The sequence below is a fragment of the Odocoileus virginianus genome, chromosome 30, assembly GCF_023699985.2.
Source record: "Odocoileus virginianus isolate 20LAN1187 ecotype Illinois chromosome 30, Ovbor_1.2, whole genome shotgun sequence".
Classification (NCBI taxonomy): domain Eukaryota; kingdom Metazoa; phylum Chordata; class Mammalia; order Artiodactyla; family Cervidae; genus Odocoileus; species Odocoileus virginianus.
Window position 1 is genome coordinate 3,417,344 of NC_069703.1, and position 288,358 is coordinate 3,705,701.

At 36.0% G+C, this 288,358-nt stretch overlaps 2 pseudogenes; both read right to left on the reverse strand.

Annotated features, from left to right (window-relative positions):
• Positions 1-5,840: 5,840 nt before the first annotated feature.
• Positions 5,841-102,548, reverse strand: LOC139032118 (craniofacial development protein 2-like; annotated as a pseudogene).
• Positions 102,549-113,969: 11,421 nt separating this feature from the next.
• LOC110141255 (3-ketoacyl-CoA thiolase, mitochondrial pseudogene) lies at positions 113,970-115,783 on the reverse strand (annotated as a pseudogene).
• Positions 115,784-288,358: the final 172,575 nt, after the last annotated feature.

The window sequence follows — 288,358 nt, forward strand, 5'->3', positions numbered from 1 at the left end:
AAGTTCATTTGTAGGGAATTCCCCGGCAGTCCAGTAGTTAGGATTCTTTCACTGCCCTGGCTCGGGTTCAACCCTTGGTTGGGAAACTAAATCCCACAAGTGGGGCTCTGAGACTTCCAGGTGGCCCAATGGTTAAGACTTCACCCTTCCACTGCAGGGGACACTGGTTCATTTCTTGGTCCTGGAACTAAGATCCCACATACTGCATGGAAAGTCTTTTTGTACAAGTCAATCCCCCTGTTTGGCCTCTATTCTCCATCTGTCAAGTGGGAGAAAGTATAGAATGAGGCTCTCTCCACAGCCCCTTCCTGCTCATGCTTCTGGGGTATTAGGGTTCTCAGGAGATAGTCAGGATGCCTCCTGGATCCTGCTCTCCAGGCCTAACTCCACACACACGTGGCTAACAAGTCACAACCATGGGCATGGGCTGCTAACGGACTGGAATGCAAAAGTAGGAAGTCAAGAGCTCCCTGGAGTAACAGGTAAATTTGGCCTTGGAGTACAAAATGAAGCAGGGCAAAGGCTAACAGAGTTTTGCAAACCTCTCTTCCAACAACTGGAGAGAAGACTCTAAACATGGACATCACCAGAAGGTCAACACCAAAATCAGATTGATTATATTCTTTATGGACGAAAATGGATAAGCTCTATACAGTTAGCAAAAACAAGACTGGGAGCTGACTGGCTCAGATCATGAACTCCTTATTGCCAAATTGAGACTTAAATTGAAGAAAATAGGGAAAACCACTAGGCCATTCAGGTATGACTTAAATCAAATCCCTTGTGATTATACAGTGGAGGTGACAGATTCAAGAGATTAGATCTGATAGATTGAGCGCCTGAAGAACTATGGACGGATGTCCGTGACATTATACAGGAGGCATTATTTAAGACCATCCACAAGAAAAAGAAATGCAAAAGGCAAAATGGTTGTCTGACGAGGCCTTACAAATAGCTGAGAAAAAAAAGAGAAGCTAGAGGCAAATGAGGAAAGGAAAGATATACCCATTTGAATGAAGAGTTCCAAAGAATAGCAAGGAGAGATAAGAAAGCTTTCCTCAGTGATCAATTCAAAGAAATAGAGGAAAACAATAGAATGAAAAGACTAGAGAGCTCTTTAAAAAAATTAAAGACACTAAGGGAATGTTTCATGCAAAGATGGGCACAATAAAGGACAAAAATGGTATGGATCTAACAGAAGCAGAAGAAGAGTTGGAAAGAATACACAGAAGAACTATACAAAAAAAGATTTTCATGGCCCACATAAGCATGATGGTGTGATCACTCACCTAGAGCCAGACATCCTGGAATGTGAAATCAAGCGGGCTTTAGGAAGCATAACTACGAACAAAGCTAGTGGAGGTGATGGAATTTTAGTTGAGTTATTTCAAATCCTAAAAGATGATACTATGAAACTGCTGCACTCAACATGCCAGCAAATTTGGAAAACTCAGCAGTGCCACAGGACTGGAAAAGGTCAGTTTTCATTCTAATTCCAAAGTGCAATGCCAAAGAATGTTCAGACTATTGCATGATTGTACTCATCTCACATGCTAGCAAACTAGTGCTCAAAATTCTCCAAGCCAGGCTTCAACAGTATGTAAACTGTGAAATTCTAGATGTTAAGCTGGATTTAGAGAAGGCAGAGGAACCAGAGATCAAATTGCCAACATCCATTGGATCATAGAAAAAGCAAGAGAATTCCAGAAAAACATTTGTTTTATTGATTATGCCAAAGCCTTTGACTGTGTAGATCACAACAAACTGGACGATTCTTCCAAGAGATGGGAATACCAGACCACCTTACCTGCTTCCTGAGAAATCTGTATGCAGGTCAAAAAGCAACAGTTAGAACTGGACATGGAACAAAAGACTGGTTCCAAATTGGGAAAGGAATACATCAAGGCTGTATGTTGTCACCCTGCTTATTTAACTTAATATGCAGACTACCTCATGCAAAATGCCAGGCTAGATGAAGCACAAGCTGGAATCAAGATTGCTGGGAGAAGTATCAATAACCTCAGATACACAGATTACACTACCTTAGCAGAAAGTGAAGAGGAACTAAAGTGTCTCTACATGAAGCTGAAAGAGAGGAGAGTGAAAAAGTTGGCTTAAAACTCGTTCAAAAAACTAACCTCATGGCATCTGGTCCCATCAATTCATGGCAAAGAGATGGATAAACAATGGAGACAGTGAGAGACTTTAATTTCCTGGGCTCTGAAATCCCTGTAGATGGTGACTGCAGCCGTGAAATTAAAAGTCACTTGCTCCTTGGATGAATAGCTATGACCAACCTAGACAGCATATTAAAAAAAAGAGAGATTATTTTGCCTACAAAGGTCCATCTAGTCAAATCTATGGTGTTTCTAGTAGTCATGTATGGATGTGAGAGTTGGACTATAAAGAAAGCTGAGCACCTAAGAATTGATGCTTTTGAACTGTGGTGTTGGAGAAGTCTCATGAGAGTTACTTGGCCTGCAAGGAGTTTAAACCAGACAATCCTCAAGAAAATCAGTCCTGAATATTCATTAGAAGAACTGATGCTGAAACTGAAACTCCAATACTTTGGCCACCTGATGTAAACAACCCATTGGAAAAGACCCTGATGCTGGGAAAGTTTGAAGGCAGTAGGAGAAGGGGATGAGATGGTTGGATGGGATCACCGACTCAATGGACATGAGTTTGAGCAAGTTCCGGGTGTTGGTGATGGACAGGGAAGCCTGGCATGCTGCATCCCATGGGGTCACAGAGAGTTGGACATGACTAAGCGACTGAACTGAACCGACTGATGTGGCACTAATCGTAAGTAACCTACCTGTCAATGCAGGAGACATAAGAGACGCATGTTTGATCACTGGGAAGATTCCCTCGGAGGAGGAAATGGCAACAAACTCCAGTTTTCTTGCCTGAAGAATCCCCATGGACAGAGGAGCCTAACGGGCTACAATCCATAAGGTCACAAAGAGTCAGACAGGACTGAAGCAACTTAGCATGCATTGAAACCTGTAATGATGTGTATATTGAATTTTTAATTTATGAGAAGTAATAAAATAAAATTGTGTTTTAACTGTTCCTTCCATTTCATTTACTTTCCAAATTTTGATATTATGAAGGTGTCTAAGTTTCTTCTAAAACTGCTGAGTGCTTTTAAATTGATTTTTTCCATAGGTAAGAGAGATCTTCGCCTTTGAAAAAAGACAAATTATGAAACAGAATATTCTAATTTTATAGTATACACCTATAAGTCATCACCAGTTTTGAGGTTTATAGATTATATTTTCATTAATTTTATTTTAATAACCTTTACAATATTGTTCAATGAATTCTAATACTTCTATTTTTTGAGCAATATATGTGTACAAATAATTTTTCTCTTTAAAGTATTAATAGCAACAGATGAAGAAATAAATTTTGAGTTAATGGTTTCTTTGAGTTCCTAGTTTTTTCATATAGATATTCCTAATAATTTGGTTTCATGTCACAAGAAATGTATTTTTTTTAATAGTTTGAGGAAGGTTAAAGGGAAATTTCAAGTGGCAAGTTTATATTTGGTAGGGGTTGTTAAACATTGATACCACTCATTAAATAACAACAATAACTCAATTTTTAAAATTCCACTCAGAATTTAAGTTACAAGAAATACTGAGAATTCTGTAGTAAACAGGGGTATACAGTTATTAGATTAAGTTCAGTTCAGTCCAGTTCAGGCACTCAGTCGTGTCTGACTCTTTGCGACCCCATGAACCACAGCATGCAGGCCTCCCTGTCCATCACCAACTCCCGGAGTCCTCCCAAACCCATGTCCATTGAGTCGGTGATGCCATCCAACCTCCTCATCCACTGTCATCCCCTTCTCCTCCTGCCCTCGATCTTTCCCAGGATCAGGGTCTTTTAAATGTCAGCTCTTCGCATCAGGTGACCAAAGTAGTGGAGTTTCAGCTTCAACATCAGTCCTTCCAATGAACACCCAGGACTGATCTCCTTTAGGATGGACTGGTTGGATCTACTTGCAGTCCAAGGGACTCTCGAGTCTTCTACAACACCACACTTCAAAAGCATCAACTTTTCAGTGCTCAGTTTTCTTCACAGTCCAACTCTCACATCCATACATGACCACTGGAAAAACCATAGCCTTGACTAGATGGACCTTTGTTGCCAAAGTAATGTCTCTGCTTTTTAATATGCTCTCTAGGCTAGTTCTAACTTTCCTTCCAAGGAGTAAGTGTTTTTTAACTTCATGGCTGCAATCACCATCTGCAGTGATTTTGGAGCCCAGAAAAATAGAGTCAGCCACTGTTTCCACTGTTTCTCCATCTATCTGCCATGAAGTGATGGGACCAGATTCCATGATCTTAGTTTTCTGAATGTTGAGCTTTAAGCCAACTTTTTCACTATCCTCTTTCACTTTCATCAAGAGGCTCTTTTGTTTTTCTTCACTCTCTGCCATAAGGGTGGTGTCATCTGCATATCTGAGGTTATTGCTATTTTGCCCCACAATCTTGATTCCAGCTTGTGCTTCATCCAGCCAAGCGTTTCTCATGATGTTCTCTGCATATAAGTTAAATAAGCAGGGTGACAATATACATACTCCTTTTCCTATTTGGAACCAGTCTTTTGTTCCATGTCCAGTTCTAACTGTTGCTTCCTGACCTGCATACAGGTTTCTCAAGAGGCAGGTCAGGTGGTCTGGGATTCCCAACTCTTTGAGAATTTTCCACAGTTTATTGTGGTCCACACAGTCAAAGGCTTTTGCATAGTCAATAAAGCAGAAATAGATGTTTTTCTGGAACTCTCTTGCTTTTTCAATGATCCAGCTGATGCTGGCAATTTGATCTCTGGTTCCTCTACCTTTTCTAAAATGAGCTTGAACATCTGGAAGGTCATGGTTCATGTCTTTCTGAAGCCTGGCTTGGAGAATTTTGAGCATTACTTTACTAGTGTGTGAGATGAGTGCAACTGCGTGGTAGTTTGAGAATTCTTTGGGATTGCCTTTCTTTGGGATTGGAATGAAAACTGACCTTTTCCAGTCCTGTGGCCACTGCTGAGTTTTCCCAAATTTGTTTGCATATTGAGTGCAGCACTTTCACAGCGTCATCTTTCAGGATTAAGTGAGTTAAATACTCACAAAATGATATAATAAGAATTCTGAGAAACAAACCAATTGACCCTATCTGCTGAGATCATTCACTTCAGAAATACTGATGCTGAACAGCAATTCATGGTTTAGCAGCTTTACATGCTATACTTTGATAAATCCTTTGAAATCTTTGGAATGAGACACGGTAGGGAGGTCTTCTAACTTAAAAGGGACAAAAATCAATGGTTGAATTTCAGAACTATTTCTGTGAAGGATCACTTCCAGCCATTTGGTCCTTTACCTACAGTCCCTAATACTTCACTGTGAAGCTTCTAGAATTTCATGTGTTCTACATCTGGCTGACAATCAAAATCACCTAAAGTGCTGCATCCCTAAATATAAGTGTACTGGAGTCACCTGTCTGTCTTGTTAGGGTGCAGATTCTGACTCAGTTAGGCTAGAGAATCTTTATTTTAAAAACATGCAGGGAGGAGGAGCTAAGATGGTGGAGGAATAGGACCGGGAGACCACTTTCTCACCTACAAATTCATCAAAAGAACATTTGAACGCTGAGCGAACTGCACAATACAACTTCTGATCACTAGCAGAGGACATCAGGCGCTCGGACAAGCAGCCCATTGTCTTTGAAAGGAGGTAGGACAAAATATAAAAGATCAAAAGAGAGACAAAAGAGCTAGGAATGGAGACCCGTCCCAGGATGAGGGTAATACAGGAAGTTTCCAAACACCAGGGAACCCTCTCACTGGCAGGTCTGGGGGAAGTTTTTGAATCTTGGAGGGCAACCTAAGAGGGAGGAAAAATAAATAAAACCCACAGATTACATGCCTAAAGGGAACTCCGAGCAGAAAAGTACCCCAGACGCTCACATCTGCCACCAACAACTGGGGGCTGAACGGAAAGGAGCGGGTGGCATTGCTTAGGAACAAAAGGACAACTGAGCAATTCCAGAGAAGAGCTAGCCAGCGGTGGACCAGCCCATCCCCCGCCTGAGGCAGGAGGCAGGGGGGAGGGGAAAGGGGCAAACTTGGCCCCAGAGATGGCATCCCCTACCAAATTGCAAACACGCTTCCAGTTTGTAACCAAAGACTTCCTGAGATTCGGGATGGTTGACATCTACTGGGAGGGTCGCGGCTAGAGACCAGCTCCCCAGAACAGACACAAGGCGCACCCAACAGGCGTTCATGGAAACTGAGGCTGGGACCGCGGAGCGGAGAAGGCACACTGCACCTGGGGAGAGTGCGCTCGTCAAGCTCCTGGCAGCCTGAGCTGCTCGGGCTGGGGAAGGCACAAAACGCAGACCCAACCGAGTCTGCGCTTATATGGAGCACCCAAAAACTGGAACCACACCCAACTAAGGGCCCGCTCCCTGGAGAGCAGCCTGGAGCCTGAGCAGTGTAGACGGGGAAAGCACATACCCATGAGCGGGGCCAAACCCACTGTGGCAGGAACACTTCGAGTGTTCACAGGCCAGTGAGATTTGTCTGCAGTGCCCCACCCTCTCCACAGCGCCACTGAACAAGCAAACCTAAACAAGAGACCACCTCCACCCACTTGGGTCAGGGCGGAAATTAGACACTGAAGAGACTGGCAAACAGAAGCCAAATAAACAAAAGGAACCGCTTCAGAAATGACAGGTGCAACAGATCCTTGTAGTTAATACTGACTACACTGGAAGGGGCCTATAGATATTGAGAAGTGTAAGCTGGAACAAGGAGTTATCTGAAACTGAACCGAACCCACACTGCCCGAAACAGCTCCAGAGAAATTCCTAGATATATTTTTACTATTTTTTTAATTAAAAAAAATTTTTTTTCTTTTTTTAATTTTTTTTATTTTCTTTTAAAATTCCCTATTACTCCTCTATTACTCTTTAATTTTAATATATATATATATATTTTACTATTTTTTAATTAAAAAAAATTTTTTGGCTTTTTTTTCTTTTTTTAAAGTCCTCTATTGCTCCTTAATTTTCATTTTCATTCTCATATATTTTTACTATTTTTTTAATTAAATTTTTTTCTTTTATTTTCTTTTAAAGTCCTCTATTACTCTTTAATTTTAATTTTCATATATTTTTTTTTACTATTTTTTAATTAAAAAAATTTTTTTTGCCTTTTTTTCTTTTCTTTTTTTTTTTAAAGTCCTCTATTGCTCCTTAATTTTCATTTTCATTCTCATATATTTTTACTATTTTTTTACTATTTTTTAATTAAATTTTTTTCTTTTATTTTCTTTTAAAGTCCTCTATTACTCCTTAATTTTCATTTTCATTTCACTATAACCTTGCAAAAAAACAAAAAAAGAGACCCTATTTTTAAAGCAAACTTCATATACATATTTCTTAAATTTTTTGTGTTTTTGTTTTTAATATTGTATTTTTAAGAGCCTAACCTCTACTCTAGATTTTTAATCTTTGTTTTTCAGTGTTTGATATCAATTTTGGACATTTAAGAATCCAATATTCAGTACCCATCTTTACTCAGGAGGGTGATGATTACTCTCTTCCCCTTTTGACTCTCCTTTTTCTCCCCCAGATCACCTCTATTTCCTCCCTCCTCTTTCTCTTCTCAATGCAATTCTGTGAATCTCTGTGGGTGTTCTGGGCTACGGAAAACACTTAGGGAACAGAGTACTGTATAGATCTGTCTCTCTCGAGTCCCCCTTTTTCTCCTCCTGCTCACCTCTATCTCATTCCTCCCTCTCTTCTTCTTCATGTAACTCTGTGGACCTCTCTGGATGTCCCTCACTGTAGATAATCCTTTCACCATTAACCTAGAAGTTTTATTATCAGTGCTGTATAGTTGGAGAAGTTTTGAGGCTACTGGAAGAATAACACTGAAATCCAGAGACAGGAGGCTTAAGCCCAAAACCTTAGAACACCAGAGAACTCCTGACTACAGGGAATATTAAGTAATAAGAGATCATCCAAAAGCCTCCATACCTACACTGAAACCAACCACCACCCGAGAGCCAATAAGTTCCAGAGCAAGACATACCACACAAATTCTCCAGCAACGCAGGAACATAGCCCTGAGCGTCAACATACAGGCTGCCCAAAGTCACACCAAACACATAGACCCACCTCAAAACTCACTACTGGACACTCCATTGCACTCCAGAGAGAAGAAATCCAGCTCCGTGCACCAGAACACCGACGCAAGCTTCCCTAACCAAAAAAACTTGACAAGCCAATCGTCCAACTCCACCCACTGGGAGAAACCTCCACAATAAAAAGGAACCACAGACCACCAGAATACAGAAAGGCCACTCCAAACACAGCAATCTAAACAAGATGAAAAGGCAGAGAAATACCCAACAGGTAAAGGAACATGAAAAATGACCACCAAGTCAAACAAAAGAGGAGGAGATAGGGAATCTACCTGAAAAAAATTTAGAATAATAATAATAATAATGATCCATAATCTTGAAAACAAAATGGAGTTACAGATAAATAGCCTGGAGACAAGGATTGAGAAGATGCAAGAAATGTTTAACAAGGACCTAGAAGAAATAAAAAAGAGTCAATTAAAAATCAGTAATGCAATAAATGAGATCAAAAGCACTCTGGAGGGAACCATGAGTAGAATAACGGAGGCAGAAAATAGGATAAGTGAGGTCTAAGATAAAATGGTGGAAATAAATGAAGCAGAGAGGAAAAAAGAAAAAAGAATCAAAAGAAATGAGGACAACCTCAGGGACCTCTGGGACAATGTGAGACACCCCAACATTCGAATCATAAGAGTCCCAGAAGAAGAAGAAGACAAAAAGGAAGGCCATGAGAAAATACTCGAGGAGATAATAGCTGAAAAATTCCTCAAAATGGGGAAGGAAATAGTCACACAGGTCCAAGAAACCCAGAGAGTCCCAAACAGGAAAAACCCAAGGTGAAACACCCCAAGACACATATTAATCAAATTAGCAAAGATCAAACACAAAGAACAAATATTAAAAGCAGCAAGGGAAAGCCAACAAATAACACACAAAGGGATTCCCATAAAGATAACAGCTGATCTATCAATAGAAACCCTTCAGGCAAGAAGGGAATGGCAGGACATACTTCAAGTAATGAAAGAGAATAACCTACAACCTAGATTACTGTACCCAGCAAGGATCTCATTCAGATATGAAGGAGAATTCAAAAGCTTTACAGACAAGCAAAAGCTGAGAGAATTCAGCACCACCAAAACAGCTCTTCAACAAATGCTAAAGGATCTTCTCTAGACAGGAAACACAGAAAGGTTGTATAAATGCGAACCCAAAACAACAAAGTAAATGGCAACGGGATGATACCTATCAATAATAACCTAAAGGGTAAATGGGCTGAATGCCCCAACCAAAAGACAAAGACTGGCTGAATGGATACAAAAACAAGACCCCTATATATGCTATCTACAAGAGACACACCACAAAACAAGGGACACATACAGACTGAAAGTGAAGGGCTGGAAAAAAATATTTCATGCAAACGGAGACCAAAAGAAAGCAGGAGTGGCAATACTCATATCAGATAAAATAGACTTTCAAATAAAGGCTGTCAAAAGAGACAAGGACACTACACAAAGGACACCAATAAGAAGATATAACATTTATAAATATATATGCACCCAACATAGGAGCACCGCAATATGTAAGGCAAATGCTAATGAGTATGAAAGGTGAAATTAACAATAACACAATAATAGTGGGAGACTTTAATACCACACTCACACCTATGGATAGGTCAACTAAACAGAAAATTAACAAGGAAACACAAACTTTAAATGACACAATGGACCATCTAGACCTAATTGATATCTATTGGACATTTCACCCCAAAACAATCAATTTCCTTTTTCTCAAGTGCACACGGAACCTTCTCCAGAATAGATCACATCCTGGGCCATAAATGTAGCCTTGGTAAATTCAAAAAAATTGAAATCATTCCAGTCATCTTTTCTGACCACAATGCAGTAAGACTAGATCTCAATTGCAGGAAAAAAAAAACTATTAAAAATTCAAACATATGAAGGCTAAATAACACCCTTCTGAATAACCAACAAATCATAGAAGAAATCTAAAAATAAATCAAAATATGCACAGAAACAAAAGAAAATGAAAACACAACAACCCTAAACCTATGGGACACTATAAACGCAGTGCTAAGGGGAAGATTCATAGCATTACAGGCATACCTCAAGAAAGAAGAAAAAGTCAACTAAATAACCTAGCTCTACACCTAAAGCAACTAGAGAAGGAAGAAATGAAGAACCCCAGGGTTAGTAGAAGGAAAGAAATCTTAAAAATTAGGGCAGAAATAAATGCAAAAGAAACAAAAGAGACCATAGCAAAAATGAACAAAGCTAAAAGCTGGTTTTTTGAAAAGATAAGCAAAATTGACAAACTGCTAGCAAAACTCATTAAGAAACAAAGGGAGAAGAAGCAAATCAACAAAATTAGAAATGAAAATGGAGAGATCACAACAGACAACACGGAAATAAAAAGGATCATAAGAGACTACTACCAGCAGCTCTATGCCAAAAAAATGAACAACTTGGAAGAAATGGACAAATTTCTAGAAAATTATAACTTTCCAAATATGAACCAGGAAGAAATAGAAGATCTTAACAGACCTATCACAAGCACAGAAATCGAAACTGTAATCAGAAATCTCACAGCAAACAAAAGCCCAGGACCAGATGGCTTCACAGCTGAATTCTACCAAAAATTTAGAGAAGAGCTAACACCTATCTTACTCAAACTCTTCCAGAAATTCGCAGAAGAAGGTAAACTTCAAAACTCATTCTATGAGGCCACCATCACCCTAATTCCAAAACTAGACAAAGATGCCACAAAAAAAAGAAAACTACAGCCCAATATCACTGATGAATATAGATGCAAAAAATCCTTAACAAAATTCTAGCAAACAGAATCCAATAACATATTAAAAAGATCATACTTCATGACCAAGTGGGCTTTATCCCAGGAATTCAAGGAATCTATAATATCCACAAATTAATCAATGTAATACACCACATTAACAAATGGAAAGGTAAAAACCACATGATTATCTCGATAGATGCAGAAAAAGCCTTTGACAAGATTCAACATCCATTTATGATAAAAACTCTCCAGAAAGCAGGCATAGAAGGAACATACCTCAACAAAATAAAAGATATATATGGCAAACCCACAGCAAACATTATCCTCAATGGTGAAAAATAAAAAGCATTTCCCCTAAAGTCAGGAACAAGACAAGGGTGCCAGCTGTCACCACTACTATAAAACATAGTTTTGGAAGTTTTGGTCACAGCAATCAGAGCAGAAAAAGAAATAAAAGGAATCCAGACTGGAAAAGAAGAAGTGGAACTTTCACTGTTTGCAGATGACGTGATCCTCTACATAGAAAACCCTAAAGACTCTACCAGAAAATTAATAGAGCTAATTAATGAATATAGCAAAGTTGCAGGATATAAAATTAACACACAGAAATCCCTTGCATTCTTATACACTAACAATGAGAAAACAGAAAGAGAAATTAAAGAAACAATACCATTCACCATTGCAGCAAAAAGAATAAAATATTTAGGAGTATATCTACCGAAATGACCTATACATAGAAAACTATAAAACACTGATGAAAGAAATCAAAGAGGACACAAACAGATGGAGAAATATACCGTGTTCGTGGATTGGAAGAATCAATATTGTGAAAATGAGTATACTCCCCAGAGCAATCTATAGATTCAATGCAATCCCTATCAAGCTACCAATGGTATTTTTCAGAGAACTAGAGCAAATAATTTCACATTTTGTATGGAAATACAAAAAACCTAGAATAGCCAAAGGAATCTTGAGAAAGAAGGATGGAACTGGAGGAATCAACCTGCCTGACTTCAGGCTCTACTACAAAGTCACAGTCATCAGGACAATATGGTACTGGCACAAAGACAGAAATATAGATCAGTGGAACAAAATAGAAAGCCCAGAGACAAATCCACGTACCTACGGACACCTTATCTTCGACAAAGGAGGCAAGAATATACAATGGAAAAAGACAACCTCTTTAACAAGTGTTGCTGGGAAAACTGGTCAACCACTCATAAAAGAATGAAACTAGAACACTTTCTAACACCATACACAAAAACAAACTCAAAATGGATTAAAGATCTAAATGTAAGACCATAAACTATAAAACTCCTAGAGGAGAACATAGGCAAAACACTCTCTGACATAAATCAGAGCAAGATCCTCTATGACCCACCTCCCAGAATATTGGACATAAAAGCAAAAATAAACAAATGGGACCTAATTAAACTTAAAAGCTTTTGCACAAAAAAAAGAAAGTATAAGCAAGGTGAAAATACAGTCTTCGGAATGGGAGAAAATAATAGCAAATGAAGCAACAGACAAAGGGTTAATCTCAAGAATATACAAGCAACTCCTGTAGCTCAATTCCAGAAAAATAAATGACCTATTTCAAAACATGGACCAAAGATCTAAACAGACATTTCTCCAAAGAAGACATACAGATGGCTAACAAACACATGAAAAGATGCTCAACATCACTCATTATCAGAGAAATGCAAATCAAAACCACAATGAGGTACCATTACACATCAGTCAGAATGGCTGCTATCCAAAAGTCTACAAGCAATAAACGCTGGACAGGGTGTGGAGAAAAGGGAACCCTCTTACACTGTTGGTGGGAATGCAAATTAATACAGCCACTATAGAGAACAGTGTGGAGATTCCTTAAAAAACTGGAAATAGAACTGCCATATGACCCAGCAATCCCACTTCTGGGCATACACACCGAGGAAACCAGATCTGAAAGAGACACGTGCACCCCAGTGTTCATCACAGCACTGTTTATAATAGCCAGGACATGGAAGCAACCTAGATGCCCATCAGCAGACGAATGGATAAGGTAGCTGTGGTACATATACACAATGGAATATTACTCAGCTGTTAAAAAGAATTCATTTGAATCAGTTCTAATGAGATGGATGAAACTGGAGCCCATTATACAGAGTGAAGTAAGTCAGAAAGATAAATACCAATATAGTATACTAATGCATATATATGGAATTTTAAAATACATGGAATTTTAAAAGATGGTAATGATAACACTTTATGCAAAACAGAAAAAGAGACACAGCTGTACAGAACAGACTTTTAGACTCTGTGGGAGAAGGTGAGGGTGGGGTGTTCATAGAAAACAGCATTGAAACAAGTATACTATCAAGGGTGAAACAGATCACCAGCCCAGGTTGGAGGCATCAGACAAGTGCTCAGGGCTGGTGCACTGGGAAGACCCAGAGGGATGGGATGGAGAGAGAGGTAAGAAGGGGGTTCAGGATGGGGAACACATGTAAATCCATGACTGATTCATGTCAATGTATGGCAAAACCCACTACAATATTGTAAAGTACTTAACCTACAACTAATAAAAATAAATGGAAAAAATAAAAAAATAATAAAAAATAAAAACAGGCATATAGGTCTTTTAGTTCAACCAGTGTGCTTTCCATTTGAAAATTAAGGCCTTGGAGCCCATGAATACAAATTGGGGATGTAGCTCCTTCTGGTCATCTGAATTTTAATCTCCTATTCAAAGGCTTAGTCATAGAAATGCCTCAGTGAGACCAGAAATTTTAATGTGTCAAAAAAAAAAAAAAAAAGCACAGTTTACCCACTTTTCCACATAAAATAAATAACAGTTCCTAGGAATAAGACAGTATACATTTTAATTCTGGAAAATCTCACACAGAATTGTATGCAATTTTAATACTCCTATGTTTAGGTATATCTAAAGATTTAACTTTCCTTAGATATTACATAAATGAAACAAATTCTGACCAGCTTTTTAGCTATAAATGATTATTTTACAAATTTTCAAATATACACATATGTATTTTATGTGTATATATATATGTGTGTGTGTATATATACACATACATACATGTATATGGATATGCATATACAGTATATATATATACACACACATACATATATGGCTCACTCTAATTATTTACAAAACTAATTTCCATATTGAAAAATAGTATATTCTACAAAGAATAATATGTTCCCTACCAGCTTTTAGTCACTTGCCTTTTGTTCTAGTGAAGTATAAAAAGAAACGATTCATGAGGAAACTTCCCTAAGAAAAACTTTAAAATATTTTTCTAAAATAATTAGCAACAATTATGGTCAATAGGAGTGTTTCATTTATAGCTTGAACATAATTCATTCATTTATGAATTCAGCACAGAGTATATATTTACTATTTTGTGACAAGAACTGTTTTAGGCAGGGTGATTCATAGGCAAGCAAAATCTCTGCTACAATGAACCTTGTATTCTACTGGAAGGAGCCAAATACAAACCAAAAATTGTGATATTATATTTAATTTTATATAATGAGAAATGTTATAAAAATAAAATTACTGTAAACAATCATAAAAAATACAATAGTTGGTATCTTTTTTGAACTGATTACAGAAAATGAGTAGACAGAAAAATGAAGTGAGGCATCCTCACATATGAGTATCCATGGGAAAATTATTCTAGGCAGATAGGACAACAAGCATGGGACTCCAGAACAGGAATATCCTTGGAGGACTTAAAATTAGAAAAGAAAAAAAATGCATCTGTGTGTGTGTGTGTGTGTGTGTGTGTGTGTGTGAGTGCATGCACATGTGTGGGTGGGAGTGTGGGGGTGGAGGAGAGAAGAGGGTAGTGGAATATAAATAGTCTTCGGGTCATGAGAAGCATTTTGTTTTCACTATAAGTCATGCTACTGAAGGATTTTAAGCAGGATTTTTAAAAGACCACTTGCCTTCCTGTGTGGAAAATAAATGAAGAGGAAGAATAAGTAAAAACAGGAAACAAGTTAAAAGCCCAATACATACAAAATAAAACAGAGAGAGATGGTGCTATTTTATAATTAGAGTAGCAGTTGGATTGAGAAATACTCAAAATAAAGATATTTTGAAAAAATGGCAAATTTGATTTTTCCTAAGAGAGATGAGATATTTAATAGTTTTTTCATAAATCTTTACCAGAAAATAATCTTTTAATAGCTGTCTGTTGCATGAGCATGCCATTCTAATAATTAAATATGACAGTACATAATACGACAGAAATTATATACCTTTGCTATTTTAAAGCATTTTAATGAGTAATTTAGATATGTCTTTTCCACAAAATTGTTAAAGAAAAATGGATTATCTACATTATGCTTTGATTTGATAATGTTTCTAATATCTAATTTTATTCACAGAACTTACCTAGATAGTCAAATAATTCTCCCTCCCTTAAACTTCAGGCATGTATATGCAGGGTTTTGAGCTGGTTGTTTTTATGATAATAACATGAGTCAAGTGAAAATTAGTGAGCATCCCAAGAATGATGTATTTTCACATACAATTTCCTTTGACAAAGATAGTTTCAAATTTAACTGAACACAAATACTATAACAAAACATCTTATTAAATGTCATTTCATATGATAAACACTTTTCAGTCCTATAAAAAAAAGATGAATATTTCAAAAAGAGGACTGTCTTTTTTACTAAACAGCCTTAGAGCAAACTTCCATGTTATGATGACAACTTTCAGCGTAATTATAGCTCTAACTTAAATTTTCTGAAAATGGACATCTAATTATTCACCAATCTTGATTATTATCTTTCTCTAAACAAAGGAATATCATGTTCTTTGAGTTCAAAAGTCTTCAACAGCTTTATTTAATTTCCTTTCTCAAGATTTTCTCACTTAATGCTAGTTGAAACTTAATGGCCCTGAATTCCACATCATTCTAAATAAGACTGAAATATGGAATCAAACCTTTCAAATAATTTATTTCCACACAATGAATTCATCTCTGAACTGAAAATCATAAAAAAGAGAAGAAGAAGCAGATATTAATGAAATAGAGGGAAAAAGTGGGAACCAGAACCAAGTTCTTAGTAGTCATATTCACTTTTTTTAATAATTATTGAGAGATATTAAAGAATAGGTTTGATAAAAAGCCTCACAAATGCTTATATCTAATAATGAAGGCATAAATTTCAACCCACAAAGAATGATATAAAAAAACAGAATAGCTTTTTGGGGTTGTCGTTGTTTAGTCACTATGTCATGTCCAACCCTGTGACTCCATGGACTGCAGCACATCAGGCTTCCCTGTACTTCACTGTCTCTCAGAGTTCAAACTCATCTCCATTGAGTTGGTGATGCCATTGAATTATTTCATCCTCTGTTGTCCCCTCCTTCTCCTACCCTCCATCTTTCCCAGTATCAGGGTTTTTTCCAATGAGTCAGCTCTTCACATCACCTGGTCAACAATGGGAGCATCAGCCTCAGCAACAGTCCTTCCAATGAATATTCATGGTTGATTTCCTTTAGGATTAACTCATGTGATCTTCTTGTAGTCCAAGAGACTCTCAAGATTATTTTCCAGCAACAGTTTGAATGCATCAACTCTTTGGCTCTCAGCCTTCTTTATGGACCAACATTCACATCCATACATGACTACTGAAAAAACCATACATCACTCTACACACCTTTGTTGGCATTGTGATGTCTCTGCTTCTAAATGTTCTGTTCAGTTTTGTCAAAACTTTCCTTCCAAGAAGCAAGCATCTTTGAATTTTGTGGTGCTCATTGTCCGCAGTGATTATGGAACTGAAGAAAAGAAAATCTGTCACCGTTCACACTTTTTCTCCATAATTTGCTATGAAATGAAGGGACCAGATGTCATGATGTTAGTTTTTTGAATGAGGGAATGGCAGTCCACTCCAGTATTCTTGCCTGGAGAACTTCGTGGACAGAGGAGCGTGGTGGGCTACAGTTGGTAAGCCAGTTTTTTTCACTCTCCTCTTTCACCTTTATTAAGAGGTTCTTTAGTTCCTCCTCTTAGTTGTGTGGTTGTTGATATTTCTCCTGGAAATCTTGATTCTTGCTTGGTATTCATCCAGAGGGCATTTTGCATGATGTACTCTGCATAGAAGTTAAATAAGCAGGGTGACAATATATAGCCTCCATTCCTAATTTTGAACCAGTCCATTGGTCCATGTCCAGTTCTAACTGTTGCTTCTTGATCTGCATACAGGAGGCAAGTCAGGTCATCTGGTATTCCCATCTCTTTAAGAATTTTCCACAGTTTGTTGTGATCCACACAATCAAAAGCTTAATATATCATTCCCTTTCTCCTTTGCCTTTCACTTCTTTTCTCAGCTGTTTGTAAGGGCTCCTCAGGCAACCACTTTGCCTTCCTGCATTTCTTTTTCTTGGGAATGGTTCGGTTACCATTTCCTATACAATGTTATGAACCTCCATTTATAGTTTTTCAGGCACTGTGTCTACCATATCTAATCCCTTAATTTTCAACATTTCTTTTAAAATTTTTATTTTGAACCTCCATTTCTAAATAGAGAAACTAAATCTGTCATTGCAAAATCTTTCCATTTTCCTGAGTGTGTTTTTAAGTTACTAGGATGGTGATCAGATGATAAATAATCTGCCTTTAATGCAGAATGCCCTGTAGCAATCCCTGTGTTGGGAAGCTCCCCTGAAGGAGGGAATGGCAATCCACTCCAGTGTTCTTGCCTGGGGAACTTCGTGGACAGAGGAGCCTGGTGGGCTACAGTTTGTGGGGTCATATAGAGTGGTGCACAACTGAGTGACGAACACTTTCAGGACACTGACATCCTGTCAAAGAGTTGGGTGAGAGCCTTTTTGGTCATCACAATCTCTCCCTTATCAAAGTTTTTCTGTTAAAGTTCCTACCATATGTTCAGTAACAAGGGTAAGAACTTTGAAATATATGTTGTGCTTTCAATGTACCATTCATATTTTTCTCTCTTCTATGTTTCCATTGAAATGAACTAGATTTCTAGATTTTCTAACTTTTCACCTTATTTTCGGTCTCTTTTCTCCATCCATAATCTTGCATATTGCTATCGCAGTTGTTTTTCCAGACAATAGCTATACCATCACACTACTTTAAATTTAAATACACAGCAAATGCTTTCTCTTGTCATTAGAATAAATTGAAATTCCTTTTAAGCTTCAAAGCTCTCAGTGACCTGTACCCTTCCCAAGTGGGCTATGACCTCATACCCCTCAGAACATTTTTCTTAACATTTTATATAATTTATAACCTTCATAAGGAGAAGGCAATGGCAACCCACTCCAGTACTCTTGCCTGGAAAATCCCATGGATGGAGGAGCCTGGTAGGCTGCAGTCCATGGGGTCCCTAAGAGTTGGACACGACTGAGTGACTTCACTTTCTCTTTTCACTTTCATGCATTGGAGAAGGAAATGGCAACCCACTGCACTATTCTTGCCTGGAGAATCCCAGGGACGGCGGAGCCTGGTGGGCTGTCATCTATGGGGATGCATAGAGTCAGACACGACTGAAGTGACTTAGCAGCAGAAGCAGCAGTATAACCTTCATAAGATGTTCCCTGGTGGCTTAGTGGTAAAGAAACTTTCCACCCAAGCAAGAGATGCAGTTTTGATCCCTGGGTCCAGAAGATCCCATGGAGAAGATAATGGCAATCCACTCTAGTATTTGTGCCTGGGAAATCGCATGTACAGAGGAGCCTGGCAGGCTACAGTCTAGGATTTGCAGAGTTTGATGTGATTTAGTGAATAAACAACAAACCTTCATAAATGTTTCAGTGATCCTCACTTATATAGTTATTCCGTTTCCTTATACAACTGTCTGTCGCAGGTCATCTAACTTAGGAATTTTATCACTTTGTATTAGACAGACATGAATATACACACACACACACTTGCAATTTTTATCTTTTTTATATTAATGTGTGGAATGACTTCTGCAAGTCTAAATTGCAGACTGCCACATTCATCTGTATGTGTTAAAATAACTAAGGACTTCTAGTACAAGCTAAGAATGAGAAGTGACCTAATAATTTGGATGTGAAGAAGAAAATATACTGTGCTGCATGCTTAGTGTCACCGCTCTCCAGCCTCTGGTCACACGGTGTGATCCTTTACAGTCAGGAGTCTGGGTACAGAGATAGTTGTGCCTCCCCCTTCCCAAAGATGTAGTGCTATGTTTCCTCCTGGAACAAGACCAAATACTGCAATTATCTCAAAGACTGCTTTTGAGAGTCTTAAGGATGGGGAAGCAAAGTGAGATTAACCTCCAGGAAACATTCTAGTAGTGTGTAGGTATGAAAGTTTCATTGTCTTGGTCATGACTAAAATACAAACGTTTTCCACTAGGAGAAAGATGGGCCTTTCCTAGTGGCCAACGGTAAAGAACCCACCTACTGTGAGGAGACACAGGTTCAATCCCTGGGCCAGAAGATGCCCTGGAAAAGGAAATGGCAACCCATTCTGGTATTCTTGCTTGTGAAGTCCTACGGACAGAAGAGACTGATGGGCTTGGACCCGAGCTAGCAACTAAACCACCACCACCAGGAGAAAGATGTTGTACAGTATATAGACAAAACAATATATATACAGAAAGAAAGATAAGAAAGAGGGAGAGAGAGCACCTTGTAGAAATAATTCTTCTAGTTATTTTTAAAATATTTATAAAGAATAAAATGTAGATTGTTTTATTTTTTTGCTTATAGTAATACTTTAGTTGAAACTACATTTCCAGTATATCATGTGGAATTTACAATATGTAAGTTTCCTTACAAATGTTGTCAGAAACATGTGGCTATTTAAATTTAAATTTATTAAGATTAATTAATTAAAAATTAAGTTCCTTCATCACATATTTTGATTCCTTAATAGCCACTTGTAAGTAGTGACTACAATATTGCATAACTGTGAACAGCATTTGTAGACTATTAGATACTATAGAATTCCTGAAAACACATTGAACTTTTGCATTTGAAACAAATCATTTTTTTCTTGAAAAGACTTGTAATGGGAAACTTTTCTAATTTAATTCTAGTAGGAAAAAACTTAACTAATTCAATTTTAAAAAGCTCCACTAATTTTCAGGTCTTCTCATATATCTAGTAACCATACCTCAGAGAATAATATAAACTTAAAAGGCAAGTAATCCCTTATTCAAAATTGAACATGTCATGCAAAGAGCTCAAAGATAATAAAAATCTAGAAGACTGTGATGAGCACAAATATTCTTCACTAATTAAAACTTTTTAAAACATATTTATGATTGTAAAATACCTGAATGCCTCTGTAATTTACAAATGGAACTACTAATAAGCTTTTGCATGCTTATAAGATGTTGGTAAAATTGGTTCCTTTTAGATTTTTCAAATGCCATAGGACTGGGCCTCTTGAAAAAATTTAACTAATTGGATAAATTCTAAATCATTATGATCTATAATCTTCATTTACATCACAAATCACTGTCACATTCTCATTAATTCTAGTAATTGTACTTTAAAAACTAACAATTATAGTTTATATTTATTGCCTACTTTCTATGTAGATTATCTAATTTAGCCCTCATTACACCTTATGTTTATTATCTCTACTTTCTAATGCAGAAATCAAGATTCAGCATTTAGTTTACTTGATCAAGATCATCTTTCTTGAAAGTAGTACAGCTTGGTTTTTAAATCAGAAAGTTTACCTCCATTACTCCACTTCAAACTTTCCATGATAAAATTGATACTGCCTTTACTTTTCCAACAAAGATTTTTCAGCATCTTTTGTATACATGTATATGTGTACTGTCCTTTTCTTCTCTAGGGATATAACAGAAAACACAAACACACATATTCATGCATACGTTTGAAACTAAACTAAAGCTTTACATTATCTATTTTAATTTATAAAGATAATCTAGATATAAACTGCAATATTTAATATTTTCTGGAGGTATTTTTTAGTTGTACATTTTTTAAGATTTTTTATTTTATATTGAATATAGCTGATTAACAATGTTGTATTAGTTTCAGGTGTACAGCAGAATGATTCAGTTATACCCTTACATGTATGTATTTTCATATTCTTTCCCATTTAGGTTAGTACAGACTCTTGGGCAGACTTCCCTGAGTTTTACAGTAATCCTTGTTGGCTATCTATTTTTAATGTAGCAGTGTGTATATGACGTACAGCAAGTACCTTTTAAATACAATGTTTTAGAGCTTGGAATATTTGAGTCCTAGCAAATACATGACTTGGTTTTTGAGGAATTGCTTTGTTGTATGTAATGTTGCTTTAAAAGTAAAATCTGGTCAGCAGTGAGAAAAAAAGGAAATCAAAACTAAAATCTTACTTTTCATAATAATAAAAATAATAAATGGAACTTTGAATAAAATTGTTTTCAAAGGCAATTAATTGCAAATATCTAATTTCTTAAAATGCCAGCTTTGCTAAAATCTTGTCACTTGAAAGGGAATTCTTGACTCCAATGTGAAAGCCTAGTACCCAATATTTAGTATGCTCGTGAACATTTGTGAAGACTTAACTACCTGAATAATGTATTTAATCAAGAAACCTAAATGCAACATGTTTTTCAATGTCTACTGATTAGAAAAAACCTTATCAGCTTCCTAAAAATTTAAAACTAAGTTCTAATGGTGTGCATAATGTTCATTTAGAGCTTAGATTTAAGAACTGAAATAAGAGCTGAAAATAAAATATGCTTTCCAGTTTAACCCATTATGCATTCCTCCAACTTCATAAAAACCAGTGAATAAGAGATATTTCTAAATTAATGAAACAATATGCAAATTTGTGTCATAGTTCTTAGGTGAATAAAATATGTTTTTGAAACACCTCTTTCCTCTTCTTCTTTTCATCTGAACAGTTGAAAGAAGCCAAAAATAAACATGAAAATTGAATATGGAACTGTTCTACAGTATAACATGATAAAAAATTTCCCAGGATATTACGCTCAAGAAGGAAAGAGGTCATAAGTGGGAATTTTATGATACGTTCATACCGGTTAGGTTATTTGAACTCCAGTTCATCCTTTCCTCATCCCATGGACATTCTCCTTCTCCAAATAATGCAAAACATAGGGGACTGAAAATGTTGCTGAATATTCTTCAAAGTAATTCAGAAAGTGCATTATTGCCCTGTTCACTGATACAATTGTCTGGGCTGTTGTCAAGATACATAACTTGTATTTCTCTCCACGACAAGTTGTTCTTTCTGAGTGCATCTGAATGCATCCTTCAGGAGGGAGCCTTTGCAGGTTGCAATCTAGGAAATTCTAGCACAAGCTACCTCATATAAATAACTCATTTGGTAGGGGTGAAAGTGAAAGTCCCTCAGTCCTGTCCAGCTCTGCAACCTCCTGGACTATTCAGTCCATGGAATTCTCCAGGCTAGAATACGGGAGTGGGTAGCCTTTCCATTCTCCGGGGGATCTTCCAAACCCAGGGACTGAACCCAGATATCCCTCATTGCAGGCAGATTCTTTACCAGCTGAACCACAAGGGAAGCCCAAGAATAATAGAGTGGGTAGCCTATCTCTTCTCCAGAGGATCTTCCCAACCTGGGAATCGAACCGGGGTCTCCTGCATTGCAGGTGGATTCTTTACCAACTGAACTATGGTCAGTTCAGTTCAGTTCAGTCGCTCAGTCGTGTCCGATTCTTTGTGACCCCATGAATCACAGCACGCCAGGCCTCCCTGTCCATCACAAACTCCCGGAGTTTACTCAAGCTCATGCCCATCTAGTCAGTGATGCCATCCAGCCATCTCATCCTCTGTCGTCCCCTTCTCCTTCTGTCCCCAATCCCTCCCAGCATCAGGGTCTTTTCCAACGTGTCAACTCTTCGCATGAAGTGGCCAAAGTATTGGAGTTAATGTTAGGGGTAGATATTTTCTATCTTTACAGCTCTAATTGTCCAAGTTTAAGACTTAAGGCCTTACTTCTTTAGAGGGATCTAATATGACCCTCATACAAACAAACAAGAGAGCCACACTCACTTTCTATCTGAATTTTCCAGGCAGCCCTCAACAGTACGAGTTATTTGATTAGTTACAAATAATTAGTTAGTAAGCTAATTAACTGCTTTCAGTCAAGGTTTAACACGCTTCCCAGGGGGCGCTAGTGGTAAAGAACCACTTGCCAATGCAGGAGACAAGACACACGGGTTCAGTCTCTGGGTCAGGAAGATCCCCTGGAGGAGGAAAGGACAACCCACTCCAGTATTCTTGCCTGGAGGATCTCACGGACAGTGGAGCCTGGCCGGCTATAGTCCATAGGGCCGCCAAGAGTCAGACACGACTGAAGCGGCTTTACATGCATGCACGCACAAGGTTTACCAAATGGCACCGTGTTCCAGGCATTGTGTTTGGAGTGATAAATGTCAATGTAATGGTGAACCAAATCTCATCTATCCCTGCCCTACTGAAGTTTACTCCAGTGGCACAGAAACAATAATCAAATTATAGCACAACTGACAGGAGGATTTCTCTGCTTAGAGGTTTTGCATGTTCTTCTCTTTCATGAAATCTGCAGCACTTAAAAGGTTCTAAACAATCTTCCTGCCATCGAATGGAAAAGAGAGAACAGAAAATTCCTAATGACATTTTTTGACATTCATCTGAAATTTAACATATTTCCTCCTTGTCTCTTATTGTTCAAACTGTACTGCTGTCAATGTATTAAAAAGTCTAGTTGAATATTTCAGAATGCTAATCCCTTGGGAAGTGGAAAGAGATTGAATAGACTTTGGTATGTTGGATAACTAGAACAAGCCACATAATAACCAATTCTTTCAATCCTTCCCATGTTTAGTGAGTTCTGACTGGAAATCTACATATGGAGTCCTCTGCATATATAGTCATTGTGCAAAATGATTTTCTTCCAGAGCACATAAGTAAGTTTTGGAACTTTATAAAATCACATTTTATCATGTATATAATATCAAGATTTTTGTTTTCTGAATTTAAAGGCAAAAATTCTTAATCACTACTACCTCTTTAGGGAGGTATATAGTATATAGTATATAAGATATATATACTATATAAGATATAGTATATCTTAGTGACTGCACATTCTTCCAAGTAAAAAGTACATGACTTTTATGATAATTTTCACAACAAGTAATCAAGTCACCTCAACTCTTTATGCCTTTACTTTCTAATTCACAAAATAGGAATAACAGTTTGTAAAATAACATAATCCATGTAAAATATTTGAAGCAGTGTCTTGCACATAGTACATATAAAATTATATTGTTTTATTCATATTGAGTACATATTAATTAATATACAACAAATACAATGTGCACTAATTCTAAAGTTTTGTTTTTGTGATAGTTCTTATATATACTAAATACATTAAATTCATTTTTATAGACATATACCTTTTACAATTCTCAGAAAGTTCTCCTAAACAGATCAGATATTTAATAAGTAACCAGTTACTATGTTCTTGAAAATATCAGCTGTATTACTGTGGTATACATTGTCAGGATAGCATGTAAACCATTGCCTTTTATGTACACTCACTGCCATGTGTATGTTAATCACTCAGTCATGTCTGATTCTCTGTGACCCCATAGAGCCTGCCAGGCTCCTCTGTCCAGTGGAATTTTCCAGTCAAGAATTCTGGAGTGGGTAGCCATTTCTTTCTCCAGGGGATCGTCCTGACCCATGGATGGAACCCAGGTCTCCTGCATTGCAGGCAGATTCTTTACCATCTGAGCTACCAGGGAAACCCCATACACTCACAGCTATCATTTATGGGAAATAAATATTGTATACTGTGAACTCTACTTCATTTGCCTTTTAGAATTTCTTAGAATAACTCCTTAAACATTTTTGAAAAATAACCCTATACTGGCTTACCTTGGAGTTACTATGAAAAACATGGGTCAGCAATGTTTTCAACATCTGTTCATGTCCCTTCTCACCAGTTTCATTTACTGTTTATTTATCTGTTCATTTATTTATTGGCTAAATTTTCCAGTCTTATAATAAATATTAGAGGTACAAATGTGAATATATCCTTTCTCTGCTATAAGGATTTATCATGCAACAGACAAATGGCTATGAAAGAGCATTTATAATAAAAAAGGTGGATGTCTTGATCAGCATAACAAAAAGTACACAGAATAAGTGGGATATAATTAAACAATGCTAATTGAGTCAAATCAGTCATAATGAAGTAACATTGAAGATGTGCTCCAAAGGAGGCAGTGTGAAGAGAATGTTTAAGAAAGAGGGAACAGATCAGTAAAGGTAAGAAAATGCTAAAGACTATACTCTGGTTGGGGGAATAGTGTTTCAGTTTGACTCTGTGATGAGCAGCTTGGAGATGCAGCAGGTAATAAAGCTGCAGTTCAATTTGTAACTGAGTGTGAATCCTATAAGAAAACATTAATATTTTGAAAAAGTATTTCATGTGAATTAATGTGGACACAGACTATAACATAGATAGCATGAGGTGAGAATTCATTTCAGTTCAGTTGCTCAGTCGTGTCTGACTCTTTGTGACCCCATGGACTGTAGAACACCAGGCTTCCTTATCCATCACCAACTCCCAGAGTTTACTCAAACTTATGTCCATTGAGTCAGTGATGCCATCCAACCATCTCATCCTCTGTCGTCCCCTTCTCCCCCACCTTCGATCTTCCTCAGCATCAAGGTCTTTTCAAATGAGTCAGTTTTTAGCATCAGGTGGCCAACGTATTGGAGTTTTGGCTTCAACATCAGTCCTTCCAGTGAACACCCAGCACTGATCTCCTTTAGGATGGACTGGTTGGATCTCTTTCAGTCCAAGGGACTCTCAAGAGTCTTCTCCAACACCACAGTTCAAAAGCATCACTTCCTTGTGCTCTGGTTTCTTTATAGTCCAAGTCTCACATCCATACATGACCACTGGAAAAATCACAGCTTTGAGTAGATGGACCTTTGTTGGCAAAATAATATCTCTGCTTTTTAATATACTGCCTAAGTTGGTCATAACTTTTCTCCCAAGGAGCAAGCATCTTTTAATTTCATGGCTGCAATAGAATTTCATGGTGAGAACAGAAATATGGAAATTTCAAAGGAAACAGTTCAAAAATTAGACATGTAGAAACAAATAATGGGACCCAACACAAAACTGATGGGATTAAGGAAAAGGAAAGGAAGAAAGAGTTTACCAAATTTTGAGACTGACTGGAGCTTGGAAAATAAAGAAAAGGGATAGAGATAAGCATGAGAGGAATGAAAACTACAGCAGACTGAAATGATTTGGGGAGGAATTTTTAGTTCTATACATCTTATACAATATGTAATACCTAGTCACAGATCAGATAATATACATTATTCCTAAAATAAATCAATTTATGCTATATGTTCCCTTTTTATTCTGCAAGAGAGATGTTTTCATATGTCTTAGTTTGTTCTAAAATAATATATCCTGTAGTTCAATATTCAATTAAGTTGATGCATAATTATCTTAGGCAATGCCAAAATGCATTTAATCTTTCTTCTTTATTCAGACATTTTTGTCATCCATGTGTATTAGTTATGTTTCTGTTTTATTAGAACTTGCATGTGTTTCTATTCCCATGATTTTAATTGGCATGTGGACATGTAGATTTGGGGAAGCTTTTAAACATGGTGCATTTATCTGCACATAGGAAACTCAGAAATTGGATTCACATGAAAATCATCGCCAGGACAAAACTGAAGCAAACACTTTCATCTCTCATCCAGGCAATGGTTGCAGGAGCTGTTCCCACCAGCTTCTAAGGAACGATTATGTGCAGCTCTTCCCATCTTCCTGTTCAGAGGCCTCAAATCAGTAGCTTAAAATTAACAGTGATGAGAATTTAACGGTGAGGAAAGTTTAGCAAATGCTACATATAAGAATTCTCTTCCCTTACCCCCAGAACTGTTTGTTTAACATTTCCCAGGCTCCCCTAGCTATTCTACTTGGCCACTTCTTCCTCCAGGACCCAACAGCAGCAAGTGTGCTTGTGGGGTCTATCACTCTGAAAACTCCCCGTGATAGGTGGGTATTAGTCTTCTCAATCCATGAGCAATTCTTAAATTTCCCTCAAGTACTCTCTTACATACTCATCCCTAGTCTTTCATCTGGAAAATATTTGTGGGAGGAAAGATAAACTTTTCCTCACCTCTTCAGCACAAAACTACCCTTTTCATGAAAACATCATGGCAAAAAGCCAGAATGCCAGTTCTGAATATGCTACACTCTGTTTGACCTGAGTTAGAATTTGGTGATGTCCATCTCTCACCCATGCTTAATTGTACATGTAGGTGAAAATAAATGCATTCTGTGTCCCCAAATTCCTCCTTACATGTAATTTGAGTTTAATCTGATGATGAGAAAGACAATACAAATATAGAATTAAGTTCAGTATATACAATGTACTTTATTTCATAATCTGTCATGCATGCAATTTATTTGTGTGTGTATACAGCATTTTATTTATTTATTATTATTTTTTTTAAATTTATATTGGAATATAGTTGATTAATGACTTCTCAGGTAGTTCAGATGGTAAAGAAGCTGTTTGCAATGCAGGAGACCTGGGATTGATCTCTGGGTCAGAAAGATCCTCTGGAGGAGGGCATGGCTACAAGTATTCTTGCCTGGAGAATTTCATGGATAGAGAAGCCTGGCAGGCCACAGTCCATGGGGTTGCAAAGAATCAGACACAACTGAGTGACTAACACTTTCACTTTCATAGCTGATTAACAGTGTGTTAATTTCAGGTGTACAAAGTGACTCATTCATATCTATACATGCATCAATTCTAATATTTTATAAATTTTTATAAAGTCTAGTAATAAAGTCACCAAAATGTTCATGTTCAAGCTCTGAACATGAAAAAATTATTCAATATTTAAATTAAATCAAAAAAGCAAGAGAGTTTTAGAAAAATATCTATATCTTCTTTACTGACTATCCCAAAGCCTTTGACTTTGTGGATCACAATAAACTGTGGAAAATTCGGAAAGTGATGGGAATGCCAGACCACCTGACCTGCCTCTGAAGAAATCTGTATGCAGATCAGGAAGCAACAGTTAGAACTGACATGGAAAAACAGACTGGTTCCAAATAGTAAAAGGAGTATGTCAAGGCTGTATGTTGTCACCCTGCTTATTAATTTATATGCAGAGTACATCATGAGAAATGCTGGGCTGAATGAAGCACAAGCTGGAATCAAGATTGCCAGGAGAAATATCAATAACCTCAAATATGCAGATGATGCCATCCTTATGGCAGAAAGTGAAGAAGAACTAGAGAGCCTCTTGATGAAGATGAAAGAAGAGAGTGAAGAAGTTGGCTTAAAGCTCAACATTCAGAAAACTAAGATCATGGCATCTGGCTCCACCACTTCATGGCAAATAGATGGGGACCCAGTGGAAACAGTGGCTGACTTTATTTTTGGGGGCTCCAAAATCACTGTAGATGGTGATTGCAGCCATGAAATTAAAAGACGCTTACTCCTTGGAAGGAAAGTTATGACCAACCTAGACAGCATATTAAAAAGCAGAGACATTGCTTTGCCACCAAAGTTCCATCTAGTCAAGGCTATGGTTTTTTCAGTTGTCATGTAATGTGAGAGTTGGACTGTAAAGAAATCTGAGCACTGAAGAATTGATGCTTTTGATCTGTGGTGTTGGAGAAGACTCTTGAGAGTCCCTTGGACTGCAAGGAGATCCAACCAGTCCATCCTAAAGGAGATCAGTCCTGGGTGTTCATTGGAAGGACTGATGCTGAAGTTGACACTCCAATACTTTGGCCACCTGATGCTAAGAACTGACTCATTTGAAAAGACCCTGATGCTGAGAAAGATTGAAGGCAGGAGGAGAAGGGGATGACAGAGGATGAAATGATTGGATGGCATCACCAACTCAATGCACATGAGTTTGGGTAGGCTCTGTGAGTTGGTGATGGACAGGGAGGACTGGAGTGCTGCAGTCTATGTGGTCACAAAGATTTGAACATAACTGAGTGACTGAACTGAACTGAAATTAAAAACTATTTATTTAGCAATATAACTGTAGTTGATGAGTAGATACTTTTATGTCAACTATTTGTTATGTGCTATATTGTAGGATTAGTGACCTCAAATGTCAACAGTTTAGTAAAGAAGAAAAAAATTAACTACCTTAAGTTTAAATAATAAAAGTTCTTTATAAAGTATCTTTAAGAATTTTAATAGATCAAGATAGATATTTGAAAAACATAGTGTTCCAAATGGATCATGAATTATGATTCATAAGAATACAATAGGTAAGCGCTTCATAAATTAAGTCATTAGGTATATATGAAGACAATGAGGACTTTAACTTTGGGCCAAAATAATAGGAGAATAGAGAGGAACTGCCGAATACAGTTGTCAAAAGAACGAGGGAAAACTTTAAGAAGTCACTATGTGCAGAGAATTTAAGGCTTGATATGAAAGACCCAAATGGTATATTACAAATTATTAAGTGGCAGTAAACACTGTGAAGTGTTTTTATGGAAAACACTTTTGGGAAGTGTTGGGGAGACATATATGGGATATATATTTTTCCCACACTTGATACTGTTTTCTGTATATAAGTAGCCTCTCCTTGCCCCTCTGCTCCTTTGTTCCAGGGGTGCTGGTGTTTATCTGATTGAGACATTGAAAAAAGGACATTTCACAAAAGTTCACCACTCTTCTGTTCTCTCTTGGCAGTAGGTCTAATTTATTCTCCTCTGTTCTCCTGGCTGAAACTGCTATTCTGTGGTCTATGCCAACCTAGTGCTACCTCTGTCTAAGTTGGTAAATCTGTCATGCTCATGGGTTTGAGTACCAGGCACTGCATGCTAGCATGCACTTTAAGTCACTTCACTTCCTTGGACTCTGTGCGACCCTGTGGACTGTAACCCACCAGATGTCCATGGGATTTGACCCTATAATCTAGAATAATAATTAGATTCTCCAAAATTGTCTCCATTAGTATATTTATATTTTGCTCTCCAATTTATTTTATGCTTTTGCTCCATTTTAAAATTTGTTGAGAATCCGAGAAGGGAAGAAGGATGCTCTTTATTGGACTAGATAGCAGACCCCAAATGAAGTATTAAGAATAGTCTCATAAATTCCTAAATTGAGCCAAGTTGGAAATGAAGGGTAAAAATGCAGCTAAGCCACTAGTTAATAAAGTATTTCAGTGTTCAGTGATATGGAAAATTAGACATGGTAGTGGTTTTGAGAATAAAGATGAAAAAGCATATTTGGAAAAAGAAGCAGAAAAAGAAATTCCATATGAAAGAATAGGTAGAATTTTGGATAATCAAAGATATAGTTCTCTGGACTTAAAGAACAGCAGTTCATCAGAGAGTAGAATTAAGTAGAATTCCTTAAAGGTTTTTTTTAAATTTAATGAATATATATATATTTATATAGTTAGATATATTTACTTTCAAGAAAGCATGTTCTTGATTGAGATATGTGTTATGATGCAGTAAAAATGTACCCTGTCCACCTAAATTAAATGTTTTCAAAATAAGTTAATCACATTTGCATTTCTTCCTTCAGCTTGCTTCTTAATCGTGGCTCTAATCAAAATGGAATGAACTTTTCCAAAGAACATTTATAGTCCTTACATATACTGTTACACTTGAAAGATTCGGATGAGTCTGCTAATTAGGCTATCATAATTTTGCCCATGTTCACTAGAACTCCTAGAAAGAGACCAAAGAGGAAAAGCAAACAAAAACCTTGTGTCTCTCATCACTTAGAATGCATTGCAATAGGACAATCACATTTCACTTGGGAATCTAGGGTTCTAGTTTTGAATAAGATGTAGAGTTTTCATGTCATGGGAGAAGAATATTGCAATTTACATTGTTTTATACTGGTTGTCAGAGAAGGAAATGGCAACCCACTCCTGTATTTCTTGCCTGGAGAATCCCATGGATAGAGGAACCTGGTGGGCTACAGTCCACGGTGTTGCAAAGAGTAGGATACGACTGAGCGACTTCACTTTCACTTATACTGGTTGTCATTTTATTAAATGTGGCTTATAAAGTTAGTAACAAAAAGATGATTTCTCCAAATCAAGTTGTTTACCTCTGGTATTACTTTCTGTAATAGCTACTTAAATAAATCAGATAGGATAACTGAGACCATAAAAACAACAATAATAATAACATTTAATTCTAATTTACTATATGCCAGATATTTTTTCTAAGCAATATGATTGGTTTCATTATATCTAGTTCAAATTTTTCCAGCAGCATGTATAAATCAGTTACATGTTTGTATGTACAGTAAAGGTAAGAAACTCTGCTTCACTGGTAGAATAAAGATAATTTTTTGTTTAATTTGAAGAAGCCACTAACAACATGTCTGCATATAAACATAAATATACTTATGAGAATATCAGTTCAGTTCAGTCACTCAGTCGTGTCCGACTCTTTGCGATCCCATGAATGGCAGCACACCAGGCCTCCCAGCCATCACAAACTCCCGGAGTTTACTCAGACTCATGCCCATCGAGTCGGTGATGCCATCCAACCATCTCATCCTCTGTCATCCCCTTCTCCTCCTGCCCCCAGTCCCTCCCAGCATCAGGGTCTTTTCCAATGAGTCAACTCTGCATGAGGTGGCCAAAGTACTGGAGTTTCAGCTTCAGCATCAGTCCTTCCAATGAACACCCAGGACTGATCTCCTTTAGGATGGAATGGTTGGATCTCCTTGCAGTCCAAGGGACTCTCAAGAGTCTTCTCCAACATCACACATCAAAAGCATCAATTTTTCAGCACTCAGAATATACTGGTGTTTAATTTTTTTTTTTTTTTTTACCCTGTCACACTGTTTTCTAATATTTACTTTCAGAGGAGATAGAAGTTTTAGTTTTGTTAAAAAATATTCAGCTTCTCAGTCTGTGATACTTGCAGAACTGTATTGATTAGCAAATGAGATGAGTAAGTGAATTCTGTAAAGACAGAGAAGGGCCAAGATGAAATGGGAGAGAACAAGCTACATAGTAACAAAGTGAAAGAAAAACAAGTTGGAAAAGACTTAGAGTTATAACTATAGATACCATTAACAAGTCCTGGTCACAGTGTGTTTACCCACTTCTCATTCTAGTATTACTAAGAGAAAAGCAATTCAGCTGCAACATAAAAAACAAAAACAAAAACAGATCCTTTGATGTATACAAGCAGATTAAATATTGTCTTGTATCATATTTCAAAATTGAAATCCTGTATTAGAAATTGTGTGTGTGTGTGTGTGTGCAATCATAAATATTAAAATATAGTTACCCTAACCCAAAGTCCCATAGTCCCATAGATAAGAAAAACAAAATGAGTAAAACCTGAGTAAAACTAGATTGTGAATAAAAACTGATGTTTTCTAATATCAATTAGGGGTAAAGACTCTGGAGCTAGACTCAGTTCAGTTCAATTCAGTCGCTCAGCCATGTCCAACTCTTTGCGACCCCATGAATCGCAGCACTCCAGGCCTCCCTGTCTATCACCAACTCCCGAAGTTTACTACCTGAGATTAAATTACAGCTCTGAATTGCTGGACCGTATGTGTTAGCTGCTCAGTCATGCCCGACTCTGTGTGACCTTGTGGCCTGTAACCCATCAGGCTCTTTAGTCCATAGGAATCTTCAGGCAAGAATACTGGAGTGGATTGTCATTTCCTTCTCCAGGGGATCTTTCCAACCTAGGGATCAAACCCAGGTTTCCTGCCCTGAAGGAAGATTTTTTACCATCTCAGTTACCAGGGAGACCTTACCTGAGATTAAATCACAGCTCTGAACTGCTGGGTGTATAACCTTCATTAATTTACTTTATCTCTTTGTTCCTTCTGCTCATCATATGAAAAAGGAGAGTAACAAAGGCACCTACTTATAGGTAGGAGATAGTGAGGCTTGAATAAGTTATCAACAATATTGTCTTTATTGACTTTATCTATGTTACAGAAAAGTTACTTGAATCCTAAAGGTCATATGGAATCACAAAAGACATTGAAGTGCCAAAGCAATCTCCACAAAAAAAGAACAAAGCTGGAAGCATCATTTTCCCAGACTTCAGACTATACTTCAAAGCTAACCAAAACAGTATAGTATGGGGAAAATGAAAAATAGACACATAGATCAATAAAGCACAATGAAGAACTCAGAAATAAACCCAGATGTGTGTGCTTAATCATTCAGTCATGTTTTCGATCTCATGAACTATAGCCCACCAGGCTCCTCTGGCCATGGAAGTTTCCAGGCAAGAATATTGGAGTGGGCTGCTATTTCCTACTCCAGGGAAACTCATGTACCTGTGATCAATTAATCTATGATAAGAAGGCAAGAATATACAGTGGAGAAAAGACAGTCTCTTCAATAAGAGGGCTTGGGAAAACTGGACAGCTACATGTAAAACAATAAAAAACAATAAAATTGGAACATTTTGTCACACAATACACAAGAATAAACTCAAAATGGATTCAAGACCTAAATGTAAGACTTGAAACCATAAGATTCCTAGAAGAGACTCCAAAAGAGGGCAGAATATTCTTTGACTTTATAAATCAGCAATTATTATTATTATTATTATTATTGGATCTCTTAAGACAAAAGAAGTGAAAGTAAAAATAAACAAATGATACCTAAACTAAACTTAAAATTTTTTGCACAGCAAAGGAAACCACTGACAAAACAATAAGGCAACCTGTGGAATGGAAGAAAATACTTGCAAATGATATGACTTACAAGGGGTTAATATCCAAAATAAACAAATGGCTAATGCAATACAATATCAAACAAAAAAAAATAATCCAATCAAAAATGGGTAGAAACCTTAGATAGGTAATTATGCAAGGAAGATATGCAGATGGTTAATAGGCACCTAAAAAGGTGCAACATCACTAATTATTCAGTTCAGTTCAGTTGCTCAGTCGTATCCGACTCTTTGTGACCGCATGAATCGCAACACGCCAGGCCTCCCTGTCCATCAAAACTCCTGGAGTTTACTCAAACTCAAGTTCATCAAGTCAGTGATGCCATCCAACCATCTCATCCTCTGTCGTCCCCTTCTCCTCCTGCCCCCAATCCCTCCCAGCATCAGGGTCTTTTCCAACGAGTCAACTCTTCACAGGAGGTGGCCAAAGTACTAGAGTTTGAGCATCAGTCCTTCCAATGAACACCCAGCACTGACCTCCGTTAGGATGGACTGGTTGGATCTCCTTGCAGTCCAAGGGACTCTCAAGAGTCTTTTCCAACACCACAGTTCAAAAGCATCAATTTTTTAGCACTCAGCTTTCTTCACAGTCCAACTCTCACATCCATACATGACCACTGGAAAAACCATAGCCTTCATCTCACACTAATTATTAGAGAAATACAAATTAAAGCCATGAGATATCAACTCACAGTTGTTGGAATGGCAAACATCAAAGAGTTTACAAATAAATTTTGGAAAGGGTGTGGAGAAAACAGAACATTTGCATACTTTTGGTGGGAATGTAACTTGGTGCAGCTTCTATGAAAATGAGTATGATGGTTCCTCAAAAAGAGTAAAAACAGAACTAGCATATAATTCCTTGGTATATACCTTGAAAAAAGTGAAAATATTAATTTTAAAAGATATATGTACCCCAAGTTCACAGCAACACAACTTACAGTTGCCAAGATATGGAAGCAACCTAAATGTTATTTGACAGATGAATGGATAAAAAGGATATTATAAATATATGCAATGGAATATGAGCCATAAAAAAGAATGGAATTCTGTCATTTGCAATGATGTGAATGGATCTAGAGAATATTAACCTAGTGAAACAACTTAGAGAAAGACAAATTCTATGTGCTATTACTCATGTTTGGAACCTAAAAAATAAAACAAACAATGTATACAGAAAAATGGAAAACCAACTAGTGATTACCAATGGGGAGAGGGAAACAGTATGGGGGTAAGAGATATAAACTACTACATGTAAAATAGATAAGCAACAAAGACATATTGTATAGCATAGGGAATTATAGCCATTATTTTGTAATAAATTTTAATGGAGTATAATTTGTAAAAACACTGAATCACTATTCAGTCTATATGCCTGAAACTAATATATATTGTAAATCAGCTATACTTAAAAACAAAAGAAGAAATAAAATAAATCTACTTGAATTTGAATAAAGAAAACTTTCAGATCTATTCAATTACTTCAACTGTCTATAATGACTTAAATCTTTATAAAACTCCACTCACATTAGCCATCTGGTTTATATACAAAGCAGTTTACTTTATTAGAGACACAGAGATGTCTAAAATGATGTTAAACCTACAACACAGTAATCTTTGTTCCCATAACTCAAGATTATCCTTATGGAATCAGAGTATTCAGCAAAGGCCTATTTAGCATATTTTTGGAAAAATTGGAATTTACAAATAACAGGCCATGCTTATGAATGTGTACCTATGCAGTTTTCTGTGTAGGATGATTATCAGGAGTTGACTGGCAGTGAAATTCATGCATCAACCTGAGGTCTACAATATAGAATCTGAATCAAACTTAAAATCTTGTTAAGATATTAAATTGATACACATTCATTAAAATTGAAATTCTGTTGGGATCAGTTAAAAATGATGATTTTTTTTTTCTGGTCATTCTGCCTTCTTGATATTATATTTGTCACTTGTGGTTTCCATTTTTATTTATAGAACAGAAGTATTTAGTCTTATAATTTCACTATTAAAAGGAAATGATGCAATTAAAAAACGGAAACTAAAATCAGTGATTGTTAGTAGTACGTGGATCAATTCTGGACACTAGACTAGGAAATAAATTACATAGGAAGATTTAAATATACATGTATATTTTATATACACACATATGTACTTTAGTAAGCATTCTCATTTTTTTCATTGTGGGAAGTTGGGTCATTCAGCATACACTCTTCAGTGCAGAGAATTTAGCTTTAGTGTATAGATCATACACTAAAAGAATATTAATATGAATGAAAAATCAAATGAAAAACACAAATTCTAAATTCTCAAGATTCAAAAAGTGTAGAGGATTTATAAATAAACTACATAAAATTTAAGAAATATTTCTGTGATACCTAAGGTCTGTAATTTCTTTTTTAATTTTTTACTTCGTTGCTGATTGACAACTTGATAACTACAAAACTGGTATTTTCTCAACTATCTTCGTTAAGATTCAGGTTCAGTTCAGTTCAGTCGTTCAGTCATGTCTGACTCTTTGTGACCCCATGAATCACAGCAGGCTAGGCCTCTCTGTCCATCACCAAATCCCGGAGTTTCCTCAAACTCATGCCCATTAAGTCGGTGATGCAATCCAACCATCTCATCCTCTGTCAACCCCTTCTCCTCCTGCCCCCAATCCCTCCCAGCATCAGGGTCTTTTCCAATGAGTCAACTCTTCACAGGAGGTGGCCAAAGTACTGGAGTTTCAACATCAGTCCTTCCAATGAACACCCAGCACTGACCTTAGGATGGACTGGTTGGATCTCCTTGCAGTCCAAGGGACTCTCAAGAGTCTTCTCCAAAAACACAGTTCAAAAACAGCAATTTTTCAGCACTCAGCTTTCTTCACAGTCCAACTCTCACATCCATACATGACCACTGGAAAAACCATAGCCTTGACTAGATGGACCTTTGTTGGCAAAGTAATGTCTCTGTTTTTTAATATGCTGTCTAGGTTGGTCATAACTTTCCTTCCAAGGAGTAAGCGTCTTTTAATTTCATGGCTGCACTTACCATCTGCAGTGATTTTGGAGCCCCCCAAAATAAAGTATGACACTGTTTCTACTGTGTCCCCATCTATTTTCATGAAGTGACGGGACCAGATGCCATGATCTTAGTTTTCTGAATGTTGAGCTGTAAGCCAACTTTTTCACTCCTCTTTCACTTTCATCAAGAGGCTCTTTAGTTCTTCTTCGGTTTCTGCCATAAGGGTGGTGCCATCTGCTTATCTGAGGTTATTGATCTTTCTCCTGGCAATCTTGACTCCAAATTGTGCTTCATCCAGCCCAGCGTTTCTCATGATGTACTTAGCATATAAGTTAAATAAGCAGGGTGACAGTATACAATCTTGACGTACTCCTTTTACTATTTGGAACCAGTCTGTTTTCCCATGTCCAGTTCTAACTGTTGCTTCCTGACCTGCATACAAGTTTCTCAAGAGGCAGGTCAGGTGGTCTGGTATTCCCATCTCTTTCATAATTTTCCACAGCTTATTGTGATCCACACAGTCAAAGGCTTTGGCATAGTCAATAAAGCACGAATATATGTTTTTCTGGAATTCTCTTGCTTTTTCGATGATCCAGTGAATATTGGCAATTTGATCTCTGGTTCCTCTGGCTTTTCTAAAACCAGCTTGAACATCTGGAAATTTTCAGTTCATGTATTGCTGAAGCCTGGCTTGGAGAATTTTGAGCATTACTTTACTAGCGTGTAAGATGAGTGCAATTGTGTAGTAGTTTGATTTGGATTGCCTTTCTCTGGGATTGGAATGAAAACTGACCTTTTCCAGTCCTGTGGCCACTGCTGAGCTTTGCAAATTTCCTGGCATTTTGAGTGCAGCACATCCACAGCATCATCTTTCAGGATTTGAAATAGCTCAACTGGAATTCCATCACCTCCACAAGCTTTGTTCATAGTGATGCTTTCTAAGGCCCATCTGACTTCACATTCCAGGGTGTCTGCCTCTAGGTGAGTGTTCACACCATTGTGATTATCTGGCTCATGAAGATCATCTTTTTTGTACAATTCTTCTGTGTATTCTTGCCACTTCTTCTTAATATCTTCTGTTTCTGTTAGGTCCATAGCATTTCTGTCCTTTATCAAACCCATCTTTGTATGAAATGTTCCCTTGGTATCTCTAGTTTTCTTGAAGAGATTTCTAGTCATTTCCATTCTATTGTTTTCCTCTATTTCTTTGCATTGATTGCTGAGGAAGGCTTTCTTATCTCTCCTGGCTATTCTTTGGAACTCTGCATTCAGATGGGAGTATCTTTCCTTTTCTCCTTTGCTTTTCGGTTCTCTTCATTTTACAGCTATTTGTAAGGCCTCCTCAGAGAACCATTTTGCCTTTTTACAATTCTTTTCCATGGGGATGGTCTTGATCCCTGTCTCCTGTATAATGTCATGAACCTCCATCCATAGTTTATCAGGCTCTCTCTCTCTATCAGATCTAGTCCCTTAAATCTATTTCTCACTTCCACTGTATAGTCATAAGGGATTTGATTTAGGTCATACCTGAATGGTCTAGTGGTTATCCCTACTTTCTTCAGTTTCAGTCTGAAATTGGCATAAAGGTGTTCATGATCTGAGCCACAGTCAGCTCCAGGTCTTATTTTTGCTGACTGTGTAGAGCTTCTCCATCTTTGGCTGCAAAGAATATAATCAATCTGATTTGGTGTAGACCGTCTGGTGATGTCGATGTCTAGGGTCTTCTCTTTGTTGTTGGAAGAGGGTGCTTGCTATCACCAGTGTGTTCTCTTGGCAAAACTCGATCACCCTTTGCCCTGCTTCTATCCATACTCCAAGGCCAAATTTGCCTGTTATTCCAGGTGTTTCTTGACTTCCTACTTTTGCATTCCAGTCCCCTACAATGAAAAGGACGTCTTTTGGGTGTGTTAGTTCTAAAAGGTCTTGTAGGTCTTCATAGAACCGTTCAGCTTCAGCTCCTTCAGTGTTACTAGTTGGGGCATAGGCTGGGATTACCATGATAGTGAATGGTTTGCCTTGGAAAGGAACAGAGATCATTCTGTTATTTTTGAGATTGCATCTAAGTACTGCATTTCGGACTCTTTTGTTGACCATGATGGCTACTCCATTTCTTCTAAGGATTCCTGCCCACAGTAGTAGATATAATGGTCATCTGAGTTAAATTCACCCATTCCTGTCCATTTTAGTTTGCTGATTACTAGAATGTTAACATTCACTCTTGCCATCTCCTGTTTGACCACTTCCAATTTGCCTTGATTCATGGACCTAACATTACAGGTTCCTATGCAATATTTCTCTTTACAGCATCAGACCTTGCTTCTATCACCAGTCCCATCCATGACTGGGTGTTGTTTGGCTTTGGCTCCATCCCTTCATTCTTTCTGGAGTTATTTCTCCACTGATCTCCAGCAGCATATTCGGCACTTACCGACCTGGGGAGTTCCTCTTTCAGTATCCTATCATTTTGCCTTCTCATACTGTTCATGGGGTTCTCAAGGCAAGAATACTGAAGTGGTTTGCCATTCCCTTCTCCAGTGGAATACATTCTGTCAGACCTCTCCACCATGACCCGTCCATCTTGGGTGGCCCCACACGGCATGGCTTAGTTTCATTGAGTTAGACACAACTGTGGTCCATGTGCTGCGTGGGTGCAGGAGGGCCGAGAGGAGCTACTCCACGTTCAAGGTCAGGAGGGGCAGCCGTGAGGAGATACTCCTTGTCCAAGGTAAGGAGCAAAAGCTGTGGTTTGCTGGAGCAGCCGTGAAGATATACCCCATGTCCAAGGTAAGAGAAACCCAAGTGAGACGGTAGGTGTTGCAAGAGGGCATCAGAGGGCAGGCATACTGAAAAATTCAAGTAGGCACATATAAAACTGACCAAAAATGTTCATTATCAGATAAAAGATATTTATACAGGGAATAGTAAACTATTTGTCAAGTTTTCCCCATTGAAACATATATTTATAAATATATACTGTAAAGTTAAAGCATTTATCAGCAAATTTTTTATTAGTAGCTATAGGAAAAAATGACTTTCTGTTCTGCACAGAGAACAGATTGATATCATAAACTCTATTTATATTCTGAAACATCAAAATATTCTGAAACATCATTATAAATGAAAAAGTCATCTGATTAGGGAACACATTCTATCTCATGTAACAGAGTAAATGGATACCACATTTGCTAGAATTTAAGAAATAAATGGGAGGAAAATAACTGCTTTTCTCTATTATTCTTTAACTGTATCTTTAGTAGTAGTTTGTGGTATAATTTGGGCAATTTGCATATGTTTTATTTCCCCTCCATCTCCTGCTTCTGGAGAACTATTTCTTTTTGATTGAGGAGTTGCTATGACAGAAGATAATGAAGCTCATGGCACTCAGTGGGGAGCCTGTCACTGCCGCCTCTGGCTGCTGCCATTGTTTTCTCTTCTTTGCACTCGTCTGATTTTCTCAGGCACAATGAGAAACAATTATTAAATCCATGAACCATTCTAAAATATTATAACACCAAAGTTATTTTTAAGAGCCTTTCCATCTTCTAGGTCTCTCTGTTTATCCTTATAAGTAGTAAATTGCATCATTATTTTCCATTCAATCTTCTGCATAGGGATGAGAGATTGTTTTCTGCCTTGCAGGAGGCAATCTTATACTGTGCTAGGTTTATATAATTTCTTAGGTTGGCCCTCTTCACATCAATCAAAAAGCTTGTGCACCTTGTATCAAAGACCCTGATGCTGGGGAAGATTGAGGGCATGAGGAGAAGAGGGCGACAGAGAATGAGATGGTTAGATAACGTCACCGATTCAATGGACATGAGTTTGAGCAAGCTCCAGGAGATATTTAAGGACAAGGAAGCCTGGCATGCGGCAGTTCATGGGGTAGCAAAAAGTGGAACATGACTGAGTGACTGAACAACAAACTGTCTACCTGAAGTCTTCCTGTGTCAGGAACCACTAACTTTTTTCCAGAGGATAATCTGGTAGATGACTTATGTCTACCAGAACCCATTTCTTATTCTCTTTTTGTCACAAGAAAGACTATACTTTTCTGGCCACTTGCATATTAGAATGGTCCAAAAACCTACCCTGAACAACAAACTATGAGAGAATATGACAGTTAGCATTTCTGGACTTTGGAAAAATCAAAGATGCTTCCCCATGTTTTCTCTCCTCCATGGCAACCAAGTAGGTCAGGGGTACTGACAACGCAGCTATACATTTGACACTTCCACCAGGCTGTGTGAAGTTGAGGCACACTGCCTCACTCAGACACACATGCCATTATTTAGGTATGTAGGACATGTAGTGTAAGTGAGCAATTATCTTTTGTTTGCTAAGCCACTGAAACTTCAGGATAAGCCTATCTAATTCAGAGTAGCTATTTTCCCTTTATCTAATGAATTAAAGTCCCTAGGCGCTATAAGTGTTATTGATAATCTGGAAATAATTAGTGGAACATATAGGTATGTCAAGACTAAAATGTCACACTATTTATTGCTTTGCCCCTCTCTACAAAGAAAATTCCTAGAGATCACCAAAGAACAAAGGAATAAAGTGTGTGTCAAAGAGGCATAGATAACAACCAGACTTAGGTTAAGAGGCAGTGGGAAATTTGGGAAAGAGCACAGGGTTTGTATCCCATTCTAATTGAATCCTGTGTTTCATTCAACAAAAGTTCTCCTGACCTATAGATTGTTGAAATAATTAAGCATAAGGAATGAAATGTAATTTGGAAAAGTGCCAATAAGGTAGGTGTTGGACATTCAAAATATTATAGCAAATGTTATTATTTTCTGTTGTTTTATTACTAGCAGGCACATATGTATGCTAAGATATATAGGCTAATTAGTATAAAACAGTAATAATAAAAACTCTCATATCTTCCCAGTGGTAAGAAGTGCTCTATTCAAGATTTCTTTTAAAATAAATTTGACTCTCAGGTTTGTTCATTTTAATGCTTCCTTTAGTGTCAGTCAGCACATTGTTGAAAATGCTGAGCTCTTGTTGTTCAGTAGCTAACTCGTGTCCGACTCTTTGTGACTCCATGGGCCGCAGTATGCCAGACTTCCCTGTCTGTCACTATCTCCCAGAGTTTGCTCAAATTCATGTCCAATGAGTCAATAACACCATTCAACCATCTCACCCTCTGTTGCCCGCTTCTCCACTTTCCCTCAATCTTCCCCAGCATCAGGGCCTTCTCCAGTGAGTCAGCTCTTTGCATCAGGTGGCCAAAGTATTGGAGATTCAGCTTCAGCATCAGTCCTTCCAAAGAATATTCAGGATTGATTTCCTTTAGGATTGACTGATTTTATCTTCTTGCTGTCCAAGCACTCTTAAAAGTCTCCTACAGAACCACAATTCAAAAGCATCCATTCTTCGGCACCCAGCTTTCTTTATGGTTCAACTCTCACATCCATACATGACTACTGGAAAAACTATAGCTTTGGTTTTATGTACTTTTTTGTCAGCAAAGTGATGTCCCTATTTTTTCATAGAAGGGTTTGTCATAGCTTTCCTTCCAAAGAACAAGTGTCTTTTAATTTCGTGGCTGCAGTCACTATCCACAGTGGTTTTGGAGCTCAGGAAAATAAAATCTGTCACTGTTTCCATTTTTTCCCCATCTATTTGCCACTAAGTAGTGGGACCAGAAGCTATGACCTTTGGTTTTTGAATATTCAGTTTTAAGCCAGATTTTCACTCTCCTCTTTCACCTTCATCAAGAGGCTTTTTAGTTCCTCTTCAATTCATGCTGTTAGAGTTATATCGTCTGCATATTGAGGTTGTGGATATTTCTTCCGGCAATCTTGATTCCAGCTTGTGCTTCATCCAGCCCAACATTTTGCATAATGTACTCTGCATAGAAGCTAAATAAGGAGGGTGACAACATTCAGTCTTGCCGTACCCCTTTCCCAATTTGGAACCAGTCTGTTGTTCCATTTCCAGTCCTAACTATTGCTTCTTGACCTACATACAGGTTTTTTAGGAGACAGGTAAGGTGGTCTGGTTTTCCCATCTCTTTAAGAATTTTCCACAGTTTAGTTTGTTGTGATCCATAGCATTCAAAGGCTTTAGAAGTCAATGTTTTCCTGGAATTCCCTTAGTTCCTCTATGATCCAATGAATATTGACATTTTGATCTCTGGTTCCTCTATCTTTTCTAAATCCAGCTTATATATCTGGAAGTTCTTGGTACACATATTGCTGAAGCCTAATTTGAAGGATTTTGAGCATCACCTTGCTAGAATGTGAAATGAGCCCAATTGTGCAGTAGTTTGAACATTCTTTGGCATTGCCCTTCCTTGGGACTGGAATGAGTACTGAACTTTTCCAGTCCTGTGGCCATTGCTGAGTTTTCCAGATCTGCTGACATATTGATTGCAGCACTTTAAGAGCATCATCTTTAAGGATTTGAAATAGCTCAGCTGGGATTCCATCAGCCCACTAGCTTTGTTCATAGTAATGTTTCCTGAGGCCAACTTGACTTCACACTCCAGAATGTCTGGCTCTAGGTGACTAACCACACCATTGTGGTTATCTGGGTCATTTGTATAGTTCTTCTAGTTATTCTTGCCACCTCTTCTTAATATCTTCTGCTTCTGTTAAGTTCTTACTATTTCTGTTGTTTATTGTGCCCATCCTTGCATGAAATGTTTCCTTGATATCCCCAGTTTTCTTGAAGAGGTATCTAGTCTCTAACATTCTAAGTTCTTACTAACTTAGTTGAACTCTCCAACAAACTTCCAACTTTGAGAAGAAACACAGGGAGCCAAGGGACAGCTTGGCTTGCTTCTGATCCTAACTTAATCTCCAATTTGTGTTGAGTTTGTTCTAAAATGAGAAGAGGAAAAGAATTGCCCACATAGCAGCAACAAATTCAGGAGACATAAAATCAGATGTTTCCTTATGGATGGAGACTATACACTATTAATCTTTTTCCCTTAACATATAACATTGCTTACACATTTTGGTAAATAATAAAATGTTGTAAATAATGTTGCAAGTGTAGTATATCATTTGTGATATATATTTTTTAGGATTAGTGGGTTTTTTCAAATTTACTCTCTTTTCCCTTTAAATAATTTTTTAATTCTATAAAATTAAGCTGAATTTTATTAATTTCTATTAAATGCTCTTGAGCTTATTTTTGCAATATCTATATTATATGACCATTACACATAGATAAACATATACAAATTAAAGCATAGTTTTTAGGTCTTATTTTCAAAAAATGCAGGATTTTCATTGTATCATCCATTGCCTCTAAACTGACACTATTGACAAATTTCCAACCTTAGACCTTCGTAAGAAAAATGTAACTCCACAAATAAACACAAGAAAAGCAAATAAAACAGTATAATTTGCCATATGTTTCCTATAAGCAGAAACGCTTTAGGTAAGCTTTTTTTAAGAACCAACAATTTTTTTTTAAATTAGAAACAACCAAACAAAAATTTTATAAATTTCTCTATATTCTTTGATACTAACTCTGTAGCAAATAAAAGCTCTGAGAATCAATCATGTGAGAAAATATACACCATATAATCAGTGATTCAAAACTATGACTCTTCAGTATCTGTCTCTCTTCTCTGGGATATGTCAGTAAACATAATTTCACATTAAAATGTCAAACTCACCGCAACCTCACATAAAAAGTCACATTTACTGGTCCTATTTTGACAGTTTTAGCAAAAATTGATTGACTATGTTAAAGTACCCATTGCCTCTCAACATATTTTTACTTGTATTTGAGACACTGCAGTAAGCAATTCTCTTTTAAAAAACAATTTTATTAATTAATTTATTTTTGACTTATGAATCTTTGTTGCTGCACAGGTTTATTTTCTAGTTGTGGTGAGCTGGGCCTACTCTCTTATTTACGGTGTCAGGCTTCTCCTTGTGGTGGCTTCTCTTGTGGAGCAGAGGCTCTAGACTGTGCAGGCTTCAGTAGTTGTGGCACGGGGGTTCAGTATTTGGGGCCCAGGGCTCTAGACCAGAGGCTCTATAGCTGTGGTGCATGGGCTTATTTGCACTGTGGCATATAAGATCTTTCCTTCTTACTTGGAAACAGAAACATAGATAGATAGATAAGACAGATAGATAGGAAGGTAGACAGACGGATAATATATCCTGATTTTTATCACTTGAATTTTCTTAAGATTGTGGACCATAAAGTCATAACATTCAAAGGGTGAAAATCTGAGAGAGTTATAAGTACCCTAGGTCATTTTCTGGTTCTAGTTGATTTTATTTTCATAAAAATTGGTAAGTATGCTTTTTCAAGTCTGTATTTTCCAATCATAGCTTTTCTGTTAAAATTTTTTGCATGTTATTTGTGTGTGTGTATGTTTGTGTGTGTGAGAGAGAGAGAAAGTATATAATGTGCTGAATTTAATGGTTGCTGCAACAGCTACTTACCGGTTTTGTGCAAGTTACTTGAATTTTATATGGCTCAGTATCTTCACTTACAAAGTAGAGTTTGTGAAAGTCACTTATGCAAGGATTTTTCATGAAAATTAAAGGATATTAGGAGCCAAAATACTTAATTCATTTCCTAGCAATTGGAAACAATGAATGTTAGCTATGGGTGTTACCATTATCTCTTTTTCTCTAAGTTTCACAACATAGATACAGTTTTACAATATATGACAGATAATTCAGTTCAGTTCAGTTCAGTTCAGTCACTCAGTCATGTTCAACTCTTTGCGACCCCATGAATCTCAGCACGCCAGGCCTCTCTGTCCATCACCAACTCCTGGAGTCTACCCAAACTCATGCCCAACGAGTCGGTGATGCCATCCAGCCATCTCATCCTCTGTTGTCCCCTTCTCCTGCCCCCAGTCTCTCCCAGCATCAGGGTCTTTTCCAATGAGTCAACTCTGCATGAGGTGGTCAAAGTACTGGAGTTTCAGCTTCCGCATCAGTCCTTCCAATGAACACCCAGGACTGATTTCCTTTAGGATGGACTGATTGGATCTCCTTGCAGTCCAAGGGACTCTCAAGAGTCCAACACCATAGTTCAAAAGCATCAATTTTTCAGCGCTCAGCTTTATTCACAGTCCAACTCTCACATCCATACATGACCACTGGAAAAACCATAGCCTTGACCTGACAGATCTTTGTTGGCAAAGTAATGTTCTGCTTTTGAATATGCTATCTAGGTTGGTCATAACTTTCCTTCCAAGGAGTAAGTGTCTTCTAATTTCATGACTGCAGTCACCATCGGCAGTGATTTTGGAGTCCAAAAAATAAAGTCTGACACTGTTTCCACTGTCTCCCCATCTATTTCCCATGGGGTGATGGGACCAGATGCCATGATCTTAGTTTTTTGAGTGTTGAGCTTTAAGCCAACTTTTTCACTCTCTTCTTTCACTTTCATCAAGAGACTTTTTAGTTCCTCTTCACTTTCTGCCATAAGGTTGGTGTCATCTGCATATCTGAGATTATTGATATTTCTCCCAGCAATCTTGATTCCAGCTTGTGATTCATCCAGCCCAGTGTTTCTCATGATGTACTCTGCATATAAGTTAAATAAGCAGGGTGACAATATACACCCTTGACGTACTCCTTTTCCTATTTGGAACCAGTTTGTTGTTCCATGACAGATAATTACTTTCTTTCAAATGCTTACTCTACCTAAAAGTGAAAGTGGGAGTTCCTCAGTCCTGCCCGACTCTGCGACCCCATTAACTATAAGTCTAGTATATAGTCTACCTAGTGTTTTAATTTTCTCTTCTAAAATCTCCTCTAATCTTTCAGCTTCAACCACTGTAATTAAAAATTTTGAATGACACTCTTTTCTAGACCCAACATTGTTTATTAGTCCTTATTAGCTCAAACTTTCCCATGTTATTATAATCATTTAAAACATATTTAAGGAAATCTATTGACACAAGAATATTTTTCTTTTATTTAAGTATGTTATTTACTCAGTCTATTAATTTAGATAAGCAATTTTTAGCTGTTAGCCTTACCTACCAATTTAAGTCTAAACTTTGAGAAAGTGAAGAAAGATAAAAAAGAACTAACAACTAAGAATCTTATATTCACAAAAGCTGACTTTCAAAATTGAAGGCAAAATAAAGATTTCAGAAGCAGTTTCTGCTGCTCTCAGATTAAGAGTTGTCCTGGGTTCTAGGTGAACAATTAATTATTCTATTCAATTTCCAGGATTTCTTTCTACCTTGTGCTTCTTTTGATTTATATCTCTTCCTCAGTGTTTATATTTTCTTCATTTTCCCAGAATTTCTGATTGCTTACTTGTCATCAGCAGCAATATCCTTATCATAATCTATTATGGTGATATTAATTAGTATGTTTCAGGCACTTGCTTTTATTTTATCTTTGCTTTCATAACAAATTTGAAGTCTTGGAACAGTCCAATGAGAAAAGTACTTAAAATTCTATTTATAATTTGGGAAATATAGGCTAGAAAAGTGAAGGGGTCTGTGCAAGATGACATGGCTATTAAGCAGTAGAGCTTTTATTCTAATTTAGCTCTGTCTGATTATTAAGTTCAAGCTCTTTATCACCATGCTGCTCATGGCAGAGCAACAGATTCAAAATATATGAATATTGTTATTTCTTTATGTATTTTATTAATAACTCTTTTCATAGGCTTTTGGCTAAAAATAGATTTTCATGAGCTTAATTCATCATCTAGGAATCTGATAGTTTCCTGTTTCTCAAGCATTTAGGGAAATAGCCTATCTACAATTCAGTGGGGAAATTTGTATATGATCAGCATACTGCCTTGGACTGATGTTGAAGCTGAGACTCCAATACCTTGGCCACCTGATGCAAACAGTGGACTCATTTGAAAAGGCCCTGATGCTGGGAAAGATTAAAGGCAGGAGGAGAAGGATACGACAGAGCATGAGATGGTTGGATGGCATCACTGACTCAATGGGCATGAGTTTGAGTAAACTCTGGGAGCTGGTGATAGACAGGGAGGCCTGGCGTGCTGAGGTCCACAGGGTCTTGGAGCCAGACGAGTGAGCGACTGAACTGAACTGAACTGAATACTGCCTTCCGCTAGAAAAAAAATTACTTTCTGAAATGTAAATCCTTGTCCAGATTGAATTAAATTAAAACTTCAAATTTATATTAGCCACACTGTTTGCTTTCAGGAGATTTGCTATGAAAGAATGAATAAAAGATTGAATGAATGATTGAATGCATGAATACAGGGGGTCAAATTATTTATTGTGCATTTATATGAAATGAAGGTGAATCACATAGAGTGAAGATATGTTGAAGCTGTTGCTGCATTAAAGTATCCATGTATAATTTGGTCAGCATATGTATTTTAGGAGTTAAGTCTTTCTTCAAATTTAAAGTCAGCATTTTTAAATTTGGAGAGAAGGTGAGGGTGGGATGTTTAGAGAGAACAGCATTGAAACATGTATACTATCAAGGGTGAAACAGATCACCAGCCCAGGTTGGAGGCATGAGACAAGTGCTCGGGGCTGGTGCACTGGGAAGACCCAGAGGGATCGGGTGGAGAGGAAGGTGGGAGGGGGGATCGGGACGGGAAATACATGTAAATCCATGGCTGATTCATGTCAATGTATGACAAAAGCCACTACAATATTGTAAAGTAATTAGCCTCCAACTAATAAAAATAAATGAAAAAAAAATTTGGAGAGAATAAAAAAGACTATTCTGCCATATTGTATGAGTGGCTATAGTTTTTTATTTTCTTGATTTTCTATTTTATTTCTCTCTGAACAGTTAGGTGCCTTTGTTTGAGGGTCAATTACTTTGGTTAATGTTGAAATTAATTTGCTTTATTCCTTTCAATAGGTATGATGAGTTCTGAAACTGACTTATGAAAATATTTGTTACTAAAGTATCTATGGATCTTTAAAGAAACTACTTTAATCAGCCCCTTTGGGATACAATATGAAGCTGCACATTATTATAGATACTTTCAGATCACGTTTACTACTTCTGTAATCATATAAACATGTTCACCAGAATGACAACCATTAAATTAATGTAGATGTACAGTTTGATTTGGAAGTTAGCGATAATCTTGCCTGCTCAGAGCACAGAAATGCAGCCATATGAATGCATTATTCTATATGGAGTCACAATCAGAATGGGCAGCCATTTTTATTAAATCTTAAAAAACAAAAATGAAACAAAGATGCAAAAAAAAAAAACCAGCAAAAAAACTGTTGCAGCCTTACATGTATCTCTAATTGAAATCAGATTCTGTAATTCACTACTATGTTTTATTTATTTGCATATTCTTAAATTTCAACCTTAGGACGTAAATAAAAGAGATATCCAGTTAGGTTCTTTAAAATAGGCCTGAGGCAAAACCTTTTTGAACCTTCTAAATGATGTCTCAAGTGACCTCACAGTGAAATTCCAGAATTTTTCTGAGGGAAAAAAAAATGATATGATCAACTTTTCAAAGATTTTATGTAATTTTATGTCATTGTGCAAAAGCATTTAATAATTATATTTTGGATTTTAGAAAATATGAGTATCTGGTGAGAAAAGATATCTATTTAATATCTTATATTAAATAAAAATAAAATGCAGTATTGCTTCAGAAGATGTCTGATTATCTTTGCAGTTCTCTTATGATTTGGTTTGATTTATTTCTGTTCCTTATTTTCATTCAATTGCTATGGTTTTTGGACAATTTTATAGCATTTGGCAGAAGAAAATAAGTGACAATGACTTAGTGGAACCTTAATCTCATAAAGAAATAAATGCTTGTCAGTCAAGTTTTAACCTTTACCATGTCTTGACCCTCACATTTTCAAGGTGAGCCTATTATTTGGTAGGGAGTAACACAAAACTCCACAGGATGCTCTATAATCAATACAACCAACAGACCTTCACACTGTATGTTTAAAGGTATTAAGAAGATAAACAAACACATCAGAATTTTACCAGTTGGAACAATCCTGTATTGGATGCTTGCCTCATTTGGGGATTTACAATTGATCATTTTTCTATCCCAGACTCCACAGTGTTATAATTCTCAATGACTCCACAAAAGGAAAGGTGAGCTGTTGAATTGTTAGCAAATATTTTGGAGTATAAAGTGTAAAGTTGAAGGCATATTTATCAGTTATATAATCTGAAACATGAGGGTGCACAATTATCATTTCTTTCAAAATCACATTTTATAATCTTAATATGTTTTTCCTTTTACTCATCTATTAAATATATTTTGAGTACCTATGATGCATGTGACACTTCTATTCTCTGGCAACACCACTTTGGAGCTTACATCCTAGTATGAGATCAATTTTGAACACTTAAGAAAACATTAAAATGTGTATCAAAATTTCAGTAATAACCTGAAAGGAGAGGGCTGTGACAAGAGCATCTGACAAGATACCCTCACCTAGCATGGGTGAATTTGAGAAGATTAAGGAAGAATCACTTGAACTGTCTTTAAAAATGAGAAGAAGTTAACCAGCAAGAAATGTAATGATCAGGTAGATTTAGAAGTGGAAGCAAAGGAGAGGAGAGGTCCCAGAAAATATATGACAAAATTCAATATCCCTGAATGGGAAAGAGCATGTCACATTTCAGAAAGTAGGAGGAAAATTAAAAGAGTACAGAGTGCGGGCAATGAGGGGTGTATTGTTGCCAAATTTTACCCTAGAATGGCATTTTCCGTGAAAAGGCTCAGCCCATCATGTACCTCTATGTGAAAACTTCCTCTGCATCCTCAATGAAGAACAAATTATAATAGCACATATTTTAATTTTATTTCTTATTTATTCCTGTTCATTTTATTTTTATTTTATTTTTCCATTTTTAATTAAACATTTACGTATTTCTTTTAAAAATTGAAAGTACTTTGAATATCAATATATAACATCATATACAGTACTATGAATATCAGTTTCCACTGTCTGTATTCAACAAATGTTAAACTATTTTTTCTTTGTGCTTTTTATTATACTTTGTGATATCTCATCATTAATTTCTTCATGTGTAATTCCTAAAAAATATTAACTTATTACATAACCATAATGCCATTATCACATCTGAGAAAACTAATATTAGTTGCTAATAATAGCCAATACTCTACCAATATTTATATTTCATTTTTTCTCAACATATGTTACATACTTCTGTTTATTGTTCACTTGAAGCAGAATCAAGTAAAAGCCACATAATGCATTTACACTTAAGGTTTGGAAAGATAGTTATGATGAAAATAAAATTTGAGGCTTTTTTTACCCTCTATGTCTTTTAAATATGTTCAACTCTTTTGTACATTGCTCTTTACATGTGTGGTATTTTTTTATTGGATCCTGGATGTCCAATTGGACACTATATTCCATTATGGAGTGTTTGGATATCATTTTCTGCCTTTGATCATTTCAGATTTATTTTATGCTTTATTAGCATGGATCTAGGGTATACCAGTGCTAGTTTATATTTAATACTAAGGTATGCTCTTTTTAAGTTTCTAAGACTCAGGGGTTCATCAAAGTTTCCAAGGATGACTCAGTAGTTGATCAAGGTCTCTCAGTCTGGATGGAATTTAAACATCTCTGAGCCCTGTGTATGTTTCAAGAATTGTTCAATCTATAGCTCCCTGGCATTTGATCTTTACTCACTCATGTAATATCACCGAATATATATGCAAATCAATATAAAGACCAGACTGAGGGGAACACAGCAGATTTTGAAGTTCCCTTTCTTATTGTTACTTTGTTTCTGGGCAACTCCATTCTCTCTAGTACTTCGCAACAAATATTTTAGCCACGTTGCTCTCTGTCTTAGTTCAATGGGAGCGCTATCCTCTGCTCGAGTTCCCATCTCTTTTCTATGATCAAAAATTTTTCTTTGAACCAAAAGCCAGAATGATCACTAGAGTCATCTGATTTGTTTTCCTCCCAGAGACCACAGTTCTGCACTGCTTATTGCTCTAATGTCTAAAGGCAGTTGTTCTGTAGACATTGACCAATGTTCTAGATTTTTAAAGTAAGTTGCCTAATTCTATGCCACTAGCTCCTTCATTGCCAGAAGGCTTACTCATTTTATCTAAATTGCTTCAGTGGTAACTTATCTATAGCTATAACTTATTAAATCCTAATGGAAAGCAGAAATCTAATCTTTTCCCCCTCCTTGGTTTCCTAGTATTTAAGCTTCTAGTTTTTAACACTGTCTCTAATAAACAATATATAACTATAAATGTGTGTGCTTAGTCGCTCAGTCACGTCCAACTCTTTGTGACCCCATGGACTGTAGCCAGCCAGGGTTCTCTGTCCATGGGGATTGTGCAGGCAAGAATACTGGAGTGGGTTGCCATTCCTTCCTCCAGGGAATCTTCCCAGCCCAGGGATTGAACCCAGGTCTCCCGCATTGCAGGTGGATTCTTACTGCCTGAGCCACCAGAGGAGCCCAGAATATAAACAACAGCACTTAAAATTTTCTTATGGTGTCAGTTGCTCAGTCATGTCCGACTCTTTAGGACCCACGAACTGTGGCCCACCAGCCTCCTCTGTCCATGGAATTTCAGAGAATGGAGTTGCACAGAAACAAAGAATACTGGAGTGGGTTGTCATTCCCTGCTTGACATTGAGGATCGCCCAATGCAGAGATTGAATCCAGGTCTCCCGCGTTGCACACAGATTCTTTACCATCTGAGCCACCAGGGAAGCCCATTATATATATATATATATATATATATATATAATATGACATATAAATTATAGCATATACAATAAGCATAACAAATTATAATAGTATATATTTTAGCATATATTATATTATATATATATACATGTAATTTTTAAAAACTTGTTATCTGCTAAAAATGATGCCTTAGATTTTATACAGACCAATAAATTGGGCAAAATTATTTTCTGGGTAGAACAATGATGTTTCAATACTAGTATTCAGCTTTATTTTCATCAAGTATGGAGTGTATAAACTCATCCAAACTAGAAATGTCATAGCTTCAGTCACAGAAACATTAGACAATGAAATGTAAACTAAAAACCTTGAGAAGAGATACTCAGGAATAGAAAATAGAAGAAAATCTTGCACAAGCTCTCTTTTTCAAACTAACTTCTCATGTAGGGTGACTGTCTCTGTGGTTGAAATTGGGCTTACGTATATTCATCCTGCTTATAAATGTGTCATAAAGATTTGCCAAACTTAACTTTGGGATTGATATATGCAACTATATTAAAAACTTTTTATGAAAACACTTTTAACATGAAATGAATTTTAATTGAGTGCCATAGCAAAGTTCTAAGCAGAAATGAAGCCTGCTGAAACTCTTATAAATTATAATTTTCCAGAGCTTATTTTCAAAATATTCCAACATACTAAAATACTAAAATGGCGAAAGAAGGAGGTATAAAAATAATTATTTTAACCCTCTCCTACGTCATGTTCTGTCTTCCCTTTTCAAATTATTTTCCAATAATCTCAACAAATTCATACAGTATTTAACTTCTGTAGTGTAGCATGACTGTGTTCTCTGCTATACTAGTGAATAATTGATGCTTTTGAACTGTGCTGTTGGAGAAAACTCTTGAGAGTCCCTTGGACTACAAGGAGACCCAACCAGTCCATCCTAAAGGAGATCAGTCCTGGGTGTTCATTGGAAGGGCCGATGCTGAAGCTGAAACTCCAATACTTTGGCCACCTGATGTGAAGAGCTGATTCATTGGAAAACACCCTGATGCTGGGAAAGATTGAGGGCAGGAGGAGAAGGGGACAACAGAGGATGAGATGGCTGGATGGCATCAGTGACTCGATGGACATGAGTTTGAGTAAACTCAGGGAGTTGGTGATGGACAGGGAGGCCTGGTGTGCTGCGATTCATGGGGTGCAAAAAGTCGGACACGACTGAGCTACTGAATTGAACTGAACTGAATGCTAAAGTGTTGCCAATCTGGAAAAGAACATCATGGCAGAGTGTTCTTACAGTTATCTGACTTTTTAGTGCCTAACCTTCCAAACGGTATTATGTGCTTCATAGTATTTTTCCTCATTGCTGTTTAATTAAAATGCCCATTCTTGCCACAATATATTTAAAGTGATGAAAAGGAAGAACCTACAACCAAGAATAGTTTACTCAACAAGACTGTTGTTCAGATTTGATAGAGAAATAAAAAGCTTCACAGACAAGCAAAATTTAAGAGAATTCAGCACCAGCAAAACAGCTTTATAACAAATGCTAAAGGAATTTCTCTAGGCAGGAAAAAAGAGAAGGAAAATGTCTACAAAAAATAAATCCAAAATAATTAAGAAAATAGTAATAGAAGCATACATATGATCAATAATTACCTTACATAAGTGGATTAAATGCACCAACCAAAAGACACAAACTGGCTGGGTGGATGAAAAGATGTGTATCAATGCATTTCCACTTACCACATCACCCTACTAACCCCCAAAATTACTGTTGCTGTTCAGTCACTCAGTCATGTCTGATCTTTGAAATCCCATGGACTATAGTACACCAGGCTTCCTTCCCTGTTCTTCACAATCTCCTGGAACTTGCTCAAACCCATCTCCATCAAGTTGGTGATGCCATACAACCATCTTGTCCTCTGTTGTTCCCTTCTTCTGATGCCTTGAGTCTTGCCCAGCATCATGAGTCAACTCTTCGCATCAGGTGGTCAAAGTACTGGAACCTCAGCCTCAGCATCAAATGAATATTCAGAACACATTTCCTTTAGGATTGATTGGTTTGATCTCATTGCTATTCAAAGGACTCTAAAGAGTCTTCTCCAACACCACAGTTCAAAAGCTTCAATTCATCGGCACTCAGCTTTCTTTATGGTTCAACTCCACATCCATACATGGAAAAACCATAGATTTGACTAGATGGGTCTTTTTCAGCAAAGCAGTGTCTCTACTTTTTAATATGCTGTCTATGTTTATCATAGCTTTTCTTCCAAGGAGCAAGTGTCTTTTAATTTAGTGGCCACTGTCACCATCTGCAGTGACTTTGGAGACCAAGAAAATAAAGTCTCTCACTGTTTCCACTGTTTCCCCATTTATTTGCCATGAAGTGATGGGATCAGATGCCATGATTTTCATTTCTTGAATATTGAGTTTTAAGCCAGTTTTCTTACCCTCCCCTTTCACTTTCATCAAGAGACTCTTTATTTCCTTTTTACTTTCTGCCATTAGGGTGGTATCATCTGCCTATTTGAGATTGTTGATATTTGTCCCAGAAATCTTGACTCCAGCTTCTATTTCATCCAATCTGGCATTTCACATACTGTACTCTGCATTAACATTAAATAAGCAGGGTGACAATATACATCCTTGATATACTCCTTTCCCTATTTGGAACCAGTCCATTATTCTATGTCTGGTTCTACCTGTTGCTTCTTGACCTGCATACAGGTTTCTCAGGAGGCAGGTAAGGTGGTCTGGTATTCCCATTGCTTTAAGAATTTTCCACAGTTTGTTTTGTTCCACATAGTCATAGGTTTTGTCATAATCAATGAAGCAGAATCAGATGGTTTTCTGGAACCCCCTTGTTTTCTCTATGATCCAGAAAATGTTGGCAAGTTGATATCTTGTTCCTCTGCCTTTTCTTAGTTGCAGCACATGGAATCTTTGTTGCAGCATGCAGGATCTTTTAGTTGTGGCATGTAAATTCTTAGCTGCAGCATGTGGGATCTAGTTCCCTGACCAGGGATGGAACCAGGGCCCTTTTCATTGGAAGCATGGATTCTTATCCACTGGACCACCTCTTCTGCCTTTTCTAAACCCAGCTTTTACATTTGGAAGTTCTCAGTTCATGTACGGTTGAAGCCTAGCTTGAAGGATTTTCATCATTACTTTGCTAGCATGTGAGATGAGTGCAATTGTGTGGTAGTCTGAACATTCTTTGTTATTGCCCATCTTTTGGATTAGAAGGAAAACTGACTTTTTCCTGTCCTTTGGCCACTGTTGAGTTTTCCAAATTTGCCAGTATATTGAGTGCAACACTTTAACAGCATTGCCTTTTAGGATTAGAAATAACTCAGCTGGAATTTCATCACCCCCACTAGCTTTGTTAGTAGTACTGCTTCCTATGGTCCACTTAACTTTGCCCTCCAGGATGTCTGGTTCTAGGTGAGTGACCACACCATCATGGTTATCTGGGTCATTAAGACTTTTTTGCATAGCTCTTCTGTGTGTTCTTGCCACTTCTTAATCTCTTCTGTTTCTGTTAGGTTCTTACCCTTTCTGTCCTTTATTGTGCCCATCTTTGCATAAAATGTTCCCTGGGTTTCTCCAATTTTCTTGAAGAGATATATAGTCTTTCCCATTCTATTGATTTCCTCTATTTCTTTGCATTGATCACTGAGGAAGGCTTTCTTATCTCTCCTTGCTATTCTCTGCAGCTCTGCAATCAGTTAGGTATGTCTTACCCTGTGGTCTTTGCCTTTCACTTTTCTCCCTTCTCAGCTATCTGTAAGGCCTCCTCAGACAATCATTTTGCCTGCTTACGTCTCCTTTTCATTGGGATGGTTTTGATCCACTGCCTCCCGTACAATGTTATGAACCCCTGTCCACAGTTCTTCAGGCACTCTGTCTACCAGACTTAATCCACTGAATCTATTGGTCACCTCCACTATATAATCATAAGGAAGTTTATTTAGGTCATACCTGAATGGCCTATAACTTTTCCCTACTTTCTTCAATTTAAGTCTGTAAGGAGCTCATGATCTAGGCCACAGTCACAATGATCTAAGTTAATTTTAGTGTTTGATATTTAGGACTTACATTCCTGTACATATGTGTGGTCTTGGTGAATAGAGACAATCAAGCAGAAGGCTCTGGTAAAAGCAAGGATCAGTAAAAATTATGTTGTGTTCAATAATGTAATTATAAAATGGTACAAAAAATCAAGCAACAGGTATTAGTAACTTTCTTCTCTAAATTTGACTTCAAAAGCATATATCTTATGTTTAAGTATATGAAAGTAACTTCCAATAAAGGCAATACAACACAAACACTTCATTAATTGACTCAACTCTTTCCTCTTTTAACATGTGCTATTAATTTTGTTACTTCTTTTGTAAAGATAATTAATTTTTTTTTCATTTATTTTTATTAGTTGGAGGCTAATTACTTTACATCATTACAGTAGTTTCTGTCATACATTGAAATGAATTAGCCATGGATTAAACTCAGTTTTATTTCTGTAATTATAATGCTTATTGCCTGGTCTTTTCTGTCACAGTTTTTCAATTGTTTTTTTTCTCACAGTCATTTCACTAAGTGTACATCTTCATGTACTGCTTTCAACAAAGACTTAAATAATTTCTGAGTCCGAAAGACAAACCTGTATTCTTCTGACTTCCAAAACAAAAGACAGGATGGCTGATTATACATTCTTGGCCCCTCTATAACCTTTCAAAAGTTGTGTAAATAGTACTGAATTATCTTCTGGCATTTAGAGTTATTGAGAAAGTATATAAGATATGTAGTTTTTGATCTGTGAAAAGTGTTTTCGGCATTTATATTTCTATTTTCTGGGAAACTTTATGTTGTTATCTACATAACCTCCACTGGCGTATTTTTTTTCTTTTTTGATGAATAGGGATCCAGTCTTATCCATAGTTTCACAATAGACAGGAGTGTGGTATTCCTGGCTTTGACTATTAGGCCATTTCTAAAAATTATAGGTGAAAAAAATAATTTCTAACCAATTTATTGTGTCTAAGAGCAACTCACCTCATGTGGTCTTCCTCACTTGAAGTAGAATCTTCTTTTTTCCCATCACCCTCACACTTTTAACTGATAAAGTGCAACACACATCTATTCCTCAGCATGTAAAGCTATTATGGACCTTAATATCTATACCTTGCCTAGAATGCTTCAAAAATGAAGTTAGTACATCACTTCAACAAACCATCCACCCACTATCTTTCCCCAACTCTTCCCTTCTTCATTTTATGGTGGAGAATGGAAGATAAAATTGTGTACCACATGAGAGAGTAAGACAGGAGATACCTATACACATGAGCTATCTAATGTTGTGTAAAATTTACCTTAAAACATAGCGGTTTAAACAATGTATCACACAATTTTTTCCCAATCAGTTATTTGAAAGAGGCTTTTCATAGTTGGTTGATTCTGGCTCAGGTTAGCTCATGAATTTGTAGCCTAGATATAAGCTGGGAATGCTGTCATCCCAAGGCTTAGTGAATCTGGAGGATCCAATTTCAAGATGACTCACTAACATAGCTGACTGATAAGTCCATGGTCCCTGTTGGAAGAAGGCTCAGTCCCTAGATTTATGGATCCTTCCACTGAGTTATTGTAGTGTCCAAGTCATAGTTTTGATATTCCCAGTAGAGAGTAACCCAAGAGAAAGCAAGTGTTGCAAAAGTTTTATGATGTAAATCTGGAAGAAACACACTATAATTTCTACAACATCATGTTGGTTACATAAGTGAGTCCTACATTCAGTGTGGGTGTGCTTCATTGATCAGTATGGCTTCAATAGAATGAGAACTGAGCACTTCCAGATGTTCAAGCAGGATTTAGAAAAGGCAGAGGAAATGGAGACCAAATTGCCAACATCCACTGGATCATAGAAAATGCAAGAGAATTTCAGAAAAACATCAATTTCTGCTTCATTGACTACACTAAATCTATTGACTATGTGGATCAAAACAAACTGTGGAAAATTCTTAAAGAGATAAGAATATCAGACCACCTTATCTGCCTCCTTGGCCTCCTGTATGCAAGCCAAGAAGCAACAGTTAAAACTGGACATGGAACAATGGACTGGTTCCAAATTGGGAAAGGATTATGTCAAGGCTGTATATTGTCAACCTGTTTATTTAACTTCCATGAAGAGTATATCATGCAACATGCCAGGCTGGATAAAGAACAAGCTGGAGAAATATCAATAAGCTCAGATATGCAGATGACAAAACCATCATGTCAGAAAGTGAAAGGGAAATAAAAAGACTCGATTAAAGTGAAAGATAGTGAAAAAATTTGTTTAAAACTCAACATTCAAAAAATGAAGATCATGACATCCAGTCCCATCACTTCATAGCAAATAGATGGGGAAACAATGGAAACAGTGACAGACTTTATTTTCTTGGGTGCCAAAATCACTACAGATGATGATTACAGCCATAAAAGTAAAAAACACTTGCTCCTTGGAAGAAAAGCTATGACCAACCTAGACAGTATATTAGAAAGCAAAGACATTACTTTGCCAACAAAGGTCCATCTAGTCAAGGCTATGGTTTTTCCAGTGGTCATGTATGGATGATGAGAGTTGGACTATAAAGAAAGCTGAGCACTGAAGAATATCAAATTGTGGTGCTGGAGAAGACTCTTGAAGTTCCCTGGACTTTAAGGAGATCAAATCAGTCAATCCTAAAGGAAATCAACCCTGAATATTCATTGGAAAGGCTGATGCTGAAGCTGAAGCTCAAATATTTTGACCACCTGATGTGAAGAACTGACTGATTTGAAAGGACCCTAATCCTGGGAAAGTTTGAAGGCAGGAGGAGTAGGCGATAACAGAGGAGAAGATGGTTGGATGGCATCACCGACTTGATGGACAAGAGTTTGAGCAATCTCCATGAGTTGGTGACAGACAGGAAAGCCTGGTGTGCTGCAGTCCATGGGATCGCAAAGAGTCAGACATGACTGAGCGACTGAACAGACTGAACTGATGGTTATCAAAGGAGAAAGAGGAGGAGAGATAAACTAAGAGTTTGGGATTACCATGTACACACTACTATATATAAAATAAAACCACAAGGACTTACTGTATAGCACAGGAAATTGTAGTCAATATTTTGTAATAATCTATACAGGAAAGGAATCTGAAAATATATATATCTGAATCAACTAACACATTTTAAATCAACTATGTTTCAATTTTAAAAAGTTAGACAAAAATGAAAATTTATAGACAAGCCACACATTTCATATGCCTTTATGCACATTTTAAAATGTTTTAATTAAATTATGATCCCACTATATCTAAAAAAAGAAAGTCTTTAAATTTTAAATATTTGTTCAGTTTTAATTCAGAAAGGAGTTTGACAACTTCATAATGAGGACTGATACTGAAGCTGAAGCATCAATACTTTGGCCACCTGATATGAAGAACTGACTCATTAGAAAAGACCCTAATGGTGGGAAGGATTGAAGGCAGGAGGAGGAGGGGACAACAGAGAGTGAGATGGTTCGATGGCATCACCAACTAGATGGACATGAGTTTGAGCAAGCTCCTGGAGTTGGTGATGGACAGGGAAGCCTGGCATGCTGCAGTCCATGGGGTCAAAAAGAGTTGGACATGACTGAGTGACTGAATTGAACTAAACTGAACTGTTAGTCATTCTGACTCTTTGTGACCCCCAAGGGATTTCCCGGGCAAGAATACTGGAGTGGGTTGCCATTACTTTCACCAGGGCATGTTCCTGACCCAGAGATTGAAACCACATCTCCTGCATTGCCGTTGGATTTTTTTTTTTTTTTTTTTTTTTTACCATCTGAGCCACCAGTGAAGCCCATTCAGTGTAGAACAGGGCTGTATATGGATGTACTTGGCAAAAGAGACCATTAGGATCCATTGTTGAAGCCAGCATGACATTTAGCTTCCTTTCAAACAGTCAGCACAATAGAAATTTTAGGACTCTAATTCTGTTTGGATCAGGCATGTGCTGCAAAGCCTCAGAGTAAGGAGTGCTAAAGATTAAATCACCTAGACTCATTTTTTTCATATATGTAATGGTATTCTTCTTTTCCTCTGGAAAAGCTTGTTATATTTCTATTTTTGAATTTATTGAATATTTGAACCCAATTTCTTAAATGTCTTGTATTTATTGAGTATTTGATCCTAATTCTGACACTGCAAAGTATAAATGTGAATGGTGAGTTTTCAACATTTTGTGCTTAATTTGGGGGACAGTGATCAAATAATTGATAGTCATATGGACTTCTTTATTTTTCAGATAAAACTCTGACCTTTGATAGCTTGTTTATTAACTTACATCTCAAAAAATAAATGTAAGAACTTTAATATTTTTAAGACTGACAAAAGTGTTAACAAGCCTTACATACACTAGGAAAATTAACCCTGTTAATTATCAATATCTTTTACTTTTCATCATGATATTCATTTTGACATCAGTTATATTAAAGAAGTATAAACCAAGAATATCATGATAAAAATGTGACTCCTTTTTCTTTTCAATTTGTGAAAAAAGTACAGACCAAGGTAATCATCATAAATAAATGTAAGCTCCAGTAGAAAGGACAAAATATGTATAGTAAAAGAAAGTTATAAGACGTGCTAATTTTTTAAAGAATGGAAAGTTGAAGGTAGATTTGTTAAGATGATAAACTTTTAGATAGTACATTAACAAAAAAAGATTATCTGAAAAACTTTTTGTACTTTGTTACTAAATTGACTCCTTTTAAAATATTATATGGGCTTCCCCAGTGGCTCAGGAGTTAAAGATTCTGCCTGCAATGCAAAAGCCACAGGAAACACAGGCTGGATCCCTGGGTTGGGAAGATACCCTGGAGTAGGAAACACAACCCACTCCAGTACTCTCATCTGGGAAATTTCATGGAAGAGGAGCTTTGTGGGCTCCATTCCATGGGGTCACAAAGAGTCAGACAACCAAGTACATGAGCACAAAATACATTGTATTAAAGAAAAAGATTTAAAAGGTGGACTGCAAGTCATATTCATAAGTATTTGAAGTAAAGTACAAAGGTTAACCTTGCATCTCTACTTATAATTTGATGATATAATATTTGATAACAGAAACTTTTAGTATTACATAATTTATTGAATTATTTCTCCTCCAGGATTGAAATACTATATTTCATCCTTGCTTTGATACTGAAGTTTTAGAGTCTTGTCTTTGATGTGATGTTTCATCTGCAATGATCTACTCTTGAATAATAAAATAGTAGTTGCTGACAAAAAAAGCGGGTTAAAAAAAAGCTTGTCTTGCTGATTTATATATGTCTTACTTTTATATAGGGTTTCCCTGGTGGCTCAGATGGTAAAAAAATCTGCTTGCAATGCAGGAGACCTGGGTTCAATCCCTGAGTTGGGAAGATCCCCTGGAGGAGGAAATGGCAACCCACTCCAATATTCTTGCCTGGAGAATTCCCATGGACAGAAGAGCCTGGCAGGCTATAGTCCATGGGATCACAAAGAGTCAGACAGGACTGAGTGATATAATCTTACTTAAATTCACGTCATTTTCTGGAAGAGTCTGAAAAAATATGAAATTTCTCTAGATGTTTAACTATAAAATCTATTTCTTACATTTTATCAAATAAACTTTAATCACTTTAATACATAATCTTTAGTATGTGATATGACTAGCACTAAGAATCAAGAACAAAATGTGAATAATATTACTATCTAGAGAAAAGTAGTAGCAGTTGTATTGAAAATTTGAAAAGAGGTGATTCCTCTTTATTTGATTTATCAGTCACAATTCATTTATGGAAAATACCTTCATGTTGCTTTCAAGTTTAGCTAAATTTCTCAGAAAATTTGAATCTATCAACTATCTACAGATCTAACTCACCTATCACTTATCTATTCATTCATCCTGCAAAACTGATTTGTGTTTTTTTTCCTTTCTTCTACCCTAATAAATTAAACTTTAAAAAATTTTAAACAGTATTTACAAATAATCATTTGGTAACATGATATCACAATATTTGTTTAAATAACAACTGTACTAAAACTTTTTAACACAATCATTTTGAAAATATCATGATAGTATCTTCTAATGGACAATAACTTAAAGACATATTTATAATTTTAATGGGCTTCAGACAGCACACTCTCTGTAAACATGAAACTGTATTCTCCATTGAGAAAGACTGACATCTGAGTTTAGCTGAATAATTGATATAATACTGTATCTTTCTGTTTTAATATATTATGTTTTCAAGACAATTCTTTTACTTGCAAATTTACTAAAGCACATATTCTTAAGTTTCTATTTGTACGTTAGATGGACTATTCTTTGTTAATAATAACCAGCAATTTAATGTCAAGCTTATGTAAAATACAAAGTTAGAATCTTTAAAGGAAAATTTTACTTAGTTAAAGAAACATTAAAAATTTCTGTCTTGAAAACATGTGGCTTATACAGAGGCTTGTATGAGAACTTCTGCAGTGTTAACAAAAATATCTTTCTTTTAACATTTACTCTGTAAGCAAATTTGGTATACAAGGATCAAAGGGTAAAAGAAGAAGCAAACTACTGGTATTAAGTGAAGCTGAGGAAATGCTAAAAATTAAAGTTGAATATATGCATTAAAATATTACCTTACTAGTCTCTATTGATTGTATTTTAGCAGTGGGTGGGAGGAGAAAGTTATGTAAATTATCAACTATTTTTTAAGAAATTTCAGCAGCAATTTGTCAAGAAACTTTGTAATTTGGTAGAGAAAGAAAACATAAATTTTCCTCTGTGTCAAATGAGTAGTGAAGAGATAAGTTTAAGCTATTCTTAAAATTTTGCATCAAAGAAGTTGCTTGTGGGACAAAGTCCACCTGGGCGAAAATAGCGGAAGGTGTACTATCTGGAACAGGAGTGATAAGAAACTCAGTGGTGCTGGGGACAAGTTTCCATGGATTTGTCCTAAGTCAGTGTTTGGGTAAATTTTATAACAGAGGATGCTTAATAATTGAGATAATTTTATAGAGCGCTAAGTAAGGACAAACCATTTCATCTCAATACTCTTCTTTTTCTGCCTTTTCCAACCTACCTAGCACCTAAAGGTTTGCAGGAGATGCTGAGGCAGAAAAAAGCAGAATGAACAACAGCCCAAGGTTTTCTGCCATCTTCCTAAATCAGCTCTGATATGTGGTGAGGGAAGAAGATTCAAACTATAAGAAATTAATGCTGTCACAGAAAAGGATACCATCAACAAAATGAAAAGGCATCCTACAGAGTGGGAGAAAATGTTTGCAAACTACTAGGCAATAAAGGGCTAATAGTCAACGCACATAAGGAACATCTACAACTAAGCAAAAAAAAAAATCAAATAACCCAATTTAAAACTGGGACAAAGAATCTGACACTTTTCCAACAAAGGACGTGCAAATGGCCGACACTTACATTGCTGAAAATCACCAATCATCAGGGAAATGCAAAACACAAATGAAATATCATCTCACATCTGTTTGGATGGCTGTTATCAAAAATAGAAGATAACAAATAAAGGTGAGGATGCAGAGGAAATAGAACACTTATACACTGTTGGTGGGAAGGTGAATTGGTACAGTAACTATGGAAAACTATGGAGGCTCATCCAAAAATTAGAAAAGAACTAAAATATGATCCAGCAATCCCACTCCTGGGTATATATCCAAAGGAAACAAACACAAGTTATTGAAGAGCTATGTATACCCAATGTTCATTGTAGTATTATACATTACAATCAAAATACAATTAGGTTACATTACAAACAACCTAAGATGAATGAATAAAGTAAATGTGAGTTACACTCACACACACACACACACACACATATGCACACGTATATAAAAAGAAATGTTATTCAACCTTAAAACAAGAAAGACATTATGTCATTTGAGCTAAAATGAATGCACAGAGAGGGAATTTCACCAAGTAAAATGATCCAGAGAAAGAAAAACACTAAATGGTATTACTTGTATATGAAATCTTTAAAAAAATTAAATTAAATTAAATCACTTATATTATCAGGTATCAACTGTATATCACATTAATTAATAACTATTTATTGTCTATGTGAGTTATACTTCCAAAGCTCATTTTGTAAAAATCTTATTGGAAAGAAATGCATTTTAGTTCATTGATTTAAATATTTCAGTTTTCAAGAAAAATTTTAAATAATTTTTTGTAGATATCTAAAAATGTTAGTAATTCAGGGCAAAGAAGGTTTATGAGTTTACCTGCAAAAGACTTCCTTGCCCTCAGTATATGTTGAACCTGTGATCAACAAAGATCTGAGAGGAAAATTAACTTGGCTTTTATGCTTGCTAAATCGCTTCAGTCGTGTCTGACTCTTTGAGACCCTATGGACTTTAGCTTACCTGGCTTCTCTGTCCAGGCTTCTCCAGGCAAGAATACTAGAGTGGGTTGCCATGCCAAGTTCTAGAGAATCTTCCCAATCCAAGAATTGAAGCCACTTCTCATGTCTCCTGCACTGGCGGGCAGGTTCTTCAGCACTAGTGTACCTGCTGCTGCTGCTAATTCACCTAGGAACCCTTAATTTAGTTTAGCAGAACTCAAAACCATCTCAGTACTGATGCCCAATAGACGCTACTTTGAGCAATACGCTGTATCTTATCTCTATTTTAAGTTTCATGTTAATGATTTATGTGGAAATTTCAGAGAAATAGTTAAAGTTTACTCTTCATGATTAGAAGTTAGGGCTCACTTAATTGTTATTGAATTTGGGGAGAGTCAAAGAGGACCCTCGCTCTTGGGCCTCAGTTCCTGATAAGGGCAAAAAGAAGAATCCGAGACCTTACCCAGAGCAGAAACAAGTTAAGGAAAGAACAGAAAGAACACCTCAAGTGAGCAGTAGGCCAAGTTAAGAGAGGCGCTGGTGGCAGAATGATGAGGTATGGGGTTTTCAACATAGGGCTTTTACATATCCATCTAGGTAGGTGTGGACTGACAGTTTCTATTGACAGTTTCAAATTACATGACTATAGGCTCTATTGCACATGCCCTTCCCCTAATTTAGTCTGTCATAACCAGATGTATGTATTTATTGTTCAGCTGCTAAGTCTTGTCCTACTCTACAGTCCTGTGAACTGTAGCACACAAGGTTTCCCTGTCCTTCACTATCTCCCTAAGCTTGCTCAAACTCATGTCCATTGTGTCGATGATGCCATCCAACCATCTCATTCTCTGTTGCCCCCTTCTCCTCCTGCCTTCAATCTTTCCCAGCATCAGGATCTTTTTCATTGAGTTAGCTCTTTGCATGAGGTGGCCAAAGTATTGGAGCTTCAGTTTCTGCATTATTCCTTCCAGTGAATATTCAGGCTTGATTTCCTTTAGTGTTGACTGGTTTGATTTCCTTGCTGTCCAAGGTACTCTCGAGAGTCTTTGACAGCACCACAATTCAAAAACATCACTTCTTTGGTGCTCAGCCTTCTTTATGGGCCAACTCTCACATCAGCACATGACTACTGGAAAAAACAGAGCTTTGACTATACAGACCTTTCTCAGCAAAGTGATCTCTCTGCTTTTTAATACACTGTCTAGGTTTGTCATAACTTTTGTTCCAAGGAGTAAGTATATTTTAATTTTGTGGCTTCAGTCACCATCTGCAGTGATTTTGGAACCCAAGAACATAATATAGATTATAATTACGTTCTTCAGTCGCCAAGTCATGTCCCACTCTTTGTGACTCCATGACTGCTGCACACCAGGCCTCCCTGTCCCTCACAATCTCCCAGTTTGCCCAAGCTCATGTCCATATAAAATTATATAATTATATAAATATATATATTTAAGTAAATATATATAAAGTATGTTACTGAGTCCACTTTATCCCCATCTATCTGCCATGAATTGGTGGGACTGAATGCCATGATCTCAGTTTTTTGAATGTTGAGTTTTAAGCCAACTTTTTCACTCTCCTCTTTCATCTTCATCAAGAGGCTCTTTAGTTCCTCTTCACTTTCTACCATAAGGGTGGTGTCTTGTGCATGTCTGAGGTTATTGATATTTCTCCCAGCAATCTTGATTCCAGCTTGTGCTTCATCCAGCCCAGCGTTTTTCATGATGTACTCTGCATATAAGTTAAACAATCAGGATGTACTCCTGATATACAGGATATAATCAGGATATACAGCCTGGATGTACTCCTTTCCCAATTTTGAACCAGTCTGTTGTTCCATGTCTGTTTGCTTCTTTACCTGCATACCGGTTTTACAGGAGGCAGGTAAAATTGTCTGGTAACCTCATCTCTTTAAGAATTTTCCAGTTTGTTGGGATTCACCCTGCAAAACACTTTAACATAGTCAGTAAAGCAGAAGTAGATGTTTTTCTGGAATCCCTTTGTTTTTTTCTATGATCCAGTGTATGCTGGCAATTTGATCTCTGGTTCCTCTGCTACAGAATATTTATGAAACCTTAATAGGCACCTGGCTACCTAAGGTCACTTGAGGACACAGCTGTGCATCAAGGGCACATGTGCTATAGTTGGAGAAGCCCCTGTGGTTAGTTTGTATCCACTGTGTGCCCAGGACACATACAGGAGAGTTGGAAATATCTCTGTGGTTATTTTGTTGCATATCTGTGAGTTTTCCTGGGCTGCATTGGGTGTGTCTGGGGTGGAGTTTAGAGATCAGCTTGAATCTTTTTCTGTATGAACACCCCTCATTGCTCATGCATAACATCTTATTTGCTTTCCCCATAGCTCAGTTGGAAAGGAATCTGCCTGCACTGTAGGAGACCCTGGTTCAATTCCTGGGTTGGGAAGATCCTCTGGAGAAGGGATAGGCTATCCACTCCAGTAATCTTGGGCTTTCCTTGTGGCTCAGCTAGTAAAGAATCTGCTTGCTATGTAGGAGACCTGGGTTTGATCCCTGGGTTTGGAAGATCCCCTGGAGAAGGGAAACACTACCCACTCCGGTATTCTGGAGAATTACATAGGGTCACAAAGAGTCAGATGTGATTGAGCAACTTTCACTCACTCACAACACCCTACATAACAGTATCAAGAGAAAATGATTCTAAAATAAACATCCTATTGTCATTTGCTTTTATTGTTAATAAGTTTAATACAAATTTGATCCATTCTCATATCAATGAATTTTTGTAATGTCAGCTGTTCTTTTATTAAAATGGTTTTAATACTTATGAAAGAGCAAAATGCTGAAAGCAAGTAGAAACTGAAGATTCTAATTATACGCAGAACAGGTAAAGTTTTGTTATTAGAGTAGTTTATTTCATTTTTAAAACATTTTTAAGGTATATTTTGATTTGGAAAGATGAGAAATGTTTTCATGAAGGTTAAGTTATACTTTGCATCAGTTTTCCTTAAGTCTTGAATGGCAAAAACTCTTGTCTATTAGAATTTATGGTCCTGATAACACTTCACACATAACTTTGTGTCTGTGGATTAGGAAGGGATGGGGGAAGATTTAGGCAAGGGGAACAGTCAGGATAATTTTTTTGCAACATATTTACTGAGCTATAATTGATATATAAAACTGTAGTAGTGAAAGTTGCTCAGTTGTGTCTAATGCTTTGCAATCTTTTTTTTTTAATTTATTTATTTTAATTGGAGGCTAATTACTTTACAGTATTGTAGTGATTTTTGCCATACATTGACATGAATCAGCCATGGTTTTACATGTGTCCCCATCCTAAACCCCCGTCCCACCTCCCTCCCCATCCCATCCCTCTGGGTCATCCCAGTGCACCAGCCCTGAGCACCCTGTCTCATGCATTGAACCTGGACTGTTGATTTGTTTCACACTTGATAATATACATGTTTCAATGCTATTCTGTTAGATTATCTCACCCTTGCCTTCTCCCACAGAGTCCAAAAGACTGTTCTATACATCTGTGCCTATTTTGCTGTCTTGCATATAGGGCTATTGTTACCATCTTTCTAAATTCCATATATATGAGTTAGTATACTGTATTGGTGTTTAGCCCATCAGGCTTCTCTGTCCATGGAGTTTTCCAGGCAAGAATACTGGAGTTGGTTGCCATTCTCCTCTCCAGGGGATCTTCTCAACCCAAGGATTGAACCTAGGTCTCCCATATTGCAGGCAGATTCTTTACCATCTGAGCCACCAAGAATCCTATTGAATGTACACAATTTTATGTATTGAGACATGTACACACACCCCTAAAACTATCACTACAATCAGGGTAGACATATCCTTTGCCTCCAAAAGTTTCCTTCTGACTTCTCAGTTACTTTGTTTTTGTTGTGCGTGTGTGTGTTTGTGGTAAGAACACTTAATATAAGATTTATTCTCAACAAATGTTTAAGTGCACAATACAGTATGAACCTTCCTTTGTAGCTCAGATGGTAAAGGATCTGCCAGGAATGCTGGAGACCTGGGTTCAACCTCTGGGCAGGTAGATTCCCCCAGAGAAGAGAATGGCTCCCCACTCCAGTATTCTTGCCTAGAGAACCCCATGGGCAGAGGAACTGTAGGCTACACAGTTTATGGCATCACAGAGTTGTACATGACTTATGTACAACTGATGTACTATGTTATACAACAGATTTCTAGAATCTATCTTGCAAACTGAAACTTTATTCTATTGAAAAATAACTTCCCATTTCCTCCTCCCTATTTCCTCTTCCCTTCGGCTCCTAACCACCATCATTCTATCCTCTGCTGTTATGAATCTAAATACTCTAGTTACCTCAAATAAGTGGAATCTTGTAGTATTTGTGCTTCTGTGACTAGCTTATTTAATTTAGCACAACATCCCCCAGGTTCAACCATATTGTTGAAAATGTCTTTTTAAGAATGAATAGTATTCTTTTGTATGTATAAAATAAGTTTTATTTATCCATTCATCTGTTAATGGCCACTTTGATTATTGTCATATCTTGGATATTGTGAATAATGCTGCAATAAATATGGAAGTACAAGTATCTCTTCTAGATCTTGTTTTCAGTTCTTTTGAATATATACCCAGAAGTGGAACTGATGATATATCTGATAAGATATTAAGATCCAAAATACTTAAACTTTTATAACTCAATTTCAAGAAACCAGATAACCTGATTAAGGAATGGGCAAAAACTTAAATAGACATTTCTCTAAAGAAAGCACAGGAATGGCAAACAGGTGTTATAAAGAGGTGCTCAATATCACCAATTAGTATGAAAATGCAAATCAAAACCACAAAGAGATATCATCTCACACCTGTTAGGATAGCTATTATCAAAAAAAAATGATAGTATGTGTTGGTGAGGATGTGGAAAAATAAGAATTCTTGCAAATTGTTGTTTTCAATGTAAAATGTGTAGCTGCTACAGAACAAAAAATGAAGATTCCTCAAAAAATTAAAACTAGAACTGCTATATGATCTAGCAATTCACTTTTGGGTATATGTCTAAAAGAATGAATAATGTTTTAAGTTTTTACAGATTGTCTCTCTGATCCAAATAAAGTTGAAGATAACTTTAATTTCAAGACTAATGCACTCAGTACAAAGTAAATAATAATAATCTTTATTTGATATATAGATATTCCTTTTAAGATCTTCTAAAAAAGGATATGCTGTTACATATTTATTAATCAGTCAACAAATGAGATGCTTCTACAAATAGCATCCTTATTTTACAAAGTTAGAGTCTAAAGATAAATAAACTTCTACTTTAAAGACAGCAAAAGAGAAAAAAACACTAAATCTCATTATATGTGCAATTATGGGTAAACTATGGTGATAGAACTGGTAATCATTTCATAAAGTCATTACTGTAAAAAAGCACAAAAAAAAAAAACAAAAAAAGATTTAGCATGCTATATCCTAAGCTAAAAATGAGCCATTGACATATCACTCTTTCAGTATAAAGGAAACTACCTGAAATTATTTTCCTGTTGACAATTGTAAGTTACATGATTGTTTATGTAATTGGCTAGTTTCAGGTTGAGAGAGCCTTGCTTGCTCTAAAATGATAGGCAGGTGGCTAATCATTAAATTTTTTCACAATAAAATGTATGTTTCAAAACTTGAGGTTGTAAAGAGAAAAGTCATTCATGTTAAATTATACCTTTAAACATTTAACACAGATTGACAAAATTATAATAATACTACCACTACAACTAAATCCTGTAAAATGTTCTCTTTTGCAAAGAGAAATTTCACAATTAAAATATTTTCTCACAAAAGTTGAAGGGAAAAAGAAACAGAGGGAAGTGTTTTTATTAGGTAAGGATCCAAACAAAAATTTCCTAGAATGAGGTATTTGTTAATTCAGACAAACCATTTGAATAATACCTTTAAAAATATGATGTAGGAGGACTGGGGATTCTTTATAAAAAGAGATTGGCAGTTATAGGAAAATTGTACTACAAAAGTAAATGGATAGAAGATTGTAAAATATGCAACTACATGCCAAAGAGCATAAGTTCAGAACAGAAGAAAATATAAACATATGTCTCCTGAATAAAATTCCTTTTCTGAAAAAGAAATAAAGTTTCTATGCTTTCTTGAGAATATTTTGGAGCAAAAATATAGTTATTAATGACATGCATTGTTTTGTTAAATAATACCTTTCACAAGTCTATTAAAGTACCATTTCAAAAATATATTGACATCACCTGAACTACAGTGCAATAGAATGTAGATGAGCTTCATTTTCTAAATAAATTGATTTGTATATGAAAATTAAGAATACCACATAGCAACTCAGTTGCTATCTTATTAATGATAATATATTTGAGTTTACAATATTTCTATGATCAAAACTTATTTTCTCTTTCACATTCAATAATGATGGTGAATATTGAATCATTATAACATCTTGAACTAACATAATTTTACATGTCAATCATATATAAATACAAATAGAATTATGGTGAAGAATAATGCATATTATGAGAAAATAGTCATGAATTTCTCTTTGGAAATTTTGTATTACTGTATTAATTCATTTCATAGGTATATCAATTATTATTTTAAAGTACTTATTTCTCACCAGAAGTTAAGGAGATTGCATCCAAGGAAATGTTTTAGAAACTCCATTTAGAAAACAATTTGTTTGACTTATAATTTAGAGTAAGTTTTTTAGCTTTGCAGTATTAGAAACTATTTTTGTTAAATAAATAAAAATCTAGTTAAAATGGTCTCAAACTACAAAAACAAGAGATTATTGTGTGAATTGAGATGCCTGATGATTTTTATGTCTCAAAATCAAATGAAAATCTGAAAGCACATTGAAACTGGTGGTAAGAGTAATCAGCATCTATTAAAAAAGTTTGTAAAAAGAAGTTCTATAAAAAAAAAATTGTATTATGAAGGTTTGTTGTTTAAGAAATTAAAACAGGGCAAGTTGGTGGCATCATTCAAAGCTATTTTGGCATCAGACTGGTTAGTCTGTTGCAACTCTTTTCATAATAAAAAGACACTTTTCACTGATTTACTAAGTTTAGCTACTGGAGAAAGCATTAACCTGAAATGTGAGTTCCATTTTTATACTTAATCTGAAAGGCAATGGTAAAATCTATTTTTCCTCTTCATGGATGACAATCCATTACCTTAATTTAGCTGTTTATGTAAATAATACCATTCATAAGATGTTTATTAGCATTTTCATGATTTAATTCTTCCATTTAACAACTCCCTTAGACTAAGATTATAAACAATTACAACAAGAATCAAGGAGCCTCTTTTAAAGAGAAAAAAAGAGTGCCAGGAACTTAAAGTTTTCCTTAAAATATTTATATTACTTATTAACAGTTTCTATAAATATATTAAATATATTTACAAAAACATATATTTCTTTGTGTAGATCACAATAAACTGTAGAAAATTCTTAAAGAGATGGGAGTATCAGACCACCTTACCTGTCTCCTAAGAAACCTGTATGTGGGTCAAGAAGGACCAGGTAGAACCAGACATGAAAGATTTGAATGGTTCAAAATTGGGGAAGGAGTACAACAAAGTTGTATATTGTCACTCTGCTTATTTACCTCCTATGCAGAATACAGCATGAGAAATACTGTGCTGAATGAGCCACAGGATAGAATCAAGGTTGCTGGGAGAAATATCAATAACCTTAGATATGCAGGTGATACCACCCTAATGACAGAAAGTGAAAAGGATATAAAGAGTCTCTTGATGAGGGTGAAATAGGAGAGTAGAAAAGCTGGCTCAAAACTCAACAGTCAAAAACCTAAGATTATGGCATATAGTCCCATGTCTTCATTGCATATATAGAAGACAGTGACAGATTATGTCTTCCTGGACTCTAAAATCACTGTGGACAAGGACTATAGCCATGAAATTAAAAGACCCATGCTCCTTGGAAAAAAGCTATGACAAAACTAAAGAGTGTATTGAAAAGCAGAGAGATCATTTTGATGACAAAAGTTCATGTTGTCAAATCTATGGTTTTTCCAGTAGTCATGTACGGATGTGAGAGTGAACTGAACACCAAAGAAGTGATGCTTTTGAATTGTGGTGCTGGCAGAGATTCTTGAGAGTCCCTTGGACAGCAAGGAAATCAAGCCAGTCAATCCTAAAGGAAATCAGTCCTGAATATTCATTAGAAGGACTGATGCTGAAGCTCTAATACTTCTACCACCTGGTGCAAAGAGGCTACTCACTGGAAAAAACCCTCATGCCGGGAAAGATTGAGGGTAGGATGAGAAGGAGACAACAGAGTGAGATGGTTTGAAAACATCACTGACTCAACAGACATGAATTTGAGCTAACTCCAGGAGATAGTGGAAGACAGAGGAGCCTCGTGTGACAAGGTCCATGGGATCACAAAGAATCTGACATGACTTAAGGACTGAGCAAAAACAATTACAAAATTTACATGTATCTACAGAATATATACATATAATGTACTAGAACAATTGGAATGAAGAACAAAAGTTCATAACACTGTACAGGAGGCAGTGATCAAAACCATCCCCAAGAAAACAAAATGCAATAAATCAAAATGGTTGTCTGGGGAGGTCTTACAAATAGCTGAGACAAGAAGCAAGGCAAAAAGCAAGGGAGAAAAGGAAAGATATACACATTTGAATGGAAAGTTCCGGAGAATGACAAGGAGAAATAAGAAAGATTTCCTAAGTGAAAAATGCGAAGATATAAAGGAAAATAAATGAAGTGGAAAAGACTAAAGATCTCTTCAAGAAACTTAGAAACACCAATGTAACATTTCATGCAAAGATGGGCACAATAAGGAAAGAAATGGTGTGGCGTTAACAGAAGAGATTAAGAAGAGGTGGAAAGAATACACAGAAGAACTATACAAAATAAGATCTTGCAAAAATCCTTAACAAAATTCTAGCAAACAGAATCCAACAACATATTAAAAAAAATCATACACCATGACCAAGTGGGCTTTATCCCAGGAATGCAAGGATTCTTTAATATCTGCAAATCAATCAATGTAATACACCACATTAACAAATTGAAAGATAAAAACCATATGATTATCTCAATAGATGCAGAAAAAGCCTTTGACAAAATTCAACATCCATTTATGATTAAAACTCTCCAGAAAGCAGGAATAGAAGGAACATACCTCAACATAACAAAAGCTATATATGACAAACCCACAGCAAGCATCACCCTCAATGGTGAAAAATTAAAAGCATTTCCCCTGAAATCAGGAACAAGACAAGGGTGCCCACTCTCACCACTACTATTAAATATAGTTTTGGAACTGTTTGGCCACAGCAATCAGGGCAGAAAAAGAAGTAAAAGGAATCCAGATAGGAAAAGAAGAAGTGAAACTCTCTCTGTTTGCAGATGACATGATCTTCTACATAGAAAACCCTAAAGACTCTACCAGAAAATTACTAGAGCTAATCAACAAATACAGTAAAGTTGCAGGATATAAAATTAACACACAGAAATCTCTTGCATTCCTATACACTAACAATGAGAAAACAGAAAGAGAAATTAAGGAAACGATACCATTCACCATTGCAACAAAAAGAATAAAATATTTAGGAGTATATCTACCTAAAGAAACAAAAGACCTATACATAGAAAACTATAAAACACTGATGAAAGAAATCAAAGAGGACACAAACAGATGGAGAAATATACCGTGTTCATGGATTGGAAGAATCAATATTGTCAAAATGGCTATACTACCCAAAGCAATCTATAGATTCAATGCAATCCCTATCAAACTACCAATGGTATTTTTCACAGAACTAGAATAAATAATTTCACAATTTGTATGGAAATACAAAAAACCTTGAATAGCCAAAGTAACCTTGAGAAAGAATGGAACTGGAGGAATCAAGCTGCCTGACTTCAGACTATACTACAAAGCCACAGTCATCAAGACAGTATGGTACTGGCACAAAGACAGAAATATAGATCAATGGAACAGAATAGAAAGCCCAGAGATAAATCCACGAACCTATGGTCACCTTATCTTCGACAAAGTAGGCAAGGATATACAATGGAAAAAAGACAACCTCTTTAACAAGTGGCGCTGGGAAAACTGGTCAACCACCTGTAAAAGAATGAAACTAGAACACTTTCTAACACCATACACAAAAATAAACTCAAAATGAATTAAAGATCTAAATGTAAGACCAGAAACTATAAAACTCCTAGAGGAGAACATAGGCAAAACACTCTCTGACATAAATCACAGCAGGATCCTCTATGACCCACATCCCAGAATTTTAGAAACAAAAGCAAAAATAAACAAATGGGACCTAATGAAACTTAAAAGCTTTTGCACAACAAAGGAAACTATAAGCAAGGTGAAAAGACAGCCCTCAGATTGGGAGAAAATAATAGCAAACGAAGCAACAGACAAAGGATTAATCTCAAAAATATACAAGCAACTCCTCCAGCTCAACTCCAGAAAAATAAATGACCCAATCAAAAAATGGGCCAAAGAACTGAACAGACATTTCTCCAAGGAAGACATACAGATGGCAAAAAAACACATGAAAAGATGCTCAACATCACTCATTATCAGAGAAATGCAAATCAAAACCACAACGAGGTACCATTACAGGCCAGTCAGGATGGCTGCTATCCAAAAGTCTACAAGCAATAAATGCTGGAGAGGGTGTGGAGAAAAGGGAACCCTCTTACACTGTTCGTGGGAATGCAAATTAGTACAGCCACTATGGAAAACAGTGTGGAGATTTCTTAAAAAGCTGGAAATAGAACTGCCATATGACCCAGCAATCCCACTTCTGGGCATACACACCAAGGAAAACAGATCTGATAGAGACACGTGCACCCCAATGTTCATCGCAGCACCGTTCATAATAGCCAGGACATGGAAGCAACCTAGATGCCCATCAGCAGACGAATGGATGAGGAAGCTGTGGTACATATACACCATGGAATATTACTCAGCCATTAAAAAGAATTCATTTGAATTAGTTCTAATGAGATGGATGAAACTGGAGCCCATTATACAGAGCAAAGTAAGCCAGAAAGATAAAGACCATTACAGTATACTAACACATATATATGGAATTTAGAAAGATGGTAACGATAACCCTATATGCAAAACAGAAAAAGAGACTCAGATGTATAGAACAGACTTGTGGACTCTGTGGGAGAAGGCGAGGGTGGGATGTTTCAAGAGAAAAGCATCGAAACATGTATATTATCTAGGGTGAAACAGATCACCAGCCCAGGTTGGATGCATGAGACATGCGCTCGGGCCTGGTGCACTGTGAAGACCCAGAGGGATCGGGTGGAGAGGGAGGTGGGAGGGGGGACCGGGATGGGGAATACATGTAAATCCATGGCTAATTCATTTCAATGTATGACAAAAACCACTGCAATGTTGTAAAGTAATTAGCCTCCAACTAAAAATAAATGGAAAAAAAAAATCTTAACCACCCAAATAACACAATGGCATTATCACTCACCTAGAGTAAGATATCTTGGAGTGCAAAGTCAAATGGACCTTAGGAAGCATCACTTCAAACAAAGGTAATGAAATTGATGGAATTCTGCTGAGCTATTTCAGATCCTAAAAGATAATGCTGTGAAAGTGCTTCACTAAATATGCCAGCAAATTTGGAAAACAGCAGTGGCCACAGGACTGGAAAAGGACAGTTTTCATTCCAATCCCAAAGAAAGGCAATGCCAAAAAATGCTCAAACTACTGCACAATTGCACTCATCTCATACACTAGCAAAGTAATGCTCAAAATTCTACAAGCTAGGCTTCACCAGTACATGAACTGAGAACTACCAGATGTTCAACTTGGATTTAGAAAAGGCAGAGAAACCAGATATTGCCAAAATCTATTGGATCAGAGAAAAAGCAAAAGAAATCCAGAAAAACATCTTCTGCTTCATTGACTATGCTAAAGCCTTTGACTGTGTGGATCACAACAAACTATGGAAAATTTTTCAAGAGATGGGAATACCAGACCACCTTACCTGCCTCCTGAGAAATCTGTATACAGGTCAAGAAGCAACAGTTAGAACCAGACATGGAAAAACAGACTGGTTCCAATGTTAAGGAATACGTCCATGCTGTATATTGTCGCCCTGCTTATTTAACTTATATGCAGACTACATCAAGAGAAAGACCAGACTGGATGAATCGCAAGATGGAACCAAGACTGTTTGGAGAAATATCAATAATTTCAGATATGCAGGAGACACCACCCTTATGGCAGAAAGCAAAGAGGAACTAAAAGGCCTCTTGATCAAGGTGAAAGACAAGGGTGAAAAAGCTGGCTTAAACTCAACTTTCAAAAAGCAAAGATCATGGCATCCAATCCCATCACTTTATGGCAAATATATATGGAAACAGTAACAGACTCTATTTTCTTGGGCTCCAAAATCACTGCAGATGGTAACTGCCACAATGAAATTAAAAGACACTTGCTCCTTGGAAGAAAAGCTTGACCAACCTAGGCAGCATATTAAAAAGTTGAGACAATATTTGGCTGACCAAGTTTCATATAGGCAAAGTTATGATTTTTCCAGTAGTTGTGTCCAGGTATGAGAGTTGGACAATAAAAAAGACTGAGCACTGAATAATTGTTGATTTTGAACTGTAGTGTTGGAGAGACTCTTGAGAGTGCCTTGGACTGCAAGGAGATACAAGGAGTCCATCCTAAAGGAGATCAGTCCTGGGTGTTCATTGGAAGGACTGATACTGAAGCTGAAACTCCAGTACTCTGGCCACCTCATGCAAAGAGTTGACTCATTGGAAAAGACCCTGATGCTGGGAGGGATTGGGGGTAGGAGGAAAAGGGGACAACAGAGGAAGAGATGGTTGGATGGCATCACCAACTCGATGGACATGGGTTTGAGTAAATTCTGGGAGTTGGTGATGGACAGGGAGGCCTGGCATGCTGTGGTTCATGGGGTCACAAAGAGTCGGATACGACTGAAGAACTGAACTGACCTGAACTGAACTGATCTGTGTATATGTGTATATATGCACAAAGGTCTGAACGTAATGATCACAAAATGCAAATAAATATTTTTTAATAATAGAGGGATTCTTAAACATTTTATCCAAAGCTTTGGTTATTATTTGATGTTTTTCCAATAAGAGGATGGTTTATTTATGTTTTCTAAAAAAATAAAAGTCAATGTTTTTCAAAATTAAAGAAAACATGTAGCTGATGGACAGTCTGGTAATAGCAGTGTACCATGCTTTATAACATCAGGATGAAAATGGAATAAAAAGAAATGATACAGGACACTAATGTGGTGGAACTTGCAGCAGAGATTACTGGTCTACCTCAGCTCTGTGGACAAATGTGCCTATTCCAGTACTGCCATGTTCACCTCTGCAAAACATGAGAAATGTGAAGCCTCTTGGTCCAAACACCAGATTCACAACTTGCCAGTATGTTTTATTTGGCTCAACCTTTAACTACTTTTCAATGCCTGTCATTCCACAATTGCCAGCAGCCCTCAGTGTCCCAAGCTATAAGTGACAGCTGGGGAAACCATGATGGCTGAAGTATGTGGGCAGTGAAAGATCACTCATTAGCCTACAGAAGAAAGACCAAAATGAACAAAAAGAAAATGAAAGGCAAAGAAACTTAGATTAAAAATTTAATTGCAATTACCGATTACATGATAGATAAAAGAAACATAACTTAGAATTTGCACAACTTAAAATTCAATACAGAAACTTAAAAGAGGAAACTTTTGAAAATTGTATTCATGATTTCAAATAGTTAACAAGGAATGTATGATATACAAAGAACAAAAAACATAAAAATTACTTGTAAGTATAAAATGAATGTCACGGAAACAAGAGCAAAAGGCACAAATAATTGAAGACACCAAGGACAGAATGCCACATTGTAAAAATATATAATCAGACAAATAATATAAGTAATAACCTTATTTTAAACATAATTAAATTACTAGTTTTTAAAAGAATGTCAGGCTTGTTAAATAACCTCCCAGTTGGAACTGTGGTTTTTCATGGAAGACAACACCCCAACACTAACCAGCTCTTGGCAGGGTTAAAGAAAAGGAGGAATTGCTAGAGATAGAGCAAGAAAGAGAAGAAGAAAATAAGAAGTGAAAAATAAAGAAAGATAATATGGATATACAGAAAAATTGTTAAAGTTGAAGACAAAAATATGTTACCAGCCCTTCAATTGGAATGTTGCTTAAAAATGAATGAACCAAAGTGACATCTTTTTATTAGTAGTACAAACATATCTGGGGCTTCTCAGGTGGCACAGTGGTAAAGAATCAGACTGCCAATGCAGATATAGTCCATTGAGTCACAAAGAGTCAGACACAACTGAGCAACATTACTTTACGGCCAATTCAGAAGACATGAGTCTGATCCCTGGTCCAGGAGGATACAGTATTCTTACCTGGAAAATTCCATGGACAGAGGAGCCTTACAGGTCATGGGATTGCAAAGAGTTGGACATGACTGAGGATCTGAGCACAGCACAGCAGCAAAATCATGTCTTACTGAATGTAAAACTGAATGCCAGACAGCAGTGGGAACACTTTGGAAAGCTTTGAAATAACTGGAGAGCCAAGAATTCTGCTTTTTATCAAGATGTCATCTCAGAGAAAGGCAAATAAAAGGATTTTTTTATGCAAGACCTCAGAAAATACACACAGTTTCTGAGAATATATCTCGGGATCTCAAGGAAGCATTTCAACCTAATAAAAATTAAATTAAATCAATGATTTCCAGAAGGTGAAGGAAGAGATTTATGAGAAAGATTTTTCAAATAATTTATACTCTATGTGAAAATCAAGATTTGCCTTTTAAAGAGGCAAAAATTAAATCAACATAAAACTGGTTAAATTTTGTGTCAGATAGAATATGGAAGTTGAGAAAATTTCATCAATATCAAAATTGATTTTTTAGGATTAGATTGATGATGACTTCATAAATTGTTCAAATTTTCAGCTTATAAAGCAATCACTTGCAAACCACACACTATTAATATGAATGTTAGACTCTATTCAAGCTCATATTTAATATAATCTTGGAGTATAATATAAGTTGGAACATTGAGTTGCTCTTTTTGTTGAAGTATCAGCTCAAAATTATTTTATACTATCACTATGTCCTTATCATGCCCATGCTATAAAATTTCCTAAGTATTCTTAAATACACTTGTTTCTAGAACAATTTTCTTTTAAAATTTCATTAAATATTGTTTTCTTTCTAAAGTGGCTAATTTTTAATTAAGGGGAAATGAGAACTTTCATACTGATTTCTGACTGTTTTTTGGTTTGTTTGATGTGTTTCTTGGTTAGTTTCAGATAGTTGACTGATCTGTCCAGTTTCCTTCATGATGATTCTCTAATGCATTTCCTTTTATAAAGGCACCCTAAAGAGTTACATAGTTACTAGATTGGTAGTCCTAAGGCAGCTTTGTGAATTTGAGCTAAGGGAAAAAACTGAAGGCAGATTTAAGAATCCACTTATGATTTACTGGTGCTCAGTGCTTTGAAATACTTCAGGCTAGCTAAATATAATCCAAATAGGAACTGTGGTTTTAATACAGAATATGATATTCCAATACTAATGTCAACTTGGTGAAACAAAAGGAATTTTTCACAGAAGGATAAATCAAAATAATATGAAGGGTATGAATACAATACTGTAGTTCTAAGACTTTTCTTTAATATAAAAATAATCACTATTATCTTGTTATTTAAAAACAATTAGATTTCATAATTTAAACTACCTATTCTGCAATAAATTGGACTTCCCTAGTGGCTCAGATGGTAAAGAATCTGCCTGCAATACAGGAGAACCGGGTTTGATTCCTGGGTCAGAAGATCCCCTGGAGAAGGGAATGGTAACACACTCTTGCCTCGACAGAGGAGCCTGGTGGGCTACAGTCCATGGGGTTGCAAGGAGTCAGACATGACTGAACAACTAACATTTCTACAATAAAATCATTATCTAATAAATTAATAGTAACAATTTTATAAATATTTTTTCTATTGCTTTCAAATGCTATATCTTAGCTTATTGAACAATGAAACAGTATAGAAATCTTCTGTTTTATTGTACAGATAGCACCAGACCACAAAAAGAAAAAAAACAAAATTTGTGTGCATTGTTTTTCCCTAGCTTTGATGATACTAACCTGTCTTAACCAATATTCTATTTATAAAATTGGCTTCTTCTAGCCTTAATATGTTGAGACAGTGTAAGCAAAATTAGTTTGCAGCACCTGGCTAGAATATTCAGTTCATGAGAAATCCTGTCCCCAGATTTTTAGAATTTCATCTCATGGCCATGGTGTAAAAACAAGGCCACCTGAGAGTGTTTTCACGGCAGTTGGTATACTAAGAAAAAATTTATTGATTACATAAATATATGTAATTCTCCAGTGAGGAGTGTCATTTCTGCTTGCAAGTCCAAGTCAGCAAAAGATTATTTGAAAAGTAAATTGTTGCCAAGAGCCATTGTGTTTCAGATTTGCTTTATATCAGCTACTTTTTAAGGTAATAGCTAAAATAACACTACTATTCTGTAGAAATTAGCTGGTTAGCTGGCTGAATTAAAAATGTTGAGAAGCTTATGCATTTAATATTGGTGTTAGTTCCTACTTTCAAATATAAAGCTAAATATTTCATTTCTCAGAAATCAAGTAACAAGTTGTGTTTTGTTTAATTTCAATTTTTCCCTAATGGTGCATGTAGTTATTCGTCTAAAGAGAAGATAAAAAAGTTTTTGCACCATATTTTTAACAACTTTGAACTTCCTTTAACATTTCTGTTAGTGAAGATCTACTAGAGACAAATACTCTTACCTTTTATTATCAAAAAAAAAAAAAGTCTTTATTTGACTATATTCTTGAGGAAAAGTTTTTCTGAATATAGAATGCTGGTGTGACAGTTATTTTTATTTTCTTTCAATGTTTTTAATATGTTCTTCATTTCTTTATGGCATCCAATTGTTTCCAGTGTGTATTCAGCAGTCATTTTAATAATTGTTCTGAATGAGATATGCCTTTTATTTTCCTTGACTTCTTTAAAATTTTTCTATTTAGATTTGGGTTTTAGCGACTGTATTGATTCAAGCAGCCATCATGTTTTACCTGGTAATTTCCATTCTAACTGATCTCCATGCTTCTTCCTTTTACCCCCTCCCCAGTCTCTTCTCAACACAACATCCAGAATAATTTTTTTTCAACATAAATTGGGTATGTCACTCTAGTCCAGGGGTCCCCAACCTCTGGGATCTAAGTGCAGCTGATGTAATAATAATAGAGGTAAAGATCACAATAAATTTAGTGTACTTGAATCATCCTGAGAACATCCCCCCACTACCCTTGCCCTGGTCCATGGAGAGATTGTCTTCCATGAGACTGGCCCCTGGTGCCAGAAAGGTTGGGGACCACTGCTCCACTCTGCACCCTGATAGGCTTTTCATTTATTGAATTTAAACTTTTAATCATGTCCTACAGGACTTCTGTGATCAATGCTGTATTACGTCTATGACCTCATCTCCCAGCACCTTCTTCCTTGCTCTCAACCTGACTTACCACCTCGTTGCTCCATGAACACACCAGACTATTGTTTGTTCTCTATCCCTGAGTCATTGTAGATGCTAATTTCTCTGAGCAGTAGGTCCTCTGCCTCTCTTGGTTATCATATATAAAATACTCCTTCATACCTCCTATCATTCTGTAACTCTGACCTTCTTTAATTTTACTGTATAACCTTCACCATCTGATGAAGTTTATATCTATGTATTATATGGCTCTTCCCACTCAAACTTAAGGCCCCAGAGAGGAAAGAACTTTTTTAAAGTATTTCATGTCAAGTGCATGAAAATGTGAAAGATACCACGTACATGTGTGTTCACTTGCTTCAGTCATGTCCAACTCTTTGCGACCCCATGGATTGTAGTCCACCAGACTCCTCTGTCCATGGGATTTTCCCAGCAAGAATACTGGAATGGGATGCCATGCCCTCCTTCAGGGGATCTTCCTGACTCCAAGATCGAACCCATGTCTCCTGCATCTCCTGCGCTGTATGCAGGTCTTTACTGCTGAGCTACCGGGAAGCCTGTATCACATACAACATGCTTAATAAACAATAACCTGAAAATGAATCTTATCAGTATAAAAACATGTCAGGTATTTCCCAATTTAAAAGAAATTATTTAAGCTTATAATTCCTCTAATTACTGCCTCATTTATCTTTACCAATTGAAAATAAAATTTCTGCAATATTGGTTATATTCACTGTTTCTATTTTCTCATATCCTATATCCTTCACTAAGCAATGAGACTTCATCATACTGAACCCATAAGCATTGTTCGGCCCCCTGGATTACTCCTTTTTTCTTTTTTCACTTTTTCTGTAGGACAGCAGGATCTCTGAATTTGCTGCCTACCACACCAGTCAGTTCTTAATCTCTTCTGCTGGTTGTTTCTTCTCTTTCTGATGTTAAGTAGTGAGGTAAACTAGACTTTTACTTTCATCCTTTCCATTCTCTCTCTCTCTCTTCATTCTATATCGTTATCTATCTGATCAGCCAACTGTGGAGCTCAGACTTCACCTAGGGCTTGTTTCTCTTCAGCTTTTACTTGAAGGTTAATGCAAGATGAACACCCAGATAGAGAATGCTTGGCTTTCCTGCAAACAGCTCTGCCTTGCTCAGTGGTTATCAACTTACCAAGATCAAGAGCAGGCAGGTAAAAATAAATAGTGGGCAAAAAATGTTTGACTTTGGCTGCTTTATATAATTTAGTTTGTACATTTTTCAGCTTGAAACCAAACTGGGTCTTCAGGATTATTCTAATTTCCTTCAAGAGAAGAGCCTTTATACAATTGGATGACATATTTTGGTTTTTCCTCACTGAGAATTTTAACTATCTCTTGTATTCAGTTCAGTTCAGTTATTCAGTTGTGTCCGACTCTTTGTGATCCCATGGACTGTATCATGCCAGGACTCCCTGTCCATCTCCACTCCCGGAGTTTACTCAAACTCATGTCCATCGAGTCAGTGATGCCATTCAGCCATCTCATCCTCTGTTGTCCCCTTCTCCTCCTGCCTTCAACCATTCCCAGCATCAGGGTCTTTTCCAATGAGTCAGTTCTTCACATCATGTGGCTAAAGTATTGGAGTTTCAGCTTCAACATCAGTCCTTCCAATGAACACCCAGCACTGATCTCCTTTAGGATGGGCTGGTTGGATCTCCTTGCAGTCCAAGGGACTCTCAAGAGTCTTCTCCAACACCACAGTTCGAAAGCATCAATTCTTTGGTGCTCAGCTTTCTTTACAGTCCAACTCTCACATCCATGCATGACTACTGGAAAAACCATGCCTTGACTAGACAGCCCTTTGTTGACATAGTAATGTCTCTGCTTTTTAATATGCTATCTAGGTTGGTCATAACTTTTCTTTGAAGGAGCAAATGTCTTTTAATTTAATGGCTGCAGTCACCATCTGCAGTGATTATGGAGACCAAAAAAATAAAGTCTGTCACTGTTTCCACTGTTCCCCCATCTATTTGCCATGAAATGATGGGACCAGATGCTATGATCTTAGTTTTCTGAAAGTTGAGCTTTAAGCCAATTTTTTCACTCTCCTCTTTCACTTTCATCAAGAGGCACTTTAGTTTTTCACTTTCTGCCATAAGGGTGGTGTCATCAGCATATCTGAGGTTATTGATATTTCTCCCAGAAATCTTGATTCCAGCTTGTGATTCATCCAGCCTGGCATTTCTCATGATGTACTCTGCATATAAGTTAAATAAGCAGGGTGACAGTATACAGCCTTGACATACTCCTTTCCCAATTTGGTAACAGTCTGTTGTTCCATGTCTGGTTCTAACTGTTGCTTCCTGACCTGCATACAGATTTCTAAAGAGGCAAATTTGCTGGCATATTGAATGCAACACTTTCACAACATCATCATTTAGGATTTGAAATATCTCAACTGGAATTCCAACACTTCCACTAGCTTTGTTCTTAGTGATGCTTTCTAAGGCCCACTTGACTTCACATTCCAGGATGTCTTTCTCTAGGTTGGTGATCACACCATTGTGATTATCTGGGTAGTGAAGAATTTTTTTGTATAGTTCTTCTGTGTATTCTTGCCACCTCTTCTTAATATCTTCTGCTTCTGTTAGGTCCCTACCATTTCTGTCCTTTATTGTGCTCATCTTTGCATGAAATATTCCCTTGGTATCTCTAATTTTCTTGAAGAGATCTCTAGTCTTTCCCATTCTATTGTTTTCCTCTATATGTTTGCATTGATCTCTGAGGAAGGCTTTCTTATTTCTCTTGTATTACTTCTACAATAATTTGTAAACATATTTAATCTTCTTGCTTTTTTGAAGTTTTCAGATCAATTTTTGTGTGTGTGTGTGTGCTCAGTCGTGTCTGATTCTTTGTGACCCTATGGACTGTAGCCTGCCAGCCTCCTCTGTCTGTGGAATTTTCCAGGGAAAAATACTGGATTGGGTTGCCATTTTCTACTCTAGGGGATCTTCCTGACCCAAAGACTAAAGCTTCCTCTCTTGGTTCCCCTGCTTTTCCAGTGTTCCACCTGAGAAATTTTTTATACTGACTTTATTTGTCAAAAAGAGATTATCACATAATGCTGGTGAAAAATATCTATATATTAATACAGATACATATCTCCATTTCTTGAAATATATCATCCTATCCCATGTATTTCAAAATTAAAATTTAATCATAATTTATTTTTTGAACTAGAGACTTAAATAATCAACTGTCAGTTACTGCATCTCAACCTGTCAACCTGTATGTCTAAACATTAAATTGTTATTACATTTAAATTTTAGTTATTTTTTCCCAAACATGATATATCACAAGCAATTCCATTTTCAGTAATGTGTATCATTGTCTTTTGAGTTACTCAGGCATATCATAAATATGTCCCAAACCTAACCACTTCTAATTTCAACTACTGATAGCACAGTAGTTAAGCCACTGTCATCTCTAATTTGTACTAGATCATTAGCACAAGACCTGACCTTTCTCTTTCTTCTCTTGCCCTCTTAGGTAAATCTCCACATAGTGCGAGAAGAATTCTTTTAAAACAGAAATATGATCATGTGATCCTACAAGCTGTTAAACATTTTAATGACTCTGACCTAAATTCCTATCAGTTTCTCACACATTGAGTGTATTTCTGCCCCCATTGACCTTCTTGTTCTTCCTTGGGAATGGGAAGAGTGTTTCCTAATCTGGATACAAGGTTTGCTTTTACTGTTCACACATTCTGTACTACTAACCCATATTTCTCTTAGACTTTTCATGGCATAATCTCTTACTTCCTTTGCGCATCTTACCATCTTTTACAGAAGCCCACCCTCATCAAATTATTTGACAGGTATTTCTTTCCCTCTCTAACTCTTGCTACACAGATAATTACATACTTGTTTTTCATTTCTGTGGCTAGAATATCAGTTTCGGGATCACGTAAGTTTGTGATCAGTTCAGTTCTGTTCAGTCGCTCAGTCATGTCCGACTCTTTGTGACCCCTGGCAGCACGCCAGGCCTCCCTATCCATCATCAACTCCCGGAGTTTACTCAAACTCATGTCCATCAAGTCAGTGATGCCATCCAGCCATCTCATCCTCTGTCGTCCCCTTCTCCTCCTGCCCCCAATCTTTCCAGCATCAGGGTCTTTTCAAATGAGTCAGCTCTTTGCATCACGTGGCCAAAGGATTGGCGTTTCAGCTTCAGTATCAGTCCTTCCAATGAACACCCAGGGCTGATCTCCTTTAGGATGGACTGGTTGGATCTCCTTGCAGTCTAAGGAACTCTAAAGAGTCTTCTCCAGAACCATAGTTCAAAAGCATCAATTTTTCGGCTCTCAGTTTTCTTCACTGTCCAACTCTCACATCCATACATGACCACTGGAAAAACCATAGCCTTGACCAGATGCACCTTTGTGGGCAAAGTGATGTCTCTGCTTTTTGATATGCTATCTAGGTTGGTCATAACTTTCCTTCCAAGGAGTAAGCATTTTTTAATTTCATGGCTGCAATCACCATCTGCAGTGATTTTGACTCTCAACAAAATCTGACACACAAAATCTCAAAAAAGTCTGACACTGTTTCCACTGTTTCCCCATCTATTTCCCATGAAGTGATGGGACCAGATGCCATGATCTTAGTCTTCTGAATGTTGAGCTTTAAGCCAATTTTTTCACTCTCCTCTTTCACTTTCATCAAGAGGCTCTTTAGTTCTTCACTTTCTGCCATAAGGGTGGTGTCATCTGCATATCTGAGGTTATTGATATTTCTCCCAGCAATCTTGATTCCAGCCTGTGCTTGTTCCAGCCCAGTGTTTCTCATGATGTACTCTGCATATAAGTTAAATAAGCAGGGTGACAATATACAGCCTTGATATACTCCTTTTTCTATTTGCAACCAGTCTGTTGTTTCATGTCCAGTTCTAACTGTTGCTTCCTGACCTGCATACAGGTTTCTCAATAAGTTTGTGTAGCACATAGTAAACCCTCAGTACATATTTGTTAAGTGAGGAAAGGAATGAAAGGATGGATGACTCAAAAGATACAATCTTGGCCAAAAACAAAGAACAAACAGTTAAATTATTTTCAAGATATCATATATCTTCCAGAAAATAACACACTCTCTTTTAATGTATTCCTTCAAAATATTACATACTTCTGTTTCTCTACATACATGTGATCTTATGACTTAAGAAGCCATTCCAGAATAGTTGTGATGGGGAAAGTGAGAGAAGTAGTATTGGACTGTAACCAAATATGTTTTCTGTTTATTCTAACAAGAACATTTCATTTTAAATATCTTATTCTCAAGTGTCTAATTAAAAATGACTTTTCTTACAGATCACCTCTATTTTCATTTAAATATGAATTAAACTAGCTTGATGAACAAACTATTTTATAATCAAGAAGATGTGACAAAAATAATATAGTAATCTAGAAAAAAATTAATCTACATACTAGAAAATTCCTTAAAGGTCATATAAGGAGAATGTTTGAAAGATGTCACAATTCATTATGGGTTATTGAGTACTATGCAGAGAATTTAAGGAGTGATATAGTACATTAGGTGGTAAGTCAGAAAGTAGTGACTAGTTTAATCTGAGTCACTAATTAGTTTTTCAACATATGGAATATCACTTAACCTCTCTGGGTCTCATTTTTCATATCTATAATATGAAAGTGTTGGATTCAATTATCTCTAAAAACCAATCTGTGTAAGTCTCTGGGGACTCAAAGTGATAATGCTATCCCTGTCTATTAATAGGAAAAATAAGAATTTTTCAAATAGGTTCAGTTAACTTTAGATCCTAGTCAGGCTAAAAGTGTGAATAAATTGATTTGAAAAGGCTGAACAAATTGAATAGACATCCTGATTAAAAACCAATTAGTCCCTATGAGCATCAGTCCAATTTTGTTATGTGATTCAGTGATAATATAATAATAATAATAAAACAACATCTAAAGTTGATCCTTACTAAAAAATTTCTTTATGAAGTAGTTACTAAGTCAACTTCTGAGCTAAACCGTATAGTTTGAATATAAATGATACAGATGCTATTCCTATAATAGTATTTCCTCCATCTTGTATTAAAAAATAATAGTAAATAATCTTGAAAATATAAATTGAGACTTACCTTTCTGTACTGTCCTCCAGTTCCAGCATCAACCTCCAGTTTCTGAAAATCTCCTACTTTCTCTCATAATATCCCCTTCCTAACAGAATAAACATCTTATTCATTTTAATTTTAATGTCATTTTGAGGCTATTTTTGTTACATCAAGTTATTAAAATGAACCTTAATGATAAAAGAAAATGAATTTTAAGAATAGAAAAGTATTATTACTAATGAAATTATCACTCAAGAAAAATTAAATAAGGGTTTTTGATTTTTCACACTATTTGCCAGAACTTGAAGACCCTTTATGGCGGCCACATGGGCTGTGGTCCAGAAATGTAACTAGTCCAGACTGTGTGACATCAGTATACAATGTTCTCCAGATATCAAGTCTTAGTCCTCCCCAATTATAAATCTATTACTAATATATACTGAATAAATATTGAAATGATAATATTTTGATATTGGGTTAATTAATCTAATATTAAGTTTTATAAATGCAGCTAGTAGTAAATCAAAATTCATATGTGATTCACATTGTATTTCTATTGAAAAGTACTGACACAGAATGTTAAATTCCAGAATGTTCTTTTTACAATCATTTGAATAGAGATAGCACTAGAGGTCATCAGCACACTTAGTGAATTTTGTTTTCAACCAGAATATTTATTAATAACCTCTTTTGGCACTTAATGCATGGATTGACATAAAAAGATTTAAAAGAATACATCTAAATATACTTCTTGCTATCCACGTGTCAACAAGTCTGTTATTTTCACTATGTAGAAGGAAGTAACCTGAGAAGGATTTTCTTTAGAATATTCTTATATATTAGATTTCTACTTTTTGAAGTTTCAGAAAAAGCTTGTAATGTACCCTTACATGTAGGTTTTTACCACAAAGAATTTTAGTAAGTTATAGTACTTTATCACCCCACTCTAGTATTCTTGCCTGGAAAATCCCATGGACGGAGGAGCCTGGTAGGCTGTAGTCCATGGGTTCGCTAAGAGTCAGACACGATTGAAGTGACTTAGCAGCAGCAGCATGGTACTTTATAGGATACTTTAATACTTAAAAAATATGAAATGCTTGCATGCATACATGCTAAGTTGCTTCAGTCATGTCCAATTCTTTGCAACCCTATGGGCTGCAGCCCATTAGGCTCCTCTGTCCATGGAATTCTTAAGTCAAGAATACTGGAGTGGGTAGTCATTCCCTTCTCAGGGGGATCTTCTGATCCAGGGACTGAATCCAAATCTCCTGAGTCTCCTCCATTGTAGGTGGATTTTTTACCACTGGGCAAGCCAGAAATCCCCAGAATACTTGCACGTGCTAAGTAGATTCAGTCGTGTCTGACTCTGAGTCCCCATGGACTATAGCCCTCCAGGGCCCTCTTTCTATGGGATTCTCCAGGCAAGAATACTGGAGTGGGTTGCCATTTCCTTCTTGAGGGGAATACTTGAATAACATTGTCCAAAATAATAAAAATAAGAAGTAATTGCTAAAATATATATCTTACACACACACACACACACACACACACACACATATAAATTCCCCCAAATTATGAGTACTGATGCTTAGTTTTGCAATTTCATTCAGTACCATTTACTACTCATGGGCTTAGCAGATATCCTTCAGTAGTTTAAAGCTATTACAAGATATGACTTTTTTATTAGGTATATTTTAGACTTCATTATTTTATGAAAAAAACAGTTTCATTGTGTACATATACATATATCCATTCTATTTCTCCTTGAATACTAATAAGATGCTTAAAAATGTCTTTAAATATCAAAATATATTTGAAGATATGTGACAATAAAAATGACTTTTTCCAATAGTGAGTGGAGATACTGAATTTCTCTAGAGGAAAATAGGTATTTGATCACAATCAAATGGATGTTTTAAAAGTGGAGCAATTTGGGTATTGGACATTTACACAGATTCTTTTTATTTGACAAGCATGGTACTTGGTCAGGTTTACTTCAGGGTTAGCTCTGACAAAGTTTGTATAGAACTGCTAAAAGAAAGCATCGTTGGGGAAAAAAAAAAAAGAATGAAAGAACAGCTAATATGGAAGTTTCCTGAGTTTTGCTTTATAATTAATTGAATTCTTGAGAGCTATCACTCACCTATGAATTTAAAAGTTGTTACTCTGGAGTTTAATTCTTACCTGCATTACACTGATGGTTTCACCATCTGCAAATAGGTTTTAAAAACCTTACCCAGTGTTCCTTTGAGTTTCTGTGCAAATTAAATGAGATAGTGCCTGTAAACTACTTAGCATAATTTCCAACACACAATAAATTTTAGCTTTCACATTTCTGGCTTGTCACCTCTTACAGTACAAACTACAAGTATTTCTCATTTTATGAAGGCATTGACAAGGTTAATTTTATTTTTAGAAAATATTGTGATTCTACTTTTGGTTTTCAACAGTTCCATTGAAATAACTACAGAAAAGTCATTCTAATATCATTTATATATTCATGACTTGAATGTTAGAGTAAAGCATATAAACAGTTGGGTTCATTCCAACACACCTCAAAATGAAATCATTTTTAGAATATAAAATAGAAGACTGTGGATAGATGAATAAACCTGAGTATTTGGTGAAGTGGATAGGTTTGACTCTTTTCTTGACATACTGTCTGCCACTGAGTGGGAGATGGCTCTCTAATTTACTGGGAAGCTCTAATTTAAAAAAAAACAAAAACAAAAAAAACACAAAACTGTCTGTCCCTGGAGAAACTAACTTCTGAACACCATAATGATGAAGGCAATCTCATCCCTCAGAAAACCAAACCCTGCATTTTTCATTTCAAGCTGTTCAATGGTACAGATGAGATTAAAACCTTTTGACTCACAGGAACTGCTTCATCTTACTCAACTAATTATTGGTTATCCACTCTGGATGGTATACAGTGTACATTAGAATACATATTTTGCCTGTTGACACATTTCTCTTTCAATTATAATTTTACCTGTATTCTAGGGAGCTGAGCATTCAATTAGGTAATATACTGCTATTATGTGAACATTTTTACTGGTATTTGCACTTTTTTTTCTTTCTAATAGATAGGGAAAGATGCTGTTTATCACTTTGAGTGGCCAGATAATTTTTTTTTAATCATACTATTCCAGATATGAAAGTGAAAGTTTCAGTTGTTCAGTTGTGTCCAACTCTTTGCAAGTCCATGGACTATAGCCTGCCAGCCTTCTCTGTCCATGGAATTCTCCAGGCAAGAACACTGGAGTAGGTAGCCATTACTTTCTCCAGGGGATCATCACAAACCCAGAGATTGATCCAGTCTCCCACACTGCAGGCAGAGTTTTGATCATCTGAGCCAGCAGGGAAGCTATTTCAGACATGAAATGGACTTCCAATACTTTTACGGTATAGATGAGAAAACTAAGATCTGGATAATGTTCTCATATAAAGGCTTAATCAATTTCATCTCATGAGATTTTCCTACCTTCATTTGTGCTATTTCACAGCTGTTGAGTATATTGAGGATATAATCCCTTCTCCTCATTCTTATTCCCTCAAATTATAATCTTAGATTAGGCAAAAGCTTTTATTAAATAGGATGAAAACCAGAAACATTATATCAAAGTTAAAATGTTAGTTACATATTATTTGTAAATCCTATAAAGAAATCTTTATCATAACAAAAGCAAAAGATGAATAGCATAATGGGAAAAACTGAACACAGTGCAGGTAGTTTGTGACTGATATCCTTCATTTACAAATGTGTGTGTATGTAGACATTTCAGTTGTGTTCAATTCATTGTGACCCCATAGGATGTAGACACCAGGCTGCTCTGGGCAGTGAATACTTTAGGCAAGAATACTGCAGTGGGTTGCCATTTCCTTCTACAGGGGATCTTCCAAACAAAGTCTTGAACTCCTGTCTCTTTAGTCTCCTGCATTGGCAGAAGGATTCTGCACCACTAGTGCCAACTAGTTCAGTGAAAGAAATAAGAGGTGATGGTCATCACCAGATAGTGAATATGAAATCAGAATTATTGTATTCTTTGCAGCCAAAGATGGAGAAGCTCTACACAGTCAGTAAAAATAAAACCAGAACAGACTGTGCTTCAGATCATAAATTCCTTATTGCAAAATTGAGACATAAATTGAAGAAAGCAGGGAAAACCACTAGACCATTCAAGTATGACCTAAATTAAATCCCTTATTATTATACAGTAGAAGTAACAAACAGATTCAAGGGATTAGATCTGATAGAGTGTCTGATGAACTATGGACAGGAGTTCATGACATTGTACAGAAGGCAGTGATCAAGATCATCCCTAAGAAAAGGAAATGTGAAAAGCAAAATGGTTGTCTGAGGAGGCTTTACAAATAGCTGTGAAAAGAAGACAAGTGAAAAGCAAAGGAGAAAAGGAAAGATATACCCATTTGAATGCAGATTTCCAAAGAATAGCAAGGTGTGATAAGAAAGCCTTCCTAAATGAACAATGCAAAGAAATAGAGGAAAACAATAGAATGGAAAAGACTGGAGATCTCTTCAAGAAAATGAGATATACCAAGGGAATTTTCACGCAAAGATGAGCACAATAAAGGACAGAAATGCTGTGGACCTAACAGAAGCAAAAGATATTAAGAAGAGGTGGCAAGAATACACAGAAGAACAGTACAAAAAAGATCTTCATGACCCAGATAATCATGATGGTGTGATCACCAACCTAGAGAGAATCCTGGAATGTGAAGTCAAGCGGGCTTTAGAAAGCATCACTATAAACAAAGTTAGTGGAGGTGATGGAGTTCCAGTTATTTCAAATCCTGAAAGATGACGTTGTGAAAGTGCTGCACTGAATATGCCTGCAAATATGGAAAACTCAGCAGTGGCCAGAGGACTGGAAAAGGTCAGTTTTCATTCTAATCCCTAAGAAAGGCAATGCCAAAGAATGCTCAAACTACTGCACAATTGCACTCATCTCACATGCTAGTAAAGTAATGCTCAAAATTCTCCAAGCTAGGCTTTCACAGTATATGAGTTGTGAACTTCCAGATATTCAAACTGGATTTAGAAAAGGCAGAGAAACCAGAGATCAAATTCCAACATCCATTGGATCATTGAAAAAGCAAGAGATTTCCAGAAAAATATCTATTCCTTCTTTATTGGCTGTGCCAAAGGCTTTGACTGTGTGGATAAGAATAGACTGTGGAAAATCCTTCAAGAGATGGGACTACCAGACCACCTTACCTGCCAAATGAGAAATCAGTATGTAGGTCAACAAGCAACAGTTAGAACTGGATATGGAACAACAGACTGGTACCAAATAAGGAAAGGAGAACGTCAAGGCTGTATATTGTCACCCTGCTTATTTAACTTAAGATGCAGAGTACATCACGTGAAATGCCAAGCTAGATGAAGTATGAGCTGGAATCAAGGCTGCGGGGAGAAATATCAATAATCTCCGATATGCAGATTACACCATCCTAGTGGCAGAAAACAAAGAACAGCTAAAGAGCTTCTTAATGAAAGTGAAAGAGGAGAGTGAAAAAGCTGTCTTAAAGCTCACCATTCAAGAAATGAAGATCACGGCCTCTGGTCCCATCACTTCATGGCAAGTAGATGGGAAAACAATGGAAACAGTGACAGACTTTATTTTTTTGGTCTCCATAATCACTGCAGATGGTGACTGCAGCCATGATATTAAAAGACGTTTGCAGTAATTAGCCTCCAACTAATAAAAAAAATGAAAAAAAAAAAAAGATGTGTGCTCCTTGGAGAAAAAGCTATGACAAACCTAGACAGTGTATTAAAAAGCAGAGACACTACTTTGCCAACGAAGGTCAGTCAAAGCTATGGTTTTTCCAGTAGTAATGTATGGATGTGAGAGTTGGACTATAAAGAAAACTGAGTGCCACAGAATTGATTCTTTTGAACTGTGGTGTTGGAGAAGACTCTTGAAAGTTCATTGGACTGCAAGGAGATCCAACCAGTCCATCCCAAAGGAAATCAGCCCTGAATATTCAATGGAAGGACTGATATTGAAACTGAAACTCCAATAATTTGGCCACCTGATGTGAAGAACTAATTCACTGTAAAAGACCCTGATGCTGGGAAAGATTGAAGTCAGGAGAAGAAGGGGACAACAGGGGGATGAAATACTTGGATGGCCTCACCGAACTGATGGACATGAGTTTGAGCAAATTCCAGGAGTTGGTGATGGACAGGGAGGCCTGGTGTACTGCAGTCCATGGAATGGCAAAGATTGACATGACTGAGCAACTGAACTGAAATTATGGAAAAAATATGGAAATTATTTTAAAATAGATATCAAAGTGTTGGGGTGTAAATGAAAGTCAGTCATTTTATTCTTTCAATTTCATATAATGCTTCTCTGGTTGGGTTCTCTTAATGTTTATGAAACCCAATTTAAATTTAAGTAAAATTCAGTTCAGTTCAGTTCAGTGACTTAGCCTTGTCTGACTCTTTGTGACCGCATGGACTGCAAAATGCCAGGCCTCCCTGTCCATCAGCAACATCCCGAGTTTACCAAAACTTATGTCCATTGAGTCAGTGATGCCATTCAACCATCTCATCATCTGTCATCCTCTTATCCTCCTGCCTTCACTCTTTCCCAGCATCAGGGTCTTTTCAAATGAGTCAACTCTTTGCCTCATGTGTCCAAAGGATTGGAGTTTCAGCTTCAACATCAGTCCTTCCAGTGAACACCCAGGATTGATCTCTTTTAGAATGGACTGGTTGCATTTCCTTGCAGTCCAAGGGACTCTCAAGAGTCTTCTCCAACACCACACTTCAGAAGCATCAATTCTTTGGTGGTCAGCTTTCTTTATAGTCCAACTCTCACATCCATACATGACTACTGGAAAAACCATAGCCTTGACTAGAAGGACCTTTTTTGACAAAGTAATGTCTCTGCTTTTTAATATGCTGCCTAGGTTGGTCATAACTTTCCTTCCAAGGAGTAAGTGTCTTTTAATTTCATGACTGCAATCACCATCTGCAGTGATTTTGGAGCCCCCAAAATAAAGTCAGCTACTGTTTCCCCATTTATTTGTCATGAAGTGACAGGATCGGATGCCATGATCTTAGTTTTCTGAATGTTGAGCTTTAAGCCAAATTTTTCATTCTCCCCTTTCACTTTCTCAAGAGGCTTTTTAGTTCCTCTTCACTCTCTGCCATAAGGGTGGTGTCATCTGCATATCTGAGGTTATTGATATTTCTCCCGGCAATCTTGATTCCAGCTTGTGCTTCTTCCAGCCCAGCATTTCTCGTGATGTACTCTGCATATAAGTTAAATAAGCAGTGGTGACAATATACAGCTTTGACATACTCCTTTTCCTATTTGGAACCAGTCTGTTGTTCCATGTCCAGTTCTAACTGCTGCTTCCTGACCTGCATACAGGTTTCTCAAGAGACAGGTCAGGTGGTCTGGTATTCCCATCTCTTCAGTTTATTGTGATCCACATAGTCAAAGGCTTTGGTATAGTCAATAAAGCAGAAATAGATGTTTTTCTGGAACTCTCTTGCCTTTTCAATGGTCCAGCAGATGTTGGCAATTTGATCTCTGGTTCCTCTGCCTTTTCTAAATCCAGGTTGAACATCTGGAAGTTCACGGTTCACGTATTGCTAAAGCCTGGCTTGCAGTTCTGAACATTAATATGCTAGCGTATGAGATGAGTGCAATTGTGCAGTAGTTAGAGGATTCTTTGGCATTGCCTTTCTTTGGGATTGGGATGAAAACTGACCTTTTCCAGTCCCATGGCCTCTGCTGAGTTTTCCAAATTTGCTGGCATATTGAGTGCAGCACTTTCACAGCATCATTTTTTAGGATTTGAAATAGCTGAACTGGAATTCCATTACCTCCACTAGCTTTGTTCGTAGTGATGCTTCCTAAGGCCCACTTGACTTCACATTCCAGGATGTCTGGCTCTAGGTGAGTGATCACACCATCATGATTATCTGGGTCATGTAGACCTTTTTTGTATAGTTCTTCTATATATTCTTGTCACCTCTTCTTAATATCTTCTGCTTATGTTAAGTCCATAGTATTTTTGACCTTTATTGAGCCCATCTTTGCATGAAACATTCCCTCAGTATATCTATCTAATCTTTTTGAAGAGATGTCTAGTCTTTCCCATTCTATTATTTTCCTCTATTTCTTTACACTGATTACTGAGGAAGGCTTTCTTATCACTCCTTGCTATTCTTTGGAGCTCTGCATACAAATGAGTATATCTTTCCTTTCCTCTTATTTTTTCACTTCTCTTCTTTTCACAGCTATTTGTAAGGCCTCCTCATACAGCCATTTTGCTTTTTTGCATTTCTTTTTCTTGGGTTTTGCTCCTTGTCTCCTATACAATGTCATGAACCTCCATCCACAGTTCATCAGGCACTTTGTCTATCAGATCTAGTCACTTAAATCAATTTCTCACTTCCACTGTATAATCATAAGGGATTTGATTTAGGCCATACTGGAATGGTCTAGTGGTTTTCCCTACTTTCTTTAATTTAAGTAAAGTTCAGTTTAGTTCAGTTGCTCAGTCATTTCCAATTCTTTGCGACCCCATGAACCACAGCATGCCAGGCCCCCCTGACCATCACCAACTCCCGGAGTTTACCCAAACTCATGTCCATTGAGTCAGTGATGCCATCTAACCATCTCATCCTCCTTCGTCCCCTTCTCCTCCTGCCCTCAATTTTCCCCAGCATCAAGATCTTTTCAAATGAGTCAGCTCTTTGCATCTGGTGGCCAATATATTGGAGTTTCAGCTTCAAAAGCAGTCCTTCCAATGAACACCTTAAGTAAATTAGTCTAAGAATTTATTTGTTCAAAGTCAACATGTTCCAGTTAGTTTATGTATAATCATCCAGGTCACGCCAGGTTGTGAGATATCTTTAGGATAGAAGGGGTATTGTGTATGTTATACATATACCCTAATCCTTAAAATTCATTGTCCCAAAGTGCTTTAATGGAAAAAAGGTAAAATTAGGTGGATGAAGTGTATCAACTTCTGGAATTTCTAAAAATGTTTTTCCCTGGCTTCTTGTTTCAAAGGGTATGTCATAAAATTTTGCCCCTCTTTATAACCAGAAGTCACAGAAAGACTGATAATAGGTAGATACAGATAGATTTTTTGATATAAAATGTTTTATGCATTTGGTGGTGAAATTCTCCCAGCTGGGATAATATTGAATTATTTCATTATAGCTTATGATTCTTTTTTACATCAAAATATCTCTCCAAATTTGGAGAAACTAATTTTTGTGCTTTGGAAATTTCTAGCAGTCAGGGATTTAATGATTTACTGAAGGCTGCCATTATGGAATCTTAGATACTGTGTGCATGCTTTCTCACAATGATTTAGGTTAATATTTCCAGATGACAACCATCAAAGAAAAAAAAAGTAAGCAAGTACATAAAGAGTTGTCAAGAAGATTATTTGTTCTGTTATTATACTCAGTTTTAGTGCTATCATACTGTTAAAAGGTGAATTACTGAACTTAATTTATATTATTTTTAAACATTATTTTGAGTTAACTTCCATAGAGTTTATTAATCCATACAACCAAATGATTTCACCTCATTTTCTGTTAAATTCATTCACTTTCATATGGGCACAAAAACTTTATAACATCTATATTAGCTCAGAATCTGACCATAAATATCAGTTCTGCTCTCTGAGTACATTCAGTTAAGAAAATAACTTAAATAAGAAAAATAAGAACAGAACTCTGAAGACAAAAAAAACATTTCTTGATTTTTATAATAATAATTATTTTGCATAATCAAAATAACCAATGAAAATTACCTGATTTTGATGGATCCAAGTATACCAAGTGAAAGTCTCTCAGTCGTGTCCGACTCTGTGACCCCGTGGACTGTAGCCTGCCAGGCTCTTCTGTCCATGGAATTCCCCAGGCCAGAATACTGGAGTGGGTAGCCATTTCCTTCCTTAGGGGATCTTCCCAACCCAGGGATCAAACCTAGGTCTCCTGTGTTGCGGGAGGATTCTTTACTGTATGAGCTACCAGGGAAGCCTGATTTTGATGGATGGAGAGCTATAATTCTCTTGGTGTTATCTTATAATAATATATTTTAGCATTTTGTTCTTTGATTCTTCAAATAATCATTTCTCACATAAAAAAAGATTTCTAAAACAATGTAAATGATAATTTGATATATACTTGATTTAAAAAAAAAACTGAAAATTTTTGAAGACTTTGTATTTCCTCTAAAACTATACATATTACCTTGGAAAATAATATCTAATCTATCCTAATTTCATTATATATAATAAAGCTAAAAACTTTAGAAACTCTTCCTAAAATTAAGTATATTTAGGGAAAGTTTCAACTATATGAGTCTTCAAAAGAAACTTCTTAGCCATTAACATATCATATATACTAGAGACCTGCAATTTATTCTAAAATTCCACCTAATAATCCAAAAGGAACAGAAAAATCACAATGTGATTTATTTCCTCTACATCAGATATTTTAAAATTTAAATACATCATGAAGTGGCAATTTCATTTTATCAAATAAAATTTACATTCAATTTCATTACTAGATGGACCAGCCACTAAGTATTACCACTGGCTCAGGCACACAGAGAAAGTTTTATTTTCTCTTTGTATTCTGGTTGACTTCTTCCTCTCCTCCTTGCATACCTGGAGTATTATAATCTTGTAAATGAAAAATTACATTACATTCCCTCTTCTATAACTTCTCAATCAAAGTAAATACAATAGAAAGAGAGTAACCGTCTCTCATGGTAACATCCTTCCCACAGTTTATCGACTCACTGTGGTATCTTACCGTCTAATAATCTCAGTGCAAAATACCTACAAATGGGTCCTGTAGATTCTTTATACCATAAAAGTCATTAGCAGGGATAATTAACTGAGACTGTGCTGATGAATAGAGCTGCATTACTGAGCAGTGTAATAAAGAACAGAAGCCACTAATTACAGGTATAGAGCCTCGGAGCTATGGAGAAATGTAATTTAACATTGCTGCTCAGATTCCGCACAGACTAATATAAGTGCACAATTAAAACAATAAGGTCTTCCCACAGATAATGCTTTTGGGATCATTCCAGGTGTAAGAAAATGTGCCCATCTGCATAAAGAGGCTTGTGATCTATTAAGTAAAATGCCTCAGGTAAAACCTTTTAAAAATTAAACCTACCTAAATATTTTGCTAGTTACTTTCATCACAACCTTGGCCTTCTATCACATACTTTAGTAATTTTGTTGAATTTTCAAAATGTTAAAAAGGCTTTCACATTTATATGGTCATGTGTGCTGTGCTGATTTGCTAAGTCGTGTCTGATTCTCTGTGATCCCCAGGCTTCTCTGTCCTTGGGATTTTCCAGACAAGAATACTGGTGTAGGCTGACATTTCTTCTTCCAGGGGATCTTCCCAACCCAGGGATTGAACCCGTGTCTCCTGCCTGTGTCTCCTGAATTGGCAGGTGGATTCTTTACCACTTGAGCCATCTGGGAAGCCCCTTATATGAGTATAGTAAAGTAAAGTGTTAATCTTTCAGTCGTGCCTGACTTTTAGAGACCCATGGACTACAGCCTGACAGGCTCCTTTGTCCATGGAGTTCTCAAGGCAAGAATACTAAAGTGGGTAGCCATTCCCTTCTCCTGGGGATCTTCCTGACCCAGGGATCGATCGAACCTGAGTCTCCTGCATTCTAGGCAGATTCTTTACCATCTGAGCTATTGGGGTGGCTTGTATATGCATATATATATATGTATATATATGCATTTATATATATATATATAAGTATAGAAACAGCATAAATATAATAAAGCTTTGCATTCATAGAGTTACTTAGAATTCTCTGTTCCTTAGACACAAAAAGGCGCTTTTCAACTCCACAGAAAGTAGTAAGTGGTAGAGCAGTGTTTCCCAAAATTACTAGATAATAATTATGTGAGGCTTTTTTAAAAATTCAGATTACTGGAAAGTACCCTGAGCAAGGAAAATAGGATTGTAAAGGGGAGGCTTTATCCTTGTAAGAGCCATTTCTTCTCTCTGAGTCTCAGATTATTTATTTTTTTTAATGTAATATATTATTTTATCTGTACATATATTAGAAATGTATATAACTTACCTATTAATGTGTTTGTACATAGTCTATATGCAGCAACTGTCAGTTCCCTCCCACTTTTTTCTTATCATTAAGTGTTCCTTTTATTCAATAAATACATACAGTCTCACTAAGAATAAGGAAACTTTATATGTTTGTTTCAGGTCTATTACAGAGAAGGAGTGCTCTCCAGAAGACAGCCTTCTATTGCTCAGCCTGATTATTGCATATGACAGCATCAAATGCACATACCTGCCTAGAGAGTGCCCTTCTGCCATGTTTAGAATCTGGTAGCTGGTACATCCTTCAGTTTTAAGTCAAGAGAATTTTAACATAAAGCAGGGGTTTTCATGCATTTGTATAAAATGGTTTGTGATAAAATTCTACAGGTAGCTAAAAAAAACTTCAGAATGTGTCATTTAACATATATACATAATTTTTTATTATTAAAATTTATCACAAAAAATAAAATAAAATTTATCACACATAATATCATCAATTATCCAAGTATTAGAATAAGCTTCTCACTATTATTATAAGTGTTTTCATATTTACAAAATGAAATACAACAAAAGTGTTTTGGATTCTAGTATCACAACTTAGAGTCAGACTCATAGAGATAACAATAATTAAAAATGCCTATCACTAAGCTATTTTGTTTTATCTTCTTGATCCTAATAAGATTATTATTGATATGATAGCCTCTCAAAATTATGTTAATAAGACTTGCTGGAAAAGCTTCCTCTTTGAAAAGGAAAATGTGGTCTTGTTCTTCATAGGTATAATACCCGTCCTTGAAAGGTAGTTTATATCTGTCTACTTAACAAATGTTTCTTGATGACACATGTATAGTCCAATTGAGGAAGATAAAAATTATTTCCACACAGAAGAGGTCATAAGGATCTTCAGTTCTACAAATTATGATATACATTTTTAAAAAAGGCTCAAAGATTGACAAAGAAGGTATAACTATGTTAACTCAGAGGAGGCCTAGATTATATGCAGACTGGATGACTAGCAAAGTACTATAACACTCCACAAGTTATTTAATGGTATAAGTCAATGCGTGGCTAACTGAGCTAATAATTAGTAACAATAGGTCTAAATTATAGCCAATAAAACCAAAACATGTTTCCTAGCTTTTGTTTTATTTATGTAATTTCCTGACGCATATACCCAGGGGTAAAATTTGGCCATCACCAAAATAAAGTTAAGTAAAAATTTGAAAACAATATCTTGAGTTATTCATTAGCTCTTTTAGCTTTAATATTTCATAATTTCAATTCCAAATCATTTTTATTTGTATTTTTTGCAATAACAGTTTCATCCATACATGGAGTTGCTTTTCACTATTCATCATACTCTCTACCTCTTATCAAACTGGCCAGTTTAAATTCTCATGCAAGAAATATCTTCTTACCAGAGACTTTATTGTCTGAATTATTTTTAATCCCACTCCTCATAAGGATTATTAGCTCAATGGCAAATATTTTGTGAATACCTACTTATGTCAGGCTAAGTCTTCACAATAAATTAATGAACAAATCAGCCCATGGAGCTTACTTCTTAACGGAGAGATGTAGTAGCAAGAAAATGATACCTTAGAAAGTAATAAATGTAATAGAAATGATAGGGTCGCATAAACCAGATGATGGTTGTGGGAGAGTGTTAATTAAAATAATCAATATATGCCTTTGTGAAATGGTCATATTTGAGGCAAATGTGGAAGAGGTGAGGGAAAGGACAATCCAGAGATGAGGACTTGGGTAGGACACTATGGTAAGAGCATGTAAAATGTATCTTCAAGGGTGATATTTCATATCAGTTACTAAAGGGCTTCCCAGGAGGAGCTAGCAGTAAAGAACCTGCCTACCAATGCAGGAGACATAAGAGACTCGGGTCTGATCCCTGGATCAGGAAGATCCCCGGGTACAGGGCATGGCAACCCACTCCAGTATACTTACCGGAGAAACCCGTGGACGAGGAGCCCAGCAGGCCACAGTCCATAGGGCCGCACAGAGTTGGACACAACTGAAGTGACTTAGCATGCATGCATGCAAGTTGCTAAAAGTGATAAAAACTCTAAGTCATGATGCATGCAAGGTATGGCTACTGGGGTTCTGCGTTAAATTGATTATTCAGTTCTTTGGCTCCTAGTCAAACCATAGATGTTCATATGTCTTTTCAATTATGTTTATTAATCCTCTTCCACTCTGGAAAAGAAATCCACAAGTTTTAGGCATAGAAAAGCTATTTTTTCATGAACTCTCTTTGAAGATGAAAGACAGAAAAATGACTGGGTAGTCAAGGTGTATATTGAATGTTTGAAGCAACAAAAGTAACAGGATTGGAAAACAGAGTATCCAGTTCCAATTTAATAGTGATGGTATTCCTTATCCAGAGCTACTGATATTCCCCACATCATTCTTTTTCATATAAAACCTAAAAACATAAATAAATAGCAAATAAAATACAAGTTTTATAATTACTTTGCCTTCCTCTCAGTCTCAATGACTAGCATAAGTTTGGTTTTTTAAAAAGATGAAAAGAACAGAAAGAATTATAAAGATTATGGATTATACAAAATAGAAAAACTGAGGTAAAATAATTGACTTGAACATAAATCAAAGTTTTGAGTTTCCAAGAAGTCTAAATGGAAAGTTTTAAGTTCTATCATTCTCACAATAGAATAATAAGAATAAGGGCATCGTCTGCTCTGAGCTTCAGCTCTTTCCTAAAAGTACCACTTTATAGATTTTACTATTCTCCCCATAAAAATTTATTTTTATGTTTTTTAAAACAGAGAATATAACAGGGGTATCACAATATTTTATTGCTCTTCAAAGGTTAAAAATAAGTATTTTTAGGAGTTCAAATATGATAAGTCAGTGTCTGGCATATAGTAAATATTCAATAAATGTCAGCACCTTCTCAATGCCTTAATTTCTTCCATTTGCTCTCATATTACATGGGCAACTAATCATTTACTTATTTAGAGGTTTTTATGAGGCTCTTCCTATGCATTAAAAAATGGGTTGAAATAACATTTGATAGAAATATATTCCATAAATGGTTCTGTGTTACCATCAATAGTATACAGCTTCTGTCCCTGGACACAGAGATGCAACACTCTTCAGTTCAGTCAGTTCAGTCACTCAGTCGTGTCCAACTCTTTGTGACCCCGTGGACCGCAGCACACCAGGCCTGTCTGTCTATCATCAACTCCCAGAGTTTACTCAAACTCACTTCCATTGAGTCAATGATGCCATCCAGCCATCTTATACTCTGACATCCCCTTCTCCTCCTGCCCCCAGTCCCTCCCAGCATCAGGGTCTTTTCCAATGAGTCAACTCTGCATGAGGTGGCCAAAGTACTGGAGTTTCAGCTTCAGCATCAGTCCTTCCAATGAACACCCAGGACTGATCTCCTTTAGGATGGACTGGTTGGATCTCCTTGCAGTCCAAGGAACTCTCAAGAGTCTTCTCCAACACCACAGTTCAAAAGCATCAATTCTTCTGTGCTCAGCTTTCTTTATAGTCCAACTCTCACATCCATACATGACCACTGGAAAAACCATAGCCTTGACTAGATGGACCTTTGTTGGCAAAGTAATGTCTCTGCTTTTTAATATGCTGTCTAGTTGGGTCATAACTTTCCTTCTTAGAGGCTCACAATTACCATACCCAATTAGTTTGTTTGCCTTAATTAAAATTTTGGCAGGTTATTATTCAAAACCTCATGTTTTAACTACTCAACAAGAAATTTAGAGGTACTTGTAGGAACATTAAAAAACAGCTTAAGAAGACTGAAACCACTAAGATAAAGATACCCACTAAAGTGTAAGGAGATTAAGAAATCGTAAAGTTGAAGAGTCTAGTCAAGGCTTGAATAGTTCACCATCAGTACCCACCATCCTTACACCCCATTTGTGATAGCAGCAAATGTTTAAATAAGTAGGCATTATTTCAAGCAGTCATTAACTGTAGAGAAAGCACTGGAGCTTGGGTTATATGCCAAAAGATAAAACATCTTTTAAAATGCCCTTTCTTACTAATTGCTTTATGTGTTTAATATTTAAAATGCCTACCAAAAATAGTTTAGAAAAGAATAAAGGAAATCATGAGAAAGGAAATAATATCTTCATGGTTAAGATTCGCACTCAGAAATGCCTACTGTAAAGTCCTAAATAGATACAGAGATGTACCAAAATGTTGACTAAATTCCTGGTGGTCAAAGCAACCAGCATAAAATTCAGAGACATATCCTCTATAGGATTAAGGAGGTAGGGAGAGAGGGGAGCCAGTGTTCTAAGAGATATACCTTTACAGATACAAAGGCAAGAAAGAAATGTCTTCTTTGATAAAGAGGAAGTTGTTCCATACATTGTCTGATGTCCTCAATGACATTTACACAAAAGGAAAGCTAACAAGTTTCTTATGATTGTTTCCTTTAATGTCCAAAACAAAAACCAAAGGCAAGTGTCCAAGTACAGTTCAGGGAAAGCAATTCTATCAGTGGCTGACACATTGCTATCCAAGTATATATGTAGTCCTTGGTGGTCTCAAATTCAGACTTAGTCCATTGGGATCTAAAAGAAAACAACATTTTTAGGTGTAGAGAGTACATTCATCATGATGGGAAGAATGTTTTTATTTCATTCTTTCAAAAGTTACAGGATTAAAAAAATGAAAAGTTATTTCCCAAGTTAGGCTTTGATAGAAGTAATATCAGACTTCTGTAAAGTATGTCAAACAGCATGATGGTTTAAATAATCAGTGTTCCAAAAAAGGGAATCACCATGAGAAATTGCTCTTTTGAGTTTTTTCTTCCAAAAGCCAAAGTAGTAGTAGCACTTTTAGCAGGCCATAGTCTCAAACAAGGGTCACTGAAAACTTCAAAGGCCACATTTGAAAAAAGAAAATAGCTCTCATTTTCATTCTTCTTCACTTCAAGTCAGTGCATAAAAATGACAATCTTTTTAATCCCACAGAAAAAAAAAATGCTTTTAGACAAACTATGTAGGTGTTAATTTTTTTTCCTGGGAATAAATTAAAAGTAATGTGGAGGAACCATTATAGATTATAGATAATGCATTGGCACAGTAAGGTGTTAAAATCAAAACAGGTAGAAATCATCATAGTTCTCTAGCAATTTAGACTTCATACATTTTAGACATGACACAGTAATGGAAGCCTTGAGGGCAACAATAAAGCTAAATAATATACTTAAAGATAGAAAGATCTAATTTTTCCTTTTAATAACAATTTCTCTACATATAACTAGAGACTATAAAATAGTAACAGACTGATTTAGGATGCTGATATTTTATATGAAACACATTCCCATCTTATGAATCCATTTTAGTCCTGATTCCCACCCCCCCCAGCATTAAGGGGAAACGGGACCAACATGAAGACCACAGCTAGCAGAGGTCTCCCTGCAACTGAAGTTTTCAGTTCAGCCTGTGGTTCTAGTGGCTTCACCTCACAAAACAGCAGGGTAATGAAAGGAGGAAGCTGGCAAGCATTATCTTTGAACTGAGGAGTCATCTAAAGTGTCCCGCCATTAGTTACAGATAACCTGTATCTGTATATTTTTATTTTTATTATTATTTTTCTGATTAAAAATCTTAGTAGAAAGAATTTGTTAGAGTAAGGTTTTAATCCAAAATTCTCAAATTTTTTGTCTTTTAGCTACCAGAAGCAACTTTCAGGTCCTTTTTAGTAGATTAAAATATGAAGTTTTATAAGTTTACATATTCTAATATAAAACAGAAATTTCCCAGGATGGTATTAGTATTATGTTATGGCACAACTGATTAGACAACATAAATCATTAACTCCTTTACACTCAAGTAAAAAGGCACAGATATAAAAATAACAGTACTGGCCTTCCACAAATATTATCTTAAATATTATCTTTACTTTATAATGGATTTTCCTGAATACTTAACTTTATGTGTATTTTACATTAATATATAAACCAAGGTTAATCTAATTTCTCTAAATCCTAAAATAATCTCCTAATTATGTTCAAATTTTAAATTTTACAGTTAGCCTGAATTTCAGAGTCTGAAATCCCCAAGTCACTGAAAGTCAAAATGCTTCCTAACTTATGGCAAAATCTGACATGAATTGACTCTGATGTTATATAGGCAGTCTTTATTAATCACAGTTTGAATATTTTGCTGCCAAAATAAGTGGTCAACAAGATTTCTCAATGGATGTAACATGTGCAATTTATTACTGTTCTGACCTACAGAATTTCAGACTTCTGTTCCTGGGGGATAGTGGGCCTGGATAGATACATCACTGTGGACAGATAGATATATCAAATAGACAAGTTGAATGTAAAATAAATAGAGGATTTGTTTTAACTTACTAAATAAAGTAATAATTTATGAAACAAAAACCATACTGATATAAAGAAATAATGCAAAGAAAGTGCTCTCCTTTCTAAGAGCTAGTGCATATATGTACATATATATTATAATAAAGCATCATATATTGCATGTATAATGTGTAATTATAATAATATATAATATAATTAATATCCATATAATATGTAATAATGATAACTGTATGTATCATAAAATATATACATATATAATTAGAAAATCATCAATGTTGATAATATTGGTGACTAAAAGTTTGATGAAAATAAAGATTTCTAAGTAGCTTCAAACTATCTCCTTAACTAGTTCCTAAATTGACCACATAGTAAAATATAGTAAATTTACAGTGAAGAAACCTATAAACATCACCTTAACCATGTGACCAAATTTAACATCACTGATACTGACACAAACCAGAATCAATCATGATCTCATTTATTGAGAATAAAAGACGAAAAAATCACTCTGCCACATTCTGCACACTCAAGAGCATTCTGCCACAAATGTGTGTAGTGAATCTGATATGAAAAAAGTCATCAGATAAATACATATTGAAGAACATTCTACAAAATAATTGATCTTTACTTTAAAAAAAAATCAATTCAGGAAAGACAAAGGCTAAAGAATTATGGCAGGTTACAGAAGAGTTATGACAAGCAAATGCCATTCTAGCTCACGCAATTTTGATAGAGATGACCTTCAATGAAATTTATTTTAATCAAAAAAAAAAAAAAAGAAATAGTCCAGAATAGCAAATAAAATGAATATTTAAGGGAAATTATGCAACAAGGGAATTTTTAAAGTGCCTTTCCATGGTCACTAATGACTGGAAACAGTGGAGGAAAAAGAAGCCAATATGTGAAACATAATGGAAGAAAATGAAAGACAATAAAAGAAAATGAAATACAGGAAATTATGATGAAGAAAATAAAAGTTATCTAAAAGTAGTGAGTTCTAGATATCCAGGAAGCAACTGAGTCATTACAGTATGGGGTAAATATAGTTGTCAATAGAATAAAGGTTGAAATAACCACATTTAAGAAAATTTAAATGACTCATTAGGAGTTAAAATATATAAATTGTTGAAAGGTAAAGCAACTTTAAATATGCATGTTTTGTGAGAAACAGATCCTTGAATACTTTGATGACTCAGAGTTCATATTTGGGTCTCAAACACATTTCCTGGTAAGAGACTTTAGTTGTGAAGGATTTTGCAATGTAACTGCATGATAGTTTTATATGTATATATATATATATATATATATATATGTATATGTGTGTGTGTGTGTGTGTGTATAAACAAACAAGTAAAAATAAATAAATCATGAAAGAATGAAGGAGAATTTTATTCTGCAGTGAAGTATACATATATATCATTAGTCATTCCTTCATCTATATTTTTTGTCATTAATGATAATCACTATCTACTAAGCCAGAACTTGAGACTAATTCTTTTGTCTCCCAGAATCTCATTAAATCAGTTACTTGGACATAATTTTCCTTCATTTATTGCTACAGTGAAAAGCTTCAAAATTTTATAATTTATCTAGTCAATTAATTCCTTATTTTCTAAATTTCTTGATTCTTATTAATTCATCAATTCATCATCCACATTCCAGAAAGTCTTCTCTATGAAGGGGATAAGGCTTATAAGATAACTAAAATTTCAAGCATTTGTATTTTAACTTTTTAAAAACTTTTTTAACTTTTTGTTATTCAAAACTATAGGCAATGAATTTGAACTTTATTCCATATGCAACATGAAAGGGAAAAAATAGAAGCTGTGACAGAATTTCTTTTCTTGGGTTCCAAAATCACTGTGGATGGTGAAATTAGATAGCAGCCTTGAAATTAGAAAACACTTGCTCCTTGGAAGTAAAGCTATGACAAACCTAGACAGCAGATTAAAAGGCAAAGACATGACTTTGCTGACAAAGGTCCAGATAGTCAAAGCTATGTTTTTTCCCAGTAGTCATGTATGGTTGTGAGAGCTGGACCATAAAAAAGTCCAAGTGCCAAAGAATTGATGTTTGCAAACTGTGCTGGAGCAGACTCGAGAGTCCCTTGAACTGCACGGAGATCAGACCAGTCAATCCCAAAGGAAATCAACCCTAAATATTCATTGGAAGGATTGATGCTGAAGCTGAAGCTCCAATACTGTGGCCACCTGATGAAAAGAGCTGACTTATTAGAAAAAGATCTTGATACTGGGAAGGACTGAGGGCAGGAGGAGAAGGGGGTGACAGAGGATGAGATTGTTAGATAGCATCACCAACTTAATGGACCAACATCAGATTGAGCAAGCTCCAGGAGATAGTGAAGGACTGGGAAGTCTGGCTTGCATCCGTAGGGTCACACAGTGTCGAACACAACTGAGCAACTGAAAAACATCCCACAGGAATGGAGAAGGGCATGCCAATCCACTCCAGTTTTCTTGCCTGGAGAATTCCATGGACAGAGGAGACTGGCAGGCTACAGTCCATGGGGTTGCAAAGAGTTGGGCATGACTGATGTGACCTAGCACAATACAACCAACAAGAAAATGTACATTCTTTATCAAATGGTGCTGGAGAAGACTCTGGAGAGTTCCTTGAGCAGCAAGGAGATCAAACCAGTCAATCCCAAAGGAAATCAACCGTGAATATTCATTGAAAGGACTGATGCTGAAGCTGAAACTCCAATACTTTGGCAACCTGATGTGAAGAGCTGACTCATTTGAAGAGACTGATGCTGGGAATGATTGAAGGTAAAAGGAGGAGGGGGTGGCAGAGGATGAGATGGTTAGATAGCATCACTGACTCAATGGACTTGAACTTGAGCAAATTCTAGGTGACAGTGGAAGACAGGCAAGCCTGGCTTGCTGCAGTCCATGGGGTCACAGAGTTGGGCATGACTTAGTGACTGAACAACAGCAACACAGCCTTATATTCATGCATGATCAGTGATCAGTTACAAACTACTAGAAATAATAATTATGATCATTATAGCTTTTCATTTTGGTTTCAGTCGAGGGTGCCACTTCTGTAAAAAGACATAATTGGATTATAGATATTAAAATCACCAGATGGGTAACTGTGGTAATAGCAATGTTCTATATTTTGATCTGACTGCTGGCTAAAGTCTCAGATGGAGTTTCTAACCAATAGCAGTTTGTATTTAGTTCCTGAATCTCTTTATTACAGCCTTAGTAAAGTTTGGATAAAGTCATCAAATGTAAAATTATGTTTTTTGCAATTTTCAGTATGTTTTTAATAATGAAAATATTAACAACTCTTTGGGAACTTAGGGGAAAATGTACCCTGAAGAGAAGGGAAAGAGGATAAAGGGAAATAAATATTAATATACTCATTTTTATAAAAATTCCATGGAAGATCTACATTTTCCATGCATGACTATTAAATTAAGATCATTTTTAATGATTATCATGAGATTCTTATATTAGCACTCAAATTACATGCATAATATAATCCTAATATGAAAGTAAAAGTGTTAGCTGCTCAGTATTTTTTGACTGTTTTCGACCCCATGGACTGTAGCCCACCAGGCTCCTCTGTCCATGGGGATTCTCCAGGCAAGAACACTGGAGTGGGTTGCCATGCCCTCCTCCAGGAGATCTTCCCAACCCAGGGATCAAACCCATATCTTTTATGTCTCCTACATTAACAGGCAGTTCTTCACCACTAATGCCACTTGGGTAGCCACATTCAAGAGCATAAACCTTTCAAAAGTTCCCATCTACATCTTTCCAGCTGAATTTGTTTTTCTGATTTATTTTTATCAAATCGTGTCCTTCAATACAGAAACAGATACTGCATTTATCCATATTTATTTAGGTCTTTCCTCAGCCCTACTGCCAACCCACGTGTCTTATTTTTAGTTCAATGAGCTGGCGCTGGTTTTTCACCTCAGGATGTTTACTCTAGCTAATTTAGCTACTGATCTTCTAATGTCTGGTGTTTGGCAATAAAGTCTCAGTTGGAGTTTCCAACCAACAGCAGTTTGCATTTAGTTTCTCAAACTCTGTTTTACAGTCTTAGTACCTTCTCTTCTATTGCATGAAGACAATTGCTCCTAGGGATACCTGAACCTGAAATGAACTGAAAATATTTTACAGCTTTTCAACTTGCCAGCAGTAGAAGAAAAATTCATACTAGTCCCAGTGCTCTGAACAGCTGTTGCTATAAGGTGATGTTGCTCAAGAATTCAAAAATAGGACAAGGCAAATAACCATCCCTGAGAGGCTTCCACTGTGTTTTGGAGACTTCCAGCTGCAAACTTAATTGTAATTTAAACAGAGCATACAGAAACAGCTTTCCTGCATCTATGTGCAATACTTTTATTGAAATGGATAATTTAATCAATAAGACATAATAGTCTCTAGTGTGGGGCTATGTGAAAATATGGGAGCAGAGAAGTTTAATATTTGTTAATTTCCATCTTCTTATGTTGCATTCCTCTAGCATTTAGGTAGTATATCCCCCATTGTCAAGTCTTTAAACATATGCAATCTATTTTCTGTTCTCTGTGTTAGAGCCCTACTTCCTAAGACCACCAGGAACAGCCTTGGGTTTATTCTTATTTGCAGCATTTAAAGGCATGTGGAGAAATGTGAGGTGTCTGGGTAAGAAGATGTATTAGAGTGCTCCAGAGAAACAGAACCAAAAGACTACATATACACAAGTGCGTGCATGCATGCTAAGTCGCTTCAGTTGTGTCTGACTCTGTGCGACCCTATGGACTGTAGTTTGCAGGTTTCCTCTGTCTATGGAGATTTTCCAGGCAAGAATACTGGCATGGGTAGCCACACCCTCTTCCAGGGGATCTTCCTAACCTAGGTATCGAACACACATCTCTTTTGTCTCCTGCATTGGCAGGTGGATTCTTTACCACAAGTGCCAGTGCCACCTGGGAAGGCCATATATAAAGGTATCCCTTGGCTTTTGAACATTTGTTTTATGTCACTTTGTTTTATGAAAGACCTATGTTAGTACCTGTTTTAACGAACCAAAAGAAATCCAAAGAGAATTTTCACTTTTAGGAAAACAATCACTTCTTTGTTTTAAGCCATTTCAACTTACACAAGTTTTCATAGGGACACCTACTTTCAGAGAGACAACGAGAGAGAGGGAGAGAAAAAGGGAGATGTTTATTTTAGGAACTGGATCATGCAATTTTTGAGGCCAAGACATCCTGCAATCTTCCATTTGTAAGCTGGGGAATCAGAGAGTCAGTGGTGTAAGTCCAAGTGCAAACATCTGAGAAGCTGGGAGCCTTGATGACTGAGAACCAGAGAAGATGTCCTAGCTCAAGGAAAAAGAAAACAAATGCATTCTTCCTCTGCTTTTTTGTTCTCTTCAGGGCCCTCAAAAGATTGGATAATGCCCTCTCACATTGGGAAGGGTCATCTGCTTTATTCAGTACACCAATTCAAATGCCAGTCTCTTCCAGAAACAGCCACACAGACACATCCAGAAATAATGTTTCACCAGCTAGCTGGGCATCCCCTAGCCTAGTCAAGCTGACATGTAAAATTAATATCATCATTCTGGGTATTAAAAAGAAGCCAATTATACAATTTGGCTTTGGCTGAGTTGCTTGGAGACAGTTTAAGGAAGCAGGACATTGCACTGGATTGTATACTATCAGGAGTTGAAAGCAATTCTATGATAGGATATCTGAAAACATCTGATCTCTGGCAAAAATAGACTAGAGTGAGGCTAACCCTGTATATTTAAGAAAGAGCAGTTGCTCACATTAACTAGGGAAGGGTTATATCTGTGAAGTTCTGGGTTGGGCAGTGCTCTGTCTATGATCAGCAATGCTTAAGGAACAGTTTTTTTTTTTTTTTTTGTCTTTAATTCATAAAATCACAGAATGGTCATATCTTATTTTGAGGTTCTGTAAAAAAGTTTATTTTTAGCAGGATACCTAAAGACCTAGCTGTGAGTGTCAGGCCAGCCTGGAGTAACACTAAGGCCTGGTTGAGAGTATCAGGTCACATCCTGCATGACAGGAGTTGTTCTTTCTCACTTGTTTCTCTTAAAGAATGTTAATAGACTATTCCATTGTAAAGTATAAAATGTAAAAAGAAAATCTTAAGAAAATTTAAGATTTCCTCATAAAGGGATATATTAATGGGTTCATTCATCTATTTATTTTTTGGAACTTAAGGCTACATTTATTCAATATCCTTGTAATCATATGATCTAAAGCATATGTGGTGGTTATTGTCCAGGATGTGATTTATTTTAGAGCCTTCTATAAAAATTCAGTTCAGAAATACATATTTGGTGCAAATTTGAGAAAATTTATTTCTGGCCTGAGCTCATACTCACACTCACTCACTGTTTCAGGGGCAGGGCATAACCAGTTTTAGCAGCTTCTCTGAAGTTCCCTTGTTTTAATGTAGCCTAGTTAAGTAATTAAGTGAAATTACTTCTTGAAGCCATGAAACTAAAAGATGCTTGCTTCTTGGAATTTAAAGCTATGATGAACCTAGACTGCATATTAAGAAGCAGAGATATCAGTTTGCTGACAAGGTCTGTATAGTCAAAGCTATGGTTTTTCCAGTAGCCATATATGAATGTGAGAGTTGAACCATAAAGAAAGCTGAGCACTGAATTGGTGCTTTCAGACTGTGGTGTTGGAGAAGACTCTTGAGAGTTCCTTGAAGCTTAAGTAGATCAAACCAGTCAATCCTAAAGGAAATCAACCCTGAATATTCATTGGAAAGACTGATGCTGAAGCTAAAGCTCCAATACTTTGGCCACTTGATGTGAAGAGCCGACTCATTGGAAAAGACTCTGATGCTGGGAAAGATTGAAGACAGGAGGAGAAGGGGAGAGCAGAGGATGAGATAGTTGGATGGCATCCTCAACTCGATGAACATAAGTCTGAGCACACTCTGAGAGATAGTGAAGAACAGAAGCCTGGTGTGCTGCAGTCCATGGGATCACAAAACAGACACACAAGTGAGTGCCTGAACAACAAGCCAAATAAAGTAACTGTGCGCTGTGGTGGGCTCCTTGGTTTCTTCAGGCTGAGCTCCAAATACCGAGTGTGATACATTGGCCACCTTCAATGTAAGCTGATTCCCCTGCATATTTTCCACCTCCACATCTTAATTCATGAACTGTGTGTACAATAATTCTTGATCCAGATCCTGCCAATGGCTGATTCTAAATAATGGCTCTTCCATTTATATTGGTTTTACTTGGGTTGAAATCCAAGCTCTTCTCAACTGCCAAGTACTGGGGGGCAAAATCTCCATTCACTTCCACCAAATCCATGTCCTAAAGACTCAGTCTTCTTTTCTTTAGCACCCGACTGGAGGCAGGGACAAGACCAATATCTACAACAGAGAAATCACGTCTAGATACAAAATAGCCCACAGTTCTTGCCAGTGTGAAGTTATTCTTTTTGACAGCATCTTCACTATCTATGAAAGCATCAGATATTTCAGATACATTCCTTACAGTGATGGTCCCTTCTTCCTTAAAACTGGAGGAAGTTTATTTAACCGCACCAGGCTCATTGGTATTAAGCCTGCTCATTACTTGGTATTACTCATTACTTGCTCCTGTCCTTTTCTTTACCTAAACTGATATCGTCTCATTATTAAAGTAGACAGCATCATCAGCAGCTTTTCATCTCTGCTGTGACTACAGGATGTTTGTTAAATTCTTCTCTACTTATTTTATGTTTTGCAGCAAGATTCTCTGCAGCAATTCCTATGGGGACTTGGACACGTTGTCCTGTTAATGCTGCTCACAAAGGATCTTCCAGCTTGAGCTCTGATCCCAACTTGGTTCTAATATATACATTTCTGACACAGTAGGGAGCCATACTTTTGGCCCCTCCACACAAGACAACTTCAGCTATTTTTACACACGTTTCCTGACATCATATACAATGGACTGGAAGCCAAAGCCACAGAGCCTGTTAGCAGTGAGAGCTGAGGTCTCTTTGGGGACATCTACATCAAACTGACATGCCTTGCCAAGTATGCAGCATCTGAAAAACTATTTTCTAGGCTATTTTAAAAGATACAGCTCAAGAACAGACAACGAGAAGAAAGCTCAGGGCAAGGTCAGGGAGGTGGGTATGGGAGCTTCCATCCCCTCTGGGCACATACCTGTCCCAGTACTTTCATTTGCTCACCAACCTGAAGCTCTGATTAGTCTTCATTTGTGAAAGAAAGTCTTACAAAACAATGGAATTCATTTTAATAGTAGAATTTTTGTTAATCAAATTCTGGAGAGGATAATATCATTTAATGCAATGGGCAGTTTAGGTAGAAGTTTTAATCTGCTTCTAAAAACTTGGCAAATATAAGGTTAATCTCCCCTATGCTCTTAGTATTTGCATTTAAAATTTTCTTTTTATTTAGTTTCTAAGCTAAAAGAATTCTGAATTAGAGGAAATGAAGATATAGGTTTAAAATATTCTAAGGTAAAACAATTTTCAGTGTCATCACTATATTATGTGTGAAAAGTTCTAAGTTTTATGTTGTATTCATAATATTTCTATACTATATAGTTTTACAGCCATCTTATATTACTTGATGGAACAGTTATCTGGTAAGTTAATTGAAAAAGTAGGTTAGATTAGGAACCATAAACGAAAAGTGTACACATATCTTAAAATTTTGTTTCAAGTTAAAACATACACAGGCACATTATGATGTAAGGACAAACCTTCCTTCGAAACTTGGTTTACTGAGATCTGATCGCATCCTAAGGCCTTGTCTGTAACATCTAAGAATGGTTTCAGTAGATGAACTAAGCAGTGCAGCTGGTGTGGAACAAAAGCGGGAGGCACTTACTAGCCAGTTATTCAGTCGGTACATCTTCAAAAGGGGACTGAAACCTTCAACTAATCTCAAAGGCTATTTATGTCAAGACATATTAAGAGAGCTTCTATTTGTTCTATAGGTGAAGATACAGTCCAGTTAGTTAATAAAACTTTTATGTATTATCTGCAAAGGCTTATAGTTATTTGAAAGTATTTTACAGCCTTATGTCATAAATCTTAATGTCTCTCCATGAGATAGGAGGGTTTCTGTGGTTGCTGTCATTTGTTTACATATATCTTCTTTCCTTCCCACAGATACTACTGCAAAGTAGTTTGGTAAATTAAGAATAGAAAGCAGAATTCTCAACATCAGGCCCACTGAAAGTGAGTAAAATATGTTTATAACTAGTATTTTACTAGTCATCTAATTTATATGTATATAAGGTATATATGTGTGTGTGTTTACATATATAGATATATATTTCCCCCACAAACACCGATCATACTTGTTAGCTATGCTGTCAGTCAAAACAGATCTGACTGCTTTCTAATGGCATTTGGCAGAAGCAAATGGAGATTAGAGGATAGAGAGATCAGTTCAGGCCTCTAAGCCAATCTGTGCAGCTTTCAATTTCAACCAATCAGTGACACCTGCATGTGGTAATCATTCTCCTTGGTTACAAGCGCTGGCAGAAACTAGAGACCTGTTTTTCAAGCTAAAGCAAAATGAGCTAAATATAAATGTGAAAATCCTTTTCATTGTAGAATTTTCATCTTCTTTTGAAAAAAATAGGAGGAAAAGCAGGGATGTTTTAATCCATATTTCAATTATTTTGTAGTAAGGTCAATTATGTTTAAACACACCAACCATAGATAAGCATGTTGGATATGTTATTTATCTCCTTGGCATCATGATAAAGATTCAAACTGCAGTCCAGTATCCAGCCTGGGACTTTAAACTGCTGTGCTGGGGCATGCTACCCCAGTCTTCTTTTTAGTTACTTGTTAGTGCTGTGTGAACCTTTCATCTTGTGAAACTTGCCAACCTCAGGAATATTTTATGAGTTACCAGCTTTGCAACTTTTGTAGAATACATTCAAACATCACTTTTACAGGGAGCAGAACTGTAAAATGTTTCTCCAAAGATTTAAAAAAGTACATAAAAAGGAAGCCATGGAAAGAAAACTAGTAGCATTCTCCCATTGTTGCCTGGCAAACGTTGTTTATTCTAAACTGTTTTCTCTAACTTGAAGTCAGGCCTTGACTTAGGGGTCAATAGACCACCCTCCTGAGGTTATCATTCTCAGCTGCATCTCTCTCCAGAAGAGCAAAAACACTATAGGTAATATTTTTTTTTCCAGTTTTTTTAAATTCAGTGTTTGGCATTCTTGGGTAAAATAAGATATTACTTTGTAATTTTGTATTTTTCTTTCCCCTCTTTTCCAACTAATTACCCCTACTTGAATCTTTTAACAGGCTTCCCTGGTGGCTCAGATGGTAAAGAATCTGCCTGTCAATGCAGGAGATACAGGAGACATGAGTTCAATCATTGGTTAGGGGAAATTCCCTGAAGAAGGGCCTGGTTACTCACTCCAGTATGCTTTCCTGGAGAATTCAACAGTCAGAGGAGCCTGGCAGGCAACAGTCCACAGGGTCACAAAGAGCTGGACATGACTGAGCAACTTTCACTTCACTTTCAGTCTTTTAACAGAGTCTCATCTCAGTATGTAATATTTATTTAATAGATGATAAAATAGGCCAAATTTTTTTTAAAAAGAAAGTTCAAAGAGCTTGTAGAAAAGCCACAATATTATTTTTTTTTCCCAAATGGGCACTGTAGTGCACTGTTATTTTAAACCAAAAATAATGTCTGGAACCAGTGAAGGTATTATGGGAAGCTGGTTGTTAAATCTGATGAATAGGATAAGCCTGGTTTTAGATCTTGAATTAAGCTGTTTTGAAAATTTGACCTGTTTTCAGAAAGATTAAAAGTGATTTTCTAAGCAGAATTGGGGGAGCATATGTACACAATTGGCCTTACCTATCAGAGAAAATTATAGAGAAAATTATAATTATAGAACATCTAGACTATATAGTACATTCCAGGGTCTCAGAGTCACAGATACTTTTATTTGCTACTTTATATCCATTCTCCTTCTAGATATTATTTGAGGTCAGTTTTAAAGTCTCCATGGGAATTTGCCCCTGGATTCTTTCAGAAGAGTAGCATGCATAAGTGGAATCAAACAACATATTGAATGGTGAATGTCCAGAGCCTGTCTATTGAATGAATGTCAGAAAATTTGGAAGATTTATAAGACCTAGTTCTTTCTTCTCCTGAACTAGAAATTTAGGAGCTATTGCCATCTTGCTATCCTAAAGAGAGTCTGAGGGTAATTGTTCCTACTCACTGGAAACAAAGTTAAGATAATATCAGGAAGAAATCAAGACCTAGAATATTGTTTAAGCTACTACATCAATTAATCAGAGGTCACTCCTATCCATGGACTTTTCAAAGATCAAGCACTGGCTTCAAAAACCCCAGCTCTGCTGATGGCACCATAGTTGTAAACTACATGGCCAGAAGAAGCAACACTTTCCACTCCCCCCATTTCAGAGAAATGTAGCTCTCCCAAACCGCCTCCATTACTGCACACAAGATTGTATCAGCATGTTGTTTTAAAGGGAAATGCTCATTGTTTCATTTATAAGAAGATGGAAAGAGAGAAAAGAGTAATTGGTGCTCATCTTTCAGATGTAATAACTGGCTAACATGAGGACACAACTCATGGTCACGTATCTCACACACTGTAAGATAATGACTCAAACTGGATGAAACCATAGCTTAAAGCAGAAATACAAGCTGAAAGCCCATCCAATCTATCCAGTTTACCTTAAAGTAATTGTTAACAATAACAATTAATTTAAAAATGATATATCTGGAAAGAAAAAAACAGCCCAAGGCAGACAAGATGCCAGAATAATAAGTATAAACCAAGACTTCCCTGTAAAAGAAATCATCTGCAAACAAAAAAGACAACCTACTGAATGGGATAAAATATTTGCCAATGATAAGACCAAAAATGGTTTGATACTCAAAATATATGAACAACTCATACAAGTCAGCATCAAAAAAATGCAGTCAACTTGATTAACAAATGGGCAGAAGTCCTAATTGACACTTTTTCAAAGACATACAGATGGCCAACAGGCACATGAAAGGTGCTTCACATTGTTACTTATCAAATAAATGAAAGTTAAAACAACAGTAAGATATCACCTCACACCTGTCAGACTAGCCATCATCAAAAAGACCACAAATAATACATGTTGGAAAAGATGTGAAGAAAAGGGAAACTTTGTACACTGTTGGGTAGGAATGTAAATTGGTGCAGCCACTGTGGAAAACAGTATGGGTTTCTCAAAACACCAAAAGAACTACCATATAATCTAGCAATTCTACTTATGGGTATATATCTGAAAAATACAAAAACACTAATTTGAAAAGGTACATACACCCCAATGTTCACAGCAGCATTATTTACCATCATCAAGATACAGAAACAGATGAATGGATACGGAAGATGTCATATATATGTATACAATGACATACTTCTTAGTCATAAAGAATGAAATTTGGCTATTTGTAACAACATGAATGGACTCAGAGGGTCCAAATACAGTATGACATCACTTATATACAGATTTTTAAAAAGTGAAACCAACTAGTGAATATAACAAGAAAGAAAAAGGCTCACAGATATAGAGAACAAAATAGTGATTGTCAGTGGGGTGAGGGAAGCTGGGAGGGGAAAGAGAGACAGTGGATTAAGAGGTAGAAAGTATTATATGTAAAATAAGCTACAAGGATATATTGTACAACATGAAGAATATAGCCAATATTTTATAATAACTATAAATAGGGTATAACTTTTAAAATTGTAAATCACTGTGTTTATATCTACAACTTATGCAATATTATTTATCAACTATATTTTAATTAAAAAAAATAGGACTGTTATGGGAAATCCAAGACATACAAATGATCTAACTATGAGGGATAAAAAGGCTCAAGAGTGAAATCTAAAATGACTTGTGTCCTTTGGCTAATATGTAACAAAACATGACTTTATTAATTCAGTTAGCAAACATCCCTCTGTAGACTATCAAGGGTCACTGTGATACATCTTAAAAAGAAAAGGAAAACCAGAATGAAATTTCTTACCCTAAAATAACGTATTTATCAATGGAGAAAGATATATTTGCAGATGGTTCTGAGCTGAACACTGCCAGTAATGTGTAGGCAGAGATAGAATAAGGACTCAGACTGAGTACTGAGCCCTGCAATGGGAAGGTGGGAGAAGTAACCAGGAAAGCATAAAAACAGAATGAAATTTGAGTACATATCAATGTAATAATAGATATTTGGCAAGTAACTAAGAAGGAAAAAAGAGCTTAATCTTGAGTAAAGTGATGAAAGACATGGAATCATGGGGTCTAATATGGTTTAATAACTTTAGATTAATCTTGTTATGAAAACATTACATCTTTCTAAGCCCTATTTTCATCAAAGTAAAGTAACTAAGAATGATACTAGGAGGCATTTTAGGGAATAAATACATTATATCTTTTCAGAATCCATTCCTTGGTAAATTTTCACCAAATTCATTGGCACTCTAAGATTTCTGAAATCTCAATAAATTTAAAAAGGTTAGTTTTTATAAGTGAATTTAAGAAAATATTTTAAACATAAATAAACTTTGATTTAAACCCTGGGAGTCAAAGATGTTATATTTTATTAAAATTGGAAAAAAAGAAAATAATAGGAAAGCAATTCCCTAAGAATTAAAGAACATTTTATTCCCTTTTTATATAGTACTTCTGTACTGTTTCCACTTTTAATGTTCATCTTTAAAATATAGAAGTAACCTCAGCATGAAAATTTTATACATAGAACCAAAGAATAAACAACCTTCCTTGATTCCCACCTGTATGTACACAGAGCCAAGAGAGAACTTTCATTTAATTAAACCAAATTAAATTTTAAAATAAATTTAGAAAAAAATAAAATAAAAAATAATAAAATAAATTTAGAAACACTTACCTTCAAAATAACTTAGGTGTGCACTTCTCTCTAAACCCTCGGCTTGCCAAGTTTTTCCCATTAGACAAGCATTTACATTATGTCATTGAAATCCTTCTTCTTAATATAAATTGGCCACATCTCCCCCTTCTTTCCAGGATATGATCATACAGGATTAGAGCTAACCCTACTGAACTCATCTTAACTTGAACATCTAAAGGGATTCTATTTCTAAACAAGGCACTGGGATTTAGGAGTCCAACATCTTCTTGTTATTCAACCCATAATATGACTAAATTTTGAAATGCTTTTGTTTAAGCAGAGAAAATGATTAACTGGGTCATTATGAGTGGATTTAAATCCATCATGCAATTTCTTCATGTTCTAAGCCTTTGCAAATATACCTGGGTATTCAAGTTCGGCTTTATCTTACCTGTATCAGGAAGGAAGAGAAGATGTCAAGGAAGAAAAAATAGCAATGAAAACTTTTAAAGGGTCTTAAAGAAAGGAATAGTATTCAGAAAAAGACAGAAATATAGTAAAAGGTGCCCAAGAAAAAGTGGTTGATATGGAAGAGTGACCAAAAAAATCCAGTTTATAATTGGATTTGCTGAAGAAGATAAACAGTTTGTGAGATTTTGCTTCCTGGTTCTATCTTCTCAGAAGTGTTAGAAGCAATGGCAGTCAAGTAACAATTACAGACTCAGACCCAGATCATGATTTCTAAGTGGTTTAGTTGCTAAGTTGTGTCTGACTCTTGCAACCCCATGGACTGTAGCTTGCCAGACTCCTCTGTCCATGAGATTTTCCAGGCAAGAATACTAGAATGGGTTGCCATTTCCTTCTCCAGGGGATCTTCCCAACTCAGGGATTGAATCTGTGTTTTCTGCTTGGCTGGTATATCTAGCACTGAGCCATGTCTGTAAGTCTATGGTATATTATAGGCTTTTGGCAAAAAGAAAAGTTAACCACATAATTCTTTTTCTCAATTAAGTAAAAATTCAGTGATTATGTTCCCTGTATATCAGGTTTGGCATGTTTTATCTTTCTCAACTTTATCCTTAAATAATTCACAATAAACCTTTTTTATGCCTCACATATTAAGAGAGCTCATTTACTTTTTCTCTTCTCTATGATTTTGATTGTGTTTCCATTTAGCCTTACCAGTTTTGAACACTTGGTTCATTTCCACCTCTATCTGTTTCCATTCTGATTATTTTCAACAAAACTGACATGCATTTTTTTCTCAATTTGACTCTTAACATTGTTGAATATCATCTTTGAAAACTGGTGGTAACACAGGAAAAACATAAAGCATTGGATTATTTTGATGGATTGAGTGTTTCAAAGAACAGCCATTGCTCCATTATGGAATGCAGACAAGACAATGATGAAAGGGCAAATGCCTATGACTTAGAATATGCAAAAGACAATCCTCCAGGATGTCTTTTGTTCAATTTTTCATAGAATGGTCATGCTACTATGCTTCTGCCTTCACAATGGTTTTCCTCATGTTTCCCTTTTATTTTTGTAAATATTCACCTCAGGTTTCAAAGGAGGTTACATATTGATGCCCCACAACTTTCCAATACATTTAGTTAAAAGGGAAATTTTATTTGCTACATTTTTCTGTGTGTCTGGGGGAATCTTTCTGATATTATGCACATTACACTCCAAATTAAATCTCGTCAAAATGCCACAAACACTTTACTGATTAATATACTAAAATGAGTACTTTCCAAAGCATTCTCTATTTACAGAAAGACTATTATAAAAACTCCCAGCAGATATTTGCTTGAAAGACATTTTACTAACTCAACATGTGTACCTTTTTTTCTGAATATTTTATGGAAAAATAAAACATCTGTGATTGACATCTGTATTTTTAGATGGTGTTTCTAGCAGTTTACTTGAATTAGATATATTCAGAAAATTTTAAGGAATATTTTGTGGTATAAACATAAATTGAGTATGCCAATCTGATCTGGGTTATTTACCTAACTCCTAATACTAATTATCATATTTTAAAATATTTTGATAATGGAAAGGCACTCCAATTTCCAATAACATTTTAATGGCAAACATTTTGGAAAATCCATTTAAACAGAAAGTACGTCACACTTACTGTTGATGTTTTTCTTCATGCTGATAAAGCTGATTAATGCAGCACTTCCAACCCCCTTCTGGCCCTTTTCTTAATTCTGTTTCAGGAAAGATCTTGTGGCTTTTTTGACATGCAAATCTCACAGCAGGAGAACAGGCAAGCTCACTCAACTCTGTATACCCTATGGAGACCACCTACTCACAAAAAACACAAATTTCATTCTCTTCCCTCCAGAAGCAGATTTGTTTTTTGGTAAAGGGACATTTTTCCTAGCCTGACACTTGTTCTGTGGAGCTCCGTTAACAGTCTAATTTGGATTTTTCGCCAAGACATATTCCTACTTTAGCCCTTCATCAGTAATAAAAGCAGTATTTCAGGTGTATTAAATTCAGGTAATTTAGAATGAGTTTAGTAGAATTTGTTAAAATTAATTAACTACAATTGTACGTCTAAATTGTAATTTTCTCCAAATTTGGCAGAAAAAAAAAATAAAGAAAATATAATTTACATAATCTACAAATTTTATATATTATATATAACAGATAATTTCTAACATATAATTTTATTTTTCTTTTGCCCATGAAATATCAATAGTTTTAAAAGATTAATGTGCTTGCAATAAAAATAGAAACAGAGGAATGTTGAAACCTCTGATGAAAGTTGTGAATGAGTCTATTTCTTTCTATGGTTCTATCAGTTTTTGTTTCATGTATTCTGAATTTCTTTAATTTGGTGTAAAAACATTTAGGACTGTTACGACAAAATGAAAAATGGATGTTCTATCAGTACAAAATTATCCTTTTTATCCCAGCTGATGTGGTTTGTCTTTTTGTCTAATATTAACATTTTTGTTTTAGTATTTTGCTTAGCATTAAGATGCTATAATATATCTTTATATTTAAGTATGTAACTTAATTGTAAATTTACATTTAAAGCAGATTATGTTTAGGCAATATATGACAGTGTCTTTCTTTTTTATATGTAATATAAAAATCTCTTCCATTTAGTTGGGTTATTTAGATAATTTACATTTAATAGAATTATTGATGTAATTTTATATATCACATTATAGCACATATTTGAGCATGCATTTATTATTTTTTGTTTGTTTTGCTATTATTCTATGTATTTTTTCTCTTTTCCATATGTTTCTGTCTGCTTCCTTTGTTGGTAACAATAGTTGTTTTAGAGTTGACATGTGACTTTAACTAGGTGGTGATGGTTTAGTCACTAAGTCGTGTCCTACTCTTTGGCCACCGCATGGGCTGTAGCTCAGCAGACTTCTTTGTCCATAGGATTTCCCAGGCAAGAATACTGGGATGAGTTGCTGCTTCCTTCTTCAACTTTAACTTTCACATTCTATTTCCAACTAATATATTACACATGGTATGATAAACATATTCTTATAGGCCACTGGTGTACTTATTTGTGTTGGCAAATGTTTCACTTCCACATATGTTATAAATTTTCCAATATATTGTTAACATTTGTGTTTTAACTGTTGTCTTTGAAGATAACTATTAAAATGACAAACAAGTTATTTATACTTACCCATATATTTACCTTTCTTAGTGAACTTTACTCCTTTATGCAGGTTCAGACTTCATCTGAGTGGGTTTTTCTGCTGAAGATTTTTTATAACATGTCTTATAGTTCAGGTCTTTGGTGATTAATTGTTTCAATTTCTATGTGTTGGAAAAGGTCTTTATTTTTCAAAATTTTTGAAAAATGTTTTTGCTAGCTATAGAATTTAACACTGATAGGGTTCTTCTTATTTGCTTTTCTCTTTAGTAATTTAAATTTGCAGTTGTCTTTTCACAGTTTTTGGTAAAAATTCGTCTGCAATTTTTCTTTGTTTTTTCCCTGTGAAAATTTTTAATTTACTCCAACTGTTTTTAAGATTTTCTCTAAATAGCTAGTTTTAAGAAGTTCAGTTATGATGTACTTTGTTGTAATATTTTTATTTCACATTTGAGGTTCACAGAGCATCATGAATAGAGGGTTTATATCTTTCATTAAATTGGAAAATTTTGGATGATTATTTCTTCAAATATTCTTTCTGTACCCCACTTCTTATGAGTACTCCAATTATCATATATATATTAGGCTGTTTGAGGTTTTCTTATGACTCATTAAATTCTGCTTTATTTTTCTGCCTTTTTCTCTCTTTTACTTCAGTTTCATTTGTAATGTTTTCAATTCACTAAACTTTTCTTCCTCTATTTCTAAACCCATGTTAATCCCATTTAATATATTTTGTCATCTTATAAATTAAAAATTTTATCTTCAGAAGTACTGCAGTTTTGTATTTACCATACCCATAGTTAACACATTTAGTACTTTCCCTGCCTTTTGAATATATGGAATATAGTTATAATAGGTTTAACATCCTTGTCCAATAATCTTATTTATTGTGTTTCTGTTGGATCATTTTAGATTTCCTTCTCCTTATGAGCCAGATGTTCTTATTTCACTGCATATGAGATAACTTTTGTTCTATGGGAAGCTATACATTTCAAAATTCACCTTGTTTGTTGCTAGATAATTGTATATTCCTATAAATAACCCTCAACTTTTTACTTGGAAGTACTCGGAAATAGTTTTATTTTTTATCTTTGTTAAGGTAAAATCACAATAGACTTTATTCTAGGGCTTCTTTCCCCCATGACTGACACATGCTCTGTTATTACCCTAGTCTAAGGACCATAAACTATAAGTTTTTCTGCTTCTGTCGGTGGAAGATGAATTATTTGAAGTCATGAGTGAACTCTGAGGACTGTTGCTCCTGTTCTTTTCGGTTAGTTGTTGCTGCTGTTTTTGGCCTTGGGTAATTTCCTTATGTACTTTCACTAATCAGTACTCAGATCAAGACTCAAGGGAGGCCATTTGGAGATTTCTAGAGTTTTCTTACTGTGAAAAGCTCTCTCTTCATTACTGTTTGAAAACTCTAGCCAATATATCCTTGATGTACTTTCAGGTTCACCTTCTTAATTTGGGAGATTGCCAGGTTCAACCAGGGTTCTCCTGTTTTATACTGTGCCTATACACTCTCCTTAGCACGTAAAAAGGCTCATTTGATTTGTTTCTCTATTTTCATGTGTTGCCTCATGTCCAATTCTGGAAACCATTGTTCAGACAGTGAGAAAAATAATAGCTTTCTACTAACTCAAAAGTTGTGACAAAGCAGATTAAGGACTGTAAGAGCACTGAATTCAAGCAAAGTTTGCACAGCATGCTTTTGCTCAAGAATTAATTTATGAATCTCTTTTTGTATTAGACTGTATATATAGGGTTTGTGATATTTCTAAAAATCAGCTGAATTAAAAATAAATATACTATCTATGTCATTTATAGTAGTGCTAGATGCTCTAAGAAATCAAAATTCCTATCTTAAAAGACATAGCACATCTATGTATTCATATTCTATTGTTGAAAGCATAGTCATACATAAACAACTGTATAAAAAAATATTGGGATATGTGGATAGTTTCCAGGTTTGGAGGATAACAAACTTCTATGAATATTTCGGTAAGATTTTTGTATAGATATACATTTTCAGTCCTTTGGGGTAAATACCTAGGCTATCTGGAAAAGTTTGAATTAACAGTAGTAGTAACAGAGCCTCTCAGTCTTGTCTGACTCTTTGTGACCCCACTACTGTAGCCCACCAGACTTCCCTGTCCATGGATTCTCCAGGCAAGATTACTGGAGTGCCATTGGAGAAAGTTGCCAATCCGTTTACCGGAGAATCTTCCTGACCCAGGGCTCAAACCTAGCAGATTCTTTACCGTATGTGCTACAGGGAAGACCCTTGAATTTTAAAAAAACTGCTAAATGAGTGTTTCCTGAAGTAGTTCTATCATTTTAAGCTCTTAGCATAAATTTTTGAAATTGATTTTCCCATAAACACTTGATATTAAAAGTCTGTTCTATTTTAGATATTCTGAAGGATGAAGGGGGCATAATGACATCTATTTATGGTTTAATTTACATTTCTTTGATGGTTAAAATTTTGAGCCTTTAAATTTTAGCTTTATTTATTAGTTTTTAGTCTATTACCTTTTTGAGATGTTTTCTGTATTCTTTTCTTATATTAAAGTAATATTTTTGCTTTATTAGTGTATTGTAAGATATTTTAAGATACAAGTTGTTTATCATGTACAAAGATAAGAGTATAAAAATAACTATAGATATAGATATATTGAACATTTTCATTTAGCTGGAAGCTGATGTTTTTATTTTCTTGAGTAATGTGTTCTGAAGAGCAGTAAAATAACTTTTGATGAGATTCAACTCTATTATTTTTTCTTGTTACCTAGAGTGCATTTGTGTCTGTTTGTGATAGCTAAGAAAACTTTGTTGTTGCAGAACTTGGATGATTTAAACATATTTTTCAAGATATGATATAGGTTTGACTTTTTAGTTCTGTGATCAATTCTTTTAATTATTTTGTCAAAGTGTAATTCACATGCAATAAAATTCTCCAAGTTTGAGTGTATAATTTGTGCAGTTGTAGCTAATGCAAACAGTTGTATTACAACCAACAAAGTGATGTAGAACATGTTCATCTCTCTACAAAATTGTCCTGTATCTCTATAAAATCAGTCTTCTCTCTCTCCTCTAACTATTGGCTAATGGTGATCTGCTTTTCATATTACACATTTAAATTACAAACCTGTGCTCCCTTTTAGACAATGTATAGAACTAGTATTTCTTAATATTTTGTCTATTTTGTGATTGTGTATGGTGGAAGGGCTAATCCAGTGTAAGTTTCTCTATCAGGATGGAAGCAGAAGTATTTACACAATCTTGATTTCAAGATCAAATACTGAAACATATCACTCCTTCACTTGACAAGTAACTAGATTAAGAAACTTGAAGCAAGAGAAATGGTTTCAAAGCCTGAATCAAACTTGAGATTTATTTTACTCATATTCAGTGAGAGAGTATTCGCTCCCTCTGAAGTTTTATGATCAGGAGGTCAAATGTGGTTTTCAAAACATAATTAAAATTTTTTCTAAAATGCTTTATAATTAACTTTTTAGATTAAAATTTCCCCTTATATCACACCACCTATTTGTAGTAATAGCAATTTTTATTGCAGATCCAAGCTCTCAACATATATTGTCAAACGAATTAGCATTGCCAGTTTAAACTTTTCATTTAAAGCTAACAACTAATTCCCACAATGTGGAGAATATAGGAAAAGAGTAAAAGTTCCCAAGAAAAGAGAGTGTATAAGAAAAACATTTTATGGTAAGCAAGCATGGATATTTGCCACCTACTTTTTAACAAAAGAGAAAAATCACCAGAGAAAGGTATGTATTTCTTTTACATGAGAATGGACCTTTCCTTGCACACAGTCCTATATGTTTTATTTTACTTATTTGTTCTTTTGTGTACTTTCACTGCACTCTTGATTCTACCTGCAAGAACATTTCATACAATTCTTCACTGAAATAATAACAACAACCTATAATATTTTATCCATTTTTGAAAGCTAGTACATAGCATTACCCACTCATAAGTAAATGCATATACTGTAGGAAAAAAATCCATTAAGGAAATTTGGAACCAGTATTTCTATTGAAATTCACAGCATGATACAAAGCAAAGCTAAAAAAAAAAACCTGTTACCACCATTACAGGATTGGACTTAATGGGAAGCTAGGGTATTGCCCTGCCAATAGCAACTACAGAAATTGATTCACTTTGTATTTTTGCCCAGAAAAAAATCACACTAATGTGACATTAGAATAAAATTTATTTTGTGTCTTAAGAACTTAAAGAATTCTATTTTGAGGGTAGTGTAAGTCACAGACTCTAAGAGAAGATGCATATACCTAACAAACTATACATGGAAAAATGAAAGCACAAATTTCTGAATTTGTGAATTCCAAATGAAAGCATAGATAGATTCAGTAAACCATTGGTATCAATGCAATAAATTTATTAATAACAAATTTCTAGAGGAATTATCTAATTGTAGATAAACATGCTTGTATATTAAGAGAGCTAGTGAAGATTATTTAATTTAGAAATTCAGGATTTCTCAATTTTTGTTGTTATTGCTATTGCTATATATTGTTGATCTTCAAACAAATTAGGGTTACCTTCATTCAAAGTCTCTCAGATGTTCATATAGATTTTTAAGTTATAAATGAATCTAGATTTAAATGGTTTAATAATTTACTACTCATTGTGTACAAATAATTTGCTATTCAGTTGTGTGCTATCAAAAACTGCTTCCAGGTAAGGGAAGGTGATATGTTTTGTTGTTTTCATGCTGTGACTACTTCCACCAAGTTTGCTTTCAAGCTGCCTATGTATGTCCCTGAATGGGAGCTGAAAAAAAGATGCATATGTTTGGCTTTTGTATGTCAGTGCAATATAGTTCCAGTACAAAATGTGTTTGTTGGAAGGATATTCTGCAATACTCTGAAGTAACAATCATCATCATTTTTTAAAGATGTAGAAACTGGGATTTTCAGTATTATTAGCGAGTATATGCAGCTAGAATAGGAGAGAGAGGATTCAAATCCCAGGCCTCTCTCCCTGCAAAACTCAAGATCTGTTTACATACATGTTCAAACACACACACACACACACACACACACACACACATACAATAAGCTTGGATTTTACATAGAGGAAGACTTGAAGAATAAAAGTACAGCAGTTATTACATATTTGTATTTGTTGTTTGCCTTTCCACTCATATGGACTCACTGAAATCAAACAAGAAGTAAATAAAGAAACTTCATTGATTCTTACTCATGTTTACATCAGGTTTTGAATCTTTACTACCCAGCATTTTAACAGCGGTTTTTAAAATGATTAAGATGTGTGATACAGTGGTATGTGGCTAGAACTCAGCTGCTTTGGTGCTTCTCAAGCATAATGGTACCGTGCAGTGCCTTGGCATAAGAAACTCTTCTAATTCACTTCCTCTTAAATTTTCAATTTATGTGTTAATTACAAAGCCACCATTTTGGGTATATCTTTATATATCTGTGTTTTTCTATATAATCAATTGAACATGTATAATTTACTCCCACACCTTATTTGAATAGATGTAGGTCTATATTTATATATGAAGGGCATATTTTACTGCAATTCATTTGATAAATAAAGTCACAGAAAGTCATTTAGTATTTGCATACAAAATAAGTAACTTTGAAGAGCATATCTTCTATATAATAATTCACTGTATTAACACATAATTCAGCAAATGAATATTTACTAAAGCATTTTATAGTCAAAATTAAGACTATGAAATCTGTAGAGCAGTGGGCAAAAAGAGTGGTCTGACCAAATTGGAATTTCCATTTTCTTTTGATAATGTATTTGATATTCTTTCTAAAATCATGACTCTTGTTTTATCTAAAAGTTAGTTTTACAGATTTTATAATTCTACCTTTTATGTTTGTTTTAAAATGCAGTCTAATGATGTGTTTCAGATTTAGTCTATCCTCTAATCAAGTTACTGAATGCAGTTACTTTAGTAACTTTGATTCATTCGAAGAAGTCAAAGCTTATACTATTTCTGATACATTTTATCTTTGGAAACATTATACCCCATTCATGAAAATGAATATCCTAAAATATTGGCTTTTAGGTTTGAGAGTGATTAATTTATTCAAATTCTGAGTCTATATTTCCTTATTAAAGAGGAAACATTTTACTGGGGAATGCTTCTATGCTAAGCCCAAGTGTTTTTTTATTCAAACCTGGTGCCAACAATATTGTTCTTCTCAACAAGTCTTTTTATATTTCTTATCCTTTGAAAAGGGTTTACCATAAATCTGCACTTTCTTACTGGCTCTGCAATTTCTTATTGGCTTGGAATTTGCCCAGTTGTTTGCCTAAGTGTGCTTCATGGAACTGACCTGAAGCATTAATGGGATTTACATAAAGCAAAATGATGGTCAAATAAATTGCAGAAATGCAGAACTGAAGAGAATTTGAATGTTTTCTTTATCACATTTATTTACTTGCACAGAGAATCTTCAAAAACAATACAAAATAAAACCAATCCCTATGTTCTCTGGAAATGATTTTAGGAAATTCTGCCATATATAAATATGTGAAGAAAGCGAACACAAATTCTAACTCCTAGGAACAGAGCCCAAACATACTGTGGGTCTTCTTCCTGACAGGAAATGGATCACAATTAATCCAGATAATGCTTGAAAGTAAACATAGTATCACATTCTTATTATTCATGCTTTTGCTCATAACTGCTCTGATCCTGGTAAGCCAAGTACAGGTGTTATCTTTAAAAGTATTTATGTGCTCAGTTTATTGTTAAAAACTGAATCTACGTTCTACACTAATTTTCCTAGCTTAACTTCCACCTTTCTCTGACCTGCTTACCATGCTCTTGCCTATTTGCTTCTATCTCCTGAAAATACCAGCCTGGTTTCTGCATCAGTGTCTGATATTTCTAATACTTGATTAACATATATGTTAAGGTTGAACAAATTAGTAAGTATATTGTAAATAATGAAACCAGGGCTTTCATGATTGGGAAAATAAGCTACAAATAAGCAAAGATGGAATTAAGCTTCAGATGTTAGATTGGAATTGTCCATCATTCATGTCCCCACTCTCCTACCAAAAACAACCACAAAGCAAAACAATCACAAAGCAAAAAATGAAAAATAGCAATTAAGACATCTTATGAAAAATTTCCAAATATGATGCAAATGACTGTGAGTATCTTGTCTACTTAGCATTTTCTATTGGATTATTTTTTCTTCTCTTTAAAAAAATGTTCTGTTCTCTTACTTCTCTCTCTACACACACACACACATGAGCACACACACAACCACATATAAAGAGACATTTATGTATATTTTGGACACTGTGAGAAATGAAACAATGGAACAGGACAGCATGTACACTATAATCTAAGAGGACATACTGAAACTAAAAGTATAACTGAATCTGTATATTGAAGGAGCTTGTGTATCAATGAACATTGACCTAGAAACTTCAACTCCAAGAAGAGTTTAATCAAAATTTTCAGGCAATAAAGATAAAAGAAGCAATGTTTAGGGCCTTCAGGCAAAAAGACCAAGTTTACTAATAAAAGGAGAAAAAAAATCAGATTGGTGTCAGACTTCTTGATTTTTGATAGAACAGGCAATGTAAGTCAACAAAGAATTCAAAAAATAAAAGTGATCCAAAGATTTCACATCTAACCAAGTTGCCCTTCAACAATCAATTCTATGGGAAGGCACTGAAAATGCAAAAACACAAGGATAACTATGCTTAGAATCCTCCTGAGAAATCTACTAGAAAATGAGTTTTCTCTAACCAAGAGATGACAATAAATATTTTACCAAAAGGTATGTATTGAATATATTTAATTATAGATCAAAGACTAGAAGTTTAAAATAAAGGTGATAACCAATATAAAATTGATATGTGTATTGATAAAATATAAATAGTACAACTTAAAATATAGAAAGAGAAGAGAGGGAAGGAGAAAGTTAGAATATGCTCATGGATTTTTGCATAGTCATATGAGAATCTGTTTTTCTCAGCCTGGGCTGCTATAAAAAATACTATAGACACAGTTATTTAAAAAATAGAAATTAATTTTGTCACAGTTCCAGAGGCTAGAATATGAGATCACAATGCCATCATGCTCAGATTCTAGTAAGAGTTGTCTTCTTAGCTTGCAAACAGTTGATTGTTGCATGTATTCACTTGTGTGTGCATGTTGAGTTGCTTCATTCATGTCTGTCTCTTTGTGACCATATGAACTGTAGACTACCATGGTCTTCATGAGCTTCCCAGGTGGTGACAGTGGTAAAGAACCCTCCTGCCAATGCAGGAGACATAAGAAACACAGGATCTTCCATCCTTGGGTGGGGGAGATCCCTGGAGGAGGGCATGGCAACTCACTCCAATATTCTTGCCCACATGTCCTCACAGGGCAGAGAGAAAGAAAGCTCTCTTATGTCTCTTTTTAAAAGGGTACTAATCCCATCATGAAGACCCCACTCTCATGACCTTATCCAAACCTAATCATTTCCCCAAAGCCTCATCTCCAAATACCATCACAGGGAGATTTAGGGCTTTAATGTATGAATTCGGGGAGGACAAAATTTAGCCCATAGCAGAGTCAAAACATCTATTTTTGTTGCTACAAAACTCAATATTAAAGGTTTAAGCAGGGAAAAGGATGAGTACTACAAATGTTTTAGCAAAATTATAGCCAGTAGAATAAAAAAAAATGAACTTCATAAATATTAGAGCAATAATAACACTGAACAAAGGAAAAAACACAAAGAAATGGAAAACAGTATATATAACATAAATATAACATATATAACACTAAAAAATCATGATAGAATTAAAGTCAAGCATATTTGTTATATCAAATAAATGTGAGTGTGTGTGTGTGTGTGTGTGTGTGTGTTCAGTTGTGTCCCATGCTTGTGACCCTATAGACTGTAGCCCATCTGGCTCCACTGTCCCTGGGATTCTCCAGGCAAGAATACTGGAGTGAGTAGCCATTCCCTTCTCCAGGGCATCTTCCTGACCCAGAGATTAAACCTGTGACTCTTGAATCTCCTGCATTGGCAGGCAGATTCTTTACCAATAGCACCACCTGGGAAGACCTCAACTTTAAAAATAAAAAATATTACATGAAAACCAAAAAAACAGAAATTTATGTATAGAAGAACTTAACACACCATTATCAGTTCACGCAATATCAAGTAGAAAAAAAAGGCAGGCAAAAATATAAAATATCTAAACTATTATAAAATATCATAGATCTTATTAAAATATACCAATATTTAAAATCCCATATTAGAGAATACAATTTCATCTCAAGTAAACATAGAACTCACATAAATTGATCATATATTACTACTGAAGAAAATAAATTCAACTAAAAATGCAACTGAACAAAACTGACACAAGAAAAAACAGAAGATAACATATATCAAATGAAGAAATTTCATCTGTTACCAGTCCCCCCCAAAAGAAAACCCAAGGTCCAAATAGTCTGTAAATCCTGTCAAACCTGAAAGAAGAAATAGCCCCAATTTGCAAAAAAATATTTCAGTGTGTATAGTAATAGATAGCACTGCCTAACTTGTATTATGAAGCTGTCATAACAATTAAGAAAAATCTAGTAAAGACATTACAAAAAATAATCTAGAACAATGTCCCTTATGAATAGAGACTACATAATCCTTATTATAATATTCCTACATTAATTTCAATAATATGTAAAAGTATATGTCCAAACCAAGACAGCTTTATCCAATACTGCGAGATTGGATTAACATTTTCAAAATTAACTAACATAACACATGATACTAACAGGACAGAGAAGGGACCACATTGTCATTTCAGTAGGTACAGAGATAGGATTTTAATAAAACTTTTGAAAATATTTAATATCTATTAAAGATAAAAATTGTCAGTATAATAAAGATAGCGGGAAACCTCAATCTGATAGAAGGCATCTATGAAAATCCTAGGGCTAATAATGCACTTTATAATGAAGGATGGAGTTATTGCCCCTGAGTTTAAGAACAAGTGATGATACCTGTTTTCACTCCTAGCATTCAGTACTGCACTGAATAAAGAATACATCTAGCCTTCACCGTTGCTTCGGTTTTCTCAGTTAAATAGAAAGCCAAGTTATTTTATGAAACAGTGAAGAAGGATGTTTTTGAAAGGATTTGAAGAGAAACTCAACTCTGCATGTGAATAAATGAAATTGCAAGGGAAGTACAATATTGTGTCTGCTTTCAGCAGGACCTGTTTTTCTTTTTGTTTGTTTTTTTTTTGTGGTCTTGGCATGGTTTGTCCATCGGGATAGCTGAGAGTTTTTCCCCAGGTGCACAGTGATGAGAAATGGTTTATACTTCAAAGTTATGCTTCCTTTAATATATTTTCCAAATATGCTAGTCATGTTGTTTTAGAAATAACAAATTATTTTTAAATGGTTATTAAATTTTGAAGTAAACTCCTGTAGAATCTCTCAAGTCAAAATTAATGAAAATATATTTTACAGTTGATAGTCTTTTTAAAAGGTAGATACCCCAACTTAGTAACACACATGGAATTAAGTATAAAGTCTCTTTGTCTGCATCTGTGCAAGTATGCTCAGTCATGTCGGACTCCTTGCAACCCCATGAACCGTAGCCCACAAGGCTCCTCTGTCCGTGGAATTTTCCAGGCAAGAATATCAGAGTGCGTTGCCATTTCTTCCTCCAGGGGATCTTTTCAACCCAGGGATAGAATCAGAGTCTCTTGCATCTCCTGCATTGGCAGGCAGATTCTTTAGTACTGCACCACCTGGGAAGGTTAACACACGTGGAATTAAGCATAAAGTCTAACTTTAAACAAAAGGAGACCATCAAACAGAATCGACTTTCTGTGAACTACAAGGAAAAATTTTGTACACATATTTCTCTTTAAATTAGTTAACTATGACATATTTAAACAAAAAAGTGATCAATTACATATATTTTGTATAAATAGATTAAGGCATGAGTAGGTAATATTTGGCATTTTAGACCTCAGGAATGGGTCATATCTTGGTGAGTCTGGAGATATACTTTGGAATCATCACTTGAACACAAATGGAGATGCTTTCATTATTATGGCCACACTATCAGCATAATCTGCTTTAAAACAGATTAATGTTATCAGAGGAAATGCATAAAAAACCTTTTTAATTCAGGTTTGTTTCCGAGAAGTAGAAGCAATGTTGTTTATGGTTTAATAATTGTAAATAAATTTATATTAAATTTAGTTTGAATGTGAAATCATGATTTACTGAAAAGTCAGGCAGTTACAGCATGAACCACCCTCGATAAAATATACAGATTAATATTCTATGACATAGAATATCAAGCAAGAGTAACAGTATTAGAAGACAATGTACTTTGATAAAAAAGCCTCTGATAGAATATGCTTTGCTGCCTATAAACTGCTGTTTCCGATTTCTTGACAATGTAAATTAGTTCAGAAAATGTGTTCCACAGTGTATGGTGTGACCTAGATCATAAAATAAAGGGACAAAGAGTGAGAGTGTGCTTAAGTGGACTCATTATAACATCTATATATGTAGTCTAGACTGAAGAACCAGACTTAGACATTTCCTTCTTACTCACCTTTTTTTTTTTTTTTTTTTTTTTTTTGAGGAAGAAATAATCTTATAACAGCAGAACCCAAAACAAAAGGCATTAGGGTACTAAGATACAAATTATGGTTCTTTATGTTGCATGTATGAGAGCTTTGTGTTGAGTGGATTTTGATCATTCTAGTACATTTAACTGCAAGAAATCCAGACTTTCAATGAGACCATGTCAGAACAGATATGAATGATAAAGCATGTGAGACAAGTAGTTAAGATCCCTCAAAAGGGCTCAGGTTTATCAAATATCCTGTACCTTGACAAACAAAAGAAAAACTAAATAGTTGTAAATAAGATAAAATTAGGTAAAGTAGAGATAAGGAAATGGAAAGGAGGAAGCCAAGTCATAAGAAAGCAACATAAGCTAAATCCCTGGATCCTTCATAAGCAGATAAAGAGTTTTTAATTTCTTTTTTCTTATTTCATGTTATCCTTAGTGTCTGGGCAAGATTTTTTTCCCTAATGCTCCTAAAACAAAAGAAACACACAGCATCCAAGTTGCATTAAGTGGTTAAGTAGAAAAAATTAATTAGGATTTATGTTCTAACAAATTAGTAGTCATTTGGGAAAAAAATTGTGCACAGAATATAAAACAAAATTATGTTATTATAAAATAATCACCGGGCTTCCCAGGTGGTGCTAGAGGTAAAGAACCCGCCTGCCAATGCAGGAGACAAAGGTGATGTGGGTTTGACCCCTGGGTTGGAAAGATCCCATGGAGTAGGAAATGGCAACCCACACCAGTATTCTTGCCTGGAGAATCCCATGGACAGAAGAGCCTGGCAGGCTACTGTCCTTAAGATCCCAAAGAGTCTGACACAACTGAAGTGACTTAGCACAGCACAGCAAAATAATCACAATTTAAATTTACTAATAAAATGTGTTTTAGAAGCTGCTTTAAACCTTTCCCATTTATCTGCACACAGAATCCTGAACGTCATGCTGTTTTTAATTCTTTCTTCTGCTCTATTCACTCACTATCCCTTTCTAAAATTTCAATCCAGAGACAAGGCACTGTCAGCTCAGATAACCTCCAAGATAGTGTTGTATAATGTCAGTTCTGATTACACTTTTGCCCAAGTCTAAGGAAAAGCCTTAATAGAATTCTCATGCAAATCTCTGAAAATCCTTACACAGGCATGTAAATAGTAGACCACAATAAAAAAAAAGATTAATTATAAAGGGGAAACCATTGGAACCTACACTGATACATAAGAGAAGCTCACAACTCAGATTTTTTGTCATGAATCTACAGATTCCCAGAGATAGCATCACATAATTTGATACCTGAATGAGATGAGAATATAGATAAAGAGCAAGATAAAGAAATATAATGTGACTATAGCATAAACAGTGGAGTTTGATATGCAATCTGTGTCATGTCACCAAGTGTTTATAAATTGTATTTTCATAATATGCATGATGAAATCGGTGTTATTAAAAGATGGTGGCTCTGATTGCAGTATGGATTATGGTGTTCCAGCTGGGTCTTCTTATTTGCAAAGGTTAGAAAGTCACCTAGACTGACTCAGGAAAAGAAGGAAATTATCTTTGTATCTGCAAAGCAGTAAACGGACAACATATCTCATGGGTAACACTGAATTCTGAGAAGAGTAATGAAAGGAGATCATATGGAGATTGTGTGTGTGCGTGTGTGTGTTCAGTTGCATCCGACTCCTTTGCGACTTTACTGACTGTAGTCTGCCAGGCTCCTTTGCCCACAGGATTTTCCCATCAGGTTGCCATTCTTGCCTCCAGGGAACCTTCCCGACCGAGGGATTCAACCAGTCTCTCTGGCGTCTCCTGTACAGCCAGGCAGATTCTTTACAAATGAACCACCTGAAGAGCCCTTATGAAGACTGCCCTTCAGGGGATCTTCCCAACCCAGGGGTCAAACCCAGGTCTGCTGCATTGCAGGCAGATTTTTTACTGTCTCAGCCACCAGGGAAACCCATGAATACTGGATTGGGTAGCCTATCCCTCCTCCAGGGGATCTTCCCAACCTAGGAATTGAACCAGGGTCTCCTGCATTGCAGACAGATTCTTTACCATCTGAGCTACCAGGAAAGCACAGATTTTCTCTATTATACTGATTTTCTTTGCCTTAAAATTTTCTCTTTTAATTTGCTAGATGATTGTTTTTACACTGTGCCTTTCCTATACTGTCATTTCTTTTTGCATATGGCATTTGATTTTGTTTTGTTGCTGTTGTTTGGCCACTAAGTTCTGTCCAACTCTTTTGCAACTCCATGGACTATAGCCCACAAGGCCCCTCTGTTCATAGGATTATCCAGGCAAGAATACTGGAGTGGGTTGCCATTTCTATCTCCAGGGTATCTTCCCAAACCAGGGATCGAATTTGCATCTCCTACCTGGCAGGCAGATCATTTACCATTGAGCCACTTGGTAAGCCATAAGAGCTTATTGTTGTTCAGTTGCTCAGTCGTGTCTGACTCTTTACAATCCCTGTCCTTCACCATCTCCCAGAGCTTGCTCAAACTCATGTCTGCTGACTCTGTGATGCCATCAAACCATCTCATCCTCTGTTGTCCCCTCCTCTTCCTGTCTTCAATCTTTCCAAGCATCAGGGTCTTTTCCAATGAGTCATTTCTTTGCATTGGATGGCCAAAGTATTGGAGCTTCAGCTTCAATATCAGTCCTCCCAATGAATATTCAGGACTGATTTCCTTTAGGAATGATGGTTTGACCTCCTTGCAGTCCTAGGGACTCTCAAGAGTTTTCTCCTGTGCCACAATTTGAAAACATCACTTTCTCAGCACCCAGACTTCTTTATGGTCCAACTCTCACATCCATACATAACTGCTAGAAAAACCATAGCTTTGACTATATGGACATTTTTTGAGAAAGTGATATCTCTGCTTTTTAATATACTGTCTAGGATTGTCATAGCTTTCCTTCCAAGGAGAAAGCATATTTTAAATTCATGGCTGCAGTCACTGTCTGCAGTGATTTTGAAGCCTAAGAAAATAAAATCTACCATTGCTTCCACTTTTTCCCCTTCTATTTGCCATGAAATGATGGGACGGGATGCAAGGATTATTGCTTTTTTTTTTTTTTTTTTAATGTTAAGATTTAAACCAGCTTTTTCACACTCCTTTTTCAACTTTTTCATACTCCTCTTTCAGCTTCATGAAGATGTTCTTTAGTTCCTTTTCATTTTCTGCCATTAAAGTAGTATCATCTGCATATCTGAGGTTTTTTATATTTCTCCTGGCAATCTTGATTCCAGCTTGTGACTCATATAGTCTGGCATTTCGCATGATATAATTTGCATAGAAGTTAAATAAGAAGGGTGATAATATACAGCCTTGACATACTCCTTTGCCAATTTTGAATGATTCATTTCTTCCATGTCTGGTTCTAACTGTTGCTTCTTGAAGCCTGTATACAGGCTTCCCAGGAGGCTGATAAGGTTATCTGGTATTCCCATCTTCTCAAGAATTTTCCACAGTTCATTGTGATTAACACAGTAAATGCTTTAGTATAGTTCGTGAAGCAAAAGTAGATGTTTTTCTGGAATTCCTTTGCTTTCTCTGTGATCTAGGAAGTGTCAGCAATTTGATCTCTGGTTCCTCTGTCTTTTCTAAACCCAGCTGTTACATCTGGAATTTCTTGGTTCATGTACTGCTGAAGCCTAGGTAGGATTTTGAGCATACCCTTAACAGCATGTGAAAGGAGCACACCTGTATGGTAGTTTGAACATTTTTGCATTTCAGTTCTTTGTGATTTGAATGAAAACTGACCTCTTCCAGGCCTGTGGCCAACTGCTGAGTTTTCCAGATTTGCTGGCATATTGAGTGAAGCACTTTAACTATCATCTTTTAGGATTTTAAATAGATTTAAATCTAAATTCCATCAGCTCCACTAGCTTTGTAGTAATGTTTCCTAAGGCCCACTTGACTTCACACTCCAAAATGTCTGGGCGTAGGTGAGTAACCACACTATCATGGTCATGCAGGTCATTAAGACCTTTTTATGAATAGTTCTGTGTATTCTTGCCACCTCTTCTTAATCTCTTCTGTTTCTGTTTGGTTCTTACCATTTCTGTCCTTTATCATGCCAAATATTGTGTGAAATGTTTCCTTAGATATATCCATGAATACATCTCCAATTTATATCTTAATATGGGAAACCTAACTGTTTTCTGAGTTTTTTCCTGAGTAGTGACAAGTTTATTTTTCATGTGTTGTTGTTGTTTAGTCACTGAGTCATGCCTGACTGTTTTGTGGCTTAGTCCAACAGGTCTTCCGTCTGTGGGATTTCCCACTCAAGAATACTGGAGTGAGTTGCCATTTGCTTTTCCAAGGGATCTTCCCAACTCATATGGAGCACTTGCCTCCTGCATTGCAGGCAGGTTCTTTACCCATGAGCCACTGGGCACCCCATTAAATATCAATGTTTAGATGTTAATTTCTTAACATATTTCTTAAATATCTTTTGAAAATAGGTCATAGTAATACTGCCCAGCAATAAAATACCTCTTTGATCTTATAAAAAAGTGTTTTGACTTTTGACATGATCTTTTAAAAACAGAGTCAATTACAGAAGCTAAAGAGAAAGAAATTCCAAGTCAGGAAGAAATTTGAAATGTAATGGGATTTTACATTATTGAATTCCAAAATTCTTAATGGTTATTACATGAAGGATATTTCTTGAAATATTATTTTGGATGTCTTTTCCCAACTTTTGTTTCTCCCACTTTTCATTATCAATGTTGAATAGAAAAATAAGACTTCTGATATATACTCACTCTTGGAAACAGAAAGGAGAAAGCATTATGTCTACTCTTTTGCAAATAAAATATTCTTAATAAATGGCTGAATGTGTCAATAAACCATTATTGTTAAAACTATCTTTTAAGCCAATACACTTAAAGCAAATGATATAATTGATAGATAAAAAGTGTTTATATTGCAAAACATCTTACTAGGTTAGCTCATATAATCTGTGAAGCTACAAGTTTAATTTAACAATAACATTCTTATTTTATAAATAATGTAAACAGAGGTTTATACAGAAAAGTAATCATTTGATATCAAACTGTTAAGAAGGATAAACAAGAATTACTTAAGAGAGTACCTCATTAATTACTAAAACTTTCTTTTTTTTTTCTTTGCCATCATACTACTCTTGACCACTATTTTCCCTCTTTTGGATCAGTTCTCTAATTAGTTTTCCATTTCTGTCTTTTCTTCTATATAATTCACTCTTCCTCCAATAATAAAATGAGAATTTATGTTACCTTGCCAATGCAAGAGATGCAGGAAATGAGGGTTTGATTCCTGGATCAGGAAGATCCCTTGGAGGAGGAAATAGCAACCCACTCCAGTATTCTTGTCTGGGAAATGCCATGAACCGAGGAAACTGGCAAGCTACAGTCCATGGGGTGGCAAAGAGGACACAACTGAGCCACCTGGACACAATGACTTTTCACTGGCTGAGGATGAATTCCAAATCCTTAGTAACACTGACAAGTCCCTGCATCATCTGTGTCATGCTGAAATCTACACAGTAGCATTATGTGTTTGCATAAAATAGATGCTTTTAAAAACTACTGATGTCAGGGCCACACCCCAGATCACTTAAATAGGACTTCAGCACAGAGTCCATTCAGGCAATCACTTTGTACAGTCAGTATGAGGACTCTGTCTTTATTGACTCCTTATGAAACACTCTTTATAAGTTCTATGAGCTCTTCTGTTGAGTGAATTGATTAATATTAATCTCTTTTGTGCATTTATAACTCAATCTACACTAATGTCTAGTCAATATAGCTTACCAACATCCCATCTGGTGTAATTTTTAGAAGTCATGATACATAACTGGTTTTGTTGTAAGATAACCCAATAATTTGTCTAGTGCAGATAATTTATTATGTTACTAACCCATCACGAGGGGCTTTCCAGGTGGCACTAGTAGTAAAGAACCCACCTGTCAATGCAGGAGACATAAGAAATGTGGGTTTGATCCCTGGGTGGGGAAGATCCCCTGGAGGGGGGCTTGGCAGCCCACTCCAGTATTCTTGCTTGGGGAATTTCGTGGGCAGAGGGGACTGGTGATCTACAGTATACAGTGTCACAAAGAGTCAGACACGAGTGAAGTAACTTAGCAAGCATGCACGTACTGTGAAGTTTCTGTCATAAAATTACAAATCATCAACTTAACTGCAAGTAAAAAACAAAAACAAAAATATTTTATCAGATTATCTTGTAAATACAGATCATTTTTATTGAAATTAAATATTTTGCATTATTCATATTTATTTAAATTACCATACATAATATATATCCCCAAGTTTCATGATTATGAGAATTCATAATTATATTTGTATGACTTACTGGCCATATATCAGGGCTCTAAACCAAGAGTTTGGGGTATGTGTAGAGTTCACTCAGATATGAATCTAGCAAGAGGATTATAATTTATTAAAGAAGATAAAGTAGGCATGAACCTAAATGACTAAATTCTAAGATAGGAAATGAAGCAATATGAATGGTAGAGATAAAATGGTTGTAGGATGAGGACATATGAGTGCATCTCTAAGGTTTAAAATGCAAACTCTCCCCTAAATATTTCAAAACAGTTGTAACAGTATTTCCCCTTTGAGACAATAAAAAAGTGCTTCAGGTGCTTCATGCGCTTCTATATTATATGCACATAGGAAACCTTTTACTATTTCCTAGACAATATTTGCGTTATAATCTAGTTTACAATTCTTTTGATACGTGTGGAAGTAACTGGGAAAAATAATTGGCAAAATATATTTCTCTCTATAACAGTGGCATAAAATATGTATGCTAATCACCAACAGATTTAAGAAACTACTCCAGAAAAGAATTTGAAACACAAATCTCTCATGTAGCTGGCAGTTATATTGTGTCATCTCCCTAATGAAGAGCCATCATAGGTAAATGAAGAAATTTTTTTTTTATATTTTAGATTAGCCACAGGAGGGAACTCACAGAGACCTGTTAATGCCAGTGAAATATATTAACAGTGATAAAAAATATTAGTCTGCAGAGTTCAAACAAAGTTCAATCTCTCTTACTAGGTTTTAGTGCTGTGATACTTGAAAGGAAGATTTGATGAAAACAATTACTTTTCCTACAATTCCTGAACTTGTTTCACAAACCTAAAAGGTTTTTTTGTTGCCCTATTATAAGATTTAATTATTTGATTAAATATCTCTTTTTAAGAGAGCCTCAGATGGTAAAGAATCTCCCTACAGTGCAAGAGACACAGGTGCCATGGGTTCAATCCCTTGATCAGGAAGCTTTCCTGGAGAAGGGAAAGGCAACCAACTTCAGTATTCTTGCCTGGAGAATTCCATGGACAGGGGAATCTGATAGGTTTATAATCTGTGGGGTTGCAAAGTGGGATATGACTGAATGATTAACATGGGGCAAGTATTAGAGATTTTAATAAACATAGTTTTGAACTGACTAAGCTGCTTTCACTGCAGTTTCACTTTAGGATCTTGGAAGTCATTTAATCTCTTTGCACATGATTCTATTTCTAAAATAACAACATAAATACATTAATATTCATAACTTTGTTTCAAAAAGTGCTTCAATGTCTGTGATATAAATCCAGAAGTAAATAGTAGTAATTGTACTATAGTATTGGCATTTTTAAATTTCAACTATATTTAGCCCTAAGATATTAAAAGAAATCTTATCTCTCTAAATTTTGCTACAATAATTATAAAGACCAAATTAGAAGCTGTCCTACTTCTTGATATTTCTTTCCTCTAGTGAAGTACAAGATACACTGATTAGAGAATCTGTAGGTAAAGTGAAATTTCTGCTTACCTTACTTATTTGGTGATACTGTTGTCTCTATATCTTCTGGTAAGTATTTTAAAAGGTTATTATCTGATTAGGTTAATGCTACAAAAAATGTACCAGTTTTGTAGTTTAACTTATTTCTACTCTGGATTTCTTCTTTCTTCCTTTTGATTAAAATGTATTTAGGATATAAAAAACATTTTTTACATCTTATATATTTAGTGATAGGCTTTAGTAACAGAAAATACCATTTGGTGATACTGTGACAAGTTTTAAGCAAGTACAAGGACATTGAATTAAAAATAAGCAACTGAACATACTTTCCTTTATTACTCATTTAATGCAAGAAAACTTTCAAGTAATGAATTTCAGTGTATGGTCCTGAAATTGAATACCTTTAGATCTAAGATACTGACATCATAACTAAGTTGAGGTAGTGTTATAGTTGAGAAAAGGGAATATTTAAAGCATAGTTAAATATCTTTATGAAAAAGTTAAAAAAATTAATAAGGATATGAAGCAGTGCCTAGGTTATGAAAATTAGACTAAAACCAATCTCAGCATCTTTGTGTATATGTTGTAAGACCATAATAAATATCAACGTAATTTGTTTTTGAAAAAAATGTCTGTGCTGTTGAATTTTGACCTTCTGTTGCTTAAAGGTAGGAAAATGTAGTAAAAAAATTTAGTATCCTTAAGTAAACAAAACACTTCTAATATTGTTGTCTCATCATATTTTCAAAGATTCTCCACATCCCAGAAAGTAAAATTTATACAACTTTTAATGGCAGAAAACAACCTGAATCCTAGGTATCATGATTAATTCTTGGATTATCTTTGTACAACTTTTCTTGCAACTGTTAAAAATTCTGTGGGAGGATACATCACAGAATATCTCAGAACAATTGAGACCTTGTTAAATCTTTTATTGCAATCTTGTCTGAAATATTATTATTTGTTGTTTAGTCCCTCAGTAGAGTCTGCCTCCTGGCAACCCCATGGACTGCAGCACGCCAGGCTTCCCTGTCCTTCACCTTTTCCCGGAGGTTGTTCTAACTCATATCCATTGAGTCGGTGATGCCATCCAACCATCTCCTCCTCTGTTGTCCCCATCTCCTGCATTCAATCTTTCCCAGCATCAGGATCTTTTACAATGAGTTGGCTCTTCGCACCAGGTGGCCAAAGTATTGAGCTTCAGCTTCAACATCAGTCCTTCCAATGAATATTCAGGACTGATTTCCTTTAGGATGTACTGGTTGAATCTTCTTGCAGTCCAAGGGACTCTCAAGAGTCTTCCCCAACATCACAGTTCAAAAGCATCAGTTTTTCAGCACTCAGCCTTCATTATGTTCCAACTCTCACATATATACATGACTACTGGAAAAAAAACATAGCTTTTAATATATGAACTTTTGTCAGCAAAGTAACATCTCTGCCTTTTAATATGCTGTCTATGTTAGTCATAGCATTTCTTCCAAGGAGCAAGGATCTTTTGATTTCCTGGCTACAGTAACTATCTGCAGTGAGTTTGGAGTCCAAGAAAATAAACTCTCTCTCCATTGTTTCCCCATCTATTTGCCATGATGGGACTGTATGTCATGACCTAATTTTTTTGAATGTTGAGCTTTAAGTCAGCTTTGTCACTCTCCTCTTTCACCTTCATCAAGAGGCTCTTTAATTTCTCTTCACTTTCGGCCATAATGGTGGTGTCATCTGCATATATGAGGCTGTTGATATGTCTCTCAACAGTTTTGATTCCAGCTTGTGATTCATCCAGCCTGGCATTTTGCATGATGTATTCTGCATAAAAGCTAAATAGGCAGGGTGACAACATACAGCCTTGACACACTCCTTTTCCAATTTGGAACCAGTCTTCTGTTCAATGTCCACTTCTAACTGTTGCTCCTTGACCTGAATATGAGTTTCACAGGAGGCAGGTAAAGTGAAACCTGCTCAGTTGTGTCCTATTCTTTGTGACCCCATGGACTATACAGTCCATGGCATTCTCCAGGCCAGAATACTGGAGTGGGTAGCCTTTCACTTCTTCAGGGGATCTTCCCAACGCAGGGATCTTCCCAACCCAGAGATCCCAGGTCTCCCACATTGCAGGCTAATTCTTTACCAGCTGAGCCATGAGGGAAACCCAGTAATACTGGAGAGGATAGCCTATCCCTTCTGCAGTGGATCTTCCCAACTCAGGAATTGAATCAGGGTCTCCTGCATTGTAGGTGAATTCTTTACCAACTGAGCTGTCAGGGAATCTTAGTTGTTCTGGCATTTCCATCTCTTTAAAGATTTTCCACACTTTGTTGTGATCCACACAGTCAAAGGCTTTAGCATAGTCAATGAAACAGAAGTAGGTGTTTTTCTGGAATTCTCTTGCTTTTTCTATGACCCAACAGATGTTGGCAATTTGACCTCTGGTTCCTCTCCCTTTTCTAAATCCAGCTTGTACATCTTGAAGTTCTCAGTTCATGTACTATCAAAATCTATCTTGGAGGATTTTGAGACATTACTTTGCTAGCATGTGAAATGAGTGCAATTGTGAGGTAGTTTGAACATCCTTTGGTGTTGCCCTTCTTTGAATTGGATGAAAACTGACTTTTTCCAGTCCTGTGGCCACTGAGTTTTCCAAATTTGTTGGAATATTGAGTGCAGCACTTTTCTTAGTTCTTCAGGCACTCTGTCAATCAGATCTAATCCCTTGAATCTATTTGTCGCTTCCACTATATAATTGTAAGGGAATTGATGTAGGTTATACCTGAATGGTCTAGTGGTTTCCCCTATTTTCTTAAATTTAAGTCTGAATTTGGCAATAAGGAGTTCATGATCAGAGCCATAGTCAGCCCGGTCTTGTCTTTGCTGAGTATATAGAGATTCTCCATCTTTGGCTGCAAAGAATATAATCAATCTGATTTCCATATTGACCATACGGTGATGTCCACATGTAGAGTCATCTCTGGAAGAGGGTGTTAACTATGACCAGTGTATAAGCTTGATAAATCTTTGTTAGCCTTTGCCCTTCTTCATTTTGTACTCAAAGACCAAACTTGTCTGTTATTCCAGGTATCTTTTGACTTCCCACTTTTGCATTCCAGTCCCCTATGATGAAAAGGGCATCTTTTTTGGTGTTAGTTCTAGAAGATCTTGTAGGTCTTCATAGCACCATTTATCTTCATTTTCTTTGGCATTCGTGGTTGGGGCATAGACTTGGATTACTATGATATTGAATGGTTTGCCTTGAAAATGAACTGAAATCATTCTGTTGTTTTTGAGATTGCACAAAAGTACTGCATTTTGGATTCTTATTGATTATGAGTTTTATTCCATTTCTTCTAAGGGACTCTTGCCCACAGTAGTAGATATAATGGTCATCTGAATTAAATCCACCCATCCTGGTCCATTTTAATTCACTGATTCCTAAAATGTTGATGTTCAATCTTGTCATCCCCTATTTGACCACTTCCAATTTACCTTGATTCATGGACTTAGCATTCCAATTCCTCTGCATTGTTGTTCTTATAGAATCGAACTTTACTTTCACCACTAGACACAGCCACAACTGGGCATTGTTTCTGCTTTGGCTCAGCCTCTTTATTTCTACTGGAAGTATTTTTCTGCCCTTTTCCATTTACCAAACAGCTGAGTCCATCTTTCGCTGTCATATCTTTTTGCCTTTTCATACTGTTCATGGGGTTTTCAAGGAAAGAACTTGAGGGACTGTCTGAGGGAAAAACTGGGTTTTGCTCTGGTGGGCAAGTAAATATGTAATCCATGCTCAGTAAATCTTTAATCCAATTTTCTGCTGATGGTTGGGGCTGTGTCTTTCCCTGTAGTTTGACCTGAGGCCTTCAAAAGGACAAAATCACTTATGCCAGCACACTGTGCCTCCCAGGGTTGCTGTGATCAGTGCCTCTGACCCTGCAGCAGGCCACTGTTGACCTACACCTTGGCCAGAGACTCCTGGACACTCACAGGCAAGTCTGGCTCTGTCTCTTTTGGGGGTGACTGCTCTTTTCTCCTGGGTCCTGATATACACAGGTTTTGTCTGTGCCCTCCAAGAGGATACACATAATATTTTTATTAAATAGAAATTAATTTGCCCTGCCCTATCATTACATAATGGGAATGTGTGTTGGTGTTTAAAAAATCGATGTCTGATACCATTTTAAAGAAATCCCATGAGATATTTAGTAAGTGAATTTATTAGTCTCTGTAGTCGCCATACATTTATCTGTAATGTCTGTCTTAGTCTTGATGTGGTAGGCAGGATAATAGCCTTTCATAGATGTCTATGTCCTAATTCCTGAAACCTACACTTTTGTTAGATCATGCAGCAAAGGAGAATTAAGGTTGCAAATAAAATTGTTGTCATTTAGTCACTATGTCCAACTCTTTTGTGACCCCATGGACTATAGTCCACCAGGCTCCTCTGTCCTTGGAATTTCCCAGGCAAGAATACTGAAGTGGGTTACCATTTCCTTCTCCAGGGTATCTTTTCCACCCAGGGATCAAACAGTATCTCCTGCATTGGCCGGTGGATTCTTTACCACTGAGCCATCTGGGAAGCCCTGCACACAAAATTATGTTTGCTAATTAATGTCCTTAAAATAGGGACATTATCTTGGATTACTTAGGTGTATCCAATGCACTTAATGATAACAGGAGTCCTTAAAAGTGTTTGTGTGAGGCAGAAGAAAAGGATCAGAGGAAGATGTGGTGATACAAGAATGATCAGAGAAATGCAACATTACTTGCTTTGAAGATGGAGGAAGGGGCCCATGATCCAATAAATGGAAGTGGATTGTAGAAGCTGGAAGACAAGGAAATGGATTCACTTACTTTCACTACCCAGAGCCTTCAAAAGGCAATGAAGTCCTGTCAATGCTCTGGATTTAAGCCAGTGAGAACCAAATCAGACGTCTGACCTACAGAAATGCAAGATGATAAATATGTGTTGGTTTAAGCTACTAAGTATTTATTAAATTGTTCCAAGGTTATAGAAAAGTATTACAGTGGAATGCTACTGTGAAAAAAACCTAGAAATGTGGAAGTGTCTTTGGAAGTAGGAAGAAGCTTAAAGAATGTCAAAGGTCTTGATAAAAAACATCTAGATTTACTCAAATAAACTGGTAGTATTAATATGGGTTTAACAGCTGTGCTAGGTAGGAGGCAAAGTCAGAAGTATGGTAGAGAAAACATATACTGCCTTAGAGATGACCTAAACCATCTGAATATACTATAGAAATATGAGCACTAAATGCACTGCTTGTGAAAGTTCAGAAGGAAATGGAAATTGGAAATTTGGGAAAGAGGATTCTTGCTACATGAAAGAAATATTAGCAGAATGATGTCCCATTATTATATGAAAGGCAGAACTTGTAAATGAGGAAAATGGATTTTTATCTGAAAAAATTTCAAGCAAATGTTAAAGGTATGACCAGGTTTCTTCTTACCTTCATAGTAGAATGAGAGAGCAAAGAGCTGGATTAATGGAAGAAATGTTAAACTAAAAAGAAAATATGGGCATTTCTTCATGACTCAGAAATTTTTTAGCCTTCACTGATAGCAAAAGGTTCTACAAAGAGAAAATCCCATGGATAGAGGGATTCGGACTGGTGGACTGGTGGGATACAGTCCATTGGGTCACAAAGAGTTGGACACATCTGAGTGACTAACACTTTCACTCTCACACTACAATTAAGAGATTCATTCTTCATAGAGAAAATGCTGAGGAATCACATTTGACGTGGTCAATTAGAACAACGAGCTAAACTGAAAGTACCAAAAAGCTTTTACTTACTACAAGATGTTGGATGTCTACCAAATTTGATGTTTTGGGAACAGATTTTTCTCAGGAAACCTGTCCTGTAGTTGTCTGTAGTTGCCCCACAATATCCCAATAGGACTTTGACACAGAGACAAAATCCTCAAAATCATTTTCAAATACAGTGCTTCAGAAAGATCAAAAGGTAGCAAAGCAAATAGAATCCAACAAGATATTAAAAAAATCATACACCATGACCAAGTGGGCTTTATCCCAGGAATGCAAGGATTCTTTAATATCCACAAATCAATCAATGTAATACACCACATTAACAAATTGAAAGATAAAAACCATATGATTATCTCAATAGATGCAGAGAAAGCCTTTGACAAAATTGAACACTCATTTATGATTAAAACTCTCCAGAAAGTAGGAATAGAAGGAGCATACCTCAACATAATACAAGCTATATATGACAAACACACAGCAAGCATCACCCTCAATGGTGAAAAATTGAAAGCATTTCCCCTGAAATCAGGAACAAGACAAGGGTGCCCACTCTCACCAACACTATTCAACATAGTGTTTGAAGTTTTGGCCACAGCAATCAGAGCGGAAAAAGAAGTAAAAGGAATCCAGATAGGAAAAGAAGAAGTGAAACTCTCTCTGTTTGCAGATGACATGATCCTCTACATAGAAAACCCTGAAGACTCTACCAGAAAATTACTAGAGCTAATCAATGAATATAGTAAAGTTATAGGACATAAACTTAACACACAGAAATCCCTTGCATTCTTATACACTAACAATGAAAAAACAGAAAGAGAAATTAAGGAAACAATACCATTCACCATTGCAGCAAAAAGAATAAAATACTTAGCAGCATATCTACCTAAAGAAACAAAAGACCTATACATAGAAAACTATAAAACACTGATGAAAGAAATCAAAGAGGACACAAACAGATGGAGAAATATACCGTGTTCATGAATTGGAAAAATCAATATTGTCAAAGTGGCTATACTACCCAAAGCAATCTATAGATTCAATGAAATCTCTATCAAGATATCAATGGTATTTTTCACAGAACTAGAAAAATAATTTCCCAGTTTGTATGGAAATACAAAAAAAACTCAAATAGCCAAAGTAATCTTGAGAAAGAAGGATGGAACTGGAGGAATCAACCTGCCTGACTTCAGGCTCTACTACAAAGCCACAGTCATCAAGACAGTATGGTACTGGCCCAAAGACAGAAATATAGATCAATGGAACAGAATAGAAAGCCCAGAGATAAATCCACGAACCTATGGTCACCTTATCTTCGACAAAGGAGGCAAGAATATACAATGGAAAAAGACAACCTCTTTAACAAGTGGTGCTGGAAAATTGGTCAACCACTTGTAAAAGAGTGAAACTAGAACACTTTCTAACATCATACACAAAAATAAACTCAAAATAGACTAAAGATCTAAATTTAAGACCAGAAACTATAAAACTCCTAGAGGAGAACATAGGCAAAACACTCTGCGACATAAATCACAGCAGGATCCTCTATGACCCACCTCCCAGAATATTGGAAATAAAAGCAAAAATAAACAAATGGGACCTAATTAAACTTAAAAGCTTTTGCTCAACAAAGGAAACTATAAGTAAGGTGAAAAGACAGCCCTCAGATTGGGAGAAAATAATAGCAAATGAAGCAACAGACAAAGGATTAATCTCAAAAATATACAAGCAACTCCTCCAGCTCAATTCCAGAAAAATAAATGACCCAATCAAAAAATGGGCCAAAGAACTAAACAGACATTTCTCCAAAGAAGACATACTGATGGCTAACAAACACATGAAAAGATGCTCAACATCACTCATTATTAGAGAAATGCAAATCAAAACCACAATGAGGTATCATCTCACACCAGTCAGGATGGCTGCTATCCAAAAGTCTACAAGCAATAAATGCTGGAGAGGGTGTGGAGAAAAGGGAATCCTCTTACACTGTTGGTGGGAATGCAAACTAGTACAGCCGCTATGGAAAACAGTGTGGAGATTTCTTAAAAAACTGGAAATAGAACTGCCATATGACCCAGGATTACCACTTCTGGGCATACACACTGAGGAAACCAGATCTGAAAGAGACATGTGCACCCCAATGTTCATCACAGCACTGTTTATAATAGCCAGGACATGGAAGCAACCTAGATGCCCATCAGCAGATGAATGGATGAGGAAGCTGTGGTACATATACACCATGGAATATTACTCAGCTGTTAAAAAGAATTCATTTGAATCAGTTCTAATGAGATGGATGAAACTGGAGCCCATTATACAGAGTGAAGTAAGCCAGAAAGATAAAGTCCAATACAGCATACTAACGCATATATATGGAATTTAGAAAGATGGTAACGATAGCCCTATATGCAAAACAGAAAAAGAGTCACAGATGTACAGAACAGACTTTTGGACTCTGGGAGAAGGCGAGGGTGGGATGTTTCGAAAGAACAGCATGTATATTATCTATAATGAAACAGATCACCAGCCCAGGTGGGATGTATGAGACAAGTGCTCTGGCCTGGTGCACTGTGAAGACCCAGAGGAATCGGGTGGAGAGGGAGGTGGGAGGGGGGACAGAGACAGGGAATACATGTAACTCCATGGCTGATTCATGTCAATGTATGACAAAACCCACTGAAATGTTGTGAAGTAATTAGCCTCCAACAAATACAAATAAGTGAAAAAAAAAAATGAAAAGAATTTTGCTCCAGAATTAATTATACACAAAGTCTCACACAAATATATCTAATTCAGAAGCTTTAGATGATGAAATCTGGGACTTTTTAACTGGAGATTTGAGGTTTTGCATTTTTCAGTTGATGATCTAATGGGTTGAGAGTTTTGGGAGATCTTGATAAGGGGTGAATATTCTTCATATGGAGTGGACATGAACTTTTGTAGCCTACAGGGCATACCATGATAGGTAAAATAATATCCCCTTCCCCCCCACCCACAAAATGTTTCCATACTAATCCATCAAACATATGAATACACTTCAGTTCAGTCGCTCAGTCGTGCCCGACTCTTTGCCACCCCATGGACTACAGTACTCCATGCTTCCCTGTTTGTCATCAATCCCTAGAGCTTACTCAAACTCATGTCCATCGAGTCAGTGATGCCATCCAACCATCTAATCCTCTGTTGTCCAAATTTCCTCCTGCCTTCAACCTTTCCCAGCATCAGGGTCTTTTCCAAGGAGTCAGTTATTTGCATCAGGTGGCCAAAGTATTGGAGTTTCAGCTTCAGCATCAATCCTTCCAGTGAATATTCAGGACTGATTTCCTTTAGGATGGACTGATTGGATCTCCTTGTAGTCCAAGGGACTCTCAAGAGTCTTCTCCAATACCACATTTCAAAAGCACCAATTCTTCAGCACTCAGATTTCTTTATAGTCCAACAAGTCCTACATGACTACTGGAAAAACCAAAGCTTTGACTAGACGGAACTTTGTTGGCAAAGTAACGGCTCTGCTTTTTAATATACTGTCTACGTTGGTCATCACTTTTCTTCCAAGGAGCAAGCGTCTTTTAATTTCATGGCTGCAGTCACCATCTGCAGTGATTTTGGAGCCCCCAAGAATAAAGTCTGTCATTGTTTCCATTGTTTTCCCATCTATTTACCATGAAGTGATGTGACCAGATGCCATGATCTTAGTTTTCTGAATGCTGAGTTTTAAGCCAAATTTTTCACTCTCCTCTTTCACTTGCATTAAGAAGCTCTTTAGTTCCTCACTTTCTGCCATAACGGTGGTGTCTTCTGCATATCTGAAGTTATTGAGATTATTGAATATGCTAAACTACACAATAAAGAGGAACTAAGATTGAAGATGTACTTAAGGTTGCTAATTGAAAGTGAAAGTGATAGTGTTAGTCACTCAGTCCTGTCTGACTCTTTGTGACACCATGGACTGTAGCCCACCAGGCTCCTCTGTCCATGGAATTCTCCAGGAAGAAAACTAGAGTAGATTGCCATTTCCTTCTCCAGGGGCCCTTCCATCCCAGGGATTGAACTCAGGTCTCCCACACTGCAGGCAGACTCTATCAAGGAAGACTAAGCCACTTCTAATTTGAAGGGAAAACCTTCAAATTAGAGACTTTTTGGATTTGAAGGGAAGACCTTCAAATTAGAGACTTTTTTGGATTATCTAAAAAGATTCTATGTAATCAGAGAATGCTTAAAATTGTAAGAGAGAAGCAAGAATCAGAGGGAATGTGATTATAGAACAATAAGAGAGGTGAAAATTTGCTTGTTTTGAAGATGGTGGCAATTGGGGTCAACTAATTGGGACAATCTCTAGACAATGGAAAATGCAAGGAAATGGATTTGTTCCTAGAAGCTCCAGAAAAGAATGCAATTCCACCAGTATTTTGATTTTAGCCAACTGATATCTGTGTGTAACATCTAACCTTCAAAATTGTAAGATGGTAAATTTCTGTTATTTTCAACTACTGTTTATAGTGATTTGTTATTGCAGTCTTGGGTGGGAGGGGGCATGGTGGAACTAACACATCTAGGATGGTTAAATCCTTGATTTACTCTTCTTAATCAAATAGTTTGCAATTTAGTCATTAACACAAATTTTAATGTGACTTTTTTTAAAATCCCCCAGGATTATATATTAACCTAAAAATCAGCTAATGCCTATCTTTTGAATAAAAGTCTAAAATAAATTTAAATAATCATTTACATTTTTACATTGCCAAATAATTTTAGGGTGTCTATGTATATATCATTTTTTGTTCTACTAAAGTGCCTACAAAACAGCACAGAAGAAAAAAAAATAGATAATGAAACTCAAGACTGAATAAGCCTTTAAAGGTCAAGGACTTTAACAATACTTTTATACTTTTATTCCTTTCTCAGCATCCTTTTCAATTTGATTCTAGACTTTCCTTTGTAATATACTTTACTTTCTGAAGCATCTTATGCCATCCCCATATTTAGCAAATCAATGCAATTTTTGTTATTTTGTTATCCATACTTGCCATAATGTTGAAGGTGTGATTAACTGATAAATCCCAAATGCCACACACCTTAACTGAAGTAGTAGTTTTTTATTTTTAGTATCAAAGTAGATGAATTTGGGAGCATTTTCATTCTCTTGGCCTTCTAAGAAAGCCTTTTGTCCATGATTCTGTTACACTGGAAGTTGGCATTTACGCTTTTGTCCATCTGTCAAAATGGAATTTTGCCTTCTTTAAAATGTGATGAGACAACTACACATGAACATGAGAGCCAGCAAAATACATACGCAATTTTTAATTCTGCATAGCATTCTAGCATTATCCTGTGGGCATTATGATATCTGTGGCAGATTTGAATTTCAATAGAAAAAAAATAAAAAGGTCTGTTTTAAACTCCATATCCTGCTGGATTACATGCTATGTTCATGTCAAATTTTACTTTTATCTCATGCCATTTTCAGCACTAGAAAAAAAAATGAATCACTATTGTCTTTGTTAAAAAGCCATACTCCATATAAAGATACTCAAATCAAATATGATGATAACATGTGAAAGTGTAAAATACTGCACAAGTATGAAGTATTATTTTAGAACTAAAAATATTATTGAGCATCAATTAACACTATCCTAAAATAATTTCCTTGTATCATCATTTTGAAATAATTGTTTTTTAGTTACTTGGCATAGAAAAAGGAAATATTTTGCAAAATGGAACACATTATTTAACACACAAAGATGAAGCTGAGTCTTTGGCACTTTACTTTTCATAAGCAATGTGGTTACTACATGGATAAGCCATTTTTAACAGGTAGAGAGCACTGGATGTTTGCTTCTGAATAAGTCAGAGCATGCTTAAAATTTGTTTTCCCCAGTTCTCTAAACTATCAGAAAAACGTCAAATGCTGAGTAAATATTTGTGCTAATTATAAAACTAGATAAAAATAGGTTAAACATAAGACTCATTAAGCATAACTAAGCATGTAGTTACTATAATATTTTATATGATAAGCACCTTTTATATAATATTAATACTATTTCTTAGTATTCCTATGCTTTTGAGGCAGTCTAACATATATTAAAAAGTGAAAATAGATAATTTTCAGTTGAGTATGGTTTTTACTAACAGTCTTAATACTTTAATGTTAAACCAACATAAAGAGGCTTCCCAGGTGGCACTAGTGGTAAAGAATCTGAATGCCAGTGCAGGAGATGTAAGAGATACAAATTCAATCCCTGGGTTGGGGAAGATCCCATTGAGGAGGGCATGACAATCCACTCCAGTATTCTAGAGAATCCCATGGACAGAGCCTGGCAGGCTACAGTCCATAGGGTCACAAAGAGTCAGACATGACTGAAGAAACTTAACACATCTGCACACAAACTAACATAAAAAGTACTATATAGAGGATATGAAAAAAAATGTATAGTCTAAAATTATTAACAATACTCAGTGTTTAAATATTAAAAAAATAATATCTTAGCTGTTAAGAGTTTTTAACTATATGTAAATTTTCCTGTATCTGTGGCCTCACTAAAGAATCAGTAAGGATGAAAAAGGAACATTTTACTTGGCTTTCAACATCATTTATTTGTCTTTTGTATTAGCTATACATCTTTGTACTGTCATTGTTCATAATCAAAAAATTATACAAAATTATACATTTTTTTTTCATTCTTGGAGAATTAATTAAGGTTTTCTCCTCAAAGGCAACCAGCAACATCAATTTCTCATGTATTATTCCAAAGCTAATTTTGTCCATACTGGAGAACAGTATGGAGGTTCTTTAAAAAACTAAGAGTTACCATATAATCCAGGGACCCACTTTTGAACATAGCTGGAGAAAACATATATTCAAAAAAATACATGTACCTCAATGTTCATAACAGCACTGTTGGCACTTGCCCAGACATGGCATTTCCAGTAGTCATGTATGGATGTGACAAGAGTTGGACTATAAAGAAAGCTGAGCACTGAAGAATTGATGCTTTTGAACTGTGGTGTTGGAGAAGACTCCTGAGAGTCCCTTGGCCTGCAAGGAGATCCAACCAGTCCATCCTAAAGGAAATCAGTCAAGAACATTCATTGGAAGGACTGATGCTGAAGATGAAACTCCAATTTTTTGACTACCTGATGCAAAGAACTGACTCATTTGAAAAGACCCTGATGCTGAGAAAGATTGAAGGCAGGAGAAGAGGGGAACAACAGAGGATGAGTCGGTTGGATGGCATCACCGACTTGATGGACATGAGTTTGAACGAGCTCCAGGAGTTGGTGAAGGACAGGGAAGCCTGGTGTGCTGCAGTCCATGGGGCCCCAAAGAGTCAGACACAACTGAGTGACTAAACTGAACTGAACCGAGCTAAAGACATGGAAAAGGTCCATGTCCATCAACAGATAAATGGATAAAGAAGATGTGGCATACATATACAATGAAAGATTACTCAGCCATAAAAAGAAAGAAATAGTGCCATGTGCAGCAACATGGATGGACCTCAGTTCAGTTCAGTCACTCAGTCATGTCCCACTCTGTGCGACCCCATGGACTGTTTGCAGCACGCCAGTCCTCCCTGTCCATCACCAACTCCCAGAGTGTACCCAAACTCATGTCCATTGAGCTGGTGATGCCATTCAACCATCGTATCTTCTATTGGCCCCTTCCCCTCCCACCTTTAATCTTTCTCAGCATCAGGGTCTTGGCAAATGAGTCTTCACATCAGGTGGCCAAAGGATTGGAGTTTTGGTTTCAACATCAGTCCTTCCAATGAATATTCAGGACTCATTTCCTTTAGGATGGACTGGTTGGATTTCCTTGCAGTCCAAGGGACTCTCAGGAATCTTCTCCAACAGCACAGTTAGAACCATCAATTCTTCAGTGCTCAGATTTCTTTATAGTCCAATTCTCACATCCATACCTGACAAGTGGAAAAACCATAGCCTTGACTAGACGGACCATTGTTAGCAGAGTAACATCTCTGCTTTTTAATATGCTGTCTAGGTTAGCATAACTTTTCTTCCAAGGAGAAAATGTCTTTTAATTTCATGGCTGCAGTCACCATCTGCAGTGATTTTGGAGCCCAAAATATAAAGTCTATCATTGTTTCCACTGTTTCCCCATCTATTTGACATGAAGTGATGGGACCAGATGCCATGATCTTAGTTTTCTGAATGTTGAGCTTTAAGCCAACTTTTTCACTCTCCTCTTTCACTTTCTTCCAGAGGCTCTTTAGTTCTTCTTCACTTTCTGCCATAAGGGTGGTGTCATCAGTATATCTGAGGTTATCGATATTTCTCCCAGCAATCTTGATTCCAGCTTGTGCTTCTTCCAGCCCAGCGTTTCTCATGATGTACTCTGCCATATAAGGTAAATAAGCAGGGTGACAATATATAGCCTTGATGTACTCCTTTTCTTATTTGGAACCAGTCCATTGTTCCATGTCTAGTTCTAATTGTTGCTTCCTGACCTGCATACAGATTTCTCAAGAGGCAGGTCAGGTGGCCTGGTATTCCCATCTCTTTCAGTTTATTGTGATTCACACAGTCAAAGGTTTTGGTATAGTCAATAAAGCAGAAATAGATGTTTTTCTGGAACTCTCTTGCTTTTTCAATGGTCCAGCAGATGTTGGCAATTTGATCTCTGGTTCCTTTGCCTTTCCTAAAACCAGCTTGAACATCTGGAGGTTCACGGTTCAAGTATTGTTGGAACCTGGCTTGGAGAATTTTGAGCACTACTTTACTAGCATGTGAGATGAGTGCAATTGTGTGGTAGTTTGAGCATTCTTTGGCATTACCTTTCTTTGGAATTGGAATGAAAACTGACCTTTTCCAGTCCTGTGGCCACTGCTGTGTTTTCCAAATTTGCTGGCATATTGAATGCCACACTTTCACAGCATCATCTTTTAGGATTTGAAATAGCTCAATTGGAATTCCATCACCTCCACTAACTTTGTTCATAGTGATGCTTCCTAAGGCCCACTTGACTTCACATTTCAGGATGTCTGGATCTAGGTGATTGATCACACCATCATGATTATCTGGGTTGTGAGATCATTTTTGTACAGTTCTTCTGTGTATTCTTGCCACCTATTCTTAATATCTTCTGCTTCTGTTAGGTGGATGTACTTAGAGATTATCATACTCATTGAAATTAAGTCAGACAGAGAAAAACAAATATCACATGGTAAAGCTTATAGGTAGAATTAAAAAAAAAAATTAAAGTGAACTTACTTACAAAACAGAAATAGAGTCACAGACATAGAAAACTAACATATTACCAAATGTGGTGGGAGGCAGAAAATTAAGAATTTGCTATTAAAATACATACACTATATATAAAACAGATAAACAACAAGGATGTGTACTGTATAGCACAGGGCAATATACTCAATATCCTATAGTAATTTATTATGGAAAAAGTCTAAAACAGAAAAATATATATATATATGTGTATATATATACATATATATATACATGCATAATGAAATTACTTTGCTGTATATTTGAAACTATATAATTTACAACATTGTAAAATCCACTATATATTCAACAAAAATTTTAAATAAAAGAGAAGTGATAACATCAACCTTAGGACAATCTGGAGAAAGACTGTTAGAATCTAGAGAAAGAGTATGTTCAAAGACCCTCCTGAGACACTGTAGTTTGGTACTTAGTGGCAGACAAGCCAGAATATCTGAAGCACTGATAGTAAATTTGTGCAAATTACTTTTTTTTTGATGGTTTAGCTTTTTGATTTAAAAATAAAAACTCTAAGTGAGTTTATTCATATGTTTATGTTAAATAATGTATTAAAATCACAGAGCATATTGGTCACATAAAATATTTTATTTCCTTTTCTTTGTTTATTATGTTCTCATTTGAACTTTAAAGTTGGGGAAAGCTACTAGACTATCTTTATTATGGATTTTAGAAAATCTTTGATGAGAATATTCAAAACAATAGAAAGACAAAAACAATGTATAATTATTTTGAAGTTGTTTGAAACAGTTCTTGCTCTTTTTTGCACACAATATGGAAATTTAAATGAATGAACAGATGAATGAATGAAACTAACACACATCGACTATCTCAAATATTTCTTTATTAAGAAAACTGCCATACTGCAGTTCATGGGGTCTCAAAGAGTTGAACACAACTGAGCAACTGAACTGAACTGAACACATATCAACTACATCAAATATTTCTGTTATTAGGAAGTCTAAAAGCAATACACTTTTTACAAGCCTGATTTATAAAGATACAAAATGGCAAAGTGAAAGTTTAGTACACTAAATTCTAATACATTATACATAGTATTGAGTTCAAATGTTTAGTCAGGCTTATGTTGCAAAGGGGAATTATTTATAAATCATACTGTTTTGCCATCTGGTGATATCATGTAGTTGTTTATATGATGGTATGTTAAAGGAAAGTAATTCCTCAGTATGATGTTTAGGTTTCCTTATTACATTTGAGAGATGTTATGAATAAATGTGGGTTATATTTGAAACTGGATTTATCTTATATTTTATTCCTCACTGATACACCTAAAATCAAGAGAAGAATATGTGTTTACCTACTTCTATTTTCCTGTCTTGTATAGCTTGATTGGAAAATGAATTACTTTATATCTGAATGAAGATCAATGCTGTGTCTTCTCTCCATAGCTTCGCTGTAGTTGTGGAATATTAAAATAATCAGAAGTAGAACATGTTCATTTACATGAGGTTGAAGTCAAGCTATTTTCTGTGATGGTTTATAAATCTATCTGAACTCAGGTCTCCCTTTCTCAAAAGATGATGCATTTTCTGAATTCCAGCATGACATCTGGCAAGAATATAGTGGGTGCATTTCCTGGTCACTAAAAGTCCTGTCAAGAATAATTTAGTTTGAAGTTCTTTTAGCTTTGTATAACACATGGAAGTAGTGGAAATCTTAAAACAAATGAAAAAATACTAAAACATGAGAGCAGTAATATGATGTACAGTATTCTCCCAAGCACATTGACAAGTGATATCCAGTTCTGTATTCTTTGGAATATGATTTTAACAAAAACTGAAGGCAGTGCTAGGTCCACATGTCTCCATGTATTGTGTGTGTGTGTGTGTATGTGTGTCTGTGGGTGTGCGCATGTGTGTGACAAATGTTGGTTAGAAATGGTAATGAGCACTATTTTAATCCAGTTCTTCAGTTGTTAAAATATGAATGATTTTCTCAGTTTTGCTCCACTGCTTCAATTAAATGTTGCTTCCCTTTGCTGTGAAAAATCATTCCAAATTTTTATAAGTGCTTTGCAATTATAGATTTTTTTATACTTTAGAGGCTATAGCCAACTACAATTGACAAATAGCTTTATAAAGAAGACATTTTATATAAAAAAAGGATAAGTAATAAACTATGTCAATTCAGAACACATCTCAGATCTTATAATTCTATGCAAATCTATCTCATAATGATAGATTGAATATTTGAAGTTTCCTGGAGGCTGTTCACTTTTATGCTTATGAAGTGTCTAAAGAATTGCTTTTAAAGTTTTGAAATAAGTATAATGATTGACAGAATTGGAATTGCTTGACAAGGTAGAAAGAATTTTATGTTATTTTTCAACCTCCCAAAATGTGTCCAGTGTTTTTCTTGAGAAAAGCAATTTGGGTTAATGTAAAGAGGGAGAGAGTAAAGGAGAGGATGAAAGAAAAAAGAAGGGAAATAAAGAAGATCTCATCTTAAAATTCTTAGTTTGGTGTGGGCAGAGTCATGAGCAAGTCTTTGCAAATCTCAATGAAGACTTTTCAGTTTAGAATATAGATAGATCATAAAGTAATAGGGTTATGTCTTATCTGCCTGTCATGTATCAGCCTAGATTAATTTGCAGTCTTTCTCTAATTATCAACCTCAGTCTCTATATTTGATTACCAAAGACAGACCAATAAAATAATGCATATATATAATTTAAATTGACCTGTTCTTTCATATATAATTCACTGTTGACAATATATTCACACCTGAAAAATGTCAGAAAAACAATATTTAACAGTTGTGAAATATAAGTGAAATAATTCATATAAACTATCATATAAGACATATAGAAGTCATTCAATGAATGGTCTCTATTTGTTTTACTTATCTGTCATTCTTTGAGTTGAGAAAAATTACCAGTTTCATAGTGAAGTAAAGATAGATTTTACTATATATAAGGAAATGAAGACTACAAAGTCTCTATGAAATATGTTCAATATTTTTTCATTAAATGATCAGCTAGACATGGCCACAAGAGGGTCCACACGAGAAAGACAGGGAAACATTGTTTATAATACTCACAGATCCTAGAGAGACTGAGTCACCGCGTCATCCCCTGGGAACACCAAAGAGTGGGCTTCAGAAGCTGTGGGCAAGTGCCTTGTCAGAGATCAGGATAGCCAACACAAGCAAAAGATGTGAAAAGAGTTCACTGGTGCACTTGAATACTAGGTCACAGTCAGATGAGGGCAAGAACAACTTGCGATGGGGTCAGCCTTATCACACTGGTACACCTGTCACCTGGGCAGAATGTTCACAACTTGTTTGTGGGGATGTTGAGGTAGCAGGAAAATATGAAATTTTAAGATTTATAGTAAAAGATCATGTGTGTACTCAGTCACTTCAGTCACATTTGACTCTTTGTAACTGTCTGGACCGTAGCCTGACAAGTTCCTCTGTCTATGGGGTTCTCCAGGCGAGAACACTGGACTGGGTTGCCCTGCCCTTGGTGAGGCTGGGGATCTTCCCAACCCTGGGATTGCAGCTGTCTCCTGTGTCTCCTGCATTGCAGGTGGATTCTTTACCCACTGGACCACCTAGGAAGCCTGTAATATAAGGTTATGTACTACTATTAGCAATATACCGCAGTAGGCAAAGGTAAGCCACCACACAAGTATTCTTTTGTTACACCGTAAGCAACTGCTGAAACTGGGATTTGAACCCGAGGGATGTGATTTTAGACCCCTCAGATTTGATTGCTTCCTGGCATTTCCTTGAAGCTAAATATTATATTTTGTCAGAAGATATTCCTTATAAGCTTATATAATAAAAAAAATAATAATTCAGAGGGGCCTAGAATGTGACTCTATTGTTTAACACAGTTGGAGAATTGCTATGGAGATTCTGGGAAAAGGCAATGAAAGAGAAGAGAAAGAACCTGGGCAGAGGAGCGAGCAAGTCCTTACTATTTCTTGATCCTTTTGGCACCCCCGGATCATCTATCAAGTATTTGACAATCATAAGTGATGAAAGAGAACTCTTGGAGAAATCACTGAAAATTAAAGATCCCTTAGCAACTAGATTTTTGTTAATTAACATTTGTCTGCACCCTCCCCACTGTCTTTTCAAGGGTAAGAGCTAGGTCATGGTCAGCACACAGTAGGAATTTTGAACAAGGATTTAGAAGCTCTGGGATCCTCCCCCAGCTCTGTCACTCACTTGAGTGAGTTAAATGATCTAATTTTTGTCTCAGACTTCTAACCCTTCTGGGCCTAAGAGTTCATAATGTCATAAGTAGAGCTGTTCTTTAAACTTTTCTATAAAATACATAAATATATTGTTGTGTTTTTTCAAAGAGAATTTCTCCATCACATGATTAATTGGTCATAGATTAAATTATAAATATGAAATAATATTCTATTCATGTGAATATGTCATATGTTATGAATAACAATAAATATTTTAGAAACTTTTTTCCTTGTTTCTCAACTATTTTAGAGTTATTACTAACCATAGTTTGGATTATTGTTTAGTTTAAGAGTCTTACAATTAGGACACTTTTGTTTAAATGAGCACGTGTCACTATGTAGTGGGTAGAAATAGCCTAAATATTACTAATTCTAGTGATTGCTCTCATAGCCATTTCAGTGGAAAAAGGCATGTTGCTGCCAAATATTATCCAATAAATTAAGTCTCTTTGGTTTCATAAGAAGATAAACTAATCCTGGAATATAACATATTCCAAAAATCTGGTGGTTCATGAAGTGAGAAATTATGGGCTTGGGTTTTTATAAAATTTGAAAGGTCAAGGGGGTAAGCAGATGGCTAGCTGTAGAATATATTACACATTAAGCAATTGTTTTTATGTGCCAGGCAAAGTTCTGGAAGCTTATGAGACTGTAAAATCCAATGACCCTGCATTAGACTGAGGGTTCAGACCATGATACACATGCAATTTTAGAGACCACATTTATCACTGGTTTATTAGCTGTCAGAAACTCACACAATTCAACACGATTAATACCCTGCACTGTAGTTTTTACTACTGCTCTTTTTTTAACCTTTTTTATTTTTATTTTTTTTTTGCCCATCTTGCTATTTTATGCTTCTTTTACAATATTACTAACTTCAGGATAATCAAGTGACAGCTCAGCAATGCTGAATGATTTTCCAGTAACTTTTCAGTACTCATAAGTAATAAAATTTTATAAGGGATATAAAGAACTTAGATACTCAACCCCACATACTGTCTTCAATGTACGTGAATAATTTCATTGCCATCAGTTGGAGTTCTGAATAAAGAGAACAGCAGTATTTTTTTTTCAAAACTATGGAAAATGTTTAAAATAAATTATCTTCCTTAAAAAATTTAAATCCTAAGAAGGTGATCTGTAATAGGATGGTTGCTGAACCTTTCTCAAATCAAAATAAACAAAAAAGTCAAAGGCAAATGACCATCTCAGAGACTTTAGGAAATGCTTCTATGGAGGTTGTTTTTAGTGTGATACTAACAAAAGTCTACAAGTATGCTATGAAACAGTCTGCCGTTGTGCTCCATTTCAGGGGTTTCTCATAGATGATGTTTAATAACTTAGTATTTACACAAAGCCAGCTTTAAAAAATGTACCCTCCCTTCTGAGTTTCAGAAACTATAGTATTTCCAATTTTTAAGAATGCTATATGAGCAATCACAATGCCATTAAATGTACTATTTAAAATTCAAATGCTTAGTATTCTAAAGTTGTGACAGGACTAAACCATAGTTTATTACTATGTTCATTTTATTATGTTACTAATTTTAAGTGCATTTAATTTTGTTTAATGGAAGCTCCAAATTTTGGGCAAACTTGACCAAGCAGTCTTTAATAAAATATAAAAGATTTTTTAAAATAATCAAGTGCTAACATTTCTTCTCCACACTTTTTTGTAGAAAATAACAAACATAAGTGTCAAGATATCACACCTGAAAGGATACTTTTTAAGATAAACCTTCATTCACTGTCCTCACTGCAGGGTTTATTTAGGGTAGAGGATACTGTTGGTAAACATTTTCACCCTTTCAGTTCCCTAGGACACTATATAGCTGATACTTAATCTAGTAAGTATGTCTATCTCCATGCCAAATTAAAATAATTTTAGGAGTTATTTATTTCAGATTGTAGGAGAAGTCACTATTGTTCAATTACAGGCTATCTTGACTAATAAGGCTCTTATTTAAGGAAAGGCTTAAATACATGCTGAACTATTTATCAAGGCACGGACTCCCATAATGTGGGCTTTTAAAATTTTTAATAATAAAAAACAATCTACTGAGGGGATGTAAAGGGTTCATGTGATAGAAAGCAAAATATTATATGATCCTGAGAACACTGGGATATTGCTATTGACAGAAAATGAATCTGTGCAAGATAGTGTACTTCTCTGGGACTAAGTTCAATTTTCTATTTAAAAAAGAAAAAAAAAAGTTTGGACTATAGGTCATCTCTAAAGTGGTGCTGCAAAAGTATGCTTGCAGTAGGAGAGAAGTTTTTCTTGGAGACAAACTTAACTGAAGTTTATTTTTTTAATAGTTTATTTTTTATTGAAGGATAATTACTTTAGAGAATTTTTCTGTTTTTTGTCAAACCTCAACATGAATCTGCATATTTATTTTTAATGTGTATCATCCATATCATCATATCCTCCATGTAGCACTGCTATGGAAATTAAATGAGATAAATGTATCAAGAATCTAGTTTAGCATAGGACATGTATGAAATGTTATTTAAAAATATCTATTCCTTCAATGGATCAGTTGGTAAAGAATCCAGCTGCAATGCAGGAGACCCTGGTTCAGCCCTCGGGTCAGGAAGATCCCCTGGAGAAGGGATAGGCTACCCCTCCCCCCCAGTATTCTTGGGCTTCCCTTGTGGTTCAGCTGGTACAGAATCTGCTTTTTTTCTCTGACCCTCTCTCCTCATTCTAAGTTCAAACAATTTATATCAAGATGTTTTATACCCAGGTCTCCAAAAGTTCTTGAACTTAGATAATTATTGTAGCACAGGAATTCAATTGAGGAGCACATTTGGCTTCAGATCATATCAATATGAAAAAATACCCCAAGGTGTAAGTTATCATTGAAAACTTAAGAGAATGCATTTGAATTCAAAGTAAACTGTAGGAAATATTGCCCAGAGATAGGCACAGCTCAAATATAAGGAATGATGTTTTCACACTAAACAATATTATGAATTCAGTGAAAATTTATTTTATTTTTTTGATTTGTTGTTCAGTCACTAAGTTGCGTCTGACTCTTTGCAACCTCATGGGCTGAAGCATGCCAGGGTGCCAGGCTCCTCTGTCCTCCACTCTCTCCTGGAGTTTGTTCAAACTCATGTCCATTGAGTCGGTGATGCTGTGTGACCATGTCAGCCTCTGCTGCCCCTTCGCCTTTGGCCTTCAGTCTTTCCCAACGTCAAAGTCTTTTCCAAAGAGTTGGTTCTTCTCATCAGGTGGACAATGTATTCTAGCTTCAGCTTCAGCATAAGCCCTTCCAAGGAATATTCAGGGTTGATTTCCTTTGGGATTGACTGGTTTGATCTCCTTGCTGTCTAAAGGATTCTCAAGAGCCTTTTCCAGCACCACAATTGGAAAGCATCGATTCTTTGGCACGCAGCCTTCTCTATGGCCCAACTCTCATATCCATACATGACTAACGAAAAACCATAGTTTTGATTATGCAGACCTTTGTCAGCAAGGTGATGTCTCTGCTTTTTAATAGGCTATCTAGGTTTGTCATAGCTTTTCTTCTCAGGAGCAGGCTTCTTTTATTTATTTATTTATTTATTTATTTATTTATTTCTCTATAATCTGTAGAAATACATGCCTCTTGTGTTATTACTGTGTGCTAAGTTGCTTCAGTCATGTGCAACTCTTTGCGACCTCATGGACTGTAGTCTGCCAGGCTTCTTTGTCCAGGGACTCTCCAGTCAAGAATACTGGAGTGGATTACCATCGCCTCTGGAAGAGGATCTTCCTGACCCAGGGATGGAAGCCACATCTCTTGTTTCCAGCATTGGCAGGTGGGTTCTTTAACACTAGTGTCATCTGGTTATTAGTATGATCTTTATAAATTGAGCCACTGTTTGACAAAATCATGTAAGATAGACAAAATTCAAACTGATTCTTTTTTAAATGTCTGTAAGAGTTGTATCTAATGAACAGGAAGGAATGCAAGAGTATATAAAGTTCAATGTCTTTTTATCATTGTACAGAATATATTCTTATATTTATTAAGATACCATCTAGGTCAAATGCTGTTTCAATACAAAGAAAAAAAGAAAAAGTATGTATATATCTTAGAATTTCAAATTCCAAAGAATTTCAAATTTCAAACATTATTTCAAATTTAATAATCAAATTTGGTAGAAGCCTCTGGTTCTATAGGTAGAAAATAATCAAGTAATGTGTATATTCTGAATATCAGGAGTTAAGCTAGATCAGTCTTTCCTCTGTGTTATGGAATAATTAACAAGAAATCCTATATATAGGATTTCATGTGACCTGATGATGTCACCTACACAATTCTGGTAAGCATCCCAGTCAGCACCCCTGGTTTGCCATAACTTCAGGTATACTGAAAAAGTCACTCCCAAATTCCTTGGGTAGATACAATAGCTTTCTGGATTGATAGTGAATTAAGTTGCTCTGAATGTCTGCAGGTTCAAGTTTCACACAAGGCCAGAATAGCTAGTCTTCAGAAACCTTAGATAATAGTGATGGTAAACTAAACATTTTCACACTGAGGAAAACTTAGAGTTCAGTGTAGGGTCTAGTGCTTAAAAATTGGTAACATAACATTAATATTTTTTTAAGAAGCAATTATTGGCATTTTATGTGTGTACTATAAACTTTGTCTATTGGAGCAATAACCTTAGAACTTTGGTTTGAAGACAGTAATTAAGAAATCTGTACTTTTAGTTCCAAATTGAAATATTACAAAGTCTGTACAGTATTAGAACATTTAAGAGAATTTTAATTCCTTCATACTGTGTTTACATATTTAAGTTATTAAACATTAAAGGTTATTTATCATTCAGAAAACTTTTGTTTGATAAGTGAGATAACTGAAATACTTATGAAGGGAATCAAGTATATTCCAATTTAAAATGCAGTTAAAATACTTGAAAATATTTAATTGTTTGTAAATGGAATCAGACTTTGCTCAAAGCTCACAAAAAGTAATTGTTAATACTCTGTAAATGTACAAACAAAATAATAAAAGTTGTTTGCTTAACTTAAAGTCTTTAAATAGTTTTGCTATAATTTTAATAGTTTGCATCTTAACACTAAAAAGAAATGAATCTCTGAAAGATCATTTTGTATGTATGGTAAGAGTATGAGATGCATTCTCTTAAATTTTTAAGCACAATACATTACCATAGAAGGTACTACAATGTTGTACAACAGATTTCTAGAATTTATCCATCTTGCTTAACTGAAACTTTATACCCAAGGGATTATTAGCTTCCCTCTTTTCCTCCATCTATCCCCAGGCAACCACCATTCTACTCTTTGATTTTGTGAGTTTCACTAGATGAGATACCTTATACAAAGGAAATGATGCAATATTTGGCTTTCTGTAACTGGCTTTTTTCAATTGGCATAATGTCTTCAAGATTCATCCATGTAGCACATATTGCAGAATTTGTTATCTTTTAGGGTGAGTAGTATTCATGGTATGTATATAACACATTGTCTTTATCCATTTATTTATTAATGAACATTTTGGTTGTTTGAACATTTTCGCTTTCATGAATAGTGTTTCAATGAACATAGCAGTGCTAATATCTCTTTGTGCTCACTATTTCAACTCTTGATAACTACCAAGAAGTGAGATTATAGGATTATATTAGAGCTCTATTTTTAATTTTGGGGGGAATCTCTGTACTGCTTTCCATAGTGTCTACACCATTTTGAATTCCCTTTAATAGTGTGCAAAGATTTCAATTTCTCTACATCCTCACCAACACCTGTCAGTTGCTTATTATTATTTTTTTTTTAATAATAGCCAATTGACAGCTGTGAGGTTGTATGTCATCATAGTTTTGATGAATAGTTTTTCAAACATACAAAAACCACCACCATTGAGGGAGTTCCCTGGTAGTCCAGTGGTTAAAACTTGGCACTTTCCCTGCCTTGGCCTGGGATCAATTCCTGTTTGGGGAACTAAGACTCTGAAATCTGTGCTGTGTGGTCAAAAAATAAAAAACAAAAACACTGTTGAGAAAGTCATAGTTATTACTGAACTGCAGAGTCCAGTTTTACTACTTTTGTCCTAAAATTTCTAGGATATTAAGAATATAATTTAATTTTACTCAGCCTTAGATACCTAACCTGTAAAAGGGGGATAAAAGCAGCTATTTAATACAATTGCTTTAAGATTGACACAAACAATATTTATGGAGTGCTGATTAAGTGCTTGGCACCTTTGTGCACAACTATTGTTACTATTAAATTCCTTAGGGAACTTCTAAGACAATAATTATTATTCTCTTAATAATTAAAAATGTTTTCTTAAAATACAAATCTGGCTGTCTCAATGCCAAAATGTGAAACAACACTTAATATGATATCTTTTACTGAATACCTGCATTGTAACTAGTCTGTGGAAATGTGTGGAATATTTAGTAAATTAGGCATTCTAAGACTCTCTAGATATACACGTTAGAAGCAGTTTGTCATATCCATATCATAACTGTGCTTTGCTAAAGAAATTTTACAACATATATATTTTTGGCTGAAATTTTTAGTTCAAGTAATTGTAGCTGTTGTTCAAACTTTTGCAACTCCTAGGGCCATAGCCCACCAGACTCCTCTGTTCATGGGGTTTCCCAGGCAGAATACTGGAGGGAGTTGCCATTTCCTTCTCCAGGAGATCTCCCCGACTCAGGGACATAACCTGGATAGGCAGGCAAAGTCTTTACCACTGAGCAACCAAGGAAGCCCAATTCTAGCTCTTGTTGTTGTTCAGTTGCTAAGTTGTGTCTGGTTCTTTGTGACACTGAACTGCATGAACTGCAGCAAGCCAGGATTCCCTGGCCTTCACTATCTTCCAGAGTTTGTTTAAATCCATGCCCATTGAGTTGGGGATGCCATCCAACTATCTCATCCTCTGTCTTCCCTTCTTCTGCCCTCAATCTCTCACAGCATCAGGGGCTTTTCCAATGAGTCAACTCTTTGCATCATGTGGCCAAGTATTGGTGTGTCAGCCTCAGCATCAGTCCTAAACAAATATATGCTAGGGTCTGCCACAGATTTTCTTGTTAGCTTTTAAATTCACTAGGTGACTCATCTAAGAGTACAAGGTTGCCTTTGGTTTAAACAAAACATACAAATCTTCTCCAACAATAAAAATAGCAATAGTAAAATGTATGTTGTATAAAAAATAAAGAGTGCCATATTTCTACATATGCAGGATAAATCTGTGCCTCTAAATCCGTGTCACCAGGGGTTTCCCACTCCAGTATTCTTGTCTGGAGAATTCCATGGACACAGGTTAGAGTCCAATGGGTCACAAAGAGTTGGACACAGCTGAACGATCGATGCTTTCACTATCACTTTCACTAATGTAACCATATTTCCTAGCTAAAGAGGTAAAACTTTTAACTATTTCAGAAATGCAAAATTGAGATTCAATGGCTGGAGAACGTTAATATTTATTAGGTACATGTATTTTTAAGCTTAGAGATTTCCTGCCATATATCAAAACCCAGTAAATTGACAATACACATTGTGGAATTAAATGCTATTTAAAATTAAGCTTGAATGAAATTTAAAGCTTCTTCTGCATTAAATAAAGAAAATAATCTCATTATAACATTTTTTAGAATAATTCTATTGAAAGAGAAATTAAAATTCATTAAATCATTGTGATATATGTAAACATCTAGGTCATGACTATATCAACATATAGAATTTTAATATCTTATTGATTTCTCATTATATTATCTATTTCTTTGCACTTAAATAACTTTGGGATAAGAAAGCCAATCATCCAACCCTACCTACTGGGTGAAACCTCCACATTAAAAAGGAACCACAGACCACCAGAATACAGAAAGCCCACTCTAGACACAGCAATCTAAACAAGATGAAAAGGCAGAGAAATACCCAACAGGTAAAGGAACATGAAAAATGCCCACCAAGTCAAACAAAAGAGGAGGAGATAGGGAATCTACCTGAAAAAGAATTTAGAATAATGATAATAAAAATGATCCAAAATCTTGAAAACAAAATGGAGTTACAGATAAATAGCCTGGAGACAAGGATTGAGAAGATGCAAGAAATGCTTAATAAGGACCTAGAAGAAATAAAAAAGAGTCAATTAAAAATGAATAATGCAATAAATGAGATCAAAAACACTCTGGAGGGAACCAACAGCAGAATAACAGAGACAGAAGATAGGATAAGTGAGGTCTAAGATAAAATGGTGGAAATGAAGCAGAGAGAAAAAAGAATCAAAAGAAATGAGGACAACCTCAGGGACCTCTGGGACAATGTGAAACACCCCAACATTTGAATCATAGGAGTCCCAGAAGAAGAAGACAAAAAGAAAGGCCATGAGAAAATACTCGAGGAGATAATAGCTGAAAACTTCCCTAAAATGGGGAAGGAAATAGCCACCCAAGTCCAAGAAACCCAGAGTCCCAAACAGGATAAACCCAAGGCAAAACACCCCAAGACACATATTAGTCAAATTAACAAAGATCAAACACAAAGAACAAATATTAAAAGCAGCAAGGGAAAGCCAACAAATAACATACAAAGGGATTCCCATAAGGATAACAGCTAATCTATCAATAGAAACCCTTCAGGCCAGAAGGGAATGGCAGGACATACTTAAAGTAATGAAAGAGAATAACCTACAACCTAGATTACTGTACCCAGCAAGGATCTCATTCAGATATGAAGGAGAATTCAAAAGCTTTACAGAAAAGCAAAAGCTGAGAGAATTCAGCACCACCAAAACAGCTCTTCAACAAATGCTAAAGTATCTTCTCTAGACAGGAAACACAGAAAGTTGTATAAACGTGAACCCCAAACAACAAAGTAAATGGCAATGCGACCATACCTATCAATAATTACCTTAAATGTAAATGGGTTGAATGCCCTAACCAAAAGACAAAGACTGGCAGAATGGATACAAAAACAAGACCCCTATATATGCTGCCTACAAGAGACCCACCTCAAAACAAGGGACACATACAGACTGAAAGTGAAGGGCTGGAAAAAAATATTTCACGCAAACGGAGTCCAAAAGAAAGTAGGAGTCACAATACTCATATCAGATAAAATAGACTTTAAAATAAAGGCTGGGAAAAGAGACAAAGAAGGACACTATATAATGATCAAAGGATCAATGCAAGAAGAAGATATAACAATTATAAATATATATGCACCCAACATAGGAGCACCGCAATATGTAAGGCAAACCCTAGCGAGTATGAAAGAGGAAATTAATAGTAACACAATAATAGTGGGAGACTTTAATACCCCACTCACAACTATGGATAGATCAACTAAACAGAAAATTAACAAGGAAACACAAATTTTAAATGACACAGTGGACCAGCTAGACCTAACTGATATCAATAGGACACTTCACCCCAAAACAATCAACTTCAGCTTTTTCTCAAGTGCACACGGAACCTTCTCCAGAATAGATCACATCCTGGGCCATAAATCTGGCCTTGGTAAATTCAAAAAAATTGAAATCATTCCAGTCATCTTTTCTGACCACAATGTAGTAAGATTAGATCTCAATTACAGGGAAAAATTCTTAAATATTCAAACATATGGAGGCTACATAACACACTTCTGAATAACCAACCAATCATAGAAGAAATAAAAAAAAAATCAAAATATGCATAGAAATGAATGAAAATGAAAACACAACAACCCAAAACCTATGGGACACTGTAAAAGCAGTGCTAAGGGGAAGGTTCATAGCATTACAGGTTTACCTCAAGAAACAAGAAAAAAGTCAAATAAATAACCTAACTCTACACCTAAAGCAACTAGAGAAGGAAGAAATTAAGAACCCCAGGGCTAGTAGAAGGAAAGAAATCTTAAAAATTAGGGCAGAAATAAATGCAATAGAAACTAAAGAGACCATATAGCAAAAATCAACAAAGCTAAAAGCTGTGTTTTTTTTTGTAAAAATAAACAAAATTGGCAAACCATTAGCAAGACTCATTAAGAAACAAAGGGAGAAGAACCAAATTAACAAAATTAGAAATGAAAATGGAGAGATCACAACAGACAACACTGAAATACAAAGGATCATAAGCGACTACTACCAGCAGCTCTATGCCAATAAAATGGACAACTTGGAAGAAATGGACAAATTCTTAGAAAAGTATAACTTTCCAAAACTGAGCTAGAAAGAAATAGAAGATCTTAACAGGCCCATCACAAGCACAGAAATCAAAACTGTAATCAGAAAGCTTCCAGGAAACAAAAGCCCAGGACCAGATGGCTTCACAGCTGAATTCTACCAAAAATTTAGAGAAGAGTTAACACCTATCTTACTCAAACTCTTTCAGAAAATTGCAGAAGAATGTAAACTTCCAAATTCATTCTATGAGGCCACCATCACCCTAATTCTAAAACTAGACAAAGATGCCACACAAAAAGAAAACTACAGGCCAATATCACTGATGAACATAGATGCAAAAATTCTTATCAAAATTCAAGCAAACAGAATCCAACAACATAAAAAGAAAATCATACATCATGACCAAGTGGGCTTTATCCCAGGAATGCAAGGATTCTTTAATATCCACAAATTAATCAATGTAATACACCACATTAACAAATTGAAAGATAAAACCATATGATTATCTCAATAGATGCAGAAAAAGCCTTTGACAAAATTCAACATCCTTTTGTGATTAAAACTCTCCAGAAAGCAGGAATAGAAGGAACATAACTCAACATAATAAAAGCTAGATATGACAAACCCACAGCAAGCATTACCCTCAATGGTGAAAACTTGAAAGCATTTCCCCTAAGATCAGGAACAAGACAAGGGTGACCACTCTTACTGATACTATTCAACATAGTTTTGGAAGTTTTGGCCTCAGCAATCAGGGCAGAAGAAGAAGTAAAAGGAATCCAGATAGGAAAAGAAGAAGTGAAACTCTCGCTCTTTGCAGATGACATGATCCTCTACATAGAAAACCCTAAAGACTCTACCAGAAAATTACTAGAGCTAATCAATGAATATAGTAAAGTTACAGGATATGAAATCAACACACAGAAATCCCTTGCATTCCTATACACTAACAATGAGAAAACAGAAATAGAAATTAAGGAAACAATACCATTCACCACTGCAACAAAAAGAATAAAATACTTAGGAGTATATCTACCTAAAGAAACAAAAGACCTATAGATAGAAAACTATAAAACACTGGTGAAAGAAATCAAAGAGGACACAAACAGATGGAGAAATATATCGTGTTCATGGATTGGAAGAATCAGTATTGTCAAAATGGCTATACTACCCAAAGCAATCTATATATTTAATGCAATCCCTATCAAGCTACCAACAGTATTTTTCACAGAACTAGAACAAATAATTTCACAATTTTCATGGAAATACAAAAAACCTCAAATAGTGAAAGCAATCTTGAAAAGAAGAATGGTCTTCGACAAAGGAGGCAAGGATATACAATGGAAAAAAGACAACCTCTTTAACAAGTGGTGCTGGGAAAACTGGTCAACCACCTGTAAAAGAATGAAACTAGAACACTTTATAACACCATACACAAAAATAAACTCAAAATGGATTAAAGATCTAAATGTAAGACCAGAAACTATAAAACTCCTAGAGGAGAACATAGGCAAAACACTCTCCAACATAAATCACAGCAGGATCCTCTATGACCCACCTCCCAGAATTTTAGAAATAAAAGCAAAAATAAACAAATGGGACCTAATGAAACTTAAAAGCTTTTGCACAACAAAGGAAACTATAAGCAAGGTGAAAAGACAGCCCTCAGATTGGGAGAAAATAATAGCAAACGAAGCAACAGACAAAGGATTAATCTCAAAAATATACAAGCAACTCCTCCAGCTCAACTCCAGAAAAATAAATGACCCAATCAAAAAATGGGCCAAAGAACTAAACAGACATTTCTCCAAGGAAGACATACAATGGCTAACAAACACATGAAAAGATGCTCAACATCACTCATTATCAGAGAAATGCAAGTCAAAACCACAATGAGGTACCATTACACGCCAGTCAGGATGGCTGCTATCCAAAAGTCTACAAGCAATAAATGCTGGAGAGGGTGTGGAGAAAAGGGAACCCTCTTACACTGTTGGTGGGAATGCAAATTAGTACAGCCACTATGGAAAACAGTGTGGAGATTTCTTAAAAAGCTGAAAATAGAACTGCCATATGACCCAGCAATCCCACTTCTGGGCATACACACCGAGGAAACCAGATCTGAAAGAGACACGTGCACCGCAAGGTTCATCGCAGCACTGTTTATAACAGCCAGGACATGGAAGCAACCTAGATGCTCATCAGCAGACGAATGGATAAGGAAGCTGTGGTACATATACATCATGGAATATTACTCAGCCATTAAAAAGAATTCATTTGAATCAGTTCTAATGAGGTGGATGAAACTGGAGCCTATAATACAGAGTGAAGTAAGCCAGAAAGATAAAGACCATTGCAGTATACTAACACATATATATGGAATTTAGAAAGATGGTAATGGTAACCCTATATGCAAAACAGAAAAAGAGACTCAGATGTATAGAACAGACTTTTGGACTCTGTGGGAGAAGGCGAGGGTGATGTTTCAAGAGAACAGCATCGAAACATGTATATTATCTAGGGTGAAACAGATCACCAGCCCAGGCTGGATGCATGAGACACGTGCTCGGGCCTGGTACACTGGGAAGACCCAGAGGAATCGGGTGGGGAGAGAGGTGGGAGGGGGGATCGGGATGGGGAATACATGTAAATCCGTGGCTGTTTCATGTCAATGTATGACAAAAACCACTACAATATTGTAAAGTAATTAGCCTCCAACAAATAAAAATAAATGGAAAAAAAAAAGAGAAAGAGTCCATGTAATCAATTTGGATTTAGTTCATTGTGGTGAAAATACTTCAGTTCAATTCAGTTCAGTCACTCAGTCATGTCTGACTCTTTGGGACCCCATGAACTGCAGCACGCCAGGCCTCCCTTTCCATCACCAAATCCCAGAGTTTACCCAAACCCATGTCCATTGAGTCGGTGATGCCATCCAATCATCTGATCCTCTTTGGTCCCCTTCTCCTGCCCTCAGTATTTCCCAGCATCAGGGTCTTTTCCAATGAGTTACCTCTTTGCATGAGGTGGCCAAAGTACTGGAGTTTCAGCTTCAGCATCAGTTTTTCCAATGAACACCCAGGACTTATCTCCTTTAGGATGGACTGGTTGTATCTCCTTGCAGTCCAAGGGACTCTCAAAAGTCTTCTCCAACACCACAGTTTAAAAGCATCAACTTTTCAGTGCTCAGCTTTCTTCACAGTCCTGCTCTCACATCCATACATGACCAGTGGAAAAACAATAGCCTTGACTAGACAGACATTTGTTGGCAAAGTAATGTCTCTGTTTTTAATATGCTATCTAGGTTGGTCATAACTTTTATTCCAAGGAGTAAGCATCTTTTAATTTCATGGCTGCAATTACCATCTGCAGTGATTTAGGAGCCCAGAAAAATAAAGTCAGCCACCGTTTTCAATGTTTCCCCATCTATTTGCCATGAAGTGATGGGAGCCAATGCCATGATCTTAGTTTTCTGAATGCTGAGCTTTAAGCCAACTTTTTCACTCTCCTCTTTCACTTTCATCCAGAGGCTCTTTAGTTCTTCTTTACTTTCTGCCATAAGGGTGGTGTCATCTGCATATCTGAGGTTATTGATATTTCTTCTGGCAATCTTGATTCCAGCTTGTGCTTCCTCCTGACCAGGCTTTCTCATGATGTATTCTGCATATAAGTTAAATAAGCAGGGTGACAATATACAGCCTTGACATACTCCTTTTCCCAGTCCATTGTTCCGTGTCCAGTTCTAACTGTTGATTCCTGACCTGCATACAGGTTTCTCAAGAGGCAGGTCAGGTGGTCTGTATTCCCATCTCTTTCATAATTTTCCACAGTTTATTGTAATCCACACAGTCAAAGGCTTTGGCATAGTCAATAAAGCAGAAGTAGATGTTTTTCTGGAACTCTTGCTTTTTTGATGATCCAGTGGATGTTGGCAATTTGAGCTCTGGTTCCTCTGCCTTTTCTAAAACCAGCTTGAATATCTGGAATTTCATAGTTCACGTATTGCTGAAGCCTGGCTTGGAGAACTTTAAGCACTACTTTACTAGTGTGTGAGATGAGTGCAATTGTGTGGTAGTTTGAGCTTTCTTTGGCATTGCCTTTTTTGGGGATTGTATTTAAAATTGATCTTTTCCAGTTCTGTGGCCATTTCTGAGTATTCCAAATTTGCTGACATACTGAGTGCAACACTTTCACATCATCATCTTTTAGAATTTGAAATAGCTCAACTGGAATTCCATCATCTCCTAGCTTTTTTCATAGTGATGCTTCCTAAGGCCCACTTGACTTTGCATTCCAGGAGGTCTGGCTCTAGGTGAGTGATCATTCCATCCTGGCCAGATGGGTCATGAAGATCTTTTTTGTACAATTCTTCTGTGTATTCTTGCCACCTCCTCTTAATACTTCTGCTTCTATTAGGTCCCTACCACTTCTGTCCTTTACTGAGCCCATCTTTGCATAAAATATTCCCTTGGTATCTCTAATTTTCTTGAAGAGATCTCTAGTCTTTCCCATTCTATTGTTTTCCTCTACTTCTTTGCACTGATCACTGAGGAAGGCTTTCTTATCTCTCGTCGGTATTCTTTGGAACTCTGCATTCAAATGGGTATATCTCCTTTTCTCCATTGTCTTTACCCTTCTCTTCCTTTCACAGCTATTTGTAAGGCCTCCTCAGAGAGCCAGTTTGCTTTTTTGCATTTCTTTTCCTTGGGGATGGTCTTGATTCCTATCTCCTGTACATGAACCTCCGTCAATCAGGCACTCTGTCTATCAGGTCTAGTCCCTTAAATATATTTCTCACTTCTACTGTGTAGTCATAAGGGATTTGATTTTAGGTCGTACCTGAATGGTCTAGCTTTTTTCTCCACTTTTTTCAATTTCAGTCTAATTTGGCAATAAGGAGTTCATGATGTGAGCCACAGTCAGCTTCCAGTCTTGTTTTTGCTGACTGTATAGAGTTTCTCCATCTTTGGTTGCAAAGAACATAATCAATCTGATTTCAGCTTCGACCATCTGGTGATTTCCATGTGTAGAGTCTTCTTTTGTGAAATTACTTATTTTTGTGCAAATAAAACTCTGTAGGTGAGTTTACAGTCAGATAAGTTTAAGGGTAATTATGTGAAGTCTTTTTGCTTATTTAGCAAATATTTATTGAGTAATTACTAAAACCAGGCAGAAGCTTTTAACATAGCAACAATAAAATTCAAAAAAGCCCTAATCTATAGAATTTATATTACAGTAACAAAATTATAATATCTTTTCTCCTTTTTTATTGATTTCTGTAACAGTTATTTAGGATTTAATATTAATCTTAGAAGTGTTAATTAAATAACTGGCAAACCATTTTTTAAGAGACAAAGATCCAATCTGAAATTAAGCCAAAGCGCTGACATTATTTTTGTTCATTTCTGTCCTGACAGTGTTAGGATACAGGCAGATTTCAGTAAACCAAAAAATAAAGGTAAAGAATAAAGGAAGTATCATGGCCTTCCTTTGTCAATTCCAATATGAGCAAATAAAAAGCAGAGATGTTATTTTGCAAAGGTCCATATAGTCAAAGCTATGGTTTTTCCAGTGGTAATGTATGGATGTGAGAGTTGGACTATAAAGAAAGCTGAGCACTGAAGAATTGATGCTTTTGAACTGTGGTGTTGGAGAAAACTCTTGAGAGTCCCTTGGACAGCAAGGAGATCCAACCAGTCCATCCTAAAAGAAATCAGTCCTGAATATTCACTGGACGGACTGATGCTATAGCTGAAGCTCCAATATTTTGACCACCTGATGCGAAGAACTGACTCATTGGAAAAGATCCTGATGCTGGAAAAGATTGAAGGCAGGAGGAGAAGGGGGTGATAGAGGATGAGCTGGTTGGATGGTATCACCAACTCGATGGACATGAGTTTGAATAAGCTCTGGGAATTGGTGATGGACAGAGAGGCCTGGAATGCTGCAGTCCATGGGGTCACAAAGAGTCTCACAGGACTAAGTGACTGAACTGAACTGAATACTGTTGAAAGTTTCTAAACTTTATCTGGCAACTAAACAATAGAGAATTGAGCTGATAAAAGCCAAAGGTTTTCATCACTCCTTCTTGTTTGGCTCACTGACATAAGAGAAAATTGGTACACTATTCATTTCATGACAGCAACTGGGGTACAATTTTTGACTCTTTGGTTGCAAAATGGTATATCAAATGAGCTTATATAAGCATTCATCTCGTGCCTGTGTGTGTGTGTATGTGTATTGTTTTAATTTGACAAAATAATATTTATTTTTTCAATGTACTGAGAAATTAGAGTTAGTCATATAGTGGGTTCACTGGTTAATACTTATTGAACATAATAAAGATAAGAAAATTATAATTTATGTAAAGAATATAATTAGTGTATTGAATACATATGCTTTCCTCTAAGCAAATAAATAATTATATATATATCTGCTCAGAGGGAAACATAGATAAATTAAATGTAAACACACCTCATACTTAGATTGATACTAAACATGTGCTTGAGTTTATGTATAAGAAGAAAAATATGGGTAAAGATGTATTGCTTGGTTTGCTTTATTTCCTTGGTCATTTTTCCATATCCTGCATGTGTAATTTTCTTTCAAATAATATTTTACATTATTAAAAATTCATCTACATGCATTAATTTTATTAACTATCATTATTATAAAATACTGCAGCTCAATACTTCTCTAGTCCACATGGATATGAACTGGATTTTTCAGACCATGTTCTTTGAAAACCCGATAAAAATAATGACCTCATGTTTTCTCTCTGTATTTGCTTTCAAGGTGTGTTTGCTATTAAGATTTACCCAATTAACATTTCATACTGATTCCTCAGACATCCAGAGCAGAGAATTACAAGGCTAATTTCCTTGAAAGTCAAAGAAAATCTGAGTCACTGGGGATTGCATGAAGTTTTATTTGATTTTCCTCTAAATGTTTAACTAGGTTTTAAAGAAAGCATTGATAAACTAGCAGGTATAAAAAGTAAACCCTTTAATATGGTTGATGGAGAACAAAGTCTGGAAAATAAAACTTGCAGCATATAGAATTGCCTTAAGCAACCACATAATTTATCATCTAAACTGATCATTTTGAAAATATACTATTAATAATTATATTAGAAATTTCTGTGACCTGCATCAGTGCTAGGCAAATAGGATTGTGAAAACCTTAGTAGTCAACATACATCATTAAAAAGTAACAGGGTAACTATTATGGCTTTTTCTCAAAAGGAAAAAGAAGCAAGGGTATCAGGCTGTGTCTCCACAATCAAAATGCTTTTTCAAATTTGAATTAAAATTTAAAAAATTTAAAAACTATTTCACTGGAAAGTTTATATGGTTAGCAACTTGTTACTTTTCAAATGGCAATTTCCTAATGTACATATAGAGCTTCTCTGGTAAAGAATCCATCTGCAATGAGGAGACCTCTGGTGGTTTTCTGGGTCAGGAGGATCTGCTGGAGAAGGGACAGGCTGCCCAGAACAGTAGTCTAAGGCTTCCCTGGTGACTCTGGCAGTAAATAATCCACCTGCAAGGTAGGAGACTTGGGCTCAGTCCCTGAGTTGGGAAGATCTGGAGAAGGGAGAGCAAACTCTCTCTTCCAAAAACACAAGGAAAGACTCTACACATGAACATCACCAGATGGTCAATACTGAAATCAGACTGATTATATTCTTTGCAGCCAAAGATGGAGAAGCTCTATACAGTCAGCAAAAAAAAAAAAAAAAAGACTTTGAGCTGACTATGGCTCAGATCATGAACTAATTATTGCCAAATTCAGACTTAAATTGAAGAAAGTAGAGAAAACCACTGGACCATTCAGTTATGACTTAAATCAAATCCCTTATGATTATACAGTGGAAGTGAAAAATAAATTCAAGGGACTAGATCTGATAGATAGAGTGCCTAAATAAATATGGATGGAGGTTCCTGACATTGTAGAGGAGGCAGGAATCAAGACCATCCCTAAGAAAAAGAAATGCAAAAAAGCAAAATGGCTCTCTGAGGAGGCCTTACAAATAGCTGTGAAAGGAAGAGAAGGGTAAGACAAAGGATAAAAGAAAAGATACACCCATTTGAATGCAGAGTTCCAAAGAACACCAAGGAGTGATAAGAAAGCCTTCCTCAGTGATCAGTGCAAAGAAATAGAGGAAAACAATAGAATGGGAAAGACTAGAGATCTCTTCAAGAAAATTAGAGATAACAAGGGAACATTTTATGCAAAGATGGGCTCAGTAAAGGATAGAAGTGGTAGGGACCTAACAGAAGCAGAAGTATTAAGAGGAGGTGGCAAGAATACACAGAAGAATTGTACAAACAAGATCTTCATGACCCATCTGACCAGGATGGAATGACCACTCACATATGACCACTCACCTAGAGCCAGACCTCCTGGAATGTAAAGTCAAGTGGGCCTTAGGAAGCATCACTATGAAAAAAGCTAGGAGATGATGGAATTCCAGTTGAGCTATTTCAAATTCTAAAGATGATGCTGTGAAAGTGTTGCACTCAATATGCCAGCAAATTTTGAAAGCTCGGCAGTGGCTATTGGACTGGAAAATGTCAGTTTTCTTTCCAATCCCAAAGAATGGAACTGCCAAAGAATGCTCAAACTACCGCTCAATTGTATTCATCTCACATGCTAGTAAAGTAGTACTCAAAATTCTCCAAGCCAGACTTCAACAGTACAGTGAACTTCTAGATATCCAAGCTGGATTTAGAAAAGGCAGACGAACTAGAGATCAAATTTTCAACACCCACTGGATAATCAAAAAAGCAAGAGAGTTCCAGAAAAACATCTACTTATGCTTTATTGACTATGCCAAAGCCTTTGACTGTGTGAACCACAAAAACCCTAGAAAATTCTTAAAGAGATAGGAATACAAGACAACTTGACCTGCCTCTTGAGAAATCTGTAGGCTGATCAGGAAGCAGCAGTTGTAACTGGACATGGAACAACAGACTGGTTCCAAATAGGGAAAAGCGTACATCAAGCCTGCATATTGCCACCCTGCTTATTTAACTTATGTGCAGAGTATATCATGAGAAAGCCTGGGCTGGAAGAAGAACAAGCTGGAATCAAGATTGCTGGGAGAAATATCGATAACCTCAGATATGCAGATGACACCAACCTTATGGCAGAAAGTGAAGAACTAAAAAGCCTCTTGATGAAAGTGAAAGAGGAGAGTGAAAAAGTTGGCTTAAAGCTCAGCATTCAGAAAACTAAGATCATGGCATCGGCTCCCATCACTTCATGGCAAATAGATGGGGAAACATTGGAAACAGTGGCTGACTTAATTTTTCTGGGTTCCTAAATCACTGCAGATGGTGACTCAGCCACAAAATTAAAAGCTTGCTCCTTGGAATAAAAGTTATGACCAACCTAGACAGCATGTTAAAAAGCAGAGACACTATTTTGCTAAGAAAGGTCCGTCTAGTCAAAGCTATTGTTTTTGCAGTAATCATGTACGGATGTGAGAGCTGGATTATAAAGAAAGCTGAGCACTGAAGAATTGATGCTTTTGAACTTTAGTGTTGGAGTTTGACATTTGAGTGTCTCTTGGACTGCAAGGAGATCCAACTGATCCAGTCTAAAGGAATCAGTCTGAATATTCATTGGAAGGACTGATGCTGAAGCTGAAACTCCAATGTTCTGGCCACATGATGAGAAGAACTGATTCATTGGATTAGACCCCGATGCTGGGAAAAATTGAAGGTAGAAGGAAAAGGGGACAACAGAGGATGAGATGGTTAGATGATATCACCAATTCAATGGATATGAGCTTGAGTAAACTTTGGGAGTTAATGATGGACAGGGATGCCTGGCATGCTGCAGTCAGAGGGTTGCAAAGCGTCAGACGTGACTGAGTGACTGAACTGACCTGAACTGATATGTGGCATCTAATGAAACCAAACTTACAGAAATAAAGAGCAAAATGGTAATTGCCAGAAACTGGGGTGAGGTCTGGGGAGAAGGAGGAGATATTGTTCAAAATGTACATACCTCCAGTTATAAGACAGATAATTTCTGGAGATCTAATGTAGAGTATATAGTTAACAGTATTGTATTGAAAGTTGCTAAGGAAGTATATCTTAGTTGTTCTCACTGCACACATAAAGAAAATGATAATTATGGAGGTGTTATGGTGGTGATAATTTTCCAATATGTAAATATTAATATATTTATTTGTTATTTTGTACACATTAAACTGGATTTCCCTTATAGATCAGTCAGTAAAGAACATGCCTGCAATTCAGGAGACCTGGGTTTGATTCCTGGGTCAGAAAGATCCCCTGGAGAAGGAAATGGCAACCCACTCCTGAATTCTTGCCTGGAGAATCCCATGGACAGAGGAACTTGGCAGACTACAATCCATGTGGTTGCAAGAGTCGGACATGACTTAGTGACTAAACTACCACCACTACACATTAAACTGACTCATTTTTACATAGTAATTGTTTCTCAATAAAGCTGGGGGGAAAATTCCTCCTAGTTATTGTGTGGCAGCAACTGAGATTTCACTGCCTTGATCAGTACAGTAAACCTCTTTTCTCAGGAAAGTTCAGTGGCATTGAAATAGGAGGGAAAAGGGCAGGGCATAACAAGTAAAAGAATGACATGGCCATGGAATATGACAAAAACTGGTTGGAACCAACTAGGTCCAAGACGGTGGAAAATGTGACTTCTAAAACTTGAGTTTCATTATAGGCTCATTGCAATATATGAGGATGCTAAATGATACACCACCTGTGCCATGACAGTTCTGAGGTCAACATAAAAGTTCAAAAAGTGGGCAGCAGCTCAGTCCCTGAAAATCTCCATTCTTCCCCCAAAATAATTGAAAAAATCATCCCATTCATTAGCCTATGAGATTACACAGCCTATAAAAACCAGCTACACCATAATCCAGGGCCTCTCATCTTCTGAGATGGTCCATGCTCTGTCTCTGGAGTGTGTTTCTCTCTAAATAAATCTACTTCTTACTTTTCACTTGATCTCTCACTGAATTCCTTCTATGATGCCACATCATGAACCTGAGATTCATTAGGTGCCGAGACCAGATGTATGATCTCAATTAAAAGATTGTGGGTTCAAGTTCCAAACTGAGGTGCACAGTTTCAGCATGAGGAACAAAAAAATTGTAGAGCAGGATTCCACATCTAATGTTCTGCTTTTGTTTTCTTAAAATCTTAGTCATTTTAACTGTGAACTTCTATCATGTGTGTGAAGTTTGACTGGACATTGGAGGACTCCTGTGAATAGAGTAAACTGTGCAATATGCGTGTCTTGCACGGTTTCTTTTTTTTTTTTTTTTTTTTTAGTTGGAGGCTAATTACTTCACAACATTTCAGTGGGTTTTGTCATACATTGACATGAATCAGCCATGGAGTTACATGTATTCCCCATCCCGATCCCCCCTCCCACTTCCCTTTCCACCTGATTCTTGTCAGTTCTTTTGAATATTGTGTTTGCAATACCCCATAAGCACTCCCCGGGACATAGTGAAGGATAAGGAAGCCTGGCATGCTGCAGTCCATGCGGTGGCAAAGAGTCGGATATGACTGAGTGACTGAACAACAAAAATTAAGCACAGAATTCCAGTGGCTCCATTATGCATGAGAGTTCAAAGACACTCAAAGCACATTCAAGGTCATTATGCTGTCTACAAATGAGTCAGGGGAAACATTGACAGCTTGTCATTGAACCAGCATGTTTCAAAAGCAAAAAGAAACCAACAGAGTTATGAGAAACACAAAAGACCAAAAAACTCTGTCATATTCTTTCTCACTCATGGTAACCCATGCATTGGCCATTCACTTACACTGAGAATGATGACACAGAGAAAGAAAGAGAAGGCAAGTACAGTTCTGTTTTTTTTCTGTTTTCTTAACTTAATTAGTAAGTCCTTCCTTACTAATTCCTTACTAAGCCACAGGTCAAGAGTTGACAGAATGTGCACATATCGAGAAGTGAAATGAGTGAATTAAATTAGTTTCACACAGTATTTCTATTCTTCTGGTTACAACAAAAATGCATATTCATGTACAAGCTATGAAAAATGAATTGCACACTTTTTACAATTCTGAATATGAGTTCAATGCTCTTTTAAATTAAATTTGCGTTTAAAATTGTCATTGCAAAATACATGATAAATTGAGAGAGACTGAAAGAAAAGAGAATGTTTTATATTTTAGTACTGATAAAGTCACTCTCCTGTATTTTGAACATTTTGATTTTGTTCTTGGGCCCACAAATAGGAACTCCCTTTTTCCAAATGAAAAAGTAATAACAGTTAAATTACAATCTCTACCTTGACCAACTTCAGCATACTGAAGAGATATGCAAGCATTTTGAAGCTCTCTCTTCTCATAGTACATTTTTAATGAACTTTGTGAAGGATGTAGGAGAAAAGCATGACTAAATTACACAGAAAAATAAGTTCTAACATTCCTGACTCTCTAATCTTTAGACTCTTTCAATAACATTTAAAGGAAATTCAGGTATGACAAACTCATTGACTGTGATTCAAGACTTAGATTAACCAACACAACTGACTAATAAACCACTCAATCATAATTAAACCAAAATGTTGAAACCTGAGTTTTAGGTGTGAGACATTCACTGATAAATTCAGTCTAATGAAGCTTTATATGCCTTCTTTGGTGGCTCAGCTGGTAAAGCATCTGCCCACAATGTGGGAGACCTGAGTTTGATCCCTGGGTTGGGAAGATCCCCTGGAGAAGGAAATGCAATCCATTACTGACAAGCTTTATATATTTTTTTCCTGGGCTATTCTTTTCCATATGATTATATCTTCCCAGTTTCCTGTTGATGCAAATTAGCCACCCTTTCTCTGTCTGAGCTCTCAATGTCTAATCTCTCAATGTAGACTGCTACTAGTGTGACTGATTGGAATCACTCCATTCTCGAAAAAATGACAGGTGGGGCTTGGGGAGTTATAATACTAAGAATAAAGGCATCTTTTTGTATGGAAAAGTTTAACCACTAAAAAGCTCTTATACAGAGGAAGGCTGACTTCTTCAGTAGGAAGGAAAGTTGATTCTGCCAGATAGTTAGTTACAGTAGGATTTATAGGTTTACATTTCTACCTTTGTCTTTTTGTTTGCCTAAATATCTCTATGTCGTGTCTCAGGGTCCACGCCTCCCCACATCTTAGTATAAGAAATCAAGTACCAATACAGGCTTGTTTCCTGTGCTGTTACTCAACTTTTATAATCAGACCCTGAACTTGATTTTGAAACATCTTCTCTGCAATTCATCAAGAGGAGAGAGTCTATGAAGGCCAGCATGAGACTTTCTGATTTTATACCAGTGTGCTAAGTTGTGCTTCTAAGGTTCAGTTGCACCTTTTACTTGTATATACTCACAATGACCTTCCAAACCAGTCTCCCAAGTCACAACCTTAATAATCACCAACAATGATGCCACTTAAGTGCATAGATTTTTAGTACACCATCACCCTCTACAGATAAATCACCTATACTCCTCAAACATGTTAAAAACTGAATCCAAAATTCCAGTGTGAAAGTCTGCCCACTGCTAATGCCATGGTTCCACTGATAAAAAAATAATCATTCTTTGGGAGTTCCCTGATGGCTCAGTGGTAAAGAATCCACCTGTCAATGCAGGAGACATGAGTTCAATTCCTTGTCTGGAAGATCCCATGGGGCAATGGGGAATGGGGAATATGCCATGGGGCAATTAAACCCTTGTGCCACAACTATTGAGCCTGTGCTCAAAAGCCCAGGAGCAACAGCTACCGAGCCCACACTCTCCAACTGCTGTGCCAAAGACCCTTGCTCTGCGGCAAGAGAGTAGTTCCCACTTGCCGCAACTAGAAACAAGCCTGAGCAGCAATGAAGACCCAGCACAGCCCAAACTAACCAATTATTTTTTAAAAAAAAATTATTCAAAAAAGTAGCATACTTTGTATAAATTGCACACCCCATTTAAAAGTCAAAATTGTACAAAATTAACATCAAAAAAGCAAGATGATTTCAAATAAGGAGCCATAATAGATTATTTTTCTTTTACAATCTGTACTTTATTTCTAAAACTGTTTATACTAAATATTCAATGCAAATTAAAATGTACTGTTAAATTTAGTTTGCTAATATTTTGTTGAGAAGTTTGCATCCATGTTCACCAAAGATATTGCTCTGTAATATTTTTCTTCCTGTGTCTTTGTCTGGTTTTTGTATCAGGGTAATGTTTGCCTCATAAAATAAATTTGAAAGAGTTGCCTTCTTTTTTTATATTTTTCAAAAAGTTTGAGAAGGACTGATAATTAGTCTTTCTGGAATGGTTTTTACAATCTACCAGTGAATTCATCCAGTTCTGGGGTTTTATTTGTTGGAAGGTTTTCAATTACTGTTTTAATTTTCTTACTAGTAAACAGTTGTTCACATTTTCTATTTCATCATATTTCAGTCTTGGAAGGTTTTATGTTTCTAGGATTTTATCCATTTATTCTATGTTATCCAATTTGTTGTTGCATAATTCTACATGTTAGTGTCTTATGATTCTTTGTATTTCTGTTATTAGTAATATCAGTTCTTATTTTATTTATGATTTTATTTATTTTGGACTTTTTTTCTTTCTTTTTTTTTTCTTAGTGGGTCTAGCTAAAAGGCTTGCTAATTTTGTTTACCTTTTTAAAAAACCAACTCAGTTTCATTGAACTTCTGTACTTCTTTTTAGTCTCTTTTATTCACTTCTGTTCTATTCTTTGTTATTTCCTTCTTTTCACTAACTTTAGTCTTCATTTGTTGAGAAAAGCTTTTTTTTTTTAAATACATTAGAATATATGCACTCAACATGTATTTTCCAAAGGAACACACAGAAACCAGATAGATATTTCTTAAATACTAATTTGTTTTTAAGTTATATCAATGAAATTTGATTATAAATATGTTCATCAGGAAACAAAACTATCTTTGATGAAAATGTAAGCCAATTGTACATTGCTGTAAAGTATGGTAAACATGAGATACAGAAGTAGAAGTTTAGTTTCTTTTCTAAATTGCCTTTTGTATGAAATCTTATTTCTCATCATCATTTAACATAACACAGGAAAAATATAGTATAAGTAAGAAATTAATTATGTGTAATCATTATATTTCATTGAATGTAGTCTCTGTATTGATTCTTACATTTATCTTAGGGTAAAATTGCTCTTTATTTTACTTTGTCTTCTCTCTGTGCATTTGATAGCTTTCTTTCTGAGGTAAGATGTATTTATTCCATCATGCTCTACAATTGGAACAGAATTACATTAAGAATTTACAATGGCAGAAAACAGTGAAGGCAAACATTAGCTTGGAAACTAATAGGTTAAACATTCCCACTTTTCTATGTCACTAAATATTCTGCAGCCTTAATTTTTAACCTAGGTTTTACCATAGGTGTTGTGGGGATCATGGTGAAAATATACTCCAGCGAATAATTCCTTCATACTTTTCAATCAGCGGCTTCCATAATTTGTCACTTGACTGTTGAAAATTCTAGGATCATTGAATGAAAAGACTGTCCATTCTACCTCTATCATCTCTCTCCTGACTTTTCAATGCACTTGTGTTGAGCACATTTGTCACAATGATTGTTTTAGTTATTGTGATAAAACATTTGGCTTAAATCACCCCATTAATTACTTACAATAACCATGAGAATTAGATATGATTAACATGCCCATTTTAGAGAGAAAGAACATGAGAACTTGAAACAGTTTAATCAGTTCAGTACAATTCAGCCACTCAGTCGTGTCCAACTCTTCGTGACCCCATGTATCGCAGCACACCAGGCCTCCTTGTCCATCACCAACTCCCAGAGTTTAATCAAACTCATGCCCATCGAGTTGGTGATGCCATCCAGCCATCTCATCCTCTGTCGTCCTCTTCTCCTCCTGCCCCCAATCCCTCCCAGCATCAGGGTCTTTTCCAATGAGTCAACTCTTCGCATGAGGTGGCCAAAGTATTGGAGTTTCAGCTTCAACATCAGTCCTTCCAATGAACACCCAGGACTTATCTCCTTCAGGATGGACTGGTTGGATCTCCTTGCAGTCCAAGGGACTCTCAAGAGTCTTCTCCAATACCACAGTTCAGAAGCATCAATTTTTCGGTGCTCAGCTTTCTCCACAGTCCAACTCTCACATCCATACATGACCACTGGAAAAACCATAACCCTGACCAGACAGACCTTTGTTGGCAAAGTAATGGTTTAATAAATCTACCCAAAGTAACAAGAAATAAGAAGAACTGTCAGATAGCAAACCTCAAGAAAAGATGAGTACAGTTCATTTTCTCATTAAGCTTTTTATCCTTTTTTATGAGAAAAATTATGATTTCACAACTGTTTGTAAGCTATGGACTTACCTGTTCAAAATATTATTCCATTTTTTCAATGGCATTGGTGAGGAAAAAAAAAAAAAACAGGGGATGAGAATGCTGTAAGAACCAGTGGGATTTTTATGTAAAGCCTGTCTGACATTCAAAAAGGGCAAAAGTTGCCAATTGCCTTTCTTATCATAATTCATACTGAGTATACATATTATTAGTCTCACCCAAAACTGAACTCCAGGGAATTTACAATAAGGTAAGAAAATCTGTTCTCTTAATGATTCACATTTCAATTCTAGTCAAAAAAGGAGGATGAGGGAGTTGATGCAAACCATGGTGTCCAGGTTTAGAAAGAAGGTTTAGGCACTACCCATAAAATCTGACTTTCTCAATAATCTGGCCGTTATAGCTTTTGTGTTTAAGATACTTAATAAAATAATTGATATTTGTTGTTGCTTTTATATATATATATGTTTAAAGTAGGAAAGTCATAAGGTCAGTCTGAAACATTCTGTTGGACCAGAAAATAAGGAAATGACCAGAGTTGTATCAAAAGGACAATGTAGCCTGTTTAAAGTTGGGCCCACAACCAAAAGGTTAGTTAAGATGAATAGCACATAGTAAAATGACTATTCTTGATATAAACATATTTCACAGGCAAAATCCATTACTCTATAATAAACTCAAAATAGCAAAAGCAAAAAAAGCCTATTTCTACAATTTGAAGTGTGTAACTAAAATGCCAACTACTTACTCTCAAAATTACTACTTAAAAGGAAGGACTTACGCTTTAACCCTGTTTTGCAGTAGAACAAGTATAGTCATAGTTGATCCAAGAAAGATCATTTTCTTGTTAAGCATAGTTGATATACAGTATTATATCAGTTTCAGGGGTACAACATAGTGATTCAAAATTATTATAGATTATATTCCATTTATAGTTATTATAAAATATTGGATAATTTCCCTGCACTATACAATACATTCTTGTAGCTTATTATTTTATGCATTGCAGTTTGTACTTCTTAGTCCCTTACCCCTATTTGACCCTCCTCTAGAAAGATCTTTTTAATAGAAGAATGAAAATAATTAAATTTACAAAGAGTGATAAAATTAGTAAATCACCGTTTTGTAATCCCCAATAAAATGACTGATTCAGGCAATTATCATCACTGATCCTAAACCTTTAGCTAAAAGACTTATGAGACATATTTGTGTTATACCAAAGTATCACTCCATACATTATTTGTTCTCAGTGACTGAAACCAACTTTTATTACCTTATTAATAGTCAATGATCTGTCTTAACTCACTTAACCACCTGACATCTTCTCATATGAAATTCATAGCATCACTGCTGAAATGTGTTTGCAAAAAATATTTAACCCAAAATATTCAACTTCTTAGATTCAACTTTCTCATTACAGTAATTCAGATAATGACTGAACAATTAAAGTAAAAACATTCAAACAATTCAGAAGGTAGGAAATTCTGGGAGCTCTTCTGCAAGTCTGTACCATCAAGGAAATAAATGGTATGTGTGTCCGTGAGTGTTTGTTTGTCTAGGTGTTGTCTTTTAGATTAAAGTGAATTAAAAGATATACCAACCAAAAGGAATGATGGCTCATTATGGATATTCATTAAATGAAAACAGTACAAAAGATATTTGGTGAACTGAGTAAATAAATGTGACTAAAACCAGTTTTTAGATCATTAGGGAATTATTTATTTTGTTATATCTGAAGATACAATGGTAATGTTACTAAAATTATCTTATTAGTACAGATGTCAACTGAATCATTTATGTCTGGTATGATATATTTTAGAATTATAGCTTAAAATACTTCAGTGAAAGCAAAACTAGATGTTATCAAATGTAGCAAGATATTAACAGTTGCTGAATCTTATTGAAAGGCATTAGGTGCTCTTTGCTTCTCTATATATTTTAAATATGCACTACAAAAAATAAAAAATTAACAAAAAAGCTTCATAAAACTTGTAATCAACCTGGCTGTTACTTATTCCACAATTTAAAACTGAAATATGATTATTAATTATATTTATGCACACTTATAATGTGCTTAGTCACTCAGTCATATATAAATCTTTGTGACCCCATGGACTGTAGCCCACCAAGATCCTTTGTCCATGGAGATTCTCCAGGTGAGTATACTGGAGTGGGTTGCCTTGCTTTCCTCCAAGTGATTTTCCCAACCCAGGTCTCAAATCCAGGTCTCCCACATTGCAGGCAGATTCTTTATCATCTGAGACACCAGGGAAGCCCATGAATACTGGAGTGGGTAGCCTATCCCTTTTCCAAGGGATCTTCCTGACCCAGGAATCAAACTGGGGTCTCCTGGATTGCAGGTAGAGTCTTTCTTCACCAACTGAGCTACCAGGGAAGCTCCATGCACATTATATATATATATATATATACATGTGTGTGTGTGTGTGTGTGTGTATATATATATATATATATATATGTACATATATGATAGCGTGACAGCAAGATTACCCTAAATTGTACCAATAAAGCCAAATATGTGGAAATGATTACCTAAGGACAAACTAGAAACCTTGTTGATTCTGTTAAGGTACCCCACCCACAGCTTAACTATTAGGAAAAAGCAAATTTCTTGTAAACATGCATACTCTGGCCACCAGATCAAAGAGCCAACTCATTGGAAAAAATCCTGGTGTGGGGGAAAGACTGAAGGCGGGAGGCGGGGAAGCAGAGGGTGAGATCGTTGGATGGCATAACCAACTCGATGGACGTGAGTTTGAGCAAGGGGACCACAGAAGATGAGATGGTTGGATGGCATCCCCAACTCAATGGACGTGAGTTTGAGCAAGCTCTGGGAGATGGTGATGGCTAGGGAAGCCTGGCATGCTACAGTCCATGGGGTCGCAAAAAGTCAGACATGACTTAGTGACTGAAAAACGATATCCTGTTTCTGAATGCAAGGGTGAATGTCTCATTTTTATCTAGCTTTCTAAGTTAGAATAAATTGTCTTATAATATTTAATATTTTGTCACTGAAGGATTAATATACTAACTGAAAAAATAAGCTTGTGAAATGGAAAACAGTATCCATTACGAGATACATGGAGTATGGACATTAAGCAGACATTTAGAATCCCTGTTCTATTATTGATGCTTTTCTAAGACTAGCTTTCTAAGGATAGTTTCAGGCTTCCTAGGTAGCTGAGATGGTAAAGAATCCACCTGCAATGCAGGACCCAAGTTAGATCCTGGAGAAGGGAATGGCATCCACTCCAGTATTCTTGCCTGGAGAATCCTGGTAGTCCACGGAGTTGCAATGTCAGACATGACTGAGAGACTAAGCACACATAAAGGACAGTTGTATCTATAGAAGAAAGGATTTATAGGATGCAACAGTAAGCATGCCACACTTTGAAATTAAAACACCGGCTTTGGGTCTGTGCCATGCAAAGAATGAAAAAGACCGCCAGATGGAAAACTCATGTAAAAATGTGTGGCTTAAAGGAGGTCAATGAAAAAAAGAAACAAAAGACAAAACAAACAGAAAATCCTGCTGAACCAGCCTTTTGTCATAGCAACGTACAGTTAAAAATATTTCAGAACATGTTCCCTAAGAATATTTTAGTTTTGAGAGATCACTATAATTGGCTTTAGTTGTGTCTTAAAGTTACCTGTGTCTGAATATATGTTGCATTTTGAAAAACCTTAATATATATTCAGGGATAAAAAATTAATTTTAACATGATAGCAATTCTAACATGATCCCTTACAATTATAAGGGGAAGTGACAAAAAGTTTTAAGGGATTAGATCTGATAGACAGAGCGCCTGAACAACTATGGATGGAGGTTCATAACACTGTACAGGAGGCAGTGATCAAGATCATCCCCAAGGAAAAGAAATGCAAAAAGCAAAATGGTTGTCTGAGGAGGCCTTACAGATAGAACAGAAAAGAAGGCAAGCTAAAGGCAAAGGAGAAAAGGAAAAATATACACACATTCGAAAGCAGAGTTCCAAAGAATAGCAAAGAGAGAGAAGAAAGCCTTCCTCAGTGATCAATGTGAAGAAATAGAGGAAAACAATAGAATGGGAAAGATTAGAGATCTCGTCAAGAAAATTAGAGACACCAAGGGAGCATTTCATGCAAAGATGGGCACAATAAAGAACATAAATGGTATGTACCTAACAGAAACAGAATATATTAAGAGGTGGCAAGAATACACAGAAGAACTATACAAAAAAGATCTTCATGACTTAGATAACCACAATGGTATGATCACTCACCTAGAGCCAGACATCCTGGAGTGTGAAGTCAAGTGGGCTTTAGGAAGCATCACTACAAACAAAACTAGTGGAGGTGATGGGATTCCAGTTGAGCTATTTTAAATCCTAAAAGATAATGCTGTTAAAGTGCTGCACTCAATATGCCAGCAAATCTGGAAAACTCAGCAGTGGCAACAGGACTGGAAAGGTCAGTTTAATTCCAATCCCAAAGAAGGGCAATACCTTCAGAATGTTCAAACAGCTACACAGATTGCTCTCATCTCACACGCCAGCAAAGTAATGCTCAAAATTCTCTAAACCAGGTTTCAATAGTACATGAACTGTGAACTTCCAGATGCTCAAGCTGGATTTAGAAAAGGCAGAAGAGCAAGAGATCAAATTTCCAACATCTGTTCAATCATCAAACAGCAAGAGAGTCCCAGAAAAATATCTACTTATGCTTTACTGATTATGCCAAATTGACTGTGTCAACCACAACAACTGTGGAAAATTTTTCAAGAGATGAGAATACCAGACTACTTTACCTGACTCCTAAGAAAACTGTATGAAAATCAAGAAACAACAGTTAGAGCTGGACATGGAACAACAGGCTGGTTCCAAATTGAGAAATGAGTATGTCAAGGCTATATATTGTCACTCTGCTTATTTAACTTATATGCGGAGTACATCACGAGAAATGCCGGAATGGATGAAGCACAAGCTGGAATCAAGATTGCTAGGAGAAATATCAGTAACCTCAGATATACAGATGGCACCATTCTTATGGCAGAACGGGAAGAGAAACTAAAGAGCTTCTTGATGAAAGTGAAAGAAGAGAGTGAAAAAGCTGGCTTAAAACTCACTCAAAAAACTAAGATCATGGCTTGGGGTCCCATCACTCCATGACAGATAGATGGAAAAACAATGGAAATAAAGACAGACTTTATTTGTTTGGGCTCCAAAATGACTGCAGATGGTGACTGCAGCCATGAAATCAAAAGACATTTGCTCCTTGGAAAAAAAGCTATGACCAACCTAGATAGCATAGTAAAAAGCATAGACATTACTTTGCTGACAAAGGTCCATCCAGTCAAAGCTATGGCTTTTCCAGTAGTCATGTATGTATGTGAGAGTTGATTTTCCAGTAGTCATGTATGTATGTGAGAGTTGGACTATAAAGAAAGCTGAATGCTAAAGAATTGATGCTTTTGAACTGTGGTGTTGGAGAAGACTCTTGAGAGTCCCTTGGACTGCAAGGAGATCCAAGCAGTCCATCCTAAAGGAAATCAGTCCTGAATATTCATTGAAAGGACTGATGCTGGAGCTGAAGCTACAATACTTTGGCCACCTGATGCAAAGAACTGATTTATCGGAAGAGATCCTGATGCTGGGAAAGACTGAAGGCAGGAGATGGGGACAACAGAGGATGAGATGGTTGAATGGCTTCACTAACTTGATGGATGTGCGTTTCAGCAAGCTCTGGGAGTTGATGATGGACAGGGAAGCCTAGTGTGCTACAGTCAATGGGGTTGCAAAGAGTAGGACATGACTGAGCTGACTGAACTGAAAAAATGAATTCTAACATGATACCAAAACCCATGGTGATTCCAGACTTAGAATTATTCAGTGTAAAGTATTTTTGTCAGGAACATTTGAAGCCTTAGAAAACACCTTCAATTTGTTTTTTAATTCTCTAAAGCCATTTTCATCCGGTCTATAACGTGCAGTACTAGAACTGTTCCTTAGGGAATCTAACGATCTTAACAGGCAAATATGCAATTATAACCAGTGTAAAAGCAGATTTTCTAACTTCTCATAAACTGATTTTTTAATATCAGAGCAGAGGCACTAGCAGTTCTGTAAAATGTACAGATTTGTGTTAAGAGTGTTGACATTTTCAAGAGCATGCCACTATTTTCATTCATTCATATTAGTTATGGGTTCTTATAAAAATTCACACACATCCCTTGCTTGAAGACAAACTAAACAATCTTCTCTTAATTCTTATATTACTGTCAATAACAATAGCTTTTTCCTGGCAATGTTGCTTTTACAAAAGATATATTCATGTTAGAATTCATTTGTATTTATGAAATTAATCTGTTCTATTTCATAAGTTGGAAAGCAAAGTAGTAAAATAAAGCACCCACATAGACAGAAAGCTACTATTTATTGTAATCTTTTACCATGTATCTACTGTCCTAAGAACTGAGAGCCACTCTAACTGAGGCAATGTGATTCTTGTGAAGGATTTGGGAGCTAAGACTAACTCTGAGGGTCTCTGAATCAGAGACTTTACCAGGCATTGAAAAAACTTATAGGACCTACATAGTAGATTTGAAATAAAAAAATTCCAATAGCAGACAGAAGAAACAGTATTACATGCGGGCAATGCTAGTAGAAATAGACTGGTTAGAAAGCTCTTGCTTTGATATAGGAGAAGGGTGCTAGCATGAAGTAGATATTAATGATGTCAATGAATGTTTCTAAGAGGCTGAATTTAAAGATATGGTGAAGAATAAATGGGAGAAGATGGAGGATGGCATCTAAGGATTTTAGGATTTTAGTTGGTTCATTCAGGGAAGAATATTGTTCACTTGACTGAAATATAGCAGTTAGAGAATTATGTTTGTGTTTTATCTAAGGTCTGGGGGGAGAAACATAGTTTATTCTTTTGAATTTAGACAGAGGCATGAGGTGTCGATCTTGGCATGAGAAATCTAGAAAACAAGCAACGGCCTGGCTGCTTCTATGGCAGACATAAGAGCAAGTGAGCACCTGCTCTGTTTCTTGGAGGCTGTGAGGTGAAGGAATGGTGAGTTTTGTTGGGAGGAGCTGTGAGACAGTCATAGTCCCAAGAGACAGTCATGGTGAAGGAGGAGGCTTGGGACACCCAACAGTAAAACCTGCAGCGTGGACAGAGAGGAAGAAGGGCATCGAGGTATCTCCAGGATAAAGGACAAACATTGCCAACAAAATCCTTCTGGTCAAGGGTAAAAATGCTGGTGATCAGACTGAGAGAACAGGGTTCTCCAACCCTATTCCCTCTTCTTTTGGAAAGCATCTTTCAGCAGTTATAGTTAGTTGCTCAGTTGTGTCTGACTCTTTGTGACCCCATGGACTATAGCCTGCCAGGCTCCTCTGTCCATGGAATTCTCCAGGCAAGAGTACTGGCATGAGTAGCCATTCCCTTCTCCAGGGGATCTTCCTGAACCAGGGATTGAACCTGGGTCTCCTGCATTGCAAGCAGATTCTTTATTCATTTAAGTCACCAGGGAAGCAGCAGTTATAGGCTTTCGGTCTAAAGTAAGGTAGCCTGAGCTTATGGAAGGGAAACCATTTAGTATTAACTTAAATATTGTGGTTTGAAAAAAGTCTTGTATGCTCTCTAGTAACTAAACTGACATTTTGATTGTGACATAACCTAACAATTAAGAGAGGATGGATACTGAAGTTTTCAGCAAGGGAAAGAGGTTACTCTAAGTGGGTAAAGTCAAAAGGAAAAGAGGGAGAATGACTCAATTTGAGCTCTGATATAAGCTTACTCAGTGCTTGTTTAACTTATTTGACACAACTGTGTAGCCCTTAGCTCTCTACCCTCACCTTTATGCTTCAGATATATAGGAGGCCATCTCTGGCTTCCTAAAATATACAAAATTTTTCTTACAATAGAATATTTACACATAGTATTTCCATGACCAGGAATGTTCTTTCCCTGGTATCTTGCATATTGACCCCTTTTGAAAATTCACTATTGGATAAAGTTTGAATCTTTCAAATATCCTTCCCTAGCCACTGTCACATAGATTAATAGACAGATGAAGAAAAAGATGAACAGAGAGAAAGAGGTTACTTTTAGCTCCACTCATTGGTGTATAGCATGTGTCACATTTTATAATTGTTTCTTTGCCTACAAATTGTTTATTCTCCAGTAGACTGTACGTGTCATGAAGGCAGAGATTTTGTTCTTTTCATATACATTGTACACTTAGCACCAAGCTCAGTACATATGATCACTCAACTCATTAGGTATTTATGGAATAAGAGAGAATGAATACACTAGGATGCACATTGAATCACTCCAGTATTTTAAAGGCATCATTTCCCAACAATTGCAGAAGTTGAATAATTTGTAGTGCGTGCATATACTAGAATATTAGGAATCCACTAAAAATCATGTTTCAGATATTTTCCATGACTAAATGAAATGTTTAACATATAACAATGAGGAAAAATCCAGGATAGAATACTATGTATACAACAAGACCATGATTTTATATATTAAGCTGCCTTTTATCAAATTCTATTATAAGTAATGTGTGCTTTGTGGTATATTAAAGACAGGGTGTTAATTAATACAGTTATGAAATTTAGATAATGAATTTTTTTAAATTTTATAAAACCATGGCTTGTTGAGATTAAATAATGATGTCATATTATTGTCATATTGCTAACAAATGTCATATTGCTAACAAATAGCAGTATTGAAAATATGAATGCAGTATTGAAAATATGAATTTATGACTTTAAAATGCTCTTTGCCAGTAAGCTACAACTTACATGTTAGCAGTAAGTATCTATGACTGGGAGTTTTTTTTCTTAATCTTCATAGTTTTTCTTAATGGTTAAAAATCACATTTTATTTCAGAAAAATAAATCTTATTTTAAAAACTAAGTTTTTCTTGTTAAGGATACTGTTAGTTCCCAGATTTTTTTTTCCCCTCCTTTTAATGGTTGACCCTTTAAAGTCTGATGTGCTAACACTTATTTAGCTTTCTTAATTGTCTTACTTTGTTATTTCAGCACCAATTCAAAAATGACTTTAAGCCTTTATAGGAATTACTATTCAAAGTTATCTTTGTTTTATTATTATTTTTTTTAGTTTCAGAAGTCTTTAGATGTTAAGAGTATCAGGGGTTTATTATAGGTAGCATAGTGTGAATCCAAACTTTTAAGAATTAACAAATGTGTACTTTCTTTCACAAACTTGGAATGTTCACTTTAAATGTCCAAGTTTGTCATTTAAATTTGTATAAATGTACCTAATATAAAATTGTGTTTGCATGCTAAGCTGCTTCAGTTGGGTCCAACTCTTTGCCACCCTATGGATGGTAGGACTGTAGGACTATAGTCACCAGGCTCCTCTGTCCATGGGGATTCTCCAGGCAAGAATGCTACAAGAATGCCAACAGCTCCTCCAGGAGATCTTCCTAACCCAGGGATGGAATTCGCCTCTCTTACAACTCCTGCCTTGGCAGGAGGGTTTTTTACCACTAGCACAAGTATTTTAGATGGATATTAATACTAGTAAGTAGGTCTGCATGGTGCAGTGTTTTATGTTAGCAATAGTGAGACTATTTTCTATATATTTTAGACTTTGAGCAAAGGAATGGACATATTGAGGATAGTGGGAGCCATATTTCATATGTTTGGAAAGAGCTGCAAAGAGAGAGAGGAAAGATTAGGATGTATACTCTAGCATTGGGTTGGAGATTAAGGTATCAGTATGACATCCATCTTTCTATCTCTTTCTCTAGCTCCATTTCTATCTCCACAGTTGATGTTGAACAACTTGGGGGTTAGTTTCAGTATAACTTTTAGTAAGTCCTCTGTATCTGAGAATTTTCTGCATCTGTGGATTCAACCAACTATGAATAGTGCAGGATGGTAGTATTTACTGTTGAAAAATACCCACGTGTAAGCTGACCTGTGCCTTGTTTGAGTCAATTGTATATAAACATCTAAGTATCTGCTTACCTATCCATACTCATCTATATATCTGCATGTGTATCTACATACCTATAAGGAAATGCAGAGAGAGAAGTTTAGACAGAAATGAGTATATATATATGACTTCCCTGGTGACTCAGACTGTAAAGCATCTGCCTACAATGCGGGAGACTTGGGTTCAATCCCTATGTCAGAAAGATCCCCTGGAGAAGGAAAATATCAATCCACTCCAATATTCTTGCCTGGAAAATCCCATGGACAGAGAAGCCTGGTAGGCTATAGTCCATGGGGTCGCAAAGAGTCGTACATGACTGAGCGACTTCACTTTCTTTCTTTCTTTATATATATATACATATATATATATATATATATATATATATGAGAGTATGCATATGTGTATCACTCCAAATACATTGTATATATTTTATGTAATATATATCATCAATATAATTTTGTTTTATATTAATTTATTTTAAAATATTTTATAATACACATTTATGCATATACTTTGTATATTTCATATGTGCTTATTTCATGTGTTTTATATTATATAATATGCAGTCAATTCTTATTATTCAGAGTTCATGTGTGTCAATTTACCCACTTACATAATATATTTTCAATCTCAAAATCAATAGCTACAGTGTTTTTATAGTCATTTGCAGACATGTACAGTGTGGTGAAAAACTGGAATTGCCCAGGGCACCTGTTCTCAGCTGAGTCTGAACAAGGACACTCTGCTTCCACGTTTCAGCTCTCATGCTGAACACAAGTGTACTGCTTGTGGAGCATTTAGTGCCGTTTTTCCCACATTTGTCTGTTCTCCTTGGTGATGTCGATGCCGAGAATCGCTCCTGTGTGCACTATAGTGCACCCAAGCACACGAAAGCTGCAGTGCCCCTTACAGAGAAAATGCATATGCTAAATAAGCTTCACTCTGACACAGGTTATAGTGCTGTAGGCTGCAGGTTTAATATTAATGAACCAACAATGGTGCACATTCAAAAAAAAAAAAAAAGGAAATTGCCCATTTGCATGTGAAGCAGCTCTGCAAAGTGCTAAGGTAAAATAGCAGGTGATGAAGTGATGTTAAAGATATAAAGATGACTGACAAAGCACAGCACAAGGCATTATTGTGAGGTTAAGAGTCGAAGAAACCATTATCCAGGGTTGCATGTGTGTATGTGTATAGTCACACATTGTGTCTGACTTCTACAACACTTTGGGCTGTAGCCTGCCAGGCCTGGCTGTCCATGGAATTTTTCAGGCAAGAATGCTGGAATGGGGTGCCATTTCCTTCATCAAGGGATCTTCCTGATGCAGAGATTGAACCCATGACTCCTGTCTCTCCTGCATTGCAGGCGATTCTTGACCAACTGAGCCATGGGAGAATCCTCATTACCCAGGAAAATGTTAACTTTTTCATGACTCTTCATTTCTTTATTACAAACAAATACCTTATAAAATTAATTATTTGCTATATATAGTGTCTTTAAACACACATACACAATAACAAGGTTATATATTGATCAGTGGATGGAAGTGCTGTAACCTGTAGGAATTGGTAGGGGCTTGTAGGAATCTAACTCTGTATTTCTCCTAAGAACAATGACTCAGTATTCACTAAATCAGTGTTTGTGGCCACTTTGTAGGATAAAATCTCTATAAATAAAGAGATTGTCTCTTTCTATGGACAGATAAGTAAATAGGATAGACAGACAGATATAGAGATAGAGTTTATTTATATATGTTTCACCTCTTTCCATTGATAGTACTTAGGGACAAGGATGTGCTAGTGGCATTAAATTTGCTGTTCAGTCACTCAGTTATGTCTGACTCTTTGTGACCTAATGGACTGCAGAATACCAGGCCTCCCTATCCTTCACCATCTGCTGGAGCTTGCTCAAACTCAGGTCCATCGAGGTGGTGATGCCATCCAACCATTTTATCCTCTGTCATCCCCTTCTCTTCCCATCTTCAATCTTTTCCAGCATCAGGGTCTTTTCCAACAAGTTGGCTCTTCACATCAGGTGGCCAATGCATTGGAACTTTGACTTCAGCATCAGTCCTTCCAGTGAATATTCAGGACTGATTTCCTTTAGGATAGATTGGTTTGAACTCCTTGCAGTCCAAGGGACTTTCAAGAGTCTTCTCCAACACCACACTTCAAAAGCATCAATTCTTCAGTGCTCAGCTTCCTTTATAATCCAACTCTTACATCCATACGTGACCACTGGAAAAACCATAGCTTTGACTAGACAGACCTTTGTTGGCAAAGTAATGTCTCTGGTTTTTTAATGTATTGTCTAGGTTTGTCATTGTTTTTCTTGCAAGGAGCAAGCATCTTTTAATTTTATGGTGGCATTCACCATCTGCAGTGATTCTGGAGCCCAAGAAAATAAAGTCTGTCACTGTCTCCACTCTTTCCCCATCTATTTGCCATGAAGTGATGGAATAGGATGCCATGATCTTTGTTTTTGGAATGTTGAGTTTTAATCCAGCTTTTTCACTCTCCTTTTTCACTTTCATCAAGAGGCTCTTTAGTTCCTCTTACCATTCTGCCATAAGAGTGGTGTCATCTGTGTATCTGAGGTTCCTGATATTTCTCCCAGCAATCTTGATTCCAGCTTGTGCTTCATCCATCCCGGCATTTCTCGTGAGGTACTCTGCATATAAGTTAAATAAGCAGGGTGACAATATACGTCCTTGACGTACTCCTTTCCCAATTTGGAATCAGTCTGTTGTTCCATGTCCAGTTCTAACTGTTGCTTCTTGACCTGCATACAGTTTTCTTAGGAGTCAGGTTAGGTGGTCTGGTATTTTCATCTCTTGAAAAATTTTCCACAGTTGTGATTGACACAGTCAAAGGCTTGGTATAATCAGTAAAGCAGAAGCAGATTTTTTCTGGTTCTCTCTTCATTTTTTTGATGATCCAACAGATGTTTGCAGTTTGATCATTTGTCCCTCTGCCTTTTCTAAATCCAGCTTGGACATCTGGAAGTTCTTAGTTCTAGTACTGTTGAAGCCTTGCTTGGAGAATTTTAAGCATTAATTTGCTAGCATGTGAGATGAGTGCAATTGTGTGGTAGTTTGAACATTATTTGGCATTGCATTTCTTTGGGATTAGAATGAAAACTGATCTTTTCCACTCCTGGACTACTGCTGAGTTTTCCAAATTTGCTAGCATATCAAGTGCAGCACTTTAACAGCCCCATCTTTTGGGATTTGAAATAGCTCAACTAGAATTCCATCACCCCCACTAGCTTTGTTTGTAAGTGATGCTTCCTAAGGCACCCTTCACTTCATACTCCAGGATGCCTGGCTCTAGGTGGGTGATCACACCATCATAGTCATCGGGGTCATTCAGATCTTTTTTGTATGGTTCTTCTGTGTATTTTTGCTTCCTCTCCTTAATATCTTCTGCTTCTGTTAGGTCCATACTGTTTCTGTCCTTTATTGTGCCCATCTTTGCATGAAATAGCTGCATTAAATACCCTCACAAAAAAATTTCACAAATAAAAGTAACCAGGGCTCATGAATAATTACTCAGCTGAGTAAGAGACATTACAAGATGAGCCTACTGCATTTTATTGAGCCAGGAAGTTAGGAGAGGTTTAAAGAATCATGGAGATATGTGAAATGGACACTCAAACCAATGAAAGGTGCATGCACTGGTCAAATCCAGGACTATACTTGAGCATTAAAACCAATAATGATAATAATGAATTAAAACTCATTGAATAAAATAAGAATTCATTTTAATGTTGATATTAATGAATGAAATGATGTCATTTGCAGCAACAAAGATGGATTTAGATATTGTCATTCTGAGTGAAGTAAGTCAGAGAAGCAGAAATATCATATGATATTCATTATATATGGAATTGAAGGAGAACTGATATCAGTGAACTTACAAAATGGAAACAGACTCATAGACTTAGAGAATATGGTTGCCAGGGAGAAGGATAGGGGTGAGGGGTAGTTAGGGAGTTGACGTGTGCACACTGCTATATTTAAAATGGACCATCAACAAGGACATTCTGTATAGCACATGGAGCTCTGTTCAAAGGTATATAGCAGTGTGGATGGGAGATGAGCTTGGGGGAGAATGGATACATGTGTGTGTATGACTGAGTCCCTTCACTGGTCAGCTGAAGCAATTATAGCAGTGTTTATTAATTGAATATGGTCGTGGTGATTTAGTTGCTAAGTCATGTCTGACTATAGCAACTCCATGGACTATAGACTACCAGGCATCTCTGTACATGTGATTTCCCAGGCAAGAATACTAGAGTGGGTTGCTCCCATACAAAATAAAAAATGTTTAATGAAAAGGAAAGTTCTTCCTTAGAACACAGTAAATGTGAGATTGATGGATGAAAGCTATCAGTAAGGCTTGTGGTAAGGAACAGGATAAGTGCATAATCTCAAAGTATCTCCTAACAAAATATTTATTGAAAAAAAAAAAACCAACAACAACAACACACAGTGACTTTACCATGGTGAAAACTGCAGGATACTTAGACCATCTGAATTATCTAAGCTAACATCATTAACACTGGGACAAGCCTGCATCAAGCCCCTCCTGAGAAGAGTCACTGAGGACAGTTTCATTTCAGGGATATTCTTGCCAGAAATATATGACCTAATTATAATCATGAAGGAATAATAGAATAACCCAATACTGCTTTGTAAAATAATTGAGCTCTTCAAAAATTCATATTCAAGTAATATGAAGAAAGGCTAAAAGACTGTCTCTGATTTAAAGAGACTAAAGTGTTATGACAACTCAATGAAAAGTATGATTCTGGTTTGGATAATGAACTGCAAGCCATGATGAAATTTGCATGTGGACTTTGGATTGAAAAGTAGTTTTATACCAGTGTTATCAATAAATTGTTTTATTTCCATAACTAAGCTGTAATTAGGTAACAAAAAGTCCTGTTACTTGGAAAATATACACTGAAAAATTTAAAGCTAAAGGGATATATTTTACCCTTTCTCTCAAAAAATTCAGAAAAAAGTATTTTTATACATGTGTACAGTATATACACTATGCAATATACATGTGTATGTACATAGAGAGAAAGATAGAAAGGCAGACACAACTTAGTTGACCAAATAACAATGTATTATATATATATGTGTGTGTTTTGCAAGTACCTGTGTGTATATAAAACTCTAAAGCAAATGAAGTAAAATGCAACTAATTGTTGACTCTGGTTAAAGGGTATATGGAATTCTTTGTACTATTTTGAAAATTTTTCTGTATGTTTCAAATTGCAACAAATAAAAAGGTATAAAATAATAAAGATGAAATTTTATAAATCACTCCAAATGATAGTAGTGCAAACTTTTTTCTTTTTAAAGAAAACAAAACAGTTCAAACACATCATATAGGCTTAGCAATTTTTTGAAAGATCTTGCTATGATGATAGTTTTATAAGATAGTAGTTATCTAAAACAAACCAACAAACCCTGTCATTCCTCTTTAGAATCTAGTCGGAGTAAATAAAAAATTTTTTAAAAAATTTAAAATTCTTTATAAATATTTCTGGGCTTCCCTTGTGGCTCAGCTGGTAAAGAATCTGCCTGCAATGTGGGAGACCTGGGTTGAGAAGATCTCCTGGAGAAGGAAAAAACTACCCACTCCAGTATTCTGGCCTGGAGAATTCCATGGACTGTCTAGTCCATGAAGGATCTAGTTCAGTGGCAATAGGAATTATTGTTAACAATGGACTCTCATAAGAAAATAATCTGAAATGTCCATTTTAAATCCATTTATCCCAACTCAATTCATGTTAATATATAACATTGCTTAAACTTAAAGCTCTTGGTATTCATCACAGTAAAAACTACCATATGTCTTTCTCTGATTTTAGCCATGTAATATTCAAAACACAAAATATATATTTGATGAGACAGTTGGTTATTTTAAATGTGGTGAATAAAACTGATTGTTTTAAAACAATGTAGTGACAAGAAAATTATAGGTATGTGCTATTACCATTTTTTTAAAGATGGCCTGTTATTTTAGGGTTATCATGGAATGTGTGATAAGAACACTGACTCTGAAGCCAGATTGTGATGGAAAGTTCTGGTATAAATGTTTACAAGTTGTATGCTTCCTGGCATTCTTGGTTAACTTGTCAAGACGTTAGTTTCCTTATTGTATGAATAGTAGTGGTATCTAATAATAAGGTGTGAATAATAGTGGTATCTACTTCATGGGTTGGTTGTGATGAATGTACAAGTTGAAATTTGAGCTACTATATATGAAGCATATAAACATAGACTATTCTGTAAGTTAACATTAAGTTCTGGCAATTGCTATTCTCAAAATTAAAGAAAATAAATCAATAATCAATTTAGTAGCATAAAAACAATACTATGTTAAAACTGAAAATATTTCCTTAAATCCATGTTTAATTGAGAATAATTGAAAACAAAGAAGTTCCTCCAGGTAATGCAAAATCAATGAATAATTGTCACATATCTTATTTTTAGTGCACAATTACCATTACACTGTACACAGCTGTAGCTGTTGTGTTAGTCATGTCGCACTCTTTGCGACCCCATGGACTATAGCCCACCAGGTTCCTTTGTCCATGGGATTCTCCTGGCAAGAATACTGGAGTGGGTTGCCATTCCCTTCTCCAATATTGCACATTATTGCCACCTATTCTTATTTCTAATTCAAACTTTTTGGTATACTTCATGCTTTTATTTCTCTTGTCTTCACCAAGTTGTTTATCTCATTCAATATTTTCAACTTTCATATCTTTTGTTTACTTGGTCGTTCTTTCATTTTCTTTCCCTGAGTGTCTTTCCCATTCACTTTTCTGAAACGTTTCCCTGGTCTGCGCTGTCATTAATCTACCTTCTGCCGAAGTTTGGTTTCTTGTTTTGCGCAGACTGGCCCTCACAGTTGAAACATCTTTGGAGGCAGGTGCTTCAGTGCTAGTATCTGAGGGCTTCACTCCTTAGATTTTGCTCTGTAGTTAACAGTTATTGCTTCCCAGGGGAAGTGGAGGCAAAGGCTAGGGTTTTAAAGGCCTGAGTCCACACATGGCCTGTTGCAGACAAACTTCATGAATATTAGATGGGAAGAATCTCTTCGCCAAACTGCCCTTCTAGGCTGCCAGCTAAGAACTACTGTGCAGACAACTCAATCCTCCATTCATGTATCCTACCACTTCTTACCAAGTCAAGAATTTCTTGTGAGTGCCACATCTCTTCATAACACATCACTTAGGAGATATATATTTGGGGAAATACATGCTTATTTACAACTTACATGAATAGAGGTAATATTGACAGGTATGCTGAAAATCATAAGAACATTTATCTCTTCAGAATGACTGGCTGAAAATTTTCCTCAAAAACTTAGGAAAAAAGCATATATCATCACATTGCTCCAGGCATGCTTTTTAAAAAGCAGAAAAATGTTAAAAGGATCAAATCAGATTTGTAAACTCCTTTGTCTGCATAGTCGTATCAACTCACTTACCAACTAGCAATAAATTATGTATAATTATTTTCAATATTAGTTAAAATAACATACAAACTCATGAGAACTAACTTCATTAGATTATATGTAAATACATTTTAAAATCAGTATTAAATTTATTGCATGAGTATTTCAATATTAGTAGATGTGACTTTAAATATCTTGAATATTCCCTTAAGAAACCAGCTATTTAGAAGATAGATTTCTAAATGATATATTCACCTATCACTGATTCCATTGTTATTTTTTGTTTAATAAAGTTTGAAATGATTTGATTACAGTTAACAAAGCATAAGTTATAAGTCTATGAAGTGATAAAGCTTTGTTATGAGATAAAATGAGTTACCTGACATACTCTCTTAAAAACACCTGTGATACTTCCCTGGATTTGATTCTATGCTAATCAATTTTTGATAAAGTGATCTTATTTTTGTTTTTTTCATTTTTAAATCGTGATTTGGTTTTTAGCTTGTGAAGTTTCAGCAAACAGAAATCTTATGTGTTAGAAATGCCAAAATTTATTAAAGAAATAGTAGGAAAAATTGATATCACATTCTCCAAAGACTTTCATTTGCTATTTGTATTGCTTTTTCTCTATGATCTATGAAACAGCATTCTTACAAAATGAATCCTTTCAAAGAAAGCTGAGTGCCAAAGAACTGATGCTGTTGAACTGCAGTGTTGTAGAAGACTCTTGAGTGCCCCTTGGACGGCAAGGTGAGCCCCCCTCCCACCTCCCTCCCCACCCCGTCCTCTGGGTCATCCCAGTGCACCAGCCCTGAGCGCCCTGTCTCATGCATTGAACCTGGGCTGGCGATCTGTTTCACATATGGTAATATATATGTTTTAATGATATTCTCTCAAATCATCCCACCCTCGCCTTCTCCCACAGAGTCCAAAAGACTGTTCTTCACATCTGTGTCTCTTTTGATGTCTCACATATAGGGTCATCATTGTCATCTTTCTAAATTCAATATATATGCATTAATATACTATATTGGTGTTTTTCTTTCTGACTTACTTCCCTCTGTATAATAGGCCCCAGTTTCATCCACTTCATTAGAACTGATTCAAATGCACTTTAATGGCTGAGTAACATTCCATTGTGTATGTGTACCAGTTTTCTTATCCATTCATCTGTCGATGGACATCTAGGTTGCTTCCATGTCCTGGCTGTTATAAACAATGCTGCGATGAACACTGGGGTACATGTTACAAATTGACTAACATAAAAGTAAATTTGAAAACACAAATACATTAACATGGAAGAGAAGAGTCAATCCTGCATTTCCCTATTTTAACATGAGTTGAACAAGTACAAGAGAATAAGGTGACATCTTTCTTACTGTCTGTAAACACAGGACTATTTCTCTATTTAAACGTGTTTGAGAAGCTGTTAAGAAAATAACTGAGTGGGAAAATAAATGAGCCTTGAGACAGCAAATTATTGAAGAAGAAAGTAATGTGTATTTTTTCAACAAAAGAGATAACTCTCTGTCATCTCTACTGAAGAGGTGTCCTGAAAGAAAAAAGAAAAAAAACTGAATTATAATTGAAGTAATTCACTCTCAGAAGTTGTAAACAGGTAATTCCTGTCTGTACTTATAGCAGCAGGGAACAACTCTCCAGACACTGAGATTTTACAGTACAGGGAATATAAATAAATTATTATTATATTTTTGTTATTGCTATCATCATTACTGTTATTTCAGCGGATGTGGGGATTGGCAGAAATGAACAGTTTGAATTTCCTGAGTTCTCTCTGAGTGTATTAAATTTAAATTCAGCAGAAGGTACTAAGTAGTGCTAGGTGTTTTGACACCTTATCTTTTCCCTGTATTCCATTCTTAGACAAATTAATACAAATTAATTTGTATTGGTGAAAGCAAAGTATTCTATTCCTTAGTGTCTTCCAGTATGTGGATTAAAGAGAAGTCAATTTATTGGTTACAACTGAAATGCAAGTCTGAGGCCTACATGGCTTCTTGGAAATTTTTACTTCATTTGCTTGGGCCTGGTGCACTGGGAAGACCCAGAGGGATCGGGTGGAGAGGGAGGTGGGAGGGGGGACTGGGATGGGGAATACATGTAAATCCATGGCTAATTCATTTCAATGTATGACAAAAACTACTGTAATGATGTAAAGTAATTAGCCTCCAACTAATAAAAATAAATGGAAAAAAAAAAAAGAAAAAAAAAAAACCAGTTAATAGCAGTCCTACCTCCAAAAGTGACCCCTGAGTACTTGAAGATCAGATTTGCATGCCTTAGGACCAACTCCATGCTTGGAGCTTCTCTGTTTCTGTTCTTGTATTTGTTCTGCTTTAATCCATGAATATTTGGAAGAATTTGAATTTTAGAAAACTAGAGATTTAGAACTCAAGTCACAAAGATACATGTGCAAAGATAATTTCAGAACTCTTCAGACTTTTAAAATGGAACTGTTTTAGAAAGTTTTAAATGTATTGTTTAGTTATAAAGTTTTGCATAATTTTTAAGTAGAAGCATGCTTAACTAGAAAAGAGTTCTGAACTCTTGCTATTGGTCTCTGGGCCTATTTAAGAGAACAAAAGCTGGATTAACAGATGAAACAGGTTTGATGCTGTTGAGGAAGCAGTGTTCCCTGAGATTAGAGTGGCATGATCATGCATATCCCTGAGATAACTTTCATCCCCCATCCTCTGCCAATGCCTAGGCACCCACTTCAGAAGAGATTGCTAATAGATAGTAGGTAAAAAGAGATTAAATATGAGGGAAAGTAACAATTTCTACCACGTAAATATTTCTCTAGCTCATCTTCTCTTCTAGTTTCCAAATCCGGTATTTTATTTCTGCCTTTTCTTCTTTCTGTTCTCTGTTATAAGATTTCCTAAAATGTTACCCTATTTCTTCTTTTTCTGATCTTCCATCAATTTTTTAAAAATGTTTTAGGCCACATCATGTGGCTTGTGGGTTCTTAGTTCCCCGGCCAGGAATCAGACCCATGCCTCCTGTATCAAGACTGAAGAGTCTTAACCACTGGGCAGCCGGGGAAGTCCCCATCATTCATCTTTACATTAGGTACAAATTGTTTTTCTAAAAAAACAAAATGTGATAAACCTCTTCAAAACAGTTTGATAAATGAGCAAACTGTGGTTAAATAAGGAACAGATAAAAAAAAATCTACCTTTATATGTTTCTACTACCATATACCAACAGTAAGGAATCTAGAGGAAAAGTCTTGCCAATCAAGAGGATAGCTTTTACTCCCCACTGATTTTGGAGACTAAAAAAAGAACATACTTTCCTTGACTATGTTTTTTAACAATGCAAACCCTATATTCTACAGCAACCTAGCCTATTTTATTTTCTTTGTTGCAGTCAAAAGCATTTGGATATATATGTATCTCTACATATAATTTAGATCTTTTATAGGTCATTTATCTCTTCTCTATATCTATCTACATTATTCATAGCACATTAAATAGATTAAATAGATACATAGGCAGATATATAGAGAGATAAAAAGGAAGGAAAGAAAGAGAAAGAAAGAAAAGCTATCATTTATTATGTGTCCTATTTATTATCAGTTTCCCTCTTCTGTATTTACACTGGTTAAGAGAAGAAAATATTTCCCTCATCACTGTCTAAAACATTATTTAGCAAACAATTTTTATTGAATAAATTGATGATTACCAAATGCTTTCTGGCTGTGGTGTAGGGAAATGGTTAGACTCACTGATATACTACTAAAGGGAATGAATTAGTACTTCTCCTTCTAAAAATCATTTTGCTTGGATGTCTACAGTTGATTAGAAACATGTATTTACTTGATCCAGTAACTACTACTTTGAGAGTCTATGCAAATAAGACTCATTTTCACAAGGAAAATGAAATCACATTTGTTTTTAAACTTATGAACTTACCACATTGGCACACATATTTTCTTTTCTCTTTCCTGATATGATAACAAAGATATTTCTACTCATTTCGAAGGTTAATCATTCAACTTGTATAAAATTGCCTTCTGTAAAACACACAATAAAGTTGTTCTTTTATTCCACTGATTTATCGATTTTCCAGAGTCTTCTAAATTCTCCTTCATTTTAACTCATGTGTCTTTAAACAAGTAAAAAAAACAAAAAAAAAAACAGACAAGAAAAAAACCCTTCGAGATCTACAACCAGTGACAGGTAATCTTTTCTAATATATTTTGAACTCATTTTTAATGAAAGGTTCTATATAATAATTATATTTATTCCCCTCAGTAGCTACCATCACTCAATTGTTAGGAAAATCAATGACTTGTTCAGTATATTATATAGAAATCTTCATTGTCCTACATGTTTCCAAAACAATAATAACAAAACAGTACTAATAGTAACTACTAGTGCTTGTATTCATATTGCTTAGGTAGTGTGATATGTATTTAATGTGCAAATTTACATTTAATCTTCATAGTAGTCCAGGAAATAGGTTCTACTGTTGACCCTATAACTGGTACAGTTGATAAATCTATGTATTAACAAAGTTAAAAGATTAGCCCAGATTCACAGAGTAAGTTATTGGCCAAGCTGGGACTTCAATTAGATCATATCGACACCATTGTTTATGGTCCTCACAACTCTGTTGAACTGTTTTCACAATTCTTTAGAATATTTAACAGTTATCTATATTTTTTAGGGTTTTTTGTTTTATAATCTAAATTTTAGTGTTGTTTTACTGGCCAGAAAGGGCCTATTAACCACAATTATATTGATTAATTTCAATATCAGATTTTCTATTTTTTAATTTTTAATCAGCTGATTAAATGAGAAAATGCTAAATGAATTTATTATTTACTTAAGACAGAAGTCTTTTTTAGTATACAGTCAACATTCAAATTAATAACACATACTGAACATGACTGAGTGACTAAAGAACAACAATAGTGGAATAACTTCTAAGGTAATTTTGATGGTTTGTATTTAACTTTAAAATTTTATCTACCTGAACAGTCAAAAAATTAAGCATCTTTTATTATAAAACTCTACAAGTGGATAAGAGAGAGGACTTTGTATTGAAAGTAGTGTGTTAGTCACTCAGTCATATCCAACTCTTTGAGATCCCATGAACTGTAACCCGCCAGGCTCCTCTGTCCGTGGAATTCTCTGGGCAAGAATACTAGAGTATTCTTCTCCTGGGGAGCTTCCTTCTCCTTCTCCTTCTGCTGGGGATCTTCCTGAACCAGAGACTGAACCTGGGTTTCCTGCATTGCAAGCAGATTCTTTACCATCTGACCCACCAGGGAAGCCCACTGAACTGTAAATGTATTGAATGTAAAGACAAGTAGAAAATAATTAAAATGATGGTAACTCCCCAGTGGCTTAGATGTTAAAGAATCTGCCTGCAATGCAGGAGACCTGGGTTTGATCCCTGGGTTGGGAAGATGCCCTGGAGGAGGGCATGGCAACTCACTCCAGTCTTCTTACCTGCAAAATCCCCATGGATAGAGGAGCCTGGAGGACTTCATTCAGTCCATAGGGTTTCAAGAGTCGGATATGACTAAGCGACTAAGCACATAAGCACAATTGCCAACTACTCCTTCTCCCTCTTCCCAACCATATAATAGAAGATTCTTGAGGTTCTGAGACTCTTATCCCTCTTAATATATAACTTGCTAACTTGTTAGATACTTTTATGACTTTTGATCTTGGCTCTGTTACTTAGCTTTATTTCTGTAGTTTCAGAGAAAGGAAAAGAAACATGGTGAGAGAGAAGTTATCCTTGTATTGAATATAAATTAGGTCAGTCACAACACGTGCTTATGGGACATGTCTCCCCTGGTGGCTCAGCTAGTAAAAAATCAGCCTTCAATGTGGGAGACCTGGGTTTGATCCCTCGGTTGGGAAGATCTCCTGGAGAAGGGAATGGCTACCTATTCCCATATTCTGGCCTATAGAATTCCATGGGATGTATAGTCCAAGGGGTCACAAAGAGTAAAACATGACTGACTGAATTTCACTTTCAAACCAGGTGTCCTCTGGACACCCTGCCTACAGTAATGTCCTTCAGAGTGAGAAGAGAGGAAAAGCTCTTATTACCTAGCGTTGTGGACAGTCTAACAATGAATGATTCGGTGGCTGTATAATTTGTCAACTTTAATAAATCTGTGCATTCCTCTAGCAGGTAGATGAATCTTTGCTCTCCCCACCTTGTTTTGTTTGCAGATTCAAACCCCTTCTCATTTTGTGGGAAATCACAGTTGTGAAGCAAGCAGTTTTGAAGGTAGGACACTGCTTTCAAATTTGAAGCCAAGGGTTTGCACGTTAGAATTGTAGGCAGTTGTTAATTTAGATGAGCAAAAATTTGAGAAATGTATGTTGCTATCAATTCTGAAAGAGCTTAATCTAGAAGAGGAATATAGTTAATCAGTGTTGCTTCCATACACATGCACTTGCCAGAAATCTTGAATTCAGTATTTGAGAAATTCTAATAAAATTAGAATTCTAATAATAATATGGATGGCATCACCTACTCGATAGACAAGAGTTGGAGCAAGCTTCAGGAGTTGGTAATGGACAGGGAAGCTTGGTGTGCTGCAGTCCATGGGGTTGCAAAGAGTTGGACGGGACTGAGCAACTGAACTGGACTGAAGAACACTTCCTGGGGCTTCCCTGGTGACTCAGTGGTGAAGAATCCACCTGCCGATGCAGGCTTGATCGTTGCTTTGGGAAGATCCCCTAGAGAAAGAAATGGCAACCCACTCCAGTATTCTTGCCTGGGAAATCCCATCCACAGAGGAACGTGGTGGGTTAGAGCCCATGGAGTGTACAAAAGAGTCAGATAGGACTCGGCAACTGAACAACAATAATATTTCCTACTAGTTGACTAAAAGTATTCAAAGAAATTCCGTGATAGCAGGAATTGAAGGGTTAGACACATCACTCAGGATTTCGGTGGAGACTGGATAGGGTATTGAGGAGGCTTTAATAGTTACTATTTACTAAGCTGAAGGCCAGATGCAGCAGAACACAAAGGACGATGCTATCCCTTTTCATGAAGCTTAATTTATAAAGAAGAGAGACAGATACAAAAAGAATATGCTAATGAGTTCTATGAAGAAAAATAACGTGTGAAAACAGGATGGCATTTTGTGGAATAAGAAGTGATAGTTTATATAAGATGGTGAAGGAGTACCTCTCTGAAAAAGGAGTAAACTGCATATATATTTGAAGGAAATGCCTTAGTGATAGAGGTATTTCCGAGTGCATAGGCTTGTAGGTGCCAGTAATCTTGGAATATTTAAGACATAGCAAGACAAGCAAGTGGCTTGTCTTCAAGCATAAATGAAAGTAATACTATCCTGTACATGCAAAATATTTATATAAGTTCACTTTTTTTTTTTTTTTCTGAATCTCAACCCCAAATTCTTTTTTCAAGACAATTGCATTTGTTCAACCTTAGTTATTTGACCATAGTTATTTGGCATTACAATCTACTCTGCTAGGTTAGGATGAGTCGGTTTAAACATTGCTGGTAGTGTTCCTTGAAGAGAAGGGGGATGGCTTGTTATTTGTGAAAAGTCTACCAAGATTGTCTCCTATAGGTATAAGAAGACCGAGCTCTCTAGGTAAAAATCTTCAGAATATTGGGTAGGGACTTGGACCTAGCTTATGTGACATCATTTAGAGGAGGCTGAGTATAAGGAAAATATCATAGGTTTATATAATACTCGGGTTAGAAATGAATTAAATATTTTATGTCCAGTCACTGTATCAAAAGTGAAGCCAGAAAGTTTCAGAGGGGTTAATTTTTCCCCCAAGGTTGGGATCACACTGCTAAGTAGTGGCGGTCCAAGGATCAGAATGCATATCTTGATTGCTTATAATTGTTGACCTAGAAAATAATCAGACTTAGTCCTGAAGAAGCATACTTTTCTAGAAGAGTCTCTGAGAATACTTCCAAACACAGTTAATTAAAATGGAACTGGTGGCAATGTTAAAAGAAATCTGAAAACAGCACTAAAAACAGAATAAATTTAATGTACATCAAAGTGTGTCATCATGGGAATGGCTCTTGAACCAAACCCTGAAGGAGAATAATGTGGCCTCAGATCATTTCAGAGCCTAAGGCATAAATCTTCTATGAAAAATACTGTTTGTCTGAAATCTTAAAGTAAAAATATGGGCATTCATTAAAACAAAATTTCATAAGGAGAAAGAGAAACCCTCCCAAAATGTTTGTGCAAAATTTCTTCACTGTGTTAATACAGCTATGAAAAATAGCAAGAAGGGTGAGTTTAAACTTTCAAGTCCAAATTATCTTTATTTGACTCTTTTCTTGGTCACATATTAAATATACAAGAGAGGGCAAGTGATTCAATATTTCTGAATTTCAACTTTTCCTCACTTATTTAAAAAAATTGGAGTTTCCTCATTTATTAAAAAAAATAACAAAACAAAGCAAAATGATCAAATTGGATTCCACTTAATATCACCAGCAACATTTTGAGGTTAATAAACCTCAAAAATATTTGGCATGCAAAATATCATATACACTTGTTGACATATTTTATGTGTGTAAACTGATTTTCAGAATAGCCAGAGACATCATTTGACACAAAGTATTTCCAAACAAATAACTTTGTGTTATTGATCTAGAGAAATTTTCTTGTATCTTACTCATTATTCTCGGTTTCCTAAATAATATAATATATCAAATGTAGTTACTGGAAGTGAAATATAGTGAAAACAGTTGTTTCAACTAATGAGCAATACTAGACTTCTTGAGGCACCCAAAGACTAACACTCTAACAAAGACCATAGCAAGTAATTGACAAAGAAAAAAAAAATGGAGAACCATAAATTTTGAGCTCAGGGAGAAAATTCAACCACATAATTAAAAAATCAAAGGAAATAATGAACAATTGATCGTTCTTGATGTTTTAAATAAAATGAGAACCACAGATGTCATGGGAGTAACAGAAAGGCCTAAATGGTTTCCTAAGAAAAATGAATTAGGACACTCAATGACAATGGCCTCAAGAAACTGAATATCTGGAAAGACTTGTGAATTATTGAGAGTGATAGGAACTTTAGATCCTCCATTGTATTCCATGTGATTTATAAACTGTCTATATCAGTTCCTTCATTCTCAAATGAAGCTAACTTTTATCCACTTATATAAATACACCCAATAAGAGTTAAAAAAATATTTGTCATGGAAAAAGTTGTACACTGAGGTTCAGAGAGAAGTCACAAACTGAAGGGAGCAGTCCATTGTCTCACTCACTGGAGAACGTCGTGGATATTAATGGACGGGAAGGATATCAAATACAGCTTTGAAGGCTATTGGTGCCCTGGGTGCTAGAGCAGTACTTCAACTTTCTTATGATTCAACATATGAAGGATTGAATTATTATAATCAATATTTTTGTGTCAATGCAAAAGGAGTCTTATGAAAAGAGTTCATTGAAATTAAAAAGTTTCCCATGGCATTTTGTTAAACTATGTAAAGAAATTTGTGTTATCAGTAATAATTCAGAAGGTCTATAGAGATATCTGGGCTCCCAGGTGGATCAGGTGATAAAGAATCTACCTGCAATGTGGGAGACCAAGGTTCAATCCCTGGTTTGGGAAGTAACCCTTGGAAAAGGGAATGGTAGCCACTCCAGTATTCTTTTCTGGAGAATTCCATGGACAGAGGAGCCTGACAGGCTACAGTCCGTGGGGTTTCAGAGTCAGACACGACTGAATGACTACTATACTACTATACTACTATACTATTTCACTTCAATTTCATGAATATTTACATATACTCAGCTTTATGCATTAATATTTACTTCTCTTTCAGTTCAGTTGAGTCGCTCAGCTGTGTTCAACTCTTTGTAACCCCATGGACTGCAGCACGCCAGGCCTGCCTTTCCATCACCGACTCCCGGAGCTTACTCAAACTCATATCCATTGAATCCCTCATGCCATCCAACAATCGCATCCTCTGTTGTCCCCTTCTCCTCTCATCTTCAATCTTTCCCAGCATCAGGGTCTTTTCAAATCAGTCAGCTCTTCGCATCAGATGGCCAAAATATTGGAGTTTCAGCTTCAGCATCAGTCCTTCCAACGAATATTCAGGACTGATTTCCTTTAGGATGGATTGGCTGGATCTCCTTGCCATCCAAGGGACTCTCAAGGGTCTTCTCTAACACCAAAAGCATCAAGTTCAAAAGCATCAATTCTTCAGCACTCAGCTTTCTTTATAGTCGAACATCCATACATGACTACTGGAAAAACCATAGCTTTGACTAGATGGAACTTTGTTGGAAAAGTAATGTCTTTGCTTTTTAATATGCTGTCTACGTTGGTCATAAATTTTCTTCCAAGTAACAAGCGTCTTTTAATTGAATGACTGTAGTCAGCATCTGCAGTGATTTGGGATCCCCAAAAAATAAAGTCTCTCATCCTTTCCATTTTTTTTCCACCTATTGGCCATGAAGTGATAGGACAAGATACCATGATCTTATTTTTCTGAATGTGAGTTTTAAGCCAATTTTTTCACTCTCCTCCTTCATTTTCATCAAAAGGCTCTTTAGTTCTTCTTCACTTTCTGCCATAAGGGTGGTGTCATCTACATATCTGAGGTTATTGATATTTTTCCCGGCAATCTTGATTCCGGCTTGTGCTTCCTCCAGACCAGGCTTTCTCATGATGTACTCTGCATTTAAGTTAAATAAGCAGGATGACAATATACAGCCTTGACATACTCCTTTCCCAATTTGGAACCAGTCTGTTATTCCATGTCCGGTTCTAACTGTTGTTTCCTGACCCGCATACAGGTTTCTTAAGAGGCGGGTAAAGTGGTCTGGTATTCCCATCTCGTTAAGAATTTTCCACAGTTTGTTTTTATCCACACAGTCAAAGGAATTAGGAATTCCACTAAAGGAATTAGGAATTCTCTAAACCAGAATACTGAACTGGGTAGCTCTTCCCTTCTCCAGGGGATCTTCCCAAACCAGGGATTGAACCCATGTCCCCTGAATTGCAAGTAGATTCCTTACAAGCTGAGCCACAAGGGAAAGCCTTACTTGTCTTTACCTTTGGAAAATCTTTCACCCTATCTTCTACTTCTACCCCATTTGAATGTAGAGTTTCAAAGAATAGCAAGGAGAGACAAAAAGCCTTCCTCAATGATCAATGTAAAGAAATAAAGGAAAACAAAAGAATGGGAAATAATAGAGATCTCAAGAAAATTAGAGATGCCAAGGGAACATTTCATACAAAGATGGGCACAATAAAGGACAGAAATGGTATGAACCTAACAGAAGCAGAAGATATTAACAGGTGGCAAGAATACACAGAAGAACTGTACAAAAGAGGTCTTCATGACCAAGATAACCATTATGGTGTGATCACGCACCTGGAGTCAGACATCCTGGAATGCAAAGTTAAGCAGGCTTTAGGAAGCATTACTATGAACAAAGCTAGTGGAGGTGATGGAATTCCTGTTGAGTACTATTTCAAATCCTCAAAGATGATGCTATGAAAGTGCTGCACTCAACATGCCAGCAATTTGGAAAACTCAGCTGTGGCCTTAGGAGGACTGGTAATGGTCAATTTTTATTCCAATCCCAAAGAAAGGCAATACCAAAGAATGCTCAAACTACCACACAATTGCATTCATCTCATACACTAGCAAAGTAATGGTCAAAATTCTCCAAGCCAGGCTTCAACAATATGTCATCTGTGAACTTCAAGTTGTCCAACTGGATTTAGCAAAGGCAGAGAAACCAGAGATTAAATTGCCAACATTTGTTGGATCATCAGAAAAGCACAAGAGTTCCAGAAAAGCATCTGCTTCTGCTTTATTGACTATGCCAAAGCCTCTGACTCTGTGAATCACAACAAACTATGGAAAATTCTTCATGAGATGGGAATACCAGACCACCTGACCTGCCTCCTGAGAAAACTGTATGCAGGTCAAGATGCAACAGCCAGATCTGACATGGAACAAGAGATTGTTTCCAAATTGGGAAAGGAGTACATCAAAGCTGTTATATTGTTATGCTGCTTATTTAACTTATATGCAGAGTACTTCATGTGAAATGCCAGTCAGGATGAAACACAAGCTGGAATCAAGATTGCCAGGGAAAATATCAATAACCTCAGATAAGCAGATGACACCACGCTTATGGTAGAAAGAGAAGAACTAAAGAGCCTCTTGATGAAAGTGGAAGAGGAGAATGAAAAAGTTGGCTTAACACTCAACATTCATAAAACTAAGGTCATGGCATCTGATCCCATCACTTCATGGCAAATAGATGGGGTAACAATGAAAACAGTGACAGGTTTTATTTTGGGGGGATCAAAAATCACTGCAGATGATGACTGCAGCCATGAAATAAAGAGACGCTTGCTCCTTGGAAGAAAAGCTATGACCAAACTAGACAGCATATTTAAAAAGCAAAGACATCACTTTGCCAACAAATGTCTGTCTAGTCAAAGCAATGGTTTCTCCAATAGTCATGTATGGATATGAGAGTTGGACTATAAAGAAAACTGAGTGCTGAAGAATTGATGCTTTTGAACTGTGGTGTTGGAGAAGACTCTTGAGAGTCCCTTGGACTACAAGGAGGTCCAAGAAGTCCATCCTAAAGGAAACCTGTCCTGAATATTCATTGGATGGACTGATGCTGAAGCTGAAACTCCAATAATTTAACCACCTGATGTGAAGAACTGACTCATTGGAAAAGACCCTGATGCTGGGAAAGATTGAAGGCGGGAGGAGAAGGGGATGACCAAGGATGAAATGGCTGGATGGCATCACCGACTTGATGGACATGAGTTTGATTAAGCTCTGGGAGTTGGTGATCAACAATGAAGCCTGGTGTGCTGCAAACCATGGGGTCACAATGAGTCGGACACAAGTGAGCGATTGAACTGAACTTAACTGCTAATAATATTACTAATAGTGCACTGTTCTGCCTTTAGTTTCCTGTATATATCATACCTTGCCTCATAGTATTCTCTCAACTTAAAATATCTTGCCCACACTCTTTCTAACACATGACAAAGACTTCTCTTCTACTAGAAAGAACATCTGAGTAGATTAACCAATTGTATGACAGAATGTATCAGGACCATGTTTTTCACGTTAAACCTAACAGTCTGATTTTTGTGTCTGTCTGTTATTTCTTTCATTAATGTCCTACTTTTATGCAATGCTTCATTTATTCTGCTTTAATCTCTCAGTTCACTCTGTTGCTCTGTCATGTCAGACTCTTTGTGACCCCATAGACTGCAGCACTCCAGGCTTCCCAGTCCATCACCAAGTCCCGAAGCTTGCTGAAACTCATGTCCATTGAGTCAGTGATGCCATCCAACTACCTCATCCTCTCTTGTTCCCTTCTCCTTCTGCCTTCAATTTTTCCAGCATCAGGGTCCTTTCCAATTAGTCAGCTCTTCGCATCACAAAAGTGGCATCATATTCATTGTTTTACTTGCAGGTTCACACAGTGTTTGTTATTAAAAGGTGCTTACTAATGTTCATTAAAGAAATGTTTATTTAAATGTTATATGAAGGTGCTTAAATGTTCATTAAACAAAAAGAAAATAAACAGAATATGTATCTTTCAGACATGCCCACATACAAGCATATTCTGGGAATACTTATTTGAGGCATCACAGTCTTTTTTGACATACACTTCAATCAGATCCAATGTCCTTTTTCAGAAAATAGAGAAAATTCTAATTCCTCACCAGAGAGCAGCTGATGGGAGAAGTGGGAAGAATCAATCATCAATCTCTTTCATTCACTCTCTCTCTCTCTCCTACAAACTAGAGCATTATTGTTAATGATGTTTTGTGCATGTAAAATGTACTTTGGGAAGAAACAGATCTTCCTGAGGTTGAATATAAATTAATTGTAAAAACTGATCTGCTTCTTTTTTTCCAAGCGGATACAATATACTCATGATTCTGAAGCTGTAAAAGGCTATTCTGAAACTATCTGCAGACAAGGTTGCTATGGAAACCATCTTTTTTGGAATAGTACAATAAATAGTTATCTAAAAGAGCACTGAACACAGTGTACCTTGCTCTAGTAATTATAGGTGGTCTAGAATTGAAATATCTATGATATGTTTTGCCTTCAGGAGTGCCACCAGAGCGTTTCTATTACCACAGCAGAATATTTTTGTAAAGAAGTGAGGTGCAAAATGTTTACTCTCAGCAATAACTTGAGATATGGAAGAAAAAGGACAAAGATTTTTGCTTCAAAGTCCCCAAGACTCCTTCCACTGCCACCTTACCCACACACGCACTTCCCATATAAACTGAAGAGAATAGGCTGGAGAAAATAAATTGGGAGATACACTAGAGATCTAGCAACATGGAAAACAAATGTATTTAAAGAGATGTACATGCCACAAAAGTTCTAAATCCTCTTTCCTTATACCTCCCAATTTCCTACTGAGAGACTTGAGAGCAAAATGGACAAAAGGAAGGAGGGAGTAGAATTTGAAGATATGCTATAGAGAGAATAAGATGGCACGCTTGCTGTGTCTTCTCCCTAGGGAATTACGGTATGAAAGGCTGCCCAGAAGCTAGATGATGGTGTCTGAACACGAGGACTGGTCCTGCATCTCAGGAAAACTTTTCTGCTGGCAACATCTCCAGAAGTATTGATGCTTAGAGCTTTCTGAGTTGAGAGGACAGCCTTGAGTAGTGACACAACTCAACGTGAGCTTGTCCATCTAGGGGACTTAATTTTTTAGGTGAGTCCTAGTCCCAGCCTTAAAGCAACAATGAATTACATTGTTTTAGAGCCTTAAAGCAACAATACATTATTATCTTTGATGGATTGCCTTGGCTCAACTGAGCAGGTCTTGCTTTAAAGGTCAGCTATTCAGTGAAACGCTGACTGAGACTTCAGTCAATGAAATTCTGATTTGGGTTGACTATTGATGATGATTTTCAAATTCATTTCCACTTTTGATTTCCATCACAAATCTACACAGATTTTTTATTATAGTTGAAACTGAATAATCATTATAATTTGAACATTTCCTAGGCAAACTAATTTTTTTCTTTATATCATCTCTGGAACATTCTTTTTATACCTCCACCACTTAGAATGGTAATTTACACATAACAAGGTCTCAATAACTATGTGTTACATTAGATTGAGTTGCTTAGATTATTACTATACTCATGCATTTGATTATCACTTTTGCACAGAAGCATCTGCATAGTGTAAGAATTACGTGAGATTAAACAATCCTGAAGTTTAGGAGTACAATTTATTGAGATTTATGCCTAGAAAGCTTTCTTATGCTTTTATATTATTTTGAAAGAAAGAAATAATAAATTAATAAGAACAATAAATGGTATGGAGGTTTCCCCAAAATTTAAAAAAAAAAAAAGCTACCATATGATTTAGCAAGGACCTGACACTAGTTCTTACTCCAGATTTGATTTTCTTGACTACAGCCTTGGGGTTCCCAATGGCACAGTGGGTAAAGAAACTGCCTGCAATGCAAGAGATGCAAGTTTGATCCCTGGATCAGGAAGATCCCATGGAGGAGGAAATGGCAACCCACTCCAGTATTCTTGCCTGTTTGGAAGTTTAAAGCACTCCTCAAAGAAACTGTCTAGAAGCAAGTATTAATAATTACACATTTATGCATTAGGAAGCACAATATAGTCCATTGGAATACTTAACATGGTCATACTTCCAAATAACCACCAGTTTGCAATTATTAGATTGAATCATGTTAAATTGGAATTATGCAGGTTATAAAATTTGGATATTGACAATTTTATTTGAATCAAACTAAAATTAAGCAATATGTGTAGCATTGGAAGAATTCTAATTACTATTTCTCTTTTAACACCTTTGCACAAAAAAAAGACAAATAAACCAGTTTTAGGCCAGAAATTTTCCAATGTCACCATAAATATAACAATGTCAGAAATATTAAGAAGAATGGTCTTGTGAATGATATCAAAACACCATCATAAAGTAGGAAACTTAAGCCTGCTTGATTGTGTTTTTATAACAAGTGATAATGAATGATCTAGAAGCTGAGCTTATTCCTTTATTGATATAAATCTATTTTTACAAAATTAATATGAAGTAAAGATTTGTCTGAAATTTAATTTCTGTAATGAACCACAAATCCTTAAAGTGAGCTTGTTTTAAATGCATATGTACACATGTGTGTGTGTGCATGCACACAGGAGAGTGTATATGTACTCTGTATAATCACACTGATACAAATGAACCAGGAAGAAATGGTTGATAAACATGTAAGAAAGAGTCAGTCAGCAAGGGAAGGTCAGCTTGCTAACTGGCTGTCAAGAGTTCTTTCCAAATGGCATTTGCCTTCGTATGTTTGTCTCAGTGAGTATCTGGCACTTAATTTTGCAGGCTTAGAGACTTGAATTTATCAGTGTCTCAAAGTTGACAGGGCATGCTAATGTTGATGCCAAACAACAAACATTATAAGAAAATGTTTTCTTTCCTTTTTTTTAGTATATCTATTTAGTAATTTATAGATAGACATGTATTCCTAGTAAATCAGATCAGCACATCATTTTTCAATAAATTTTCTTCCAGTAGATAATCTACATGGGGATACACATTATAACCAGAAGTTTGCAGAAAAAGAATGGAGTATAAGTGAAAAGAACCAGTTTTAAAATTCACAGGCTTGATGGCATAAGACTAGAGAGGACTGAGTCAGAGTTCAGTATACATGAATTGTTCTTGCCTTTCCATGCAGACAGACAGGACTTTTGGCTACAGAACACTCTTCCCTGGACAGAGCTTGAATGGAAACTGAAGTGGAAAGGTTGATCTTTGTCTACATGCCTTTGTAAGTTTTAAGGATAGGTGCTTGGCAACTCTGTTACCAAGTGGTTATGTCTCTGTTTCTACCACTGGCCTCAGATATTTTGGACTAATAGTAACCATTTGATCCCAGACAACTGACCTCCAGGCTGGTCAACCATCTCTGACCACACTGTGTCCTGAATGATGAATTAGTCAGTTTCCTTTCTCAGGATTTTAAATGGGAGTGGGAATAAAATCATTGCTTTTATATATATATATATGTATATATATATATTATATATATAAATATAATATATAAATATAAATATATATATATTTATATATTACTTTTATTTTTTTAGTTATAAGAAACTATAAGGAAATTGAAATAGTATATCTTCCAACATAAGTAGAAAGGATAAAGAGTAGAAGGTGTGTCAATAGAGTAAGGAGAGTGGAGTCATTCTATAAAGAGAACTAAAGAGAATGTGTACTCATTGCTAAGTACTTTAAGCAAAATTTCCTCCATGCTATTTAAGTAACTTTTTTTTATAACTCATATCCCAGTTAAAGAAGCAGTGTCAAAATGTCCTCTATGAATTTTGTTTTTTCTATTGCTTATATTTATATTTATGAAGAAGCACTTTTAATGTTTTCATTGTGATATAAGACATAAACTTTGAAAAATTTTAGTTTGTATTGGGGTATACCCAATATTTTCAGGTGAACAGCAGAAAGACTCAGTGAAACATGCACAAGTATCCATTCTCCCCCAAACTCCCCTCCCATCCAGGCTGCTAAATAACATTGAGCAAAGTTCCATGTTCTATGCAATAGGTCTTTGATGGTTATCCATTTTAGATATATCAGTATGTACATGTCCATCCCAAATTCCCTAACTATCCCTTCCCATCATCCTCTGGCAACCATAAGTTCTGAAACATACTATCTTACCCGTATTTAACTGTACAGTTCAGTGGCACTAAGTAAATTCACACTGTTGTGCAAATCTCACCATCATCCATCTCCCAAATCTTTCACTTTCCTAGACTGAAACTATGTCCCCATTAAACACTAAGCCCTCATTCTCCTTCTTACTCCCTCCCCTGGTCCCAGGCATCTACCAATATATGTCTGACTCTAAAAATTTGACTATTATAGGTACTTTGTTTAAAGTCGAATCAAACTATTTGTCTGCACCTAAGGTATATTGGAATTGAATGCCCCTTTTTGATCAACATATTATTTGTACATGTTAGTATTAATTTTTTCCCACTTTAGTTACTCTTTCTCTTCCAAGAGGGGGTGATTTAATCACAGATTATTTTATGAGGTAACTCAAAGGGAAACCCAATTTATCTTATTTTCAACTTAGTGACTGTATTTCATGTTCTCATACTGTTTATGGTATTAATAAGGAACAAATGTAATTTCAACATAACAATATTTATCCTTTGTAACTTGGTATTTAGGTTAAGTCTAGTTTGTTAAATAATTAACTTTAATAATACATTTTGTTTAAAAAAAATGGATCAGGCATGAGAAATGTATCATTGAGATGTCTGAGAAACTAAATAGTAGAGTTTAAATAATATATTATTTTAAATAATTTTATCTATATCATAGCTCTAATGTATTATTATAAATAATTTATTCTTAAATAATTTTAAATATTTTATATGAACTTTTAAACTTTTTAACAAGTATTCCAATATTCAATATGCTATGAAACTTGAAGTTTAAAATATTCAAATGTATCCATGACAGCTTATCAAATGTAAGTGAAGGTACTTGAAAGTGTCATTAATGCTTCCTGTATTATAATCTATTTTGTTTGGCCAAAAAAATATATATATATTTTATCATATTTAAGACTCATGGAAGCATAACAACATAGATTTGACACAATATGGTTTTAGTTATTTCTACAGTGAATAGTTTATTGCGATCCACACAGTTGAAGGCATTGGCATAGTCAATAAGGCAGAAATAGATGCTTTTCAGGAACTCTCTTGCTTTTTTGATAATCTAGAAGATACTGGCAATTTGGTCTTTGGTTCCTCTGCCTTTTCTAAAACCAGTTTGAACATCTGGAAGTTCACGGTTCACATATTGCTGAAGCCTGGCTTGGAGAATTTTGAGCATTACTTTACTAGCGTGTGAGATGAGTGCAATCGTGTGGTAGTTTGAGCATTCTTTGGGATTGCCTTTCTTTGGGATTAGAATCAAAACTGACCTTTTCCAGGCCTGTGGCCACTGCTGAGTTTTCCAAATTTGCTGGCATATTGAGTGCAGCACTTTCACAGTAACATCTTTCAGTATTTGAAATAGCTCAACTGGAATTCCATCACATCCACTAGCTTTGTTCGTAGTGATGCTTTCTAAGGCCCACTTGACTTCACATTCCAAGATGTCTGGCTCTAGGTGAGTGTTCACACCATTATGATTATCTGGGTTGTGAAGATCTTTTTTGTACAGTTCTTCTGTGTATTCTTGCGACCTCTTCTTAATATCTTCTGCTTTTACTAGGTCCATACCATTTCTGTCCTTTATCAAACCCATCTTTGTGTGAAATGTTCCCTTGTATCTCTAATTTTCTTGAAGAGATCTCTAGTCTTTCCCATTTCATTGTTTTCCTCTATTTCTTTGCATTGATCGCTGAGGAAGGCTTTCTTATCTCTCCTGGCTATTCTTTGGAACTCTGCATTCAAATGGGAATATCTTTCCTTTTCTCCTTTGCTTTTCACTTCTCTTCTTTTCACAGCTATTTGTAAAACCTCCTCAGACAACCATTTTGCCTTTTTGCATTTCTTTTCCATGGGGATGGTCTTGATCCCTGTCTCCTGTACAATGTCACGAACCTCCATCCATAGTTCATCAGGCTCTCTGTCTATCAGATCTAGTCCCTTAAATCTATTTCTCACTTCCACTGTATAGTCATAAGGGATTGGATTTAGGTCAGGAAACAACAGCTAGAACTGGACATGGAACAACAGACTGGTTCCAAATAGGAAAAAGAGTACGTCAAGTCTGTATATTGTCACCCTGTTTATTTAACTTATATGCAGAGTACATCATGAGAAACGCTGGGCTGGAAGAAGCACAAGCTGGACTCAAGATTGCTGGGAGAAATATCAATAACCTCAGATATGCAGATGATACTAACCTTATGGCAGAAAGTGAACCTTATGGCCTCTTGATGAAAGTGAAAGAGGAGAGTGAAAAAGTTAACATAAAGCTTAACATTAGGAAAACTAAGATCATGGCATCTGGTCCCATCACCTCATGGGAAATAGATGGGGAGACAGTGGAAACAGTGTCAGACTTTATTTTGGGGGGCTCCAAAATCACTGCAGATGGTGACTGCAGCCATGAAATTAAAAGACGCTTACTCCTTGGAAGGAAATTTATGACCAAGCTAGATAGCAGAGACATTACTTTACCAACAAAGGTCTGTCTGGTCAAGGCTATGGTTTTTCCAGTGGTCATGTATGGATGTGAGAGTTGGACTGTGAAGAAAGCTGAGTGCCGAAAAATTGATGTTTTTGAAGTGTGGTGTTGGAGAAGACTCTTGAGAGTCCCTTGGACTGCAAGGAGATCCAACCAGTCCATTCTAAAGGAGATCAGTCCTGGGTGTTCATTGGAAGGGCTGATGCTGAAGCTGAAACTCCAATACTTTGGCCACCTCATGAGAAGAGTTGACTCATTGGAAAAGACCCTGATGCTGGGAGGGATTGGGGGCAGGAGCAGAAGGGGACAACAGAGGATGAAATGGCTGGATGGCATCACTGACTCGATGGGCATGAGTTTGAGTAAATTCCAGGAGTTGGTGATGGACAGGGAGGCCTGATGTGCTGCGATTCATGGGGTCACAAAGAGTCAGACACGACTGAGCAACTGAACTGAACTGAACTGAACAGTGAATAGTATGAATTCAGGAATAGATTTCACTAGTATCAAAAAGTAAGTCTAGATTTTTCATCTACATTTTCAAGTCTACAAGTCTACCTTTTTCAAGTCATCTTTACCTGTCTTATACCTTTTGAATGGGTGCTTTTATGTTCCCTAAAAACATACTGATGCATTTTCATTGTTTGAATTTTGTCCAAGGATGCTGCATTGCGTGAAGATAAGCTACCATCTCAAATTCTCAAATCAACATTGAAATTTCAATGACTTTTATCATTGTTGGTGGTTGAGCTCAATCTGAATTATATACCAAATCTGAAGCAGCAATCCAATCTATCACAAAAATACAGTATCTTAGTCCATGGTCTTAGTGAAGACTAACACGGAAATCTCAAGTCTTATTTTCTAGATGTTAAGCTATTTATTTAAATGATTTATTTTGATGTAATTAATAACTAAGTTTTAATGTCCAGAATATCATTAAAACTCCTAACAGAGTAATGTGTATATCATTTTGAAACTATAGTTAATCTTACCTAGTTCTTCTCCACTTTTGAAGGTGAGAAGAGATATTGTTTATTTATGTGCATGAGTAGTTATCTATTCAAAATCTACTTGGGCTAATTATATGTTTACCTCTCTTCTACCACACCTACTGTTCAACACAATAATAACTTAATTTTGATCCAAAATAAAGACTGAACCTCATTGTCACTATATATTTAATAATAAGCTATCATGCTTTATTTCTTAAAATGATAACTAAAAGGCACATTTATACACAATATTGGAGAGGAGAATGGCAACCCCACTCCAGTACTCTTGCCTGGAGAATTCCATGGATGAAGGAGCCTGGCAGGCTACAGTCCATGGGATTGCAGAGATGCTGCTACTGCTACTGCTAAGTCACTTCAGTGGTGTCCGACTCTGTGCGACCCCATCCCTGGGATTCTCCAGGCGAGAACACTGGAGTGGGTTGCCATTTCCTTCTCCAATGCATAAAAGTGAAAAGTGAAAGTGAAGTCGCTCAGTCATGTCCAACTCTTCGCGACACCATGAACTGAAGCCTACCAGGCTCCTCCATCCATGGGATTTTCCAGGCAAGAGGACTGGAGTGGGGTGCCATTGCCTTCTCTGACTGCAGAGTTGGACAAGAGTAAATATCTAACATATATACATATACAAAATGTACATTGGTTTCTCATCTTCTTTTTACCTAGACATATTTCCTTAATTCTCTGCTAGTTTCAACTGACTCGTCAGTTTACTTTTTGCCTACTTTTGGACTCTAAAATAATACTATTGTGTAGTCCAATCATGACTCATAACTTTGGTCAATAATAATTTTAATATCAAAAGACATTCCTACTTACCTACTCATATGATGATTTTCACTTTAATAATTGTCTCATAAAAAAACTGTAAGTTTGAAATTTCTTTTCAACTAGGCTTCCCTAAATTAAACCAAGTTTTGTTCCTCCTAATTATTTTATAACTATCTCTCAGCATGTAAAATATGAGGTGGTACTGGGTTACAGCGACTGTTTGATGTTCATTCCCATGTTTCTAAGTAATCACTTCCTGTATGTAGCAACAATAAGAACAGGCATCAAAAATATCTTTGAAGGTGCAAGTTCACAAATAAGCTCCAAAGAGCACCTGGTTCCAATAAATGCTAATAAACAACCTATGAAAAAAGATACCTTAATTAGAAAGTTGAAGTTTCTTGAATTTTCCCAGAACAATCAATATTGAATTATCCCCCCTCCACACACACACACACACACACACACACACACACACACACACAAATACATTTAGTTTAGGAGGCTCATAGATGTTAAAAACTATGCTTGAGACATCAAGTGTTAGTAAGAGAATTTGAGGCTATTCTCTTAAAACATAAGGAAGTGGGAATTGTTTCTGCATTGTTAGAAGTTCCTGCCTGAGTGTATATACAACACTGTATATGAGTGTATATAATATGCAGTAGATATAGACCATGTATTATATGTCATACTGTTTTGTTTTAGTCACTAAGTCATGTCTGACTCTTGAATCACGTGGCTGTAGCCCTCCAGGCTCCTCTGTCCATGGGATTTCCCAGGCAAGAATATTAGAGTGGGTTGCCATTTCCTTCTTCAGGGGATCTTCCCAACGTAGGGATCAAACCCTAGTCTCCTGCACTGACAGGTGGATTCTTTACCAGTGAGTCACCAGGAAAGCTCATATATGTTATATATAGTATATGAAATAACCTTAAAGGCTCTGCAAAAAGACACCCATTTAATTCTGTTTATCCTAATTTTTCTCAAATTTTGTTTATCTTGGAATATTGTTTCTACATGAGACATTTTAGATTTTATTGTAAGAACTCCAAGAACACAGTTGAAGCATTACTGTATATACAAATCTATTACTGTGATAAACTCGAAATATTCCATACCTGGAAAAAAAGTATTTAAAAAAAATTTAAGGTACATTTCAAGCATAAGCCATACAGGCATTTTAAACAACTTTGTATTTTTTATAAATATGTAATATTTTGAGCAAAGAGTAAACACTAATTTTGATATGACCTGATGATCCAGACTGAATAGGACATGGCTTTACTACTCAAGCATGTTTAAAGGCAAGTCCTGAATTTCCTATTGCTAAAAAGAAAGTAAATACTATGGGCAATAAAGCATTTCAATAAAATCTACCAAACAATACTATTATAATTCTAAACTCTAAAGTGAAACGTGCACTTTTAAAATAAGTTCAAGATTTCTCAAGGACTAAACGAAGCATTTTCTTAAGTTAATGCATTTATCTCTTAACACCGTTTTACTGACCCTCTTAAACATTTCAGGAAAGCTGTTCACATTCTGTGGTTTATTGTCCATAAGAACACCATTTAAGTCATGGGAAATAAACAGTTTCCAATGAACAGACTAATTCTTCAGAAAATTCAATTTAAGCTAGTTATTTCATTCTCAGAATTGTAGTTTCCTTTAGAACTAATGCTGGTACTAGCTAGGCGATATAATACATCACATCTTTAACTAGGCCACTTCTTCACCTTTTATAAAATGGTTTTCTATTATAACAGTTAAGCAATGATGACAGCAAAAGTGGCTTTCTCACTTTCTATTATGAATTGTTGTATAATAAAGTTAAAATGTTTTGAGCAGCATTCTGCTCCTGCTGCTGCTAAGTCGCCTCAGTCGTGTCCGACTCTGTGCAACTCCATAGACGGCAGCCTACCAGGCTCCTCTGTCCCTGGGATTCTCCAGGCAAGAACACTGGAGTTGATTGCCATTTCCTTCTCTAAGTCATGAAAGTGAAAAGTGAAAGTGAAGTTGCTCAGTCCTGTCCAACTCTTTGGGACCCCACGGACCACAGCCTACGAGGCTCCTCCACCCATGGGATTTTCCAGGCATCCTACCTGTTTGGTAAAAAGTCCTATATCCTGTTGCTGCTGCTAAGTCACTTCAGTCATGTCCACATCCTTGTGACCCTATGGATTGTAGCCTGCCAGTCTCCTCTGTCCATGGGATCCTCCAGACAAGAATACTGGAATGGGTTGCCATGCCCTCCTTCAAGGGATCTCCCCAACCCAAGGATCACACATGCGTCTCTTATGCCTCCTGCGTTGGCAGGTTCTTTACCACCAGTGCCACCTGGAAAGACCCTATCTCCTGAGTTAATATGAGATAAATTTCTGTTGACTGAACTCTACAAAACTAGGCTGGAGTATGAAAATTATACCAATAAATCTTAAATTAGTTTTTAAAGCATGCTCATGTAGTTATAAATATCATCTCAGTGTTTTTTAATTTGCTGTGGTCCATATATCCATTGGAAATGTTATTGATATCTACATCATTTTCCCAGAAAAATTGAAGTTCTGAAAGGGTTACATTTAGGCAGTTCATAGGTGTTAAAAACTGTACTCATGATCTCCAGTGTTAGTGTGATTTTCACCAAAATTGGGAGGTATTGTCTTGAAAAGTGAACTTGTTAGTCTCTCAGTTGTGTTCACCTCTTTGTGACCCCATAGACTATAGCCCACCAGGCTCCTCTGTTCATGGAATTCTCCAGACAAGAATACTGGAGTAGGTTGCCATTCCCTTCTCCAGGGGCTCTTCCTGACCCAGAGACAGAACTCATGTCTCCTCTGTCTCCTGCATTGGCAGACAATTCTTTACCCTCTGAACCATCAGGGAAGCCTTTAGGGGTCATTCTCTTAAAACATTGGGATTGGAAATTGCTTCTGCATATTTAAAAGTTCTTGCCTGATAGCTCAGTTGGTAAAGAATCTGCCTGCAGTGAGGGAGACCCTGGTTTGATTCCTGGGTCAGGAAGATCTACTGGAGAAGGGATAGGCTACCCATTCCAGTATTCTTGGGTTTCCCTTGTGACTCAGCTGGTAAAGAATCCACCTGCAATGCAGGAGACCTCGTGCAGGAGACCTGGGTTCAATCCTTGGCTTGGGAAGATCCCCTGAGGAAGAGAAAGGCTGGCCATTCCAGTATTCTGGCCTGGAGAATTCCATGGACTGTATAGTCCAGAGGGTCACAAAGAGAGGGACACAACTGAGCTTGAATATAATTTTCTAATAGATGCTTATAACTGCAACTATGTTTCCATGTAACAAACAGCACACACACACACACACACATATAAAATTTGGTATAATATTTGAAAATCTGTTAATGCTTAATGCAGAGAGATGAAACACTTGCTTTCAAATTTCAAATTTCAAATCAAATCTGATAGATTTATTTATATATTAGTTGCTTTAAGACATAAAGGATATCAAGGAAGTTATAGAAAGAAACTTCCCTGTAAAAGTGATATATGTTTAAATCTTGTGATTTGAAAAAGATTTGCCATCATTTTCTATTATTCCTTTTCCAGAAGCTCCATCCAGGGCACATAATGCGGATAGTTTGAATTCAGATGAGACTGAAATCTGACTGAAGACTAAATTGTAGGGCATAGAGAAAGGTAATTCCTTATGATCTATATGAGTTTTCATTAGAAATAGACACCCTTGTGTAAGGACTGAAGAGTTACTTTGCAGGTTTTCCATTTGATATTTTGACATTATAAGAAAAATAGGGGCTCCCAGGTTATTGAAATCAGACTGATCTTTTAAGTTAGAAACCTAAAGTCCTTAAATACTGTGCCAAGACCCTGAGAAAAATGAAGTCAAATTTTCTTATTAAGAAAGCATGTTATTAGCTTTTGAGCAATGTTCATTATCTCACATAGAGATCCCATTAGTGAACTGGGCTTCATCATCAACATATGCCCAGATGATCTGGAAATGTATCCTGATGTCAATTTATGTGGGAATAGAGAGCACAGGAATGATGATTTACGCTTTTTGATCATATATGCTATTCCCACACAATTCCATCCCTTTGAACTGCCATTTAATTTTGTGTAATGTTTACTTTTACATATAAATGGAAAGAAAACTAACAATTTAGTTTGTCTAATTATTTTCACAGATGCAAGTAATAATCTCTTAATTCAAGGAAATAAATTTTTAAGTATCCATTTCTGCTCAGGTAACCAAGTTTAACTGTTAGATTCAGATTATTTTAAAAATAATTTAATTATGCAATCTTCCATGATAAAAATGCTCAGCATTCTTTTATGAATTAATATGGAATCCATATCACACACAAAGGATGGATTTATTTATAGAGAACCTGACATGACTAAATTGTTCCCTTTTGCAGGTCTTTTCCTATTTATTTATAAGATATGTAAAATTAAATGCAACTTTGGCACATAAATATTCATAGACCCTATGTATCTGAATATTTATATAGCACCTGCCAACTAGTTTGACAGGCATGATAGGTTAGAATGCATATTATGAGGAATGGAAAGCATGTTTATTTGGCATTAAATTTCTGGTCACTTTTAAAACAAATGCAGTTTAAGTTCATGCAGGTACAAGCAAGAAAAAGACAGCATTGCTTAGAAATGGACAGATCATGGTAGGTTTCATTGCTATAACCCTTATAAATATTGAATTAATATAATCTCTATAAGATGAAATTTAAGAGTCCATTTTAATTTTGTTAGTTTTGCAGATGAAAAGTCTTTTCTTGGGAAAAAAAAAATGACTTGGGCCTTTAAATATCCAGGCATGCCACCTACATGAAGACATGAGATGATCCTTTCATAAGTATGTAGAGTAAGAGACTTAGTTTTCATAATAACATTTCAATGTAACTACCCTTTGTTTGGTTTCTAAAACTCTTAGAACTTCCTTAATGAGCAGGCTGACAATTCTGCTGGAGCCTTCTACATAAGGCAAGCTTATCACTTTATTCATAACTCTCATGAAAAACTTGACAGAGAAAAATGTAGAGAAGTTAACCCAAGAAACATGCTATTTATACAATACTTAAACCTAAGAATTTAATCAAGAGATCCTTGTTAAATTTGAGTACTGGAAGACTATGTATTTTGAGCTCATAATACTTGCCCTTTGCATTTGCAAGAAGTGATTTTAGTGCTACGTCTTCAACATATATCAGAAGAAACAACATGTCCTTTCCACTTCCAATCATTTCCATTAGTGTTCTGCAGACTTCTTCTCAAGGTCCCTTTCTAGAATGTGAAGTAGGACTATATGTTCCAGTGCCAGAATGACTTGATTTGACTTTCAGGTCTGACATTTTATAAGCAATGTGAACTTGAGAAACTTACTAAATTGCTCTGTAAAACATCATTATAGTAGATCTCATAAGATTGCTATGAGTATTAAGAATTAATGTGAAACATTCAGACCTAAGCCTTAAACAGTAAACTTCCCTGAGATTTTGGATCACTATGTAAACTCCAATCCTCTCACTGAGAAACAGTTCCTTGAGGAATCAACACCCACTTCCTTTGGCTGGCATTGCTTCCTTTGGCTGATGATCACACAATTATTAACCATTTAGCTCTATTGGCCTACTTAGAGATTTTTACTGAATTGCTCTTTGAGAAAATAAAAATGCTTTGTCCAACTTTAAGAGAATTAGAATCTTGGCTGCCTCCAGCACAGTCACTGCATTCTACTCTCTGATATTTTGCTTCATTTTATATGTTAGATGAAGACAGTAATTCTGATCTAGTAACAACCAAACACCCTACTTTTTCTATCAACATCTCTAAGAATGTAGCCCCATGTGCATATACATTTTTTTTTTACACTCATCTACCATGCCCTGGAGATCTCATTTTCTCATTCATAGCTCTCTACTTTGTCTAAGATTTAAATCCTCTACAAAGGAAAATTCTTCCTTTCTCTAATGGTTATTTCTGATATTAACACTATTTTTCCCAAGAAACTTTAGTTCCTCTTTGATTTTCTGAATAAATATAATCCTCACAGATGGATTATTCAAGACACAGAACTATACATTGTCCTTCTTCACCTTTGGATTTGCAATAATCTAGGAATTTAATAGTTGTGTTACTCTAACAAAATTTATGAAAATGGAATACATTTTTAAAAATGAAATAAGCCTTTATTTCTTTTAAAAAATTATCTACCATTCTGTATATGAAACTGTTACATGAAAGCTCACAATCATGGCTTCTAACATTCCCAAATCCAGAGTTAACTTTTTATCATATGGATAAGGCTATCCTAATCAACTCCAGAGAAACTTGAAACATTAATAGGAGTGAAATTTTACTGCTAGTCTAGTAAAACTTACTTATATGTTGAATTAAGTTTACTGCCAGAATATCCTTATTTTGCCATAGATCACATGTAACTTACCTGCTTTTGAAGTTTAAAGATGTAGCTTCCAAAACTGGCTGAGCATCACAGTGCAAACAGGAAATAGTATTATTTAAATACTTTCATTTCAATGTGATTTCCCTGGATCCAAAAGTCTCTCTTACAGTTACCCCAACCCTGTCTCTCTCTCATTTGAAATTTTAGAAAAACATACATGTTTTAGTGAGGCTCCTATGACTGTGTTTACCAAGGTTTCCATGGTAGCCATTTGCTTGTTCCCCCAAGCCTATTATTTGCTAATTTTTCTGTAGCCAGTGACTGCTAAAGCTAATATAAGGCATAATGGCATGCTGAACCAAAATGTTCATTATGTTGTATTTACTCAAGTTTAAGGCCTAAAGCCACAATAGCCTATAAATGGGCAGCATCAGTTTGAAGAAAAACACAGGAGTGTGAGACCCCTAACATTCTTGCCACATCCTCTGTGTCTCCAAGACCTCTGATCATAAGAGGTTATTTTTAGTTGCTAGAGCATACTGAGTGCCTGTCTCTATAGCTTTGCTTGGCCAACACTCACTTGTCCTCAGGATTTATCACTTTCTCCTGGATATTTTTCTTAACCCTCCTCCCTAAATTAGCTGCCTGTGTTTATGTGTATTGTATTTCTCATAGCAGGCCACTTAGCATATTTTATGGTTTGTTTGTTTGTCTCTTTCATTATATTTAAATTATATTCATACAAAGATTTGAAAGAGGGACAAAGGAGATCCACATGGACCACTAGATCCATGTGAACCACGTGAATGATTCCTGACAAACTATGGGGATTAGGTAAATAAAATTTTCTACTAGAAGAAAACACTGTTCTGCTGATCTCTATATTCCTGTCACATGGTGGAATTCTTGACTTTTGGTAGGAATGCACTGAATGTATAGAGTATGAAACAAAGCCCTATAAGCATCCCCATTCATTTCACTTTGAAACTGTTCAGTGTGTTGCCTAAGAACTATTTTTCATAATAATTCTTTCCATATGTGATTTGAAGGGCTTCCTTGGTGGCTCAGCTGGTAAAGAATCGGCCTGCAATGCAGGAGACCTGGGTTTGATCCCTGAATTGGGAAGATCTCCTGGAGAAGGGAATGGCTACCCACCCCAGTATTCTGTCCTGGAGAATTCCAGGGACGGTATAGTCCATGGGGTTGCAAATAGTCAGAAACAACTGAGCAACTTTCACTTCACTTCACTCCTGTCTGAGTTGAAGAATATATTGGATTCCCCTTGGAAATTAATGACATACTGAGCTTACCTTTTTCATTGATTAGACAGAAGTTTTAGATCATTTTGTACTCTTAATCCTTCTAGAGCTTGCTTTAATCTCATAGTGGTAGATAGACTGAAAAAAAAGAAAAGCTGCTATGAGTTCTTCCGTGATTGTATCCATGCCAGGTAGCAATAGTTTTTTCAGGTTCTCCAATAGTTAGAGGAATCTATTTCTCCACCCCATAAATCCGAGCTGTATTTGTGACTTGCTTAAACCAACAAAATGCAGTGAGAATTATATGTCAGCTCCAAGCCTGCATTTCAAGAGGTTTCACATACATTTTCTCATACCTTTGAAACTCTGCCAATCTGGAAAGTGAGCAATCCTGAGTTAGGTTTCCAAGTAATATACCCAAGGTCCAGCCATTTATATAACACCAGTCAATAGCCTGAAAAATCCCAGATTTGTGAGAGAGTCCATCCTCAATCAAGCAGTCAAGCCAACCCACCATGTGAGTGTAGATGCATTACTGGATCTAGCCAATATCAGCTTAATGAGATCTTTACCTGTAAAACTACCTGGCTTTACCCAACTCTCATTCTAAGCTACTAACCCTTGAAGTGGTTTGTTAAGTAATCGTTTCTTACTCAGACTTTACCAAATGACCCTATTGTAAAATAGCAGCTTCTCTTCCCAAGTTTTGCTCCAGCATTCCCTGCCCTTTCCCCATATTACCATGTGCTTCTTCAGCAATATGCATTTATATACCCGTCTGGAAAGTATGAAATTTCCTCAGTTCTGTCTCACCGCAGCAAAAAATTTGAAGCAATGGATGGGCCAGTGTTATGGCTCTGTTACAGTTCAGTTTTATTTGGTAAGCAAAGGAAAATACATCCTCGAGGTAGGCTGACCCAAAACAAGAGAAGAGAAGAGAAAGCTCAGTTTTGGCTCCTCTTTTTATATGTTTTTTCTCCTCCCCTGAGCCTGCCTTATGTAAATTGGGCTAGCCAAGGAGGGCTGTTTGCTTCACCTGAGATTCTTTCTCATTCAGGTCCTTTGACCTTTGTTCTATTTTTGCACACTTTTCCCTTCTTTGTCTTTTAGCCACTACCATTCTGGACTCCTTTTCCTATTCTAACTACCTAATATGTCTATATTATATATATTTATATGGTTTCTCCCAATCCCCAATCAGAATGGAAACTCCATGTGCACAGGATCTTATTTTATTCTGTTTTCTGCTATATCTCCAACAGCTAAAATTGCCTTGAACAGAATGAAAATGCAATTAAGTTTTTGTAATTAATCAATTAATTAATCTTGTCCATTTTATTCATTCATATATATGGATTATTTTGCTTCTTTCACCTAAAATCTTCATCTACCTTGCCCCTCACTTGACTAATTCTGTTGCACCTGTCAGGTTTGCTACCCAGCATACTCATTATATTAAACAGAACAAACTGAATGGATGCATAGGTCGCTGCAAGATTGCATGAAAACCTGTTCTAATATATAAAAATGATAACTCTTCCTAGTGAGATTCAGCCATAACACTTATTTAGAAAAATTAAATCTCTGAGTTTATCTCAATTTCTTCTTCAAGAAACTAATCAACTTAAGAACTTTACAGAGTATAGGGAGTTGATTGTTTGTTTTGATTTCACCGTCTCAAAAAAAAAAAAAAAAACAGAGGAATAGATTGGTGTTTCAAGGAAAACAAGAATGGTTACTTCTACCCTGTATCTCGTTCCCTTCAAGTAAGCAAGCGCACAGATTAGGAATATGCAGTTTGTTGGCGGACATAAAACTAGCCATAGGATGAAACCAATTCTAGAAGGCAATTGATTGTACCTTCCCTGGTGGCTCAGATGGTAAGAATCTACTTGCAGTGTAAGAGACCCAGGTTTGATCCCTGGGTTGGGAAGATCCCCTGTAGAAGGGAGTGGCTTGTTTGGAGAATTCCAAGAACAGAAGGAACCTGGCAGTCTATGGGGTCACAAGGACATGACTGAGTGACTATTTCTTTTCCTTCTAAGTAGATTGGTGTCACATTGTATTATATATGCTATTTAAGATGCAAGAATTTTAAGTTATCATCTAAAATAAATTAGATATATAACAACCTAAAAAATGACTCAATTTAATACAAAAATTATTAAATTATAAAGCATTAATTCACACAAAGTACACTTATGGAGTTGAAAATATAACAGACGTCATCAAAAGTTCAGTTGTGTTACTTTTATTATTCTATATAGATCCTATTCTAATATTCAAAGGTCAATTCAAAATGAAAGTATTTTTAAATAGTTTTTCTCAAAAATTAAACATAAAAATTCTGTTTAACAATTTTAGAAGAGTTGCTAAAAAACAGAATATTTCAGATTTCTTGATAGTAAAGCAAAACATAATTTTTCAAGTCATAGTAATTATGCTGGCTATCACCCCATTACTGATATAATGTGAAGCTAATAAGCCAAGTAATTAGTATGCTCCAGGTCAGAATCTTCACCTCAGTGACTGAAGGGTAAATGAAGACAAAGCAGTGTAATATTAAACATACAAGCAAAAGAGTAGTAATATATTATAATAAAAATCTGAAAGAAGTTAAAAAGTAGTATATTTTCATTTGTGCATTAAAGAAAAATATAAGCAATTGATTTAGTCTTTATGCTTAGTGAAAGTTAAGACATTCATTTGTGTTGTTAATTGGTGTTATTAAATGTATAAATACTTAAGTGGAATGCACATATATGTATATAGCATGCATTAGATAAGGCTTTCCTGGTAGCTTAGTTGGTAAAGAATCTACCTTTATTGCAGGAGACCTGGATTCAATCCCTGGGTCAGAAAGCTGCCCTGGAGAAGGAAATGGCAACCCACTACAGTATTCTTGCCTGGAAAATTCTATGTACAGAGGAGCCTGGCAGGCTAGAGTCCATGGGGTCACAAAAGTCAGACAGGACTTAGCAACTAAATCACTATGATTAGATCAATATGCAGATCTTAATTAGCTACTGCAGTTTCTTAATTGTAATTAGCTTTTGTTGGTGTTGTTGTCTTGAAGAAAAACATAAAATTTAAACTTGCATCTTAGAGTTGGTGCACTCATAAAAAGAAAAAAGTCAAATGTAATCAGATGTTGAGAGGAGTTTTCCTATTGTCTAGTTATTGGGGCTAACCACAAGCTGAAGCCAAAAGAGCACATGACTCTCCACTTCTATGTTCATTGTAATATTAGAGATAAGAAACAGCCTCCACTATGTAAGACTTCTTAAGACATACAGAACTGGTACTGAATACACCAGCCCTTACTCCATCCCAGAGAGAGGTTTATTTCTTTCTGGGAAGTACAGTGCTCTAAAAAGAAGTTATTCCCTTCCCTTAAGAGTGGAGGGGTCTTTGCCATCTTCCTCAGCTCAAGGTTCACAGGCAGAAGGATACATATAAGGGAGCATCCTTGAGACCAACACCTGTGAAAGTGAGGGCAAGGAACTAAGAATAGGTCGAGGTAGAAGTTGAGCTGTGATACAATGAAGTGAAGATGAAGGACTCAGTCTGCTCTTTAGAGAGTTCTGGAGTTGATGGCTCTTCAGTGGAAAAGTCACAACTGTGAGCTAGGCATTTAACCTAGCCCATTTAGGTTAAGTGTGCTAATTTAGCCCTATTAGTTTAAACATAGGCATTTAACCTAAAATTCGTAAGAAAACTGAGGACTGGGGTCATTTTCTAGCAACACCCTCAGAGCTGCGGGAATAATCCCTTTTCTTGAGAGTAATTTGGGAAGCATGATGGCATTCATTTTGCTGAACTTTTAAATCTTGGCAAGAAATACAATTGAAAACTTACACATAGAAAAGGGGCAGAATTGCCACCACTGATGCTAGCACCTCTCAAGGTCCAAGTGATAAAAATGATCATTCCTAGATTTCAAGAACTTACTGAAGAGACTAGATGCAATCAAGGACATGCACCTTGTACAAAGAAAACTAGTATGAGTGTGTGGAGTTGTACAAAGCTATTGTGGGCATACTCATGGGTGTAGGTTGTCAGCTAAAAGTGGTTGCCAGATAGCACAAGGGAAACCAATTTCTAGGAGGTTTGTAACAATAACTGGTCATTTTGTGCCCTTACTTAGCTGGAGACATGGGTCAACCACAGAGGAAATCACAACATTATATAATTAAATGGGTAAACATAACCTTTTCCTTATTATTTTCTCTGTTCCATAACCAGAGAGGAAGGCTAAGAAAGGAGAGAGGGGAGAGTGAACAAAACATCATACTTAATTCCCCCTACTCCAAACTATTAAAGCCACAAACAAATCATAGATTACTCTCAGTCCATATGGTTGCAAAGAGTCAGACATGACTGAAGCCACTTCAGTCAGTTCAGTTCAGTCAGTCAGTCATGTCTGACTCTTTGCGACCCCATGGACTGTAGCACACCAGGCCTCCCTGTCCATCACCAACTCCCAGAGTTTACTCAAACTCGTGTCCATTGAGTCGGTGATGCCATCCAACCATCTCATCCTCTATCGTCCCCTTCTCTCGCCTTCAATCTTTCCCAGCATCAGGGTCTTTTCAAATGAATCACCTCTTCGCATCAGGTGGCCAAAATTTTGGAGTTTCAGCTTCACATCAGTCCTTCCAGTGAATATTCAGGACTGATTTCCTTTAGGAGTGGCTGGTTGGATCTCCTTGCTATCCAAGTGACTCTCAAGAGTCTTCTCCAACACCACAGTTCAAAAGCATCAATTCTTTAGCACTCAGCTTTCTTTATGATCCAACTCTCACATCCATACATGAATACTGGAAAAATCATAGCTTTGACTAGATGGACCTTTGTTGACAAAGTAATGTCTCTGCTTTTTAATATGCTGTCTAGGTTGGTCATAGCTTTTTTTCCCAAGGAGTAAATGTCTTTTTATTTCATGGCTGCAATCACCATCTGCAGTGATTTTGGAGCCCCATAAAATGAAGTCTGCCACTGATTCCCCATCTATTTGCCATGAAGTGATGAGACTGGATGTCATGATCTTAGTTTTCTGAATGTTGAGCTTTAAGCCAACTTTTTCACTCTCTTTCACTTTCATCAAGAGGCTCTTTAGTTCTTCTTCATTTTCTGCCATAACGGTGGTGTCATCTGCATATCTGAGGTTATTGATATTTCTCCCGGCAATCTTGATTCCAGCTTGTGCTTCACCCAGCCCAGCGTTTCTCATGATGTACTCTGAATATAAGTTAAATAAGCAGAGTGACAATATACAGCCTTGACGTACTCCCTTTCCTATTTGGAACTTAGCACACATCATGTCTATTCTGGGCGCTTCCCTGGTGGCTCATTAGTAAAGAATCTGCCTGCAATGCAAGAGCAACAGGAAATGAAGTTTCCATCCCAGGATCAGGAAGATCCCCTGGAGGAGGAAATGGAAACCCATTCCAGTATTCTTGCCTGGAGAATCCCATGGACAGAGGAGCCTGGTGGGCTATGGTTCATAGGGTTGCAAAGAGTCCAACAGGACTGAAGCAACTTAGCACACACATCATGCACAATACAGAAGTATTGAAGATTTAAGGTCCTCGGGGCCACTGTTGACTTTTAAGGAATTGAAAATAAGAGATTAAAGCCCTACCTTTGTCCTTCAGAGCAGAATATTCTGAGATGCATTATAGGACTCCTTATAATCACCTAAAGGAAATCAACATGCATGTGTGTGCTCAGGCATGTCTGACTACTTTACCCATGAACTGCCAGGCTCCTTTGTACATGGGGTTTTCCCAGGCAAAAATATGGGAGTGTGCTTTCATTTCCTACTCCAGGGAAACTTCCTGATCCAACCTATGTCTGCTGTGTCTCCTGAATGGGCAGGCAGATTCTGAGACACCTGTGAGGCTGAAAGGAAATCAGCACCATTGGCTTCTAGAATATCCAACTTAATAAACTTTCTTGCATTTTCCTTCTTTGCTCTCTTGTTTCACTCTACTCCTCTTCTTTAATTTCCTTTCAGGGGTCTTTGTATTGAAAGTATAATTTTGTTCCTCACTGAACTTGATCAAGGAGACTTGATTGTATGTTTTCTCCCCATATCATAGATTTTTGTCAGCTTTATATTGCTGTTTTGGAAATGTGATAGTCTCAGAAATATTTCTACTTAAATTCTCAAGCACCAGAAAACTGCAAAAATAATGTATTATAACCTTGGGTTGGACTTGTATTTAAATAATCACAGACTATTCTAGGCTCTCTTTTTCAGAAACTACAGTTGTAGGGCTATCAAAGTCACATTGAAATATTCGTGTTATAACTTATATATAATATCAGACCTTCTAATAGCACACACTTTCCCTTCCACTTTATGATTTCTGCTTTTTTTTTTTTTCTCTCAGAAAAATGAATACACCTTGGACATTTATATAAATCATCAGTAGAGAAATGTTTGTACCTATCAAGCTGAATAAATGTTTTACACCCCTTTCATTGCCATGAATCTACCAACTGACTGCTTGTTTATTCATTGTGCTTACATGTTTGATTTATAAAGGAACAAAACTACATGATAGGATACATTAAGCATTACATCATTTTTTATAGTGAATCAATGAATGAATAGCTTTGGTAGGTTTGAAGGAAATTTCAATTAAAATAAATGCTGAGGATATAAACTTTAAATTAAAAAAAATTTGATCTGAAAACATATTGATCCATCATTTGCAAAAAAAAAAAAAGTCAAGATAAAGCATTTATTTAAAGCATATTTTCTGGAAACTGAAAGTAAAGATCAGTCAGTTCAGTTCAGTCGCTCAGTCGTGTCCAACTCTTTGCGACCCCATGAATCGCAGCACGCCAGGCCTCCCTGTCCATCACAAACTCCCGGAGTTTACTCAAACTCATGCCCATCGAGTCAGTGATGCCATCCAGCCATCTCATCCTTTGTCATCCCCTTCTCCTCCTGCCCGTATGAAAAAGCTGCCAAATATGATATAGGAGAGGGGCAGAAAGCATGTATAACCACTATGCTTACTCAAAATGCTTCTGAAAATATGGATGCTGTGGTGTGATTGTGTATGTTAACATAATGTGTTACGTACAATTCATTTGGAATCCATTATATTTGTCATAGTTCAAATTTTTTTTCTCTATTTTTAAATAAGAAATTTCCTTTATTAGAAATAACATTTGTATGTGGTTAGTGGCTCTGGCTGATTGATTATATTCTTTGGAGCCAAAGACGGAGAAGCTCCATACAGTCAGTAAAAACAAGACCGGGAGCTTACTGGCTCAGATCATGAAACTCTTATTGCAAAATTCAGACCTAAATTGAAGAAAGAAGGGAAAACCACTACACCATTCAGGTGTGACCTAAATCAAATCTCTTACCATTATACAGTGGAAGTGACAAATAGATTCAAGGGATTAGATCTGATAGAGTGTTGAAGAACTATGGATGGAGATTTGTAACATTGTACAGGAGGCAGTGATCAAAACTATCCCCAAGAAAAAGAAATGCTAAAAGGCAAAATGGTTGTCTGAGGAGGACTTGCAAAGAGCTGAGAAAAGAAGAGACATGAAAGGCAAAGGAGAAAAGAAAAGATATATCCATCTGAACGCAGAGTTCCAAAGAATAGCAAGAAGAGATAAGAAAGCCTTTGTAAGTGAACAATACAAAGAAATAGAGGAAAACAATAGAATGGGAAAGACTAGATCTCTTCAAGAAAAGTAGATATATCAAGGGAACGTTTCATGCAAAGATGGGCACAATAAAGGACAGAAATGGTATGGACGTAACAAAAGCAGAAGATATTAAGAAGAAGTGGAAGGATACACAGAAGAGCTATAGAAAAAAGATCTTCATGAGCCAGATAACCACGATGGTGTGATTACCAACCTAGAGCCAGACATCCTAGAATGCAAAGTCAAGTGGGCCTTAGGATGCATCAATATGAGGAAAGCTAGTGGGGATGATGAAATTCCAGCTGAGCTATTTCAAATCCTAAAGGATGATGCTTTTAAACTGCTGCATGCCATGTACCAGCAAATTTGGAAAACTCAGCAGTGGCCACAGGACTGGAAAAGGTCAGTTTTCACCACAACAGTGGTTCCTATACAATACTGCCTTTTTCAAGAATATACCTTAATATCAAGAGTAGTAGTTTGGCTGTTCTCTTTTCCTCTTCTCTTTACCCTGATACTGACTAATTTCTTCTTCCTTCATCTTGCTCTTAATTGTATATCAGAGTTAAAACAGAAATGTTATTGTCAGATATTTAGCAGTACTTATCAAAAGCAGACTGAATTCAGAGTTCTGTGTTCATATTTCTCAACCAAGCTCTACAAGAAAAAAGTTGAGGTTACTCCTTAATTTCCCACTCATTTGTTTTGGCTACATGTGAAGAAAAGATCATTTTATGAAGTGAGATTTCCAAATGGATAATCTTCTATCCATATTTCAGAAATCAGGTCCAGCTCCTGAGAGACACAAATCCACACATATAATCTAAAAAAAAAAAAGATGAGGCAAAACTGAAGCCACATCCTAAAGAAAAAACATATTCAGGATGAAGCGCAAAGAAATATGTAGATGTTGTATAGACTGGGAGGGAGTATTTCTGGAACTGACCTCTGTGTATTCTATATGTTTATGTAAGAAGACGGACATGAAAAGCCATTTGTGTTAGGACAGTAAGTGGGAAAATAACAAATAAGCAGGAATAAGTCTCTAATCTATTTTTTAAATTGGAGGACAATTCCTTTACAATGTCATGTTAGTTTCTGCTGTACAAACATGTGATTCAGCTATAAGTAAGCAAACATCCCCTCCCTCTTAAGTCTCCCTTCCACTACTCCCCCTCCATCCCACCTTCTGGCTCATCATAGAACACTAAGGTGAGATCCCTGTGTTATATAGCAGCTCCCTCCTAGCTACCTATTTTACTCATGATTATTTTAACTTTTAAGAGGGAAGAAACTTAGGTTGGAAAATATTACAAACTCTATAGTTTTGTACAAACTCTATAGCTGATAAATATCAAAGTCAAGATTCTGTCCTTGGTCGTTTAGTTTTAGGAGTCCAGTCTGCTACTGCAACATATCTAAGGCCCTCCACACCAATTAACAAGTCTATCAATCTGTATCTGTGAAATGTTTCCACCAGAACCACTAGCAGTTCAGTTCACATCATCTTTCTCTAAATTATTTTCAACATATCTCCATTCTTCCAATTTTTCCCCACTCCAATTCAATATCCAAATTGCTGCCAAAATTATGTTTATAAAATGCAATTCTGTTCTCGTCTCTCCCTTTTATAACACCTTCAAATTTATGACCTGTTAGTTCATGACTCATAATTTTCACTGTTAAGCTGTACAGTAACATGGGGCATCCTCTATAATCACTTGCGCACATTTACCTTCCCTACAGGCTTAGAGAATAAACTGAAGAACTTTGAATCCAATGTTGACTTTCATGATGGTGTGCCATTATTTAGTCTAAGACAAACAGTTCAGTGTATACTTACGTGCAGACTGTGTTCTAATGAGAAGAGCCAAGCAACATCGACCAGGGGGAACTGAGAAGAGAATGGTGGCACCGTGAAATCTGTGGGTTTGCTATCTTGCAACTTCTGTATTTGCCTGCAAAGTCTTTGCCCACATACTAAATCAAGCATTGCCTCCTCTTTGAAATCATCATCAATTCTTCTTTAAAGGAGAGTTAAGCAGCCTTCTGGGCTTCTCTGATAGCTCAGTTGGTAAAGAATAAGCAGTCTTCTATGGCTTTGCATGACAATCTTGTAGATCAGTATCTAGCACAGATTATATTAGATTAGTCAAAGGTTTATGTGAATGTCTCTTCAATTTCAGAAATTCTTAAGGGTAAAGACTATATCTTCCTCAATTTTGTATTCCCAGTGCATAATACAGATCTGACTTTTTATAGATAATCACCATATATGTAATTAATTAGATTTTAGTGATCAACTGAATGCTCTTAGTGGATATTCCTAAAGTTTTCAATCTTGTATGTTTTGCTTTTTTGATGAATTAAGTATATATTTAATACAAGTAAAGGACAACTTCCAAAGAAAACAAACATTTATAACTTGAGTTCAACATATCTTAAAATACTAGGGGTTTCACAGTAATAGAGATGTGTATAAACTTTTTAAAAATGGATGCAACAAAATATGAAAAAAAAATAAACCAACAAAAATTGCTTAGTATATTAATAATAAGTTCAAAATATAGCTTCATAAAATTATTATTTATTTTGTATCATTGACCAGGCTTCTTTGATAGTTCAGTTGGTAAAGAATTCTCCTGCAATGCAGAAGACCTTGGTTCAGTTCCTGGGTTGGGAAGATCTGCTGATGAAGAGATAGGCTACCTACCCCAGTATTCTTGGGCTTCCTTGTGACTCAGCTGGCGAAGAATTCACCTGCAATGTGGGAGACCTGGGTTTGATTCCTGGGTTGGGAGGATATTCTGGAGAGGGGGGAGGCTACCCACTCCAGTATTCTGGCCTGGAGAATTCCATGGACTGTATAGATCATTGATAAAAAAGGAAAGCACTTTTCTTGAATTGTTATACATAAGCAGTAACATAATATTGCAACTTATGTTGTAGTTATATTTTAAACTATAATTTTGGACTAAATTAACTAAATACTGTTAATTATTTACTTAATAATTAAGGCTAAACATTTTTAAATATTTTAAAATTGTAAATTTTAAATATTTTAAATATTTAAATAATTTAAAAATAATTTTAATAATATAATAAAAATTTTAAAATAAATACTTAAATAATTAAATAATTAATAGATATTAAGTCTATCTATTTCATCTTTTAGATCTCTTTTCTGAATCTCATGACTTCCTGTAACTTTCTACAGCAGTTTCATGAAAAATAATATATAGGGAATAACACATTTACAGTTTGCATGTGATGAAATATTTGCATATGACCCAACTTTTAATTGATACTTTAGTTCAACACTGAATTAAATAACAGCTATTATTTTCCTCAAGGGCTTCCCAGACATGGCACCATTTTCTTTTAGATTTTCAGGAAGCTCTAACATGTGATGCTGTTGCAATCCCTGATACTCTGATGGAAGACTTTTTGTTTGAGCTGGGCTTAGGTTTTACTCTCTGCAAACTTATCATTTACTACCTGTTCCCACTATAGTGACACTGGAAAGTGACGTGTCTTTTGGTTTGTGATCTCCCAGAAGCAGAGAATGAGATAAAAGTTAAGTGAGCACACCTTGGATAGTTACTCCAGGGAACATAGACAGTATCTTCAGCGAGTAAGACAAGGGAAAGAAGGACGTCAGTAAAGGGTTTATTATCAATCCAGTTACCACTGTGGGTAACTGGACCTAATCTACTGGTGAGTTCTGGGTAAAAGCAGAGGAAATATCTCAGAGTTATCCTAACCAGAAGTAAAGGGTCTGTATATTTATGCATTAACTGCACATTAGGAAAAAAACAGCATTAAGAGTCAACAAAATCCAAATTTGGTATTGGAAAAACATAGATTAACAAATATGATAGTTTTCTTACAAGACCAATGTTCATGTGTGTGTATATGTATGTGTGCAAGAAAGAAAAAAAGAGAGGGAGGGAGGAAGGATGGAAAGGGAGATAATATTAGGAATAAACACAAAAATGTCACAAAAAGGAATTAATACTCTATGTTAAGAGAATATTGAAATAATTGGATATGACTCAATACCAGTTATATGTCATGACTCAGCTTATTGAAATTGTACCAACACTGCCAACCCAATACCTCCTTCTATTATATATATAGGTCTATAGCCCACAAAAATTGAGGTGCTGGATAAGACTCTTGAGAGTCACTTGAACAGCATGGAGATCAAACCAGTCAATCCTAAAAGAAATCAACTCTGAGTATTCATTGGAAGGACTGATGCTGAAGCTGAAGTTCCAATACTTTGGCCACCTGATGTAACAGCCGGCTCACTGGAAAAGCCCCTGATGCTGGAAATAATTGAAGGTAAAAGAAGAAGATAGCAGAGGATGTCATGGTTGGATAGCATCACACTGGACATGAACTTGGCAAGCTCCAGAAGATAAAGAGGGTCAGGGAGGCCTGGCATGCTACAGTCCCTGGGATAACAGAGAGTTGGACACAACTTAGTGACTGAACAATAACTAAAATGCCTTGAAAGCTGTGGTAGTCATCTTGTTATTTTTGCCAAAATATCTGAATAACACGTTACTCATTAGTGAATCTTCATTAAATATTGGGTAATGAGGTGATAAATACATTAATGGCATTATGTTGAATTTAATAAAGCAAAAATCAAATGTATATAACTTATAGGCATAAGAATATTATTTGGCCTAGAAAGATAGACTCTGAATACATCAGTACAGCTAATTGCAATTTCTAGTTTTGAACAGTATTAAATTCTCTTTGTCTTGTATTAGTAAGATCAAAATAATTTGAGATGACCACTTAGAAGTTGTTTGCTTCTTAAAAATCACATTTTTCACTACTGGCTATGATCAAACACTCACAATATTGATGAAATGTGTAGTATTTATTATCCAGCATGAAACTATTCAGAGAAATGGTTATATGAAACTATACATTCCTTTGAATAGTTTTATTCACATCTGAATATAAGAAGAGAAGAATTTTCTACAGGTCCTTTGAAAGATATTTGAAAGTGTTTCAGTTGCTTTACCACACTTCCCTACAATCCTAGTCCAACCTTAAAATAAAACTGGAGAACATATCTCCTGTAATAATCTCATGAAAAGTTTTTATTGTCTAAAACTCTTATATTTGTTAACTAATCAGCAGCTGCTGAGCCTGTCTGCAAGAAAAGCACTGTAAACATGCATCTCTGGACGAGAAACAACATGATAATAGCGGACAAGATGGAAAGGTAATGTAAAGAAAGAATATATCTCTGCCTACCAATAGACTGCAATGGAAAACAACTGAGATGAGAAAAAAGTGATTCTATCTGGAAAAGTGAGATAGTTACTATTTTGAATAATCTGAATCACATATTAGTTGAATAGAGAGTAAGTTCATTTTTACTATGCTATGATAAAGCAGGACAGAGCTTGATGATATATAATATAGACATAATAATAAAGAATAATAAAGTATAGTAGTGTACATTATTTTATTTCCCTTAATCTACACTTTTAGTGTAGTACATTTTAGTACATCTTTATATTACAGAAAGAAAGAAAATTAGGATCTCTGAATATGAGTGCTTTCTATTGATTATATTTATGTCATCCAAATATAGTCATTTTCTTGGCAAAAACTATTTTTTTACAAGAAGGCCAAATTGAATGTGTCTATGTTCTACTTAAGAATTAGCCACTCATTTGAAGAAACTCTATGGTTCATCTCTGTTTGATAGTCTTGTTTGTGTAAGGTAGTCTATTTTCTCAAGTATAGGGATCTTTATTTCCTTAAATGCAGGAATTTTTTTTATGGCACCAAAAACACTACGAAGGCTTTCATTCATTTTCCTGTGATAACAAGAATGTTGTGACATAAAAAGACATGAATACTCACTCAATATGTAACCTTCTAAATTGAAAATATACCAAAGAAATAAAAATATTGCACACAATTCATTTCACCACAAAGGCCAATATCTCTATTTGTATAAAAAATGAAGAAAAGAGATGGAAAAGAGGGACGATGAGAGACACACAGAGGGAGAGAAAGAAGTGCTTGAAATTAAATTGAAAACATAGACCAGAAAGAAAGATAAGACTCCAACAACACTGAAAAGACACAAAGAATTGAATCTGTTATAAATGATTTATGCTCCAGGATCATGAGGTTAAAAAGGCAAAAGCTTTAATGCTCACTCATGCGAGAATGTCAAGTCACTGGTCTAGATAAAGAATTTGACAGTAATAAGATTTTAAAAGCGGATATTTTCTGGTAGCATTGTCTGCCATAATAAATAGAGGTCATAAAGCTTTGGTCAGGGGGGATTAATACTACAAGCAGATCATTCATCTGAACTTTGAGAATGTACTTATAGGCCAATTTAATAAATGGATAATGACATAAAGACTATTTGTGAGTCTTAGGGAAGCACATGTCTCTTCTGAGGTTTTTCTTTTTCCACTATAATTCTTCTAGTTGATATTTTTTTATTGCAAATTTGAACAAATCCATGCTTCTTTTAGAGTCAAAAAATATATAAATCATTTATGTTAACCACAAAAACAGAAATGTCAACAGCACCATCCTTAATTCCTATATGCCCAAAAAGGTGCTCAGAAAAGTGAGCCATATAATAGAAATGGATTTATTTTTTAAAAGATAATTTGAATTTTAGTGAATCACTCATTTAAAAAAAAAAAATTGGTTCATCTTTTATGAGTTCACCCTTTACAGAGATTGATGCTTGACAAATAATCCCATTAATTTAAGCAACATATCAACTTAAAAGAAAAGTCAAGTTTGTGTCAAGGGATGTGAGTCAATGATTGAGCAAAATGGTTTGAGTTTATCTGGAACATATATTGCAAATATCTAACATTAATTTCATACAAAAACAAAATTAAAGTTTCCCTTTGACTTCTAATACTAATTTTCATATACTAGCCATTTATTTATAATTTGTAAATATACTAGCTGTATGTTTACAATTATGATTTATTATCAACTTAATTCACAGCACTTTGAAGATTTTAACACTTCCCTTGCATATAAAGATATAGTTGCCCAATACAACAACATATAAAATTCTTTTAAAAAATTGTACAGGAAAATTTAAATGCTTCAGAAGCATGCCTCTGTCATTGGCCCACAAATAAGCCTATTATTGTATTAGCATTAGACACTGGTAGGTAGGAGGGATATATTTCTTAGAATTTATATATGTATGTGTGTATGTGTTTGTGTGTATTTGCTCACAAAATTACCAAGAATTTGGAATTTGTATGACACAAAAAGAAAACAACATCACCGCTAACAAGACCCAGAAATAAATTATATTAGGTTTTAATACATATGCCACATTCCAAAGAATGCTGTGTATGCAATTTCCCTTTTAAAAAATATCATAAATTACGAACAGTTTACCATTTTGGTGGCTGCAAAACATTGCTTGTCACTTCACTTTACCCCTATTTAATAAAGTACTATTCTTTCCCCTGTTGAATGGTTTTGGGAATTCAACTTGAATACAGATTATATATATTATATAACAGGAACATTTTATATTAATTTTTAATCTCTTAAATATAGCTGATATATTTTGAAAGAAAGATGAATAACCGATATCCTCCTCTGTAAGACAGATCTATCTATGGGAATTTATATACTAAAAGAAATGAAATCTTTACTACAGGTAATTGTTATGAGCCATAATAGTTCATAACACTCTATTCACTTCATATTTACACACTCATTAAGTACTTATGAAAGTCGTATGGAGTTATATGAAGAAAACTGAGGCAAAATTATTTGTAGCTACCAAAGCTAATCTTAGTAAGAAGTCGAAATAGGATTCCAAACCATCTGACTCTGGACCCAAACTCTTAATCATTATCTAATTACAGTGCAATTTCACTTAAAAATCTTGGTATGAGATATTTTAGTCTTAGAGTGTTCTTTTATGTTATTAAAATTGATATTGGTGTGCATGCAGTTCCTTAAGAGAGCTTTGAAAATGTTGCTTCCTAACTTGCAGTCCCCAGTGGCTAGCAATCATTTGAATTTTGTTTCTTTTTGCAAATTATATCCCCCCTTTCTCTTTAAATGTTTTAGTATTTTGTATTTATTATTGATATTATGAAATTTGATTATAATAACTCTAGATGTGAACCCTTTACTCATTTCTGCTCATTCTTTTGCATGTAATATTTTCAATTTGGGTGAATTTCCTGTTAATGATTATTCCACTAGGCTCTCTCTTGGCTCTCCCTCATTGTCTTTGCTCTTCCTAATGGAACGCCTATTATATGCAAGTTGGAATTTCCCAATTCACCTCCTTAATATTGATACTTTAGTTTTTCACAGTATCAAGCTTTAATGCACACTTTTCCTTGTGCTAAGTTCTTTTGAAATCTTTATAATGACTTCCTTGAGAAGTTCTTGCAACAACTTTAAGCCTATGCATATCTGGGTGTCATCTGTGAAGTTCTTTGTATGTTCATTTCCTTGTTTCAAATAATGGTCTTCTGAATTTCCAAAATCTTAAATTAGTTGATATCCATAAAAATACATCACACATGTTCTTGTCATAGGTATAAAATATCCTCTTTCAGAATTCTGAAGTTAAGCATTATATTTATTTTGAAGAATTGGCAAGATTACTCTATTAATCCTAATTAATCAAGTTTCAATGTTTTCAATGATCATTTAATGACTTTTTATGTTGTTTTTCTGATATATTCAATATTCTTTTTCATCCTGCTTAAAATTTTTGGTTTCTTATTTATTTATTTTCAATTGAAGTATTGTTAATTTACAATGCTGTTTTCTTCTTTGTCTCTAATTTCATTGACATCTGTGTTTTAATAGTAGAGGTAATTTATTGTCAGGCTTCCTGAGTGGCTCAGAATCTTCCTGCCAAAGTAAGAGATGAAGGTTTGACCCCTTGCTTGGGAAGATCCCCTAGTGTAGGAAATAGCAACCCACTCCAGTATTCTTGCCTGGAAAATCCCTTGGACAGAGGAGCCTGACATGCTGCAATTCATGGAGTTGCAAAGAGTCGGACACAACTTAGCAACTAAAAAAACAAACAAATTTATCATCAGAAGACAATTCTCTATAAATCTCTTGCTTTCTAAAATCTAATATTAATAGCCCACTTGCTTTATGACTGTCTTTTTAAGAATGTTTGTATAAACAGACATCTCCAGAAAAATGGAGAAGTGACTTCCTCTGAAGGAGATGTATTTACAGTCTCAAGTAATGGAGATGGAGATATCCTCCTTACCTGTTATATCTGAGGGTAAGAAGAAAACCTCTCTCCCTTCCTTAGAGAGATTTGCTTACAACTCAGGGTCTTTCGCTCTCCAGAAAGACAGATGCCCAAATTGGTCAGTAACCTTTGTGTAAGTAAGGGTTTTCTAATTTCTGGGTCCTTCTTCTGTAACATATTTCTACTATATGAGCAGGTAATACTGGACTCCTGGGAACTGGGGCTTAGGAAATTAGCACCAATATGTTACTGGAGTGGGTTGCCACTCCCTTCACCAGGCGATCTTCTCAACTCAGGAATCAAACCCAGGTCTCCTGCATTGCAGGCAGATTCTTTACCAAGTGAGCTATGAGGGAAGCTCCAACCAATATGTCACTAATTCTGTAAGAAATAAACTTTCTAAATTCATTCAGAGTCAGTTTTTTTACCAGCTAAATCTTTGGAAGTGTTGCAAGCCAATGTAATAGCTGCCACCATGCTAATGCTTGGTTGCTGCTTAACTCCTTTATCTTGTAGAATTTCCATCCCCACTTGGGTATTCCTGGTGTTTCCTTGTGACTAGATTCAGCTTGTACATTTTTGGTAGGAATACAACATAATATTGTGTCATTCTCAGCACCATAAGAAAAAGCACATGATGTTCATTGGTACTACTACTGGTGATGTCAGTTTTGATCACTTAAAATGACTTAGTAAGTAATTTGTGGGGAGAAGTTTTGATTGTGTATAAATATTCTGTTCCTTACTAGTTTTGATATACATTGATGTTTATTTCTTTAATTAATTATTACTATGATGACAGGTAAATAGTGATTTTCTATCCTCATCTTCTTTTTATATGAATGAGAGGTCATCCTACTATGATGAAGAGCTTTTACTTTTTATATATGTACACATTATCAGTAGGGCTTATGGATTCTCATTTTATTCAATGATGTATAGACTACTGCTGTCTTTATTTTAATATTGTGAATTTGGCCAGTGGCAGTCTCTGGAACTCTTTTCATATGCTTTTCTCTTATATTGCTTTTGCTTTAACAATTTATGGAAAATTAATTTTTAAGCTTTGCCTCAGTCCTACTAATTAGTTGAGGGAATCAACTAATTCCCTCAAGGTGCTCTAGATCCTTTATGTGGAAAATAATACTTAAGAAATCAATATGTGGGTGCTGGATTTGCTCATTGCTACTGACATACTATTGCTTATAGGTATTTCAGGAGGTAGAGACAGTGAATAAGTTCAAGATAAATTATGGGATATTCTGCTATTTGTTTCAAAACAATGCTATGGAAAAGATGGAGTTTGAGAAGATAAATGCAGAACAAACTGAGTCATAATCATTGAATGTAATTGATGAAAAGCTGGGGTATATCATGCTATTTTATTTATTTTTGTAAATGTTTGAAAAATTCCTTAATACACAACTTTAAATCAACAAAAACCCAGACAAACTCAAAAAACAAAAACAAAATTTCTAGCACTAACAGTCTTTCAGTTTGAAAAGCTATTCAAATGGATATGTAAGTATTTGGCATTGTCACAATACCTAAAGAAAAAAAAAATCTTATAAAAACAGCAAGATTCCACAGTATATGTAAACAAGTTCATTTCATGTAATTAATGTACTTTCTTATTTCCAAATTTTATTTCTAAATTCCTCTGAGTCAACACTAATTAATTAAATTGTATTTAAAGCCTCTGAATTTCTCTTTTGCATATAGTTTAAATGAGGGGCTCAGTGGTAAAGAACCCATCTGCCAAGCAGGACACATGGATTCAATTCTTAGGTTAGGAAGATCCCCTGAAGAAGGAAATGACAGCCCACTCAAATATTCTTGTCTCAGTAATCCTATGGACAGAGGATCACAAAAGAGTTGGCACGACTGACAGATTAAAACACAGCATAGTTCAAACAGGTGCTGAAATTCTGGATATTATATAAAACTTCATCATCTAATCACATAGCCATATTCTTCTCCATCTACATTTGGGATCTGTCCACACTACCAGGTAACTACTTTTCTTCATCATTACATGCTTTGTACTACTGTGATACTAGGATGCAAACATGGCCCCATTCTCAAGGGTCTCAGGTAACCTCACGGCATCATTCTGTGTTTCACATCAATGTCTCCCTGTCTTGAGAGATTATATAATGGACTATATAATGGCTCAGATTTAACAGACATTATCTGCAGAGAAAAATAGATACTATTCCCTTAACTCTCATTTTCTAATAACAAGAAAGCAATTTAATCACCTCAGTATTTGTCAAGTGTCCAAACTTGTTGCTGAATGTAAGGAAACTATTCTTGGCCATCCCCTCCAGAACTGAAAAAAAAAAAAAAAAAGGGAAATTCAAGTCCAAGATGGTAGAAAAAATTACTGGTAATATAAAAAAATTAATATATGCTCTCTTATTATTTTCAATACATTGTGGACCAATCTACATGTTTAATTTATCTCTAAAAAAATTCTACTTTATAAAAATTATGAATTCATTATATTTTATTTAATTCTACTCACCTTTAATGGACATTTTTGTTCCTAATTCTATAATCACTTTACAATAAAAATATCACTGGGAATTTAAAATAACGAATTATAATTCTACCATTTTTCAATTATTTAAGATAAAGTTTTCAGTCATTTGGGCTTCCCTTGTGGCTCAGCAATATGCAAACTGTGAACTTCCAGATGTTCAAGCTGGCTTTAGAAAAGGCAGAGGAACCAGAGATCAAATTGCCAACATCCACTGAATCATTGAAAAAGCAAGAGAGTTGCATAAAAACGTATATTTCTGCTTTATTGACTATGCCAAAGCCTTCGACTGTGTGGATCACAATAAACTGTGGAAAATTATGAAAGAGATGGGCATGCCAGACCACCTGACCTGACTCTTGAGAAATCTGTATGCAGATCAGGAAGCAACAGTTAGAACTGGACATGGAACAACAGACTGGTTCCAAATAGGAAAAGGAGTACGTCAAGGCTGTATATTGTCACCCTGCTTATTTAACTTATATGCAGAGTACATCAAGAGAAATGCAGGGCTGGATGAAGCACAAACTGGAATCAAGATTGCCGGGAGAAATATCAATAACCTCAGATATGCAGATGAAACCACCCTTATTGCAAAAAGTGAAGATGAACTAAAAAGCCTCTTGATGAAAGTGAAAGAGGAGAGTGAAAAAGTTGACTTCAAGCTTAACATTCAGAAAACTAAGATCATGGCATCTGGTCCCATCACCTCATGGGAAATAGATGGGGAGACAGTGGAAACAGTGTCAGACATTTTATTTTGGGGGGCTCCAAAATCACTGCAGATGGTGATTGCAGCCATGAAATTAAAAGACACTTACTCCTTGGAAGAAAAGTTATGACCAACCTAGATAACAGAGACATTACTTTGCCAGCAAAGGTCCGCCTGGTCAAGGCTATGGTTTTTCCAGTGGTCATGTATGGATGTGAAAGTTGGACTGTGAAGAAAGCTGAGCGCCGAAAAATTTATGCTTTTGAAGTGTGGTGTTGGGGAAGACTCTTGAGAGTCTCTTAGACTGCAAGGAGATCCAACCAGTCCATCCTGAAGGAGATCAGTTCATTGGTAGGACTGATGCTGAAGCTGAAACTCCAATACTTTGGCCACCTCATGCAAAGAATTGACTCGTTGGAGAAGACCCTGATGCTGGGAGGGATTGGGGGCAGGAGGAGAAGGGGACGACAGAGGATGAGATGGCTGGATGGCATCACCGACTCGATGGACATGAGTTTGAATAAACTCCATGAGTTGGTGATGCACAGGGAGGCCTGGTGTGCTACGATTCATGGGGTCGCAAAGAGTCAGACACGACTGAGTGACTGAACTGAACTGAACTGTGGCTCAGCTGGTAAAGAATCCACCTGCAATGTGGGAGATCTGGGTTCAATCCCTGGGTTGGGAAGATCCCCTGGAGAAGGGAAAGGCTACCCACTCCAGTTTTCTGGCCTGGAGAATTCCATGGACTGTATAGTCCATGGGGTTGCAAATAGTCAGACACGACTGAGCGACTTTCACTTTCACTCATTTTCATCCTCATCTTAAATGATTACTGGAAAATGATTACAGTTAGGTAATAGACTATTCAATAAATACATGTTAATAAAACTTTTATTAATGCAATCATATAAAAATAAGCATTTGTTGAACTAAAAGTTTCTTTGTTGAATAACTTTTCCTTATAAATAGTATATATATTAACAAATCTATAAAAGAAAGGATTATTTGGTTATGGTTGAGATACATTTGCAAAGTAATAGCAGAAACCTACTTGCAGTTATAGCTAGAGTATAACTCAATACATAGCTTCTTCCTGAAACACACTATACAAACACTACCTTTGTTATCAAATAGACAAAATTTAAAAATCGCTGAGAAAAAGAAAGTCATATGAGTTAAGGAGCATGGAAAATTTGTAATGCTACCACTACAGAAAATGTTGGTTTTGGGGTCATTTAAACTTTACAGACTATAGTAATTTCTATCATAATTCTGATATCTGCATTTTTATACTGTCCTGTTAAAGATATTTTTCATTGGTTTGTTGGAGTGCAAAGCTCCTCTGAATCTTTCTTCTTATCCCCTCCCCAAATTAAACACAAATGTTATTTAATATTTTCATACAAAAGAAAACTCTGCAACTTAAAGTGTTCAAAAAATTAACAACAAAATGCAGTTAGTACCTGTATATATATATCCTAAGTCCAGTTTCAATTTAAGAAAGATTTGTTTTCCTTTTTTCCCATTTTTTTCTTTGTAAAATAATGTTTCTGTATATGTGTTTTTCTTAAGTACTAAAAATGTAAAACCTATCAGAAGATATCTTTATTTTTATCATAAATTTTTCTTCATTGGTTTTTTTTGTGTATTACCACATGGCTGTCCATTACTTTATGGCTCAGTGCGTAAAGAGTCAGGCTGACTGTGAAGCCACATCTTGATAAGAATCGTCCAGCCATGGCATATCCCTAAGCATCTGGTTTGGGAAATGGAATACATAGCACAAGCATCTCTACACATCTGCATGAAACACACTGGAGCTGGTTTCATTTGTTTGTTTCCTTCTACAGTTTAGAAAATGAAATCTGATGCATTTGAGGCTTACAATAATGATAGCAAATATTCTAAAGACTTTCATATGCAAAATATTTTAATTGTCAAAGACTTGGAATAAATCTTGGCTCACTTGCACTGAAATTTCTGTCCTTGGGACTTTGTTTCATTTTTCCCAGTTTGTATTATTAGTATTCCATCAAATTTTGCATAAGATTTCTTTCTCTCGATGCCCTGAACAGTAGATACAAAAATCAACCCTGCACCCCTCCTCAAAAAAAAGCAAAACAAAACCAGAATTCAGTGCCACACCAAAATTGAATTTCAAAGCTAATGTTCATGCTACAGTAATGTCCTTAGAAATTTTACATAATAATGAATAAAACAGCAAATCAAATCTATTCCACTTTGAAGCACCAGGCTTTTGAAATTCTTAAGAAACTGTGATGGTGATATAAAACCTGAAGAGATGTGAAGTCCAACTAAAGCAACATTTCTCTCAGAAATATATATATATATGTATATTATGACAGCATCAATTGCTATGAGCTCAAATGCACTTGGTTTCTAGTACCTGTGTTCTTCTTCTACTTAAGACAGTTGAAACAGATCCACTTTTGCACTCTCATCAACTCGATGAGGTCAAGAGACGTATTTTTGGCCAGTATAGGGTAAGATGAAGTAATACCTACAATATAAATGTCTGGCTCATTAAAAAAAAAAAAATCATGTTTGATTCTGTCACTATCTTTCTCCATATCCCAGCAGTTGAGACAGAGACACCTTCGCTGTATCCTCCGGCTCCGTGGGATGACCATGCCACAAATAGACTGCCACTGTCATTACTGAGAGTCCTCACACGTCACTAAGTAAAAGTACTTATTTATGAAAGCATTTATTTAATAAAAATATTTATTAAACCTCATTTTGATTTTGGAGTTTAATAGCAATTATTGTATTCTGACTTCATCTTCAAGACTATCTTGGCTATTTTTAGTCCTTTAGATTTCCATAACATTTTTCTGGAATCAGCTAGTAAACTGCCAAACACACATGCACACATGTGTATACACACACAAAAAGCACCTGCTAGGATTGGGATTGCAATTGGTTTGAATCTATTTATAGATTAATTTTAGGACAATTTACAGACCAGCCTCAGAATATTAAACTTCTCCCCCAAAGCCATCACATATTACTTTATTAAGCTCTAGTTATTTTTTTCAATATTCCATTATAGTTTTCTATGTAAGGGTCTTGTTTATTTTTTTTATTAGATATGGTATTTGATCATTTTAGCTTTCTAAATTATGTTTTTTTTAAGTTCTTTGTTTTTTATCATTTATAGCTAATGTATAGAATGAATACTATTTTTAATTTTTTGAGGCATAACATACAGCAAAGTGCACTGATCTTAAATGTACAGCTTGCTAAAATGTTACATAGGTCCATAGTAGTGTAACAAGCACACAGATCAAGAAAAAGAACTTTTGCAGAAACCAGTAAGTTCTCTTATGTATCTTCTCAGTAAGTAACCATGAAATAGCCCCTATTCTAACTTCTACCACCTTAGATTACGTATATATATTTTAAATTTTTATAAAGGGGTTCATATAATATATACTCTGTAGTCTCTTGTGCTCAATATAAAGTTTGAGATGCATTCATATTATTACATATAACAATCAGTTCAGTCTCTCAGTCGTGTCCAACTCTTTGCGACCCCAGGAATCGCAGCACACCAGGCCTCCCTGTTCATCACAAACTCCCGGAGTTTACTCAAACTCATGCCCATCGAGTCGGTGATGCCATCCAACCATCTCATCCTCTGTCGTCCCCTTCTCCTCCTGCCCCCAATGCTCCCAGCATCATGGTCTCTTCCAATGAGTCAACTCTTCTCATAAGCTGGCCAAAGTATTGGAGTTTCAACTTCAGCATCAGTCCCTCCAGTGAACAGCCAGGACTTATCTCCTTTAGAATGGACTGGTTGGATCTCCTTGAAGTCCAAGGGACTCTCAAGAGTCTTCTCCAACACCACAGTCCAAATGCATCAATTTTTCAGCTCTCAGCTTTCTTCACAGTCCAGCTCTCACATCCATACATGATCACTGGAAAAACCATAGCCTTGACCAGATGGACCTTTGTTGGCAAAGTAATGTCTCTGCTTTTGAATATGCTGTCTAGGTTGGTCATAACTTTCCTTCCAAGGAGTAAGCGTCTTTTAATTTCATGGCTGCAGTCACCATCTGCAGTGATTTTGGAGCCCAAAAAAATAAAGTCTGACACTGTTTCCACTGTCTCCCCATTTATGTCTTATGAGGTGATGAGACCAGATGCCATGATGTTAGTTTTCTGAATGTTAAGCTTTAAGCCAATTTTTTCACTCTCCTCTTTCACTTTCATCAAGAGGCTTTTTAGTTCCTCTTCACTTTCTGCCATAAGGGTGGTGTCATCTTCATATCTGAGGTTATTGATATTTCTTCCGGCAATCTCGATTTCAGCTTGTGCTCTTCTAGCCCTGCGTTTCTCATGATGTACTCTGCATATAAGTTAAATAAGCAGGGTGATGATATACAGCCTTGATGTACTCCTTTTGCTATTTGGAACCAGTCTGTTGTTCCATGTCCAGTTCTAACTGTTGCTTCCTGACCTTCATACAGGTTTCTCAAGAGGCAGATCAGATGGTCTGGTAGTCTCATCTCCTTCAGATTTTTCCACAGTTTATTGTGATCCACACAGTCAAAGTCTTTAGCGTAGTCAATAAAGCAGACATATATACACAAAGAACAATAGTCCATCCAATTTCATTGCTGTATATGATTACATGAATATACTTTAATTTACTTATATATGCTCATGCTGATGAACTTTTGGTTTATTTCCCATTTTATCAATTAGGGGAAAAAAGCACGATTAATATATCTGTATAGATTCTGATTCAGGACAATGACATAAGGTGAACCTGAACCAATGTCCTCCCACAGACACATCAAATCTACACACGGAGGAGTTCCTCCAAAAAACAGGAAAATCTGGTGACATAACTAACCCCTTTACATCAAGCAAATGAGAGAGAAACCACATAGAGGCAGGTAGGAATAGCTGAGACCCAATCTCATTGCAGACCCTACCCCTCCTGCAGCAACCCATAATCAAGAGGAAACTCACAAACCCAGAGCTTTTCCCTAAGAAAAGGTTTTTACCCCAGCTTTTAGGAGGAACACGTGAGAGATGAGCCCCCAAACCATCAGGCTTTAAAGACCAGTGGGACTTACAATCTACCAGAACTGCAAGGCTGTGGAAAACTGACCAATGACTTTTCAAAGGCTTATTCTTGTGGACTCCACAGCCCAAGGATCTAGTGCAGAAGGAACCCTTTGAAAAGCATCCAGACTTTTTGTGGGGAAAAAAAAAAATCATTTGCTAATTTTAACATCTTGGTCTGAGGGGCAGGGGCCTGCTGGGATACTCTCCAGCAATAAAGGCAGAAAGATGCCCTCTTCCTGCCCTTCCACCCCTTTGCTAAAGCTGGTCAATGTCACCATTTTTTTTTCTCCTTCCTTCCCAATCTTTATGCTGTAGCCACAGGTACCATCTTTTATACTTGCCCTCTGCCTGACTAAAACTTTCAGATGCCATCTTTTTAAACATTGCTTGTCTCTTTTCCTTTCTCTATTTTCTTTTTCAAGAGGAGCCATCTTTCCACTCCCCTCTGCCATGCTTGAGAATGACAGTTGTTCCCAGAGGGAGCTTGTGCACATAATCTCAAACCACATTTTTAAACTTGGTGAGCCAGATTTTGCACCAGTCCTGCAGGAGATAATTCTTGATTGCTCATTTATAATGTCTTTCAGCATCTCTTCATAGGTCTCTTAAACTAAAATCCTACATGCCTATTTTGGGGCCATGCCCCCCAACTCTGACCCTGGAACCTGAATGTGAAGGCAGTACTGTTGCAGTCAGTAAGCCGTAGAAGACAACATTCTTCTCAGCTGGGGCAACACTGTTGTTGTTCAGTAACTAAGTTGTGTCCGACTCTTTGTGACCCCATGGACTGCAGCATGCCAGGCTTCCCTATCCTTCCTTCACCATCTCCCAGAGTTTACTTAATGTCCATCTAGTCAGTGACACCATTCAACCAGTTCATCCTCTGTTGTCCTCTTCTCCTCCTGCCTTCAATCTATCCAGCATCAGGCTTTTTGCCAGTGAGTTGGCTCTTTGCATCAGGTGGCCAAAACACTGGGGCTTCAGCTTCAGCATCAGTCCTTGTAATGAATATTCAGGGTTGATTTTCTTTAAGATTGACTGGTTTGATCTCCTTGCTGTCCAAGGAACTCTCAATTTTTTTCAAAATTTAGAGATCCCCTTAAAGAACTGGAAATATTTTGTGTTGTCAGCAAACTGAGGCAATAGCTGATTGAAGAATATTTTAATAGGGCCAAATCTAGTTAGTGAATTTTGGTAATAAAGTATTTAAACACACTGGATTTGGCAGGTTAAGAATATTATTTTTCTAGAATTTTAGCTACACCAAAAACTCCATATGAGCAAAATGCATTTAATTAAAAACAAAACATTTCATGCTCAAGAGGTAAACATAGTGAAGAATTACAAACTCTGCTATTTCTTTCTTTTTGAAGCAATTTTAACTGGTAATATTACATGACTAACACTTGATTTTATGCATCTACATATCATCCAAAATAAAAATATTAAGATAACCTATAATTTATACAATGCAGAAATGCTAAGTAATGTATGTACAGTCACATTTTTGTTATTTAGATAATTGTATTGAATCTAACCATAATGTTTTATACCATGCTGTTTAAAAGCATTTTTATTGTGAAATATGACAGAGAAAATTTCATAAAATTTAAAGAGTTATTGAGGTGACTTCTCTGTAATTCTCAAGTAAGTTTGAAAAAATAATGTTTTTAGAAACTTTCATATGACTTCTTGACCATAGCTTCCTCTATGCCCCCAGCAGTAGCTACTAACCTTTGTGGCATTTACTCCCTTATTTTTCTTATTTATGTTACTAGTATCTAAACAAAGTTTGGATTTTAAGTGTAGTCAAACTACTTATATTCTTTTGTGTCTTTCAACACAATGCCCTTAAGCTTCTTATTTGTTTTTTGCTTATTTATGGAATCATTTCATTTTCAGGATTCTACAGTTTTCCATAATATCAATGCATGATGATTTGTTTATATATTCTGTGGTTACTTGTGTTGTTTCCAGCTTTGATGTGTTACAAACACTGTTATCATAAACCTTGTGCATGTTTATGAATAAGCTTCCATTCTTGTGGACTATATACCCAAGCATGGAACTGTTGAGTTACATGTCATTTGTTTTTTGCTTTACTAGACAGATACCACCCATTCTTTTCACAATATAGTTCTTACAATTACATACTGGCATTATCAAAGAATTCCAATTGCTCCACATCCTCCCAATATTTGTTCATACTTTATAATTTCTTCAAATTGCTGGATGTGTGATGCTATTTAATTGTGTTTGAATTATCAATAGCACTTACCTGATTCCCAGCAAGAGTGAACATATATGTTTATCTTTATTAGGCATTGGGAGTTATGTTGTTGTTTTCATGAAGTCACATTTTCTATTCTTTACCAAGATATCTATTTTTCTTTTATTATTTACTGGTTAGTATGCTTTGTATATTCTGGATGCAAAGTATTTGCATGTTATAATCATTTAATTTTTTTCCCCACCCTATGACTTATCTTTTAACTCTGTGTAGTCTCAGAAGGAAAAGAAACTAGGAGTGGCATTGCAAATGTTATGGGTCACTTTTGGGAAGTAAAGAGTTCTTTTAAAAGACACCTAAAATATACAGAAAAGTATTAAAAGAATCAACTACATAAAAGTAAAAACTTTTGTCCACAAAATTTGAAAGATGAGGGAAGGAAGGAAGGGGTAGAAGAGGGAAGAGAAAGAGGGGTCAGGGAAGGGAAAGAATAAAAGAAAGAGAAAAGAACAAGGCCATAAATGGGGAGAATATGTTATGAAACATATATAATAAAAATAAAATGAAATATAGATAGATGATAGTATTAGAAATCACTAATAGAAAATAAAAATGAAGAGAAAATATATGACTAAGATTATTTAGAAAAGAGACACAAATAATTTATAAATATGAATTGAACTTTTAGCCATCATATATATGTGATAGGAAAGGCTTACAAGAGCACAATGTCACTGGCTTCTTTTCCTTACCTTTCTCTCAATACCCACACATATGAAGATAAGATGAGACAAACATTAATTAATCAATATGGCAGAAAGTGAAGAGGAACTAAAAAGCTTCTTGATGAAAGTGAAAGAGGAGAGTGAAAAAGTTGGCTTAAAGCTCAACATCCAGAAAACTAAGATCATGGCATCTGGTCCCGTCACCTCATGGGAAATAGATGGGGAGACAGTGAAAACAGTGGCTGACTATTTTTTAGGCTCCAAAATCACTGCAGATGGTGACTGCAGCCATGAAATTGAAAGATGCTTACTCCTTGGAAGGAAACTTATGACCAACCTAGATAGCATATTCAAAAGCAGAGACATTACTTTGCCAACAAAGGTCCGCCTGGTCAAGGCTATGGTTTTTCCAGTGGTCATGTATGGATGTGAGTGTTGGACTATAAAGAAAACTGAGCACTGAAAAACTGATGCTTTTGAACTGTGGTGTTGGAGAAGACTCTTGAGAGTCCCTTGGACTGCAAGGAGATCCAACCAGTCCATCCTAAAGGAGATCAGTCCTGGGTGTTCATTGGAAGGACTGATGCTGAAGCTGAAACTCCAATACTTTGGCCACCTCATGAGAAGAGTTGACTCATTGGAAAAGATCCTGATGCTGGGAGGGATTGGGGGCAGGAGGAGAAGGGGACGACAGAGGATGAGATGACTGGATGGCATCACCGACTCGATGGGCTTGAATTTGAGTAAATTCCAGGAGTTGGTGATGGACAGGGAGGCCTGGTGTGCTGCGATTCATGGGGTCGCAAAGAGTCAGACACGACTGAGTGACTGAACTGAACTGAAATATAAAAACAGAAGAAAAAGGAAATGGAAAGTCTCCAAACTGCTAGGACATAGGCTTTATTACTTTGGCTTTCCTTTATCGAAATACAGAAAAGGAGATATGAAACCTTCCTATATATTAAAAAAAAATTCCAAAAAATCAAAATTCATCAACAGGAAGCCAACAGATTCTTGGTGAGTTAGCAGTACCCGGACATGCTTCTAAAGCAAAGTGCCACACTTTGTGAAGCAGGAATACTCACAACAGTTGTATGATAATATACGTTTTCTGCCATATGTAACAGCAAGAGAAAAGTCTCTAATAATTTGATATTAAGAGTTGCCTCAGAGGATGCCAGAAAATACCAGAACTATGAGTTGCATGGGGGCTCTTTAACAAATACTATTAGACATATGAGTGACAACACCCCTCCTTGTTCCTCTGAGAGACTTTGGTACCACAAAGCCAACACAATCACTTGAGAGTAAGAGCAGAGAGAGAAATGGCCATGTCAACATCAAGTTCTCAAGCAATTTGCCATCTCAGGGGAACTCCACAGTGGAGAACTAGTTGAAAGGATTGCTTCATGAACTCTAAAGACTATGAAAGAACAAGGAGAATATGTCCCAGATGGGGGCTGATTACATCACCCTTGAATGTTAGAGAGCTCCAATGATGGAATACATTTCAGAGGTTTTAGACACACGACTGGGAGAATCAGATGAGGAACCATCTGCCCGAGTCTCAATTCTAAAGCATTGCCTGAATGTGTCAGGAATGGTGTCACACAAACACCAGGGTGGTGTACAGACACTGAAAAACAGCATCTCTAGGGATTATTCTCAAATAATCAGAGGGTCCCAGTAAATGCTTGTCCATTGCTCCTCCTCCCAGAAATACATCTTTGAGGGTAAAGATACTTCCAAGGAACTATGAAGAGTTTTCAGAGGGAAAAATAATGAGTTAGAGTTCTGGCTTTGTTTCAAAGGAAGAGAAAACAGATTAGGGTACATCTGACATAGCAAACAGTAGAATACTACCAGTGCCTTGTGAAATAAAGATTGACAAATTGATTCTGATTAAAGAACATATTTTCTTTAATACATTTTATGAGGAATTAGAAGGCAGATGCACCATCCTAAATCTATTATTTTTCAAGTTTTCCTGTCAAAGCCTAGGTATGCTTCAACTATGAGCAGAGATTTCTTTATTTCAGAAAATACAGGCTTGGTCCCTAGCCTAGAGTTTAACATGAGGTTGCCTGGCAGTTAATACATTTCAGGAAAATTCACTGAAATGAGAGGTTGTTTTGGAGAAAGTTTATTTTATTTTATTTTATTTTTTGCCTTCCTTGATGACAGGCAGACTTTTAAGATTATCTACCTTGAATTCATGTCATTTTGTACATTTGGATGCAAGGTTTGGAGGATCTCTTAAACATGATGAGAAAGGAAAGAAAATTCATACATCAACCACATCTATCATAGATTATTTGAGCTTCTGTAACAAAGATAACATAGAATAGGTGACTTATAAGCCACAGAAATTTATTCCTTGTAGTTCTGAAAACTGGAAAGTTCAAGGTCAAGGTACTAGCAGATGAGTGCAGTCAACATCTGCTTTCTTGCTCATAGAACCTCAGCTTCTCTCTGTGTCCTCAAGTAGCAGAAGAGGTGAGGGAGTTTTTTGCAGTCTCTTTTATAAAGGGTTTAATCTCATCATCTTCCAAAGGCCCCACTTCCAAATGTCATCAGATGGGGAAGAAGTTTCAGCATATGAATTCTGAGAGGACACAAACATTGACAGAAACATCTCTAATTGAAAACTCACGGAACCAATTTGGCATATTAGCAAATTCTAACCTCCAAACTTTATGAACTAAGAAAAGCAAATCCATTTATTTAACCTTCTTTTCATTGGGTATTCTGCTATTTTCAGCTCAAAACATCTAGATAGACAGATGATTGATAGACCTCTGACTGTGTGGACCTCAACAAACTCAAAAATCCTTAAAGAGATCGGAATACCAGACCACCTGACCTGCTTCTTGAGAAATCTGTATGCAGTTCAGGAAGCAAAAGTTAGAACTGGACATGGAACAACAGATTAGTTCCGAATAGGGAAAGGAGTACGTCAAGTCGTATATTGTCACCCCGCTTATTTAACTTATATGCAGAGTACATCATGAGAAACGCTGGGCTGGAAGAAGCACAAATTGGAATCAAGATTGCCGGGAGAAATATCAATAACCTCAGATATGCAGATGACACCACCCTTATGGCAGAAAGTGAGTAAGAACTAAAGAGCCTCTTGATGAAAATGAAAGAGGAGAGTGAAAAATTGTCTTAAAACTCAACATTCAGAGAACTAAGATCATGGCATCTGGTCTCATCACTTAATGGCAAATAGATGGGGAAATAGTGGAAACAGTGGCTGACTTTATTCTGGGGAGCTCCAAAATCACTGTAGATGGTGACTGCAGCCATGACACTAGCAGATGCTTGCTCCTTGGAAGGAAAGTTATGACCAACCTAGACAGCATATTAAAAAGCAGAGACATCACTTTGCCAACAAAGGTCAGTCTAGTCAAAGCTATGGTTTTTCCAGTAGTCATGTATGGATGTGAGATTTGGATTATAAAGAAAGATGAGCAGGAAAGAATTGATGCTTTAGGATTTCAGTGCTGGAGAAGGCTCTTGAGAGTCCCTTGGACAGCAAGAAAATCCAACCAGTCCATTCTAAAGGAAATCAGTCCTGGGTGTTCATTGGAGGGACTAATGTTGAAGCTGAAACTCTAATACTTCAGACACCTTGATGCAAAGAACTAACTATTGGAAAAGACACTGATGCTAGGAAAGATTGAAGGCAGGAAAGAAGGGGACGACAGAGGATGAGATGTTTGGATGACCCCAACTCAATGGACATGAGTTTGAGTAAACTCTAGGAGTTGGCGATGGACAGGGAGGACTGGCGTGCTGCAGTCCATGGGGTCACAAAGAGTCAGACACGACTGAGTGACTAAACTGAAATGAACTGAACTGAAACATAGATAGGTATATGTAATGAGTAAAACTTTCAATGCAATTTTTAAAATATATTTTAATGTAACCTGAGTTTTGTTTTTTTTTCCAATTCTCATTCACTGATAGACACATACAGGATTTTTCTTAATAATATGTTATGGTTTTGATAGTATGCTATTGTGGTAGAACTCTACCCTTACATATCCAACACATTGCCCAACAATAAGATTCTGAGAATCTCAATATAGTATTATCAGGTGATCATTAATCAATTCCATTCTGAATTCCTTTGAACAAAATCACAATTTATTTGGCATTCAAATACAACCAGGAATTCTCTTGTTAACACTATGTCCATGGACTTTGGACTACTTGTAATAATAAAACTGCAAGATGCTTTATTGCAGGAAGATATATTTATTCCTCTTGTAATATACAAAATAGTCTGCAAAAGTCCAGAGCTCTTATGCCCTGGTAGCTTATTGTTTTAGTGATACGAATACTTTTAGTTTTCACTGACAAAAATTTTGCTCCCTAGAAATGAAACTTGAATCCAAAGAGGCTAATTTTAAATCAATCCAAAAAATACACTACAAGAGTTAATCATAATTGCTTTTTATAAAGCAGCATAGATATCTCACCCACAGCTCTTTGGGCTCAGTTTTCTTTTCCTGAAGAAACCTAAAAGTACCAATGAACTATTTTTTTTTTTAATTACTCTAGAGGCCCAAAGCCCAGAATCTGAGATGCTTTGAATTATTTATCTAAGATACATTCTGCCCATCAAGCCTCACCCCATTTTCCCATCTTTTTTAGTGATTTCCCATCTTGTAAATAACTTGACTTCCTGATTATACTTTTTAATACTTTTTTGAGACAGAAACTCTTACTCTTGCCTATTTTTGCCAACTGCCTGTGAGAATAGAACTTACTCTCTATATTACAACTTGATAAAATAATGTTCTGTTCAGCAACATATGGAACATTTGGCAATATTAATTTCCATTGCCTGACTCAGTATTGCAGATTTCCACAGAACCTTGCTGCCTTTCCCACCCCTAAATTAGAACAAATACCAAATTAAATTAATCTTGTTTCTTCACACTTGTGATTGAGATTACTGACCTCCTGTTCAGAAGTTCACTTCTGCAGTGCTAAAATTCAACTCCAGTCATTCTCCATTTCTCTCCATGTGTGTCACTGAGTGTCACTAGTAAGCCCATTTTGGCTGAAAGGAGAGTCACTGCATGGCTTTGTTTCCTGATGCAGGGATCATCAAACACCTTTATATGTCTTCTTTATTTGATTACTTTTTTTTTTCTTTTTCATGCTTTTCTTTCCTAGATCTATTGTATATATGCCACCTAAAATAGTTTTCAGAAGTAGATGATATATAAATAATGAAATAAGAAATAAGGTAATCTTTGTTAAAGAGAGCAAATTTATGATACTAGAATGTGAAAGTAGAATACATTTTGTTCTTGTTAGTCTCAGTTTACTTCTCTTTTCATTGTCAAAATTGTTTCTTAAATCTTTAATAAGAATTTTTATCATTAAAATAGTATCTTGTGATAATAATTCTATGGAAAAAATACCATTTAATTATTTCTAAACATACCCAGAGAAACAGATTCTAAGATGATCTTCAGGATTCTGTATCTGGTATGCACTTCCTGTAGAATCAGTTCTCCTTGAGTGTAGGCAGGACCTATGAATGTGATGACAGGTCTTTCCTTGATTAAGTTATATGTGACAAAGATGAGGGATTTTGAATATGTAATTAATATCCCAGATAATTTGATTTCATGTTAATCAAAAGGAAGATTACTCTGTGTAGGTTTGACTTAATCTGGTGAATCTTTAAAAGAGGAAGTGGGCTTTCCAGAGAGAGAGGTTCTCGGGCTGCTTTGATATAAGTAATGTTGAGCGAGTGCTAGCAAAACGCCAGGTGGTTAGAAATTGTGGAGTCCTCTAGGATCAGAGAGCAAACTGAAGTCATCCAGAAAGTGGAGACTTCAGTCCCACAACCACAAAAAACTGAATTCTGCTAACAACTTGAATGAACTTGGAAGACTTCTTAAAGCCTAAATGCTGATACCCTAAATAAAAGACCCAGATAATACACACTTGGACTCACTCATGGACCCACAATAACTGTGAAATATTTAATGTTTTAAGCCACTGTAACAATGTGTTATATAATAATATGAAACTATTACAGTACCCCTTTGAAAATATCCTACACATATTTCACTTTTTATTTCCTAAAACCCACCGAGGATACTTTAAAAAACTAGAAGAAATAGAGCATACTTAAACTTTTTTCATATTTTTTAAAAGCTTCTGCAATTGTCACTGATTTTGTAATATTTACATTTCTCTCTGTCTCAAATTGATTTTATCATGTCATTCCTCTTACAGTTTGCTGATAATTCAGATTTGATTAGTACTTCCTAACAATCTTTTCATTATTGGTTTTGTGCTATTCTCTAAAACAGTGGACGTGTGTGGAATTTTAAATTACTTGTAAGCTAAGATGCTAGCTTGTCATGATTTCATGGATTCTGGCAGAGACTCAAGCAAGAGATGATAGATTTTATTATTTGGGGCAGAGAAGCAAGCATGAGTGTCACATTTGCATCACTTACTCTCAACTCTCAACTGTCCTATGTACATTGCTAATGGAGTGAGTCTGCCATTGCTGAACTCTGTCTGGTTTTTAGTTGGGCTGCTAGAAACCTGCCAGTCTTTCCTCTAGTGGAAGACATTAATTTCTTATTTTTGAAAGCAAACACATTTGCTTTTTGTTTCTGTTACGAAGTTCTGTGCTTGCCTTGTTAAAAAATTATATTTTACAGTGAATATTCAGCTTTTTTACTAAATTAGATTACAGATTTTTAAAAAATTAACAGTATTGTAGCTAACTTATTGTTCTTTTCTTTTTTCCTGAAGTCCTTAGTAAATGTATCTTCTCAAGGTAATAATTTCTCCAATGAGAAAATAATAACTAAGAGTGGATGTGTGTGTGTGTGTGTGTGTGTGTGTGTGTTTTAATTGAGTATTCCTTGGGGTACAAAGCTTACCTCAAGTGGAAATTTTTAATAGTTCTGATTTGACTAAATTAATAAAAGAATTTGGGAAGGTGAGACTTTACTGATGGTCTCTAAATCATGGGTACGAGATGGTTAATTATTTAAGCCATTTATAATATCAGGCACTAAGCACCTCTGACATTCTAATATTTTCCACATTTTAAAAGGAATCCCCTTTTTTATACATCTTCAAATTTTTACTTTTAATTCTTCGGTAAGGTTAATGCCATTGCATTAGAAAGTTCTCTTTAAGCACAATTCAAATGTCGAAAGAAAGCTTTTTGCTGCTTTTAAATTATTATTATTATTATTATTATTTTGTCTAATGAGAAGGCTATACAAAGAATAGTGTCTTATATAATAATTTGTGTATTCAGCATCTCTGTAGAAGCAAGAAAACCAAACAAAAAAGGAAATCAACAGCAAAGGAAACCGAACAACAAAAAGGAAAAGAAACAAAATGAGCCAATTACAAATGACAAATTTGAGGGTTATCAAAATTTAGTTTCAAGATTTTATACATTATTTCTGCTTTATATAATAAGTGTTATGCAAATTTGATTAGATCATGACATCCCTGATAGCTCAGCTGATAAAGAATCCACCTGCAATGCAGGAGACCCTAGTTTAATTCCTGGATTGGGAAGATCTCTGCTAGAGAGGGGACAGGCTATCCACTCCAATATTCTTGGGTTTCCCTGGTGGCTCAGCTGGTAAAGAATCTGCTCATGATGCAGGAGACTTGGGTTCAGTTCCTAGGTTTGGAAGATCCCCTGGAGAAGGGGAACAGCTACCCACTCCAGTATGCTCATCTGGAGAATTCCATGGACTGTATAGTCCATGGGGTCCCAAAGAGTTGGACATGACTGAGCCACTTTCACTTTCTACTTTATTTCTGCTTTATAGAATGAGTGCTATGACAAATTTAATTAAATCATGACATTAATTTCTTGAGTTGGACAAATTCAACTAGAAAATTTTAAAATTCCTCAGGCTTATAAAAAATAAACATCTCAGTATTGTAGACAAAGTTGTCATATGTTTATTATATCTGTTACTTTCTGAAATAAATTAACTTTTTATGTCTTACAAAGTAATTAAACAGAAAAAAAGTACAGTAGTGACTTCTTTTTTTCCCCTAAAATTGTCAATAGCATGAGAAGGACCAAAATTCATGACATAAAAACACTAAGTGAATCATACAATAATATTAATGTAGTACTTTGGGATGGGAGGGAGTTAATAAAAGGCTCACAGAACTTTTCTACTAGCTTAATTTCAAATTCAAAAGTAGAAGACTGTTTCTGTAATGCATACAAAATATAAATGAAAATAAGAATTTTAAAATTTATCTTCCTTCTCACAAGTCAGGTGTTCAGCTGAAAAAACAATTAATCACTTAGGAGAGATTAATTCTATTGTTTTAGTTCAGTGAATTGTGAATTCTACACTTCCTTGATTTCATCCAATAAGGAATTAGAAATATGACTTACACCACAAATTTTATTGAACATAAGAAAAAGCTACAATTTGAACTAATTCAGAGATCATATCTACTCATATCCCCCTGGGTTAAGAAGAAAAAGAAATGTGGATTTATAGTCTTTCAAATCACTTATATGAAACATTAACAGAACTAACTTTAAATCCCTAACTAGGATTGTGTTAAAAGGGAGATATCTTTCCTCCAAAAACATTAATTCAACAGCATATTAAACAAATCCAATTTTTTTAAATGCATGTTTTATACCTAGGTTATACTTATGTAGAACCAGCCAAATGAAGGGTGGTAACCAGAAAAAATAGAAAAGGAGATTAAATGAAGACAAGAAAATCATGTAATCCTGCAAATTATTTTTATAGAAGAACAAAGTAAAACCCAGGAGACTAAATGTGGCATACTTATCTACATTAGACACAATCTTTAACTATGAATTCTCAATAAAGGCTTGAATCATCTAAAAACTTCTAAGACATGAAATAAGAATTTAACATAAATATCTGCCTATCACCCACCTTAAATTGGGAATCAAGAAACCAATTTTTATACAAAATAAACTTCAAAGATCCTAGAATCATTTTAATCCTATTACATATTATTTTTGCTTTGTCTTAATGTTATACAAGGATATTTATCTCTAAAAATATATCTTCAAAAATAATATGTTGCCACAATGCATTTCATTTTCTTTAGGAAAGGCACACACAGAAGAGACTGTCTCTGTCTTACTTTCTGTCCTCTGGGTTACAGCCTACCCCTTCACTGATTTTCTGGGAGTTCACTTATTTCCTCCATCATCTTTCTTCCACCTCTTTTTCTACTACTTCAGATTTTTTATTCATTATCACCATAATTTACTGTCAAAACCATAGATATAGTTGTCTGAATCCTCCCATCTCTCCTAGAGAATAAAAGTGTCCATATTAAGCCAATAAAATGTAAATAAAACTAAGAAACAACTACTCCTACAATTTAATGTGCCATAGTATACTGGAGTTGGCAAACTTTTTCCATAACATTGTAGGTTCTGCAAGCTACACAGTGGATGTCACAACCACTCTACTCTGCTGATGTAATATGACAACATATAAAAGTATGAGTATGACTGTGTTAAAATCCAATTTTATTTATAAAGACAAGCCATGGCAAGATTTACCCTTGGATCATAGCTTGTTGTCCACAGTACTAGACCTCTGAAACCTGGTCCCAGCATATTAACCAGATTTACTTCCTATCAATTCCTTCTGAGAGTCATAAGTACAAGAAATAATCAAATGCCCATTATTTCATAAATCTATCATATCTTTTTCCATTTTATTTCTCTATGGTATTTCCTTTGCTTTATTCATCTCTGCTCCTGCACCCATTCTCCTTAAGGAAAAGGAGGAAAATTGCATGAAAGTGCTGAATATGTTTCTGTCTTGAAATCTTAATAGTTAAATCATTTTTTAGGGCAAGTAATTAAGGAAGAGAAATGAGTTGAGGAAAAACAGTAACATATATTTGTAACATGCTAATTCTTTTAGAAATCTTTTAATCAGGTTAGGTGTCTAAAAGTTAGATGACTCAAATCAAGGGAACTATCTTGAGTATTATCATAGTGTAAATGTTTAAAAATCATCAGATACTCCAACATGTAAAGAACTTAGAAGTCATCATCTCTATTTTTATTACAAGAAAAGTGGGTTAAATTGAAAATTAATTACTATTCTTGGATACATCAGGGAACTGAAGTTACAAGGCAAACAACCTCTCCAAAATCTGGAGAGACAAGTTTTTATGAGTTGAATTGTGTTTGCCAACCTCACAAAATATGTGTTGAGTCATAACAACCAGTACTTCATCAGTTCAGTTCAGTTGCCCAGTTGTGTCCAATTCTTTGCAACCCCATGGACTGCAGCACACCAGGCTTCCCTGTGCATCACCAACTCCTGGAGCTTACTCAAACTCATGTCCACTGAGTCTGTGATGCCATCCAACCATCTCATTCTCTGCTGTCCCCTTCTCCTCTTGCCTTCAATCATTCCCAGCATCAGGGTCTTTTCAAAAGTGTCAGTTCTTTGCATCACTCGGCCAAAGTATTGGAATTTCAGCTTCAGTATCAGTCCTTCCAATAAATATTCAGGACTGACTTCCTTTAAGATGTATTGGTTGAATCTCCTTACAGTCCAAGGGACTCTCAAGAGTCTTCTCTAACACCATAGTTCAAAAGCATCAATTCTTTGGCACTCAACTTTCTTTATAGCCCAATTCTCAGTACTTCATAATGTGGCCTTATTTGTAAATAGTATCTCCACAATGTTAAAATAAGATCATTGAAAGGGACCCTAATCCAAGAAATTAATATAGAGTGATAATGTGAGAGATTGAATAAATAATATTTGGAAGTATCTGACATAAATTATTGGTTAAAATCATCTAAATAAATTTATTCCTATTCTAAGAAAGCAAGTCAATCCTGAAGGCCTAGAGAAACCTTTAAAAAATCTGAAGTGTTTCACCTAGTATTTGAGTTTCAGTTTAAAGGAAGTTTAAAAAGGTTTATAGAAAATATTTGGTTATTGCTGAGTAAGAAGTCAAAATTTGAAGTCCTCAAATTTCTCACAGAGGCTAACCATTGTGCTATATTCTAAAGTCATGCTGCTATATGATCCTGGAGGATAATGTACTGGAGAGTGACAGCTTACGGAGGTGGTACACCAAAGGAAGGGTGAATTCTTAGAAATATGAGTTTTAGATGATTATATATATTATTGCTTAGTTGGAGAGTTGCAATTTACTCACATTTGAGAATGTTCACAAGTGTATACTAGTCATGACCAAGTGTTATCCAACTGAAGAACATTATTTGTAGACTCATTCATTTGTCTTTGGGAAATAAATAATTTTCATATGATCTATAAACTTTAGGAAAATATAAATATTTTAACAATCAATTAGACTTTAATCCAACTAGTAACAGGAATTCTAAGGAATATAACTAAATAAAATTTAGATGTTCCCTTGAGACATAAATCAAAGAAGGGAAAAACTAACAATTTATCACACAGTATGGACTTGGTAAAATTTCCTCATTGGTGTGAGAATATTGTAAAACAACTTACATGATATATACTACTGAAAAAATAAAATGAAGTAATAAATAATTTAAAGCAGGTATTTTTATGCAGTGTAGATTATGAATCAAATGGACTGGGATCAGTTCAAGAAAATCTAACATTTTTGTGCTAGGTAAAACGCATTCTACATTGAAGCATTCTGGAAAATATCAGATTAAAAATGAATTGTCCATTTCCAGGTTCAGTGAGTCTAGCATGGCAAATCTATCATTATAAATGATCTTCAACCAGGGGAACTTTCAAAAAAGTGGGGTTTATGAAAGTTCAAGGTTTACGAAAACTTCAAGGTTTATGAAAGTTTCTGCAGTTGGATTATAGGTTTGTGATGTAATATATGTACCATATTAGGAAAAAGAAAAGAAAGTATATATTGAACACTATATTACCATGGGAAAAAGGCGGGGAGAAGGGATAGATTGGGAGTTTGAGATTGATTTTTAAATACTTCTATATTTTAAATAAATAACCAACAAGGACTGTACTGTATAGTACAGGAAACTGTTCAACACTCTGTAATAACCTAAATTGGGAAAAGACTTTGAAAAAGAATAGATTCATGCATATATATAAATGAACCACTTTATTGTACACCTGCCACTAACACAACATTAGTCCACTACATTGCAATATAAAATAAAATAAAAAATTTTAAAAACAGTATATAAAAAGAATGTACATCTTATTAAAAATAACTAGAGACTTGGAAACTTCTTGAATACTTTAAGAGCTTTAAGTAAAGGAAAGCTCTGCTGCTCTAGGACATATCTGGACTTTTGGGCATTGTTGTCTAACCACCTTTTTCTAGCAGAAAACAAAAGAAATACAAATTATGAAGTTTTTTTTTAATCACATGAAATCCAAGCAAAGAAGAAAATCTACCTGTGAGGAGCTATGAATATGTAAGTGGTGATGAATAATGTTGAATTCTTACACTTCAGCCTGGAGAAGGAAATGGCAACCCACGCCAGTGTTCTTGCCTGGAGAATCCCATGGACAGTGGAGCCTGGCAGGCTACAGTCTGTGGGGTGGCAAGAGTTGGACATGACTTGGTGACTAAACCACCACCTTACACTTTAGGACTATAAAACCATAAGAGGTAGCTTAGATCTTAAGTTTAGAGTGAGTGCTATGCTCATATGGTAAGATGTTAGAATTGTTAAAATAAGTTGATGTAACATCACATCTGTTTAATGTAATTTCAAAACGTTCTTGAAACAATTTCAAAATAACTGTTAACGTCAGGGTTTGAAGTTGAAGTGGGACCACATTGCACAGCTGTACTGATAGATTAATGCTAACACCAGCCTGTGCAAAATTTATACACATACCAAAGTTTTTATGAAAATTAATTTCTGAAGTTGCTGTGTTTATCAACTTTCTGGCACAGCATCAACTGAGGACCCAGCTTAGTTCTTAAAGCATGAAGTGCTAATTATGTTTTTCCCCCAACTTTAATAAAGGTGAAAAATATTGGCAGTTACCAACAGTTTTACAAAATTTGATCTGTCTTTATGAAGATTTACATATTTTGGAGTATTAGGCTAAAACTTTGCTAAATTTTCATACTCCTATTGTGAGTTTAAAGGCATAATACTTAGGGAAAACTTTTGAATAAAATTATTTATTACTGTGGATGATGTTAGATTAAAAAGCTGCATGATTTAAAATTTATAATTATTTCCTCCTTAAATGAAGCAATTCTAATGGTTTCATTAATTAAAAAATAAGTAAAAAACATTAACGCTATTAAAATCATAAAAATGCACTTTCAGATTTTTATGTTTTAACAACCTAGGAACCAATAATTGGAGATGACTTAGAGAAAACATTTTTAGCCTGCTTTCTATATTCGTTTCCTAGGGCCACCATTACAAAGTACCATAAATTGGAAGTCTGAAACAACAGAACTGTGTGTCAGTTCTGGAGAATAGCAGCCTGAAATCAATATGTCAGCAAGCCTGGGACTTCCCTGGGAGTCCAGTGGTCAAGACTGCATGCTTCCCCTGCAGGGGGCCCAGGTTCAATTCCTGGTCAGGAAACTAAGATACTACATGCAGCAGGGAGTGGCCAAAACAAAATAAAAAATAAAAAAATGTATAAATTAAAGATGTCAGCAAGACCATGTTCTCTCTGAGACCTATGGGAAAATCCTGCCATGCTTCTTTCTAGCTTCTGGTGGTTTACTAGCAGTCTTCAGCATTTCTTGGATTATTGAAGCATCAGTCTTTCCCCAAGGTTTGCTCTTCTGCTTGTCTTTCTTTACACAGCACTCTTTTTAGAATAGCAGTAGTCGTATAAACATCCTGCTACACCCCATCACACCTACAAATTCATCTTACCCAGTGATTTTGAGGGGAATACACAATTCAACCCATAATATTCACCCATTCTAACAACAGGAAATAAAAAGAGACAAACAGAAAGATAAAGAGACAGAAAAAGGGAGAGAGAAGAAAGAAAAAGAGACTATTACAATTCAAATCACAATTGACAAATTTTAGTAATCATATAGCGTGATATTTGGGCTGAGTCCAGGGAGGATGGATTCATGGATAGATACATTAGATGGATAGATAGACCTATGTTATCGACCCCAGATGCACAAAATCTCCAAGATAAGGAAAACCATCATGCCCTTATTTTAAAAGATATTCTTTGGATAAATGAGAAGGACACATTCTGAGTATCCCTAAGCCCATCTTTATATTGAAGATCAGCAGGTCAACTGAATAAAAATCCTTGTAAATATGCTGTTTGGTGGCAATCATCCTGAAGAAATGCAAGGCAAATAAGAGAAATGAAAATATAGTCACTAAACAACCACAAAAATATTTCACCACACATTGAATTTTACTACTCATTGGGCAAAACTAGTGCTCATATATAAGAGGAGAGAACAGACCAGTGAAAGAAAACACACCACGAGCCCAAAAGGCACTGTGGATATTGTAATAATGTTTTATGAAGCACTGTATGAAAAAAAATCAATCAAGGTTGCTAACGACTGAGGGCAGGAGGAGGAGGGGATGACAGGATGAGATGGTTGGAAGGCATCACTGACTCCATGGACTTGAGTCTGAGCAAACTCCGGGAGATAGTGGAGGGCAGGGAAGTCTGGTGTGCTGAAGTCCATGGGGTTGCAAAGTGTAAGACAGGACTGAGCACGTGACAGCAAAGACACTCCAGAGCCACACTCTGACCTCACAGAAATGTTTGTAAATAGACAGATTTAAGACAACCTATCTAAAAAAGTCATTAATTACAAAAAGAAGGTTTTATGTGATGTACAAAATTAGTTAAGAAAACATAATATTCCCTATAATTACTTCATGACAATAAAAAGTGCCATGTGCTTCTTTATGGGTCCAATGAAATGAAAGAAACTTGTTATCTTTAAATAATCTTGAGGATGATGTAAGATAGATATTGGGATAACAAAAGCACAGTATGATAGTAGTAGCTCACACTACATGTGAAGCAATAATTTAAATTTACCACTCAACTCTATAATATAGCTATAATCATATTTTAATCTACGGATGAGAAAATCAGTAAGCAGTTGAGAGGGTAACAGGCAGGAAGGCCAGGAGTCTCCAAACGGAGGAAATAGGCTGCAAGTGCCAGACATTTTTTGTCTCTCCTAAGCTGCAGGAGGAAACAAACCAGCGATATTTTTTTTCTTCTCTATACAAATTTGAAAGGAGGTTTCTCTTAAAATGCTGTGCTGCCATGACACCTGGTTTCACCTGAAGCTAACTATTCTCAAACCTTGAGTTAACCAATACATTTTTTCTTATGGAAATGTTTGTCTTAAGATATGTTAATTTACCCCAGACTCTGTAAGTTCCGCCAAATGGCCCAACCTACTTACTCAGATATTGTTCCCCTAATCTATGTAAATGAAACTATTTGTTTGGTAATCTGCCCTTCTACAAGATTCAAGTCAATCGTTTATGGCTGGGAATGAATTATCTGGTGCCATTCTAAATTTTAAGACATTCCTTTCTTTTCATTAACAGACTGTGAGTGACTATATAACATACAGCTGAAGACTAGAAGGGGGGTACTCTTTCTGCCCCCTTCTGATGCCTATGTCAGAAGCTTTCTCTATCTCCTTTATACTTTAATAAAACTTTATTACACAAAAGCTCTGAGCGATCCAGCCTCGTCTCTGGCCCCGGATTGAATTCGTCTCCTCCAGAGGCCAAGAATCCCGGCGTCTTATCATACAGCAACCTTTCACAGTGAATGTAAATAACTTGTTCAGGTCAAACATCTAGCAAGTGAGATATTTAGGATTTAAACATGGGCAATGTAGCTCCACATTCCCTCATCTGTACTATTCTCTCTTGCTGCCTTCAAGAGCAAGAGAGCTGCTTCAAGAGAGCTATCAGGTTAAAGAAAGATCAAGGAGAGCTGCAGCTTCATAGGAGGATTCTTCTATGTCTTTATTCCAAACTCGATAATGTCCAACCACCGCTCCATTAATTATTTTTTTAATCTTGTAAACTCAAAATTTGAAGGAGCAAACTGAGATACTATTACAAATAGATAATAAAGTGGTTGAATACAACCTGACTTCCACAAATAAGGTATTAGTGGTCAGAATGGGGAGAAGATAAATTTGGAGCATTCTGGACAGCATGGTGCCTTAACTGAGTTCCACATCTGTCTGTGTTATAGATGCTAAAATGATACTAAAATATAGAGAATAAAATGAAGCATTTGTGGAGAAATATTTCTAAGACATTGGAGAATTATTACTCCTTATTTTGGAAAATACAAACATTTCAGGGTTTCGTTCTACTGTTCCCTTTACTAACTCTTTTTCTTAATTAAAATATAATTAATTTACAATATTATTTTCAGATGTATAACACAATGATTTGATATTTATATATATTATGAAATGATCATCACAATAAATCTAGTTACCATCCATCACCATACAAAGTTATTACAATATTATTGACTATATTCTCCATGCCATACGTTACATCCCATGACACATTTTATAACTGGAAGTTTGTACTTCTTAATCTATTTCACCTTTTTTACCCACCTACTTCCCCTAGGAACCATCAGTTTGTTCTCTCTATATACATGAATTTATTTCTGTTATGTTTTGTTTTAGATTCCATATATAAGTGAAGTCAACTAGTATTTATCTATCTGTGATTTATTTCACATGGCATAAAGCCCTCAAAGTCTATCCATGTTGTTGCAGATGGCAAAATTTGATTCTTTTTTGGCTGAGTAATATTTGATACTCAGTCAAAAGTATTTAAACACACACCACAGAGAGTGGTCTGAGTGCCAGTGCCATAATGCCCTGGCTCTGTGATCCAAGTCACATCAGTAGAAGTTAACCAGAACATCCTCCTCAAAGGTTTAAGTTTCAGGTCTGAAGTGCCCTCCTTGCATGTTTCTAATTTTCAGTGATCCCATTCTCTTCTATTTGTTCTAGTCCTAGAAATGATAGCCGCTTCCTTCAATCAGTACTTCTGTGACACCTTGATGTTCATTTATTTACTTTGCAGTTACTTAGTTAACAATTTTATATATAGTTAACCATTTCTTATATAAAATTTGCTGTATTCATGAGCAGTCTTTCATGTCTTCTGAGTGGCCATTGATTGATACTGAAATTGATGTTAGGGGTTCCAGGAAAAAAAAAAGATTCTCAAAGATGAGATTTTGATATATTAATTTTGCCATGTCCTTGAACCTTAATGTAGTGCTGATCTCTTCAACAATGGAAAATGGGGTGCTAATAATCTAAATCATTCTTTGGCACCACAATTAATCAAATTATTACCTGGAGTTAACACTGAAAAAATGTCTGCAGAAATACGTGCTTGGGAACCAAGTTGCTGCTACAGTTTACTGTTAGCACAGTAATCACAGTTACACATACTGTTGTGTGGAATGGATCCTTCTGAGTACAGTATAATACTTATATGCAGAAGGTGACAAGTTCATGTCTTTAAATTCTCATCTCTGTGATGGTCAAACAATAAGGAAATGTCTAAGGCAGCCATTAAACATTGTTTATTTCTTGTAGCTGCAAGGTCAATACCACTGAAAATCAAATACAGAATTAAACTGTGCAGGTTACATGATTACAGCGTGAGTTTTCATAGCCTCACCAAGTGTCTCATGTGAGAAGGTTAAAGCATTGAGTGGAAGGAGTGGAAGTCTGACTCAGACACACTACTCCTCATGTAACCTGAGCAGTTTGTCATCCTCTTCCTGAAGGGATGAGCTTTTCTGTTCTTGTGCTTACCATAGTCACCTGAGAAAGTGGACTTAAGAGGAAACACAGCATTACAAGGCAAATATGCTCCAATATAAAATGAAAACTAAAAAAAAAAAAGTCATTATCTTCCAGGCACTTCCAGTCATCTTTTCTTTGCAACAGACCAGTAACAATGGTCAGAATTCCCATGCTTTAGGGATAATAATTACAGAAACTGATCTGGTTTAAAAACAAATTACTTATACATCAAAAGAATTGTAAGATTTTTCTAATTTATATCAACAAAAATCAGGTGGCCAACAGGTACATGACAAGATCCTCAACATCACGAATTTTTAAAGAAATGCAAATCAAAAGTACAGTGAGGTATCACCTCACACAAGTCAGAACGGCCATTATTTAAAAATCTACAATAATAAATGCTGAAGTTCAGTTCAGTTCAGTCACTCAGTTGTGTCTGACTCTTTATGACCCCATGGATTAAAGCACGCTAGGCTTCCCTGTCCATCACCAGCTCCTGGAGCTTGCTCAGACTCATGTCCATCAGGTCGGTGATGCCATCCAGCCATCTCATCCTCTGTCATCCCCTTCTCCTCCTACCCTTAATCTTTACTGGCATCAAGGTCTTTGGAGATGGTATGGATAAAAAGAAACCCTCTTACATAGCTGGTGGATGTAAATTGGGTCACTACTATTACTACTATGCAGAACAGTATGGAGGTAACTTAAGAAACTAAAAATAGACTTACCATGTGGTCTTGCAATCCCACTCCTGAGCACATATTAGAGAAAACTCTAATTCAAAAAGATATATGTACCATAGTTCATTGCAGGATTCCATCCTCCTCACTGACATCAAAGAACCTGTCTCAAAGACAGCATCCCCTACAGCTGGCCTATAAAGGAGAGAAATCATAGACTGTTTCAAGAATGCAGGAATGCCCTCAACAATGTATTTCTCAACACCTTAATGCAGAGAATGTCTGTCGACCTTTTAGGAGGATGTACTTTAGCAGTAGATGTATAGATCGCTTATGATGGTTCCATTCTAACTATCCTACTTTTGATGCATTTGGATTTCTTCCTCCATATTGTGCTGGGAAAGTTCTGACATATCAATGTCATTAAACGTTGACCTCTGCTGAGTTCACATTTCAGTCATCAAACCAAGTGACCTGTTAAAGGCAATTCCAAATGTCCAAACTAACACATAAAAACCACTAGTCTCTAGTAAAGTGTGTGAAAGTGAAAATCGTTCAATCATGTCTGACTCTGCGACCCCATGGACTATACAGTCCATGGAATTCTCTAGGCCAGAATACTGGTGTGAGTAACTGTTTCCTTCTCCAGGGGATCTTCCCAACCCAGGGATCAAACCCAGTTCTCCCACATTGCAGGAGAATTCTTTACCAGCTGAGCCACAAGGGAAGCCCCCAGTCTTTACTAAGTACACCCTAATTAATACATTTATGCTCATGCAATATTATATACCTTACCTCTTTGCACTAACACTCTCAGAATCTACTCTCCTGTATATTCCCAAAGTTTCTGCTAATACAAACATCCTATATTCTTCAATTGGGTAATTAATATTAATATACAAACACAAACATATACAAATATATATAAGTACATACATATAGACACATGCATGTATACATATTTTATCATTTTTTATTGTGTAAGCTATTTCCTTCCAGGTAATGGTGTAAGCCTGATCTCCAGACACAACCTGATATTTTATCCTAGTTAAAGGTATACTGGCAACAAAGGGTAGTTGTTTTGGGATTTGAGGGGAATGGCTTACTTCTGCAGGGCATCTGCCCTAAATTACGCCACAAGGGTTTCAAGATAGGTAAGTTAATATTTGTAGACATTGCAGGTCAGCCTATTTCCATTAGCAATGAAAACTCACAGTGACTTTGAGTTCCATATTTTTAGTTTAATATGGGTTCAAACAGATGTCCCCATTTAAAGTTTTTGAATCTCATTATTTTTCACTATTGTTCTTTCACATAGAAATATGATGAAACTCTGACATCAACCCCCTCAATTTAATTTTTATTTCATTTTAACATCAGCTCTGTGACTGCCAAAATAAGAGATTCTTTTAAGGCAGTCACAGAAACTCCCTGGTTCTCAGATCTTATCTTGAGCTGAGCATTAAATTAACTGGGTATGTCATTTTTTTTTCTTCCTAAGAGCCCAGTTCACTCGGGAGATTCCATTCACACTATAGGACTTGTTGTCACTATTCTGACATAACAGTCAAGTGCAGCTGTTGCTTTGTATCCCAAGGTAGTTGCTTCAGTAGGTAATTCATCAAAATCAAACATAGGTAATAGATTGATTAATTGTAATGCCACTGCATGCCAAGGATTATTATCATCTTATTTCCCATTTACAAAGAGCTCAGTATTTCACTGAAGACTAATGATACAACTAAACCAACTTCAGAATCTCATCTTTGTACACTTTTTCTTGAACCATTCCTGATACCAATTCTCTATTAGTCAAGGTCTCTGGTGTCTCAGACAGTAAAGAATCCACTTGCCAATGCAGGCGACCTGGGATCAATCCTTGGATTGGGAAGATCCCCTGGAGAAGGGAATGGCAATCCACTCCAGTATTCTTGCTGGAGAATTCCGTGGTCAGAGGAGCCTGGCGGGCTACAGTCCATGGGGTCACAGAGAGTTTCACTTTCAGTCAGTAAACAAGAATAACACAGGAATTTCAATAGAAAAAAAAACACTAATGTAAAGAATATTGGCTTCTGAGGTGGCACTAGTGGTAAGGAAACACCTCTAATTCAGGAGACGTAAGAGACGTGGGTTTGATCCCTGGATCTGGAAGATCCACTGGAGGAGGGCATGGCAGCCTACTCTAGTATTGTTGCCTGGAGAATACCATGGACTGTGAAGACTGGCAGGCTACAGTCCATAGGGTTGCACATAGATTGACACGACTGAAGCGACTTAGCACAGACACCTTAAAGAATATATTAACTATTAATCCCTAATAGAGATTAACAGCTGAGAGGCTAAGAGAATTCCAAAGAATGCAGAAATTGCAGATATAGAGAGCAGTCACTGCCTGAGAGACTGAGGCAGGCAACCAAACAGAGAAACAAATTTTCGAGAGAGTCCACTAAGCCTAAAATTTAGACCTCATTATTGAAAGTATGGCTGTGATACTGTAGATGATGGATAAATTCATTGAGATTATGTACTCTGAGTTCAACAAAGAGGAAACTTCCTGTGGGGGAGGAGAATTTACTAGACACTGGCCCCTAGAATTTTCCTGAGACTTTGTTGGGAAGCTACCAGAGAGGTCCTGTCAAAACTCCAGAGAAAATTTCCCCCTTATTGTGCCTGTAAAACTCAGCAAGAAGCCATTGAGAAACCAGCAGGACTTACTAAGGAACCACTTTCCGAGTCTCTACAGATAGCTGCTTGGAGATGAGAATCATTAGGCGATTCAGAAGGTCCTAGATATCATGTGTCACCAGAGCAAGCAGTAGAGAACTCACTGGAACCAGGAAGAGGAAGTCTTTCACCCTGTAGCATTCCTTTTGCCCCCACTACTAACTAAGCTCATGAGCTTAGCATTGTGCCTGCTGACAAGGAAAAAAGGTTTACAGGGTCCAGCTCTACTATAACAGAGCATGGCAAAGATGGATGAACAGATAATCTGAGAGATAATACATTAATTACTGCCGATTTATCAAGTAAAGAATTTTGAAGAGCTGAGGTCCTGCCTGAAGGCAAAGAAAATATGAAATGGACAATGGAAAAGGAAGTTATTAACTATGGCTGCACAACCAGCTACAGACTTGAGGACTGCTATAGCAGCAATACATGAACCGAACTTCCAGATGTTCAAGTTGGTTTTAGAAAAGGCAGAGGAACCAGAGATCAAATTGCCAATATCCACTGGATCATCGAAAAAGCAAGAGAGTTCCAGAAAAATATCTTTTTCTGCTTTATTGACTACACCCAAAGCCTTCCACTGTGTGGATCACAATAAACTGTGGAAAATTCTGAAAGAGATGGGAATCCCAGACCAGCTGACCTGCCTCTTAAGAAACCTGTATGCAGGTCAGGAAGCAACAGTTACAACTGGACATGGAACAACAGACTGGTTCCAAATAGGAAAAGGAATATGTCAAGGCTATATATTGTCACCCTGCTTATTTAATTTATATGCAGAGTACATCATGAGAAACTCGGGGCTAGAAGAAGCACAAGCTGGACTCAAGATTGCCAGAAGAAATATCAATAACCTCAGATATGCAGACGACACCACCCTTATGGCAGAAAAGGAAGATGAACTAAAAAGCCTCTTGATGAAAGTAAAAGAGGAGAATGGAAAAGTTGGCTTAAAGCTTAACATTCAGAAAACTAAGATCATGGCATCTGGCCCCATCACTTCATAGGAAATAGATGGGGAGACAGTGGAAACAGTGTCAGACTGTATTTTGGGGGGCTCCAAAATCACTGAAGATGGTGATTGCAGCCATGCAATTAAAATACGCTTATTCCTTGGAAGGAAAGTTGTGACCAACCTAGATAGCATATTAAAAAGCAGAGACATTACTTTGCCAACAAAGGTCTGTCTGGTCAAGGCTATGGTTTTTCCAGTGGTCATGTATGGATGTGAGAGTTGGACTGTGAAGAAAGCTGAGCACCAAAAAATTGATGCTTTTAAACTGTGATGTTGGAGAAGACTCTTGACAGTCCCTTGGGCTGCAAGGAGATCCAACCAGTCCATCCTAAAGGAGATCAGTCCTGGGTGTTCATTGGAAGGACTGATGCTGGAGCTGAAACTCCAGTACTTTGGCCACCTCATGCGAAGAGTTGACTCATTGGAAGAGACCATGATGCTGGGAACATTGGGGGCAGGAGGAGAAGGGGACAACAGAGGATGAGATGGCTGGATGGCATCACCGATTCGATGGCATGAGTTTGAGTGAACTTCGGGAGTTGGTGATGAACAGGGAGGCCTGGCATGCTGCAATTCATGGGGTTGCAAATAGTTGAACATGACTGAACAACTGAACTGAACTGATAGCTACATTTGGGCTTCTAAAGTGGCCCTTATGATAAAGAACCCACCTTCCAATGCAGGAGACACAAGAGATGTGGGTTTGATCCCTGGATCAAAAAGATATTCCTGGAGGAGGGCATGGGAACCCACTCCATTATTCTTGCCTGGAGAATCCCATGGATGAGAAGCCTGAAGGGCTAACGTCCAGAGGGTCGAACAAAATCAGACACAACTGAAGCAATTTAGCACACATGCATAGCTACATATAATTTATTTTTTGGTTGATGTGTATGCATGTGTGTGTATGTATGTGTGTGTGTGTGTGTGTGTGTGTGTGTAGGTATGTATTTGTGTGTATTAGTTTTCT